The 243,793-nt window shown below is 38.2% G+C and overlaps 3 protein-coding genes across 11 annotated transcripts; 1 reads left to right on the top strand and 2 right to left on the bottom strand.

Moving 5' to 3' along the window:
* Nucleotides 1–19,786: 19,786 nt before the first annotated feature.
* Nucleotides 19,787–115,305, bottom strand: DLG5 (discs large MAGUK scaffold protein 5). 4 transcript variants are annotated; one of them, XM_079313126.1, is made up of 34 exons: nucleotides 114,854–115,305; nucleotides 79,698–79,766; nucleotides 68,685–68,850; nucleotides 63,723–63,866; nucleotides 61,972–62,155; nucleotides 58,121–58,380; nucleotides 56,712–57,024; nucleotides 51,969–52,199; nucleotides 50,765–50,949; nucleotides 50,018–50,143; nucleotides 49,425–49,557; nucleotides 47,881–48,008; nucleotides 47,046–47,221; nucleotides 46,425–46,528; nucleotides 45,580–45,672; nucleotides 43,698–44,717; nucleotides 40,627–40,765; nucleotides 38,753–38,900; nucleotides 38,150–38,271; nucleotides 37,251–37,340; nucleotides 35,867–36,035; nucleotides 32,859–32,936; nucleotides 32,040–32,202; nucleotides 31,037–31,170; nucleotides 30,319–30,483; nucleotides 29,786–29,969; nucleotides 28,727–28,875; nucleotides 28,264–28,434; nucleotides 27,740–27,936; nucleotides 26,894–27,037; nucleotides 26,589–26,716; nucleotides 25,717–25,826; nucleotides 24,015–24,124; nucleotides 19,787–21,640 (listed from the first exon to the last, which is right to left on the bottom strand). In XM_079313126.1, exons 1-34 carry the CDS (start codon nucleotides 115,152–115,154, stop codon nucleotides 21,537–21,539), a joined length of 6,138 nt encoding a protein of 2,045 aa, XP_079169252.1. In that variant the 5' UTR covers nucleotides 115,155–115,305; the 3' UTR covers nucleotides 19,787–21,536. The 4 variants fall into 4 exon arrangements, with proteins under 4 accessions (XP_079169252.1, XP_079169253.1, XP_079169254.1 ...); XM_079313127.1 differs by having other exon boundaries at nucleotides 38,753–38,897; XM_079313128.1 differs by lacking the exon at nucleotides 32,859–32,936.
* An 8,136-nt stretch (nucleotides 115,306–123,441) lies between these two features.
* POLR3A (RNA polymerase III subunit A) lies at nucleotides 123,442–160,408 on the bottom strand. 3 transcript variants are annotated; one of them, XM_079313287.1, is made up of 33 exons: nucleotides 160,185–160,324; nucleotides 159,189–159,324; nucleotides 158,526–158,663; nucleotides 157,856–158,027; nucleotides 156,491–156,645; nucleotides 155,316–155,555; nucleotides 154,228–154,390; nucleotides 153,892–154,028; nucleotides 153,254–153,357; nucleotides 152,429–152,570; nucleotides 151,787–151,927; nucleotides 150,797–150,866; nucleotides 149,992–150,119; nucleotides 149,469–149,607; nucleotides 148,098–148,262; nucleotides 147,664–147,836; nucleotides 146,958–147,069; nucleotides 145,528–145,646; nucleotides 144,095–144,232; nucleotides 142,455–142,625; nucleotides 141,563–141,676; nucleotides 140,831–140,866; nucleotides 137,760–137,846; nucleotides 137,596–137,678; nucleotides 136,029–136,199; nucleotides 135,344–135,437; nucleotides 135,142–135,234; nucleotides 134,569–134,733; nucleotides 133,725–133,889; nucleotides 133,254–133,385; nucleotides 131,884–132,016; nucleotides 128,668–129,919; nucleotides 127,878–128,629 (listed from the first exon to the last, which is right to left on the bottom strand). In XM_079313287.1, exons 1-32 carry the CDS (start codon nucleotides 160,226–160,228, stop codon nucleotides 129,771–129,773), a joined length of 4,209 nt encoding a protein of 1,402 aa, XP_079169413.1. In that variant the 5' UTR covers nucleotides 160,229–160,324; the 3' UTR covers nucleotides 127,878–128,629; nucleotides 128,668–129,770. The 3 variants fall into 3 exon arrangements, with proteins under 3 accessions (XP_079169415.1, XP_079169413.1, XP_079169414.1); XM_079313289.1 differs by lacking the exons at nucleotides 127,878–128,629; nucleotides 140,831–140,866 and adding an exon at nucleotides 123,442–123,734 and having other exon boundaries at nucleotides 129,734–129,919; nucleotides 160,185–160,408; XM_079313288.1 differs by lacking the exon at nucleotides 140,831–140,866.
* Nucleotides 160,409–160,857: 449 nt separating this feature from the next.
* Nucleotides 160,858–167,507, top strand: RPS24 (ribosomal protein S24). Of its 4 annotated transcripts, XM_079313285.1 has the most exons (7): nucleotides 160,990–160,995; nucleotides 162,207–162,273; nucleotides 162,824–163,033; nucleotides 163,499–163,609; nucleotides 164,490–164,506; nucleotides 166,532–166,567; nucleotides 167,395–167,507. In XM_079313285.1, coding segments are annotated over exons 1-5 (396 nt in total). In that variant the 5' UTR covers nucleotides 160,990–160,993; the 3' UTR covers nucleotides 164,496–164,506; nucleotides 166,532–166,567; nucleotides 167,395–167,507. The 4 variants fall into 4 exon arrangements, with proteins under 4 accessions (XP_079169410.1, XP_079169411.1, XP_079169412.1 ...); XM_079313286.1 differs by lacking the exon at nucleotides 164,490–164,506; XM_079313284.1 differs by lacking the exons at nucleotides 160,990–160,995; nucleotides 164,490–164,506; nucleotides 166,532–166,567; nucleotides 167,395–167,507 and adding exons at nucleotides 160,858–160,948; nucleotides 163,728–163,784 and having other exon boundaries at nucleotides 162,208–162,273.
* The last annotated feature ends 76,286 nt before the right edge of the window (nucleotides 167,508–243,793 follow it).

Below are 243,793 nucleotides of genomic sequence, written 5' to 3'. Positions count from 1 at the left end.
AGACCACAAGACATCAGAACACAGACTGTAGCTGCTTGTTACTATAGAGAGGACAGTGTGGGAGGCAAGCTGTAGAGTTTTAAATAGGTTTTTAAGACCTAGAAAAAAAGCCTGAGTCAACTGCAGAGAATAAGGAGAGTGAAGGGAAGGAAAACTGATATAGTGAGATGCATAAGCAGATTGGCAAGACAGTTGGTGCTTTCCTTAGAGCTTCAGCTTTTAGAATTAAGGGACTAGGAAGAGAGAGAGGTTGATTTAATTTAATATTAGAATACTTTTGCTCTTGACCAGGTCATTTCAGTATTAAATTTGTAACGGCCTCTCTGAAATCACACATTAGTGAAAACAGTGAATCCTTTAGAAAGGGGAAAAAATGTTCAGGAGATGCATCATTTATACAATTTATCTATTGAGAAGTAAAATGTTCTTCTCATAAATACGATCTTGCTTTGAATGTCAGTACTACTTTGACAGAATCACATGGAATTATCAAAGGAACCAGCAAGATTTTAGCACAGAGGGCTAAGTGAGAATAAGATAAGAAAGGACAGTGTTTTCCTTCCATTGTAGCTGCCTTGGAATGCAGTATTTAAAGGGCAGCTTCAAACTGCATAGTGCTGTCCAAAGTTAATCTTGAAATCATGGTAGTTGGAGCTGGAAGGTGGAAGGTGCACTGTAGATACCTTCTTCCCAAGGAATGATTTCCACTTTTCTGTAATAAATGCATTTTTCTTTTAGAATTCAGAGAAATGAAAAGTGAATATATCCATGGCTGCCTGCTGATCCTGAAGCACTCTGCAAATACAAATTCTTTAATTCACTTGCAGGAGTTGCAAGACCAGCCTTATAGCTACGCTAGAGAAGAATAAATGGTGGTTTGGGCACACCACATGACAAGCTCAAGGTCACACAGTTAAGGAGGAGCAGATCTTGGAATAAACCAGAACAAGCCTATGATTCCTGGTCCCTCTTGGTTGGCATTCTTTCCTATTCCTATGCTCGAGTCTGATGACTCTACAGCACTGTAAATACCAGCCAGTCCTTCAGTACAGAAGGACAGGGTTTGCTTTAATGCTATTTTTAGTTAAGCAGATCCCACTTTTAAATCTGCAACGCCTTCATTTTCAATATCGTGATTATGTTTAATGTTCCATAGGAAGATGAGGGGATTAGTATGAATCAGAAAGCACAATGCAGCGTAGGCAGTACCATGCTGCCTTCTGAAACACCAGCACAGAGGAGCAGCAGCTTCAGAGGGGGCTTTGCACGGGGAAAAGGCATTAGGCAGCTGGACGTGTCAGCTGGGTGCCTCATCAGGCAGCTGGTGAGAGTGGAAGGTCAAGAGCACATTTACTGTTTACTGAATTTGTAAATTACTAATTATTCAGCTCACTAAGCAAGGCAGGCTCATTGCCTGCGCGTGATATTCCCCCTCCTGTCAAGCCTAAGCACATATGGAAGAGAAGGAATTCTCAACTATATTTTGATAGATGGAAGTCATTAAAGTCCCAAAATAAAGGGTGTAAAGAGCTATAATGGGTAGGTCACTAGTAAGTATAAGCACACTGCTGTGCTGGTCAGAAAACAGGTATAGAAGCCCAGCTGAGCAGTGAAAACAGCAGCTCTCTGCCTCTGCAGAGAGCTCAGGGGCTGCCTTGCCAACCAGGAGATGGTAGGATTTGCTGTCTCTGTCCATGGGAAGCAGTGACCTAGGAGTTAAAGTGGGTTCTGCACTCACATTGCACTGTGGGAGACACAGGCAGCAGCCAGGCAGGTGTCAGAGGTACTGGGCAGCAGAAGCTGTGGGAGCTACACCACAATGAAGGAGACTGCCAAAAAAAGAAACAAGGAAAGGGTCGGCAACATGAGGGTCAGAAACAAAAGTTGCATGGTGGGCCTTGAACCAAGAAAACAGATTTGCTCTTTCTGTCCTGGCTGTCAGCAAGAGAGATGATTTTGGAAATGAGTTACTCAAGAAAAAGAAGGAAGAGACTGAGACAGAGCATACCATCATCACAACTTGCAAAATGAATGAACTCTGATGTCTTTTAGTCAGCCTACATTGGGGCAGCCAAAGATGACTGACATAAGGATGCTTGTGCTAGCAAGATTTACCCCCTTCTGTACTTGACTGCTCAGACAAGACTAGGAGTGAAGATTAACAAGTTACCAGATCTTCCCAGGTCAAAGACAAGAAAGGTCAGGAAAAGAGGAATTATAGATAAAGTCAGTGTTTGGCATAGAGAGATGGAAGGAAGGGTCAACTGTAACAGACAAATGAGGCAGTGCATTTCTCAGAATATTGGAAAACCAGAAGTAAATACTCCAGGTGGGAAGATGGACTTGACAACAAAAAAATTAAAAAATCCTGAAACTCTTTTTCTGCTGGAAGAAAACAAAGCCACAATAAAAATCAGTTGTTAAATCCAACAGAGAGACTTTGGATAAACTGTACTCTTTCAGAAGTTCTGCACCAAGGCCCAAGCATGCCACTCCATCTATACATAGCACTAGAAGCCAGGCTTTACAGCAGTGTTCAGGGACTGGAAGCAGGGGAAGTGAGGTCATGCACTGGTGAGAGGGCAGTGAAGAGTATTGTGCTAGATATGCTGAAAAGAGCTGGGTTTTGTGATGGCAACTTTCATTTTTCAATTCTGGCTGCAATTATTCTGCATCAGAAAAGGGGTATTTACCTGAGGTGACCTGGAAATGGCAACACCACATATCTTTCTCTTTTTTTCTTTTTTTTTTTTCTTTCCTTATTTTTAAAGTAGGACTACTTTAATACAGACTTCCATAGAGACAGTTCAAGACTTTTTCAATCACAGCTTGATTTCCAGACCCTGCATTATCCTAAAATGCATGAAATTGCATCTGACATTCTGAAAGATCTGTTTCAAAAGTAAGAGGCTCTATTGGCTTCTCAAAGCACTTAATGCAGCTCAATTCCCAGTGGACAGATGGGAACACCAAGGGGCTGCCAAAGCTGATCTCAAGTCTTGCAGCAAACAGAAAATGCATACACATCTACTGGTTTGAGTATATGTGAAGATGTTCCTCTAAGCCTTCTCAGTATCATTTAATATATTAATGATTATCTCAATTGTTTCTGTAAGTGCTGTTGCAAATTATGATGTCATGTCCATACCTGGTTGCCTACTGTGGCCTTGGGGTAAGTGACCTTGGTGAGGTTCAAATAGTCCTGGAGCTTTTTAAGAGGATTTGAAGAACTCCCTGAGTCATGATGACATGCTGGGCAGTGCACAGCCAGTTCTTGGGAAGTGCTGTTCCTACAAGTGACTGTGCCCTCACAGGGCCACAGGTCAGTGGGGCAGGCACCCTGCGTGGGAGCTGACTCTGAGAGGTTTGAAGAGGAGGGAAGGCAGTGGATTACACCCTGCCTGATTAAAGTTTTAACTCCTACTTTAAAAGCTGTCAGATTATAAAAGAAATAATATCCCCAAGAAATCACTAAAGAGAGCTACAGGACAAATTAAGCTGGCAGAACTACTGTGGAATAAATATGGTGCAAACAGCAGAGGCAAAAAGGCAGGGAGCCATTTCCCATATGCAAGTATGGCTAGGAACTGCTTCTTCATTGTTTTCATCTTCTCCCAAGCACAAAAGGGCCAGGTAAAATCTATACAGAGATCAACATCACACCTAGCAGGAAGTGTCCACATGCCCCTGGAGTTTGAGCAGTACCTTGACTCCCTTGTGCTTTCCACTTTTAGTTCTTTCTGAAATACATTTTAACTCAGTTTCTGTTTTGAGCTTAAAAGAATAATCAAGAAGTCAAGCTTATAAGTGAAAAGCAGCTTTAGAGATCCTCAGGCTGTTGAAAAATGTGATTATGGATCTTCAGTTTTTGGAAGGAGCAGCAAAATGTGATGCATTAGGTTGCAGAGACTTTAGCACATCTTTTCAGCGAACTCTATGCGTGTTATACTTTGATCTGCTTTCTACAGAGGAAGACCAGTCATTCCCATCACAGACTGGAAGCTTCTTTTGAAAAAGAATGGGCAACAGTGAGATCTGGAGTTTGCATGAACTGCTAGTGACTCCCTTTGCTGTTGTGTCAGAGGCTCTGCAGCACTGCCTCAGTGCCTCACCCATCCCCACACTGAGCTTTCAAGGGTCTGTTAGAAATGAACTGCAGAATAATTACTGCAGCACTTGGCTCCAGATCTAGCTTGGAAAGTGCTAAGTCATCAGCTCCACAAGATATAAATTATCACTTCTGGTCAGTTTCAATGAAAAATAGGAAAACCACAGTATCTTGAAAGAGCATCTAGACATAGCTTAAGTCCAGTCCAAATAAAATAAAAACACACGGTGGAAATGTGTAATGCCTTCTGCAGTGGTTTGGGAGGGGGCAGATAAGGATGGCTTTGAGACTGAGCAGTGCTTGTGCCATCTTGGGTCTATTTCTTATGATCTAAACCTGATCTGAAAAGCCAGAAAGACTCTTACACTGGAACTTCTCGATAATCTGAAAATAAAACAAGCTTGAACACTTTCCTTTTCAGAGTTCCATTCTTACTGCCTGACTGCAAGGTAAAAGTCACATCGAGACAGAACTACTAGTTCAGGAGATAAACATAGTAGAAAAAATATTTTGGTTCTGAATTGCTATTGAACAATTTCTGATTCTTGCTTTTACTAATATTCTTGAAGTGATCTCCACAATAGGTTTTTGAGCTAAAGACTAAAATATTTAAATTTTTTAACCCCTAGCCTTACAAAACACTTGATAAATAGCTCATGTGAGCTAGTTCCATTACTTTGAGTGAAACCAGGCTCCTTTTGCAAATAGTTGTCTTAGAGTTCAACATTTGCCTTCTTTAAATTATTATATTTGTCTAAGATTAGCTGTTTCACAAACTTTCTTTGCCATGATTTCTTCTAACTTCTTTGCTAAAATACTGCTGAGAATGCTGCTTACAGATAAAATTCTCCATTTTCTTAAAACAGAGACAAAATGTACTTTCAGTTGTTTTACTGAGCTAACAGGATATGAATCAAACAATTAAGAAACATTTATCCAGTTATTGTGCAGAAGCCAGAACTAAGTACCTCACAGTCTTATCCAGAAAATGCTTCCATGTGGAAAGGAGGTACCAATGTTCCTACTTCATATCCTAAGAGCAAGGCCTGGAGAAGCTGAACAACTTTGTGGAGATTGCCCAGAGCCTTTGAGAAAAAGGAAAACATAAACAGGGGCACCACTGAAATGCCTTTCCTTTCCTGAAGAAAAAGGAAAACTAAATTATTGAGTGACCGTCTGCAAACAGCATCACTCAGTCACAGAGCACTGATGCTTGTCAGACTTTTTAGGAATATTCCAGGCATGAGTCTTTGTTTTAGCCTCTCTGACACTTTGTCTAATTCCTGAATCCCAGTGGTACTGAGGTAGGATGTATTTTGACACACCACAAAAAGTCCCAAGCTATTGTGAAAGATTTACTTAGATAACTTTCTGTAAAACACTCAGGAGTCATTACAAATATCCAATTTACTTCTAACTTTGAAGTTAAAAAATCACAAATGCTTTAGCTAGCTAAATATTTATAATAGCATGTCTTTATGCATGCAAGGCATAATGCTTTCCAAGTACTTTAACAAGCTAGAAATAGAGAAACATCCAAAGCTGAAAGAGCCATATTTGGGGTGAAAAATGGAAATTGTTTAAAAACATCACATTCAGTTAGAAGAGAAATGACACATTTTAATGTATGGGCTATTTTGAGTCAAGCAGGCGGTAAGGATTATAGTTAGAATTTGGCCAGAATATCAGACCAGGATATCATACTTGCAGAAGAGAGCAGCTGTCAGTAATAAAAGTAAATAAGCAATAGGAGCCTTTCAGAGAAAGAGACATCTGCACTCATGACCAGCCTGGAGGCTGAGCTCAGGCATAACCTGTGTACAGCAATTGCAGTGCTCCTTCCTGCAGTGCCTTAGGTTTCCTGGTGAGGAAACATTCCTTGAAATAAACACCTACTGTCCAAAATTACCCACAAAATGCCCAAGGCATATAGTGTAGTTGTACTCATTTGTCTTACAAAGTTCTTGGAACATGGATGCTCTTCTTTCAGCATAGGATTTCCCTCACTCAAGCAGCAGAGCTCCCTTTTCTACAACTTGGATTCCTTCCCTGAACACCACAGCCCTTTGATATCAGCCAGCACAACAGCAGCAGGTGAAAGCCCTGGGTTCTTTCCCAGTTCATGCCTACAACTGCTGCTGATATGAAACATCTCTGTGAGAAGTTCATGATGCTGGCAGGAGCAGCCACAGGATGGGTATTCCAGTGATGCTACAAGCTGTCAATATTGCCACTCGACAGCAGCTGGCAGCAAAGCTTGTCACTGCAGGGCTGACCTCAGCCTTTGCTGCTTTGGGTGCTCACAGATCAACTCTCACGTCACTAAATGCTATTTTCATTACTGGGAGAAAAGGAAGGGGGACACATTTGCTCTGCAATCAATACATTTATCTGTGCAGTCAAAACTTTGAGTAGACGGGCACACAATTAATTACCCAAAGTGCTAGAAAATTTGCATTAAATTAGTTTATATATATTCCCTTAGCCAATTTTCTGCAGTTTACCCATTTAGGCATTAATTGTTACATGCATGCAAAATGCAAAGCTTTATTTTCTATAAATCAGAAATTGCATTTTGGCACTTGGGCCCTTTTATTTCTTTCCTTTAAAATCTTTCTTTGCTTTTAAACCACAGCCAAATGCTGTGGTTCTGTTTGCTGAAATTTCATGACAGATGCACACTGATAGTGCAATGAAAATGTATTTGACCATTTCTGTGAACTCCCAAAGAGCTCAAACCAGAAAGGCACGGGGAAGGAGAGCAGGGAGAACCAGGATTTCTCTCATGTCACTTGGCTGTGGAGACCCAGCTGGGTGCTGTAAAGCACTGAACATTCTGTGACCAACAAATAACACTCTCTGTTTTGTGTCTCAATTTCAGCTCCAGACCCCTCCAACCATCAAACAGACATGCTAAAAGCTGTTAAATTAGCGTTTTCTTCCATGTATAGCAGTTCTGGAAATTCTATTTGGGCTGCTCAGGGGTCACAAATGAGATCCTAACCTTTTTCCACAAAGTTTCATACATATTTATAGATCTAAAGCTACAGCCTGAAGTCAAAGAAACTGGCAAGGAAAGATAAGTGGTGTTATTCTTCACCCAAGTGAGAATGAGAATGTCACTTCTTTGGGGTGGGTCTCCTTAGTCTAGATGGCCTATGAAGAAAACACACTATAGAAGATATAGACAACCTGGGGCAAAGTTTCTGAATTTGAGGTAGATTCAAGATTATTATGACTGTAATATTTTTTCCTTTCCTTTTAGCTCCGAGATTTTCACAGAATATCTAGTGTCAAAACAGACTGGCTTGCCTAAGAAAATAAAAGACAACATTTCTAAGAAATGGGAGACTATTTCCTGAATTCCCACCTAGTACCTTATTATACCTCCCTTCCTTCCTTATTTCTGCCTCTTCCAAGAGCACTTCCAGTTTATCAAATGCAACCTTGGCTTTGAAAAAAAAATAGCAGTTATTTAGACAGAACAGGTCTATACAGGAGTCTGTAAGCTCCTATCATACCGTTTTTTCTAGGCAAGATACACATCAAGGGCTTTGACAAGGATGGAAAAAAAGCAAGTGAAGTAAGTTTCAGAGCTATGTGGCTGACAGAACACTGCCCCATAATATAAATATGATATATATGTACAGTTATAAGTGAGCATCTCTTTGGAAGCACACAGCTGACAAATCCTTTGCAATCTTCATTTAAACTAATGTAGCTTCAGATGCACATATTCATCCAAGACCCAGGATATTCACTGACTCTCAGTTAAAACAGAAGGGCAGCTACTATGCCAAAGGAAGATGTTGTGAACTGCACTTGGCTGGGAGTCTCATTTATGCAGCTTACAGAAGGGCTCTGAAAAGCTGCACAATAATGTGAAACACAAATGCTATCAGGGTACAATGAGGCTGTTCTCACAAATGTCTCATCAATAAACATCATAAAGGACTTGCGTCAAGAAATAGTACTCCATCTACACTGTGAGCAAAACATAATAAATAATGAAAACATAAATAGGAGAGCAATAAGGAAGGCAGGCAGAGAGTACAAATGAGACCACTGAAACACAAATAAAGCAGCAAGGTTACTGGTGAAAACAGGATATTTTCTATATGGGAAATTGTGCATATCTTTCTGCTACAATAGACATCAGTACTGGGGTGAGGAGTAAAATGCATGGATTCATTCTTTTATCAAGATGTTGGAGTACAGAGAACCAAGTCCTTTGTGTTTGCAAAGAGTCACTTGGGAAAAAGTAATTTGAATTTATTTTTAAGTGAAGCACTTGCACATCTCACATTGCAATGCGAATCAGAATTCAAGGAGCTTTTATTTCTGCAGTGTAACTCACTTCAAAAAGCCTCTGTTCTTGAATGAGTATATCCACACACTCCATTTTGGTTTGTGCAATCAACGTTAAATTCACCTGACTAGATTAACTGTCTGAAGAACCTCCACACAGACAGACAGTAAATAAGGAAAAGAGATGTGCCACAGACAAAGAAGAGAATAAGACAGGACTACAAATCTCATTTTATCTTGTGCTGCAGGTAAAGTTTGTCTCTAAAGGTATCAGGTGAGTGCAAATGCAGTCCTTAATTCAACCAACAAAAGCACAAACATAAGCACAGAAAATGAATAAGCTAGCATTCCTATGAAAAGGCTATTGAAAAACTAAGTTGAAGATTAAAAAAATTGAATCTATTCTTCAGTTCTTAAAGGATAGGCATTTACTTTAATTAGAAGCAAGCATCCACATAACAAATGCAACCTTGTAACTTTTAATAGCTGGAGCATAATCATAATCAGTTGTGATGGAAATTCCAGATTGCACGCTCTCATCTCTTGACCTTGGAGTCACCACGTTTCTCTCTATCTGTAATTAATATCTTTGCATTTAGGGGGAAATGACTTTGTAGGGAAAGTCAACAAAGGCAGTGTAACGTCCTTCACACTGTCACAAGTCCACAGGTGGAGTCAGTGCTGGAAGCTGCTGCAGCCCAGCAGCAGCACAGGCAGTGCCTGTGTTTCTGGGCAGGAAGGGCTGACCACAGAGGGCAGGGAGCTGCACACCCCATGTGCAAGCACAGTGAGGAGGGCACTGCAGAGCTGACCTGCACAGCTCCATGGACAGGGACTCCCTTCTGTCAGCAAAGAAAGGGATGGGATGTTGGTACACAGCACCTACTGGAACTCCACTGCTTTTCAGATGCATGGAAAAGTGGAGGCACAAAGCAGCTGCAGAACAAATACTGATATTCTAACACCAAGTGGTGGTAGAGCAGAACAAACTGCACTAAGAAACTAAGCACCCACACAGTCCAGACCTTTCTCCTTCAAATTGTTCCCTTTGTTCTACATATTTCCCAACAAGGAAAACACGGAATATTTACATTTTGTTGTAGAGAGGGATTTATGTTCCTCTCTACTCTTCTCCAGATTAAAACTAACTGATGACTCCTCCAACTTTGGCTGGAGGCCATGTCAACATCAATTATGTGGGACTGCCCAGCTTTATACTTGAAGAAACTCTATTTATAAAAAAAATAGGTCCACAAATGCAAAAAAGGAAAAAAGAAGAAACGAAACACACACAAACCAAAGACCACCAAATACTTCTTTCATTGGTCTCTCTGAATTAAAAAAAAAAAAAAAATCATGTTTGTGTCCCCTATCCCTGCATTCCTCACAGGTCAGAATGGTTGAGCTGCTGAATAACAACAGAAGGCAGCAACAAGTTTTGCCTTTGAGAAAGAAACACTCTTACCTTGGGTGGCACTCAGGCAAGAGCTTAAACTCTGTTATGAAAGATAGAAGAAAGAGGAGAAGAATGATGTGGGGAGTAAACTCAGAGAAATGCTGATTGTGAGGTACTGAAATGTTATTTCCTGGAGTAATTATTTGCCTCAGTGAGTGCCCAGAAATCAGCCACACTTAAGGTAGTTTGACACTTCACACAGCTTTCTGTAGCATAGCTCTCTGGTTAAGCTACATACTTAGAGCTCTGTCATGCCTCTCCTCTTTATGGCATCATTTAGAACATTTTATTTGCCATATTTTAAAAATTCCACATGATTTCTTCAAAACTGGTCTCCATTTACCTTACAACTTCCTATTTGTATGATAACTGTAAAAAAGCCATTAAGCTGCATAAAAAGGACTCTATAATCTTCTGGGATAAAACACAAGGTCTTTCAAGAATCAGAGGCACTCAAAAAAAACCCCAGCCTTGTCCCTGTAATCACATCTGGGAATGAGGTGCTCTGCCTCTCACACAATTTCACTGTTGAAGAGCTTGTTTTAATTATTGTCCTGTTTGAAGAAACAGCTAACCACTCATTGAACTCCCTGCCTCACTCCCCCTCTCTAATGCTAGATTTTGTAAAAATACAAACAGGTACGACACCTGTAAAACCCAGGTAATTTTAAAGCCTGCCCATGGTGTCACAGCAAATGAAAAAGCAAAGTGTAGCAAACAGGGGCTCTGAGGCCTCCAGCAGGGTGAAGAGAGAAACAAGAAACACAGCCAGTGTTCCAGTCCCTTCAAAAACAGCAACCCAAAATGTACAGAGCAAGCAGAGCAGGCAGAGCTGGAGCGCAGCCACACTCCTCCCTACGCCAGAGCCACGCTGCTCCTTGTGCCCTTTGATGGTAGAGGCTAGCCCTGGCAACAGGCACACAGTGCTTCAAAACCTGCTCCCAGAGGTGTCTGTAACCTGAATAAAGAAACTCAGAAGTGAAAGGTCATGGCCCAATGCATGGCTGGCAGAAGGAAGGACATGTAGCAGCTCCTCGTAAGGCACTGGGACGGTTTGCATGCGCCACGTACAAGACAGCGACACATGGCAGAGGAGCTTGTTGACAACTTAATGACTGCTTTACTCTGGTGGCTAAACAAAAGAAGATGCAACTCTGTAGTTTTATCAAATATAAGGAAATTCTCTACGTCTAACTTGGGTACCTACAAGTGTGCATTCTGTCAGTGGGAAATAAGCTGTTATCACTGCATTCTGGACCTTGAAAATGTAAAGCTCAAAGTCCAAGTAACTAGACACTGGCATGTCGTAAACTTGTGCTTTAGAGGGCTTCCTCCACAAATTTGTATAAATATACCATAAAGGACTGCAGAGAGCTCTGAATATGTCATGAAAGGAAAATGCTACTCAAGCTGTACGTTTCCATAATGAGAAAAGCACTCTATCTGTGAAGGCTTATACAACAGTGACTTCTGCTGTGAAAACCTTGTCAAACCAGCACATCAGTTATGAGGGTTAAAATTGCCTGCTATTGGTCCCATTACTCAAAATACTGAATATGCTTTAAGTAGAGCTTAACAACATGCTTCTGACAGGGGCATTTGAAATGTGACAGGCTTCAGCTCCTGTTCTTGCTCCTATAACAGGGAGTAAAGACCTGTTTTAGTGGGACAAGGGTGCAGACATAAAAATCCAGCCATTTACCAGTCCAAAAACAAAACCAGAACCTTTTCATTTTCATGAAATTGTGAGCAATTTTAGTCACAAGTGGAGGCAAAAGAGTTTCCAGGACTTGCATCTGATATTTTGATCAGATGCCATTGCATCTTACCTGAGTTAAAAGCAGACGTAGTTTTAGTGAACTTCTGTTGTGCCTGCATCCTAAGAACACTTACAGATTTTCCTTCCAAGCAAGAGTGCAACAACATGTTTGACAGCCTTTGCCTCTAAGAAAAGAACAGAATATAATAAACTAACAGGCTCTTGACGCTTGAAAAAAAACTCTTGGTTCTTTTATTTTTTAAAAAATTGAGTGGTTTCAACAAAGAACTTTACTTAGAATAAAAGAACTCATGAATCCTCACAAATTTTAATACAGGCTTATCTTCTGGAAAAACAATTACTAATGAAGAAAAACCATCTGTTCCCCATAAATTAAAACTGGTTAAATATTGGAAAGTATTTATTTAACTAAACAAAAGAACTCTCTGCACCCCTCTTCATTTAAAGCCAAATATTCAAGCTTGTGTATTCACGAATAGGTGGAAAATAACTGTCTGCACAGGCTATACACATTAAGTTAGTCTGCATAAACTGACACAAAGGCTTTCCATTTTAAGTCATACCTTTTATAAGAAGGACTTGACATTGAGCCAGTGAGCCTGATGCTCTCTCATGCTTTTTGCATACTTGAGAGACTAGATTATTATTGTCTGGTCTCAACTAAAGGTCTGTGGCCATACAAGGCTTACTATGCCTTCATCAATTTAGAGTGATTGTTATAAAATAGCCCATAATAGGTGTCTGAATTTAACTCACTAGAAATGTTGGATCTACAGATAAGCAATATGCAATACTTTGTCAATCCCTTCACAACCACCAATATTTGAAATCCCACTAATTTTGCATTACAGACTGCCACACATATTATTTTAAGATTCAGTTACTTTGTTTTTCCATGCCTTGCATGGCAGCTGCTGATTTAAAGTCATCACTAGGCCTGCAAGTTCTCACCATTGATTTTGCTGGTACTTTCTGTCTTAGGGAAGAAATAGTCTTAGAATACATATAATTTGATTTTTATAAACCTAAGCATGTTTGTCTGCTATTTTTTGTTTTGGTTTGAAGGTTTTTTTCTTTGTTATTGAGGTACTTAATGATTTAAAAAAAAAAAAAAAAAAAAAAAAAAAAAAAAAAAAAAAAAGAATAATTTACTGCCAGGCTTGTGACCTTGAGGAAGACAGTTTAAAACTCTGCTCTGAATCTTGAAAGAAAAACAATCAGTGCTATACTGTAAATGAGATGTTGTAACTCTAAAAATAAAGAGTGTCAAAGGTGTTTGATGTGCGAGTTTGCATCAAGGGACAGGTTCTCAGATTTTAAAAGAATAATTTGATAAATGCAAGTCATATTCCATGTGTTGCTGAAGAAATACTTCTTAGTGCTTTTTTTAATCTGTTGTAGTTTCTGTACCGCTATATTAGCACACTGTGAAAAGAAACATTTATTCTCTCTCACATACCAGAAATAATTTTTTTCTCTAATCATTTTACATTCTGTACTACACAGAGAAAAAATCCCCAAGCACAACTTTGATTTATGAGCAATTATGTAGTATAACTCCTGTTTTCAGTAGTTGGCTTGAGACATCTTTTAAAAGGTACTTTCTTTTTCAGAAATTACTGATCATTTTTCATGAAAACATTTTCATGAAAACCTAGATGAAATAGAACAATGGCTTTCCTTTTGAGGAATGTCTCATTTCAATGCTTATTAAATGAAGTATCCCATTCCAATGCTTTTATTTTCCAAATGTAACTTTCAGGCTAATAACACCCTCTTAAAGCAAGTATATTAAAAATTAAACACTAGGCAAATAATTGAAGAAGAGAGCATCAGGGATTTGTGGATGTGCATAACCAATCAGCTTCACTCTAAACTATTTTGCCATTTTTCTCCCACATTGACTAACAAACCATGTACTGGTCAATTACTTATCTGTAGCACCACTGATTTTCAAGACACATTCTTGATGTGTTATCTGCAGAACTAGATTTTTAAAACATGCAAAACAAACCAAAGCAAACAAACAAAAAAAAAAAAAAAAAGGAAAATACTCCACTCACAGAACACAGGGATATATATATATATATATATATATATATATATATATATATATATATATATGTTAAAAGGGCAGTCCCACACTGGATAAGTTAGCTGGCCTAACTTTTTTTCCCCACTGAGAAACAAGACACTTCAGTTTAGAGTGACTGTAGAACCATGAACCCACACCACCAATCTGGATGATGGGTTATGATGAAAAAAAACCTTTATTTAAACAAAAAAACATATCCCATAAATAGCAGGGAGTAACAAAAAGTCATAAATCCCAAATCACTGAAATGATGAGGCTTACATCGAATAAAACAAAAGCTGAAAGTAGTCTAGATAATGAAGTATATACCCTGAAGCAGAGAAGTTAAAATAGTATTTTCACAGGAACAAGTATTAAGGTGCCAGAGATGCTTTTGGTCTGGACACCAGATTTGTATAACAAGAGAGTCAGATATTGAAAGTCTCATTATCAGAGTAACGAGAACAAGAAAGAAAATAACTTTCAAAATTCTGTCTTAATTGTTTCAAGAAAGGATTTCTGTTTCTGAGTAGCTCCTTCTGCAACTAAGAGAATGGAAAAAGGATTTTAAGGGCCCATGACTTGCAACATTCAACAGTGGTTTGGAGCAGTTCTTGTTCTTTCCACTCTATTGTGTATTATAGACTACCTGCATCTTGAAATGGCTGACATTACAGAGGGTGCAAAATAAAAATTGAACTTTAGGGCAAGAGTAGAGTAGAAAAAAAACAAAAGAAAAATGGCTACTTTTGGAACTCTTTATAAACTGTCCTCTTGTAACCCCAGTAATATTCTAAGTGATAGCAAAACAGGTTAAAATTAGAATAATAATAATTCATTTCTACTGAAGGCCAGGCACCATTTGAGGATCTCAGTAGTTTGCACTAAATCAATTCAGCTATACCTCTGCATACCTTACCAGTGCTGGGTTATCACAGAATCTGAACAGTGCATAGGGAAATCCAAATCAATCCAACCAGCAGAGGCCACAAAATCTTAAGGCAGGTTTGTGAACTTTCTCCAATTGTCTTCTGTTGCTCACCAACTATGTCCTGCTACAAATGTACTGCTGACACTGCTGGAAACACAGCAAGGCATCACTTTCAGAAGCTGCAGACATGCAGACCTTGCTAAAACATTACCTGGAATTGCTGGCTGCTGAATGCTGGAGTGGATCAGCCACTGCTGCTCACCACATCATCAACAGTGAGGATTACAAGTGTTTAAAATCAAATCAGTGATTAACACACAACCACATAGTATGCTTTGTGAAACAAACAGACTTTACATAATGTCCCAAAAATACTTTAGCATTAGATAACAGGGCGAGGAAGGGAGAGATTAGGTTGCATCAGCAATGGAAAAAATATCTTTAGAGAGTTTAGATGTGTAAGTGAAGTATAAAGCAAGGAATGAGGCAAATAGGAAAGGCTGCACTGGATGAGGGACACAACCTTGAAAGAAGATTTATCTACTAGTGATAGTAAGACTATGAAGCAAAGGGAAAGTAAAGCCACGTGTAACAGTAAAAGAAGGAGAAAACTTCTGATGTATCCATAATATAGCTCTGACAAACTACAACCTCACTCCTGATCTGAAAAAAATTTCATGGAGCACTTGACAAAACTCTGTCTGTGTATGGTTACATAGCAGAAAAGTGGCTACTGAAAGGAAAATCGATTGCTGATCAGAAATACCATTTTGGCTCTGGAAGGCCCAGAACTGCCCTATGGAGCCAGGACTGGAAGCATGTCAGTAGAGTCAACCCAGGCAAAGACTCAATGCTTCCTTCCTCCACTGTGAGGAAACAGCTCTGACCATGTCCTGTGCAGGACAGTGGAGCAGTGTCAGCATCAGCCAGGAATTCAAGTGAACTCATGGCAGTTCAACTCTTACAGCTCTGAGAGAAGCTCTGTCATATAATGACCAGGAGGAGGGGGAAGATATCCAATTGATTTTTACAACTTCACTTGAATTATTTTGCAGTGTAAAATGGTGACTCTGTCACAAAGTATGTGATACCATCCTGACAAACGAGCTCTAAATAATTGAACTAAATCAGTCAGGGCAGGTTTCAACAGATCACACTATAATTGCAGCTATTAACAACACATTTTTTAATACAGCACAAGTCAGGATATAAAACTATGAGAATTCATCTGAATGCTAGAAATATATTTTAGCCAGAAGCTCTTCAAGGCCATACAGTTCAGCCAACCCCAGATAAAAGAGATGCACATTTGTCACCATGGGACCAACCTTGACAGTTGCTGAGGACATGGAGTTTTTATCACCTTCCTGGAATGGAATTCAGCTCCATGTGTTTGGTTTCTTCAGCAATTGCACTTACTCATCTTTGCATCACAAACCTACTTGTTACTATAATGATACGAGCAATTGCTGGCACTCTCAAATCCTATTTTCACAGCAGAGGACAATTTTCTCTCTCTTAACTTGGGTTCTTTGGGCTGACTTTGTTGGAATTATCCTCTCAAAATGTTATAACTAATAGTTATTTTCATCACAAAACTTACAATCACATTTTAACTCCTTACACATATTTAGATTGAGAAAAAACAAACAAACAAAAACCCCCAAAAAAATAACAAAACAAAACAAATAAACCCCAGCATTTTCAGCCTTTTATTTCTTGCACCAGCTAAAAAGACAAAAACCTAATACCTTAAGTTTATCACAGTGGGCTACAAATATCATCTCAACTTGGTAAAAAAATCTGATGATTAAGCTAACTGCTGAACTCAAATGGCAAGCATTTGTGGACCAAACAGATCTGTCAAATGAAGGAATAAAGATAATTTTAATTGATTGCTGTTATTGCTAACAAGATAATCTGCAGCAAAATGAGGTGTAAAAGTTGTAAAAAAAAAAAAAACAAGGGTCACTTACTCTGAAGATCAAAGTCACCACCTTCAGAAAGCTGCTCATTCCCTTCCTTCAGAGGAAGGGCACAGGGAATATTACATAAGGAATGTCATTAAGATTTGCACTGAAAAAAACTTTAAAAGAAAAGAAGCCATTGCAAATACAAGTGTAATTTTATCAAGAAACAGATTCTTTTTTTTCCAAGCTGTTGAAAGAATTTAACATTTTGACAGACTTGTTTCTAATTCTGGAGAAATATGAAGTATGTTTGTGAATTAATTTAAGAGTAAACTGCTGTCTTCTTTTAAAAATGAAATTCTAATGTATCTCAGGAGACAGGAAGAACTGAAGCCATCAAGAAGCCAAATTGGACACTTTGGACATGGGGTTTGGTGGGAAGGGAGTTGTTTTGCTTTGGTGGGGGTAGAGGGTGTTGTTTCAGGCTTGGGTTGTTTTTCTCAACTAGCAGCAGCACTGGTGTAGCTCTTGGACACTCTTTACAGTGTGAGCCAGCAAAGGAAAAGGCTCATAAATGAGGATACTGTATCTCTGAAAGCTTCCTCAGCCCTTGGTGCTATTTTCTTCAATATGGTAGACACAGAAAATATTTCAGTGAATACACACACTTGGCATATAATGTCCTGTTAATAAAACATATCAAAGACAGATAATTCACCATAATATGAAGTGACTAGGCTATACAGTGCAGAGATTTATATAGCTTGATTGTTGAAACAGTTATTATCTCTCTTCCATTTCCCCTCCTACATTTTTAGAACCAAGGCTCATATTTTAATAACCTGTGTGTACATCTTTCTTTAAAAAAGTCACCTAGATATTCACACGTCACACAGGACAATAAAACCTCTTCATCTTCAACAGGTGCATTTTGTAGAGGAAAATTAATTGAAATTGCTTAATTGAATGAGATCTAAGGAAATCTGAAAAAAAACTTGAATTCACATCTCACTGTTTTTCAAGTGAGTTAAGTAATAAGATTAAATAAATATTTTAAAAAACATTAAAAAACACAAAACATCTTCCACACTGGAAGTCTACAAGCTAACTCCAGACCCGAAAATATTTTAAATTTCTTTAGTCACAGTATGCTTCCACAGTTAACTACAGTTTATCCACAGTTTGCATCAAGGAAAGGATCCATGTAGACAGACAATTATAGATAACGTAAAAACAACTACTCTTAAAAAAGCTTCTGTGGAATTGTTAGTTAAAACAGAGCTGAACAATCTCAGATTAAGTTGGTACTTTCACATTTAAGTAATAGAATCCCCTGCTCACCTGGTTTTTGGATTCCTGCTTGAATCATTCATGTTGTGTTGGCAAAAGCATCTCTTAGTATTCAAAGAGAGAAAGAAGACAAATTGAATAGCTAAGAACTTTACTACCAAATGTTATCAAAAACGTACTTTTTTAGTGAAGAACATCAAGACATTTTCTAAACAAAATGACACTGAGTTCACGTTGGAAAAAACCCAACCAAATGAGTAAAAAACTCACACTCATAGGCACAGCAGCCTAAGAAAATTGACAAGAAGAGGCCAAGCACCTTTTTCCTGCTGTTCAGCTTCTGTTGCAGTTCTGGTACCTTCACTAGTTGTTGTATAAGACAGAATTCTGATCTATTGGGCATCCATATAGTTCACAATATTCTCTTTAGTTCCAAGACAGCGAGTATTTTTCCTATGTCAGTCTATTCTAACAGAAACTGTCCATGTGAAGTGTAGGCACAGAATTGTAGAAATTACATGGAGCCTTAAAGGTAAGCCTAGAAGAGATTACAAGATTGGGTTTTAACCATGAATACATCCATCAGAGACATACCTAGGAGAGCTGTCAAGACTTGATTGCTTAAGGGGATGCATTCATTGCAAAGGATTAGGATATGGCCTCCAAATTTATCAGGCACTGAAAAAGAACCCTTGTCTGAGGTGGAGAGGTTGACAGCTGTCACAGGGTAATTTTGGATCAGGCCAACTCTTGCCCTGCAATTCAGATCAATGTAAACAGAATGCAAAGGTTTGAAAGCAAATAGATGTTTGCCAACATATGAACAACAAATTATACATATGGGCTGCAGTATCTTCAGCCATTTTATATCAGTTTAGCTGTGGAGAACAAAATTCAAAGATTTTTATTTCTAGTTAACTCTACCTGCAGCCACACATGCTCAACTGTGGCTTGTAAGCATAAGGGTGGTATCTTCAGACTTCTTGTTTCTAACATTACTACTTTGAAATTATTTTTAAAATATCCACATAACTACATTCTTTATTTAAACACCTGGACAGAATTACTCTTTCCAGAAAAATAGCTAAATTGATGTCTAGCATACTATACTATAAAAGAAAATGGTATATCAGGAAACTCCTGATCTGAGCAAAAGGCATCTCCTTCTAGTGTTCAATCATGACTTCAGTTCTACTTTGTTGTGATCAGAAGATATGCAATGTATGGCTGTTACTGACCTGCCAGAACCTGCCTATTCTCATTTTCTTCATCCTCTATTAGACAATGTTACCACGGTGTGTTTATTTCAAGGGCAGGTAAGATGCAAGTCCTGTCTCATGACTAAAGGCTATTGCTAGTTATGCAGATTAAAAGACTTGTCCATCCACAAACTGAGTTCATGCTGAAGCTGACTATCTGGCATCTGAGAATAAAGAAAATGATAGAGCAGAAAAGTTAGTACATAATAATTATCTTCCCAAGGCTTTCAGATAACTCAATGAACAAGAGGCTGGACTGCCTGAAGTGTAAAGGAATGTGCATTCTACAATGTGCCTTTGAGCTAATACTCTCACTTTTCCCCTGTAACACTCTTCAAAGTATCAATGACAGACTCATTCTTCAGTGAAAGCCTCTACCCAATCAACTGCATTTCCATTTGAAGTCCTTAACATCAGTGGGCCAGAACATTAGAAATGTTAACACAAACCACCACCACTAACATCTCATGTCCTGCAGCTTTTGAATATCTTTGGTATTTATGCATCCAAGGATAGGCAAGAGCCCAAAACAAATCTGTTCTTCTCAAGGTAGGTGTTTGAAAGCATCAGGTGGATATGCAAATTTTAGTCAGAAATTCAAACCTTGTATGAGGACTCAACTAAACAGAGTCAAGAAGAGCATGTGCTCTATGCACCTGTTACACACAAATGAAGTTACAGAAATTGACCTTTATTTAGTAATCAGTTTCTTTAACTTTTTTTTGATACAAAGTGACATTTTCATTTAGTACAGAAAAATCCATGTCAGAACAGTACCTGTCTGTTTCAGTTGTACCACTGGAGTCTACTCTGATCTCAAACTTTAAAAAACAAACAAAACAAACAAAAATTGAGATAAACAAAAAACAACTTCTGTCCCTCACCATGGGAAGAACTTTGACTACTAATTCACCCATACCATTTCATATTCATTAATTTATATATACAGTATTATAATAGTATGGTATAATACTATATAAAATACCATATATATTTAAGATGTTTTTATAGTTCAGAATACTGTATATAGTGTGCAACTACATAAATACTATAAAAAGTATTATGAACTATAAAATAGCAACTGTAAAACAGAATTTAAATTTAGGAACAGATCTTTCTTGAAGAACTGTGCAAGAAGAATCCCTTTTAATTATAAAAGCTGCAAACAGAAGCAAAATTCCAGCCTGTAGTGTAAAACTAGAAACCCTACATAATGAAATGTTAGAAACAGTGACTGAGAAGCATGTCTACTCAAATAATATTTTAAAAACAATTAAAATACAGTACCCAGGAAACATGGCACAAGAGACAGAAGAAACAGGTACAAAACCTGTGTTAGGAACACAGAGTCAGAAGTGCAAAAAAACAAAAAGGGAATTGATATAATAGAGTTCGGTACATCAGGTAAATAAGTATTAAAAACAAAACTAAACAATCACTTACTTTTTGACAGTGAAAACACTAACAATTTAGTACCTTTCTAAAGGCTTTTAATCAAAGCCCTAAAACTGTGTCTGCTCTTAAATAAAAAGTCTACGTGAATGCTACACACTGAAGTACAAAGCTTAAGAATTACCCTGCAAAATTGCACCAACATAAGCTTTCCATATTTACAGTATCTAAAAGTGACAGAACACAGCATGCTAGGCCTAGTTTATGACTCTACCCCACCAGTACTTAATCCAGGCCCAACAACCAAAAATTATTATTTGTCAACATGTTAAGCTTGGATTGCTTAGATACATTATGACGTTTAAATATTAGCTTCATGCATAAAACAAGAAACGATATCTTTGACAGACAAGCATTGACAGGATACAAACAGTGGTCTGCCCTGTGTAGGAGTGTACTTCCTTTTGAGCTTACTCCAAGACGTACCGATTCCATCCCATGTTATTACCTGGTTGTCAAATCAACAATGTGCTTAGAAATGGCCAAAACTGTAACTAAGAGCCACATTGCCCATAAATTGTCTGTTCATACCGAGTATTTCACCCCATTTTGGAGAGTTACCTCATTAAGTGAAAGGACACCGAGTTAAAAAAAGAACAAAACAAAACAAAAAGACATTCAAGTAAACAGCAAGAACCAAATACTTTGAAAAGGTTTTTGTAAACGTGTCATTCTACAGGGTTTTGCAGCATTGTTAAATTCATTGCTCATGGACAAGTACACACAGGTCACAACCCTCATGACAGCTGTCGTGTGTACACGTACAACATAAGAGACAAGCTCGGTGAAGTGATCTACCCCTTCCCACATGCCTCGTCAGGTCCTTGTGTGTTCAGTGTTTTCATTCCCCTTCATGAAACAGAAATCACTCATGGGTATCTTTATAAAGACAGAAATGAACAGAGTCTGTTGGATAGAAAGTTACTTGGTTATTTACATCCGGAAAGTAGTTTCACAGCAAAATAAATCTACAGTGGGCCAGCTGGGATCCACAGGACCTTGTTTTGCTCTTGGTCAACTGTTGTCATAATCTGAGTGCAAATGCTTGAAAGGGCTCCTCCCTGGACAATGCCTGAAGAAGAAGAAACGCCACATATAAATGAAACTGGAACAAATAGTTACGAGCAATTAGCAAGAGCAGTCGTCTGCATTTATCTGCACAGTGTTTATCAACAGATCAGAATTAAGTAACTCAAGTTAGTATCTGACAGATGCATGTCTCTAAAAAAAAAAATAAACAGAGCAAAGAGGTCAAGCATTCAATACACAGTTTCTTCTGCTAGCTCCTAAAACAATCCATGGAAGTCAAGGAACTGATGGCTATAATCAACTAAGACAACTGTTTTGTAAGTGGCCTCCATGTACTATTTTCAGAGGCATCAGGTGGCAAAGTTTAAGTCTAAAGATGGTCAGAACCTGCTATAATAAACCTTCTCTATTCAACATGTGGTGTTAAGAGTCTTATATTTACGGGGTAATATACATAGAGACTATAGCTGTAGCAACTACACTATTTACAAATATTAGAAGTAAATTATGAGCAGCTCACAGATCTCTGAGCTAAATAAAACAGCAGCGGTTGCTACTCCAATTCTTATCGTCATCTACATTCAAGGAACAAAAGGCCAACAGCAAGCAACTCCCTGAAAATCAATTCACAAGATAAATGAACACCTTTTATTCTACCCTTGCTAAACATAAAAAGTAAAATGCCACCACTGACACATGAGAGGAGAACATATTGTCTTCAATACTAAAAACTGGGGAACTTCACGACTTGAGAAATATGTCAGCCAGCAAAGCCTCTGGCTACAGCTACCACTGATGTTGAAAAAATATGGAGTCTTACATAGCTTAAGGTATCACTTTTCTTTTTGAAAAGAGAAAATATGATGTCACATAAATATATAATATTTGGCTCTGCAATATATACTACAGTTAATGATGTCAGGTGACTTTGGATACAGAACACAATAATTGAAAAGGTCTATGAAAAGTGACAAATGGCAGGGAAGAAGTGATTCAGATTACACACTATGTTTACAACTTGGTAGAGGAAACAAAGCCAACTTGAAAGTCATTAGTCAAAAGTGAGCTCCATGAAGTAGCTAAAGGGCTCAGTCGTTAGAGTGTGGCCTCTAGCTCTATGACTAACCTACTAGGTACAACATGCTTGCATCTGTCTACATGCTATCTACAGGCTTATTTTATGTAGAATATTTAGATTTCAACAAGCTTCAATGTCAGTGCAATTTGAACACCAATCCTCTCTGACTGCCAGCATCTGGAAGTGTTGGTGACAGCTGGAGCCCATTGCACACTGCACCAACAGAAGGATGCCCTTCCCACAGGGCATAGGGAAGATACACAAGAGCCTCTTGGACTGAGTGCCCTTCCACTGCCAGGGTGACACTAAAATGCCACAAATGCCTAAATAAGAAGCAGATAAAAACATGTGGTGATGCAATTTGGCCCTGTGCATGTCAAGGTCTCTGTAGGTTTAGTATGTACAGTGTAAAATACATTTGTATGCCTATTACATAACATTTTGTTGAGAACACATGGATTCTCTCAGGATGCACTGAGAGAGCTCTAAACTAAACACACCCTTTTGTCTCTCTGCACTTGGCAGTTATGCTTCAAAATATTTCTGTAAAAATTGCATTGTTTAGGGGATGAAAAGTTAGTTTTTGGCTAGTCTAGGGTGTTTGTTCTTCTATTTAAATTTCATTGCCATGCACATCAAGATACATTCAAAAGATTGGGGATAAAATTCTAGGTATGTGGAACCACGTGGAAATACACTCTGAAATGAACAGAGAGTCTCCAAACACTGGGGTTTTCTTGCAGAATTTCTGTAGTAAAAATACTACAATCCAAGACTGATTTCATAACTTAATGAAGTTAAAAAGGCTTCTAAAGTTGAATTTAATTATTCCAAATTACAATGCTCAAGAAACCTTGGTCATTTTTTTTCCATGGTTGAAACATTTAAAGTATATCTCACAAATCACACAATTACAGAAGGGTTGAGGTTGGAACGGACCTTTGGAAATCATAATTTGTTAGTTTAAACTACAAGGGGTTTCTGTTGCTTCGTTTGATTCCTACAATTAAAAAAACCTTTGTACTCCTTACATGGTATAACACTGACAACATTATGTCAAATCATCTAATCTTGACCACACTTCTATACTACTGGCTAGTAATAAAACCTTTTCAGAACTTCTTTAGATCATAAGATTATAACATTCAGAACAAAGAAGATTTCTATCTTGACATTTCCTCTCCTGGTAAAATAAAATAACAGAACAGTTATTCAAAAAGGAAGGCAAAGTGAAAAAAACCCAAGGTGCTAAATGAAAGGAACATGGATCTTTTGAATTAAAATGTAAACTGATTAAATTACCACTGTGTTCCTACTGCAAGTTTGCTTAAATACTAACCTGTAAAGTACTTGCTATACTCCTGTTCTATTTTTTGAGCTGTCTCAAATTGTTCTTTGGAATGCTTTTGTGTAACTTTGTCCCTCAGGAAGATTGGGTCTTTTTGCTCTCTGAAAAAAAACAAACAAAAGAGGAAAAAAAAAAGAAACACCTTGTATAAGAGTAATTTTTTAATGGACTTGAAAAGAGTGCCTCTAGTTGGGTGAATAGGAAAGGCTAATCCACATGCAAGCAGACTCCTAGGCCCAGAGTGCCATCTACTGTGCTTCAGCAGTATCAGCACAGTCATCAGGATCATCACAGTGCTAACAAATTTACTTGCTCTCAGACCAAGGTAGTATTTCTTTTAAGTTTCAGAGACTGCGAGGCAGTTGATGAAAAAAGAATATAATTTTTTCCAGTTCGTATAAATTGGATCATCATCTCATATACATGAGACAAAAAACCAGAGAAATACAAATGCTAAAATAATTACTTAAAAACATAATTACTAAACTCACCTAACATTGCAGTGGAGCATTTCAGATAACTTGTGCTATATCAAAAAGGATGTTGGATAAACTTTGGGTGCACACAACAGGCAGACACAATGTGCCACTGCAACTTATACTGATGACTGCCAGAAATGCTCACTTGACTAGTTTCACCTTTGTCACTTTCCAAAAAAAGGAAAAAGTTGTAATGGTCACCATTTCATTTCCAAAGGGGTCAAGACATGACAGCTCCATTTATCATTTCAGCACACAATCCTACAGTTGCAATGAAATACACCTCATTGCTCTATGTCCTGTTTCTACTTTAAAGTAGTGATACTTATCTTCTTTATTAAATAGATAGCAATCAAATTTACCTACAGATCAAGAATATAAGAAGACTTGAACTTTAAATACAAAGATAGCACAAGTATAAGATCTCTTAGCAAGAGTATTTCTCAATATCCATGTTGGGAGATGATGTCCCTTCTTGACAAATCAATCTATCAAAATGTATAAAGGCTTTCTCAAACATCAGGGGAGGGACTGGCATTCGCATGTCCTGTGTTCTGTTCCTGGCTATATTCAAACAGGAATTTCACAATTACTGAAAGAACACAGCCTGAGAAGACCACAGGATATGCACTGTGTGGCAAAAGGCAACTTCCCTTGCTTTGTTTACTGGGGAATGAAGGTGGGAAAGCTGAGGTTATGAATCAATTGGCACTGCATCCATACCCTGGGCCCTTCTAAGAAGACGAAGAACAGCCCTCTGCCATGGTCAATGATTAATTCTCAATGAATCTCACCCATATCAGCCTTGCAATGTACCACAAAGGCTAGCAGGAAAGATCCTCCTAGAGGACATTCAGTTTGGTCTCCACGGATTTCATTAAAGATTCACTTTATTGTCATGCAACCCAAATGAAGTTAAGAGCATACACCTCACAGTGGGTTTTATGAGGATTAATGTGCCCATTTATAGCATCTCAGAATGCTGAGTTGAAAGGGACCCAGAAGGATCATGGAGTCCAGCTCTTCAGTGAGTGGCTCACACAGGGATAGAACCCACACCCTTGGTGATATTAGCACCAGGCTCTGGCCAACTGAGCCAATCCCAGTGGCTGTTTCAAGAGATTTAAGATGACTAGGATGAAATAAACAATAAAGGTAAAACAGACTTCTTTTACAGAATAAACATCCCTGAGCTACACCCCTCACAGACTTACTTGATTTGTTTAGCATTTTTGTAGCGAATAAAAATGACAATAGGGTAGATATGAACACTGTGGAGCCGTTCGATGGCATGAGGAGCGATGTCAAGCAGACAATGACAATCCTAAGATCAAATGTAAATGCAAAACACTCATTCAGTTAAAGAGCACAAGCACACATGCAAATCCCCCATTTCTTCCCCTACTTAAATCATAGCAACCCAACAGAATTTTGCCATACATGTAGCATTTTGGGACTACTGAGCAATTTGTACCCAAAGGATTTATAACAAAAGACAAAAGATGAAAAACTGCAAGAAATTGCATTCATAGTACCAAACGCATGCATTGATAGAAAAAAAGTACTTGAAGAGCTAATGAAATGAAAACTCAGATTGAAATATATGCAATACATTTTTCCAAAGTTTAAATATTCTTATTAATTTTCTTGTTCAGAAATCATAAGCAAACACAAGTGTTAATAGGACTTTCCATGTCGTTTGATTGAAAACTGTAAGCAATGAACAGGCTTTAGGTAACATCTGACTTCAGGATTATGATGATGTTTACATTCTATATGACTGCATTACATGCAATAGTTTAAAAAATTAAATCCTTTTTTGGATGGGGTAGAGGATGGAATTGAAGAAAATTATTTCTAGCTTTATTTATAATACTGTAGAAGAATATAAACATTTCTAGTTTCTATAAAGGTGAGCTCATTTTAAATAGTTACATGCAAAAGTAAGTTTATTTTAAAGGTTTACTTTATTAGCAGCCTGGGGAACAGTTCTCTGTCTTAAAGAATGACACTGCTAACATAATTTTCACCCCCCAACATAGGTATGTAAATTGTACAGAGAACTACAGCATTAAAATTGACTCACCTTTTCTGTGATCTCTTTTATTGAAGCTACAGTTGTCACATCAAAATGTCCACTCCTCCGTTTGTAATCGATAAACAGACAATCCTTCACCCCCCGTTCAATGGCTTGCTGGGAAGCTTTCATAACCTCTGTTGCATAGAAGAGATCCCTTTTCATTAGGCACAAAACAAAGCTAAGAAGACAATATCTGCAAATTCAGATTCTTGGGGTGTTATCCATGTTTGTGTTGTCATTTAGCAACATCTGTGTAAATCAACTATCATGTATTGTAAGCATGAATAAATTAGCTATATTTGCATACTTACCAAGAGGACACCTGCAAAATTTTCCAGGGGATTCTTTGACCAGCATGTCTTTCACAGCATCAAGTAAAGGTCCTAGAATAAGGACAGGCCTAGGGGAGGTACAGTCCACTTTCTGGACACGCTGATAAGCCAAACTTGCAGAATCTACACACACAGAAGATACTGATTTGTATAAGCATACATTTCTTGGCATTCCTCAAATATGCAGAAGCACTCTTACAGGACTTAGGAGAAGACCTCCTTTGCAAGGGCAAAAGGCCCTTGAGAAATACAAAATATGGTCAGTCATTATTGTAATTTTTCCACTTGACAGCTAGTAATTTTAAACTAGTAATTTTTCTAATTTAAACTATTGTTCAACTAAAAAGATCGAACTTCTCACCTTCCCCAATCATCCCTAAAAGTGTAAACATTACACAATATTTGATATCTCTGGCTTGATTTACAGAGCTATTACAAGGAAGTAAGCATTGTAACAGACATGATTTTTCTAAAGGAGTAAAGAAATAAAAGTGAAGATTTGGAGGGGTGTACAGGATTTCTGTCCAGACTAAGCAACCTGGACAGAAATTAAATAGTTAAAAGGAAGATCAAACCATGCATCAAAAAGAATCTCCCCCTCCAAATGAAATGATGCTAATAGGTCTAGGAAGAAATTATGAAAATATCATTTTGAAACACAAAATAGGCTTGTAATTTAATAACAAAAAAGAATAATTATTAGAGGTGATGATCACCATTTGTATTCAGAGTAATTACAAATTAATATTATTTGTTGTGCTGTGCTGATTCAAAATGAAAGAGAAGTAAAGGCAAAGCCCTCCCAAGTATAACAAAGGTACTTGCCATCCAGGAAAGGAATTGAGTCTGTACTGATTGTATCTAGAGCCAATAAATCTTTTCCATCTTTGGAACCACTTCGCTTGTGTTTATGCTTTCTTCTGAAGAATGACCTCCTTGCTGCTGCTGACAATGTCTTAGATGAACTGTTTTCATCTTTAGCCTCAGACATGCTGTGTCTCCTGTAGAATTCCTGATCCATCCTAAAATAAAACAGACAAAATGGCTGGTATTGAAAGTCACATTTTTTAAAATTTTTTGACAGTATCACAGCTGGTAATGCTGTGTCTGATGCACCCTAGGACATTGTCATTTCTACCTCACTATTTAGCAGCATTAAAACCAACTTGATAGGGCAATATATTTAATTCAATGTGTATTGATATGTGCCATCCTTAAATTACATATCTAGGAATTACTATCTCCCAGAAAGAATAGAAGCAAACAAGTGTTTTATACCACATCTCACTAGTCAGACTTTTAAAGACAAATACTTTCCAAAAATAAATATGGTAACTGAGGTCACTTACATATATTTACTGGGAATCTGTCCTCTTTCCAGCTTCTGAGCATTCTCATCTAGCTGCCAAGCCATCCAACAACCAAAATTTCCCTGTGGTAGAGTGTCATCCACATATAAAATATCATCTTTCTTAAAGCTTAAATCCTGTTCCATCTCTGCCACACGATCATAAAGTGCTCTGAAAAGGAAGACAAACAGGTTTTGCAACTGGTCTCCATCAACTCAAGGGAAGAACACACCTTTTCTGAAAAAATTTAACAGGTTACTGTACATATCAAGAACATGGGAATGAAAAGTGAAGACTTGCTATACAAGACTGTGTACTTGCTGCCAGAGAATAGCTGGATAAATCAGTAAATTTCAAATTTAAAAAAAACTTGTGAAAATTTATGTTCTTTCTCTCTCTCATATGATGGATAGCATATTATCCTAACAGACTTATGCTGTCATTGCCAGTCATGCTCAAATACCTGATGTAGAATCCATCTCCAGGAAGCTCTTTTATCTTATTAAACTCTTCTATTCTGTATTGAGTCTTTATTTTGATGTTTTCTCCAGGCTTCAACATTTCAAGATAAGCTTCCTCAGCTGTTTTATTTCGCATGTCAATAGACCCATACTGCAAAACACAAAAATAGACCTTGAGATGTGAAATTGTATTTTAACAAGCAATAAAACTCGTTGAGCTTGTAAAATATGCAAAATTAGTTTGTTTTTTCTCACTTGCAGGTTCTATATATGTCTTGTCATTTAACTCTAGTACAGTTTGCACCTTAAGATGTCTAGCAGGAAACTGAGACATTATAGTGGACAACAAAAAACACAACTGCAATCAGCAGACAGGTACTGTGAGAGAGAACTTGAAAAAGTTTTCCAAGTGTAAGGTGAGAATCATGAAATTCACACTGAAAAAAAATTAATATTTTTAGGGATATCAAGTGGTTTGAAGGAAGCAAAATATGATTACAAAGCAAAATCTGGATACTAGAAGTTCAATGAGACAGTATCAGCACTCACTTGTATCTGAAACTCACAAAGACATGTGTTTATCATCTTAACAGTCTTGACAAGTAGATAAATATTCTAATTTTAGATACAGAAAGCAGAGTCAAAGACACAATATATGGTTTTTCCTATACTTTCTTTAGAACTTCATAGTAGTAAGATTAACTTTGTTCTCTGATTTACAATATCTCTCATATCCTTGCCTTTCTCCTACATACAGCAATTGGATTCGAAGTTTCCATTTAGATGAAGGGAGCAGGTGTTAATAATTACAAGTAGACATAGGTGAGGCCTTCAAACTTTGTGACATCAACAGGGATAGTTCTCCAGGTTCACATCATTCAGCTCTCATGTGCTGCAGCCAAAATGCAAGTTTGCTTTACCATTCTAACCTGGGTTTTGTGGCAAGAACTCAACACTCACAGAACATTGCATACTGTGGGACAGCACAGCACTTGGCACTTCCCTCTTTATGCCATCCCAAGCATTTGCCAGTACACTGCAGACATTTCTGAAGTGCTTACCTCAAGTATCATGTCACCCAAGACTAATCCATCAGGTCCTTTTGCTGGGCTGTCATCATCCACATCTGAGACAAATATTCCATACAGGTTTCCACCACATATCTGGATCCCAAGATCAACTTGGGATTTCTTAACAACAACAATTCTAGGTTCAGGGGTCCTTTTGTTTGTGTCCACAGGGCCCCTTTTGACAGAAAGAAATAGCACATGTACTAGAGTTGAAAAAGTTGCCATCTGAAGAATATACATTTATATAAATATTATTCAGAATAGGTCACCAATCGACAGTCTTAAAGGACAAACAGCACCTTTCCAACTAAACCTATCTTGCAGAAAAACTTCTTTACTACTTGCAGACCTCATGTTTCCAAAACAGTCTGAAAACATGTACATTTATATCCTGGGGTCCACTCAACTTGTCTGCTGACTTATTTCAACCAGACAGCATTCACAGAAATACACTTCCTTTTTAATATCCTTCATATCCACCCTGACAATTCATTTTCCTTTAAGACAGAAGTTCCACTCTGTACCTTAAGGAATTCCTGGGACTTGTGGTCGGAGTGGTTTGTTTGGACGGGGGTGTCATTGTTCCTTCATCCTGCTCGCTGACGGTGTCGATTACGGAATGATTGTCAGGCGTTGCAGCTCCGCTGCCCTGGGGGGTGGAATGATTACTCACAGGCTCTAAGCGAGAACTATGACGGGGAAGAAAACAGAAGAAAAGACTCGTGGGTTAATGCCAATTATTTTCCACTCAAAAAATTTTTAATTTGGCTGTAAGTCAATTTTAAATAAGGGAGATAAAAGCCAAACCCCACAATTCAAATGAGCATGCCAAAAAACATACATTCATTGTAAGTCTAAGAGAAAGACAAAGCTCTGCTTTGAAGTGTCATGATGCATCAAAATAGGATGGCCAATTTCACCAGGTGATACACCTTCTCTAATTAAAGTTATGGAAAAAGAAGTAAAAATTATTTGAAGTATTAAAATGTCATAATCCTAGGAACAAGTCATCTTGGACCTTAGTTTAGTAGATTTATGGATTATGCCCAAATAGAAAATATATTTGCATGCATCAAGCATTCTTTTGACAAACACATATTCACACCTTACTTTCCAAAGCAATCACACTTACCAGCCAACATGTGCTCACGTTTGCAAACATTAAGTGTACAGAAGTTGGCAACAAGCTAAATAACTGTGTGGACAGGAGAGCTGTCTTTCCCCAGGTCCAGCCAGCCTTACCTTGACCTTGAGTGGTTGCCAAGCTGATACATGTGTGGGTTATACTGAGCCAGAATAGTGATGGTGTCACACTGCTGCCCAATGATTAGCCGAGCCTGTTGCTCTGTAGCATTTCTCAAATTTATTCCATTAAACTATGGAAAAATTGCAAAAACCAGAATGTCAAGTTTTCAAATGGAAACTAGCAAGCTCATTCTTTCAGTGCTCTAATTAGTGTGATGTCTAAATCTTCACTTATTCCCTCTGGAGAAAACAGGAGAATGGAAATGCTGCTATACAGTGATTTCTAGTGTTTACTCCTTGGAAGGAATCATCACAATTTTCAAATATTTTGTAACCTGACAAGGAGTTTAACAATATTTTCACCGTTAAAAGACATATTCTGAGCTGTGCTATGATTTGATATAGTTGATTAAATACAAGTTGGTTCAGATCATCAATATGAGTAAACTCAGAATTTAAAGAGAAATTCAGACCTATTCAGGTCTATTTTAGTATCAGAAACACATTGTGCAACAGAAGGTGCTTTAACATGATGTTACATTTACAAAGCAGCTCTGTACTTTACAAAATGCTACTCCATGTGTTTATCTAACACAGCAGGCAGAAACATCATGGAGGCCACATGAGTAATATTTTAACCATCCATGTGCTAAGGATATGGCACAGCAACAACAGCATGAAACTTGGTAAAAGTCAGCTGATGGAAGATGTACCCTCTTATCAGGCAGAATATGGGATTGGGACTATTTTGTTTCAAGTACTGCAACTAATTAACTTAAAATTTAATTATATCTATACAAGACAGGATGCAGATATACCGTCAAAAGACATTTTTATGATAAAACCTGAAAATGTCACAACAATCACAGTTATGGAATATTACAATAAAGAGTACACTTTGATACATCTCACAGTGCACAAGGTTTCACAACATAGTCTTTATGGCTGCAGTCATACAAACTGATTTATCAAACCTTAGCAATAGTAAGCAAACAATTACCTCCAGTAACTGATCACCATATTCAAGGCCAGCTTGATGGGCAATGCTCCCAGCTGTTACTTTAGAAACAAATATTCCACCATTTTCTCCGCTCACAATGGAAATCCCGAGTGGCTCAGAGCCCTTCTGCACTTTAACATGGCGTGGCTCTTCCATGTAGGGCCTTTCAAGGAGATAGGTACAACTGAGTTGGAAAAAATTGCACTTGAACTACCACAATATCTAAGTTACATGCAATATTTATGCCTGTCTGAACAGTAACAATAAAATAGCTTTGGACAGTTACTTAAAAAACCCCACTAATTGTCAGCAGTCTTAAATGCATTCCTTTAATACCATGCAATGTACAGTGGCAGAAGTAAATGTACACTAGGTACATGACTGCTCCAAAAATGATGGTAAATATGAATTTGAAATAGAATGGTCATGAAGTTGATAGGAAAGAAGCTTCCAGATGCATATTATATGAAAGTAACTGAACCATTGTACATAATGTCATTGTCAAACCATATTCCAGAAGGGTATGTTACAAATACAAACGCTGGGAGTCTTCACTGCCAGTGAAAATAAACATAATGAATACTAAGGTGGTAAACCAAAGGACAACAAAGCACAAATATAATATTTCATATTTGTATGCTGGGAAACACAAATTAGTAATGAAAATTAAGCAGTTGCAAACTCAAGCCATTAAGACAGCAGTTTGCATGGTAGCATTACAATTACCATGCAAATTCTCCTCAGGGCAATTATCCAAACGTAAAAAAAGCACAAAGTGCGCAATACTGCTCGAGAAGGACAACCTTAGATCAGGCCAACCTCAAACTCCTTAGTGATGAGAACCTAGGCCTAGGAGCCACAGGGATTCTCAGAAAAGACCTATTACGGAACAGATATCTGAAAGATGTAGAAGATTTGAGAAGACAAGAACACTTAGAACAGGACAAACAGTAGTAAGACACTAGTAAGTATATCAAGAAAAAGGCTTACAGAAAAGAAAATCCTGATACATTCCCCTCTCCTCCCCCCATATTTGGGATGTATCCACCTCTACATATGGTGCTGGTCCATTCATGATGTGTATGAACAAACAGTAGCCTTCTAAAAAGCTCTGGTTTTCACTATTATAAACTTAAGAATATCTACACAGTAAGAAGCATCACCAGGCTTTAACAGTTGAGTTCACCAGGAATGAAACAGCTTGGGCACCAGGTGCAGTGATTTTTTGTTTTAATACCATTATACTGCATTTGACATGTATTAATGTTTTCTTTCCTAACATTCCATTATACCATATAGATGTGCTCTAAACTGCACAAATTGCTTAAACTATTTTACTGAAGGTTTACAGAAGGGTCACACAGACTGCACTCACTACCACTGAAGTGAGTGAGGCTGAGGAAGCACACTTTTTGGAAAAGTAGGATTTGGGGCTGGGGACAGAGGGAAGGGGACATTGTTTCATAACTCTGCATATTCCCAGCCTTTGAAGGGATCCTTTTGGTAGCCTTCTGCAGCAAAGGCACAATAGTTTGCCAGCTAATTAATGCATTTGAGATAAAAACTGTTGGCTGCTGATATGAATGCAAGTCTGGAATTCAGCCACCTTACACCACTCTTAGGGGTAAGGCCCTCAGCAATTGCTTACCAATGTAGTGAACTTATTGCTGATGCTCATAATTTTTGCATGTGACCTAAATTAACTAAATTCTGATAACTTGCAGAAAACTGATTATTTTTTCACTCACTTATGAGGATGTAAAGCAATATTACATGAAGTTCCTTCATGTCACAAAATTCATCAAGGTTTATTTCTGCATTAAAAATTTAAACTGCATCTTTCAGAGCTTTGTTTATTGTACCTTTCTGCTTTTTCATCTGCCACCCCCATTTTTAATTTGTTTCGGATCAAACTATACAAAGCATGCAAGATCCTATCTGAGGATTATAGTAAGTACAGAATGACAGATAACTATGCCTGTATACCAAATCAGCAATAAAGTAAAAGAAATTATAGCATTAAAAAGGTGCTTTACTTGATAAGCAGTTTCACCAAAACCAAGTGAAGCACTTGTCTATAATATTCAGAGTGCCTGCCAGAATCACTAGACATGGAGTAGAGAAAAAGTCTTAACTGATGAGCTATTTTCATTTTTACTTAAATTAAAATCATCAGAACAAACAAACATTGAAATTTTTTCATCTATATAATTATTAATTTTATCTTGGGAAAGGCCAAGTGAATTATTTGCATTTTGTGGGAAACATGAAGTTTATAAAACCCTCTCAAAATTCAAACATTTCTTAGGATAGATTTAGGTAGCTACTTTCCTAACCTGATAACTGTTTAATTGTTTTGTTTTAAAAACACACCATCAAACCTTGGAATTATACTCATTTTAGGAAGTCAATTCAGACTATGGTTTATGCATAAGCACAGCAAGAGCAATGGGGCTGGAACCTGGATGTATTTCAATAGTATGATCAACATGAACAAAAATTGTTATTTCCCAGAGATCAGAACATGTATCTTGTGCTCAAAGACACAAAGATATAGAGTGCCAAAACCCCAGCTTGTTCAGCTGAACACTCACATCATTAGTCATGTGAAAGAGAAAAGACACTGTGACTTGGAATTTGCAAGTGACAATCAGAGGAACATTTATATGAGAACACAAGTTGAGTACATGTAGTACAAGTGTCACACTGAATAAGAGAGAATGTAAATTCACAAAAACCTCTTTACATTTTCTTTCAAAACAACACTGTTCTTTGTATACAAGACAATCTATAATTGCTACAATAACTTAGTTGCAATTTCTTCAAACAAGACAAAAGTTTAATGCAACATTTTATGAATAACTTTTTATTACTACCAGGAAAGTTAGAATACAGAACATCCTCATAATTTTACCATTCACATTTTTATGGTCAGTGTTTTTACATAAATTAAGCATACAAAGGAGTCTTCAAATCAACATAAATGTAATCAATTTCAATACATTGGAGCTCCTTTACACTGCCAGAATGGCACTTAGCTGCCTTATTGGAAATAAAAATGTGATTCCAATTTGTGTCTTACTGTTCTATGCTTTGAATTTGTGCAAATCTTTTCATATATTCAGTCTAGTCAGATCATGATAAAATGAAAACAGATGTCCAAGACTGATACTATAAGCAGTGTATTTTTGAAATATTAATCAGATATAAAGTCATTAAACACAAAGCACATGTTTTTAAGAAAGGTATCACATTAGATTCAAATTCTGCAAGCAGCTACACATATACTAAATGTTACTACTAGCAGTGGTCCAGGTGCAGCCAAAGGGATCAGTCAGAGCAGTAAAATTGTATCAGTATTGTTCTTCCACAGTTATGTGCTCGATTTTTCTGGTTATATGGAATAAAGGCACAGTGGCTGGAGCACAGATTCACAGTGCTAAGGCACCTGATGTTTAGCTATCAGACGTTACTAGGTCCCAATTTTGTTTAGATTTCCAGAGTACAGAACAAGGTTATCATAAATAAGCGTGTGAGGTAGTTGAGCTGAAAGGGTATATTCCAACTTAGGCTTCTCTTACTTGGTGTAACCATTAGTCCAACATGGAATAAACAGAACCTTTAGGAAATCACTTATTCTTAAAATCCACAAAAGGATCTCTTACATACTCTCTAAAGAAAAACACCATTTAATAACAGGACCTGAGATGCATGTCTGCACTTACATAATTTTCATTTAAATTAAATGTTCACATTCCTTCGGCTTAATAAACACAAAATTTCCTCAGACACATTTGTTTCAAAAACAAAAAATGTGGGGACCTTACCTATCTTTTCTACGTTCTCCAACAGACACGGGGCTAATGGAAATCCTAGGTAATGTAGAGAGGGAGTTCTGAGACTGGCTGCTGGTGAAGGAAGATGTTTCCAAGTTAAGAGGTGACTGGGGAGGAGTTATCAAGCTGGGACTGCTACATTCTGAGTGTGACAAGGAGCCTAGGAAAAGCCAACAATAGAGTTTTAGTATCCTGCATCTGTCATAGTTGGCAGATCCACCCAGACACAATGAAAGACACCACACACATCTGAGAGAAGAAAGAGGACTGACTGCTCACTATCTAGGAGTCATGTAAGGGGCTTAGGAAGAGCAGGTAAATCATTTCAGAAAACTTACTGTCCCTAATGACTTTGATAAATCCATCCTAAGTGTGCAAACAACTATTGTCATTTTCAACAGGAGATAAGGTTACAGACAAGCTACACCATGAGCATGTCTGAAAAGCATGTTAAAGAAAAATAAAAGATAGGAAAGAAGTAAAATAAAAATCTAATATGTAGGTTTCTTTTCAAATAAAATATTTATGTGCAGCCCTTCTCTTTACATAGGAGGTATATTATGCAACACCTGAAAAAGATAACAGAAGCTAAGCATGAATACTACACAGAGACAAGAAAGGTTTGAAATTTAAAACAAGCTTGACATGACTTAGTTTGCATCTTTGCCCTGATTGTAGCCTTCCTAAGCAATCTACAGAACAGGTGCCCTGACACAGTTTGCTCCCTTTGAAAAGCTAGAGAAAATAAATTTTTAAAAAATCAAATTATTTATTGCAAATAAAAGCTATTTTTCAGAACTGTATTTGCCCAGTTAGGAAAATCACTGCACACAATACATTAAGGCTGCAGAACATTTGAGCAGTGATGGCAGCACAGATTTGCTGATTGCTGTCAGCAAACTCCTGATTCCACAGCACTCCAACTACTGCTTGTCTTTAAACATCTTCCACGAAGCAATTTGAGTGAAGTACTGAGATATTTTCATTGCATTTCAAAGTATAATTCACAATCAGTGATACAACAGTAAGCAAATAATATACTTAAAGAATGAAAAAGATGCTAGTCAGCTCACTGTTAAAATTTTCAAGGTATCATTCTAAAAGAATCAACTATAAAACTTACAGCAATGCTTATTCTTAGTTTTGTCTGCATTTTTAATCAGTGTGCAGGTACTTGGGTCAGCTATCAAAAGAAACAACTTTCACTAGAAAGTTTCTTTTCTTTTTTAACATTTCTCTGGCAAAATTCAGATTATGGAACATTAAAATAATTGTCCTGCTCAGACTGTGGTACAACTTGATTTAATAACTGCATGGGATTTGTTTTGGTTATCCTGAAAACAGTATGACTAAAATTACTTATGAAATAATTCACCTCTGTCAGAGCCCATCATGGACCTTGGATATCTTGGTGTTAAAGGAATCTTAATTCGTTCTGCTCTGTATTGCAAGTTACTTGAAGAACCTATTTTTAAAACAAAGAAAAATTTATAAGACAGAAATAAAAGCAATGACAATGAACAAAAAAGTACATTTAGATTGTACTTCTTCAATGAGCATTAAAGTGGCCTCTAAATGATCAAGGCAAAAGCTTTGATGATTACCCTCATAACAGTGAATATCATAATTATAGTAAATTATCTTGATTACAGTGTCAGTATAAACAGAACACAATGCAGCTACACAGTATATATGCACCATTCATTTTTGTAGGAAAAAATATTTCTAGTACATATCAAATTTCCAGTTATCACGTAATTTAAAATTTATTTAAATTTAAAATGTTCTTACTGCTATAAGGCATTCATTTGCTTTGGTATCATTAGGCTAGGCATAAAAAATATTTACCTGTCAATCAACTAAATATAATTAATTTTCTAAGAATACAGTTTACATTTGGCCGTTAGTCATCCATTGACTTTTTGTTCAGGGGACTCTCTCCTTTTCTTTCTAATCACCAGCTCATTGAACCTCAACCTTTGACCCTGCATCCCATCTCTCTAAGGACACTTTTAAAGTGTAACAGGCATGGAAGGGAGAATCCCTCATATGCAGAGACCATTTCAGAGAGACTGTAAAGAACAAACCAAACACAGCAACTTCCACAGAACACCTTTAGTCTTAAACCATGAGAAATTAAGCAAAGGAACACCAGAAGCCTTTAGCTTTTCCAATCATGACAATCCCCTAACATGGGTACTTAAGGAATTTTTCATTTACAGTTTTCTACAATATAAAGAAGTCCACAGGAAATAAATTAGAAAAGCTGGTTACCAAGTCTGGCACTAGATGGCAAGGAATTTGAGCCATGAGATGCTCTTGTACGTGAATTTTCAGAGTAGTCATTGGAGTGTTTATGACTTAGGTCCAAACTCAGGCGACCTTGATGCTGGGAACTGCATCAAAAGAAAAGCAGAATAGGGAAACAGTTAGAACTGGCCAAACCTCAGCAAACAGAAACTGGCCAGCAAAAAATTCTGGTTAGCCCATGTGCTGAATGAAATTAAGGCTTCTCTCGTTTCCACTTCCACATTGTCCCATCATTTTATGAATTATTAGAAGCCAGAAGAAAAATAGCCTTGAAGTACTACAAAAAAATGAGAAAGCTTTGTTTTGGCAATGACAAGAAAAAAATACTAGAAATTAGTTAATTAAAAAATTAATTTCTTTGTCAGTATCAATCAGTAGGGCAGAGGAAAACCTAACCCATCAGTTACTGAAAGACACGAAAGCAACTGGAACATCATTAATATGCAACAATGGTTTTGAGACCCCTGCATCAAAATAACATGTTTCACTCTGAACTCCACCAAACTACTAGAAGTAATTTTATCCTAATGAAAGCAAAAGTTTAGAGAGATATAAATTTTAAAACACCTGGGATGCAGATGCTGATGACATATTTGGCTGGCTACTGATGGGCAGTTGCTGGTGTGAACTCTGTGGCTCCAGGCAGTATAGATTGGATTTCTCATGACAGCAGTCACTGCAGGGCATGGTGCTAAGCTTCTTGGTACTGTCCCTGCTTCAGATGAGAAAAGCATATTCTTATCAACATTATTAACATATAAAGTCCAGATTTAAAATGTACCTTAATATTTTATAATTATGTATTTTAATATTTACATGCATGATAAATAAACATATTAGCATACAAATACATTATTAAGCATCATACGACACCTTTTTGATAATACATGCATGTTTAAAGTCTTGTTTATAATTCTGTAATGAATCAGTAATAAAGTGGATTATATTACCAAAAATGAAGCCATTCACAGTGTATGATTTTAATATAAGCAAGTAGATAAAATATTTTCTATTTTCAAGTTCAGAAATTTTTTAACCAGGAATGAAAATTTAGTCAACCAACCAGCATGCAAGATTTTATTTGGCACTTGAACTAACTGCAGCTATAATTATTCTAGTTCCTCTCTTTTGTTGTCACACAGAGTCCCACTTCTAGCATGACTTTAAATTCTAATATTTATTTCTGAAACTTATTACTCAAGTCGCTTTTGTAAGTATATTCGTTTTACAATACTAAACCAAAGTCAATCTTAAAATTTTGTCTTGAGTTGGTACCACAGAACACAGCAGCAAAAACTTGTTCTCACTTCAACATATGTTGTCTAATATTGTCTAAAGTAGGTTTGACTTGACTCACTTATTGTGCAAAAGTATGATGCTAAGATAAAAGTTAACTGCAAGGTTAGAAATAATACTTTTAATACTTTTTCTACTGCCATTAAGAGAGAAAGTGAGAAAAGAGTAAAATAAATCAAAGAAGAGCAAAAACTTCCTGGTGTGAGCTACTCTTGAGTGTGTCTTGTCAACAGATTAGGGCACCTTTGCTTAAATCTGTCCATTGATCCAGATACACAGACTATTACCTTCATGTTCTCCAGTAAGAATACAACCTTCCATAACTTCTAGAACTTACAGGACTTTGGGGCTTTACAAGAAGAGAGGATAAACTCATAAAAATAAATATCATCTGATTCGAAACTTAAGATTAATATATAGCTGCTAAAAATTGAAATCTAAATCTAGATACTAAAGACTGAGCAATCTATCTGACAATACATTTACCAAATGCTTCTTGACTATTTCAAGTTAACTAGCATACTATATCCTAATTACCTCCTTAAGCACTCCATTTAGTCAGTGCCAATTCAAAACCTGCTAATATGAACTTCAATACCTAAAATTGTTTGACCAAAAGAGACAAAAGGCTGTTTGCTGTTCCACCTGATTATATTGATATATATTAAGCTTCTTGTAAGTCCCCTCTTCAGTATCTTAATATCTCAAATACACTCACATTTAACTTTTCACTTAGATTAAGATCACTTCCCGAATACCAGATTTTTTTCCTTGGAAGAATTTCAGAAATGAAGCAGCTAAAGCCTGGGATACCTCTATCTATTCTCAAAAACACTGAAAACCTTACTTTTCCTCCTAAAGGACACGCTACACCTTGTTCTGCACTAATGTATTGAGAACTTCTCTGCAGAGAAACTCATGAAACACAAATCCTTCAGCCAGAAGTTGATCAATTTTCTTAGTGATTTTTAAACAGGCTTCACTTCTTTACAGTCCAAAAGCTGAGTACACCATGTTCAGATTACAACAGATCATAGAAATAGGTTTTGTGAGTCTTGTTTCTTCTGTACTTAGCACGATTAGTCCCCAGTGTGGACAAGTGCCTTGGGGCATTCCTAGAAAGCAGTTTGGAGTTCTGTACTCACCTGCTGACATGCTGCCAGGGTATAAGGCAGCAGCCACAAAGCCATCACTGTGCCTAGCAGAACGCTTTGGGGAATATGGTGCCCATTCCTGAAGCTCTGGAGACAGATGCTCCTCACTAGCTGGAGCATATTTCTGCACCTACAGGAGCACAGAAGTTTGATTACAGGAAGCTGTATTCAAAAGAATAAAACAGCCAAACTGTGGAACAATAAGCAACATCAAACTTTCAAGTATCTGTTGCAGAATGTGTCACCATGGTGCTTCTTAGACATTCGTCTTTCAATTAAGTTCTTCTATCCATTTTTTCTCCATCCTACTTTGTTACTACTTTCTATTATTTTGCAATCTTCTTAGGGCAATATTTGCAATTTAACTGATACCTTTTGCATCAATGAAACACTCAGCATACTTCTCCTTTAAAATAAGGCTTTCACAGGCTATTTCAGCCGCTATTGTTGCAAATGTTTGCTATAGAAAATTTGGCTAAAAAGCCAGAGAGCATTCTCTTCTAAGCCTGCATTTCCAGATACATGTGGAGTAACCACTCTTCAACAAGCAATTAAGGTTTTAGAACCTCACAACTTCTCTTCTGTATATAACAAGTGTACTGGTGAGTTAAGAACATATGAGAATAGCTCAGACAATGATGAAGAGGAGCTACAAGTGCAGGACTCAGCACATGGTGTTCAAACATTTGAAATGTACAGCACAAAATATGCATGTAAAAAGTGAAAAATAATTACTGAAAATGTACTTACAGTTTTTATGACAGCAGTATTTTAACTAAATGTAGAGTTACTGAGAGCACAAAGACTAAAAGGCAGAGGTGCCTTCATAGAACCAGTACCTGATCATTTTCATGTCTGCAACAGTAATTGATCCACCTACTATTCAGGAATTAAGCACATCTAAATTTATCAGCTTATCAAAGTACACAAAATTAACTGTGTATATACACATCTAAATTAAATTACAACACCCAATATGGATACAAATGACACTACACTTTATTTTGCTATTACAAACACTACTTCAGGAGTGACTGTGTGCAGACTGGGCACTACCATCACAACAGCCTGAGGTAGTTCCAACTGACAAGGGCAATTCCAAAAGGAAAAAAAAATTCAGAGTGATTATGCCCACATTTTGAGGCACAGTATCACTTGTTCTCTCCTGCCAACAACTTTAGAGCTACAAAGCTCTTCCTATTTTATGGGTGAAGAGGGGAAAGAGGAGAAAAATAAAAAAGAATCATAGAACCTAGTTTTAATTTAACCCTAGAAACAAAAAATAACTAGGAAATTAAGTAACCTTAAAAAACCAAAAAAATCATCATTGTAATTCTATTCTATAATTTTCTTCTTTACCTCAAACCAACACCTACTTGCCACCTGTAACACAGCTTGGGCAGCACAGTGATGCAACCACAATATGTCCCCACATATCCCTTGGTCTCCTCAACATTGAGTGCCAAAACCACCCACTCTGTTCCAGCTAAAAAATCTCCTGGGCCTAATTCCCCACCTACACATGTCCTTGTCACAGCTGGCAACTCTTTACTCACTCATTCTTCACTAGACAAATATTAATACAATTATAACCAGGGCAGTGCATGTGCCCATGACAATGCACTGCAACGAAGAACTATCAGTGCTAATGGAGCAACTTGACATTCTATATAAAGCAAACATTCCCTGTTCAACACCTTGATCTTATTCTGCTATTAAATAATAGGACATGGGAATATGCCCTCTTTGACTTCCTGCTGTGCAGTTCTTGTGACTTTTCTCTAAGCCACACTGCTCTTCAGACCAAATCTGCTGATTACAGGTTCAAAATTAAACTCTTATGCTTTTCTGTCATTTATTCTGATAGCTTTGGCTGAGACAGAGTTAATGTTCTTCATAGTAGCTAGTATGAGCTGTGGGGTTTTTTTATTGTGCTGGACACACTGCTGATAATAACAGATACGTTTTCATTTTTTGATGAGCACTGCTTACATAGAGGTTTAAACCTCTTCGTAAGTATTTTACCCTAAAAACGTTTGGGAATGCATAAGGAATGGAAGTAGACAAAACAAAATGGAAGCAGACCAAAAAAAAGGCATAAAAAACTGTCAGTTGTTCCCTTACACCAGTATTTTTGCAGAATATGGCTCTAACCCTGCATAACTTCCAACTCAGCTCTGCCATCTCTATTGCTTCTAAAACTCTGTGAAAAGGGTTGGATTAGCCAGGTATAAACAAGTAAGGGAAAAGAATATTAAATTCTTCTATAAACTTTGGCTTTCAGTTAAAAAGTAAAAATAAAAAATCTCTATCTTCCAGATGAGCAAATCTGAGGCAGTGGACCTGAAATAACATTATAGATTATGTCACTTTATATAATGCATTCATCTAAATAGGTCTTTCCCAGAGCAAAAAAAAATTTTTCTTCCATCCATTCTGTCAAGACATGACCACCACCTTCTCAGCAGGATTACTTATCCTAACAAATTATATGCTGATTTTGGATTTGCATCACTCTAATAAACAGCTCACCTTTATAGTGTAATGGGCCTAACACCCTTTGAATTTCAGATAAGATGTACAAAATTATTTTGACATGTCAAAAGACTTATAAAAACCCAATACTATGGTAGTGCATCTTCTTCCATTAAATTGTACAGTGATCTGGACAACCAACCTGACTTTTGTAAAACTTCAGAGACACTATTTTCAGTTCTTTTAAAGCTGATGCCTTGTGTTTTCATCTATGTCTTTTCAGGCTGTCAAAACATAGAAGAGCCCAGATGTTGCAACAAGCAGCATGAAAACCTCAGGTATGGCAGCTAAGCAGAACACTAGTTTTCTGTTTGTTGGGCATCACTGCCTGTTAAATACTGGAACTCTACATTCTGATTTGTATTTTGTGATATTGCCAAATGCCAACTGAGCCTGAGTTCAGAGGACCTGAATTCTAAGGATGGGCTATGCTGCTTCTGCTGTGGTACGTAACTGGGCACCCAAAACCACACTGCTAATACACTCCAAGGTTTCTAGTTTTGTGCTTCAGTATACCAAGTTTCTACCTGAAGTGCAGGATTAGGAATGGGCACAGGGGTCATTTTATGCCTCAGAGCAGGAGCTGATTTTGGCCGTGGTCTTTTAATCTCTGGCTCTTCAACTCTTTGAAAGCCAATGTCATCTTCACAGGACTTCCTTGAGGAGAGGTGAGTGCAGTCAATTCCCTCCTCCCGATAGTAATGCCCAGCATTCCTGCTGCGCCCCTTGAGAGTAGCAGAGTCCTGTTTAAGTGCCAAGGAAACTGGAGCCTGGGCAGTGGCTGGGCTGGTGGGAGGTGATCCTGTTGTTACTGTAGACTCTGATGCAGAGCTTGCCTGCTGTTTATGTTTAAATTTGATGGAGTCACTTCTCTTAGGAGGAGTTGGAGGAGTTGAAGCCACTTCAGCTTTTGATGGCTGAGGTGAATGGCCTGTCACCTGATTAGGGGAAAGGTACTCCAGTTTGGGAGGAGTTGGTGGCCTTTTGAAAGTATCAGGGTCAAAGATAGATTTCCTTTGTTTTGGCTTTTTATACACAGAGAACTTTTCTGTTTCTGTTGCTGAGATATTAACCATGACTTTTGGCCAGGTACCACCGCTATGCTTAGCTCCATGTCCTTTGTCAAACGCTGTCTCAACCATCATACAGTCAGCTCCTGTAGGTTCATAAGGCAGCCTCCTGTTGTCCAAGTCAACAGCTCCATAGCCTTGGTCCCCATATGTCTCTGGGCTGAAGGAGCTGAGACTGTGCTCTGAATTACTATGGCAGCTGTGCACTGTGTTCCTACGAGAGTCTACGCGTAATGTGTTACTTGGGAAAGGTTTGTGATCACAAAATGAAGTGCTGCCCTGATCCCCTTGGTCCTTCTTGCCATCCATGATGTCTGGATTGAAAATGTCAGTCTGGGTTGAGCTGTTGAGTTTCAGATTTCTTTTATTTTGTGCTTGTATCTCTGAAGCATGAACTCTACAGTTTGATATTTTTTCTGAATCCTTCAAATTTTCAAATATATTTTGACCACTCCAAGATGAACTCTGAGGAAAAACCTAAAACAAAAACCACATGTGATCACCTTATTATTGTGGCTGATTTCTGTTTAGTATGAGTCATATCCCTAATCTTCTTGATTTATCTATACCTGAATATACACTTAATAATATCTTACAATTCAAAGCACAAAATGTCAAATGAAATGAAGCTAGAAAAATGTTGGTAATATTTTCAGAACAATTCTCAAGGAGCAGCTCCACATGGTGGCAGAAGTACTCAACTGCAAGTGAAGGGGCCTGAATTCTACTTCTGCCTCTGGTAAGTGATGCCAACTTTAATTGTCCATTTCCCCTCATACATTTAATCTTCTTTCTCTGTTAAAACCTAAAGCTCTCTAGATATGAAATTATGACTCAAAATCCATATGACAGGCCCAGAATAATGGGATTCTAAACTCAAAAAACAAAACAGAATAAATATTTTAGAGAAATAAGCCTGAAAATCAAAACCTTGTACTTAATCTCCACAATAGCAAAAGTTCAGTTTTCTGCACAACTCTCTCCTGACTAAAGCTAACTTCCTTTAGACAGCAAGCAGTTTATCTTTTGTGTACAAAAGTGCTGCCCTCTGAAGGAAAACCCAAGAAGCAGCAAGCAATTGTGCTGATCTCATTTCATGTGACCAGCAAACAAATGGGAAAGAAGACAATAAGTTAGTCTCATTTCCAACTAAATGGCACAAGAGCCTTACTTTGGAAATAACTGCTGAGGAAGCGTACCACGAGAGGAATGCATCCAGACAACTGTCTTTTTCCCATTTTGATACACTTCTTTTTTTCCCATATACTCTTCCTTGAAGAGCTAGAATAATTGTGCACAAGTTCAAGAGAATTCTGCAAATTCAGCTTCTGCTACTCACCTTCATGAGTGACAGAGTAAGTGAATCCCTACAGTTTCGCAGCAGAGCTTCACATTCAGTAAGCGACTTGTTATCTAGTGCAATGCCATTGATCTGCAGACAAAAGAAATCACAAGAGACATCTGTAAATCCAAGGTAATAGGTAGATAGGAGTTAAGGTAGAGTATCTCTTAGACAGGGAAAACACTAGTCTACACATATATATGTGACTGAAGTTTGGTTGATGTTTGTGCATTTTCAAGAGTGGAGAATGGACAACTCCCAAGTCCAATCTGCTACTCCTTCAGGGACACAGGGCATCACCCCAGGCCACCACACCCTCTGTGCAGCTGTACCAACAGGAACCACCTTCCCTTTAACAGGGCACAAACCACACCCATCCTGCAGGGCTGCAAATGCACCTCAGGACAGACTCCCTCCTAGAACAGATGACAGCTATGGCACCAACATTTACAAGACAAGGAACCTCTCATTCAATGAAGGGACGCCTTTTTGGAACTGACCTTTCCTAATCAATATAAGAATCACAGATATCATTACATGCACACACTCACACACACACATATATATATATATATATGTGTGAAAGCCAAGTGTGAAGAATAAGCTAATGCTTCTGACAAAAATTCTCTTATGAACTCAGGAAATAAGCTGCACATTACATTCATCATTCAGCATACAAAAACATTAATTTAGAATAAATGTTCAGAGAATTTACAAAAAGGACTTAATATTGCAAAAGTAAAAAATTAATTGGAATGTTTGGCATCCTAAAGAGTGGCATCAATGATAACACTTCAAAATAAATACAAATTTTAAAAGGCAAATGCATTTTTAGGACTTACAGCAACTATTCTATCTCCCACAGCAAGGGAACCCTCTTTGGCAGCTGGGCTTCCAGGCACAACAGCAGCAACAAATACTCCATTTTCTAGACTGACCCCACTATCTGAAATGCATAAAAAAAGAATTTCAATTTGCAATTTGAATATATTGCTCAAATGGCATGTCAGACCTGCCTGCATAAGAAAGAAATATGACTACCAATCCAGCTGAATTTAAATTTCAGTAAACCCTTCCAAAGAAATAACAAGGCAAAGAAAAAGATTTTGAATATCCCAAAAGTTAATATAACCACACAAAAATGGGGCAACTGGGTTTCACAGACTTGTTTACACTCTCACAAACATTCCAAATAGGCAGCTAACTAAAGACAAGTATTTTAAAAAAGAATCAACTAAAACCCACCCAAGGACAAAAACAAAACCTGTACTTACAAGATGAAGCTATTATTAGTAACAGTATTCTTGGTTTGCTTTAAAAAAATTAATGAAATGGCCTGCTAGAGAGGAGTTTAACATGTAAATGTGATTTAAGCAAAGGCTCAGAGAACATGTACCTTTATGTCAAGCCTTACTTGGCTGAACAAACATGTGCCATTTACATCCATCCTTTATAGTCATTACCTTTATGTCCAGAAACATTGATGTGAAGAGGTGTTATCACTCGCCCACCTAAAGACTTTCTTCTTCGAACCACCATATTAATAACACCTCCTCCATTTAGAACAGCTTTTATAACTTGCTTTTTATCCTTATTGGTAAGATCCACATCATTTATCTTCAGCAGCCAATCATTCACTCTGGTAGATATACAGAATTAGGTAGATCAGTTACAAGCACACTTTGCTGGACACAGCACATGAATAACGTTCCAGGAAAAGGCATGCAACAGAGCTGATCTCAATAAACTCATCCTTCATTATCTGGAGTTATCCATTCCTGAAAAAGCATTAAATAGCAGCTAAATGAAAACCAGGACTGCTAGTCTGCATTTCACTAGGAAAAGTATATCCTCAAATCACTAATGACAACTTCTTGTTTAAAAGCATGCTTGTAGAGAAGAGTTATGAAAAAAAACTTCTATCAACACCAAGAATAGCAGATGGTTCCAAATGACCCCCTGCTCTACTCTCCTTTTCTCTTGCCCTCCCTCACTTAAATTTCCCAAAATTTAAATAAATAGATCTAGGTTTGAGGAGATGATAACAATGTAGTAAAAAGGGCACAGTGCAACAAAAGAACATTTCAAATTGTTTTGAGTTTTAAGTGCTGAATCAAACAGTGTTTAATTTCTGTAATGCTTCTAGGCCTTCTCAGTGTGATTTCCCAACCAACATTAATAATATAAAGAAAACATAACTTCAAAAAACAAAAATCAAGAAGACAATTTGCAATACGCTCTTATTGAAGGTTTATTGTGATCAAAAAGCCAGGAGGTGTTTTCCAAAGCCAGGCCTACCTTAACCGACCATCAGCAATACTTCCTTTGTCTACTTTGGTGACGAAGATCCCGCAGTCTCCAGGGAGGTACGGCTCGTTCACACCTTCGGCCACATCAAAACCAAGTGCTTTCAAGTCCATATCATCCTAGTAAATATTAATGACAGGTGATTCTGCTGCACTGACAAACAGAGTTTGTTACCAGGAGGCATAACTGCATGTTTGCACTATGTGCTAATATTCACAGGCTTCCTGAATATCAGGTAAGTTTTTATTTTTTTGTACGTAAGTACATAACGTCCCATTTCCATTAGAATGATCCTTCTCTCTCAGATTAAGGCTTAAATAATACAAATGGAGAACTTCAGCAAAGAGGAACAGAAAAGCAGCTGAGCATGTGAAAAAGCCCATTCAGACCCATATCACCTGTTTTAAGGTACAATGTTGGTTGTGTAATCACAGAACAAGGACATATTTCCCAAGAATGGGGGGAAAAAACAATTGCCAAGGTAAAGAAAGAGCATTATGTCTTAGTAATGAAGTCAGGCAGATTTCTGCTGTGCCATGACTGGAGACCAGAAGTAAACAGGAAAGATGGCTCTAACATTATGGGGACCATTTTTAAATACAGATTTAGAGGTGGCATTCTACCAAGCCTGACACCAACCAGATCATTCTTGATGTGAAAAGTAACAAAAATCTTTGAGATCATTCACTGAACAAAACATGGAAATTTTAATGTAGCGCTTGCTTTGGTAAATGATAAGGTCACTGTAAGGAAAAAACTTATCCAAAAAACAGTAAATTGGTACCAACTGACCACAAACTCATTTATTATTGCTATTATCACTGTTAAATAACACACTTCTAAAAATCAGAGAACTCTACTTGAAGCTGTCTGCTGGATCAACCATCTCAGCATACTGAAGGGTAAGGACAATTGAAATGTAAAACCTAACATGAAAAAAGTAAGTGGAGTTTAAAGCAGATGTGTAAGTACAGTTCAAGTTATCCCCTAAAATCAGAAGATGTCTTCAGGGAGCACAAAAGATGCCTGATAAAAGCTGAAGATAAAGCATGCAAAAAGATGAGCAACACTTGGAAAAATAGGAGAAATAGCTTAGTATGACACATTAACTCTTTTATGCATAGATTTTAAGTGTTATTGCCAGTAAAAGATTGGCCTCTAATACACTGATTCCTTCACATATTAAGTTTTGGCTGCCTTAGCACTGCCATGTCTGCAGTGAATCACCAACTTAAAGACCACTATACTACATGGGCCTGGGTACTCTTGAACATTAAAGGTGGGAATGATTTTTATTTATAATGCCGATGAAGAAAATTACAAAGCTTGTATATAACAGCTTGGTTTTACCAACTACTTTCATGTAGCTGTAACTGCACTTACTGCCTCCATGTGCACCTACACAATTCCTTGTCAAACAATAAAGAACTAAAAACCCCAAAATTGTATTTTTAATCTTACCTAGTATTTAAAAGATTATAATTGGTTCAGAGCTATCCAGTACACAAGACAATGCAATGTATGATTTTACTTACTCTGTCTTTTTCAAATTCTACCACTTCTGTTTCCCATTCCAGAGAATCTGTATCTATGGCTGAGTCATGGGAACTATGGGCCATCAATTGACGAAATCTGGCCTCCTTTTCCAATTGATTTTCCATCTTTTCCCTAGGCAAAGAAAATTATTACTTGCAGACACAGAAAACATCATTTTAAATAAACTGAAAAATAATGCTCGGATTGTCATAGATACTATATTTGGTTTTCTAAATCAAAAATCCAAGCAGTGCCAAAAATTTCCTTCAGTTTCTGTCTTTCCAATAGTCTTGGTCTGCTATCAAATTGGCTTTACATTTCTATACATCATGTTAATATAGTCTTTAATTTTTTGCAAAATTTTTACATGACTAAATGTACAACTAGGCCTCTCACATCCTCCAAAATGCATTTAATTTACCCCCAGATGAGCTCTAACAGTGTGTAGGGTATGATAAATACCAATGGCAAAACCTCGCCCATAAACCACTGAGTAATCAGTTGAGAGGAACTAAGCTATAGTTAATAACTAACCAACAAACAAAGTTTTCCTCACAAACTTTCATGCAGTTTGATCATTTCTGTAACATACTTCAGCTCCTTCAGTTCACGAACAGCATCATTCTTCTGCTTTCTCATGTCATCCAGATTGCGAAGAGCTTCAGCCAAGTCACTCACAGCTCGGTCTCTCTCCCTCCTTAAGTTGTCACACAAAGTTCTTCAAAAGAAAAAGATTGCAATCTAGTTACTTTAAACCCTATTAAAGTAAATTTGTTTTACCACATTGTATAGTTAATGTAAATTTCAAAGAGCAGTTTCAAAAGTTTTCTATCTGCAAAATAAAAAAGGATAAGGAAGAAAAAAATGGCATATGCTAGGTCTTAATTCTTCATCCTTTCATCTTTTTCAGAACCTTATTTCTACTTATCTTCTTTAAACTAGTAAATAGAACCCTTATTTAAGTATTTTTCTAAGTTCCTTAGATATATTTAGTAGCAAATATGTTGGATATTTTTTTGTGCATGTCCCCATAAGCAAAGAATTATGTGCAGGACTAGAGCTATGGCAGGATTATTAGCATAGCATGCCTAAAAGATTGCACAATTGCCTGTTCCCACACAGCAGTGCTGTTAGACTCAAGGGTATTTACTAGAGACATTTTGGTAATGAAAGCACAGAAAACAACAAAGATCTTCTAAGGTGCCCTCAACATTTTTAAAAAAAAACACCATGTGACAGCTAAGGCAGAGGAAGTGCTGGCAAAACCCAGCCTAGAACTGCATCAGCTGCACACCAGGTGTGACAGAGATCACTCAGGTATCATCTAGCAGGTGTTTACCGTATGCTTTCCCTTTCTGCAACAATCTTATCCCGCTCTTGAAAGGCCCAATCCCTCCTACACTTGGCTACTTCTGCTTCCTGGACAGCTTCCTTTAGTTCTTGTGACATAGCCTCATACTGCTTCCGAAGCATTTCAATTTCTTTGTTTGCTCTTTCTATGTCTAGGGTAGCAGAATCTTGTATCTAGGAATTAAGAAACACAGGTAAGTATTTTAGACACAATTTTTAGGTACATATGCACAAACAGCTTTTACTATAGAGTAATGTATTCAATTCTAATGATTTCATGAAAAATACTCATTTATTTTAGCATCAACTTTGGGGGGAGGGTGGGAGGAAAGATAAAACCTGCTGTAATGCATTTCATCCAGGAGCACACAAATTTGTACAACTGCATAATTAAGAATCCTCACTAATTCAAAGTAACATCAGTGAATGTTTCATATTTCAGAGATGACATTCTGTGCTTCAATCTTGTTCTGCTTAGCAGACAGAAAAAACCTGCAAGTATACTCAGAAATCAGGTACACTACTATATACACCTGCATATAGTATATAGAGTGTATATATACACTATATATAGAAAACACATATTTCCTACAGTAACGCCCATTATTTACTCTTGGGATTCATACAGGTCCCTTAATTCCAAAGCAATGAAATTGAAGAGCAATGGAATTGAAAAAAGTTTTTATTTAATGCTTCTTGTTTTAGATAAGAATTACTTTATTCTTAAGTTAGCTTCTCCCTCCAAAATTCCCTATTTTGAATAAGAGAGATGGTGACAACTGTAAGACAAATAGACAAAGAAAACTCCAAGCTTGCAGCACAACAACACGGGCCAACCACAACAGTACAGCCCACTAGAAGCTGTGGGCTTGCAAACAATTGCATGTGGTTAATTTCAAGAATACAAATGAAACTAATGAATCCAGATTTACTGACTTACAATTTGGTTAAAATGTAATTTTTTTCTAGTTAGATTTACAAATAGAATCTTAATATGAAGCACAACTGTGCTTCTTCCAAACATGAATTTCTGTCAGTATGTCTTGAAAAACATACATGCACGTGTATGTATTTTAGAGCGACTTGAGGAAAAGAGGGAAAGACTCTCAATGTGCCCAAACCTTTAATCTCTTGCAAGTTACTGACTTCACTAAGCTAAGAAAGAAAAAGGCATCAATAAAGACTTGCAATACCTGACGAGCTTGGTAATATTCCCTTAGCAGATGGTCTCTCTGGATGATTGCTTCTGTTCTCTCCTTCCTGGCAACATCCCTCTCTTCCTTCACAGTCTCTATATCCTTGCAAGCTTGATCAAGTTCCTTCTGGGCCTCAGCTTTGTCCTTCACTTCATGACAGTATTTTTCCAGTAACTCATTCCTCTCACAAATTGCTCGATCTCTTTCCACTAGAGCAGAGTTAAGTTCCTAAAACAAGATCCATTGTTTGCAGTCAGTTATGTTCAGAAGAAAATAATTCATCTTTCCAATTGAATACATGTCATGATACCTTAAAAGCCTGGAGAGTTCACCACTAATATTCTGAAAAACAGAGGCAGATCACATTACACACAAGTAACTACTAGCAAAGAATATTAAATGTGGTATTAAAAAATAGCACACCATGACATGACCACAATGCTTTGTCCAAAGTAAGAAAGATTCTGGGAGCACTGATAGCTTTGAGGAACTAAATGAGAAAAGGTTATTAACCAAACAGACTTCATGTTTTTAAAAAAAAAGTTGTTAAATCTGGCAAAGGGGAAGAATATATTGCAAACATTTTTTAAAAACTGCTTCAATTTTACAGGACTGAAATAATGTAGACAACCCAGCTACATAAGCATCTTAGAGCTTCTCCATATGTATTAAAGGAACATTAAAGTTATATGCCATTAAGATACAGAATGTTGAAGGTAAAACTACAATATTCTATAAAGCAGAATGACAATACATCTGTCTTGGTTTAGGGCAAATTTAGGAGGAAACCTCCAAATGGGGGCCCTCCAAGAAGCAGGTTCAAGCAGTCCCTTCCCCAACTGGTTCGGGGAAAAAAATATTTCCTCAGAGAAAAGTGGGGGAAAAAAACCTGTTTATTTAACAGACAAAGCACTTCCCAGCACAAAAATGACCAATACCAAGCAGCAAAACCTCTCACTGCTCTAAAGAGATGACAAATTCAGCAGAAAAATGAGAAAAGAGATGACAAATTCAGCAGTGGGTTCTGTGAGCCCAGCTCACTCAGGCTGTTCTCAGTCCCTCTGGCCTGGGAAATGCCAGCCCAGGACTGGTGGCCACAGGTGGGAGCTCCCAGTGCTCCTTTGGGTTTTCAGTCCACAGCAGGTTCAAACAATTCCAAGAAAAAGGAAAAAAAAAAAACAAAACAAAGCAAGCTAAAAAGCCAAAAGAGCGCTCTCTGTCCCGCTGTCCACTGCAGACAACCAGTCTGTGTGAAGAGTGCAGGGGAACAAGTGCTGTCTCTGATAAACTCTGCCCTTCTCTCCCCTATCCACTCCTGAAACCAGTCTTAAAGTTGCAGTACTCAATATTCAACACCAACAGAACAGGACAGATGATTTGGGGACACAAGCATCATAAAGTCACCCCAAGACAACATCTTAAGTGTGGAATTCAACTGCATCGTAATAAAAAAGGTACAGCAAATGCTAAAGTGTTCTAAAATAAAATCTGCCCTTCTAGAATTATTTAAATGAGGCTTCCCTAATTTCCATTGGAAGAATGGGTCATTGAAACAATCCATTTCAAGCCCCTACATTTTCAGATGGCTCAGGTCTCTAGAAGCATTCAGTCAATGTCTACCAAGAAGTCCTCCAAAACACAGGCACTCCTAGCTGGAAACTACCAATGTTTTGATTGCTAAAAGCTCACCAGAGACAACTGACACCTCAAAAGCAAAAGAGAGAAAGGTTTGAAGTGCTTAAGGATAGAAAGACACCATGTCATAAACTGATTTTCTGTCTATTTACCTCTACTGTTTGCAAAGAATAAAATTTAATATTTAAAGCCCAGATGACACTTTGCTGTACTAACAGAATGTTTTTGAGAAGTGCATCTAATTAAGGCTAGTCAGATTATTAACAATAACATTAAGAGTTCCATTTTTTTTCTGTAGAGTAGCAGAGGAGCACTGAATTAATGACTCACTCTGTAAGTGAATCTCAATTACCAGAACACCCAAGTGCTTTCAACATCACTAAGTTCTTCCTTGCTCAGTAACTCTGAAGAGCAAAAAATCTCTGAATTGTCTGTTGGTGTAGGCAAGTTTTAGTACTGAAAAGATCATTTTGCACAGTTAAACTACAATTGGTATAAAATGTGCATTCAACTGTGTGTATACAACTTACACAAGAATATTAAGTCTTTTCCCACAAGTAGCTGAGATAAAAGTCACCAAGGCAGAGGGAAAGTTCTCAGCAAGACCTTCACTAAACAAGAATCTACAGTCCTTTAAAGTGATTGGAAAAATTGCACACTATCACAGTTTAATCCAGCGTGTTCAATATAAACTATCTGAATAGAAGCAGCCCTTGCCTCCAGTGGCCAGTGGTAAAATTTCACCTCTTTTCTGATGAGATTTGCACAAACTTACAGCTATACAGCACAGGGGAATGTGCCATTTGGCACTGACTAGAACAGCTTCTGTTTGAAAACAGTAGAGCAGTTTGAGTTGAATGATTCTGAATTTGTGAATTACTTTTATGTTTTAAGGAAGTTCTCACATCTGAATATAACATAAGGACAAAATATAACAGATCTGTTAAACTGAGGGGAAAACTGACTATCACTGAAACATAACGTGATGAAACATAAGTATTTGCCAGAGCAAAAGACAGTGGCAAACAAAAAAAACACCACAGGAAAAAAGGAGAGAGGGAAATCTCTAACGTCCAATACCTTTGAGTGGGTGAATTCTTGAGAACTTAATCCAAAATTGTCCATTAGTACAACAATAATGAGATTTCCTCTATCATTTATAATACCAGAAAATTAGTACATTTTAGATGTCTCTTGAACCAATAAATTTGGGTATGTGTGACTAATAAAAGATTACATGTCTCCCTTGGAAATTAACTGTCTGACCTCATCAGTAGTTGCTCAGATATAATGCTTTAAAAAAATCAACCTCTTCGTCATTTCAGTTGCTTTACAATTTCTCCAGGATACCAAAGGCACACTAGCAAAACAGGGAAAAAACTACATTTAAAATTACATAAATGGGTTCAGTGCTGTTTAAAACAATCAAACAAGCACTACATAATAAGGCACTTAAAGGTGTCATATACCACAAGAAAAGTGAAAAACACAGTATTGCTTTTCTACAGAGCACTAGAAAAATTATGTCTGAGAGGATAATCCCATTTACAGAGGACATATTTCAGGATACAGTTTCAAGTGAATTGATACACTGATTGATAGATTTTTTTAATGTTTCAAACATTTTCCTTACCAGATTTACAAAGTCTCTTCTGCATTGAACATGGCTGCAGCAAGCAGCCAGTACTATGTGACATAAAAAAATACCTATTTGCGAGCAGAAAAGTCACAGCTACAGGAAAGAAAAATCAGAACAAAATGACAACTCAAGTATGGATATTTTACACCATTTAGAACATTACAGCAGCAGTTATTTCTGCCTTCTGAAGGGCCAGTTCTGGGAATGAAGAAAAGCATATGCCTCTGCCCTGCCAGCACCACTCCCCAGTCCTAGGCTCTTGCTGAATCCTGTTCAAGCACCCCTTTAAGTCAATACCCATGTATTTAAAACTTTAATTCTCTGCCCCTTAAGGCACTTTGGCAAATTACTCATAGTGTCACAATGACAGATATAACAAACTGGAGCAGAATGACTAATTGTGGCTATTTCCATGAGTATTCCTACCCTGATTCCACTGAAATCAATAGACATTTCAATTGGCTTACATGCTTTGATGAAAGTAGAAGAGGTATGAAACATATTAAAACCTCACTCACTGTAGAACTGAGTTACTGAGCTGACAAATATGCAGGGTTGGACAATACGACTTCTTAAAATCAGAATTTAGTCATACTTAGAAGCTCTTAGTTACAGTACATGTTCCTCCAAAATGGTGTTTTTTATTTAAAAGACAGCTCCACCCTTAATTTTTTATAAGAATATTTTGTTCAGAGGTAATGCTGTGAAAATAAAAAAATGAGATTTATAGGCAATGTAATACATTTTCTGTATCTATTATGCTGAATTAAGTATTTGTAAATCAAATAGTCATGTGAATGCATGTCAGCAGAAATGAAACTGAGCAGCAAACTGTGTTCTGCAAATCATAACAGCTTCATTCTGACATGGCTGTGATATAAGCATTTCAAGAACATGTTGCTGAAAAATAGGAAATTCTGGTTTCACACACTTTAAGGCATGCCTGAATTCTAAAGAAAAAATCTTCACAATATCCTTTTTAACTTATAGGCAAGTAAAAGGGCAAATGAGTAAGAACATGCATGTCAGCACAGGCTTTGTGAAAGTATGACTTGATCATGTACTGTCTTAAGCCACTGCAGATTGTACACCATTATAGAGGTATACTGTATATAACCACTGTAGAGGTTAAAAGTTTAAAATAATGAATATTTAGAGTTTTTATTATTATAGAGAGCATTACTTAAGAAGATATAGAAGACTAAAAAAAATATAAAAGAGAGAAAAGGAAAGGATTTATAATATGCAGGACAGAATTGAGACAAGTGTATAGCAAATTTCAACTGGCAGGTACATTTTTCAATCATGGAAATTGACAGTAAAAAGGACCAGCATAGGAAAACATCAGAACACAATTTCCTCTTCGCAGTGGATTAGTATTTTCCATTAATCAGTCACACATTCCTGATTCCAGCATCAGCAACATACACTCATTTCCCTTCCCCACTAAAACAATAGCTCAGTACCTGTCTTAAAGCTTCCATCTCTTCACTGGCCACTCGCTTCTCAGAAGAAGTGTTCTTCAGCTTGGACTCTGCAAGCTCCAGCTCTGTTTGGAGCTTATCCACCTCTTTGATTACTTGATCTCTCTCACTCATTATGAGGCGGTACTCATTGAAAACTGAGTCCCTTTCTTCCTTGTACTTCTCTGCATCCTTGGCTGCTTTCAGCTGCATTGTTTTGAACCTTGTCACCTCTGACTGTAATCGCTCCATCTCTCTCTGCAGCTCTTTGTTTTGTGCTGTGGCATTGCTTAGCTCCTGCTGTACTGATTCAAACCTAAAAACAAGCAGAAACACTTGTAAGACACTTGTTACTCATTTTCATACATTAAGGATTTGGCTGGGTAACCAAATGTATCCATTGGTAAAACATAACCACAGAGGACTTGTTAGAAAATGTATTCTTTGTGCTGCAAATAACCACTACTTCAGGAATGTTAGTGAACCTTAAGGAATATTACAGACCTTCTTTAACCATAACAACTACAAGGAATCATCTACAAACATGGAGAAAACCATTTCTTGACTTTGGTCTGTGGGAGTTGTGTATCACCCCTAACAGCCAATGAAAACATTCTTAGCACACCCATGGAAGCTCTCCACAGTCCTTGTCTGTGTGTGCTGATGTCCTTCCTACTGCAAATGGTTAACTGTGTAGGCTTGGTATCAAGGAGCAGAGAGGGGGTAAGTGTGCTGTGAGTGTCTGTGCCCTTCCACTTTAACACATGCAGCACTGGCAGCAGCACCTTCCAAGTGAAGCAAGATTTCCCAACACCTGCAGCCAGAGAACACTGCCACCAGCCCAAAGCCCTGCCTCACAGTCCCCCACAGCCTGCAATTCTGATACCATGAAAAGTTAACTTAGGCTAGAGATGATCTCCATTTAAAAAACCTTTAGAAATTATATTTCCTTATTGATTTGCTTTTAGTATTTAAATAAGAAGATATATACACAGGCTCACCATGAGTTCAAGAATTTGTTTGGAAAAAAATCTGAGGTTTAACAAAATTCTGGTTGCATTTGACTCTTATATACACAAGTAAAAATAAACATAGGTTGAAAAGCACAGTATCCCTTTCTCACACAAGCTAAACAATGGTCAAAATTCTGCATACAGTTCCAAAACCATAAATGGGAAACCCTTTTCTAAAGAAAAAGCACCCTTTCTCCAAACTAGTGTCCCCATCACGCATTCTAGAACCTTCCAGAAAATTTTACATAAATTCACATCCTTATTCATAACAGCAAAATTACATAACACTAGAGGAAAATTCTACAAAAAATATTAGAAAGGTATTGATGATTCTAGCACAATGGAAATAAGATGCTACATAAAAATTGGCAAATCAAAGGTATCGAAATTGAGTTATACCTCCTAAGAGAGGATGAATACTGCTGCTGGAAATGAATAGCTGTGTCCCTTTGCTTCATGAGCATGTCGATCTGTTTCTGGAGCCGCCTGTTCTCCTCCTCAGCCTGCTCCAGGCGGCTCAGGTCTGTGTTGTGACTGGCGATCTTCTCGTTGTACCGTTTCCTCAGGGCATCGTAGTCCTTCTTCACACCCTCCAGCTTGTCCATTGCTGTGTCGTAAAGCTTATTTAGGATCTCTGATGATCCATTCTGCTTCATAACCTTAAAAAATGACAGAAACTCTATCAGTAACCTTCACTGTTAATCAGTTCAAGAAATTCGATTTAAAATATATACACAAGAAACAAAATTAAGACAAAAATATATGAACCAATTTTAGTAATCATTCTTCTTAATGAACTAAGGAAAGACTGAACCTCTTTCAAGTACCACTGTTACTCTAAGCATTATTTCATCTGCTTTTTGTTGAGTTAAAAGTCTGCTTTACCATAAGGGCACAAGTGTGTGAAAATCTCTCTCTAATGGCAATTGTTATGAACACCTATTAAACCCATGTGGTTGTTGAAGTACTTGTATTGTTTAACAAGAAGTAATCATTACTTGATGACCAAGATGATAGTGGTAATTTAGGAAATGCCCACGAGGTGGCATTCATGACAGAGTGCCTGTATCCTCTGAATGAATTAAATAATTAAAAATGTTATGAGAATAAAACCTACCCAAAATATGTTATACACTCAGGCATATTATTTTAATATTCATACAATATTTCACCTGAGAACTTCCCACAGAGGTTTGCGTTTCAAAAAGCATACATAAAAGATGAACATGAAGAGAAAAATCCATTTAAACATGAATAAAGCCTGACCTGAATCTTAGTTTCAAATTTACATCAATGTAACAATCTTGCTGTAAATTGAAACACTGATGATACATGACCAGCAACAACATAAGAAAGCCCTAATGAGTGTCAGCCATTCTAGTCCTTGTTCATTCTCAAAAAAGCAAAAAAATATGCCTAAAATAAAGCCTCTAAAGCCTACATTTTTTTCTTTCTGTTTTTCTTTTTTTTTTTTTTTTTATTTTAATTCTATGCTCCTTTTTTTCTGGTTTTGTCTTTTAAATTGAAATCTGGCCCTGATGGAGCAGCAGGAAGAGAGAGAGGTGCGAGGAATTTTACGACACTAACATTAGTCTACAGAGGTATGTCCCTAACTATCTGAAAATAAAAAGTATTAAAGAACTAGAAGGAAAACAGAAGAAAACATGAGCTCCATAACAATTTGAAACCCAACATGCAGCAGCTATCCTGCACAAATTGGCTCATCATTTTTGTGTCATTACTCAAATATGAGTAAGAACCAGTCCCTGAAGATGGAGGAACCTGGATACCTGCAGACCAGAGGGAAGGGGAGAGCAAGAGGCTGCCCACTCTTCATTGCCACTCAAGAAAACCATTTTCCTGTGGACTACTTCCCACATGAGTTTAAGAACAGGTTTGAGAACAAATTATTAAGAATTCAAATGGAAACAGACGACTCCTTGCTGTCTAAAGAATATATGGAATGTATTTCTATTGAAAGTACACAAAATAATTAACGAAAAGAAGGACTAATACACAAGAAATTGGATGGAATTCAGCTTAAACTAGCTAACAGATTTGCCAGAGGAAGATGGACACACCAGTGCAATAAATGTCTCCCATTCAAAATCCCAATGAAAGAAAGTAAATAGTCCCAGCTGGCCCAAGGAACACAGCCATGGCAACATGAAACTCCGTATGTGAGCAGCAGAAACTTAAGCTGGTCAGCTGCTACACAGCAAATCCATGACAATCCCACACAAAGGGTAATTTGATCAAAAGCTTTTGCTCTCTGAGGCCACCAAGACATATTTTGTTATGGCCTGACAACGGAACACCACGTCAGAGGGATCAGCACAGAGTTAGATTAATTCATACGAGAAATTACAGGGACAAGATAAGACTTTTGGCACCCCTTCAAGACACCATGAATCATTCTGACAAGCTGAGAAATGGAGTTACACAATTTTCCCACTAAGAGTCACATACATCATTTTTTTTAAAGGTTTAATCATGATGTTGACATGAGACTGGATTTCTTTAAATCAATCCTGACAATGATACTTCAGCCTCCTTCTATGCTTCCAGATAATGCCAAGTTTCAGGACAGAACAGCAAAATGGCATAGCCTTCTCTCAGAGGTTTTGCATCCCTGCTTTACAGACTGGGAAACTGAGGCACAGACCAATTAAACTACTTGCCCAGGCTGACACAGCAAACCATTTCTGCTATCTTTTGAACCAAGCCACTAAACAGTTTCACAGCAGAATTTGCAAGACAGTGCTAGAAAAAATGGATAAAAAGGAAGAATGAATGCTCACTCTTCTTTGCACTATCTTCAAGTACCTCCTAAAGTACCATTCAGCATATCCAGCTTGCTTGGACCTTTGCCCTTCCTACCCTAGCAAATAATTATTTTGGCTTGCATAGATTTTGCTTCTGAAGCTCAGTGTTTGACTTGCAAGTTTGCCCTGTGAATCAGCCTACACACAGTGAACCCAGATATTCTGCTTAACCATTCCACATGTCACTGTAACAATTCTAACTAAATGAACAGACTTATTCTAACTAAATGAACAGTGGACCTGATACAACCAGTTGCTCCTTAGCATTACTCTTTAAAATTTTCAGAATATGTGAATAACAGTGACCAGGAAAGTCCTGGAATGTCCAGCTCTTTCAGTCCTGAAAATTTTGTCTCTGATTGTTTCAAGTTCAAAAACATTAATCAACCTTTTATGATTCTTCTCAAAAAAAAAAAAAAACAAGTTTAAAGTAAGCCATGTCCCATAAAATATCCTAGGAAAACAGTCATCTTTCTAATCACTATGCAATTTTAAGTTAGATTTCTGATGCCTTTGCACTCATCTTAAAAAAATATCATGTAAATATCATCTTCATATATGCTTTTTCATCTCTGCATTTAAATACTCCTTATTCTTTTTTTCCAACTAGACAAAGGAAATCAATTAGTAATCAAGATGTCATTGTCTTCCCTAATACTGTGCAAGGTAAGGAGGCAGTTTGGGACCCAGCAAGGCACTAAAGGCACAAGGCTGCACACTGAGATTTCTCCACAAAAGGAAGAAGCCTCGATGTGCTCAGGTGCCACTGCCTGAGGGGTCTCCTGAATCTGAGATGCCCTCAGGAGAACATAATGGTGGTTTGAAAATCAGGTTTTCCCCAATGGCCACCGAAGAGACTAGAGGAGACTGTTCTGTGAGGTTTTTCAAGGCTGTTTATTGTCCCTTATCTGAGAGAGTCTTTCTCTAGCTGACAGCAGTCTGTCCAGCTCAGAATCCAAGGCAGAATGCCCTGGCCTTGGGCAGGGCTTATCTTATATACTCTAAATTACATACCTAATATTTACAATTACTTTCCAATATATGACAATTTTATTAAACTGTCCAGTTCTGCCCAAATCCAATCCAAGGATGCCAACTTGGCATTCAACATGGAAGAAAGCAAAAAGAAGGAAGAAAAGACATACCATGCCCCAAATCCTCCATCTTAATCACAAACTCCCCAACATAAACATTCCTAGAAATCCACTTTTTCTATCTTCTAACAGTTTAATTTATACTCTACTTATTTTTGTGGCTTGTATTTCTTCCCACAATGTTGGCAGTTTTTTCCAGGGACTCATGTCCAGTCGCCAGGAGTCCTGGGCACCACGCCAGGGCCTCTGAGACCATTGCCAGGGGGGTCTAAAGGCATCCAGGGCAGGCAGGGGAGCACCCTGGACTCCCAGACTCAGTGGCTGTGCTCACCTGCTGCTGCTGGCTGCGCAGGTCTGTTATCTCCTTCTGATCCTCGTCGTGCAGCCTCTTCATCTCCTCGCAGGACTGCTGCAGGTGGTTGTGCTCCCGCACCAGCTGCGTGTTCTTCCTCTTCAGGGTGTCCATGTCCTCCTTCAGCTGGGACTGGTCGCTCAGCAGCCGGCTGTGCAGCGTGCTGCCACGGCACAAAAACACTCTTAGGGGCCAACTGGCAAGGACAAAGTCCTGGAGTCATTCATTTCAAGCAGGTCAAACTAACTCAATTCTGCATATTTGTGTATTCCAAGCAACAGGAAAAAGAACAAAACTAGAAACAAATAGGGACATAAGTATGAAAATACATGGATGTACACAGCAGTCTTAAACCTGATCAGAAGAGATGATGAATTTACACCACCTGTCAATGCCATTTCATACACACTGAAAGCAGGGAGACAAACACAAATAGCATAATACGATGATTCTTGAGATAATAGGAATTATCCCACCAATCATTTCCACTTTCTCTTGAGCTCATCCTCTAAGCAGCAGCTAAACAAAACACAGATGAAAATGACAAAAATCTCCTTGTGTGCTATTGTTTTAAAAACAAAAATAAACCACCAAACTATAAAAAAAGTCCACAAACAACAAAAACACACTATGGATGTTTCAACTACACTCAAGATAAAAAAAATCCTCCAAAGTTCATTATGCCAAGAGGAACTGACTTATGAACTATGCCAATATGAACTATGAATTATGAACTATGCCAATATGAACTATGAATTATTAAGTTCATATGAAAATAAACTACATAAATTATGCCATTTATTGAAAGAAATACATTGTCACTGAAACAATGGAGAGCTTCATGAGGAGGTTATCACCTGGATTACAATTCAAGCTACAAGCCTAAAATTAGATTAAAACAATGCTGAAAAAGAGAAGATAAATCAACTGAATGTATTTTACTACAGCAGATCAAAAAAGTAACTCTTGGATACTGACAGTATTTCTACTGTTGAAACAGAATGATTCTACTTAAACTCTCATACTTGCTGGTAAATATTTATATTATGTATTTATATATTAAGAAAATTGAATTCTAAGATATGTTCTATTTCTTCCTTATGAAGTAAAATACCGTTTCCTGATCAAAGCATTAAAAATGTTTCCTTAAAATTGGAGCAACCTGTTAAAAAAACCCAGCATTTTCACAAATTAAATTCTCACAATTAAACAAATGTTATTTTTACATGTAGGTTATTAATCTGCTGTCATTCAGATTTCAGTGCAAATGGTAAATTCTTCAGAAGGCAAACTTTTGTTTTGAAAGGAACAGGGGGTTTTAATAACTACTGCAGGAGAATATAACAATTGAAATAAACCCGGGTTAAAACTTCCACAAATTGTCATGAGAACAATCACAATCTATTAAATGAGAGTAAGAAATTCCATTCTCCTGTATAATATTCTGCTACCTAGCTTGACAGTAAAACTGTTAGATTGCAACTTCAAATCAGTAATCAGGCTTTCCTTTTTGATCCCATGAAGACACTGGAGATTTCTATCTCAAATTCCTAGAAGTAAAACCAGCAGCTCTCATTTGAAATGGGCCAGAAATGTTCTATCTGATGCAAGCATCAATCTTGCAATTTAAATGGAAAAACAGCATTAAAAATTACTTATCATGTTCTAATATTGTTTGATCTAGTACAGGCTGGTAAACTCTTACCTTGTACAGCTTTACTAATACTTACTGATAAAAATCTGCCTCTTTTGCTGCTTCTTCACATCTTTTCAGTGTCTTCGTGTGCTGGTTCTGCAGAGACTGTAGGTCTGACATGGCCTTCATACACTGAATCTTCAGCCTTTCATAATCATGATTTGGTTTTGGACTAGGCCTAGCATGGATAAAAGAACATGAGATCAAACATCAGGTACTAAAGTGAATGAAAAGCTTGGGAAATTATCCAATTAAAAATGCTACTACACAACTGCTGCTATTTAAGTTATAATACACATTAATTTAAATACTGACCAGATCCCATTAAGATGCAACCACTAATAAAAAGTCATTGACTTGAAATTATATTAGTTTTATATTGCAATGTAACATCTAATAATGGGATGATTTTGTCTAATTATCACTAGCATGGCCAAAAATAGTACTGAAGCTGCATGTCCCTCTCTTCTGAGCAGCAACACTACCACAGAACAGAAGCTCCACTGATACAAGAACGAACAGGCAGCAGCTGGAGGACCTTGTCCACAACTCCCTAGGAAAACAGACAGGCTTAAGAGAAAGACTTCCAATGGGACATCAACCACACAGCTGTGCTGGCAGAGTTTGACTTGTTAGACCAAGACATTGTGCTGAATTACACACCTGATTGTGTGCTACCATATTCTTTTAAGCTACTATAAATAATGAGAAAATATCTCAGAATGTACCTCATATTTCCATAGGATAATTATTTGAACAAAATTTGGGTTATTAGAAATCTCCAAAGCAATATAATCTCCAAAAGAACTTTGAGAGCATTTTGTTCTTAAACTGAGCAAAACAAAAGCCAAAATGAGTCAAAATAGTTTTTTTACTCAAATTTCTTTTGGATGATTGAGAGATAAATTTTCTAAAATAATTTACATGGTCAAGCAATTCATCAGCATAGATTATGTCTAGAACGTATGGTACATGTACATGATACCTTTATTTGTAGATTAGAATTAATTAGATTGGTATGTCATGCTAGAAACTAAATTAGCAGGATTATATCTTCTTGCTTTGTAGCACTAAGCTTCTAAAAGAGATTCTGAATTGAACTGTTCCTCCTCTGTGCAGTCACAGGATTTTTGCACCATTGAATTTTCTAGTTTCAAAATGAAGCTTATGACATCTGTCCCTGTATCATCTCCTGGGTCTCTTATAACCCCACAGGCAATGAGAAAAATCCCAAGCAAACTACTAAAAGAGAAAACTAATGCCTCCAAAAGAAAACAGTTGTTTTCTAATTGAACTCTGCTTGTTCTCATATCAGATTTGCTCCATTGCTACACAGATGACCCTTCTTCCCTCAAACCTCCAACTCCCCCAAATGGCTTCTCTGTAAGCACAGTCTGAAAAAGCAATCAGAATTTTCTTTGCTTCATACAAAAACCAGCAACATGGATTCTGGAACTCAAATGCAGCTGGAAATCGAATCAAAATGAAAATGGTTTTGCACTACTGGAATGGTAAGAGTTGTTAAAAATAATAATGATAAAAAACCAAAACTTAAAAAAAGAAATGCTAGCCACATCTGGTTCACAGATTTTCAGGGGGTGTGTGTATGATATAAGGCACTTTCTGGCAACTCAGTTGCATCTGGGTTACTGAATAGTGAAGCCTTCAATTAAATGAATTCTTTAGGGGTACCAAACATTGTTTGTTACTCACACAGTATTATGGACATCACAGCCAGGGAAGGGTTATTCTTTTAAAATAAAGACATTGTTAGCATAAATTAAACTTCACTTGATAGGTTTACACCCTTGACAGAATCACTAAAACCCTAGTTATTGATTTAAATTAGACCTCAGGGTAAAATTATTGAAAGTAGATACCATCTGTCCACTACAGTCTTTAATGGCAGCATTAATTGGAGTACAGTTTAATTCTCAGCTGTAACATTAAGCTTAGTGAGACCTATTAACAGATGTTCATATTAAACTATCAGACCAGTCTGAAAGCTATGGTGAAGCTTGTAGAACAAGTCTAACATCCATCACATGTTTCATATATTGCTGAAGTAACACTGACAATATTATAAAAACCAACAAACAAACAACAAAAACAACAAAAAACCACAACCAAAACCAACCAAGCAATCAAAACCCCAACCAACATTAAAAAACCCAATAAACCACCTATAAACATATGGAGACCATGTAGGCAGCTACACAAGTTAGGCAACCTACGCAGTGAGGAAGGACCAACAATGCCACCAGTAACATTCAGCATTCTGTCTCATCTACATGAAATAAAAACCACATGGATAGCCAAGGCCATATGTTCCACACTGCTGTTCCAAGGCTTTATGTCTCAGCAAGAAAAGCAGGAATAAAAGAAGAAGGAACACTGGTCACAAGTGAAAAATCAAAACTGCTGTAAGACAACCATCCATTCAACTGCATGTGGTGGCTGACTTCTGTTTAAGCAAGACCACCACAGTTTTATGCTGAAATGCCCCAGAAAATGTCAAAAATTATGATTTCAATATAGTAGAAGCATCAGTTGCTACTTTGGAAGCACTTGTTCAAACATTAACAAAATTTAAAATGCTAGTGTCAAAGGCCCAATGTCTTTTTGACATTTGTATAAGAACTTCAAAAGTCCTTCATGCTATAGTGGAATTACCTTGGCCATAAAATAAGGCCACAGCGAGACTGACATTTACATATGTCTGATGCTCACATAAAAGCTAATGCCAACCACAGGTCCAATTTTGTGGGCAATCCTACCTAACAGCTTCCAAGGAGTTATCATTTAATATTGCAATTGCTACAACAATTATAGATTACACATACATATTATAAGAGACAATTTTCAGGGGGTTTATTTGTGTTGTGGTTCTCTTCTACTGTTACTATTATGTGAGTAATAACAGCAGGTTTAAGTCTATAAAGTGCAACTTGAGCATGCTAAATTATTTGGTCAAATCTTGGCTTCATCTGCAGCACACATGCACACACACAGTCACTGTCAATCCACAGGCACAGCATGAGCAATCCTACTCCTGTCCAGCAGGATGGCACATGCTGATCTGATTCAGCACATCACAACCCACGGCTGTGGCTCCTCTGCCACTGCTCTAGGCTTAGTCAACATTTGCTTTGGAAAACAGCTCTCTGTTTTGCAACCTCCTCAGCCAGCACAGCCCAGACTGCAAATGTGCTGTGAGCTGTTGTGAAGCATCCAAGGTAATGTGTCAAGGTCTGCCTCTGCACCACCTGTGTTTGGTACAGCCATAGTTACAGCAGCACACACAGCCAGGAAAATAAAGCCAGGGTAGTAAAAGTCACCATCCACATCATCATCATTATCTCTCAGTATTAACAGTTCACCATGTCTGGGGTTTAACTTCTGGAAGGATGAAGATTAGTTTTATAAGAGGAAAGAATTCAAAAAGTAAAACAAATATCAGTAAGATTTCAAAAACCATAAATGTGCATGCAGATGGGAGCAGTAGCTGCTTTTACACTGAAGGAAACCAATAATCTTCATTCACTTCCCACTCCTCAGATATTTGATTGTTTGTAAGCCAGCATTTGTCATCTAGTATGTACTGTCCAGGGACTGCCCAAATAAAGGGTTTATTTTGATGGGTTGTTCTTGAAGCTGTAAACATTCATGTTTTATACAACATACAAATCCTACACTGAAAGTAAAGGATTGATTTGACAAAGAGAAAACTAGGGCAGTCTAGAGGACAGCTCATCAGAACTTTATTAATAGCATCCTGGATTATGCAGAAGATTATTGGGAGCTATAAAATCCTCTATGCCTAAGCTCTAGTAACTTCAAAGAAGAAATCCTTCTATTTAACTAAGTAACTGGAAGCTGTGCAAAAGATGTTGACATTTGACAGTCTTTTCCTTTCACATTCCCACACTGCTTTGAGAATATGATGCTCCTAAAGGAGCCCTCAGAAGTCAAGGAGGGAGGAAGGGGGCATTAAGATGAGAAGCTACTGAGTTTATAGAATCTTCAGATTCTCTCAATGCCAGTTCACTGGTACAAATCTTAACCTTCTCATACAGACAAAAAGTTTAATTAACCACCTGACCACATACAGATGCAGCTGATTAAGTAACAAACAACAAAACATTACAGTTCAGAAAAGGTACACATGATGGCAACACCTCCCCAAAAAATCTGTTCTTTGCTCTTATTTCAGATTCAGTGACACACAGTTTTTTCCCAAGGGACTATACATGTACAGGTAAAAAGTGCTCAGTGTACCCAGACACATTTAAACATCAGCAGATCTTTAACCCTTATAAATAAACTAATTCTATTGCCAACCCTTATTTACAATTAACCCATACTTCATACTCTTCCTCATAACCTGTCAGCCCCCAAATTAGAATGAGCTAGACAAGCCTGCTGGCTGCTAAATGACTTTAAAAGCCTGTTCAGTGGAGGAGAAATCCTTATTCTCAACATATTTCTGCTACAAGCTCCTCAACATGTGTATACCAGAAAGTTGATCTTCTACAAAACACTATACTCAGCAGAAATCCAAACCTCTCTCTCCTTGCAGAAGCATAGGAATAGCTGAGATTTTTTTCCTCTCCTCATTTCTGTTCTCTAGCCAAGTATTCAGAGCTATTTCCCTTTCTTCTCTCTTGTTTTCAAAACACCAAATACTTCATCCACTGCCTCCTTTCTCTTGCTACAACAAAGCCCATGAATCCTAACAACTTCTTTGCCTTTTTTTTCTCAACACAGAGCTGAAACCTTCTCCCCTCAGTCCCACAGAAAAATCGCAGGACAAAGTGGAAATAGACACTGAACAAGAAGCTCTGAAATGTGGATGTGGCCACTTCACCAGGATGCAAATAGGAAGCAACACATACACCTTGCAAGCTCCTTAATGCTTTCCAGGCAAGCAGGTGTGAAGACACTTGAAAACACTACTGAAGGCTAAATGGAAATGCTGCATTTCCTTTCTGCTCACCTGCAGTCATCGAAGGTTGAGCCCGGAGATGAAAGCGCGAGTTGCTTGCGCAGCTCATCCCTCTCTCGAGTCACCTGCCGGAGCTGATACAAAATTGTCTCCAGCTTCTCACTCATTTGTCTCGTGTCTATCACAGGTGGTGGAGATGATGCTTTGCCAGTCGTACCTGATGAAGAGACAAACATTTGGCAGTGAGAGAGTGCCTCAAAAGAACAATAGAACTTCACTAAAGAAGTTAACACCAATTTTAAAAAACTCTGTATTTCCGTCTGCAGAATCCTGTTCAAAAATGAAGCAATTCATATATGTTTTCATCAGAGAGTTGAAAGAAGAATATCTCCAGTCAGATCCCATGCTAGCAGAAAAACCCTGTGTTGCAAGTTCAGTTTGCATGGGTAGGTCCCTTGCTTACTCAGGAACTTACAAGCAGCTTAAAAGGCAAGGCAAATTAGCAGTAATAATTGCAAAGACCTCAGAAACTGACATACTGACAGAAGTCATAGGTAAAAAAGTTCTTTCAAATAAAGAACAATGCTCATGCTTTAAAAAAAAAAAAAAAAAAAAAAAAAGTAAAATTCACCCACATGAACTTACTATAGTGATAGCAAAGAAACTGCTACAGCACAGGGGCTCTTCCTTTTTCTAGCAGCACAGAAATACCATTCTGCCAAGGGCTACAGACAACATTTACTTTTAATGCAATTCTGTGCTTTCACATGGGACAATTTTTCAGTCTACTACGTGAAGTAAAAGGATTACACTTACCAACAAATCATGAAAACTGGGCTTCATTTTTAACAACACTGGCTAACACAAGCACATTGCAATCACTGTAACTGGACTACACATCAAATTTCCTCTAAGGGGCAGTCATACATTAAAGTGTTTTGTACGGCTTTTAATTCTCAGCTTTCCTAATATCAGAGCTGAACAATGATGGCTACTGTCCTCTCAAACCCCTGTGAGAGCACAGCAATGTCTCCTTCCCAAGAGAACAGAGTCTGGTGTATCACTTCCTAGCAACTGCTGACAAGTAATTCAACTCTAATTTTAGTTACACACATTTAAAATTAAGTTGTAAATGCAGTTTTGCTCATGCGTCTCTCAGACACATGAGAGCAAACTCAAAGATACAGGTTTTATAGATGTTAAAGGCTTAAATGCATGCGGGTGATTATTTTCTACCCAAATGAGAAATCTTAGAAATAGTTTGCAAAATTATACAACTGAAGCAAGTTGCTAATATATGTATTAACTTGTTAGGATGTACCTTTATTAGGCCATTTTTTAGTTAATTAAGCAACAAAAGAACTCAAAACAATGCTCTCCACTCATTGTCTTTTCAAAGAAAGAAACTTAAAATTATTCCACTGGATCAATTGCAAGGATTGGCTTTTTATCCCTAAACCCAGTTCATGAAGGTATTCCAGAATGTAAAACCCCCTTCAACTTTTCAGCAAAACTACCTGTGCTTTGAAGTTCCCACACCAAAATAACTGCAGTGTAAGGGCTATCTTATGCATCTGCAATAATAGGATCCCTGTTTTTATACCTTCCAGCTGCTACTGTAATGAGAATTTATGAGCACAGACTGCTCTTTTTAATCTAACTGTTGCCTAATAATGTATGCAAATGCTCTAATAGCAAACTGAAGAAATAAAAAATAGCAGGAAGAATGAACATTCTGGAAAAAGATACAAACTCACTCTGAAGAATTCTCAATGGAGGCTGCTTTTCCTACTACTTTGTTTCACTCCTGCATCCAGACAAAGCCCCTTTATCCATAAGGACTAAGGATTTCACACTTCCAAAATGGAATTATCCTTTCTTTTAGATGAGAAATATTCTATGTGTTTTTATAGCAAGAAACCAGTAATATTACACATGACACAGGGGATATAGAGAATATATGAAGGAAATTGCTAAACAGATACAAAAAGTCAGAATATGTATTCATCTGAAAGAGCTTGGAGACATCAATGGAAAAGGAATTTCATAAACAAACTGAAAGGTAAAGCAGACAAATCAAATTCAGGTACTGAGAAGCTGTATGGTCTTTGATAAATTCAGTGGCAACCTGCACATCATCTCACTTGAGCTGACACATCAGAGGATGTGTAACATGGAAAAAATTCCCTTTTCATCCTCACAGAGAGGTTCAAAAGCTTATGTCATCCTGGGGCTGCTTGCAAGCAAAACAGATGAACAGGATGCAAGAGGTCAAGAGGAAGGAGGAAATGAATCAGGAAGGCTGCTGTGCTTTACAGGGAGGAAAGGGATGAACAATGCCCATCACTGCCATCAGTGCTAACCCAGCAGCAGTCCCAAGGACAAGGTCTGCTACACAAGACCCAGACAGGCACCCAACAGCTACCCTGGGGATCTTTAAACACAGCAAAAGCAGGCCAGAGATCTACTCCTCTCTCTGCTCCTCAGCCTCCCCTGACAGCTTTAACAGCATCCAAGTGACAATCTTCTTCAGGCAAGAACATTTGTGCACAGTCTCAAAACTGTGCCAAGAAAGAAAAGTCTGCTTTAAATAAAGACGGGCTAATTAGCCTTAGGAAAGAAGCTTTTTCATGACTGTGAAACCATTTGTCTTAGTACCAAAAGGGGTTATTTTTCATTAACTTGTCAATTTTTACAAGTACACCAACAGACACTTTCATCTCTAATGCAATGATATTTTTGACACATAATATCAGTCACGAGATGTACACCTGTTAAGTGCTGTAAAAACACAGATCAATATAATCCAGGTTCTTCCCACCCCTACCCTTAGAAGAAGACAACTCAAAATTTACCTCTGCTTGATTTCTTAACAGGCTTCCACTTTCAATAGTTGCACAAAAGGTCTGACAAAGCTTAAATCAGATTTCTGAATACTTAAAAAATAAGCATACACATTCAGTGAAACCTTTTTTCATCAGAAAAAGGAGCTTTTATAGCTGACTGCTAAAATCCTTTTATTGCATCTGACATCTTGATGCAGCAGAAGGAAAGTGACCCATGCTTCCAGCTTCATATTCTTTTTCCATCTGACTGCATATTTTACACAAAAGTACTTCCTTTTTGTACTTCAACCAGTCAAACTGATCTTAAAATGCACAAGCCTGAAGGCTAAATCTCCATTATCCAAATTATGCCACCTTTCAGTAACTCACCTTCTTTCTCAGACAACCCAGATTTCCGAAAAGGCATTTACACTTGGCACGTCCTGCCAAGTGTAACTCATTCATCTCCTTTGATAAGCCTCACAACTCATTTCTGATGTGAGTTGCACTTGGGTTCTGAGGATGTGACCTCCTTAAAGTCCCTGTCTGGCCAGTGCCCAGGTGAGAGCATTCACTGTGTCCTGGAGCAGCTGGCAGGAGGGATGTGTCATGGGGAGAGAACACACTTCACAGGTAATGCAGCACAGTCCCTAAGTCCTGAGCCTGCACTCACTTCAGCCAAAGGGAGATTTTGCAGGATTTCCATCACTGGTTGCATAAAAGAAAAGCTTTAAAAACAGAAGCTGGAGCATTTATATCTTCCCTATTATAGCCCAAATGCTAGAATTCACAGAAACCACAAGGATCCATTACTGTAGCATATACTGAATATAATTCTTGACTATTATCAACAATGACTGAAAAGATAAGTCCACACAGAAACTACTGCTTCAGAAGTTAACTTGAAATATGGGGAAAAGGTAGGATATTTTTTGAAGAATAACAGAACATCTAAACAGAAACAGGCCTGGAAAACTTATTAACCTGCACAAAATGTACCATAATGCCAAATTAATATAATGTTGAGATAAGAAAATGGTACCAATGGGTACCAATGCATAAACAGCCAAATTTATGAAATATCATTAACATACTTTGAGTTACAATAAACTTCTTGGTCTTTGAGAAATACAGTTGCTTGACAGATTCAACTAATTCAGAAGGCAAACTGTCACAAGCTAAAAGAATGCCTTAATTTTACAGTGATTTTTCTTAAACTCATAAATTTGTGCTCCTTCCTGCTTGAAAACAAACAGGAGACTACTCAATGTACAGTCAAGCCTTTTCCATTGTTTTCCTTCCTAAAAAGAAGAAAATCAGAGATATTCAGGATACTATTTTTTATGGCCTCATAAATCATGACAGAAAATGTCAAAATGTGCTTGCAAGATGTAAAGATGTATTGCAAAGCATGACCAACAGGGTTTCTCCCCAAGCTAGGGAAAGTGTCAAAAGTAAAGACTTATGCCTGGTGTAGGAAAATGCATTCTAATATATTTACTGTCTTTGAATAATATATGAGACCTAGAAGAGAGTAACATTCTAAATTACATTCTAGTTATCATTTAGATACTTTTCTTCAGAAGTATCTTTTGAAATGATCATAAAACAGCAGAGAGCACAGAACAGAATTGCACGCAGGTGAAATAAAACATTAGAAAAAACAATCAGCAATACACTGAGGAGAGAAAAATAAAAGGTAGAAAAATCAACTGTAGAAATAGTTTCATCTGATAAACAGAAAACCGAATAGATTATGGAAGCAGTGACAACCATGCAAGGACAAAAGGATGGGTAGCATTTCAGTATATTGTTTTAATTCAGAATATGAAAAACTAAACAAAGCCAGCAGCACCTAAAATAAACTTTCAACTTCAATAAGTTTAACATTATAGAAAGAGCTAAACAGAGCTTCTAGAAAGGTCAACTTGAAAAAAAATTGACAAGCTAATACTAAAAAACAGCAGAGGAGATGGGGGGCAGCAGGGGAAAGGCAAACACATCAGTTTGAGAAGACCTTGAAGAATGTTGTTGAGCTGAAATACAACTGACAGTAAGACCTGTTACCATGACCAAGGCATGTACAGCTGAAGCTTCTAGGTTTGAATTTAAAGGAGCTCCCTGGCTTAAACCCTACCTTTGTCAGGCTTAAAACTGTGTACTGAAAATATAACCCACATTGAAGTGTCCACACTGAACCCAAAGGGGACAGTGACAAGGGCCACCAGATGCATGCCAATCAAGGGGATGAGACTCCCCCAGCACTCCATCCTCCACATTTTCTCCTGCAGCAGTTGTGAGCACTGACTCACCACATCAACTTCACAGCTCCAAAAGAAACCACTATCACCAATAGGATTTCCTAAATGCACAGGCTGATAAAGGGTCTCAAGGAGCAGTGAAAGACAGCATGCTCCAGAGGGGCTGTCTGGAGTGCAGATGGCTATTCACATATACTATTTCTATTGAAATCATTGCAGACCAACCAAATCTTCAGAAGTTCCTACGTGGAGCTGCCAACAGTTAAAAAGATACTATAATAAGCAAAATACCATGAAGTGGTCACCTCTTTTATTAGTGGTTCTTTCACCACAAAAACACCCTGTCTCTTCTCCAAGACTGCATCTTGGAGAATCCATGTATAAATGAGCAAAGCTAACTTTTTTATTATGCTGCTTTGTTTTTGAAACAGGGCATGAGTTTACTCCTTTGAAGAGAAAAGTTGAGAGAACCCTGTGATTGACTAATGTCAAACCATAACTTCCTGAAAATGGACAGCAAAGAAGACAGCAATAACAGCAATCACACACTAAAGCTACTCAGAAAGCTTAATACTTAAGAGATGTTTATTAACAAACACACTGAAAATCACCTAGAGATTAGGGATCAATCCTAGAGACAGTTACATGATTCACAGAATAAAATCAAAGAGCAAAGTTTACTTTAAGTGTGTGGAAGAACATTTATTTCAAAGTCATATGTCTTGTTTCCAGCAAACTAAATGACTAGCTTGCTACATAGGAAAAAATCTACATGAAGAGTTTTAATTCAATCATTGAGATCAAATTTTACAAGAAAATTCTAAATAGAAGGAGTGATGGGTGAGGAGGCAGAACATCGAAGGCAGTTACTGCTGTACAGAAAAGGACTGTGATGTGGTGTACAGCTAGTGTTCCTAGTATCTTTCTTATTCATCCATGGCCCTTCAACAAGTGCAATATTGTCCCTTTTTCCTGGTGTCAACTGTTGAGGTGTCTTTAGCAAATATAAACTTTGTGTCAGTTAAAAAACAAGCAAGAAATGAAATGAGAGACTACTATAGGCTGTCAGGGAAAATAACTAACTCTTTCAGACAAGGTAGAGTGTTTATTTTTGGCTGAAAGATCATATAAGCCACACCTGCAACTGAACAGTTCCTGTGAATAGTGAAAACAATTACTTTGTTACATCCAGCTGTAGAAAGCATGAAGCAATAAACTGAAATCACAACATGAAAGGACACTTGTGAAAATGGCCAACATGAAAATGAAGAGTGGAAGACTAATATTGTTGGGAAGGAATCTGATGGGAGGGTGGGAATGTTTGCTTTGGAGTAAGAATTAAGGCTCTCAGATTAAGCAACTTGAAATGCAATTAGTGAAATACTATCTGTAAACAGCCTGTCAGGCTGATAAACTAAAAAAATGCAAAGCAAGGAAATAGTGTAAAAGTTGGACAACTTGGTGGAGACAGATCTGTGAGCACCTGATGGCTGCAAGGAAAGGCATAAAATTGTAGAGCCTGCTCATTACAAATTGCTGTCCATGGCATGGGGCTTCAAACTAGAGGATCTTTAATGTCCCAAACCATTCTATGACTCTATGTAAGCTCCCACAGCAAAATGTAGCACAGTGATATGAACAGAGAAGAGTAAGAAAAACACTTTTGATGAAAAAGTAATACCATTTGCAAAGAACTGAACAGCTGGAGAAGTAATAGTCTGTTAAAAGAGAAAGGTGCTGATATGGAATGTGGAATGAAGAGGCTACAAGGCTGACGGCTGTAATCAAAACAATGCAAAGAGGTCTGGCTGTGCAAAGAAGAAAATTATACATGTGAAAAGATGAAAGGGCTTATCCATTCCAAAATTCATCTATTTAGGAACTCAGTACACTTTAAAAGAATGGAAGAGTATGCAATGCCTTTCTGTTAAAAACTCATAATAGAAACTATTACAGAGCATCTTCTCGGAGTCACAGCCTGTTGCCTGCATGCAACCTGCTGTGTTCTATTAAAAAACATTTCCTAAAACCAAACCAGAACAAAACCCAAACATCTGTGCATTGAGGAGGGGAGGGAAAAACATTTTTAAAGCACTAAATAAAAACTCAGAAACTTCATTACAGTACTAGAATAGTTAGAACAATGGCTTGATTCTAGAAATTATAATCCTGTTGTGGCATCAAATGTCAAATTATCAAGCATACTATACATACAAACTGACACTTTTAAAAATATTTTTTTTAAAGGGGTCGTGATTCTGTATTCTATTCCTCTCTGTTACCATGACTGGTCAAGTGGGAGACTTGCCAGGGGGTGTTACATATAGATGTGTTACTGGTTTCTAGCCAGTTCCTAAGTGACACTGTTGTTCCGTGCTTGGCACAACAGGCACCGAATCTCCATAAATAATTGTTCTGGTATCAGACACAGGACTGTAGTTCTGTTCAGAGAGTTTGGTGGGCACAGGGAGTGGGCAGATGAAAGATGCTTTTATTTACACACAAAAATCTTTGTTATTGGCCAAGAGCAAAGAGAAAGGAAATACAGATAAAGACCATGACGATTTAATGAGGATTTGTTCCTTTGAGGGGACAAAGATGAGACTGACAGACAGTGGTGGTATTACACCATTACAGCAGTTTATACTGTACCTCTTTTGGAAATAAATCATGAATATTTGCATCCCATGCCATCAAAACTACCTGTTTTACATACATAGCATGAATTTTATTAATACATCTGAAAGAAATGGAGGCAAGCAAAAGACAAAAAAATATATATTGCCATCTAAATTAATTTTGAGCAATGAGGAAAACACACAAGAAAAACCTGCTGTCACTCTGCATTTTTATTTTCATACAGATACAAATGAATAAATAGGCAGAGTTTCTCCTCCAAGGCTGCTAACCTGCAGTTACACAGGGGGGAAACTGGCTTCTACTCAATGCTTTTGCAACCACATGCACATGAGGATGGAAGCTCATCCTTGCCTCCCTCATGCTCTGCAAGCCCCAAGAGGCAGAGAAAGAAAAAAAGCTTGCATGACAACATAGTACTCAGAATAGACTAGCCCTAAGCTCATCTCTGAGTCACATTATGCAAATTGCATCACTCCTTGCTCTGCTCTTATACTGACATTACTGAAGACTGAGAGAAGCCCAGAATATCCATTTGTCCCCCATACAGAAGTTGCTGGATAACTCTTAATTCGTCTGTGCTGCTGCTCTCCATGCTTGTTGCACTCTTGGCTTTCAATGAGAGAATCAAAATGCAAATACACCCAAGACTTGGGTAAACCATGGGTTTATATAATTATCAAATGGTGTTGTCTTATCTTGCTCTCTTCCTTTCAAAATCCTAGCACTATGCTTTATTTATTGGGCTGAGACTGGGCCCGTGTTTTCTCAGAACTACCTTTTCAAAAAAATCTTAGTCCTATTTGAGATTAGTTGTTAGATCAGAGTGTTTTTTCTGGAGAATAAGCCCATTGTTATATACCGTAGCTTCATAAATTAACTCTAACCCAGGATAGCTGTAAAATGTATAGCAGCATCTCCACTTCACAACTTCCTGACTTACTTGGAAGTAGTTCAGAAAAAGATCATTTAATTAAAAATGCTGGCAGCAGAAACCATCTCTAACAATAGCTAGGGTAATTAAGATTTGGGAAGAAAAGATGAAGCACATGGACATCCGAGTCTCTAGTTACATTTATGAACTGTGGAGTGTAAAGACCACATATGAGAGATGGTATTATCTCTCCTAATTAAACAATCTTAAGCTTAACTATCTGAAGTTTTTTCTGGGCGTAATTAGCGATCCCAAAACCTTTTGCATTTTCTCAAAAAAGTCAAATGTGACAATCTGTTTCTGAGCTACTCAACAAAAAGAGTCAAGGTATTAATTGTAAACCAGTAAACAAGCTATAATAAAATAGATCCCTTATCTTTCCTGTGAGGAAGGTCTATGTGAGTGGGGAACTAAAAATACTGCTTTATATACATGTATGTGCCCATGTAACTATCATTGTCAAACTGAACATATTCAAAAGCTTGTATGGTCTCCACACCATGATGTATTCACCTTTCCTCACTGATGCATTCATTTCATAGGTTAAATTTACCATTTCTGCAGCCCAGATTTACCCTTGTGAAAGTTATTTCAGTGAGATGGGACAGAGTGGGGGGAAGATGCATATGAAATTCCTCAAATGCTACAGCACCTCAGTATTTGTTAGGATTCCATTCAAACAAGTCATATGAAGCCTTAGGGGAGCTGGCATGCAGGCAGATTTAGTTATGACGGTTTGTCATTCAATAAACCAGCCAGTATTAAAATAATCTTTGAAGTTACTTGCAGATGTCTATTAGTATATGTCAGTTATTAAGTAATTTTGCTATTGACATTGGATCACAAAAAATATTGTCTCTTCTAGAACAAGGAGTGAGAAAACAGTTGGAGCAAAAATCAGACTCATTTATAACAAGTCTATAATCACACCATAAAATAAACATGCCAGCTTCAAACAAAGATTTTCCCTGGCTCTTAATCTCTTTAATATTAAATACTAAGCTCACATGAATAATTTGAATTAAACAAAATTATGGAGAATAGTAGATCACAATTTTTGTTTAGTAGCACAGCACTTAATTTTCAGGTCATAAAATAACTTTGATTACTGCAAACTCCAAAGATATAAATCAATTCTGAGAACAGCCTCTTATGTCAAGTGTACAAATTCAGTATGAACATCAGGATCTTAAAATACAAATAAAACATAGTTTGTGGAAAGCAATGTAAAAAAAATTAAACCAAATTAAGATTTAACTGTGCCACTCCTTCTTAAAATGAGGAATATGGAAGTAGAAAAGACCATCTGCATTTCTCTTATAGCAGCCATTATTTCATCCAATTATCCTACAAACTTATTGGATTTAATTTCAGAATAATTACCTTCTTTAGAAGGTGCCTTTCCGAGTCTGGTTGCCCTAAAAATTTAGGAATTTTTTTTTTTTTTTTTCCTATGTCCAGTCCCCAGTTCATTCACAGCAAATTAAATCTATCCTTCCTTCAGGTAGTGGCATACAAGTGTGGTCTTGATTAAAATCAAACTAATGTGTCACAGCTTCCAGTAATCTTGTTCCTGCTTGCTGGAGTTAAAAGTTCAACTCAGTGACTGCAACAGATGTCTACCCACATCCTTAAAAAGACACTGACTTGCCTGCTGCTGTCAGGGGAGTCTACAGATGCCTGACACAACACTGGAACTTTAAATATGCAAGAGCCTGCATTCCCTATCCACTGCAAATGACTTTTACAATAGAAGGTGTTTGTGAAAGTAAAGATGAGGAAAACTGACAGCTAATAGAGCTGCTCCAAGATCGTCTTGTGGACAAAACACCTCTAATAGCATTTTCTATACCTCAATTTTTTTTCCTGAGTATTTTGCCTTTCCCAATGATTTTAAAAACAGAGAAAATGAAATTAATTGAACACAGGAAAAAATACTAAAGCTTGAAGCCACTGATAAAGGTTTAGAAGGCTACGGCATTAGCTAACATGATTTATAACTTCTATCATGCTTTTGATTGACCACAATTTTCACATTTACATAAATAAATTCATACACATATAAACAAGCTTATGTATATTTTCATATGCCCAGACTTGTGTAAACACAATGTTGCCATTTTTATATCATTTTACTAAGTAACACAAAGGATAGTTACATCACTTAATATTTCCAAATGTAACAGATTTTACATGCAGCAACTGCAGCCAGCCATGGAAAGGCTTAGCTTGCACTACACAGAAATACATTTGCTCCTGGTGCAGATGGATGGTTACATCTTATAGTTCAACTTCTTTGATTTTAGAATCAGGATCCCTCTATCTTTCCCAGAGGAAACCTAAAAACTTGCTCTTCCAGTTTCCAAAAGACACACTCACCAAGTTCTTATACTAACACTTTACTCACCAATGCTGCTCAGAGAGCTGCTGCTTTCAGAGTCAGAAGGCATTATGGACAGCACACTGTATGTAGACCCTAGAATCAGGAAAATAAAAACAGTATTACTTTTTCTCCCCCTTTTCCTCTCTCCAAACAAAGCTATGATTAATTTCCTTGATACTGTAGATGCCAAATAAATTTACCAAAACTTTTCAAATTACAAAATTAGAGAGAACACACATCACTCAAACATAAAAATGTAACAGGCAAAGTTTAATTTGCAAATGAACATTGCACCATGCACTGGGTAGAAAACCATTTTGGATAACATGGTAAAAATGAGTTCAGCAAAATATTAAATACATCAGTTATTTCAGAAAGACTGAAAATACAGAGTTTTGTGTCACTAATAGGAAGATTAGGAGTGATACTTGTGACAACAGTGGCAATCTATTTTGATTTCTCATGTCTTTACATGTACCAACTCCTAATTCATTGTGTAACTGATTTGTATTCTTATTCTTAGACTTCATTCAGACTTAGAAATTTCATTTAATTTGTAAATAAAATTTGCATATATCCACTTGCAACTTTCAGTATCTGATCTTAAAAGCAAGGACCCACAAAGCAGCAGATTTCCTTATGTATTAATAGAATCAATAGACAGTGAAGCCTTTCATTTTAGCTATTTTAGAAGTATGCTAGATTTTATTTACCAGAAGAACTAGAAGGACAGGTCCTACTTCAAAACTTTAACTAAACAGCTCCACCATCCCTCACAGACAGGATAAACACACCATACTAATGACAGGGAATGATTATGTACAAAAGCCATCAAAAATCCAGTTTATTTTCAGCACTCTCCAGGATGCAAGAGCTATATTCACAACAGCCAAGCTCTAAGACAGCTTCAATACTTTTGGGAGCTTGCTTCCCTATAGTCCCTCCTTATATTCCAATATTTCTTTCTTCTAATTTCTTTAAATTAAGAAATAAAAGCTGAGAAGCAGCAGGATAAGTGCACAGAATAGACTGAAGGAAGGATAGACTAGAAAGCAAGAAAGAAATTAATTTTTGTCCATCTCTTCTGCTTCTTACTAGACAAATGCATGGTATCTGTAACTATATGGTGTTAGATGAATGAAAGGCAAGATGTGACAAAATAATTATAATAATACAAGTAATAACATATCAATGAATTAGAAAAAGAAAAAATAATTTAAAATAAGTGAGAAGAATTGCATCTTGAAGTAGACTGTTTTATATGACAAATCTCTACGAAAAATGATTTTTAATATATTGGTTGCAAATAATTCTATTCAATTGTAGGAGATGTAATTTTTTTGTTGTGTTCAAATTTTTAAACAAAACACAATGAATATATCACTGACACACTGTCACTGGCTTCAGAAAAAATCTGCTTCACATTTTTTTTTCAGACATTTTCAAATAATATTTTAAACTGTATTTCTATTTAATTAAAGCTTATTAAAAGCAAAATAATTTCCACATTAGTTACATTTAACCTCCTTGCATATTCTAAGCTCATATGACTTGCAGAATTTCTCTCAGTCTGGACCTAGACTGATTAGAATCATAAGGAAAGTTGAAAAAAACAAATCAGTATATTAAACAAAGACATCTTTACAGCAGACAATGTGTACTGAGACTGTATCAAAACCACGTGGAACTCAGGCACAACAAAATCTTGTGTCAGGAAATAACACTTAATTACACTCAGCAATTAAAGACAAAATCACCTTGTTCCTCTGAAAGATTACACAGGAGTTCCACACCTAAAGAAATTTGTAATGATTGTCAGATGCTTTTGATTTTAAGAGTGAAGAAATAAAAGACTCAAAATCTCATCATCTTAACTGATCTTCATTTCATTTATCTTCAAGACACCAATCCTCTCTGTCTTCTTGTCCTGCATTACAGGCCAGAGATAGAACTTAAAATGAAATAAATTCTTCTCTCTGGAATGGACAGGAAGGTTTTGTGAAGCTGACTTCATCAATGGAGAAATATGACTCTCCAAAGCAATGTTCTTAAAACATTAGCTCATATTTGCAGACGCAAGATCCGGTATGCATGGCATGCTATCCAGAAAAGCTACAATTGTGGAGAGGGGAGGAATCATCTGACCCATTCATAATTCCTCACTTCCAACAACAACAATCTAGCAATATTGTCTGGTTTTGTTTTGCTTTTAAACTACACAGGGTACAAGTTCTTATCTGTAACAAGTGCCACCTTTGTCATCAGAAGCAGTTCTCGTAAGCACCAGAAACAACTACCAGAGGTCTCTACACAGCTGTCACAAAATTTAAATTCATTTTTAGGTACTGTACTGACACACATCCTTGTATTAAATTCAGACTAAAGTGGCATCGTGCTTGACATAAAAAACTAGCAATACATCATTGGTACCCACAAATGCTCCAAGAAATATTTCCCCACTCATTAGGATGCCTCCTTACACAAAAAAAAAAAAAAAAAAAAAAAAAAAAACCAAAAAAAAACAAACCCAAAAAAAAACCCTCAAAGTCATCTCAACATCAATTCAGACAGAAAAAACAACAACAACAAATTAAAAAAAAAAAAACAGAAAAGGCACAGGCCACCTTCTTTCTACAACCAAAGGCACTAGAACACCCTGCTTATTTGTGAGCTGCACAACCACGTATTCTAATAAAAAGAATTTTCTGCTTTATTTCCTATTCTTAATATTTTCTGAATGTCCATCTTGTCAAATCGCACACAAAAATAAGATAAGAACACTAAACTCAATAAGAAGCCATAAATACTTTCTTAGATGAATGTTAAAAGTGCTTCACACTTAGTTCAATGCCTTTCACTACACTTTCCCAAATAGTTGACTTTAATATTTTTCTGCTACTATTCACTTTGCATACTGAAATCCCCCGGTGGTAAAACTTGCTACATTTGATTTCAATTCACCCATTTACAACAACTGTTGACATGCTCCTAAAGTTCAAAATTACACCTTGAAATGACAGGATTCTGAGTAACACAGTAGAATCTACACCTACTTAAAAATAAGATAAACCCTCAAACCCAACAACTACATCAACAAAAGCCCAAACCAATCAAACAAGAAAAAACCCAAAAAGCACAAGCAAACCAGAAGCCAAACATATCTTTTACAGATACACATTCATACAGAGAGGGAAAATACATAACCATCCTGTCTCTACATGGCAGACTTGCTTTCTCTTTCACTCATCCAGACATAAGGTTTGGATCAGTCCCCGGCTGTATTAAACAGCTTTGGCAGAGCACAGGGATTTAGAAACTGCTAGAGTATATACTTGAGAATCTTAAGAATCTCATTTCCTTCTATTTTCAATAACTAGAGCAAGCCAAATTTCTTTAAGTTCTTACTGTCTTCATTAATCAGATTATAGGAAGGCCACTTAAGAACTTGCAAATTGAGGAAAGGAACTTGTTGTTTAAGTGTTTAAATGATCTCCAGGGACAACAAAGAACTGTGTTCCAGTTTGCCCTTATCTTTCACACAACGGCCACATAGAAAGAGTGAAATGTATTTTCCTTGCTAAGAAAGACAATGATGGAGCAAAGATGGAGGAAAAAAGGAACAGAGAAGAGTTATATGTCCAACGAAGACAGCAACTAAACCAGCAATATCCTCATCAGTAGCACTCAAATCAAGACTAGTGAAATGAAACAAGTCACACAGAATTAAAGCCAAACATTTCTCTCTTCTGTCTTTCTAACTTCTGAATTGTGAAATACCACATAACATCAGACATCACCTGCTCTTCAAGGAGAAACTAAAAAAAAGCTAAGTCAGCTAACCTCGAAATAATGTCTCCAAAACAAGCTTGCACTTGGCACCTTCTGTAACAAAGTAGTACAAAGTATCAAATATTATATCTTCTGGGATACTATTGAATGATTTCTGGGGAAAAAATACCGTGTTCAGATTAAGAGATATAAACTGCCAATTGGTACTACATAGAAACTTCTCATCCTCCTCCATACAAATACAAAAATGCAGGCTCTGCTCATAGCTCTAAAGCACAGTATACCCAAGGGGACTGGAGTGGCAAAAGAAGGGATAGGGATACATCTTTACAAAATTCATTGCACATATGCTTTCAATCCTCTAATTGTTTTTTCTTCCCTCTTATCTATAACTCAACTTAAAGAAGGCCATTTCTTCTTCCAAACTTCATTATATGAACTAAGCTGTGTCTCAGCAGCTCCTCCCTCAGACAAACACCCTCAGCATAGGGCCAAAGAGACAAGTATACCCAACCTGCTTCAGTGTGTGAAGAAAAAGGGGTTTATTCAAGGAGCAGGAGGTGTTTTATCCCACAAGATGGGGAGTGCTCAGAACTTGGCTGCACAGCTCTTGGTAGGTCATCCATCTTTAGGGACTGCATTTAGATCTGCAGTATGGCTGACTCCTAAATAAAGCGTCTTTTCCAACTAGGAACACTTAGCTTACTGTAGGACTGAGACTTGAAGGAGCCTTTGCCTGTCCAAATTTCTTCTGCTACTTCTTTGTTTAAGCATGAGGTTAAACAACCCTTCATCCTCCTCAGCTGCAAATTTCCACTGTTAATTAAATCCTGCTCTTCCTCCCACCTCTGTTTGGAGTGCAGTGACCGCCAGCTGATTCAACTTATTCAGCAAATGATTTTTCTGATGGAAATCCAATGTACTGGATGAGAGGGCAGCATGACAAACATTGCTTTATCCACATCTCCATGCACCAAACCAAACTGACATTGGCAGGACTCCTATGTGCTGGGAGGGGAGGGGGGGAGTGGGGGGAGCAGTTGTTTGATTACAACTGGAAATGACCCAGTATTCAATGTTCCCTTTGCCTTTACAACAACAGAACTGCCCAAGGAGCTCAAGACCATGCTCTGTCTCTGAAGATGTTCTTTCCTTGGCAGACTGCGCAGCCAGGTTTGTCACAAACCACAAGACATGGTCAGTGCCTGCAAGTTATGTGATATTCAGACACTAAATTCTCATCTCATATACAACCTTCAATTACATATTTGCTTCCATCTGTGTCACACCTATTTCAGACATTCCACAGTCATTTACCTTGAAGGATATGAGCAACTCCAAGAACAAAGGCACAAATTTAGCAATAAAGGTCAAATAAAAGTAGATGTCATCTTGCCATAAGTTTGCTATTTCTTCCCCATCTGCTTTTAAACACAGCTTTGCTATTTATTCTGCATATCTATTTTTAGGACACCAGGAAAACTAAATGAACATGAAATGGCTTTTTAAATAATTAAGCCACTAAAAAACACCCTGAGATATTTCCCAGATAGCTCAGGCTGTAACAGTTTTACAGAAATAGTACAGGCCATAAAATTTATTTTTCTTTTCAATAGAAAAAAAATTATAAGCTATTAATGAAATATTTAGATATTAATACTAAAAGTGCCATTTGAGAAAATATAGATGCTTTATTGTTTAAGTCAATCTTAAATTTTAAGTGATTAAAAATACACTCTTGTTAAGGATGGAACACTCCAGACATGAAAAAGGACTGGGGCACCTTTCTCTGAAACATTTAGTAAAAAAACCTAAAATCAGATTTAAGTGATAATTATGATTTAATATAATAATTTATGTTAAAGCCTAGATTCAAAAAATTAAGTAACCTGCCAGAGGCCAGGGACATCAGTAAAGATGTCCTGAATTCAGTTCCTAGGTGTCAGTCAGTACAGCATTGGATCTTCAGTTATTAAAAACAATGCCAGACAAATACCTGCAAAATTCCTATTTTCTTAGCAGCATCTGAACAAGAAAAATATTTCCTTTTATAGGCTCATGTGCAATAGGCAGAGAAAAGAATACCTGATTATGGATTCTTTAACCTCAGCATTTAGTACAGATGGGAAAAAATTGCATTTAAAACCAAATTTTAGAAAAAAATGCAGTGCAGGTAGTTGAAACAATGTTCCATATTTCAGCTCATGTGGATTGCACAGGTTATACAGCTCATTATCAATGCAGCAGTGCTGTCTTCTGTTCTAAAACATGATGTGGCATTACAGCTGACTACCTTATCAAGCAACTACAGATATTTTTATGAATTATTTTTAACACAGATGCTTTCACAATTCCCATTAACGGATTCCGAGGAATCCATTCTGCTTCACTGGTAAAAAAGTAAAGGTATCCATTTTTTCTTCCTTCTAGCTATCAGGAACACTTCAGTTGTTGGAATATGCATGATGATCCAAAGAGGAAAAATTAGGAAAAAAGATAAAACATAATAAAAAAGGCTTGTTTACCTCTTCTGATACTATCTACCTTTTCTAAACTCACTTGAGTACAATTTCATCTTATACAGCTACCTATCTTCTCTGAATATCCTGATTTCTACAACCCTAGCACATTGGCATGGGCCAAGCTTCATTTTCAAAAAGAACCAGAACAAAACAGCTGGAAAGCTCCTCTCAGAAAGCAGCCCATTACTACTGAAGAACCCAGGCACCTACTGACAAAAGAAGTTACTCACACAATAGCTCCTCATAGGAGTCTGCTGTTTCCAGTCTGGAATCCCCATTTTGCTACAAGTTACAAACCAGTTCATATCTACCACTCTCAGGACTGCAGATGTATCAATACAATCAGTCAAATTTGGACTATGTGGGAGTCACTACTGAACATGCCTCCTTTGAAATTAGAATCATGTTGGGAGATTGAACTTTTGCAAATCATGCATCTCTCAAAAAAGGAGTTCATGTTGCTTGGTGTGAAATCTGGCAGAACACTCAAGAAACTTCCTTGCAACCTTGAAGGCAAACACATACTCCCTCCAACTAAACCCTAAAAAAATGGACTCCCCTTATATTGCTCTTCACAGCATGCTTCAATACTCAACCCTCACCCAGAAAAAAACAAGGGGGGTAAAAAGTCCCAAGATGGTTTCATTAAGGGATGTTATAGAAGGGTTTTTAATTCATCTTCTTTGTGTAGTTACAATGCAAAAAACTACACACAGTCATAAAGAAGAACACTCACATCCAAACTTCTTTTGTCTCTATTTACAGCAGTCCTGACTTAAAATGGTAAGAGAAAAGATATGTCTAAGCTAAATAATTTAATTTAAATCTTCTTGTCACCTTGGCAATGTTTTTTTGTCACCTTTTTTTTTTGTCACCTTGGCAATTCCTCAATATTCAACTCCATTTAAGATAGCAAAACTAAGGAAGAACAAAAAACTGCTGCTTTTCCCCCTCCTAGTACTGTAGATCAGGAAATCTTACTGCCAGCAGTAATTCCATTTTAAATACATACATATTTCTTCTGTAGACACAGAGTACAAGACTCTGCTCAGTAAAAGAGATGTCAGTCCTTGTTAGCCACAGAGTTCAGGCCCAAATCTTTTTTGGAACATCTGCAATTACAGGAAGGTGATCAGAACTGTGTGAATGCTACTTGCACACACCAAGTACCACAGACAAAGGCAATGTCATGGCTAAGTGACCAAGACCCCTCAAAACTCAAATAAAACAGATTGGAGCAATCAGTCTGTATGCATCTACATAGGATCTTTCCAGAAATGTATCAGTTTTCATAAAGCTAATAGCTTAACCAGACAACTCTTGCAAGTTCCAAGCACTGCTATGACCTCAGAAGAAGGGACAGAGAAGGTAACAAAATCAATAAGGATATATTTGATCCACAGACTGTACTTTTTCAAAAGACAAACACAGATACAAACAAGAAACTGCACCTGCACTCTCATTCAAACAACACAATGAAGTATGTCCTTAACTGCTCTGCTGTATTGAGTGATTACTACAGAAGCCTATAACCTGTGAACTATTTATAAAAATAGTTTGTTGCAGAAATCCCCAGGTGTGAATTTCATGCCTCTTCTGGTTTCAGCTGCAGCACCCACAAGAACTTCTCATCCCTCAGCAGAGGTACCTTTGCTGTGACAGGGCAGCAACAGCCCCAGAACCTTGTTCATCAGCACAGGCACTGCCTGCCTGTGTGTGAGCAGAGCTCACCCTGACACACACAGGGAATACTCAGAAAAATAGTGCTTAAGCTTCCTCAAGGCAAAAGTAACACATGTAACTAAATAGAACTAAAAGCCATCTTCCCCAAGTAGCAGAGCACTCATGCATACAAATGCTCACTCTACCTGGGAGCTAAGAGCCCAGAGTGCTGGGGAAGAAGGAACTCATCTGGAAGCAATGATAGCTCAAATTGCCACTTTTTGCCTCGTCTCTGGAGAACAAGAGTGCTGCTACTTCTCCTTCTCTCTCGGTCATGGCAGGACAAGGTGTAGTCTATGTTCTGCTGTGGCTTGATAGACCAGAGAGGCAGACACACAGTGCTTTGCAATGCTGAAGGAGTCTCCTTGCTTAGACATAGATATTCCTAGAGGCTTCTTCATGACAAGGCCCTGTTGGGAGACTAAATCCATTTGAGTGTCTAGAGAGGATTTTTCCTACATAGCAGGGGTATCATGGTGCTAGATGAGTCTTTTAGCTTTTTGCAGTTATTTTGGGAGAAAGCAATTATAACTGCAAGTGTAGCAAGTCACCTAGTGGCTAATGACTGACTTAGGACCTTTTAAACCAACAGCTCTGAGTTACCAAGCAAGCAGCTGCAGAGCACTTACAAGGAACAGGCAGGAACTTATAGGAGGTCCTAGTGAGAGGTAGGAAGATCTTACTAAAGGGAGCATTTTTAGAACCCAAATTTTGAGCATAAGAGCAACTGTAAGGGCACAGAGGGAAAAGTGGGGGCAATGCCTGCAATACAGGCAGTCACATGCTATTGGCTCCGTCAATTCTGGAAAAAGTTCTAAAGCTTAATGCACTGAGAGTGTACTGATAAAAGCCTGAAATCACACTCAGATAGGAAGCAGTAGCATTAACACCACATGACAGCAAACACTGAGCTATATGGAGTGCAGCCGACTTCCTTGGAGTCTGTGGAAGACGCATAGGCTAAAAATTCAGCAAATGCACTTGATGTACAGCATGCTACTCCAAATGCAAATATAATACCCTAATCCACTAAAACAGTGACAGGAGAGAAGAAGAAAGCAAGCAAGCAGGACTATAATACAGAAGTAGCACATGGCCTATCGGACAGCAGAAGTCAGAGCTGCTGAGCAGAGAAAGAGTGGCCTCTCACCCAAGAGGGTGACTAAGACAATAAACAAGTCAAGGCTTGTCATGATTTGGAAGTCACCTGCCTGTCAGAAAGGTCTGGTTTCTCCTTAATCCTCATTTTGGAGCAGAGGAGCAAATGAAGTTGCTGCCTCCCCACCAGTAGCACTTGTCAGGCATGAAGATTGAGTGGGGACAGTTTTAACATTCAGGTTCACCTGATGCAGCACAAACATGCCCTAAATAAACATGCCAGATGGTTGGGTGCAGCAGACTGAACACTTTGCAACCTCTTCATTTAACCAAATAAACATCCACATTTCACTGATTGCACAGCAGCAACAGAAGAGGCAGTGAATATTGTGTCTCCAAAGGCAGCCATGAGCAGGCTTTGCTGTGCAGGCTTCATGGCTGACTTTGACATCTCCTCAGAATACTGGTTTTCTTTACATCTTTTTCCTTGAACAGGTTCTGCAGATATTGGGGATTTTCCTAAAAGAGAATGTGTCATTAAACCAGCTGCCATCAAGATCAAGTGTTCCATTGTGCTTCCCATTTCAACAATAGCTATGAGAACAGCGATGCCAAGGGTGTGCAAACATGAGGAGAATGGTAATGGATTCAAGGAAAAAAAAGTAAATATTCCTTGTATCCATTGCTTTCCTCACATACACAGTTTCCAGCATAAAACACTGACATACAGTTAAACACTGACTAAACTACAATCAAAACCAAGTCCTATAAACTAAGAAAAGGTTTCTCCCTAAACAAAAACAGGCTTTTCTCCCAAAGGCCTGAAGTGGGATGAATTACAGTGCTACTGCACTCATAAACACCAAATATTTGAAAGGCATTACAACAAAGACCAAATTCAACTACTCTGTAACATGTATGGAAATGACAATGGAGACAGGGTGAGAAGGATCACTGTTTACCACAGAATTAAATTCTCCCATCATTAATTACAGCCATCTCTGATACTGCAACTCTTCTCTAAAAGACATTTTCACCACGTTTTTCTTTATTCTCTCATAGTACTGCTGCTGTTACAGAGATATTCTTAGTCTACATTGCCATTAGATAAGTTAAGAATATTCAAGATATTTAAACTACAAACAAGTAGATGAAGTTCAATCACAATTTTTCCACATCCACCTATTCTTAAGTTGCTGCATGATTATAATGTTAAGAATACAAAGTTGGGGAAAAAAAAAAAAAAAAAAAAAAGGAAATCTAATTGTGCAAACTGAAATATGTGAAAGCAAACAGATGACTGGAGCTCAGCTCAACACCTCCATCTTTCCTAGGAGTGCTATAAACCAAAATTTCCTCAGGGGAAATAATACTACATCTCTCTCTGCTTGGATGATATCTCCAAAAATTGACATTTTGAATACATTAGAAGATACATTAAAATAACTGTGAGTATTAGTTAAAAAGTACTCCACATTTCAAAATCCACAATACAACAAATCCCTAAAGGATTTTAATTTGTACAAAAGCATATAACTATCTCTTTTCTTTCACAAATAACCTTACAGGAGAACTTCAAAGAAAATTTAAATTCTTCATTTGTGAAGAGGACTGATAGCATGTAGGTCTTTAAATCGTTGTTTTCCCTTCCTGTGCTACCCTTTTTCCTGATGGGAAAATAAATCCTGTAACTTTTTGCTTAAGGGCTAAATTTGCTTTTTAATTAGAGATGCTTGTGCTGATCCTGTTTTATTTAAAATACAGAGATCCTTCCAGAAATGCTTAATAAATCAGTACTTTTTAAAAAAAAATAAAGCACAGAATTAAGATAATTTAAATAAGTGAGGGAAAAGAAATCCAAGCCACTGTAGAGATCCTGAGAGCCAAAAAAAAAACAACCAAAAAAAAAAAGCCAAACACCCTACAACTTGTTTCCAGCCAGAGGAAACATTTACAACTTCACAGACTTTCACAGAGGTTCAGATATTTTTGATCAAGAGCAAAGTCAGATTACCTACATGCTACTATATTCAGTATAAGGATAATGGGATAAACCAGAAAAAATTTAATCCCATGAGAACCCTTATTTTTTGGCTTGTTCTCCGTATGAGTCCAGTTATGTATCCTGGTGAGAGTTTGAGGTTGGTCATATTTATTTATCTTTCAGCTTCATAAAGCATTCTTTTCTCCATTTTCTAGACAGATTACCAGAGGGAAGAGTCTCAATGCACAAATGTACACTAACACTTGAGAAAACAAACAAACAAAACCCCACACAAACCATCTTCAGCCACCCAGCTCAGCCACTTCAGCTCCTGTCTCAGTACCCTGAACTATTAACATGTCCAAGCATCAGTGTCCTATAATGTAATAGGCAATAAAATGATGTTGTTACCTTCAGGTAGGCTAATAGGAAAAAACTTAAAGCTGGTGACTTGCCACTAGCCCCACATACATAAAACCTGGGAGCTGATCAATATTTGCAAGACATAATGGGCAGAAGCACTCTTCTAGACACTCAAGAAAAGCCTTATAACTCAAAACCAAGTTCAGTTTGTATATAAGAACATCTGGAACCTATTCATTCTACATCCAGAAGTTTGCCCATCAAAAAGCACAACTTTGAGTGCTTTTTGGTGATGCCATGAGACACCAATTATGACATGTAGAAAGAAGCCATCAGGGAAGTTTTGAAAAATTAAACCCTGAATATCTGAGCTACCATGGCCCTTTGAAACTCTTTTACTAAGAATCTGTATCAGGGAAGTATATTGCTTTGAACAAGTCAGAACAAGCCCTGCCTGGTTACAGAGCTTAAGTCCCTCCTGGCACGTTTAGGCTGAGCCCCTGTAATCATTCCTAGAAGTGCAAATACTAACCACTGCTATTATTCACTTGACATTTGGGCAGTAGATCAGCATCATCTGGTTTTCAAGGCAGGATGATTCTAGACACAACTTAAGTGTTTTCAAAATGTCACCTCACTGGTTCCTCAGCTGAGCAAAAAAGGACAAACAATTTGCACAGATTAAATGATCACTCACTGATTCATGCCTGCATGGCAAGTAGTGCTCCTGGCCAGAATTCAGCAGAAACAAAGTGTTGGTGGATTGGGAATTGGGATGCTTTGTCACACACAGAAACACAACTGCACATTTATCACCTACACAAATTAAGACCACATACAAATAAAAGCAATATCCAGCAAATAATAGCAGTGATAATGGACAGCTAAAGAGAACACAAAATGATTCAAAGAAATTGTGGACATAAACATTTAAACTGAAAGACTACACACAAAACAACAATTATGCTTTACTGACACATCTGGTGAGGCACTGGAATTTGATTTGTGTTTCCAAAAGTAAAGTGGATGCTCCAAAGCCTTCCCCTTCTACTGGATGGGGGGAAAAAAAAAACTACTAGAACTAGCAGAAACAGGATAAGGAAATCCACACTGGCAGCAGCAGAGTTATTCTGGGTCCATTAGGACAATGGAAAGCAGCAACCATACTCCATGTTCCCCATACTAGCAGAAATCAGAGCCCTAAGGAACCAGCTGACCCCTGTACTATTCTCATCCTTTCAAAGTGAAGCTCTATTGTGTCTCCTCCTTACATCTCACTGCAGAAACAGATCTCTCCTAGCTCTTCATCTTTCATGGCTTTATGAGACACTGTTTATCTTCTTACTAAAGCCAGCCTCTATTATTTTCCTACTTTTATTTTTTGTTGTTTTAGCACAAAAAAAGCAAGAATTTTCATTACTGTGGGGAGGGGGAGATCTTATGATTTGTATTTTTGGAGAAGAGAAAAAAAAAAGCTGCATTCTGAAAGCAAACAGACCAACTTTTATAGGACCAGAAATATCCTGCCATGGCCTTGTTTCCTAACAAAATATGACAAATTTTCAAACCACTCAACATCTCATCAATATCCCTGTTTCCTACCCAGAAATCTAGTATTTTTGAAAAACCAGAAATCATGCCCATATCTCCTACTTTTCAAGAAATGAAGTAAACACTTGCATACTTTTGGTTTGGGTTTGTTTTTATTTTTTTTTTTTAATATATAATACTGTATCTGGAAGAGGTATGTTCATTAAGTGGAAAAACTGAAGTCTTAACTGGAAACAAGAAGCAGCACAAAGACATGTGGATTTAATTGAATTTACCAAGGTGTTTTTCTCTGTGTTATGAGTTAAACAAACAGATGTCACCTGGAACAAATGACAACAATTTTCTGTTGCAAGCCTTGGCACTGAATAGTAAGGTAGCTTGATTAATTTCTTTAAAACTAAATTTAAAAAATAATTAAGAGTGTCACTGTCACACTGGGTAAGATAAGCACTGGGTAATAAACAGGATTATTTCTTTGGGCTTACCTTCCTGAAACTATGAACTGCTAAAAAAAAAAAAGCCAACCTCTATACCTAAGGTGAAGACCATCAGTATCTTATGCCAGGTGCTGTAGGCTACATTTATAAGAGCATGAATACAGATCTAGTGATGACTGAAAGCATTATTACTGGTTTTAAAATTTCAGATTAGAATTTGTTAAAACACCTATGAGCATAGACTATACATGTATTGTTCTTCCCCTAAACAATGAAAATAAAGAAGATAACAGATGGGTTTTGACAGCCAGAAGTTTTAGCCAGCAATATCCAACATGAAAATAAGTCAGCCTTAACAACTATTAATCACTGTGTATTTTTCCCAAAATTAATGGGAAGAAGAAAGCTTTCTGAGAAACAGAATCACTCATAGTAGCTCAGTCTGTTCTCTAGTGGCTATCCATAAACAACTGCATTTTAGTGAGTGACAGGCATAGCTAAAGAGGATAAAAAAGAACAGGGAATAGGATATTTCCAATACAACATGTTAATTAATAGCGGGAATAGGTCTGGAGAAAATGTTGTGCTGTGAAAGGAAATGTTCATCTTTGGAAGAATAATACCAATGTTAACACATTCTTTAGTGTTTTGCTCCCTATGCCAAACTTCCAGGGCATTGAAGGAACCTCCTTGGTCCCTGTGAACAGAAGGTCTAAGCACAGATGGCATGAAGTGCAAATAATGCAAAGAACAAGGGCAGGAGGGATAAGTAGGGAAGTTCTCTCGACTGCACTCTGAACTGTGCTGTGGCACAAGAGCTCCCCTGCCACTCTCACCACTGATCTCACTGACAGCTCAGCCTGAAACACAGCTCCCAACTTCACACATCCACAAGAAGCAGGTATAGTACAAGGAAAATCCAGAAACCAAATCACAGTCATGCAAGGCATGATAAATCTTTAAATGGCTGACATCTTTTTCAGTAGTTTGGTATTAAGCTAAATTATGTTAACACCTAGACAATAAAATACCAATTTGAAAACCAAAAATGTTAGCACATGGACTTTTTTCTGCTAATAAATTTCCAGCAAGCTGAAAGCAAAAAAATATCCTGGATAGAACAGCCTACAGTTGCAAGGTAGCATGCATATGTTCTCTATGGGTCTAGTCAAACAACATTAAAGCTCTTACAGCATGTTTTGAGAGGAATAAGATTCATGACCCAGAAGCCCTAAAGAAAAAAAACATAACTTTTGTTTTAAAAAGTCCTGTTGCCTCTGTATTTAATTATGAACAGGAGAAAATCTGTCAGCATGGCTTGCACACACAAAGAAAACCGGAATGACACAACCCACTCTTGCTACCAGGACAGAAGCTCCAGCATGGCAGTATTGTGGTGGTTAAAAAGGCAGGCAAATAAAATTCTACCTATTCTCTGAAACAAAATACTATAGAGGAATGTTGCAAAAACTTTGCAAGAAGGATATTTAAGAGCACTTTTAAATTGCTGGACAAAGGGAGAAAGCTGAGAACCTGGAGAAACCTGACCTCCAACTGGAGCCAATGTTCATTTGTCTCAATATTCCTACTTCTGATCAAACAGCAAATGCTGTAATGTGAAACATAGCAAAAGCAAAATTTACTTCCCACATAAATTGTATGTTTCACATAAATTAAGTTCTATGTCAATGAAAAAACAGTAAAGGCAATTATCCCTGTGCTTGCATTTCCTTGCAGACTGAAAAAGCTGCTGACCTCAAATCTTAGTCTTCACACAAGGTGACAGAGATCCCCATTCTGACAGAAAAATCTCTTTATAACTTGAAGGAGACACAGGCTCCTCAGAAGCTGAGCCTCAGCACGGCACCAGCAGAAGACAATTGCTGTGCACTATCTAATGCTTATTTTCATCCTTAGTGACTGCTTTTTTGGAATAAGAAGCTAATGTGCAGGATGAATGCTACTCCATGTTTCCAAAACTTAAAACCTTGCTAATTTATTGCAAATTGCTCATTTTGAAATCTGTTCTCACTACTGAAATACTACAGTAATTATTGCAGCAGTTAAAGAACTGAGAACTTTTTTTTTTTATTATTTTGGTTTCACCCATCCACTAAAAACATAATTTCCTTTCTCTGAATGTCTCACAGTGGTGTACATTACAGATATGTCTAGAAACCTGGGTGTGTATATACAGGTACAAAAAACTCTGGAAAATATTTTAACATCAACTACACATCTCACTTTTCTAATTTAAAGTATTTTTTTTAAGTTCAATAATGAATCAGTTTCATAAAAAAGGAACAGCTCTGAACTGCAGCCCCACTTACACCTTCAGTTCACCAGGTCTCCTAGAAGAGCCTGGCAAGCTTCAGAATTGATGATTTCAGCCATGCCCCATTTGACACATACTGTGCAGAACCAATATTGTGCCAATAAATTCACTTCCATAGCAAAAGCTATGCTACTCACTTCATCCAAAATATGGGCTGTAGCATGTCCAAAACACAGCAACTTCAACTTGATTCTGCAGCTGCAAGCTCAAGACTTCCTTACATACACTGCCAATGCAAACTCGCCCATGGGATTTCCAGGAAAATATTTTAAAACAAATAATAAAATAATTGAGGGTGTAGGAATGATGATACAGAAATGAAAACACCATGTCTGAGGACAGTGACTTGTAAAACCTCTGTTTACATAAAAGTCACTTGCAGAATACTCTGATGCCAAAGCCAGGTTTGCAATGCTTTCATTTTCCAGCCTCACCTGCTGGTAAGACTGTGTCTCTATAAATGATTATAAATGGAGGAAGGTATAAATCTAAGACTTCAGCATCACACTTAGAAGGATTTTTCCTTTCTATCGAATTCTATATGACACATTTGCTGACCAATGATATGCTTGAAATTTTCTTGACATGTCATTTTAGCTATTGGCAACCTGTTAGCAGAAATCACTTAGTTTGTCTCTAGAAAAGCTGACTGTCTAGGACTCTACCTAACACCTCAAAAGCTATCCAGCTGCTGAAGGTTCTATACAAAAGTAAACAGGTAACGTGGCTCAAGGAGAAATTACTTCACAGCACATATATGGCTACAGAACATATACCCTGGGTTGGGATTGATACAACACAGACACAAATACTTGTCTTGGAAGGGAAAAAAACAAAAAAATTCTCTTCCCCCACATTTTGCTTTCAATCAGTCTCCACACAAACACAGGAAGCCCAGGTTGTTGGGACTTCAGCTGAAGAGCTTCCCATGCTGCTGAACACTGAAAGAGGGAAGTAGGTTATGACACTACCACAATCCAACCACTAGAAAACTCTGATTTTGGCCACAGAATGTTTCACTTCTTCATTCTGCACAATTCTTAGTATGAACTTCATAAAGTAAAGGCTGGATTGAACATTTGACTTTGATTTGCCAGTCAAAATATTTTTCCTTCTTTAAAGGAGTTCTGGTAATTTTTTTTCATTAGTTTCTAACTCTAAACAGCAATTTGCTTAATTTTACAGCCAACTTACTGCAAAGTATGGCTGAAATAAATCTATCCACTGTTCATTTAACCACAGATCTACGCTATGAAAAATCAAATCCCTCAGAAAAGGAGAGGAGTAATATAAAGGAATTACAAAAAAGAAATATTACTCCAAGTTTTTCACAACCTTTAACCATTTCCTTTCCAAATTCAAGCAGAAAGCCAGAGGAATACTGACAAAGAGCCCATACAGATACTCAACACCATTGCAATCACTCAACTTTCCAATACCTTTCAGTGAAGCTTTACAGTAATCCATTTTTGCTTCTGCTCTCTTCCAGCTCATCTTCCTTCCCAACTCTAAAGACTACAGGTTGATTGTACAGACAGTATCTCATATATGCTGCTCCCAAATCCTCCCAACCCGGCTAAGCTTTGTCATTATCACGTTGTTATTGTCTTCCTCATCAAGTCCGTGTTCCACAAACAGGTCTCTGATTAAAGGCAGACAAGTTTGCTTAATAACCATAGTCATTATCACCTGGTTTCAGGTGCTGCCTGCATAACACTTCATTTTCCTTATTTCTACTATGTTATAGCTATAATTGTATTTGCTGCCTTCTTCAGCATTGCTTTTGGGATGAATGAGATCAGCAAGCAAGCTCATAACATGAAATAAGCCTTAAGATGAAGTTAATGGAAGCTTGGAAACATAAAGTTGGAATAAGAAACTACCAAAAAAGCATACAGGAAGTGTTATTACAAGCAACCATATTACTTTTGCCAAGCACTGTATATGTACCAACATATATTCTATGACTATGATCAAATAACTGAGCTCAGTATCTGTGATTTAAAAATATAAGATAATGCTGTGGTGTGGGGGGGCTAAATAAATTATAGTTCTGCATGCTCAACAACCAAGTATTACTGGAACACTATTAGTAAAGCTGCAGAATCAATTTATATTAAAGTGGCAAGAAAGTGATAAAATTAGCATTAATAATCCTTAGAGCAGTGTTTGAATAAGTAAAACACAAATTTATTTCTTGCATGCCAGTCAGTTTAGACACAGGTTCAAAAGACTTCATGTGTTTCCTGGCATGGCATTATTCTTCTAAAGCAACATCTCTCTAACCACCCAGATTTTTGGTTTCCAAATACTTGGAATCATAAGACAGTGTGCATTATCAACGTTTTTCTGTTTAAAACTTTATTAACAATAACAGAACATTTATCAACACAGGTCTGGAGAAGAGATTCCAATATTAGCTTTAGCTATAAATGAGTAGAAGCCTTTGTCCAAGAGTGGCTGAAGAGAAGCAGTAAATTTAAAAAAAAAAAAAAAAAAAAAAAAAAAAAAAAAAAAGCTGAAAAAAAAAACCAAACAGAAAAACACACAAACAGAACCCCCCACAAAACTCTCCAAAGAAACAAACCAACAAAAAACCCACCCTAACTAACCAACCAGACAAACCAAAGGACTTTCTACCAAGCTTTTGCAAGAACACCGCTGGTGCAAACGACAAGATGAGGTGATTTCCGGCAATGCCGCGGCTGCAGGCGCCGCTGGCTCCCCCAGAGCTGCAGCCATGCCCACGGCAGGCTCTCCGAGGGCGCAGGGCGGAGCGCCCCGCTCGCAGCGCCCAGCGCCCAGCTCACAGCGCACAGAGCGCAGCTCACAGCGCCCAGCGCACAGCTCACAGCGCACAGAGCGCAGCTCACAGCGCCCAGCGCACAGCGCACAGAGCGCAGCTCACAGCGCCCAGCGCACAGCTCACAGCGCACAGCTCGCAGCGCCTAGCGCACAGCTCACAGCGCACAGAGCGCAGCTCACAGCGCCCAGCGCCCAGCGCACAGAGCGCAGCTCACAGCGCCCAGCGCCCAGCGCACAGAGCGCAGCTCACAGCGCCCAGCGCACAGCTCACAGCGCACAGCTCGCAGCGCACAGCGCCCAGCGCACAGAGCGCAGCTCACAGCGCCCAGCGCCCCGCTCGCAGCGCCCCGCTCGCAGCGCCCCGCTCGCAGCGCACAGCGCCCCGCTCGCAGCGCACAGCGCCCCGCTCGCAGCGCACAGCGCCCCGCTCGCAGCGCCCGGACTTTGCGCCGCTGCCGGGAAGGCGCCGCGCACGGCACAGCCCGGGCACAACAAAGGGCTCTTGTTCCGCCGCAGCGGCGGGCGGCAGCTGAACCAGTTGGCCCAGTACCCTACCGTGGTCTGTGGGACATCAAAGGCTGGCTGTGACCTAAGCAGACAATTAGGATGTGTGGGTGTAGAGTTACAGAGTTCCAAGAGGTCACTCACGGATGAATTTTAGCGCTGCAGTACAACCCCTTTATAAAGCAGCATTACTGGCTTTGCGCAACCAGCCTTGGGGCTGACCCCACATCCGGGCAAGTGACTGCAACTCTGCTTTAGTTCTTTTTCTGTATAAAGTTTACAGCAAAATTAAAGTGCAAATCTTGAGATGAGCTAAGTACCTTAAATATATGTGTAACAATTTTAGTTTGAAAGGGATAGATACTGTGTTACCTTCTCCCAAAGAACCACGTCACCAAGAGGCAGATGAAGGAAGGAGGGAGCAGCTTTAGAATAATTAGCAAGGACAACAACCACACCCTATTGCCAGACACTCAAGCCGCAGCAGCAAGGTACAACACCCCAGCACAAAGCAAGGTTTGAACAAAGTCAGTTCTGTACATATGGTGTAAACAACAATTCACAAGATACCTCCTTACAAAGAAGCCCAGCTGTGCTTTGTTCTCTGTTGAAGACACCACCAGCCTCAACACCATCTATCCCACCGCACTGCACTGCCCTTCTCACCAGCTCAGTGCCAAGGTGCTGCCATGGGCCTATTTCCTCTCCCCAAGACACAGCTCTCCTCACTTACCACAGCTCCAAATGTGCATGCCAAACTAATAAAGACAGACCTGAAGCAAGAAAAAAATGGGCCAAGATCACAACACCTCTATACCATACCAATCATTTAATCACATAAAGATGAAAAGCTTCTAGATGATGGAGTAATAAAAATATCAGAACAGATTTTCTTTCTTCTTCACTCTTACTATGGCTCTAGCAGTACAGCTAAAGATCACTTGCTAATCAGAGATCAGTTTGAATCAGGTTCTCTGAACACTTACACAGCCTTGTGGCAGACCTTCCTGCAATCCTGTACTTGGGGATTCACAGTGACAACAACAGGTATACAAATCTGCATATTTTTGTATTTTCAAAATACATTATGTCTGGGGTGAAAAGCAATTCATTTTTCCCCATTTTTAAAGGATCCTAAATTATTATCCCATAATTCAGGTGCTTAATTAAAGTTTTAAATAAAAACACTGAAATCTTGAAATATATGTTCATATTTTGCTTCAGTCCAGCATTTTCTTTCACATTTAAGATGATTCCCCTGTAGGATATTTAACAGCAGCAAGGAATCACCAAGCCAGGGCATTTAACTTCCAAATGCTGCCAAACTGGAATGCAACTGACACTATGAGAAAGCAAATTTTGTTTGCAAATTATCGTATCAGGAACTCGGGCACTGGTTTAACAACATTAGGGTCATACTTAATCATCTTAACTCATGCAAGCAGCAGTATCTGAATACAACCCAAGAGAAAAAGTGTTCTCTTGCTAAAGAGGAGCATATGCTTATGCACCTCATTAAACTGAACTGAATCTTTCAAGTGAGGCTGTTTGAGGAAGGTCTTTAGGACTTCCTCCTTTTTTTTCCTTGCCCCTCTATGTTTTTAAGAGCTAAGAGTTCTTATTGAAACTAACTTCAGCTGAAGAAAAATCTCTAGAGACTAAACCACTATTTCTACAAGTAGAAAAAAAAAGCAAATAAAACAAATAAACAAACAAAATCCATCACCAAAGTTACATTGTAGCACTTGACATGAAATTCATCAAAATGAAACGTGCATTTCCCTCCTTTTTCTCTCCTTACACAACTCATTGAAACAGACAGAATTTTCCCTATCTGTTTTCCCAATAATGCATCCTGAGAGCTCCTAGAATGTTGTAATTGTTAATTTGTGCACATTTAATTAAATACTTCCAAACCACAACTTTTAGGAACAGATCTATTTCAGTCAGGACACCATCAGAAGGTAAGAGTTAAATGTAATAACCTTACCATGGATAGTGCACTCTTCGTATGGCAGTCCAAGAACTGAACTATGTATTTCTGAAAAACATTCTATTTTACAGAATAAAATTTCATTAATTTCACTACTTAGAATATTATACACCCAATTCAAAGGGATTTAGTATGTTCATGTCAGAGATACGTACAAGAGCAATACATTTCAAAACATAGAACAACACTACTTCTCATAGCATTCAATAACCTTTGAAATGTTACTGTGATCACAAAAGTAATTACTACTGCTTTTAGCTTTAATTAAAAAGCCAAAGAGCAATAAGCAAGATGACAGAAGCCAAGAGTAAGACGAAGAGAGAAATAAACCAGATGGCATGAGAATATATTTATATATACTTAAGTTAATCACAAATTATGAAAAAAGAAATATCAAAATCTTTTCATTTGCCCTATAATCAGTGTTCTTTTTTAAAAAGAGTTTTCAGATATTTTTATTTAAAGAGGATTGTGAATTCTAATTAAGATATAGCTGTCAGCCAGGATCCTCCATCATACAATTAACCTTAAATCCAGCCTCTAGCCGAGCAGGGGACAGATGGAGATAGACAGATGAAATTACAAAGTCCATCAGCACTAAGCCACTGGGAGAGGTTGCAGGCTTTCCTGTATTTCTACTTTGTATAGGGTGGTAGGCTATTTTTATCAAAATATACCAGGAAGACACAGCTACTGTGATATAGGCACAGCACTTTTATATTAGCTTGAGCTCGCATGGTATACTTTAACACACTAATTTTGAAAAAAAAAAAAAAAAAACAAATCACAGCTGCATTCTCATTTCTGCAGGCTGCACTGTCTCAGAACGCTGGAGTAGATTATGCATTCCCAAATTCATTTTTGTCCTTCAGAATCAACTCCTCCCTTCTCTATTTCAAACTTCTCCAACAGCAAAACTCTATTTTACCACCATTCTGAAAAGTGAGATTAATTGTTGAAAAAACATAATTTTGAACCTGAATTCTTTAAAAAAAAAAAAAAGTTTAAATTGTACCTTGACACATAATTTCTGTTTTTGTAATACATGTTCTGCTCTGCCATGGTGGTTGCATGCACATCTTATTTTCCTCCAAATGATGGAAACCCCTCTGTAAGTCTTCAACTCCTTAATGTCACTAAAAACCATGCATTCATGGAAATTCACATTTCTTGTTGATTTCAAGATAAGAGACAATAATCTCTTGATCCATCTACGAATCAACTTTTCCCACGAATTTTGTAATCCTACATCTAAACATGGTATAGCAACCAGAACTCAACTATCCTTTTATAATGTCTCACAGCAAGAGTGTTGAAGAGGAATATCCAATAGCAAGGCATAAAACATAGTTTGGCATTTTTTACTCACCACAAACCTAAGAACAGTTTCTGCTTAGTGTCTGAAAACAGTACTATAATTGCACATTTTAGATGTTATTAAGTTTCCATTTAAGATTTGCAAGTAGCATTTAAGCATAGCAAAAAAAGAATATTTTATCTTCATATAATTCACATCCCACCATCATACATGAACCACTTGCTTATCTGAAAGCAGCAGCAAAGATTAAATTTGCATTAATTATTTTACCACGGTTATCCCATCCAAGCTGGGGAAATCAGCTACACCTCCCATGCACTGCAAAGGGCTTTCTTTAGGAGTTTTACACAGGAATTGAGAAAGAAATCACAAAATAGATGGATGTAATGGTAAAATGTTCAGACCTAAACTCTTAACTCTAGGGTTGAGAAGTGACAAATTTAAGAACATATGAGTTAAGGGTATTCATACACATTTTTAATTATGGATCACTGAGTATCTGACCATGCCAAAGACCTGGACAGCAAACATCTTTTTTTATGTTCAAAATGATATGCCAAAATCTGATGTACTTTACCAGAGTGGTAACTTTATAGCACAAGGTAAGTAAAAAGCTTTTTAAACATTTGTTATATGTGGCAAGAAAATCTCACACTTACCTCCATGATGTTTATTCCTTACTTTTGCACTAGGACACTAAGGCAGAGTAACTACCATCAGTAATGCTGGATGTTCATCTTAGACATCCGCAAAAGGGCTGAAAAAGAATCATCAGAAGGCAGCTGGCAATGAAAGCTTCTCTCTGAAGTGCCATTTTTAAAGAGCATTGCTTGAAGCTGAAATGAATTTTCATACTAAGATGAAATGAGCATTTTTAGCTTAAGCATTAGCAGGTTCATTCTTAATGAATCTCTTAATGAACACAGACCTAGAGCTGTTTGGAAGACTCAGAATGGCATCATTTCCCCATGAAGCCACTTCCAAACAAAAATTCAGATACACACTTTATCTTGTAGTGTGTACAGAATTTAAATCCTAATCTTGATCTGAAAAAAGAAAAAAAATACAGGTGGAATTACATATATTTCATTGTTTTCATTATGATAATTAGTCCATGCTTACTGAAAACTAGTCTTCGGGTAATTCCTGTTTCAGAAGAAGTCTGTACATTTCTCGAGGCTGATATAAAATTAAGACCAAAAAGTGCCACAAAGCATTTTCTTTGAAGTGTTTTAAAAAAGAAGGAAATAAAATCCTTTATGCTTAGCAAGATCTGTGATAGGAATAAACACTTTGGCAAACCCAAATTTTACACTGAGAATGCTGCAGACATATATTTAAGATGCACATATTAAAACACCCACACAACACAAAAAAACTGTTGGAGCAGAAAGACTAACTTCCATAATTCACTTCTGTTCTCTAATAAAAGTGCTCAAGAGAGATTTTATTTCTTCAAGAACTTTCAAAAAACCTTGCAGGAAATGCCTAGTTTCTGGGATACCCTGCAATCCAATAATCAGACACAGATGATTTGTTTCTTCTTCCCAACACACCACAACCATTTATCACCTTTATTTATAAATGTTCAGAACATCTTCATTAACCAAAATAAGTTTGTAAAATGAGCATCAGAAATTTGTGTTTTATGTAATTCTTGCAGATTGAAATTTACATAATTTGCAGAAAATTATAATTTTTGGGTCTCACTGAAGAGGCTGTGCTAAACATAAGGATCTCTCTTAAGGTAATGTAGAGTTATTTGTCCCATTAGGCTCTTTCTTATATGTTTATCTTGTACAAGGCATATAAGTGACAGAGATAACAGGTCCTCTGCCACAACCATCATGAACAGACACCAAGTACTGAGTGGGAAGGCTGAGAAGCTGTCTTCACAACACACCACATGTGAATTGAAAAACACATGAGGAAATGGACACATTTCACAAACACAGCAAAAAATGGAGAACAGAGATTAGCCAGCCAAATGAGACTCCACTCCATGGCTAACAATGTTCTGTTGAAATCAAACAAATGAAGCAAACTTTCGGTTATTTTCTCAAACAGATCACATAAAATGCAGATGCTATCTACATTAGACACTACTTAGAATTAAATCAAAGGGCTCATGATCTAATCCATAAGGTCAGAAATCCTACAGCTTCAGTGACCCAAATTCACCTCATCTCACTGTCCTAAGACCAGGGAATTATTCTGAACATTTATTATCTCTCAAAAGCTATTATTTCATCACAATATGCAATAAAATGGTTTTAGCTATTGCTGTGCATGTGCATCTTACACAAATGTATGCAACCTTACTTCAGCAAAGTATTAATTTAGGGTTCACTGTAGGAACAAGTCAAAATATTTTGATAGGGGAAAAACTAGTCTTTAAAAGTCTTATCTACTTTCAATTTATATATATATTTTAAAGTACTTCTCATTAAAAACAAAGCATGCACTAAAATTTTCACTCACAAATGTACACATACAATGCAACTGATGAGATTAATTCACAGAACCTTTTATGTGGATTTCTTCCATCAGCTGCTACAAGCCTCAGACAGGATCTGGCTCATGTGCCCATGAGAAAGTCAAACAGATACAGGGCAAAACCAATAAACTCCACACTGTATTGTTGCAATGCAGAGTTGCAGAAGAAGAAAAAGAACTTTCCAGAGATGCTGGGCAACGTGTGGTGTAGCACCCTGAAATTCCTTACAAGAGACCACAGTGCAACCAAGTGCTCATCACTGTAGCCAGGCAACAACCACTGCAACCCTTCCAGTTCCACAGTCTGCCTTTACCTTCTGCTTATCACTGATCACGGGCCCCAAAAGACAAGCTCAGTATCAAAACCATATTAACAACCTGGCATTTTGCAGCACTTAAGAAATTTGCTATAGTTGGCTCTAAAATTAAATTGTGATTTGACATTCTAGACAATATAATGAGGTACTCCCTGACAAATGAAATTTTATGCAAGTCATGTATGCATAGCATATCACTGAAGATCAACTCAGCCAGAGATAGAAAAACAGCTCAGCATTTACACTGTCTTTTCTTCCAGTCCAGCACACACTACACTAAACACTGTTACAGCCAAACAGTGTTGTACAGAACAGGACTGTCACCAGCCTTGACAGACAAGTTTTTCTTGTATGTTTTTACTGATTTTTATATTAATTCAAATGCTCCTGACATCATACCAAATCCTAAAATCCCAAGGCAGAAAGTATCTCTGACCTTAGTATCTGAAACTACTACTCTGTGTTATCAAGGAACTTTCTGCCCAGCCAAAACACTGCTCTGACACTTGCAGCAGTGCAGCCCTCGAAATACTTCTGATTACCTAAAAAAAATAAGAAAACAGGAGGGGTTCACGAACCAGGATAACAAAAGAATATATTTGAAATACAGCATATCTTAAAGTGCTGGCCTACACATTTCCAAGGCCAGCAATTTAGAAAAATATCTCACTATATCTATCTCTCTAAAGTTCATGTCTGCAGTCTATACCTAAGTCAGCCTTGGATTACTCAACAGGGAGGGAGGCAGGGTTAACCCATAGAGGCAAACTAATCAGACCCTTAACCAAAAGTAGCATCTTACAAAAAGTATCCTTTTCCAATATGCCCTAAAGGTAACAAGAAGCCTCAAATCTTTTCCCCATCAAAAAAACCAAGGACTGCTAGTGCATTGTCAGAGCAGCAAAGGAAAGCTCTGGAAGCATATATAAATAGAGAGGGGAAATAGGCAGCCTGAGCATCCTAAGGTTGATTATTGCCACAGAAAGCAGAAAAGGGATTAAACAAGTTAGATTTGTAATACTTCATTAAAAGAGGGGGGAAAATACCAATATCTCAAGGTGAAAATAATATAATTGAAAGTGAATGCCCTCTTGAGAATACCTTTTTTTTTATCTTGAGAGGGTTTAGTACTGCTTTTTGTGCTCTCATTATTACTAAAATTCAGGTACACCTACAGAGTTTGTTCAGAGTCCAGCCCAACATCAGAAGTACATGATGGAACAATAACAAAGCAGTTTATCAATCAGAGAGGAAAGCCTACTGTTATGACTTTTTGTTTGTTGGGGAGTTTTCTGTTTGCTTTGTTTTTATTTAAGACCTTAGCATTTAATACTCTTTTTTAACCACACCTACTTAAGTCAAATGGCCTTGAAATTGAAAGAGCAAAAACACACCCTACATTCAATTAAAGCTTAAGCAAGCTCTCAAATAACATCTCTCTGTCATAAAAGGGTTCAGAAAAGAAAAACCAGACTGGAAATTCATGACTACTTTAAATACTGAGAAGTGAAGTTAATAACTGGGTATTTCTGTTGTGCTGATGCATTTAGCCTCAAATAAAACCTTTAGATATCCTGATTTCACCACCATTAAACACACACACTTGCTCACCACCTGCAAAACATATCATCGTGACCTAAATGTGAATTAGACCTTCCTAAAAATCACTGCAAGTGTTCACAAGATTATGCATGAAGTGTTTAAAGAACTTTAAAGATCAAGATTTCTTGAAAGAAGTCATTAAAACATCTGTCAATCTTCTGTCAACTTCTACTTGAAGAGCTCCCAACAACACAATCAACCCCTCTTTCTGCAAGAGGATCATAACTGTGGAAGGCAAACTCAGATTATATAAGTGCTCCAAAAAGAGCTGGATCACATAGTTACACATGCCTCAAAATTCCCCCTACACTGATTTTTCCACAAAAGCAACAGAGGAAAGCTATCCATAAGAAAACCAAATACAAACACTGAACAGAAACAATAAAGAAGACAAATACAGTTTTATGCTTATTATAAAACTCGATGAACATCTACGCAATAATTTAGGCAGCTTGGTAATTTTGATAAAGATATGTTCTATACCAGCTTCATTTACCCAATTCAAAAATTCTGTTTCTTCTATAGAAAACTATACTTATACTTGTCAGCTGGTCTATCTCAGAAAAAGAGAATATAATTGAAAAGGGATTTTGGTGCACCACCATCAAAAGAACTCAGCTCACTAACACTAAAAGTGAGTTCACAATTCCCACTACATTTTACATCCATCCTCAAGGAAAGTACCTTTCTTCCTATACCACAGCTCTCTTCCCACACAAACTCCATTTTGAGCACTACTGAGCGGCAAACAACCATCAACCTCACTTTCTGAGGTACAAGAGGTACATTACTGATGACATTGTTCAAACCAGAGAGCTTAGTATGCAAGGCCTGGATTCTGCCAACATTTGCACGTGCCCAACCTGATACATATAAATGGGGATTACTCACACGCTGGAAGGTAAGCACATGAATAATAAACATGATCGTGAATCAACAATTATGTGCAGGTAGAATAAAAAGCCAAAGCAAAAGGAGATTTTTAGGAAAATTAATTTTGAGGTAAGTTTACAGAACATTGGCTTCAAGGGTTTGGAGGTGGGGAAGAAGAGTGTTTTGGTTTAGCATCCAATAAATTGTCAACTACATAAAAAGTCTGCAAAAAAACAACCCCTCAACTCTCCAGTTGAAAAACAATGGTTTTACATTCTCAGTTGCTTCTTGTCTCCAGCTGCAGGTCAGCAAATCTTAATCAGGGTGATACAGCCTATTTACAATACAATGCCTTCATCAGACAACTAGAAAAATAATTATGATTTTCTAAAATACAAAGAGCAGCTCTCCAGAGCAAACATATTAATGCTGTGAACAAGCAAACTGCTGAGCAGCTCAACCCATGAACTGTGAAATTAGAGGTTTTGGAAGCTGGGAAAAAGATGAAGGTAGCGTTATAGATATGAAATTTAACTTCCTCTGACACCAGTTTGGGTAAGAAGGGTCTTCCAGCTGTGGTACACTGCTCTGTACTGCCCATAGTCATACATTGTCAAGAAAAGTATTGTTCAGTGTTCACCCCAAGTGGCCAAGAGCTTCCATCAGTTCTCACTATCACCAGCTTCTGAAGACTGGAAAGGATGTCCCATGGAGATCAGTGTCTCTTGCACAACAGCTGCCACCAGGAGTTCCCAGAGTTAACCTTATTTGTTACCTACAACAGGAGTGGATGCTGGTATTACCCCATCATCAGCAGCACACCTGCTAGTGCACCACAACTACAACAAACATATATTGCACATCACACATTGTGCTCTGGCTATTTTGAATTGCTTTCTAAGTAACAGCACTGTGGACCTCCTTCAATATTTCAGTAATTCTGTCTTCCATTGACAAGAATTCCTATACCAGAGTATCACTGAGAACTCCCAAAAATTGCCCTATTGGAAGAGCCAAATTCCAACATTTGAGACAGACTAGCAACACTGGTCTCTTGAGAGGAGAGCATCCTTCTTGTCTGCTTCTATTAGAAAAGCATTGTTAGCCTCAAGCCAAAGCTCAGCCACTGCAAACTTGCCAGCTCCTACATCAGAATGATTCAGTTCTAAATTGCCACTGTTCACAAAAAAGCAGCCAACAATTTGCATCTTGAAGGTCACAAATAATGTTTCACCACAAGCTACTCAATATAATTCGGTAGCCTAGATGTCTCAAGTAGACAAGCTGCATGACTACAGCTCTTTTCACAAAAAGTTACATCCACTAACATGTTTTTCTGTCTCCATCAATACTATGAACAGTTTACATACAGAAATGTTTTAGCATTACTATATGTACAGCATTTTACAATTCTTCTTATGAAAAGAACCCACAATAGGAACTATTTGCTCCACACTAACATCCAATATGTGCTGGTGATTTATCATGGTTTAACCCCAGCCAAAACCAGGACAGCAATAAACAGCTCTGAAAGATGCCTCTGTCCTTGGAATTTTACAGTATAAGGAAAGTTACAAGCCAATTATCAGACTTGCTGATATATTTATAATGACTGGAGTTTTGAATAAGGAATTCTAATGCTAGAAAATAATAAAGTAGCAATTACCAGGAGTAAGGAAAACTAAAAAGTAAAAATAAAGAAATGAAGCTAAAAAAAACCCCAGCAAGTGGCAAATGCAAGCAGTGAATGGGGAAAATAAATAAACAAACAAAACAAACAAAGAAAAAAGAATACTTAGCTCATATAACAGACTGGTGAGAGAACTGGAAAGCCCAAAGTCACCACTCATGTGGTGGCTTAGTTTTCACTAGCTAGATGACGGGTCCAAAAAAATCTGACAAACCATGACTGGTTACAACTGCAAGAGAACAGCAAGACTGAGAATGGTAGTTAAAACAAGCCAAAGATCTGAAATCTCTGAGACAGGCAATCTGTAAGCTTTAACAAGTAAGTAAGTAAGTAGCAAGTTACAAAAAGCTGTTGGCTTTCCTTAGTGATCCTGTCTAATTTTGTAAGATACCAAGTCCTGCATGCGTCCAAAGCAACTTGATAGCTGGATGCACTACTACCACAAAAAATGTTTATTATTCCCTTTATTCTGGTGAAGACAACATCCCCAGGAGCTTACTGTGGCCAGCCTTCTTTCCAGTGCCTCCCTGAGCACAGCAAAAATGTAATTGAGAACTACCACCCTTGGGATTTATGAACTACTAAAACATGCATTTCCTTCTTAGGAATTGAGAGCCTACTTCCATGAACTTACTACTATTAGACATTTCATTGGGAATACCCATCCGGACACTTGCCAGGATCTTCCTGCATTTTTTCAGCCTGGCAATTCCACAAGATACCAAAAATCTGAGATCATCAGAAGACACAGGTACTGCTAAACTTCCACTGGGTATTTTATCAGTTTAATTACTGCTCAGTGCTGCTGAGGAGCTGCACTCCTCCAAAGGTGACTTCTGAACGCTGCCTGCTTTTTCATCAACACGATTTAAGAAATCCTGCAACACGTCTTGCGTAGCTACCCTGGGAACTAATAACAGGTCTGGAAAAACCCAAACACACTGCTCTACTTCTCCCACTCTTCAATTTTCAGTGACAGAAGGGAGTATAAATTGTACTTAATTGCAAAATTGTCAGTTCAGTCCTTGAATTAGTAAATCATGTTTTTACAATTTCTCTCATTCTCTCCTCTCTCCTTTCCTAGGGATAGCACACTTACAGCACCAATTCTCATCTCCTTGAGAAGGGTGGCTTCTCCCCTTACCTCACCCCAGAGCCTCCTGAGCTCCCTTTTCTTCCCCTTTGCTCCTACAGGAGAGCACATCCTGCCTCCCCATCTCACACCCTTCCTCCAGAGTCTCTCAGCTCCTCACTAGCACAAATTCTTATTCCAGCTCCTTCAGCCAGCCACTAGCCAATGCTTTGTGGGGATCAGTCAAGACTTAGAGAGAGATGGAAAACAAAAAACAAAGTGTGGAGGTCCCAGCACCAGGTCCAAGCAGTCATGATTCCAGCTCTTCAAGGTCAGCCCTGGAATTACTGCATTTCCAGTGGGTCTCCTGTGATGCTGTCAGAGAAGTGGGACCCAGTTGCCCATCTCCTAAATTCATACAGAGCTTGCCTTTTGTGTTTGATTTTAAATATGCTGAAAGACTTTGAAATATTTAAAACTTTGTGATTTCAAATCTCATATTGTCTGAAACAACTTGGTTCATTTTTCTTATATGAGATAATCCCTCTAAAGAAGAGGGAAAAGCTAGAGCTTTTTTCTCTACTCTTAAACATACCCACATCTACTTTGTGACTGGGAATTAACACCTAATAGCTGAGCAAACACAGTTAGAAAAAAATAAGTCTTAATAAATGATAGAAGAAAAATTTTCCAAGTCACTCTACAACCATCTTCATTCTTTACTGCCCCTTTAAAGATGTTTTTAAATATGCAATTAATTTTGAGTTCTAAAACTTAAATTCTCATCTTGAAACTTGCAAAGAAAACACCCTTAAAGCCTAACACAAGCTCACTGACTGCAGCTGGAGGGGTACAGAATACCAACAGCTAACACGAAAGAAAACTGTGAACCTAAAATTTTATTAACCATGCAAGCCAGAATGAAGCTTTTGAGTTCAGCAATCCTCAGTTTCAAGATAAAGTGCACCTCTGTAGCTCCACAAGTTCATCTCAAAAACAAATTCCAAGCTCAATAACCAAATCTACCATCTTTGTAGTATCACAAAAACATAAGTACAAAGCTCTATGTTATATGAAGCAATTTGAAGACTACACAGCTTCCTCAGATTTCTGTTCTGGTCTTTGAGTTACATGTAAAAAAAATACATCCTCACAGCACTTGTCACAATGAAGTACCTTCCACTGCATTATTGCCATGGACACTTTTTATCACACAAAATTCACATTATAGCAATAGTAAGAATGAAACATTTTCTGAATAGCAAGCCAGCTAAGAGACACCTGAATGCTCAGAAGTAATTTATTTTCATATTAGAAAGGATACATAATTCCATCAGGATAAGGATTTCCCAGAGCATGATGGAGGTCATTTGCCAAATGAAGTTTTTAATGGCAATATATAAGCGCACCCCCAAGTAAATAAACAAAAACACTTAGCACACTATTTAAAGAATTAATCCATGTGCAAAATACCAGCCAAACCACTACTCTCACATGGGCAGAGCCAATTTCTCTGAAATGTTTACAAAGAAATGCAACACAGTAATCAGAGGTTTTTACTCAGAGAAGAACTAAAGTCTACAAACACGATTAAATGAAACAAAAAATCCCACTTGGTTTTAGCTTCTGCTTCACAGAAGGTAATTTCCTATTTGATTTTGCACTCTTAACTAACACTGTTTGGCATACTATGCTTTATTTCCAATTTGAGAAAACTTTAAAAACATACAATTTAGTGGAGAAACTATACAGTTTTAGGTTTAAAATCAGCAACTAGAAGGCCCTATAGAAGACAAACGTATGTAAATGGTGACTGAACAGGGGGAAATCTTTTTATCTATAAAGATAAAAGAACTCTTTGTAAAGTAGAGACAGAGTGAAAAAATCTTTCAGCAGCTACCAGGACCCCAGTTATTTCCCTTGAGCAGTCTGCCCAGCTGTTTACTTCCCTCTGTGTGGCACAGATAAATACTTATAAAAGTGTCAGCTCTACATTGTCCAGCCAGTCACAAGAACTGCTGGTATAAATAACCTGAGTTCCCATCAGAGTTCACACATTGCCTTTCAAGCACAAAAGGAGGCAAAATTTAAACGGATAAGGAAGAAAGCACAAAGTAATGGACATGGTGCACACATCAAAATGGATGAAGAAATGCTCATCCTACTGTAATGAGTAGTCTGTATGCTGATTTTTGAAACCTTGAACAAAATTATGTTGCTAAATTACCTTCTAATTTCCCTCACAACAGCAGCATACTGGAAAAAAAGAAATTAGCAAACACTACTACAAGACATTATTGATTGTAAATAATTTTCATCTCCAACAAGCATTCAGGTGATGTGCATTTTATCAGCCTCCTCTTCTAAACAGTACTTATTACCTATGTGTACTACTTAATTATGTGTACCACTGTAAGATATCACATTTACATACACTAATGGTAATATAAAAAACTTATTCAGCTCTATAGGTTGAATCAAAAGGATGTTTGAGATATATACTTTTGCTTTTAAGAATAAAGGCATTTTACGTAACATGGACTATTTCACTTTGGTATTTAAAATACATAATCCAACACTTCTCACTGCCACATGTACATCTTACTTCTTGCCAAAAAACAAAAAGTGACTTGACTCATCCACCTACAGTATCTCCAGTGAAAAGGAGTAGAACTCCCAAATGGCATGAGAAGAGCAGAGGGGTGGTGAAACTTCCTACAGGGAGATATTACAATAAAGCTGATCACAATAAAATAGCTGAATACATGTTAAAACAATAACCTTTCTATCACAGTTACTCTCAAACATTAACTCTTTATAAAACACATCCAGGACAAATTCACACAAAGGCCAGGAATCACCAGAGACTTTCAGTGGACACACAAGCAGTCTCATGACCAATTACCATAACACTTCTTCAGCAGGGTGCTGGAATATATACAACAGTAATTGAAGGCTCAGGTCCATTCCCTTATGTGGTTTACTATTAATTAAGCTTGGTGTCAGCAATCTCCTGTGAACTAATTTTTAAACGTGTTTATCACAAGGAAAACAAACCCATAACTCTCAAAGTTAGCTCTCTATTACCACTGATAAATGAAAGCAATGACATTCTAAAACTCCTTAAATCAGAGAAACACCCTTCCTTTTCCATAAAGATGTTAGTTTAATTCAGATTAAGCCTGCTGAACACAGTAAGTCAAGAGAACATAGCTCATTTTGACAACCAAACTACTTTTCCCTCAAAAAATGAGTATTGTGAGACATTCTACAATTCCAACTTGAACTTTAAAAATGAAGACTATTACTATGTCCAATATATACTTCATTTTTTCCTACCTTTCATGATTTACACTTTTGCTTTTAAGCCTGGGGAGCGATGGCAGCCCAGTACCATTAATCCATCTCCTGAACAAGACAAGAATAAGCTTTACTCTAACCATACAAAGCCATCCTGGGTGCCATTCTGGAAGGCAATGAGTGCCCCCATCTCCCATTGATGTCAGACCACAATGTTTCAAGTATTGAGGTCTATTGTTCAGTCAATTTCTCCCCCATCTTGTGAGGTCCTGCCATACATTCATTAGAAAAGGCCATGCACTACACTGCACTGAAATAAAACAAAACCTAAGACCCCCAAGCATTTGTGTTTATGGAACTCTTACCATTCACAGCATAATTCAAGTAAGGGCAGAGAGGGCTTTATTTTCTGTAAGAAACTGCATAGTTTGTAAGAGTCAGGAAGCCCTCCCAATGCATTTCCTTATGTGAATAGGTAGTGCCACTGTAAATCCCGAATCCATTAACAACACCAAAGAGAGACCCCACGTTTCTGAATCAGTCAACTTGGTTGCACTGGATAAGAATACCTACACATCACTATAATGCAAAATTACCATTTACTCCAGTTTCTCATTTAGGAACAAAGCTGCACTTTGCAAGGCCTTGTGTAGTGTCACCTATTATCATTATTTTAAAGCTTTGGTTTGCACACATAAAAGTAGACTGTGACTTGTTATGGAGGGAGAAGAATAGAGAAAGACCTGTGGACCAAATTTACTTCAGGTGGTGTTTTACACCCAAAATCTTCTCATTTGGATTTGCAGTTAAATCAATGTTCTAACCTGTTCTATCCAATGTTTTCCCCTGTTCTAATCACCAAGAAAACTTACAACAGTATAGCCTCAAACAAACACATGGCTGTCCCGAGGAAAAGTCACAATATTTACTCCAAGGCACATCTGCTGGAGTGCTGCCAGCCGGCCAGCTCCGGCACAGGGGCTGCACTGGGAGTTTCAGTTTTGCCCGGCCAAGAAGCGGCTGAGTAACAACACTGGCATTGCTGCTCAAGGCAGAAAAGCCCCCTCGGGCTCGTTTTTCCCGAGTCCCCAGGCGACACCCGACCGGCAGCAGAGCCAGGCTAGGCTGGCCTCTCCAGAGGGCAAGGCGCAGCATCCGCGGCACCTCCCGGGGACCAGCACCAGCGCTCCCGCCAGGAGAGAAAGCGAAAGGGTCGGAAGCACAAAACAAGCATCGAAAGCCCAAGAACAAACACGGGAGAGTTTTATTCTCCCCCGGAAAAGGAGGACCGCCGCCCGCTGCCTCCCCAGCTTGGGGCGGGGGGCCCGGGGGCCCGCGCTGCCCCGGCGGGGGTGGGCGGGGGCAGCGCTGCCTCCTCCTGCTCCCGCCCCGGCCCCGGCCCCACTCACCGGCCGTCTCGGCCGCGGCCGGCGTCCCCGCCACGCCGTTCAGGTAGAGGATGGAGAGCAGCTGGGGCTGCGTCTTCTCCAGGGCCACCCGCAGGTCCTGGAAGTGGTCCCGTTCCTTGCCCAGCAGCAGGGCGATGAGCAGCTCGGCCTTCCCGCCGCCCGCAGCCTCCAGGTCGCGCAGGTCGCGGGGGCCGAGGGCGCCGGCGGCCTCCAGCAGCTCCACCACCTTGTCCACCTCGGTCATGGCCTGCGCCAGGCTCTGCCGGCACTGGGCGAGCAGCTCCTTGTGCTTCGGCTCCATGGCCGCTGCAGGGCCGCCGCCGGCCAAACTTCGCCCGGCCCCGCCGCTCCGCCACCGCCGCCCCCGGGGAGGCGCGGGCCGAGGCGGGGCGGGCGCCGCCGGCCGCCCTCCTCCGGCACCCGGCGCCTCCGCGGCGGCCCCCGGCGAAACTTCGTCCCGAGAGCAGGAGCGGAGCTGGGACAGGAGCTGGGCCGAGGGCGGCTTTGCCTTCTCCTCTTCCTCCTCCTCCAGCAGGCGGGGGGCGAGCCGCCGTCAGGGGCTGCTGCTCCTCTTCCTCCTCCGTCTGGCGCCCCGCTCGCCTCCTTTCCGCCCCCCCGGGCGGCGAAACAACTTCTCCTCCTCCTCCTGTCGCCTGCCCGCGGGAGCGGACCGCCGGGAGCAGGAGCCGCGGGCAGCGCCGCTGTTCCCGGCACCCCGCACCCCCGCGGGGCAGTCGGGATAACTTCTCTGCGCCGCTGGCCGCGGCCGCACGGCCGGGAGGGGGTGCGGGGAGACGGGCTCAGCTCCAGGCGCCTCCTTTCATCGGCGGGCGCACGCAGCCATATTGGCTACACAAAGCTGCCGCCTGCGCCGAGACGGGGCTGCGGCACCGCATCGCCCGCCCCGCTCCGCTCCGCGCCGCCCGCCGCGGCGGCCGCCGCTGCCCGGCCCGCTCTGGCCCGGCCCGGCCCGGCGCCGCCCGCCCCCGGCCGCCAGTCAGGGCCGCCCGCCTGCCCCGTGCGGCGCGGAGCGGGGCGGGCCGGGGGCAGGACCCGCGGCGCGGCCTGCGGGAGCTGCTGCCGCTCCTCCCTCCGGCTCCGCCGGGCCAGGACGGGGTGCCCAGCCCGGGTGTCTCGGCGGCGAGACAAAGGCGGCGCTGCCGCGCTGGGGCCGGGCCGGGCCGCTGCCTCTGCCGCGGGCGGGAGCCGCCGCCTGTTGAGGCTGCCCGCGTCTGCACCGGGCGGCAGGGTTTATTTCGTCCTAAACCGGGAAAAGCTAAACATCAAAACAATAACAGACTGCTTAGCTTTGTCCATTAGAATTTGCGAAAACAAAAGTTTGCAAACGAGATCTGAACACTAGTAATAGCTGTTGGCTCATCTTCCTTGCAAATTTCTTCAGTGTTTCATGAATGACCAGAGACCAGGTAATTCACAAATAGAGTACACGTGTCCGTACTCAGCCGTAGCGGAAGGACGCAATTGTTTACCAAAGAAATAAGAGGGTAACAACTTTTCTGTCTGAAAGTAAATGGACTGCCAACATCACTTGCACCAAATGTTACCGAAATTTGCAAACAGCCTGCAGAATGACCACCAGCAGTTCTCATCCAAAATTCACATTTCATACTTTTCAAGCACGCTGAAAAGGCTTTACTGGTAGTGGTGCTAACCCAACTACATCAGAAAGGAACCTCAGTTATCTGACAGTCTCCGGTCCAACCAACCCCGTGGTTTATTTAGTGTCCAGAGACCTGAACTCAGTGAAGTACAAAGGAAAGCCTTTTGTTCCCTAAGATTTCCCATTAACACACTCATTGGGAGAATTCATGCCTTGAACTGAGTTTCAAAGCACTTTATGTACTTCAGAAGATAATGATTTCTCTCATGTGAAAACACCTTGGGTTATGCATAACTGTGCTATGCATTCTATTTCTGGTGAAGGGAGATAGAGAATAAGGGGAGTTAGGGATTATTCTCAACTTTAAGCCATCATTTACAACAATCCTTGAAAATATGAGATCATTTTGAAACAAGTATTTTCATGTTTGGTCCATTCATTTTTATTTAATGCTTTTGTAGACTAACTTATTCTAATTTATTTGTAGTTTTTCGATAACCTTCTTTGCTATACAAAATACACATAGATTACCTTTGTTGTCTAATGACTAGCGTTATAAATTCCTGCAAAGTATGTTAGTTCTAGACTATTTTAATTTATCAGAAAATCTGCCTATTTCTCTCTAGTAAGTTGGGCAGTTTAGCCAGTCAAGTAACTGTACATTTCACAAGTACTAGTTAACCAGTGTGCATTAATTGTTGGCTTCACAGCCCGGGTAAGAAGGGAAAGCTGCCTGGTGTCACCCACTGGAGCAGATCTCCCTTAGCCAGGGCCAAGGCACATCCCTCTTGTGCCTGCCACAGGACACCGTGCAATGGAAAGCTTTTGGAAGGCACGTGCACAGAAGACACATTATTCAAATATGTAATTTTTTTAAAAGGCTTTCTAATCTCAGCAATCTCCTTTAACAACATTGTTTTATTGTGTATATGCTCAAACAGTTTCCTGTGAAGGAAAGGAAGCATGCCATCAAATTTCATTGTAAGGCATTATGTTAAGAGCCCTGCTTTAGGTCGATGCAGCAGTTCTCTGCTACTTGAGTTAGTAAATACAGTCTTGGTTTCTGTCCTCTGCCTGATTGGGCACTGAAATGCACCTTTCACCAGGGGTCACACAGGAGTGGCATCATTCAGGCAGGATATAACTTGGCTGTGTTGAGTCTCATTTCAAAATCTAGAGGGAAGTGTTGGCTCTGGGTACTGCTACTCCTGCCTTTCCCACAAGTGTGTCTTAGTCCTTTGTCTTCTCTTCAAAATAAAACATTCATCTTCTCATCATGCCTTACCTGCCCCACCTTTTGCCTGCAGATCCACATTGCCTGTTGCCCTTCTCAAGCAGTGCCAGGTATCAGGTAAACCCCTGTTGTACCACGTTTGTTTCTTTCTGGCAATGCAGTTTCTACCTTTTTGTCATATCTGAGTCTCTAACACTCCATTTCTTGCAAATGGCAAGTTTGCTCTCAGAAAAATTCAGTTCAATTTCTCATTGCAAATGTCTCTTTCGTGGGTCCAGCTCTCAGACTCTTGCTGGTCTAAGAGAGGGATCTTGCTGTTACCTTGGTTACTTAACTCAGTGTAGACCTTCTCTAGCAAGTGCAGGGAAAGTCTTCATAAGACATAGGTATACTTTGAAGACTCAACATATGATATGGATGTAAATATATTATGGCAAAAGTTTATAGAATGACCCAAATTCAGATCACTACAGTACCCCAGAATGCTTATATTTTCTGATAAGACACCCTTTAGACCTATCTAGGATTTAAAACAGGCTTCTTACACTCATTTTAATGGAATTTTTCATTGGAAAATAGTCTTCTGTGCAAAATTAGTTGTCACTCCTCAAGCATTTCCTCCTCTGTACCTGCCTGCTTACTGCTGCCCAAGTCTCAGCAGCAGCTCTGCTGCTGTAGGTTTCCTGGTAAATGCCCTCCTCAAAATCCTCATTTTGAATCAACCACAGATTCTAATAACCAAAAGTAGAGAATTTTCTTTAAGATTAGAAGATTTTAAAATTCATTTTAAATACATTAGAGACATTTCATTTGCTTTTTGGTATTGGAGCCCTTACATTACAGGTCTTCAGGCTCCAGTGGCAGTCATCTATCCTAGAAATGGCTTTGCAACAAAGGCTACACTTCTCATGTAATCATATGATTCAAACAACCATGGTTTAGAGAAAAATATTGAGATTTACCATAAGTTAATGGAGGGAAGGTTATGCAATCTTTAAGACAGGCATATGAAAAATACAAGTATTCACCAAGTTTAGAGCTCTCTAGGTACAATGTGAGCACCACAGAGACTTTGTCATAGGTGTAACACAAAACACTAGCAGCTAAGCAGTTCTCAACAGCAGCTTATTTTTTTCACATTAATGTAAATTATAGAGAATTAATTAGCACTTGCAAGATAGTGAGGTGCTGGTTTAATATGCTAGCAGATGAAAGGATCTCATTTAGCCATTAAAAAAACCCCAAAACAATAATGTGAGCAGTCTGGGCAGTACCTAGGGAAAATATTCCACCTGGCAGTATCATTTCCAGGAATGGGCTATGCCCATAAATTCTGAGATCCTCAGAGCTCCTGCTGAAGTTGCAGACTGAGGCAGCTGCTGTTGGACACTCACTGAAGCACAAGGATTATTTATCTTCCCAAAAAATTGCAACTGTGAACTTGAGGAAATGGTTTAGTTCTTTCTTCACTGAACTTCTGAGACATGCCATATGAGGGAAAACAGACCAAATATTGCCAGATTTTGCCTTTTTTTTTTTTCTCCCTGTAGCCATAAAACCTACCAGCCACTTCATCTTGTACTGCACTAGGCATTTTTCAGATAAAAATGATGATGCTATTTTCCCACTCTGGTCAAATTAAAATGAAGAAGATGAGACAGTTACTTCAGTCAGCTTCAACAAGCTTCAACAGAAAGAAAACACTCTCTTTGCCTAAGATTTTAGACTTTCCCCTGGACTGTACAAAAAGCAAATAAAAAACTAGTTTTACTTAATCAACTTGTAGAAAGAAAAGGCCTTCCTTGAATGCAGAATAGCTGACAGGAAGGGTGTTTGTTTTTTTGGGGTGAGGAGGGGGAGAAGAAAAGGCTAGGTAAATCATCTCCTCCTGGAGCTGTAAATACACACAATCAACCTGTTCCTCAAACAACTGCTTCCAAAAACAGGCAGCAAAAGAAAACCAGGAACCCTATGGAGGCACACTGGTGACAATCCTGCAGAGGTATAAGAATTTCAGCTTTTGTAGGGAAGATACTCTGCAAACAAATCCTAAGTACCCATCTTGTGTACAGACCCAAGAACAGACCAGGGGCATGATTTAATTTTCTTTGGGAGATTGGGCTGGCTTGTGATGTGGTCAACTTCTATAAGCAAGCAGATGTTAAACAGCCCCTTTCAAAGCTTTTGCTTGCAGTTTGTTATTGGTTTCGTTTCTAGATCACTTTTCAAGTCAAAGCAAGAGATTATTTATACCAATCATTTGCTTTTACTTCTTTGAGCACTAGTGGGGAGATAAAATCAAATGGGTGCCCTAAACATCCACAGGCAACTTCTATAAACAAGCCATGCACAAACTGGGAGCTTGCAAGCAGAAAACTCACACTGCAGTTGAAGAAGATAGTCAAATAATAACAGCAAAGATTCCAGAGAATGCCTCAGCACATTTTTATCATCTTCATTGGTTTTCTGTCAGCAATGAGTATTTCCAAACTGGATTTGAATCTAAAGGCTCTTGAAGAAGCAAAGGTATTTTGTTATATTCCATCTCTCAGCTCTGCTAAGAATGATATATGTACAGCAAGTAGTTCGATGTGGGAGTACAGGGTTTTTCCCTGGCTCCTTTGGGGGTGCAAACCCCCCCCTGGCAGACCCCTCAGAGACCCCTGAGTGCTGCCCAGGAGCTGCAGGGGCTGGATTTGGCTCCTTGGGAGAACCTGCCCACATTGAGAGAAGAGACACAGAAAATAATGATGAGTAGAGTGTAAATTAGAATGTTAGAACGTAGATAAATAGGTTTTCTTGAATGTTTATGATAAGGGACACGTGGCCAAGATGGAGAATTTGGGGGGTGGACACCTTTTCCTCCTTCTTCTCCATGTCATCCATGTTGGGTGACACGTTAGCACTCTTGGATTGGATGGGGTCAGGACTGGACCATTTAATAAAATTGTACTGTATTGGTAAAATTTTGTAAACATGTAATACGTAGTACTAACTATATAAGATAAGCCCTGCCTTGACCAGGCAGATTCCACCATGGATGCCAGGCTGAGCAGACCGCTGCTGGCCAGGCAAAAGGTCCCAGAGATAAGAAATAATAAACAATCCTTGGGAAAAGAGAAAACTGTCTCCGGCAATCTCTCTTGGGCAGCTTCGGGGAAAACCAGGGTTTGAACCACCTTCGTGTCCCTCTGGGGTGATCTCGGGGAAAAGGAGAAACCCCAGACTGGGAGAGTTCCCCTGCTCACCGACATACAAGGGTTTGAGAGTTGAATCCCTGTCAATTACAAGGTAAGTTTTCCAGGGAGTCCAGGGGCAGTGCTTTGATTTTGGCACCACTGAACTCAAACAAAATAGCTCCAGAAAAGTCAGTATTCCTTGAAAATTCCAGGGTAGTCCAAGTACCTCTAGTCCAAGCCCAAAGAGCTCCCTGAAGAAATGGAGACAGGTGTGCATGCCAAGGGGGGTTCTCTCTGTTTCTCTAGATACCATGCAGCACCTGTCTTTGCACACATGCCTGAAGAGCTCATCCCACAGCTTATCTATTTTGCAATGCTTAAGCCAATGGGATAACAGAGGTGGCAGCCCATTTGCTAAAAAAAACCCAGAACCCAGCAGATACACATTTGAGACCAGACCAATACTCAGATGTAGTTGGATTGCAAAAGCTGCTCATGACTGGAAAAAGACAAAGAGGATTGGAAGGAGCTGGAAGGGATTATTATTGCTTCATAATAAATGCTCTAGCATTCTGAATTCATCTGGTTTATGATACAGGAGAAGCATAGCTAGTGTACTTTCATGAATTTTGCAGAGTTTTACAAATGTCTGTGAAAACCAGACAAAGGTAGGTGGTCAAAACGTTGAAAAAAATGCTGGACTTGCAGCAAATCATGTGTCATAGTCTTAGCTAAGATCTAAACTGCTAGTTGATGGTGATACATGGATTTCTGTTTGCATAAATACTGCATAAATTCAATATGCTTTTGATTTGAGAAGAAATTTTTACTTTTAATATTCCTTGGGCAGGAGAGGGAAATTATTTTTGTAGGAAGAAAACACAACACTGGGATGACAGTGAGATTAAAGTCAAAGATAAACCCTTGTGCAACTTGGTGTAGTCAATTTGATCAGACAAAGCAGACCATGGACCAAGATGAAACTTTAGACTGAATGGTGTTTAAAATGGCAAAAATACTGGACTTAAATCAGTTCTGAAAACAGTAAAGAATGTGAAATGAAGTAACTCCTAAATTACACTCTAATTTGAAAGGCAAAAGTACTCCAGTTTCTGCTTCAGCCTACATGCCTTTGAGGGATGGGAAAGCCATCAGAGAGTTCCAGAATAAAATTATGTCTCACCTTGGCACAGTGGCAGCTGCATTACCAGCTTCAACAAGGCTTGGTCATCCAGTTTACAATGAACTACAGATCTTCAACATATCTTTATTTTTCCCCACATAACACAAATGTAAAAATTAAACATTCAACAGTTCAAGTTAATATTTTTAGAAAAAAAATAGCACAAAAATAATTTAGAACTTACATTTTTATAAATACCAAGATTTGTCAGAATTGAACAACGAACAACCAACTCCCAAAACAAACAGAAAATCCCACCTCAATACAAAATGGAAAAGAGCATATTCAGCATGGCCCCAAATAAGGAGAAGCATCTGAGATAAAGTCCTGAGTGGCATGGAAGCCTTAAAAAGGTTTTAGGGTAAAATTATTCTTTTTGAATCAAGTCTGCAGAAATTATATTTAGAGAAGTGTTGTTCAACTGTTTGAAACTTATAAAGATTCATTAACTGGTGGGAGTTTGATGGATAGAAATATTTAATATCATGCATATATCAAAGCTCATCCAGTTCTGCTGAATTCTGTAATTGGTTTCCAGGGGACTTGGATTAAGCCCCAGTTTGGTAATAAAAGGACTGTGCAAAAGAGTAACTGAAATAAAAATCCCCAAATCTGCTAGGGATATTCCATGAAGGATAAATACACTTCATCAGCAAGACAAGCCAAATATTATCCTTTTTACCACGGGCTATTTATACTTTTAGAATTTTTTTCCCCTTAACTCACCTTCAGAGCTGCCACCCTCTCAGGATCATTAATGGCAGCCAAGAGCTTCACTGCTTTGCTCTCTCCTTTTCCATCTGAAGTCAGTGTCTGTCTTGCAGCTGACTTCAAGAGCACCAACTACCAGCCTTTTTCAGTTTCTTTGGAAGATGAAAGAATGAAAATAACTATACACAGCAGATGCTAATCACATTTTTTAACCCCCACATCCTGGCAATGTTATTTACTAAGTACTCCTTATAACACGTATGTTTTCACAAGCATAGTCCATTCACTCACCTTGATGATTCTATCATTGCCTCTCACAACCATATTGCTCAGAAGAGACTATTCTAATTTAATAGTCTTTAACAGACTGAATCTACAGAGAGTCTAAAGAATTCCCCAGGTCTTAAAAGTCTGTGGCAGCAACAGTTAACTGATTCTAGATTTGCCAGCTACTTCCCAAACTGCTGTGCTGCACATCCTTCCCCAGACTTACTTTCAAACAGAATACATACAAACACAAGCAAGGGAGAAGACATTTGTGCCAGCTAAGTAGGAAGGCTGAAGAAGAAAGCAGAAACAGGCTAAAGACAAAAATAAGTGAAGATCTAAAGGCCTGGATAGAAGTTTTAGTGCTTACAAAGAGCCACATGAAGCAGGGATGCCTTTCATTTCAGTTTAAAGTACAAATATATGACCTTATTATATAAGGTCATTTTTTTCAAAAGTTATTTGACCATAGCTGTAATTTTGATGGCAGTAAATTTCCACATCCAGATGTGCTGAGGAGATGTTTCTTCCTTGAGTGGTTTAATTATCCTCCAGGCAAGTGTTCACAGTAACCTTGCATGGCTGAGCTGAACCCAGCCAGTGGCACAGTATGGTTGACATAGCACTGCTGCAGGGAAGCAGTGTCACCAGCAGTGACAGTCACTACGGGTCCAGAAGGGAGGAATCTGTGGGAGAAACAAGGACAAGGAGACAGAAATAAATGCAAAGGGAACTAGAAAATGCACAGCAGTAGCACAAGTCAGAAGAACTATACATCTTCTGAAAAATAAAAGTTTAAAGAAAGTCTCTGATTGACTGAAAAATATCTGCAGGACTGGAAAAGCTGGAAGAATGGCTTATGGGAAAGGGAGCCAGTTACTGTGTGGGCTTGTCAAGGTACCTACACATAAAGCAAATATTTTAGCATCATTGAATTGGAAAAGTGCAGGGATCAGGGCAGAGAAAGGGGTGAGGTGTGTCCTTCCTTCCCATGAAAGACATCCCCTACCCACTGTGCCCTACAGAGTCACACACAAGCCTGCACCATGGCATGGCCAGAGCCACCCTCATCACTCCAAAGACCATCAGCAGTTTACCATGGGGATGCTGTCAATCCACCTGAGCCAAAGAATCCTCTGCCTGTGACACATCACACTAATGAATTCCCAGAAACCAACAAAACCTGGAATAATAAAGCAAGAAAAGTAATTTCAAAGTCTCACAACTAATTCTGACATTCCTGGGACTCATGAAGTTTACCAACAAAATTTCAAGATTGCTTTTGCATTTTCCTGAATTAATTTTATTTTGCTTTTAGAAATTTAGACAATTTAACATTTAGAAGGGATTCCCACTGAGAAAATTATATGAATCTAAAGATTAAGCAACCAACCTACACTTTCACAAAATGGAAAATAGTATGCTTGTGGTTAATCCAGGTACCTGCTGCTTTTGCAACAGTTTAATTTCTGGCCAACACTGTCTCCACCTGACAAAACACCTCTATCATGGAGGAGAAAGAACTTGGTATGAAATCTTGAAGGATACTCCAGCTTTCTGTGGACCTTCAAAGCCACAATGAGGCACCTGCATGTCCTCTTTTATTCATGGACCAAGATTCTTCTGCACTATCTGGTTCTGAAACCAACATGAAAATGAAGACAGTTTGCAATGAATGTCTGCTACCACACTGCTATGATCAACAGCAACAACAGAAAAACCTACATACAATAGCTTTCCCTCAGACTTCCTTGAATTACCCATCTGCTCTTCATAGATCTTGTCACCTCTCTTGTAGGAAGAGACACAACAAAAGGAATGTAATGGATGTAATTTGTGTCTCTTGTCCCAGTGGCATGACTTGCATATTATTAAGAACACCTCAGCTAAGGATTTTCTAGCGATATTTTGGATCTAACTGCAGGTATGAACACATTTTAAAAGATTCCTATTTGCCTGCTAATTATAGCTACAATCTTCCACATGAGCTGCACCAGAACCCATCAGGAACAGCAGTTTTTATACTTAACAGTAGCAATCACTGTAGTTCAGCAGCTGTAATTATGCACAGTTGGTTGAAAGAGCTTTATAACTAAACAGATACAATACCTGAAGGAATTAATTCAGAGTTATTGCTCATTATTAGCAGTCATCTACAAAATGAATGATGATTTAATGATCATTTGTGACAGCCACTAAGAGCAATCCCCAGGACAAACAACAAAATCTTAGTTCTCAGGAATGACTGAATACCTGCTCTTTTCCCAGCTATTTTCATTACTTCACTAGGACTCCTTATGAAGATTATGAATATTTGTGTGTCACTTTACCCAGCTGCCATCTCTGTTTCTTCCCCAAGAAGATCTGAATTTCTACTCTGCCTCTATATGCATTTGCTTGTATTGGCATTTCCTTTCTTTTCACCTTTCTTCCCTCTACCCTCAACACCTGCAGAAACCACCATACTCCTGTACAGCATCAGTCCTATCTACTGTCCTTGCTTCCAAAAGGAGCATGCAATTATTCCTGATCCTGAAGGCTTGTACTCACAGGACAGACTCTTTGGATGAAGAAATACCTTTTACCCTCTGAAGCACACAGTAGTGATGGTGGTGGTTAAGGCAATGCAGTGTCAGAGCAACCCAAGGCCACAGAACCCCTAAGCACAGCCAGCCAATGCCAGCTTCTCACCACTGTGAATAGTCACAAATCTGACAGGGACTAACAAACTACAGGCACCCTTGTAGCTTTCAGACACTGGAGTGGAAGTCATCTTCCATAAATCCTGCTGAGTTCAGCTGTCTATACACAAAGAGCACCTGTTTAGTATTACTTCAGTCCTAACCACTGGTCTCTTCCATCGATCAGCATCACCTTCAGTGTTTATAAGGCAGCCCTGCCTTGGAGTTCTGCAGCAGCTGAAGGGTATAAGACACCCCCAGCCAGCTGCCAGAACTTCACGCTTCAGAGCAGCTCCCAGAGCTGCATTTCAGCGCTCGCTGGAGACTGAACGCAGATTGGAACAATCTTGGTTGGATGCCTGGAAAATGCTGCCACAAAAGACATGTCCCCACTCACTCCAGACTCACTGTTCTATCCCTTTCCAGGAGCAACTCACAACATGCTTTTAGGAATGACTAGAGACAAGTGAAAATTTTACTAATTAGTAAATAGCATATACAGACTCTGCTTTCTCCTTAAGAAAATACAGTCCCTTCATCTCCTTCCTCATATACATAATTTTAACAGGTAGCTTTCCCTCTAACAGTTACATATTAGTCCTGATATTGCAAAACGCCTATTTTTTAATAGAAAAAAAAAGAAGAAGCTACTCAATAACTCTTTTCTCAAAAGAAAATGCTGCTCTCTAGTGGAAAATGTGATCTAATTCTATTAGAAGGAATGTTATAAAATTTTCATTTTATCAGTTAGAAGAAACTTTGATTCATTTTCACAAGCACTGAAACACAAAAGTAGCAGGGCCGGGTTGTTTTGTGAGTCTTTCAGACTGGCTTGTGAGATTCTGGTATTCATTCTTCAAGATAAACTTGCTATGCACTTGTATCACTAGCATAATCACATCCAAATAACCTGCCAAGTTAAAATTAGCATCTCTTATAATTTGGCCCCTTTTAGATTTTCTGCTCTTAGACAATATAATAATAGGCCAATTTTTCTTATTTTCTTTTTTTTAACCAACATCTTTAATTATCAACAGACTTTCCTAGGTCTGAATACAAAGCTTAGCCAACCACTTCAAAAACAGATTAGTTACCTGCACAGAATAATTTAGGCAAATATGCAAATACTATGAAAATCTGTATCCTGTTTGCTATGGGTTTCTAAAGACATTCCTGTCTACAAGCAGTGATACGAAATTGAGTAATTCCTGTTGCAGTGGTTCCTTCAACCTCTACTGAAACAGTGACAAATGGTCAGACATCAAGGAGTGTTTGTCCTGAAACAGCCAAATTTTATCCTACTTGTAGTCTATAAAACACAGCATTTATATGCTTTCCTTTTCTTTCTTTCTTTAAGCATAGATAAGCAAAAAAGGGAATAGTTCTCTATACTAAATTTCTTCAAGTTATGGACCAAAGCAGTACAATTCTGGATTTACTTCCAACCTTCCATAGTCATGACAGGAAACCTACATAGCACATGCAGCTGTTTTCTTCTCTCTCTACCTGTGTGAAGTAGTTTCCTGATAAACACACAAAGAAAATACTTCATTTAATGAGAAGCTTAAATTTGTTTTAAAACGGATGAAAAAACTGAAGACGAGAAAGCAGGATATGGATATTCAAAACCAAATGTATTTCTTGAAAATTTACACTCTGCTAATTTCAATTAGCACATTAATTAGAAAATAGGGGAAATTGTGAAAAACAGTATTTATTTTTTACAAATTAAACCTAAAAATTTTAATAAAAAAGCATATTTTAATATTTCAAAGTTCCATTTACTGACTGTTAAAACTGATGCCTAAAAAAAGCTGCTTACAAGTGAAATCCAACAGCTAATTTGTTTACTGACTGTACAGAGAGCTCAAACAATAATTACTAATTCAGAGTGCTCTTGTAAACAATCTATTTTTGGTTGAAACACTCATGAGGCTCAGAGCATGCTCTGAGGACAAGACACAGTGACTTGAAACAAGATAGGTTTTATATTATTTATTCATTTAGGTTGCAAATACCTGAGATTTAAGCTTAATAATTCTCTACTGTCTTACTAACTAAACAAATAAAAGAAATGGAGGTTAGCTCATCCATAAATTAATTATGCAGCAATATGATACACCCATAAATAAACACAAGGTTCACACATTCTTTACCTCTGCCTCTTTTTATTGTCATATTTAAGACAATGATAAAAGATGTAATTTTATGCTTAATTTTACAACATATAAGAGAGTGAACCCACCATTTAAATAGCCCATTTTTCTATATTTACAAAAACCAAAACCAAAGAAAAACCCCTCCCAAGCCAACCAAACAACAAAATCCAAAATCAAAACCAACCAAATAAAATACCCAACCAACCAATCAAAAAAAAAAAAAAGGAAAGATGTGGCCATTTGTTCAAATACAAACTCCACCCATTTAGACCTTGAGAAGAATCTTTATTCACAAAAATGTCAATCACTCTCAGTAGAATTTCCCATGATAAAACAAAGTACCTAATCATAGGAAAGGTTTATGGACCTTCTCTCCATGAATCCCCTATCTATGTTGTAAATTTACATCTTGTAAAAGAAATAGACAAATGAGTAAGTGGCAATCTCACTGAGATCACAAATAAAACTTTAATTTATTCTGAAATTTCTATTGCTAAAACAGAGATAGCAAAATATATGTAGCTTTTAGAGCAGATAATAAATGCACTACATTCTCCATCTTCACCCTGCCAAAATCTAGTCAGATGTAGATCTTAGGATCACAGTGAAAATTCAAAATAATTTGAGAATAGCTGTGTTGAATTTCTTACTAGATCTTGTCTACATGGAGAATGAATTAAAAAGCAGACACAGTGGTACCTCAAGACCTAAAGCAATAGATTTATAGTCTCTGAATACAGCCTTACACTTTTGGTGGACATAAAGACAAACTGCAACACAAACTTGTTCATTTTCAAATGCTAGAATACTCAGCAGCCTGGTTTTACTTCATGAGGACATAACTTCAGCTTCTTTCTCTATTTCATTTCTCTCCAATCTTGACCCATGTCATGAGCACACTGAATATCCAAACACTGGTAACTAAACACTAAGATGCCTTTCTCCATAGCACTATAATAAAGTTAAACATACTACACTGAAATTATTTGAGACTTATTTTCATTCAGAAAACTGCTTTAGTATACTAAAGCTGAAGAAGCTTCCAAATTATTTCATGGCAATGCATAAAAACAACATCTCTTCAATTTCTACTTTATATAATAAATTTAAAGTAGGTTGCTCAGATGATCCTGCTCCATTAGGAAAACCTTCCCAAACCTAAGACTGCTGTAAGTTACTGATTCCAGCAGTTAGCTTTTCATATGACAGCAGCTGTCTATCTGTAATTGGCAATATTCTAACAACAGTCTTCTCAGAATTTAGTAGCAACCACAATTTACAGCTTCTTGTAGATATGGTCCCAAAACAGAATCCTAGAGAGGAAAATAATTTACTGGATAATAACTTGGGATAAAGAACAACCAATTAAAACTACCAAAAGCAAAGATCAAATATTTCAAACACTTTGGATAGCTCTACTGAACTTACGATGAATTAATCACAGACTCAGTTCCAGCTTTCTGAAGTTCCTGTTCTAAACAGCTGTAGACTGACCTTTGCAGCTCCTGTTGAAAGGGCATTTCCCAAAGCACTCTGGGCAAACTCACAGAATTCTCTTGAAATTTTCTTTTTGTTTTATAAAAAAATCTGAATACATGTGTAATAAATATATTAACAGTAACAGAAAAAGCTAACAGTATCACATGAAAAAGAAAATGTTATCAGGTGAAATCCACTTTAAATTTTTTTCCACTTTCTGGTGTACTCTCTCCTTCCAGGGTCTATACTAACCATAGGTGAACAATTGGGCAATTCTTGTGATGAGATTTCACTTACCAATTCACTTCTATTGAGACACATAGAACCAATAATACACTTTGCTTAATTTAAATTATGTTTGCTTACTATTTCTTGGTTTGCTATCTTGTTTTACGTCCAAGTTCTACGTAACAATAGGAATATGAAATTCATTATGATCAAATATCAGAGGCCGCCTGGGAGGGGTTGATTCCTTGTCTGCTTTGTGTAAGAGTTTAAAGAGTCCTGTTCCAATATTCATTGGAATTCCCATGATGATGCATTCAGAAACACCTAGGAAAAAACCAAATAAGCACAATGAACATTTGAACAGTAAGGATTTACAAAACTATTTTCATTTGCCCAATCTGTTTTGTGTTGTCTACAAAATGTTGAACTTCACATGCAAGGACCAAGGCCTCTTCAACAGAAAGTTAAATGTTATGGTCATCAGTGTTAAATTCTAGGAAAAAACTCAACCTAACCTAAACATTTTCTCCAGTAATGAAAGCCCTTCAGAAAGTTTGTTTTTAGAGAAGACACATTCCATGCAATGCCCACAGCAGAAAATATGAGGCAAATTCACTTCATGTTCATTCTCTGACTCAGTGCTAAGGCTTCAGTCAAACCTGGCAGGGTTCCCTTGAAACCTCCCCAAGTCCCAGTGAGAAAGGCACGAAACTACTTGAAATATCATGCTCCTGGCATTTTCACCACTCAAAAAGTGCTTGTTTTGAAGTGAAAGATTGAGTCTGTCCCAATAATTTTCGATGGTTATAACATTTTCACTGCAATGTACTGACACATTTAGATTCCAGAGTGCACTTTTCCAATGAATGTTCCACACTCAAATCAAGCTCTCAGATACCAGTGTTTCATTCTCAGCATGCTGTTATGATCTAAATGACATTTTTGCACATTCTCAGGAGTGTAACTAGATTGTCCTTCACATAAATGTTTAAGAAAGTAACAATAAATATCTGTACCTTTGAATGCACAAAGGCTGAAATAAATTTACTTAAAATTCTGACTTGATTCCCAATTTGAATGTATGTAAATGAAGATTCAGAAAATACTGTGCACAAAGCACTGTTTGAAACTGGCTACACTAAGACTATCTAGACATACACACAAACTAGTTAATTTTAATGTAACACATGCATATTTCTGTATTTCATTAGCATCCAGAAACTCCTAATGAGAAATTCCAGCTCCAGGAGGATATGCATTGCATAAACAGATCTTGAAAAGGGTGAAATCTGCTTTACTTCTTTTCTCCGTTTAACCTATTAGACAGACAATTCAGTCCCAAAATGTATGTAGCTTAAAGGAGAAGAAAATCTGAAATGAATAGGAGCCAAGGCATTAAAAAACTCCAAAATTATTTCAATTCCAAATATTACAGCACATGGCAAAAATACAAAATAAAGAGACAAACAGAATGCCAGAACTCACTCATTGAGTTTTCCATTTGCTCTGTGTATGTGGACATGCATACAGTTGTGCATATGTAGCCATGTATTTTCAAAATTTACCAGATTCTTTCATGAACTCACTAAGATGATTCAGTGGCTGCTAATGTACTTTAAACTCAGGAACAGATACATTTAGAAAGAAATTTCTGACAACAGGTATCTTGTCTGCTGTTAACGAACTTAATACTGATAAATTACCAATTAAAATTAAATTAAAATACAAATTAAAAAACAAGGATGCACAATTTTCATTTATTTAGATTATTTCTAAATGAAGAAGTGAAGAACTTGGCCTTTCTGTTTATTTCTAGGTGCAAATGACAAATGACCTAAGCAATCAGGTAAGAATATAATCTTCACCTAGGCTCAGATGTTCCTGTCTTGCTACTTCTTAGCAGGAATGAAAATGAAACCTAAATACTGAGTGAGGTACTAGATCTATTCAACAGCTCTAGGTGTTGAGGATACACAAACTTTCACAATTGAAAAAACAGAATCATTCCTAGTATTTCACTGAGATCTAGGGTGAGAAGTAAAACCAAATGACTCTAAGTATAATATTCAACAAATATCCAACTGACTTCAAGATCTCAGTCAGAGATTATAAGCAGAGAAACATCCAACAAACTTCTAGGACTTCTGGGATGGATTAGCCTCAGACCTGAAGTTTTTGACATACCAGCTGAACAGGAAACTTAACAAAGACAAAACTCCAGTGCTTTGAAGAGGTTTTACAGATGCTGGGTAAGGACCATAAACTGAAACAATCTTTGCAATACCTACCACAAACAGAATCCTTCTGTCCAAAGTAGGCAGCATCAAAGAGATGGTCTGCAGTCTTTTCAAAAGAAGCCAACATCAACACACTTTCCTTCATTTTTGCCAGTCCAAACCTGGTAATGCCCAGCACTTCACCCTTGATTGATGGAAAAACCCAAAGAGTAAGCCTGAGTAAATAAATATCCTATCTACAACACAGTATTGTCATAAGAGACTGAGTCACAGTTGAACATGCTGAAGGCTAATACCTTGGTAGTAATCAATATTTACATAAAATAAAAGTCATTCTTCATATACAACATAAGCTGCTATAAATGGTTACTATCTTGAATACTGAATAGATCTCAAGTATTGATAAAATTGAAAGAAACATGGCCATGAGAAAATTCCCCCACAATTATAAACTGGCTGCTGAGCTACAAAATTCAGCAAGGTCTGAGAGTACTATGCTGAATCTACTGCCTATTATCTACAGATAAATCTGTATATATTACAGATGATGCTAAATCTTCACTTTTTCACTCTCCAGAAAAAAAGGTAATTAGCTTTTTAGCTAACTGGACTTGTTTGTGCCTATGTTTGTTAGAAACATCCTGATTATATCAGATTACAATATAGAAGACTAAGTCAGAAATACAGGCAAAAGAATGCATGGCAGGAGCCCACCAAGTTTAAAACATGGCACTCTGATGCCCTTTTCTACTGCTGTGCTGCAGCTTCAAAGGTCAGCCCTGAGGACTGCTGCAGCTCAGTACAACAAAGCTCTGCAGTTTTGGAACAAATCAGAACTCCGTCCATTTCACCCAAATTAAACCCTTGCACTCTGGCAGGCAAATTGCAAAATGTTATTTCACTAAGTGTAGTCAACTTTAAAAACCATATTGGATGTGAAGGAAAGAAAATCAATCGGTAAAGAGCAGATAGGATTTTGTACTAGCACACTGTGTAAGACTGTTCATATCAGCTGATTCTATGTGTGATGTCTGCATCATTTGCCTCACATATGGTGCAGCTGTTACAAACCACTCCCTGTGGTTTTCTGCACAGCAAGCCTTAAACTGCATGCATGGCTACCCAAACAGTTGATTTTCACAACATCATTTTTAGGATTCCTATTTTCAATATGACATTATCGTCCTCTTCTCATTATATCAACTTGCTTTCAGTCAAAATAGATTAACTTCCCCCAAAGAACTAGAGTAATTAAGTGTTTTGTGTAAAATACAAATAACAGAATTAGGTCAGTACAACTTGGAGTTCTTTAAGCCCAGAATGAATTTCCATCTCCTGGGGTCACCTGCCCTTCTCAAGCATGATAAAATTAATTTGTACAAACAGGCCAAAGTAACATTCAGAAAAAACATAGTACAAACCTTGTAAGTCATTAGATCAGACAATAACATAACATGTCTCCTGTCAATGCTCATGCCATGGTTCACCATCGTATATTGAATCTCATTGATAATGGTTGTGCGAGCAGCTTCAATCCCCAGAGTTTTCTCTACCTACATGAGAGAATATTACATGATTGTTGCATGTTACATGAATGAAGAACCAAGTGCCTGGGGGAAGTATATTCCTGGAATAAATACCACCTGATAGCACATTGATATTCCATTTCTACAACTACTCTTTTAAACTTCTCCATTTGAAAAATATTTATAGAATTAGCTTCTTGGAAGTGAACAGTGCTGCCAGTGAATTATTCTCTTGTGTTAATGCATTCTGACACGTATTAGTGAAATCAGGCTTCATTCCATATCAACTGCTGCATCTGAGCACAAACAAGCAATTGCAATAGAGATGCTATGGGGAAAACCCCACAGCACCCATTTAGACATTACCTCATAAGTGTTGTTAGAGGATGTTTTTGTTCCTTTCACTCCATGAGTAGCCATAACAGCTCGTAGGTTATCACCTTCAACCAGAAGTTTGTATTTTTCCTTTCCACTTTGTTCATCAACATGAATGACAGCTCGGGAAACTTCTGGTATGCCTTGCACTACAACCTTCACAAAACAAAAAAACCCCTCAGTAACTTAAGACTTATACAGTACCACAGTATTAAAGGGTAACATTTACCAGCATTCAAACCTATTGAGAAGGCCTAGTATGTGGAGTAAAGGCACACTTAAAAACACATATGAGTAAGATTTCTTGTTCTTAAATACACTAGTGCAAAACTGACATTGACACTGTACTATAAACCTTATTCAGTATCTACATTTTATATCAGATATTCCCACACTTATGTTTGGGTATCTGAATGGTAGCAGACCCATACAAATAAAAGGGCAAGCTGCTAACGATAAAGGTTCACTTATCTCTGTTTTTAAAATCCAGAGTAGACAGTCTCCTCAGAAAGCTGGAAAAAATGCCAGATACTGTCATGTGGTTCAATTTTAGATGCAGCTGGAAGCAGATGCAACTATTCCATACAACTGCTGCGCCTGGAATGCTTCAGTGAATGCTGGTAAGGAAAATATCAAAGCTTCCACTTTATTTAAAAATATTAGTAAAGGATGGTTTAGTTTCAACAGTAAGGCAATACCACCGCAATCTGAGAGTTACTGACCCAGCCTATCTTCACTGTCAATACTGACAAGAATTATTTCATCTTGCCATCATGGAACAAATTATTACTACTGATTACCTCCCATAAAAGCAGGAGACAGTCTTTACTTTTACCTTTGGTAGCTCTTCCTTGAGGGACTGCAATACATAATACATGGAACTCTTGCTATTTTCACGAGGGGTCACACACACAACTGCTTCTCCATGGACAGCAACATCCCCAGGCTTCACTCTGAGTTTAGAGATGCAAATCGAGTAGCGCACAGTCTCTGCATTCACCTGTGGCAAAAGGTAACCAGCAAACATCAGGGTTACTGCATGCTCAAATAAATGGTGCAGGCCTGCAACAGATTATAGAAAAAAAATGTAGGAAAAAAATCCCCAAATATTCTCTTCTAAATTAGACTTATAAATTGCATGAAATAGTAACCTATGCTGAGGGTACCACCTGTACGTTACAACAGAAGCAGCATCCCTGTGAATATACAAATGTATGTTCTCTCATTTCCCATAAAGGGGAAGTTATCACTTTGCAAGGAAAATAAAAAGGGACCCTCCCAGATGTAAAGTAGCCACACAACATCCACCAATCACTTCCTTTATTCTAGCTTCCCATGGTGTGATTACTGACACAGGATTAAGAGACCCTTTGTAAGGCATAATCTGTGTAAGAACTGAACAACTCACCTCTAATCTCAGTAATCTAATGCGCTCTAAAGACAGCTTCACTAGGATGAAACAATCATCTGGAAGAAACACTTCTTCAATATATTCAGAAATCTTTAAGAGACAAGGACAAAACAGTTAGCCTGCAAAAATGGCAAAAATGCCCCATGGCAATTGGCTAAGGCTTACATTTCAAGCATTAGCAGTAATACAATTTTCTTACCTCTCCTAACAAAGTTTTCTCAATTCTTCCTTTTACCAGACGGGCAAAATCAGGATCATCATCTTTGTCCAATTGTGCTGTTATAATAGGGGTGCTACAAGAATAAACATATACACACAAAAACTCAGCTAGGAAATTGTTCAGCTAGAGTACAGATGACAACTTGAATTACAGCCTGCCTTATGGAATTTATCTCTCATCTAGAGCAGTATTTAGCAAGATAAAGAGGCCTTCAGCTTCCTCAGGTGTATTTATGAAAAATGACTGTTCAGATACTTCAGATACTTTGCCTGGTTTTTTGGTAAAAACAAGCAAACACAGAAGCACTAGTGACTATTTTTATGGCATATGTTATTCTAGTATTATTTAAGCATGGCTTCATGCATGCCTAGAAATAGATATGCTTCAAGTACTGCTAAGCACCAAAGCACTTCACAATATATGAGACATCTAAAGAAATATTATATTTAACAAATAATCACTTTCCTTTATTTGATTTTCTCTCTAGGCTTAAGTATCATAGTTGGGCAGACATCAGATTTTTCTTGTTTGAGTATTTGCATTGAATTATGTCTAGTATATTACTGAGGACAGGCAAATGCTATCATGTACTGCAAATTTATCCATCAGGTTTCACTTGAGCAAAGCAAGAAAAACCCCAGACAAATCAAAACACTGTTAGTACCTAATAGCCTTTGAAGCATTAATGATTTCTTTGATTCTTGGCACACCCAAGGTAATGTTCATTGAAGCAACACCAGCAAAATGGAAAGTCTTCAGAGTCATCTGCGTGCCAGGCTCACCAATACTCTGTGCACAAAGAGCTCCTACTGCAGAACCAGGCTCCATCTGTGCCCTGATAAAAAATATAGAAAGAGATATGGAACTGAATAAGGTAAAAGACCCTAAGCAAACAATGACAGAAACTATTCTGGTAGATATAAGAGAAGTTTCTTAATATAATATTTTAGTAAACAGACAAGAGAGAGTTTGAAACGTCACCAATACTTTAAGACAGTGATCTCATGCAAAGCAAGAAGATGCCTTGTCATATAAGCATTCCACAGATGCAGTATAACTTCCATAACAGACTACCAAATACTTGTCCTCTTTCTCCAAAGCATGATGCACTAGATCCAGGATTCTCCCTTGAGGGAAATCCCACATGCTAACATTTACTCATTACAGTAAAAATGATAATTCATGTCTGAAAACACTTGAGACAAATGTAAACAAGTACTAATAAGAGAAAGCAATGAACTGGTAATTGCTTTAAAATACTTAGGAACTTAACATATACATTAATTTTCTAGAAGAATAAGCCTTTAGGACACAATAGATGCAGGTAGGCCACAAAGGAGAGATCACCCATGGCTGCATGTGAATGTCCAAATCTGAGAAATTGAAATAATCTAAGTAATTGAAAGAAATTTCAATGGATAAAGAGATTAGAACAGCCATACTAGCATGATCTTGGTAGAAACCAAGAACAACAAACAAAAGGATCCTATGAGTGCATAACAGATAAAAGAACATTTTAGAACAAAGTGCAATCTAACTCCTCAGACTGTGTAGATCAAGAATAGCTATCAAGATTTATATGAATTTGAAACTCATCTATTTAGACTTTGCTCTGCATGGACTCATTGAAGCTTTTCAAAAACCTCCTGCAAGAGGGGGAGGAAGGAATCATGTCTGGCAGTGGGTGTAAGAATGTGAAGTGTTTAAACAATATCCTCTCTTACTCTGACTCCTACCACTTTTGGCTTTTACCAGAATCTGCTGTCAAAACACAGTCTGTAGATATAAGTAATGAGTAGTTAAAGGCTAAAACTGTGCTTGTTGGTATGATTACTATTACTTCAGAAGAAAGGTGCTTAAACACAAGCAGATAGCATGCTCAAAAAATATAAAATGGAACAAAGCATTTTTTTTACAATGAAAAAGGATATTGAAGTCTATTAATGAAAGGATCTGATTTTTACTCAAGACAAATGTAAAAACTCCACCTGTCATAGCTCTAGAACTTTTGTACAGGACTCAACTTCATCTTAACAAGCCCACCTGTAGACAGTGATGCTTTTTCTTATTACATCCTACCTTTGTCCTGCAACTGTCTTGTAGCCAATTGTTTCTAATTCTTTGTACTGCATTCACAACAGAACTAACATTCATACAGTAAAAATAGCAAAATACACCCCTACATTACCAACAAACAGCAGCACTGAGAACATGGCAGGGTAAACACTCACCTCATGTATTTGTCTCTACAAGTCTCCAGGAACTTCTCTAGTTGTGTTGGAGTAATCCTATCCAACTGATACAAAACTCTTGGCTGAAAAGAGAATGGACTAGTTGGAAAAGCAACAACTTATGAAGACTGAAACGACACCATTACCCCACTGAAACTATTTACCTCTGTTGTGCCATTGTCATTAATTCCATACTTGTCCCTAGTTTTTTTTATCTTCTCAGAAACACCTTTGATGAATTTTTTAATTTCCTGAAAACACATTAAAACCACAATAAGAAAAGACATGGTCTCCATAATGAAATCTTCAATAGTAAGTTATTTACTTAAAGCTCCAAATATTTACAATAAATTAATAATGCACAATATGAAGAGAGGAACATCAAAATTTAGACAAACACATACATTAGAGTTTAGCAAACCAGATCCACTTTGGTGTAGCTGCAAATCAGTAGTACATGAGGCCTATGGTTCATGCTGAATAAAAGCATCCTTCCTGAGCACACACTGACAGGTGAAGATAGCTGACTTGGGTTGATTCTTCCTTCCTACCCACCACTTACTGAAAGAGTCTTAAACAAACACTTAATAAAACCCCAACTCAAAATTCTAATTTTCTGTGATACTGACACAAATACATTCTCACTCATTCCTCAGTATCCAAAATAGTCAAAATGGAAAGACTGTAGCAAGAGAGGAAATATATGAAGTTTATCTGCTGGATAGATTTCAGAGATTTGAGATGCACTTTATTTGTGAGAAAAAAGTCTCTAAACTATTATACACATGTCAGTCTTTACATAATATAATTCAAATAATTCTCTATGCTGTGGGAAGCTCTTGTAGATAATTGCATTTAGCACGTCATAGTACACAGATCTTTCACTCTCCTACCCAGGCTTACACAAAAGAAGTTCTAATAGTCTTTACTGGAACATAAACTGAAACAATACTCTTAGAAAAATATCCAACACTTATTCTGTAAAACCTCGTTTCTTCACTTTACTTTGGATATAGATATGTACACTAGAAGTAATGAAATATGAGAGCTGTGATTAAACTCTTCCACAAACGTGGACTTGGTGCAAATCATTACCACAACACAAGGTTAGCAAAACAAAAATGTAAATAAGAAGTCAGAAGAAATCCTTCCAATCTACTTCAACCATGATTTAGGAAAGTCTCCACAGAGAAACAAATACTTTGATTTTTTAGAGTCCTTTTAAACCCCTTCTAGCCTAACGGTGATGGTTACACAGTATCACCTTTTCTGCACTGGGTCCTGGACTCCTTGCAACCACTGCAGTCAGCTGAGCACTGACAATTACTGGCAAAATTGACCAAGTATCTGAGGGACTGCCTTGTTTTTTCTTTGCACAGCTGAGTTCAGAGAATCATTATGAAAATACTTCTATTACATTCTAACAGAATTCTCACTCTCAAAATAGCATAATTCTTACTAGCATTCAAGGTATTTCCAGACAGTATGCTATTTTCTGGGAATACCAGAATCAAGTTCAAATGGAAGAACAGACAGCAGAAGTGCTGTTGGAAAGGATGCCTGAAAGCTGCTTCCCCACTTGGATGACAGGATGCATTCTTATGTTTTTTGCCCCTAAATAGCATTACTCACAAATAATATATTTGGACATTTTAAAGGCTTTTGACTGCAAAATATTTGCAAAAATTTGATAATGCGATTTACTTCCTAAAATAACGTTTAGACAATCATATGGTATTAGAGAAGTTCACCTTTACACTACAGGTGCATAAAAGAAAGTAATATTGCAGGACTTGCAGAAGACTTTTCCTCTTCGACAATGCTAGAGTTCCAAAGTACTTAAAAAATATAAACAACTCAAACAAAATAAAAAAATTATTATATACAATTCTGAATAAGGTATTCAAATTATATGTTTTTTCCATATACCAAATTTTTATTCATGCAGAAGACCTAAAAGAAGAAATTACTTATTCTGCTCATCTTTCATGTATCTGTTGGCAGCTTATCCAAACTATGGATTAATTTTTGCTACAAATGGAATGAAAATGTAGCTCACTCTTTGCTGAGCCTCTCTTTCTTTCTCTGCATTTATAATCTTTAGTGCAACACTGTACTCTATGAGCACAACTATGTAACTTCCAGAGTGGACTCATAAAACCATTGACTTTTTTTCCACAACTTCTGAATCCATGAAATCTTAGTTTAGAGCAGATTAACAAAAAGGCACCAAATGGGCTCAGTAAGATGTGGCTCAACACATGCCTTGCCAGCTCCTAGAGAGCTACAGCCAAAAGGGCAGCCCAGGGTACAAACCATGCTCTCCCAGGCTTTGCATCAGGTGTCCCAGCAGCAGGTCAGTGGGATCATGTACACACCAGCAGCACTGCTCCCATTGCAATCCTTGTAGTGGCAAAGCCACTGGAATGCACAGGGACACAGACAATGCCACAAAATTCAGCCAAAATTTGCTCCAGTTCAGGCAGACCCTGTAGGCCAACTCTGGTTTGGCAGCACTGACTGGCTGTGTGCTGAGGTTTTCCTGTGTATGCAGCACATTCCCAGCACTCCTATACCATCATCTCAAAACAAGCACAGAAAAATGACTGACTATTTTAAATTGTAAAGGTTTTTAAGGATTTCCCCAATTCCAATCAGAAGAAAAAAAAAAATTCCCTTCACCTGTACTTTAGTATACTCAAATATGTTAAAACATTAACATCACTAACTGTGCCAGCCAGCAATCTGCTTTCTCATCAGCTGAATTCCCTCCAGCAAGGGCAGAGTGCAGAAGAAGGAATGCTGCCTGCTTGGACAAGGCTATTCAGACATACTGTGTTCTGGACTGGAGTGGATAAGCCCACAAGAGAAACCTCCTGCTAAAATAACAGCACTAAGAAGCATCTTTGTTCTGGAATGGAATAATGGAAGAAGGAAAAGGAAAAGATCAGAAAAAGATGCTCCTCCCCAGAGACTGAAAGAATGACTTTTAGAAAAAAGTGTCAAGTACTGAAAGAAAGCTTCCTCGAAATCCTTCAATTTAGCAATAGGTATTAATTAACATGTCACAGTTTTCACAATAAGAAAGTTAAATAATTGTGATGTACATCTATGTCATAATTGAACAAGCACTAATGTATATATGCTAATCAATTACATTAGCACTATACACACATCTTTAGCTAAAAAGCACTAACATTGATGCTCACACAGTGCACACACATGCTAAGATTACCTCATTATATTTTTCATAACCTGTCTCAGTTAATGTCTTCAAGGTTGAAGAGAAAAAAAAAGGAAAAAAGAAAAAGTGACTATCTAAAATTTAAAAATGTTAAGCTAATTATCACTAAGGTTAGGCAGCCATATCTGTGCTTCTCAAATTAAAATTTCATGATATAATTTAAAAGATGTAGACTTCATATAACAGCTTTATCTCCAAAATCTGGTATTAAATTATTTGATTTCTTTTTCTTCAGACTTGCAGTTAAGACTTACAGCATATTTCAAATATAGATATAACTATTTTTTCAACTCAACTCTCTCAATGGAAGTGCAATTTGGGTTTACCTTGTGTTCTGAAACACTCTGATCTGTTAAAAAGAAGGCCTTCAAACACAGGTAATTAAATTAATCTTATTCTCATCACTGCCAGTATTTCAGAAAGTTCATTAAGATAATAGCTTTATATGGAGGTAAAGTTAATTCTACAGGCAGGTTAATTCTTCAGTTTTGATCAGTGATTGTCAAGGAATCACTGTCAAGGAGGGTGGCTGCTCTCATAAATATTGAAATAGTCCAGCGCTCTTTCAAACAAATTGAATTTTACAATTCAATGTGTAAGCAGTCATGTAAACCTTCACTCATCCTGAAAAGCCATGTAAGTAGGCTCCAGACAGGCTAAAGTCCTGTCCTCAATTTATAAGGAAAAATTAATCATAGTGAGATAAGGAAGTGAGATCATTACCTGCAGAAAACTGTCTTGGCAGCAAAGAAATTCATTCTTCTTCATGATGGACTCGGACGTTAACACCAATTCATTTTTGCTAAGGGCTGGTTCACTTCGGCATGGATAGACAGCCTTCACAGGAAAAAAACACAAGTTCACACACAGCACAGGCACAAAACTCCATTGCAAAGACACAGATTGAGGAACAGCATTTTTTCTTTCTGGTTGTGTATTTTTGTAGTTTGTTTAATGGGACTTGGTTTTGGTTTACTATACTGTATTAGACTACTGTGAAAAGAAGGGCCACATCCACTCCTACTTGTTTCTGCACATCTGAAGGTATACACCCAGACACTTCTAGTCCTACCCATTTATTACACTCATATTAAAGAAATCTAAATAGTTATTTCAGCAACGGCTTTTCTCTGGGGGAAGGGGTTGATTGACACACCAACCAACCAACCAACCACAAAAGCAAAACTGAACAATGCAAGTCTTCAAACATCATAATATTACTGAACAACCACCAGCCAGTTCAACTCAAGGAACATCCATGTCTTGATTTAACAGAGAATTAATCTGTGCAATGTACAAAACTGTACCCAAATAAACCATAGTAATTCATCTAGTGAGTTGGATATTAAACCCTAAAACTATGATCAAGCACAGAAAAAAATTTTACCTTTCACAGCTTATGCAGAGTTTGGTCTCTGTACACAAATTGCTTCCACTGGAAAAAATATCCATTACTCTTAGAATATATATGCTGAAAGACTGACCAGGACCATTCAAAAAAGGCAATTCGAAAACAAATGCTTCCAGTGAAACAGTTTTCCCCATCATTTACTACTTTCTTATCCATGCTTAGCAGTATTTTCACACTTTCAAAAAGAATTTCAGCAATCTTTACCCTGATATTGTCTAGAACACGCTTGAATTCCAGTGGTTCATCCTTCCCTTCCATAGCTGCAGGATCCAAGCCATCTCCTCCATAAATAAACTGTATAATGTCACCAGTAGAACTTCTGACTGTTAAATCATACTGTGAGCAAAGATCTTCAAGGGATTTTACCAGACGTCTCTGAAAGGGAAAAAAAAAAGTACAAGGAAAGTAAAATGGGTATTTTTAAAAATAGCTGTTGATTTGCAATACAGGAAGTACAGAAACTGGACTCAGGAAATTAATCTGGCAGAGTGATAAGCAGGCATGAAAACCTATTTAAAATCATATATTACCCCTCAGGCTTTCCTGTACATTTCACAGAACACAAAAGTCAACAGAATTTCACACAACACCACCACAGAATTCCATTGTAGAGAAAACCTAATGACCTAATGCTAAGCTGCAAAAACCTATTGTAGTTCCAGGGATTTATTTGGGTTAGGGTTTTTTTTGACATAACACTCATTTTTCCAAGCAGATTTATTTTTCAAGGGATACTATACTTTTTATATGAAAGCAGAACCACTCAATGATTGCTTTCACTGAGAAAAACCAAAAAGTCTACCTGCCAAAGCCATTTTTCTATCTGGGTTATCTGCTTCTCCTACATTAACTTGGTATATTGGGAAATCCCTTAACTACCATATTCCTTCCCAAAAAGGAAGCATGCTACAAAACACTTTTTTTTTTTAGGTTAAAAATATTTTTACTTGAAAGATGGACTTCACTGTTCTATGAGAGCAAATTACATCACCTAAATGAGACTATAAATTGGTATTTTTTCTCACTAGTGAGAGAAAGATAAGACAAAATAAATGTTAAGATTTTTTAAAAACAATTTCCAAGTGCTACCATTCATTGATATAGGAAGTTGAAGAGGAAAAATATTTTGCAGGTTGCTTATTATACTTACATGTATCTGTAAATACTTGCATACATTCCAAGATTATTCCATTCATTTTGGAGACAAATGGTCTGATTTGACACCCACCCCAAAAGGTGGGTTTTTTCTGTCTTTGTACATCTTGGAATGTGTTCCCAGCTCCAAATTATCTTGGCTTTTCTACTGTCTGTTACACTGAGAAGAGGGCTATAATTTAAATACTACTTCAATGTTGGAACAGAAATCTTAAGACTGTACATAACAGCAAGAAGCTTTGTTGGAAGGACATTTATTTACAACCAAAGACACCAAAATCTTACAGAACCAGTCTAAGTCTATATGGCCAAAGTGCTTCTCACCTAGAGAGAACAGACACTGAAAGGGAACTTCAGCTGAATTTCTGTCAGCACTCACATCAAGTTTAGGAACACACTACACAGAAAGTAGTCCTCAACAATTGCACAGAACAAGGACTTTTCCAACCCATATTCAAGAGGAAACAGTTTATGACAATGGTACAGTTATTGTACCATTACCTGAGGTCTCATTTACAAACTCCACATCTCCTAGAGAACAGATCAAGCCATGTATTTCACAATATAAATTACTCTGTTACATTGAAAACACACGTTTGCTCTTCTCCCTGATCTGCCACCTTGACATGCACATGAGAAATATCCACATCTTTCAAGACTGCTAAAATCCTCACTCTGCTGACAGTTACCTGCATATACCCAGTTTCAGCTGTTTTTACAGCTGTATCAACCAGACCTTCTCGACCAGCCATTGTGTGGAAAAAAAATTCAGTGGGAGTCAACCCAGAATAGAAGCTGTTCGCAACAAAGCCTTTTGCTGCAGGGAGCTGCAGGGAAGAGTGGAAAAAACACAGGTCAAATGCAATGTACACTCTGTATGTTACAGAAAGACATGGTGCACGTCATTGAAATTCCTTCCAAAAGTTAGCCAATACCCCCAGCAACGTGGGACAATCATCTCAGCTCTGCTTAGCTCTCAAGTTCCATATTTGTATTTCAGATGTGAATAAAAGTTTCAGAAACCCATACCTAGTTCTTTCCAAACTAATTTTAACCAGAGTTTCTAATTCCTCCTACAAACCTCACACTTCCAGCTATTCCTTCCCAACACTAAACCAACACCTCCATAAAACTTGCAAAAATTGAACATGCAATTAAGAATGTTCATTTTGCTATAGCAGTGCAAAGATATTTGCTGAAGACTAAGGATTCCAGGAAAAATACTACTGGAGATATGCATATAATTAGTTTTTTGGAATGGTTTGCCCTCACCCCTGAGGTAAGTTCACGCCAATGAAATTTACACAGGCATTCCTTCAAGCCAAAAATCACTTTTTATTATTTAGCAAGTAATGCTTTCTAAATCAGAAAAAGATCTAGAGCTACATTTTATGTTCTCATCTAAACCATTAAGTATTATTTCTTTTTCTACTTACTCAGTATGTTACAGAACCATAAGTTGAAATTTGGACATTCAGTCACATATGCAAGTGTCAGAGCTACCATCTGACACACTAACTAGACTACGGGCTTATACCTAGAACCTTTGTTAGTGTTCATTATTTTTCAAAGTGTACTTGAAAAGAAATTCATTTCACTGAATCATATTAACAAGTGCATGAGAGTCATTATTGCTTCATGTATGACCAAACTGAGACATGAAACACTGAAAGTAACCCATGGTACTTATCCTGGTGGAAAATGAGTAAAACTAGAACGGTTTATCTGGCATTTCTCACCTGTTTATAAAGACAACAACACACATTCAGCAGTTTTCCTGGAAAGTATTAGTGCAGTCAAACATAACAACAGTGAGAAACCTTAACAAATTATTTTAAGGACTCTCAAGAGAACCAAAAATGTATCATCACCTCACTTCTAATTTTACTAAATAAAACAGGGTCAGAGCAAGGCTTAGCTGTAAAAAGTGAAGCTAACTAGACATCCTATGGCAGTTCAGAACACTGTTGTTAACTCCCAAATCACACAAATATATGACCATATATGATTCTTTTCCTTCAGCATATCACAACAACACATTTTATCATGCATTCTTCTCAAAATGGCTTAAGGAAACTTGTTTCACTTTCCTTCATATCCTGTTGTAAATGTCCAGAATTACCTTGGAATGCTTCTCAAAGTGAGGCAAGGACCTGTTCTCAAACCCATCGGGAACGCGGGAGCCACTGATAGCCTGCTGCCCTACACAGGCAATCATCTGGGATATGTTAATGAAGGAACCTGCAAAGACAGACAGGAAAAGAAAGCCCCTCACTCACAAATGAGGAATATACTGCTTCCCTCATGAGCTATCTTCACTTCCATTAAGGTCAATTATTTAGCCTCATAACTGCTCAACAAAACACAACTGCCAGAGTTAGAGAAGCTTTTCTGTTACTCATCCTGTTCATTTCAGTATTTTTGCAAAGGCTGGCAATTAAGTCTATGATACAGCCAACGACTTTTCTTTTTTTTTCCCTTTGGGTCATAGACATTCATGCAATTATTCGGCTCCAGTCCTTATATTATCCTGTGTTCTATTACAGATTGTGTTTTATACAGCCCATGATCTTAACCCACATATTTCGCTTCACAATTTCTTCAATAAGTATAATTCAACAATATTTTTCATAAAGGGTTCAGTGTCTACCAGTACTCCTAGAACAAATTAAGTCCCAGAGAATTAAGCCACTAACTCAATAGTTTTATTTGCTGAATATGTTTGCAAACAATGCTTCCCCATCACCCCACAAAAATTATACACTCATTATATTCTTCATCTTAGGTTTCAGTATTTCTTTAGAATACTACATGTAGCCATAAGGCTTTCCATAATATATTAGACAACTAAAAAAGGCAAAAGTGATTTCCTCAAATTCTTAAATGAAAGTTCACACAAGAATTTGAGAGACCATATAGCACATTCCAGTACTTAAAGAGGGGCTACAGGAAAGGCAGAGAGAGACTTCACACAAGGGCATGTAGTGACACAACTGTCAGAGGGCCGGTTGAGATTAGACATGAGGAAGAAACTCTTTATTATGAAGGTGGTGAGACACTGGAACAGATTGCTCAGAGAAACTGAGGATGCCACATCCTGATCTGGAAGGAGGTGTCCCAACCCATGACAGGGGGGTTGGAACTAGACGATCTTTGAAGTCCCTTCCAAATAATTCCACGATTCTAGAAAATGTTACTTCCAATTCTAAATGTATCATTTACAGTTGATTTTTCTATGTGATATAAATACTTGAAGTAGAAACACAACTGAAAACTTTTTACTGATTAATTAGTTGAAGCCCCAATAACATCCAAAGTTCCAACAAGATGTTTTGCAACTTGTACAAAAAATTAAGACACATGAATATCAGAATATCAGCTTGATTTTAAATAACTATACCCAACCTGTACTTACTGAGCCATTTAAAACAGCTATGACATGAACTTGTTTAATATAAAGGACAGAATAAAATTAGGTATAAAGATGGAACAACTAAGTCTCACATAAGTGATGGAGTGAGCAACCTACGTGCCAAATTCAGCTGTCCCTACCTTTAGAACCACAGAGAGCCATGATCAGGGGACTGTTGCTCTTGTCCAGTTCTCTGAGACAGGCACTACCAGCATGATCTCTGATAACAGACAGTTCTTTAAGGATTAAGGCCTGAAACACAGTATTTCAGAGGTTCAGAATTTGTTAAAAAATCACTTACACAAACAGAACTCGTATCATTCCCAGCCACACCTTCAGTAGTCAAAGAGAATTTAAAATACAGTAAAGACAAAGAAAACCAGTTGTTACTTTGGGTAAAACAATTTCAGCTTGCCTAACTTCCAGTTTGCTGAAGAAAATGTCTTTGTTGGGATAAGACAGGGTATCCAGGAACATGGCATTCTCTTATCAGCATCAAAAACATCAGCTAAATTGAGCATTGGGCTAAGCTCTAAGTCACACTGCGCTACATGGAAGATAATCATGGAAATCTTAATGTAATCAACTACATTCCAATTACCTTGTAATTTTATTCTCTTGTATCACCCCAACACACCCTGAAGGATTTCAGTTGTTCTATGTTTAGCTAACACTTTTACAGGCATACAAACATTTTAAGTCTATACAGACTCATCTCAAGTTACATACCACGTATTTTCTTGTATTTTTAAGTTTCAGATGACAACTTTAGACTTCACAATGTACGAGAATGTATTTGTGAAGCCTGAACTCCAAATGGATAATGTATTAAATTAAAAAATTTACCTCAAGTGTCTCTTCTGCAGTACAACCAGGTTGCTGCTGTAGCTTGCCAGTGTTCAGAGCTTCAATATACTCATCGCATTTCTTATAACCAGCATTCAGGAGCTCATACTTAGCTTTTAATAAGCCCTGCCCAGGGGTTACATCACCAATTCCAATTGAAAAGCCACGATTAGCTATTATTAAAAAGAAAAAAAATTTATTTTTATAGTCCAATCTCACATAGAGAAAACAAATTAACCCCAGGAACCTTCAATTTTGCCTCCTATCATGCGACCATCACAAGTACTTCATAACCACAGTAAGCTGTTTTACTACCTGCCAACTTCAAAACAAGCTTATTTTTTTAAAAGCACAGCATGTCATATTTGAAGCAGAAATCTTGCTTACTCTCTATTTCTGTATTAAAGTACTATTTTAAAAGGAACTGTACTTACAAAGATAGACTGGAGCAAGTCTGGCCAGACGTGACATGGCATCTGCAGCTTCCACCTGGCCCCAGTCCCTCAGCAAGATGTAGAAGATGTTGTTCTTGGATCCTGACCCCAGTGTTCCTTTGTCCATACTGCCACCCATTAACTCGCTGTTTTGAATTGTGACATCTAGAAATGAAAAGGCAAAAAGAATTCATCAGTACTCAAAAATATTCACTAACCACACTATCACAATCTCTCACTTACGGAGAGATTTTTTAAATGAAAGTTCTGCTCAATATTTTCTATGTGGTCAATTTAGGTATCATCTTCTTGAAGCATAAGTCACTGCTCTATCATTTATTATATCAAATCAAAACATGATACCAGGTTTTCAGGAGACTTTTGAGAATTTGCAGAGAACTTTCTGAAGAGAATTACTATGTCTTCAGAAATGATTTTTTCTTTCAGAGAACTGAACAGAGCCAACAACAAAAAAATTTCCACATCATGTGCTCCTTTAAATTCAGAAAATAGAAACTCTTCCTGTATTTTCTAAAATTAATAGCCCGTAAAATAAAAATGTCTTATGTTCACAGGAATGTGAGCAGGATTGCTTTGTGCCCTTTTGTCCTACAATATTTACAGGCTGAAAAATTCCACCATATTTACAACCAATGTCATAGCACAGAGTGTTCATCTACAGAAATCACTCAGTCATCTGTAGAGAGGACTTGAGTGCTAACTGGGAAATTCTTTCTTAAGGCAACATTGCATGACAGAGTTAGTGTAAATCAAAGGTTCCTCAACTTACACTTGTGAGCAGCAAGGAACCAGCCTAATCCTGCTTCCTCGAGTCCTTTCAAATAGTCACCACAGGAATTAATTAATTAAGAAATTAAATTAACTCTAAGCAAAGTCTTGCTCATCTCCTACAGCCTTTTCAACCATGGCGCTTTGCATTCCAACTGCCACTGATTGGCATCTTCCATCTTCCTTAATGGTACAGCATGGATGGCTTCACATCCTAGGGATTTATCCTCCCTGGATAATCTAACTATTTTCAGTGTTTGACTTCTAATCCCTGCATTACTGACCTCCATCACGAGACTGAATTTTTCCATTTGCTCTCTGAACAACCACCTCCTAAGCTTTGCTTTCCTCTCTCTCACCTTCAGACACTAAGTTAGCATCGTGACAATCATCATACAAAAGACATTTTAGTTTAAGAAAACATATTTAGCATGACTTCAATTCTCAAGAAAAATGGCAAGATTTGATTTTCCATTTCAAGAGCACTTATGTAAAGTACTGCTTCAAAGCCTACAGTAAACTCAATCATTTCTATGTTTTCTTTGAAGACTTCCTAAACATAGCTTGGGAAGCGTCACTCACAAGAATCGTTGTAACACAGGTCCTCCCCTTTGCCACAATACTGTTTGCCCTTTGTTCGTAGGTTGGCTTTTACAGGACAATCATCACTGGGTTTGAGAATGAGGCTGAAAACCTGTTTTCCTGTCCAGAGTGTTACAGGCTAAGAAAAACACAAGGAGAAGAATAAAGATTAGAAGTTTATGCTACAACTACAGAAAAGAGCAAGCAAGAATTTAATTATAAAATTGGCTTATATACAGAATAGGTTTACAGAGAATCATACTTGTAGAAATTAATAGTAGCATTCCTTTGAAAAATATTCCTCTTACTGCCATGTTCCCCCTTCAGACTAGAAAAGCAAAAAAACCTCAAAGATGCTGCTGTCATTTAATTTCTCAAAGAGATTGCAACATTCATAATTACTTCTTTATAAAGTAGCTTTGATTTAAAACTTAAGGAGTTTAAAGATTCGTGTAACATCACCATGGGTCAAAAACACACATAGAGAAAGTCTTAGTAACATGAAAAGAATAGTTTGACACACCTTCAGAATTGCTGGGGGTGGAAGACGAACTTTGATCTTTTCATCCTTGCCTACCAGGATAGAAGCAATAATTTGACAGGCTTTGGCTCGATCAAAAAAGGTATCTTTCAATGTAAGAAGATAGGCACCTGGAATGAAAAAAGTATTATGACAGACTGAATTTAGATTCAATTTAAAAGCAATTGCATACTCAGTGTCAATTATTTCATTCTAATACTAATCAGCTACTTACTATGCAAAACACAATGGTTTAGACAGCTTTAGCTGCAAATCCTTTCCAGAATTATTTTTAATTGCTCCAACTAAATGTCTAAAAATTAGGAACAGTCTATTTCTATAACCTACTCTCTTGCTCTCAGACTTTATTTTATAAGTGAAATAAGCCTTAGGATTTATTTTTGTACACTTTCTTCCTTATGTTCATTGAACATTTCCCAAAGAATTAAAGACATTTAAGGTACATACTGTAGGCTAGAGCTAATGTTTATTGAGTGAAATCAACTCCTCTACCATAATCATAAGCACTTTACACTGTCTACTGAATGCAGACAAAGATCTCAAACACTCTTTTGCAGAAAAACACACTCAAAAGTAGTACTAACTGCAGCTACAAAGGTAGAGAGCATCAGAAATTACTCTGAGGGCATCATTATATTTCAGGAAAGCAACAGCCTCTTTTAATAAGGTCACTTTGACTTGTCAAAGGAGAAAGTTTTTAATTAATATAGAAAAACTCTGAAAAAGGGAAGTGATTCTGAAGGAACAACTGGTAGATCACACAGCTGTGAAATAAGCTTATACATACCTGTGAGGAAATCTTGAATAGCAGCAATAAGAGGTTCTCCATTTCTTGGTGTTACCAAGTTTGCTTTAGTCTGCATGACACAAAAAGATATTATGCATTTGAAGACACTGATATTCCATTTGCTATTCAAAATGGAACCTACCATTTAAGACATTTATTTTATGGTGAAATGGTCAAAGCTTATTCTAAACTGAATTACAGCTTTTTTCAAATAGATGGAAAAAATAAGCCTGAAGTTTCAGTTCACTTCACTCCATGCACATCTATCAACAGCTAAGGAACAGACTGAGAAAAATTACTGGAAATTACATATTCTGTTTCCAAAGCAGAAGTGGCAAACAACTTGATGTGTTTTGGTATAACAGGGAAGGGAAGACAAGCAAGCTTTGACAACAGGAGAAAGGACAGGAGATGCTATATTCACTACAGGAGTCTACTGAAATACTGCAAGTTGTGTGGTCCCTTCTGATGGGAATTGGCAAACCCTCAGCTTGCTGCAACTGACTCAAACCACAGATCACCATCAGACCTGTATTTATCTACCTTCTCCCTTTTGACCATGCCCTATGAGCTACTCTCTCCTGCCTTCTCTGGGAAGCTGCTTTCTCCAGTACAAGCCCAGTATCACTGCCTCATTTCTAGCTGGTCCGTCTATCTGCAATTCCCAGGCTGTCAGACCAGAAGGAAATGATGGCTCTGCTGCTAACAGAGCCACCCTAGCCTGGCAGCACTCTCTAAAGACAGTCAGGCAGAACATATTGATGACATCTATAGCATTTTCCCCAGATGTTAAACCTAAGGCTATTAAATTACCAGGGTGTAACAGTCCTAATTTATTCTGAAGTCCTTTTTGCAGGGTTTTCAGGCAGCTTCAAAGTTGTAAATTACCCAATAATCTCGAGAGTATTTCACATTTCATGTTAAGAACTAAAGGGCTCAGTCCATCTGTCACCAGCAAAATCCCAACATGAGCATTTTATATCTACCCACCCCCATTAAAACAAGTGCTTCTGCTTTTGCTTCTTCTGTCTGAGGAAGGTGAAGGTTCATCTCATCTCCGTCAAAGTCTGCATTGTATGGTGTACAGACACATTCATTGAACCTGAATGTCCTATGAGGTTTCACCCTAGCCTGTAAAAAAAAAAAAAAAAGAAAAAAAAAGATGCACACACAGTTGGGCATAGCTAAAGAAAAACCAGTCCTTTCTTGCAGATGTTATCATTATATTACAGATGAGATAAAACTCCTGATTATAGGATTTAACTCAACCACAAATTGTCAGAAATTTTACTCACATGATATTACAGAATTGTGGCTAATAATTTTCATTACAATTTCTAAAAAAGCACAGAAGACAACATGCTTTGTAGAGATTACATCAACTCCACAAAATTGAAATGCTCACACAAGAAGAGATAGCGAGATCAATTATGGCTCTTGGCAGAAGTGTGCTTACAGCATCCTGCCTGGATACACAACAATTCCCAGGCACAACTGCACTGCATTCATCCCTGCTCCACACACTGTTCCAGCAGGAGCTGGTTATTTTTGCTTGTGTGATACAGAAGCAAGCAATAAAGGTCAAGTGCCTAACATTCCAGACTGCACTGCCTGCAGCCTGTGTGCACTCACAATGTGAGCCATGATGCTCAGCTTGTGCAGAGAAGGCTGCCGGTTGAACAGGACGATGTCACCATCTATCAGGTGCCTCTCCACAATATCACCAAACTTCAGCTCCTGGGCCATCTTCTCTCGGTTCCCGTATTTCAAAAATCTTCATGGGAAGAGATAATAATGCAGTCACAAGATACACAAACAGCAGACAGAAACATAACTAAAAATTAATTCTGTGTTTATAACGCAAACTTTTCCATTAAATGGTCGAGTATTTGTATTACAATAACTAGAAAATGAAACTGGTGTGGACTGAATATCAGTGGCAATCAATGTATTTTGACATTAGTCAACAAAGCTTCAGTGACTGGAACGTTAACTAAGAAAAAATTCTATTTGTAAATAAACAGGATTTATTTCAGTTGTGTCAGAACACAGGAAGTTTCACTCATGCATTACCCCTTCTTCCTACCCACAAACTGACTGTGGATTAGCTCTCACATGAAAACAGCCAGTATGACTTGCCCAAAACCACCTGTTTTCACTTTTGTCTGTACTACACCCTCTATCTCAACTAAGACAGACCTGGTCATAAAAGAATATAAATCTAATTGTAGTTCAACATCATTAGTATGTACACTTTAGTTTAAATGCAAGAGACTACTTAAAAAAATTGTACACTAAACCTGAGAACATAAAGACAATTTTTTTTTTCTACTGCCCTTTATGAAAGATTCTAAAAACAAATTTTAATCCCTGCAGACATCACTGCCTTCACACAGCAACAAAGACAAGTTTGAGAGGAGAAATAAAAAATTGAATTGCTACAGACAAGCATGATACCTTTTCATCTGGGTGTGCCTTTGCTGTATGAAGTTTGCTCCGGGATGAACATCAGGACCATTACAGACAAGTTTCCTCATAAAATTAATATTTGCTTTGTTCACCTGTTGCACAAAGACTTCAATCAGAAACAAACAGAAGATGTTTCAGAATGGTTTTTTTTTTTACTGGTAGCTTTTGAGTTCTCAAATCTTAGGCTCAACTGACAATTCCCCCCCCCCCCCAGCCTTAGTGCTGAGGGGAACTTGCAGAAAGGAGTAGAGGAGAAAAACATCAGCCTATCGTTGAGCAGAATATCTGAGGGAAATTGAATGAAAAATCTGGGAGGGAAACGTAGAAATAAAAATACCCAACCACTCCTTCATTCAGATCTATGAATGAGTCAAAAAAATATGAAGCAAAACTCTTAGTTCTAGAGATGTCACTCTTTATACCACATCTAGTCAGCATTTGCCTATATCCAGTACTACATATCTTTATTTGCCAGCAGCAAAAGAACTGGCAAAGCATCACTGAATGGCATTTCAAACATAAGGCAATATATTTACTCCCTTTTAGAGTAAATAAAGAAACAAAACTGAGGTATGGCTGGGAAAAAAAAAATTATATAAAAACTTTTTGAGTCCTACGCTACTTACCTTTTCAGGAAAGGTCAGTATTTTAGCAACATGAACAGGCACTGCTACTTCATCTATTCTTAAGTTAGGATCAGGTGAAATGACTGTTCTGCCAGAAAAATCCACTCTCTTTCCAGACAGATTGCCTCTAAACCGACCTAACAAAACAAAACAGTTAAAACTCTTTAAATAAAATTAGTTTTCAATATGTTATATGTTAAGATAGCACATTAGAACATCTTTTCAGGTACAGCACTGAAGTGCAACACAACAGTAGCAGAAACACACTTGGCAATAGCAAAGATTTGTGGTTCAATTGTAAAAAAAAAAACAATTAAAGCAATGTTTTAGACAAACCTTGCTTTCCCTTTAGTCTCTGAACAAAACCTCTGGTCCATTTTTTAGGTGCCATGTTGAGGGGTATTCCAGAGAGCTCACTATTAATGTAGAGGGCACACTGCAGTTGGAGAAAATCCCAGTCTTCCATAATCATCTGTGTTTTGGCTCCTGATATCCTATGCTAAACAAAATAGTCATCCAATTCAGAAAATAAATAACAATACATATTAAACCAGCTGAGAATTTTTGTCATGAGTACAACTCTTCCTTTGCAAATAATATCATGAAGCTTCCATTGATTGCAATGAAAAAGGGAAAATAACTGTAACAGGATGCGTATTTCTATAGCATAAGGCCCATCACAAGGGAACCCAGCAAAAAAAAAAAAAATCTAATATGGGCTTTGAACAAGTGCTCACACAATTAGGTATTTGTTTAAATTACATTTTTTCCCAGTCCACTTAAGCTTATATAACTTAACAGACAGAAAAATCAGTAGTTAATAATTTTTCTATCATGGAAGACTTACTACTCAATTCATTTTGTCTGCCGAACAAAGGAGGTTTGGAAAAGTGTGAAAAGTATTATTCTCATAAGAAATGCTCTTCTAAACAAATTACAAAACATCAAATCATCTTTTAGTCTCAATTTCATGACTATGCTAAATGAAACCTGATTTCTCAAACAGATGGTAGAAAAAATAAAGCACAAAGATGTAACAAAAGAGGAAGGTCCATAAGAAAAAAAAAAAAAAAAAAAACTAACACAAGTCAATAGGTGTAATATTTTCATTCCAAGTGACTACTCAAAAAGTGTGTCAGTCACAGGAAAGGAGAAGAAGAAAAATTAGGAAAAAGAGTTAACAGACCAGAGCTGAAATGGAAAAACATTTCCCACAAGAACCCCAGGAGACCTTCAGCAGGTCTTACACTGCAAGCAGCCAGTCAGCCAGTCTGATCTGAAGGGAGCTTCTCCTATCTTTCAGTAAAATGCCCAATGAGAGAGAAATACAGCACCAGACTGTAAGCACTAAACCCACTTGTGATATTCAATTCTACAAAAATCCTTCTGAAGACAACATTGTCAGAGTAGGAAGATTGACTCACCTTTTTTATTACATCATTGAGGAAAATGATCTCTGTCAGTTTCATTGTCAAATCATCCTCATTGGTGCCAGACTTCAAATCACTCACAACAGAGGGTCTGATACACAGTGGAGGCACTAGGAGTCGTGTGAGGATCAAATCTGAAGGTTTACCTGCTTGTGGGTTCATTAGCAGTAGAGGGATGTCTTCTGCTGGGATTCTTTTGAAGAGGTTCAATACTACCAAAGGATTCAAGTTTTCCTACAAAATCCATTGGGAAAATGGGACAAGAAGCAATCATGTCAAGTTTCAATACTTCCCTCCTCCCCTTATTTTACTAATGCTCAGAAACAGCCTTTTTCAAGGGCAAATAGAGAACTATTTATGCAAACAAACCTATGTTTTGGTTGATTTATTCTGAACCAAAACTTTTAGCATCTCAGATGTTAACTTGCTATGTATTCTTTCCTTCCATTTTTTACCTATACATGAGTGTTTACTTATTGTGTTGCTCTCTTGTCTCAAGAGTTAATGGCAAATATTTCATCAATAGACAAAGCAACTTAATTAACATTATATAAGAAACAGTACATTATATTCATTTTATTAGTAAAAGATCAGATGATCACAGCACTTCCTAGATATTTTTCAAAACTTGATTTCTCTCATCTAGGTGCAGCTACTGCTGTATGCACTACATTTCCCATCCAAGTATGTACCTGGAGATCTTTCCAGCTTGCAAAGAGCAGAAGGAAAAAAACTACATACAATGAAAAGCTAATAAAATAAAAAGTTACTGAATCAAGCCTCCTCCTTCCTTCTCAACACTAAGAACTTCTGAAGAAAAAAATGTGTATATTGGAACTAATAACAGAGTTACAGTGAATCTATATATACATGCAAACTTTACATAGTTTTCTTTTGTGTTTCTTCTTCCTTATCTAGTCTATACAAGCATAACATACCAAGAACATCCCTTTCTTTACAGGCAGGTAAAGGCACATCAGAACATGCAAAAAACCTAAATTTCTCATTTAACAAAGTCAACATTATTGCACTGGATACAAATACTTTTCACCTATCTTCTGATGACAAAATTCTTGACTACCACAAGACTTTAGCTGATACATGGCAAACCTTTAAGGAGTTTTATTTCATGCAAAAAAACTAGCAAAAAAACTTAGATTGTAATTCACCTGAGCTCTTCCCAGTAAGGGTTCTACTTCTTTGTTATATTCAATGGCAGTTTCAAAGGACTGGAGAAAAGTAGATACTACTGGATCTACGACTTTCTTATTTGTCTTGTACTTCTCATGTATTATTTTCAACAAACCACACTTCTTCACAGTTCCTGCAAGGAATTAAATATGGATTATCTTGGGATTTTATTGCAAAATAACAAAAACACCAAACAAAACAAAACACCACCAAAACCTAAGTTACAGTTCCAAAACAAGCTAAACGTTCAATAAATACCCAACAAAATGAAACTTCATCAGATTTATTAACCAGTTTCCTGAATTCACCCAACAACAAAAAGACAACCAAATTATACTTTTTTATATGGATGGCTTGGTGTATCTACATGATGGTGCAGCCTCTGAGGCTGAAAGTAGGTGGTTTAGCCCACACTTTAATTCAGCTTCACCTTATTCACAGCAAATATTTCTAAAGCAGAAGTTCCTGCACTAACAACAGGACGAAGGCCATTTATGCATCATACCAGTATCTTCTGAAGTAATTTTGGAAGTGAATTATCAGAAAAGTCTGATAAATATTTTCATGTCATGCAGCTAATATTATTCACAAAACTTACACAGACCACTCCAAATGCTCGCTTTTTTTACTGAAATTATTTTACTGAAATAAATTTTTTTACAGATTCTGACCCATCATGTAACTTCCCTAAATGCCTACTGTTTATGCCCCCTATGTGAGATAGGGCACTTATGATAGAGAAGCTCTCCTTTTATTTAGGTGTTGACCATTTCAACAAAGAACCCACAATCTTCATGAGTGAAAATTAACATTCTACTACTAATCTGTTATACTCCAAGTCTTTGAACAGCAGTAACATGTGATCAGTGTAGATGAAAAAAAACCAAGATATATTTTGAAAACCAGATATGAACTCCTACAAAAATACTCTGCCCTGAGGAAGAAATAATCTTAAGCAACATAATTTAATACAAAGATGAAAAATGATGCTCACTCAAAATTACAAAAGCTATCAATGCTTTCACGTGACTGTATTGATCACTGCCAATAGCTCTAAATATTTTTAACACGTTAAGAGGGTTTTTTGGTCATTATTCAAGCATCAAATATTGCTTGAAATAAGAAATAATACAAGCAACTAGGAAAATGTCTAGATCCACACAAATGAGATATGAACAAGCATGTGTCTGGCCCTAAAATGCAATTGCCTGGTTCTTAATGAAGGCCAAAGAGAATTAGCTGTGCAATGAATGAGCATATTCACGATTTGGATCCTGTCACAGCCATCAAGGTGAAAACCATCAGAGCAGACAATTTCACAAACTGCTCCTGTCAATACTCACCATTAAAGGCCCCACAGTAAGGACAAGTGTTTTTCTTCCGGCACTTCTCAGACACTTTCTTTTTCAGCCCTCTCTTCTGAAGATATGTAAGGCCTGGTCGTTTCAGGTAATCTAAAAACTGCTTTCTTTCTTCCACTGACAGCATGATGCGGCAACAGGTTTTGCAGATCATCTTAAATGTAAACATGCATAAACACAGTTGTTTGAGAGACACATTCAAAGATGTAACCTCTTGAACTACAGCTTAAGTTCCTCAACACACTGCATTTTTATGAATGAGATACTGCTCTCTTAATTGAAAGACCAAATTGGAACACACATTAAAAAGCACATGAGAGAAAGAAAATACTGTCAGGGAGGTAAATCTTTAGCTAAGCTCTGCAGGGCATTGAAAATCATACAAAGCAAGCAGAGCTTTGATTTCCTGGGATGCTGTAAAAGGCAAATTATCCTGCATATACTTAATTCAAACTGCAGAAAAATATTAGCTTAAATTTATCAATCTGAGATGACACAGAACGCCACTAAGACTGGTTTTTAAATACATGTTTTCAGCAAAAAAAAAAAAATTTACATAAAGACAAATTAATAATGCAACCTTATTTTTGCCTTCTTAATTACTTTCAAGCATCATCTTTGCTGAAAATTTTCTTTTTTAGATCACATTTACCTGTAAGATGCCTATCACAGCTTTGAAGTACCCAACATGAAAACACGGCAGCTCTAAGTCAATGTATCCATAATGCCCTAAACAATCAGCCAGACTTTTCCCACAGGTTTCACAGGGACGGTCTTTTTCACTGGTTCCCTTTGGGAGAAAGAAAACACATATGTAGAGAAAAAGTAACTTAGCTGTAATTGATGGGATAGATACAAAATACAACAGTTCATAAGCTAGTCAGGAATGCTAGTAGTAGAGCCACTCCTTTTCCCTAGCATCAGAAGCATCTCAATTCCATTACAGTCACTCTGACCCTTAATAAAAATGTTTTTTTACACACAGCCCCTGCTGACACCAATGAACTGGACTCACACAGCTCCTGCAAGTGAACTGCAGCCCATGTATCTACATTGCAGCATTTTGATGACGTCTCTGGGCATCCCAGCAGTTTGGCAGAAAAGTAACTTTCTTCCTGCCCCAAGAGAATACATTGCTGCCTTCCAAAAGCATGAAAAAAGTATCCGACACTGCAGCTAGTAGTCTATGAACTTCAAGCAAAGACTCATCTAAACTTACTTTGGACAAACAGTAAGTTTCAGTGACCCCAACTGTTTTTTAACCACTTCAGCAATTGCCCAGAAAAAGTTTGGAAAACAAAATGAAGGTTCTCACCATGCGATGGTCCAGCACTCCATACTGCAGTGGAGAGTGATGGTTGTCCTGACTATACAAATTTTTGCTGACCACTTGGATGTGAGCTTGCTGACGCATCTCTTCTGGAGATTTCATACCAAAACAGATGTGGCTTCTAGAACAGGAAATTTCAGATATATGCATGGGCATATATGGCAAAACCACTTATAATGACAAGCATATCTACATACAAGTATCACAAAACCAATTAGGTTGAAAACGACCCACTGAATCACTGATCACTGAACCCAACCTACAACTGAACACCACCGTGTCAATTAGACCATGGCATTGAGTGCCACATCCAGCCTTTTCTTAAACACCTCCATGAACGGTGACTCCACCATCCCCTCCCTAGGCAGACCATTCAATGCCTAACCACTCTTCCTTTGAAGAAATTCTCCCTGACGTCCAATCCAAACCTTCCCTAGTAAACAACTTAAGGCTGTGGTCTCTCACCCTATCACTGGCTGCCTGGGAGGAGAAACCAATTCCCAGCTGGTTACCCTCTCCTCTCAGGTGGGTGCAGATTGGCAAGGTTTTCCCTGAGCCTCCTTTCTCCAAGCTGAACACCCCTGCTCCCTCGAGCTTGTGTTCCAGACCCTCCACCAGCTTCGCTGTCCTCCTCAGAACCCCAAAGTACTCGAAAACAATGCAAAACTGGCTAGGTTGATTCACAACATTGTTGAAACAGGGTCTTTTCAGAGAACTACAAAAAAATAAAGCTGCTTTATGATGAGTTGGTCGGAGGGATTTATGGACTTTCCTGGGCACCCGCAGGGCTGGACACCGGCACAGCCACCCGTGCGGGAGAGCGCAGCCTGTGCCAGCGCTGCCAGGCGCGGAGCGGCCGTGCCGGGAGCACACCGCGGCCCTGCACGCCAACACTCTCCCTGCTCCGGCTACAGCGGCTCTGCCCCGCGCAGCTCTGCTGCTCCCCGCCTCAGCCCGCGGGCACCGCACGGCCCCACTCACATTTTCTTGGCCACATCCGTCTCCCTGAACTGCTCCTTCACCATCGCGGCGGCGGCGGCGGGGCCCGCTAGGCTGCACGCGGGGCTGGGCCGGGCCGGGCCGGGCGGGGCGGTCAGCGCGGCCTCCGCCGGCAGCGCCCCCTACCGGCACCCCGGGCTGTCCCCGCTGAGGGAGCCCCGCAGCCGCTCTGGCACACACCCAGTCCCCGTGGGCGGTCAGGGCACGGCAAGGAAATGGCTTCTCATGGGCCGGTGGAATTTCCTGGGCATCGCCCGCCCATCGCCTCTTGGCCTGTTACCGGCACCAGGGAGCTGAGCCCGGCTCCGCTCTCTGACACCCCTCCCCGTCTATGCACGTGGGTGGGGTCCCCCCTCAGCCGTCTCCTCTCCGGGCTAAAGAGATTTAAACTCCCTGAGCGCTAAGAAACTCCTCAGCCAGGGTTGCGCCGCCACGTGCGGTCCGTGGCTCTGCGTGTCCCCAGCAGCGGGACCCCCGGGGCACACGGCGGGCTGAGCTCGGCCGAGGTGGCCGCACGGCGCTCACGGGGCTCAGCCGCCCCGCCGCGGGACACGGAGCTGCCTCCGCCTGGCTCCCATCAGGCACGCAAGAGCCACGCCTGCCGCTGCTTCCCGCCGGCTCTAGAAAGGACAGCCCCACGCACAACTCCGCCCCTTCAGGAAGGACCCCGCGCCGCCTTATGATTGGCCGCGGGGTGGCGCCGATCCTTTTCTCTTCCGGTCGCAGGAGCTGCTGCCGCCGCCATGGTGAGTGCCCGGCCCGGGCCCCGCCATCCGCCCCGCGCCGCCGCCATCCGCGCCCCGCCGCGCCCCCGCACCGCCGCGGCCTGTCCGCCCGGCCCGTCTGCACCCGCCCGCGGCGGTATGGCGGCCACCCAGCCCGGGGTGCTGCGGTCCGTACCCGCTGGTAGCAGCGCGCTGCGAGCTGATGGCCGCGCCGTGTCCGCGCCCGGTCAGAGCAGCCCCGGGCCCTGATAGTGCAACACCAGTGTGCTGCTGCTCTGTGGTGCTGGGGGGGTTGTTGGGGGGTTACACCCGCGTTTATCGCGGCTGCTCCGGTCTGAAAGCCTTGTGGAAATAGCGGCATGCAGGATTTTCAGAGAAATTTGCACGTTGTGTTAGGTAGAGCATGGCCAGCAGCTCGAGAGAGCTGATCGGCTCTTTTTCTCAGCCCTGGTGTGGCTGTACCTGGAGCGTAGTGTCCAGTTTTGGGTTCCTCAGTCCAGGACAGACATTGAGCTCCAGGAGGGTTCCAGTGAGGATGACTGCGGGACAGGAGCATTTCTCTTACGAGGAAAAGCTGAGACAGTCGAACGTTTTCACGTCAAGAAAGGATGACAGTAAGGCGACCTTGTCAGTGTCTATGGGTATTTAAAGGGAGGTGGATGGAGCCAGGCTCTGCTTGGTGGTACCAGGCATTAGTAGTCGAGGCAAGGGCAGAAACTGATGCACAGGAGATTCTACCTGAACATTAAAAGAGCTTTAGTGTTCCAGTGCATGGTCACTCACTCTCTTCTGTGTGCTCACTTGCACTTTACCTCCAGCTCACTGCTGGAGGTCAGGTTCTAACGCATGAAGTACCCTGCTAAGTGTGTAGTTTACTGAAATAGCTTGGTGGGCTTTTGTGGAGCCATTGACCTGTTTTTCATTTCAACAAGGACCATTCAGGAATCCTGGGTCCTCCCTTGTCTTTAGGGGTGGGAAGCGGTGGTAACATTTGGGCTTAGAAGGGAACTTCTGTTGTATTGTTACAGTGCTTGGGATTGAGATCCGTGTCTTTTGCTAAAAGCTGCTTCAGCTTTTCATGGGACAGTTGCAAAGGTGTAGATGTTGCTAGAAATCTGGGGATGAATTTGTCAGTTTTTCACTGTATTACCTAAAGATGTTATGAGCTCACTGGTAGTATCTGAGGCTCCTGCCTATTGAGGTACTGTGCATTATTTATGTATGTGTTAAGTTTCTGTTGCATTTGTAGCTATTGTTTTATTTTTTGTTTTTTCTTGCAGAATGACACAGTGACTATCAGAACCAGGAAGTTCATGACCAACAGACTTCTGCAGCGCAAGCAGATGGTAAAAGACTACAGATGATTGCCTTTATTTGTTTGGTGGTTCTGAGCTAGAATAAAGTTTAGCCACTATTAATATGGGGCCCTTAAAATCTCCAGGGTTCTTAGATTAAGAATTGTAAGAGCCTATGGGTTTAAATATGTTGATGTATGCTCAAGGTAAATCTTGATGGTGCAATTTTACCAGCTTGAGACTTGATGTTGAGGAAAATTTCTGCACCAAAAGGGTTATTAAGCATTGGAATAGGCTGCTCTGGGAAGTTGTTAAGTCATCCTCCCTAGGGTTGGTGTAGCACTTGAGAACATGACTTAGTGCCTTTGAGACGCTTGACAGGATTTGATTTACTATTGGATTAAATGATTTTAAAGGTATTTTTGAGTCTAGATGACTTAGTGAAGCAAGAAACTTTGGAATGCTTTTGTATCAAATGAATAATAGTTTCTGCTGCTAAAGTGAGTTAGTGTAAGTGTTGAGCTATGGTGGGACTGTAGCACCTTGTGGGGCTGTATACTGGATATTGACCTTTTATCAACTCATTAATTGTCTTTTTTAGGTAATTGATGTTCTTCATCCTGGGAAGGCCACAGTCCCCAAAACAGAAATCAGGGAAAAGCTGGCAAAAATGTACAAGACAACCCCTGATGTAATTTTCGTCTTTGGCTTCAGAACTCACTTTGGTGGTGGCAAGACAACCGGTTTTGGCATGATCTATGATTCCCTGGACTATGCAAAGAAAAATGAACCAAAGCACAGGCTTGCCAGGGTATGTTGTTTTCTGGTATCCTGAAAGCCGGATAAGTTAGAAGCGTTCAGTTACTCAGGATTTGGGTGTGAAAAAACTCAAGTTTTGTGACGGGACAGTTGTATGGGAACTCATAAAATAGCAAATGTTAGCTAACTTCTGCATTTGCAAAACAGGCTAAGTGTAGTTTTTATTCTATATTACAAGGGGGTTTGGAAGGCAAAACTGATAATAGGAGATGTGTTTAGCAGTAACTTTTATTAAAACACTAATAGAGGTCTGAAATAAGCATGAGAAATGGAGCTGATCCATGTGCTATTTCAATGCTTGTTATGTGTTAAATCATTCATTAGTTAATGATCTTGCTATTTAGTTAGTACTTCAAATTTAAACTGTATTTGAGCATTTGAAAAATCGTTGAGCTTAAATTCAAGAGCTGTTAGTGGAGAAACAATGTTAAAAGCAACTTTCAACTGTTTTTAATAGCACGGCTTGTATGAAAAGAAAAAGACTTCCAGGAAGCAGCGAAAAGAGCGTAAGAACAGAATGAAGAAAGTCAGGGGCACAGCCAAGGCAAATGTTGGTGCTGGCAAGAAGGTAGGATGAGAATATCTTTTAAGCTAGAGTGAGTGTGTGGCTTTGAAATGTTGATTAGGAGTTCAACAGAATAACATTGTTTTTCTTCCATTTTTTCACCTGTTCTACCGGATAACAGAAGGTAAATTGTGTGTTGTATAGCTTGTCATCAGCTCAGTAGCTTAGTTTTGCTCCTCACTGCTGCCAGCCTAGCTGACATGACATGAAACAATGCTTCTTAAATTACTGTTTCCTATGTCACTTGAACTTCATAAATCTAACAGTACTGCTCTAATCACATAACTCAGTCTCGCAATACACACATTAGATAATGTTAACACTTGTCACTCAGGCTGCCTAAAACCCTAATAATTACTCCACCAAGTTACTGTTGGTATGGTGTTACTTATCCAGGTAAGTTTGGTAAGGATGTGAGCTGTAGGAAGTGAGCACTGTGCGTAAATAGAAATAAGGTAGAATGCCTTGGGGTTTGAGGGACTGATGCCCACAGTAGTGCACTCTTTCTCTGGTCAGGCTGGAATGCTGCAGTCCTCCTAGGCTGTGGCTAGGACCTGATACAGGCAGATTGGAGGGAGGCAGATTCCATTTTCATGGAACAGAACCAGAGCTGAGGAACAGATTGGGTGGGAAGCCGGTCACTTTGCTTCTCAGTGTTCCATCTTCTGATAAATACTGAATAAGATGTGCAGGCTAGTGTTTTTTTTTTGTTTGTTTTTTTGGTTTTTTTGTTTTTTTTGGTTTTTTTCAGATATTTTAACAGGGGGAGGGAGGGTAATTGGTTTTAATATTTAGTTCTGTAGCTGTGAAAATACCTTGATATCTTGAACTTTAGTAATCTTCACTTTTGCTTTTTTCCTACTTTCTTGGAACTCTCCATCAGAAATGAAGTATCTGCAGGTACTGGAAATGAGCATGGATTTGGTGCTTGAATTATGCATCACTGAAATGTGTCTATCATTTTAATTGAAGCACTGTACTGCCTTGTATGCATGCTTAATTTAAACTTTAGTTCTGTTATGTGAGGATTCACTTAATTACATAATGCATTTTATTCATGTGGCGTGGAAGTAAAATTTGGCTAGTAGCAAACAAGACTTTTTGAAACCAGTGAATCAACTTTAAAATAATTCCCAGTGAGAAGAAATCCAAGAAACCCAGTGTTGTTGACTTGAGGCATTGGTTCAGTCACCACAGGATCTGATTCAAAGTAGTACAGTGTGATTGCATGTGTAACTTGACCATTGTGTGAAATTAGTGGTGTACATGAAATCTATGTCACATCACACTTGGTGCATTTTAGACAGTGCTTGGAAGTTCTCAGCATTGAAGTGTATTTAACTATTGCTCTGCAATACTCCAAGTTAGGATACAAATTACAATGAAATTGGAAATCTCAGTGCAATTAGATACTGTAGTTAGTGTGGAAGTGAAGTTCTTGTCCCTGGATAGAAAGGGACTGGTGTTACCGACAGTTACTAGATCAGGGAACTGCTCTATTAGAAAACGTTGGGAGCCTTCTTCCTTTGTGCTTTAATGCACAATCATGAAGTCCTCCAGTGGTTTATGGCACAAAATTAGCTTTTGATATAGTAGTAATACCTAATGTACACAGTTCTGTCAATGGCAAAGGAGCAATTTTGTGTCGCACCAATCCTGGTAGTGTGGAGGAACTTCTTCCTTTCAAGACTTCTGCACCTGGAGGTGGTGTGGAGTGCAAATGGCAAGTGATCAAATGACTCACTTGAATTGTTAGTGGTGTCCAGTTCATAAAGCCTATCAGCAGTTCAGAAATTGAAGGCAAGGATCCTGCCCTGCGGTAATTATGTAGGAGATGTGATTTCTGTATCAAGTCCTTGTCAAACTAACGTGCAGTCTTAGTTGTAGGTGAACTGTGTTTTTGGTTAGAGATATTTTGATGTTCTTTAAAATGATCCTTCATTTGATAACTATGCATGGGTTAGATGTGACTTGTTTACCAGATATTAATCTTTGTTGTTGTCGCTTAAGATTAATTATTTTGTGCATTTCCTGAACAACTTACTTGTCAACAATTTTGTGCTGCATTATAGAAAAACATTTGTGAAATACACTAAGCTTTGCCTTCAGAAATGCATGTTCAAAGATCATGTCGTATGGTTCATCATCCTTATCACAACTATGTGGAGGAATTTTTAATAGGACCCCTGGAATACGTTTCTGAGTCCACCTACAGAATCTGTGAGAATTATTTTATCTTGTGTGTCAGTAGTTGATTCTGAGAAATGTTTAGGCAAGTGTTTATTTTTCTAATAGTTACATATGACATAGTCATGAAAAACTCAGACACAATTATGCTGATGTCTTGTTTAGTTTTCTTTGATGCTTCCTTTCACTTCTTACTCCTTTAGAATTCCCATTCTGTTTCTCCCTGCTGTTCCAAGACAAGTATTTTAAAGTGGTTTTTTAATATATTTTGTGGCTCTAGAGTTTGCTGAGCCTCCTAACATTTGCAACAAGTGTATGTGGATGTGCCTCACCTGGTCGCTGCATTCAAAATAGTGATGCTGAAATGCAAAAAAAAACCCACCCTCCTTTTTAATGTCACAACTGTAGCTGTGACAGCCTTTGACAGGTGAGGCTGTCAAACAGAAGTGTGCATGGATAAGCACTTTGAAGCCATTGTAGCCTGTAGGTCTAATTGAACATGCAGTTAGTTGCATTCTGAGCATTAGTCAAGCTCTAAATAGCTGTTGAATTTAAGGAAGTGAGTAAAATCTAAGTCTTCAGTCTCTGCAGTAGTCAAAATTTCAAGGATTTGCTATCACATTTCAGTATGGGTAATTGAAAGAACTTCGTGTGTCACTAAAATCCCTCAAAGCTCAATTTTCTACAGGAGTAGAATTTAGATAAAATCCTTACTAATTGATGCTTTCTCTTTTTCAGTAAATGAACATTCTTCAGGTGGAAAATGGAAAACAGGTATGCCTTCAAAATGCTTTCTAAGGGCAGGCATTCAGCACTGCAGTCTTTGTGAGTTATTCAAACACTGATAATTGTGCAGATGTAGAACCCATTGCAAGAGTTTAAGAACATTTACAAATCACGTTAGCACATACTACTGAGTTGATAGCTTATGTGACTTTTGACTGGCATGAAATACCTGATTAGTATAAAGACTGAAATAATACATCAGGTATTTCAGCCTTACTGTTACTCAAGTTGCTGATTTAGTCTTAGTGTAAACAAGGCTTATATTCTTCATTTTAGATATGCTAAAGAGGGGATAGACATTTGAGTTTGACTGTCTAAAATAGATTCAAGTAGCACGATACCTATTTTTGGAATGGATATATGTTGTTTTCTTACAGATACTCATTTTGTAAAATACTTACACAGGATACTCTTACAGACAAGTCAGACTGCTATATTTTAATATCTTTGCTGCAGAAACCTAAGTGCTGTGGTCAATAACTGCTCCAGAAAAAAGTCTGGTTTTATTACAAATGGTCTGAGAGACTCAGTTGGAAGGAACTAAAACTGTCTGGGAGCTGATACAGTGAGTTTAATGTCTTAAACAGAAAGCTGTCAAAGCAGTTGTAGCTTCTTGATCTCTTCTATTGAATTGCTGTAATTTAGGCTCTTTTATTGCCATGGCAGTACTGGGAAATTTTGAACTTTGTGCTCTTATAAGATGATCAGTGTGGTTCACCTGACTTGTTTGGGAAACAGCTTTTCAGGCTTTATAAAACTACAACTGTAAAAATTGTTTTAATTGTGTATCAGTGGTGTGTTTTTTTCTTTTACAGGCAGCATCATTCTATGAAGAAGTATAGAATGAATTGCTCAGGAGAGCAGAAGCTGCTCATCTGACTTTAACATCAAATAAATCTTGTCAGTAAAATACTGGTTTGCCTTTTAATTTTGATTTAAGAGCTACCCTTTTGTAAAGTTTGAGAAATTCAGTATAGGTGTACTGAATTTTTTCACTGGATTAAAATCTTTTAATAACTAACCAATTCTTGTTTTGAGTATCAATTTGAAGTGATCCACAGCTTCCTACAGGTAGTAGTAGGAGCTAATTCCAAGCAGGCAGTGTTGGAGGTAGGCATGCCTTTGTTCAAACTGTGGTTTGGAAAGTCCTTTTGTTTGGCTGCCTGTTCTATATAGACCTGTAGAACACAGTGGAAGGTAGAACAAAACATGCAGACAGAGACCCTCAAAGCTGCCTACTTCCACAGTTAAGATTTTCACTAATGAAGGCATTAATTAGGAATGATTTATCTTTTGTTCCTGAGTTGTCAGGATGAGCTTTTAGGCACACCTCTGATTTTTCACCTGCTGGTGTTAAAGGAGCCATTTAAGATAGAGGTGTGGGCAGTCAAAGTGATTTCAGGAGTATGGAAAGCAGAAATTCTGTACTTGAAGTAAGGCTCTGACTTTTTTACCCAAGTGCAGTATTTTTGAATTGCATTACCTTTTTACTGGGCATCACATTGTAAGACAGGTAAACTTTTAGTGTCTGGGGAGAAAACCAGCACTACTACAGCTAAAAGTTGTTCAAAGGTTCAAAAGGGGATGTTTTACAAGAGCTGCTAAGTATAGATGAAGCACTTAATGCCTCTTGTAGTACATTCAGTCCAAGTCTTGAACTAGTGGGGTTGCTGCTGTGTTCAGCAGCGTCACACTGTTAGCTGTACAGCTCATGGCTGCAGTGCTGCAGTAAACCCTTCCCGTATATAATGTTCAGCGTGAAAGGAGAGAGCAGTGATGCTGTTTAGTGTAATTGAACAATCACTAGGGGGTGGTGTGAACGCAGCAATACAAATACAAGGAAGACATGCAGCAATTTTTCATAGAATAGGCTGCAAGGAGGCCAAATTGTCCCCTGCCAAAGAGGTCAATTTCTTTGAAAACACCCATTAAAAATAGTTGTGTGAAGGAGCCAAGACTTGAAGTGATAGCTTGTTTCACTCTTGGTTTGAATTCAGTGGAAACCATCTGTTTCAGAGAAGACCATAGAGTTACTGTTTTGCAAATGTACACTACTTGAGTGCTGTAGAATGCTGGCACAAATTCTAGTTGCACTTTTCAGAAGCCTCCTTATTACCTTAGTTCTGTGCAATCATGGAAGGATCTATAAGTGCTCACATAAAGGTATATGGCATGGAGTGCCATGTGTAGGATTGATGTTTCAAGTTTAGATAGTAAACAGTACTCAGTACTGCTCCAGGAGTGTCTGCCTCTAGGAGAAGAAATTATTTTTTGGAATTGGAGTATTGAATGTTTCCTTCTTCAGCTTTATAATGTCTTAGATTTTATTTAGTACAGACTTGTTTATGTGGGTAGTACTGTAACTCTGCAAAGCACATGGATTGAAATAGTTACAGCTTGATATTATATTTTGGTATTTGATGCCCCATTTTGATTGAACATTGACAACCAAAAACATGCAGTGAATCCATAGAGCAACTTACTCTTGTTGCATGGTTAGATTATAACCTCATATCCTTAAGCTGTTCTCTGCTCTTGCAATGTGAGGCAATAAGCACAAAAATTAGGGAAGGGGTCAAAATGACATGGTTCTAGAATTGCCTCATCAAATCACATCAGGCTGTTGGAGTTTTTCCCTATTCTGTAACATTTGTGTTGACCAGGCTGTCGCCTTTTCTCCTATGATTCTACCTGGAAAATGTCAGACTACTGAAGAGCTGTCACTGTTTGGAGTTTGACACAGGTCTTCCTGTGAGGTTTGCTCTGCCAGTGTTTTGCCTCTGCACTCCAGTCTAAGCGAGGTGTAGCAGGTGTTCTGTAATTCAGAGGTTTAATGCACGAGTCGTGCTGTGAACACTCTAGGTTAATCCCCTTTCCTGTGGGAGGTAAAACAATTAAGTAGAACAGGAGTCTTCACTTTTTTCCCTACTGTGTGCTGAAGGAACCCTTTTATTTCCTGCTGGTCTTGGCACATCCCATCATTTAGAGGTAGTAGTTTTGTCACTGTAGCCTGCTTGGCCTGGCCCTCATATTTCAGTAGCTCAAGAATTTCATATATTTAACAGCAGTCTGGAAATGAGATTAGAAGATGAAGGAATTTTGGAGAACAATTCATAAATTAACCTGGTGGTGAGCAATCTCAAATTTATGTATGTGGAAAGACTTGTATTAATCACCATTTCCAGTGGCTAGGGCTTGTTGGATTTGCAATCACAGAAAATATTGGTGTTTTCCTATAGGAAGGACTCAAAGTTGTATAGCAGGCCTAGTAAGAGCAGTGATGCAGAGTCTGGTGGGAGGAGCAGAAATTACTGTCCTGGCTGCACAGAAAAAGAGGGCTTTGATAAAGATGGTAAAATTTGGCACCACCTGGGTACAATGAGGTGATTTTGTCTAGGGACCAGCTTGTAACAAGTTTGAGAACTGATATTGAGGGGAGGAAATGAAGCTGATACCAGTGGCTTGAAATAAACAAAGTACACTATGCTTTCAGAAGACTGCAGTACCAACAACTGAATGGGCAATGTGGGTTCTTCTCTTGGCAGACAATGTGTCATTTAAGTACTCAAATATGCATATGCAGCTCACTATCAAATCTGTTTGCAGCAGGCAGAAGAAATTAACTTACTCAGATTATTCTGGTCAGTTCCTATAAAAAAAGCGTTTTAATGCCATTGGGTTCTTACCAATGAGGAAATAGAACATGGTCCAGTAGCAGCAGTTGATATTAGATTAATACAGTAAGTTTGAAATTCCTGTTGTGAATGCTTCCTGCTCATGTGCTTCTATTTGAGCAAAACAAGATCTCATTAACTTTTTTGTGTATGGGTATTTTGATACTGCTAAGAGATGAAATAAGAATAGTTAATTATTTTTGCTATGAACACTGGCAAAATTTCATCTGAGCAGGTGAATTTTCAAATATAGGTGGCAATTTTTTTTTTTTTTTATCAATATTCCGAACAGAATAGCAGTAAGATTAAATTGTTTCTATTAATGTGTTTGTTGTAATGCACCTAAGATGTGAAAGGGAAAAGTTTAAGAAAACTTCTACAAATCAGTGTCAGGAGCATGCACATCCAAGTACATTCATGAACACCTTCATTATAAAGAGATTAAATGGAAACTTGGGTTTGTTGCTAACATTTTTGAATTCTAGTTATGTCTTTAAAAAATTCCCTGTGGAGTTTTGTCCACATCTTGAATTCCCTGTTTCCTCTTAATTTATTCCTCTGTAAGGGCTGTGGCTAATGAGACAGCTGCAGAAGTGGCTGTAAGACATCCCATGTGCTAAGAGGTAACTGATTTCCAAGGCTGGCCATTGGCAGCCAGTCCTTCTGACAAAGCTCCATCTTCTCTCTGTGGCTGCTGCTCAAACACAGAGATCTTGGGTCAAGTCAAGGAATGTGCTGGGGCAGAGGAGTCAGAGCACCTCTGCCTTCTCTTAACATAGGAGATGTTGCACAGCCAGCAAAAACCATGAGTGCAATGCTTCACTGGGGTGGATGATAGCAGTTTGTACTTGTGTTCATTGGGTTAAAATACAGCTGTTATTTAATGAAGCTGGCCAGGCTGCACACTGACCCCCATTAGGAGAAACATGCTTCGCTGCCTTTCATGATGATCTGATTTGATTGTACTGGAGCTGCTACCCTGCTATCATTTTCTGTCAATTTTTGCTAGCCTGTTTGTTAAGCCAGGCATCATTTGTGTTGATTTGATAACAGGTTTCAATCACTGATAATAAAACTTTTCTGTGACAGATGACCTCAGATCCATATCTCCTGCATAGTGTTGGCTGCAAGTAGAAAATTGGGACTGACACTTTGCTTTTTCAGGGTTTTCTGTCTGATTTAACAGCCAATGTAAAAATAACAATCAAAACAGCTTAATATTTTTAAATTAGAAGAGTGGAAACAGCTGAATTTTTAAAATGTTGGTCAATAGTTCTTGTATAGCTTGTTTCTCTGTTCTCTTCATAGTGTGATGAGTCCTGCCATAGACAAGAGGTGAAATGAAGGGCTTTTTTATTTTTTTTTTGGTTTTTTTTGGCAAGTAGACAGATGTAAGAAAACATGAAAACTGGGAAATTTCATGTTTTAAGTATTTATTTTAATTGATCAATTCTGGTTATTTTAGAGAGGTTGATTTAGGCCCTACTTCAGGGCTTTACAAAAGGAAAAAATAATGTAAGGACCTAGGAGTGGGAGAAACTGCTTCCTTTTCACACACTAGTATTAACTCTTCAAAAACATAAAAGTTAATTAAACTCAGAATATATTCTTTCTAGCATTGAACTGCATAGTGCTTGTAAAAACAAGCACTGAAGGACTGTACTCATGCATAAACCACAGAAAACAGGGTGAAATTTAATTGTCCAGAGACTAAGAAATGCTGAAAAATAAACACCTGTCATTAAACACTAAGTGCAATATGCATCCTTTTTTTCCCATTTTTATTAAACACAGAAATCTTCATGCATGCTAATGTCTGTTAATTGCCTTTTGTGAGTCTCACTTGTGCTTTTGAAAAAAATAAATTTCCCCTCAGTGTGGTGAATTATTGTTTTAAAACACTTTATTTTGGTTCAGCAGTGTTTTGGCTCCTGGCAATACTTTGTTGGTGTGAAGTGTCTGATGACCTTAGTGTAGGACTAAAGAACACTTTTACAGAAGCTTTAACATGGGTGCTGCGCAGACAGACCTTGGGGAGCCTCCTTATAAAATCCTGTTCTGCTGAAGACAAGTGAGGTGCTCCTGTGGTCCTGACAGGATGTCATTGGATGATCTGACAATTCCCTGGACAATGCCCTTCATACCTGCTTTAAGGTCAGCCCTGACTCAGATCATTGGGCAAGATGATAATTGTAATTCCCTTCCAACTGAAATAGTCTATGCTATATATTTGTGCAGAAGTGTATTTGCACTTAGGCCTTTAAAACAGTGAGGTTCTTAAAAAATAATACCCTCTTGCTTTATTCTTCTGTGCTTTGTGTGTGAAGTGGGAACACTGGAACATTCCAGATTTACTGTGTGGGGAATTAACTTTTGTCAGTGATGATAGATAAAGGTAATTTTGCACTGTTTTAGTCTCACAACTCAGCTGTTCCCTTATCTGGCTGCCTAACTAGGGGCATTCTTCTCTGAGGTTTCTAACTTGTATCTTGTGTTCATTAGCCAAGTTCATTGGCCCATAGCATAAACACCGTGTCCTTTAAACACTTTGTGTGATTACTGCTGGTTTGAATGTTTTAGAAGTGGCAGAAGCTAGTTACTTCTTCAGTCTTTGATCTTTTGCTGTCCCCTTAAAGACTCCTGAGGTTTCTTTAACCCACATGCCTGCTTAGCCAAGAGAATATCTTGTCTTTGTTCAAGCTGCCTGTTGCATATGGACCCTGTGGCTTTTTGTTTCTTTTATTTGTACTGCTTGCAGATGCTTTTTCTATCTTTACGTTCCCACAGACCGTGTAAGAATGATAATAATCACAAAGTTCACGTAAAGCAATTTATCAGTCTCTTTCCTAGTGGTTCATCAGTGCTCCATTGGGACCTCTGTGGATACAAATGCCAAAAATCCCAGCAGAAACCTGAGGTTGCTGTCTGCAGGGTCAAAGGAAGTTTGTAAAGCATTTTGTATTTGTGTTATGTGGATGAAAGGAGATAGACTTCCCAGGTATATCAAGATAGTGCACTTCAGTCCTACATTAACTGTATTATTTAGCAAAGATAACAAAATAATTTCTGTTGTAGTGAAGCTTCTCTTACTTGCCTGATCTTAGTTCTCCCAGCCTTTCTTCCTTTGCCTTTTTTTCAATTGTTTTAGCATCTAAATAGCTGTCTTGGGATATGAAGTGCAGGAGCATGTGCAAATTTTTTTTTTTATGGGGCTTGCTGAATAATCAAAATGTTTTTTATCTAGCCATTTTTAATCTATACAAACTTCAAGAGCAAATACCTTGCTTTTCAGTGAAGGCATGTACAAGAAAACATTCTAGATTCTGAAAGAGGTTGTGCAAAGTAATCCTTTAGCCAGCAGGGGACTGTAGAACCACGTATCACACAGCTGTGCAAAAATGTTCTGTCACAAAGGGTAGGGGAAAAACCCATGTACCAAACTATGTAGTCGAGATAGTCTCTTAAATGTGGTAAAATACTGAAAAGGGAGGGCTCTTTTCATTGTTTCTTTCTCATTAAGGAGTTTAATTTGCCTCAGGTTCCCCTTGTCGATGAAAATCTATGGGAATTTTGTTTACATTTTGAAGCACATTGCCAAGAACAGTACTTCATATGGTAAATATACTGAACCTTTTGGGGGAATGACAACACTGCAGAGATGGTGGCGCATTCCCTAAAGGAAAACATACTTCATTTGTAATGAACATTATGTCTGCAGAAACTAATGGCACAACCTCCTATTCAGCTTATGTAAAATAAAACAGGCCCATATGTTGCTGCTTTTAGGGTTTGGGTGTTTAAATTAAATGTTGTTTAATGAATATTCAAGTCCATTTGCTCAGAAGTTGTGCACAGCGTAGCATCTTTCTCCTCTGTCTTTGGTCTTACCTAGAGTATTAAACCATTACAAGAGGGTGCTAAAGCTGAGGCATCTGTTTCTAACTAAAACTTGGGTATATAAAACATCAGAGCAGATGAGAGGGTAAAAGAAAGACATACAGTAAGAGGATTATATTATTTTTGTTTTGTAATTAAGACTGAGAATGGTTTGATACACATGGCACCCTCTAGGAAATGGGAGCATTCGCTGTGCTATTACAGCAGCTGCAGTTTGGGTGTGTTATTGTGGCATATTCACTCCACTCCCACTTCCTACAGGAGTTCATTCAACTTCTGTACATGTGAGCAGATGCCTGAGCTGTGCTGGGATGCCTCAGCAAACTGCTTTCCAGGGACATTGGTGTCTCTGTGGGGCTTTATGGCTCTGGGTCCAGGGGTAGGCACATTGACTTGAGGCACTCCATAAAAGCTGGAGTTCCCCTACTGCACTGACAAGGTCTCACCTTTGATCATCTATTCCCAGCTCAAAGTCAAATAGAAATATTGGTAGTCTGGAAGAATTCCTCTGGAAGCCAGATCTGTCCTTTTGACTGCCCTGAAATACATCAGGCATTTATCATCAAAGGTGAGCAGTTACTTTGAGTTAGGGAAGGAACGATGGCTGTAAATGGGTGGTTGAATTCACTCTCATTGTGCATTTACTGGCTTCTATTTAATTGATTTTTTTAATTCATGAAGGCACTCCTGGATATCTTTAAATTAATATCTTTTCAGGAAAATTTCTCAATAAGAAAATGTGAAATAGATACTTAAATGTTTTCATGAACTTTATCTCTGAGTCCAGAAATTGACAGCGCTATCCTCTTTTTTTTAATGGCATGGAAAAAAATCTCATTAGAAGACAGCTGGAATGTAAACACAAATCACAATAATTGGCTTTTATGTATTTTCATGAGGGTTCTTCAGATGCTTGTTTTTACTGCACAAGTGCAATATTGTAGATATACAGTGAAGTCCTCTTCAGACAATAATTGATACATGGATAAAATACTTAAAAACATTCTCTAATGCTGTAAATCTAAATGAAGGCTGAGAGTATTAAATGAGAAAAACAAAAACACAAACTCTCAAATTCTTTAAAATTCTGTTATTTGCTACATCTTCCTCAGCCTAAGGAATTACAAGGTCTCTTCTGAGCTGGGCTGTTAAGCATTAGTGCAAAAGAAAACAAGAAATTGCCTGTCTAGGGAGGTGTTACCTGAAGATAGTTAATCTGTTCTGGGCTTGTCTATACGCAAAATCTCACCACTTATCTGTCTCTTTTAGAGTATTTGTTGGGGATCTCCAATTAGAAAAAGAAATCTCTACATAGATGAAAAAAAAAAAAGGAATTAACGATACCATCACTTATCTGCAATGTGAATTTCTGAGAAGAACCATACTTTAATTTCCATTTAATTTCTAATTTCAGTAGGAAATTACTCTGTTCTGGCTACTGCACAGTAAAGAGTGAGACAGTTCTACCTTGAAATACTGATTTTTATTTTGCATCTCAATTCTGAGCTCCCTAAGCTTGAAGAACATAGAAAAATACCTTTTTCTTTTAAAAACTTGATATAGTAAGGAAAGCCTTAGTAGGATAAGTACTTATTTTTAAAATGTATCTATAAGTTAAATATTGTTCTTATGTAGTCTTTCCATGTATATTCAGTGAGTATTTTGAGTCACTAGTAGAAGAGTTCTTTTGGGTTTTTAGCAGTTGTTATGTCTTTGGAGCCAACCCAGGACCACAAAGGGAAATGAACTGTCCCAGGTTTGTCATCAGTGGGACTGTTCAGTGGTTGCTATCAGCTACTGCTGTCTAAACCCTCTATGTGCACAGGAGTAACCAAAAAAATCCCCAGAATGCTGGGATGTTTTTTGATTCAAGCTGCACTGCAGGTGAGTGTATGTGTGCATGCTGTAATTGCAGGCAATCTGCTCCTTTTAGCTCTAAGATAAATACAGTCTGAGCCATTATATTGTTAGGATCATGAGGCACACATGGCCTGAAATCACTAGCAAACAGCTTTCCAAGTTGCCAGTGTCTGACTTCAAGTTTCTAGACCCCTCTACCCTACACCATCCTGGTGAATTCACAATTTAACTGATAATTCCCATTTTGTTTTCCTATGTTCCTTCTCTTGAATGACTCCCACCCTTCACCACTTGCAAGCTGTTTAAATTGCAGAGCAAAATATTCTCCAAACACCAGGAAAATATGAAAGGCTTGTTTTTGTTTTTTTTTTTTTCTTCCCTTCTCCTATCACGCTTTAAAACAGACTAGCTCTTTCTTCCTCACCTTTCTTCTTGTCAGCTATAGCAAACACAAACTGTCCCTAAGGAGAAAACAAACACTTTCTGTGGTATGCAAACACTCCATGACTTCATGACATCAGTGCTAACATGGCTTGTTTCAGCACCAATTTAAAACTCATTCTCCTGCACCTTATGCCATCTCTTCCTGGCTGTCTATCCTAAGTTTCTTTCAGGTTTGTCATATTAATCTGGCACCCACCCCTTTGAATGCTGAAATGCATTATCCCCCCTTTCTACAGTAGTCTGCATGTTAAAACATTGAAATGTTTCAGCATCCTCCTTTGCACTCGATAGGAAAGATGAAAGAGGCCGTGGAGAACAATTGTACATCATGGATCTAGCCCTCAGGATAGGAATGGTACTGATGACAACCTGTCAAAATGCTGAACTTGTGTTGTTGTTTGGATGAAAGAGAGAATGCAAATGAGGGATAAGGAGAAAATAAAAGCTTCAGGATAGGCAAGGGGGATTTTCCAGCAACAGAATAGCAAACACTGTCAGAGCACTTGTGATTACAAGTCATATAGCCCTCCACAGTTGGGAGCCAGAAATGTCTCCTCCTCATTTACACTTCTTCCCAAAGACTTTGTAATGCCTGAAAGAAAATAAATCTAGACAGATTCCACAAGCTACAGAAGGAAGATTTACTTTTAAAAGTCTTAGAAAAAACTCTTGGACCCTGTTGTGTACCACCTGCCAGGAGCTCTCTGGTGTAGACTATGAATGTTTATTAATTTCCAAGACATTTTGGGTTTGTATGTATGACAAATTCACATTATTTAAAAAATAAAGAAATTGGTACATAATTGAAAAAAATAATAAATTGGTAAAGAGATATAACACCTTCATGTTGGCGTTCTCTTTTGCCTTCAGATCAATGTCTAACAAGTTATCTTAGCTAGATTAGATAGTTAAATCAACACTGTTTTCTGTAATAACTGTGACCTTTAGGAGTATAACTGACAGTAGTAGTAAGGCTGCAGTTGATTGCTTTGAGAGACTGAAAGATGTAATAATGCCTGAATTTGTTACATGTGTTTTCATGCCTTTCTGTAGACAAGAACAAATATGCTGTAAAACCTATACTGTTTTTTGAAATACTATCAATAATTATGCTTTGTATGAAGAAACCCATTCCATTCCCTCAGATCACATGGGTGTTTTTAGGGAGGGAACAATTCTGTTTCCCACCCAGCTTTTAGGCATCACAGAGCATATAGAATAAAAAATGGTAAGCAGCTCTAGGTAGAATCACTACTAAAAGAAAATAGGATTCTCTCCAGCCCTATCTTTTTCTCTGCTATTTCTCCCCATTGCCTTGCAGGTAGGACATTAAAGAAGCTGTATACAAGGAACTGAGAATAATCAGAGCACAACAGTCTTTCTTGATTTATTACTTCATTCATTAATCCATATATAAAAAGCAATCTAGGACAAGGTTCAGAAATCCTCACTCCTGACAGGTTCTCACATATTTGATAAATGATTTCACTGTAAGAGACTTGTAGGGCATCTGCAATAAGTTCTGCTGAGATCTATTTCTCAAAACATTTTTACAGTTTCATGTCAAATTAGAGGATATCTCATAAATGGATGATTGAATTTCTATCACTTGGATAAAGGTGGAGGAGCATAAACAGCCAACACCATAAGAAACCCTCAGCTTCAGGACAGTCCATTTGAAAATGATCCTTTGAATAGTTTCCTCTTTCCTTTCAGCCCAAAGCAAATTGCCATTGAGAGGTTTGAAGGCATTGATGTAAACATTGTTTTCTCTAACTGTTCTAAAGGAAGAAAACTGTTCAAAAGGAAGAAGCACTGTGAAATATGCATTCCATTTGAGCTATTCCAGGCACAACATGGATTCCTAATTTTAATTTGAAAGAGCTGAACCAAACTTTTGTGCCAGCCACAGAATCTCACTGGAACAAGTTGCTTAAAGAAGCTGTGGATGCCCCATCACTGAAAGTGTTCAAGGCCAGGTTGGGTGGGGATTTAAGAACCTGGTCTAATGGAAGGTAACCCTCCCCATGGCAGGGTTGTTGGAACAAGATGATGTTTAAGATTCCTTCCAACACAATCTATTCTATGATGATTCTAAAATCTGAACTTTAAAAAGAAATGTTACATTCATCTTCTAGGTATGTAAGACCCAGAAGCTCAATTTTTGCTCTTTTTTTTTATTGTTTTATTGAGGCAGTAACAGTTAAAGTAGACAATTCTATTTCTCAAAAAAAATATTACAAAATGTTTTCCTGAAGATGAGGTGTAAATTCAGGGATGTTGGTTTCTAATACAAGCTTCTCTGCAACATCACCTCTACCTCTGCAGTGAACGTGGTGTGCTGTAGATCTCAATCATGAGTTTAAATTCTCTCTGGATATACAGATTATTGCTGCTGTGCAGAGGAAATCTTTTTACTCCCCTTGAGTAATATCCCCCAGCCTTATGCAGCCAGGCAGTATTTATCAGAAAGTCATTACAGCTGTTTTGTTTGCATATAGCTTTCATTCCTCGTATTTTAATGTCTGGACACTATTAGCTCAATTAGTCTAATGAACAAGTAGGTCTTCTGATATTTACTATCTAATTAGTTTATTGGCCTAGATGTAACATTCTAGGTCTATCTGTGCAATGTGTCTAGCCAAGTCTCTTCTGATGAACTTTTCTATTTTGGCTCAGCACTTTTTGCAAAATAATGAATGGGCTACATTCTGCATCTGTTTTCGTCAAGGATGTCAAAGCAATAAATGCCCCTAGAAAAGATGATACTCTTACCCTTCTAAACCCCCAACCAGACAACTCTGAATCCCTGCCACACAGGGAAACTGCATGTGTTGGATTACACCTGAGAGAGAAACTAAAATAAAGAGCTACCTTTTGATTTCCAGATGATACACAGCATGCTAAAACAGAACTGGAGGACAACACCTTCGAATATATAGCAAGGATCATAAAATGCTTTACTACATGCTCCTCTTTCTCCTAATGGAATAGAAGAATTAATGCTTAATAGATATTAGTTGTATCTATTTATACCCAGAAGTGCTGAGATCTTTCCAAGAGGAGCTCATATCAAGACACATGCACAGTGTAATTAGAAAAAGTGTGATATGAAACTAGAGTACGTTATACTGTCTCTTAACAAGTAGAACGATTAATTCAATCACACTTTTTTCCCCCTCCCTATTTGTTCTATGAAAAAAAGAGATAGGTATTTTATCAAAAGCCTCCTCCTCCTCCCAGCAGGCTGAAGAGCCTCACAGGTGTCTACTATCAGCCCTGAGGAGGAGGGTGGTGACTCCAGCAGGTGCAGGTGCTGGTTCTGTGCCAGGCCCAGCTGGTGCCCATTCCCTGTGCCCCAAGGTTAGCAGGACAGTGATGCAGCACAGCTGTTTTCACCAGAGCCAGGTGAGACAGGGAGCTTTTCTTGCTGCCAGCTAGGGGGTTTGGCTCTCCTACCCCCATGGCTGCTCAGACCCTGTGAGCCCAAAGAAAGGAGGAGTTGAACTGGGTGATTGAACATTCACTGGTTCACTTCTCCTGCATAAGAAGGTGGAAGAGTGACTGCTTAACTAAGATGTTTCTGAATGTTCTGGGGATTAATCACTTATCCTGAAATTCAAGGAGAGCAGCCCTAAGGAGTCCTGAGCACAGATAAAGGTAGGAAAATTCTTGGATTTCTGTTTAAGACTCTGGGAGCTTCACTGCTTTTATTCACGAGGTGGAAATGCTTAAAAGAAGGAGCAAAAAAATTAAAGGTGTGAGTGCAATAGTGTCTCTCTTTTTAAGTTAAAAGGGGAAGTTTGCTTTGCCTCTAAACTTGAAGTTGTCCTTTGCAATGTCAAAAGTGAGCAAATAGCATGTAGTAAAGTATAAAGGACACGATGTTAAATGGGTGAAGTAAATATATTAGGAAAAAAATATTTGTAAGTAAGGCTGCTTTTTGTCATTATTTCTAGTTATTCACCCCTTTGTTTTTAACCCAAATTGTGGCTTTATAAAAAGGTCTTCTTTGGCGCAATCAGTATTGAAAACTAAAATCTGAGCTGGTGAAATATTTTTAGTAAGTTGTTATTTACTTGTATAACATCTCACAATTTGAAGTCTGTGTAGCTTTGCTTCTTTAAAGTTGTTTTATGTCATGATGCCCTGCACAGCTTTAGGGTGAAAACTGAAGGCATGTATTAATGGTTTCTTCCGTTTTTTGTTTTTTTTTGTTGTTCTCCCTCAGTGTTATAAGGAGTGTTGTGAATTCCAGGGAAATCTCAGAGTTTGCTAAATGATATCAGTACATATGGTTTGAGGAGTTTGCCTTGAAGAAAACCTCTGTTTTGTTGCCTTCTGATCCCAGTTTACTCCAACAATGAAGGATATCAAGGCTTCTGAAGATAGACATTGGCTATTCTTGTTAGTGAGATATTGTGGTCACAGGGGCTAAAATTATGGTTGGCCCTGTAATAAGTAAAGAATCTGTTCATAGAGCTTCAAAGTGTAGTCTGAAATGTGCTCTGAGTAAGGGATGCAGGGCCTGTTTTCTTATTGAAGTATTTGCTGGAGCAATTCAGTGACCCACCCATAAGAGGAAATGGGCATAATGGGCTGTTTCAGCCTTGGGGCTTTTTTCTGCTCTACAGCAGCATCACTGCTAATGATGCTGAATGAGCCATCCCAAATAACTAGCTACTGGAAGCTAAAGCAATTTGTGACGCTTCTCAGAAATGCTTGTGGGAACCTTGGGTAGATGTGCAAATAGATAGAAGGAAAAAAGTAGTCTCTTATTATTTAATATATTATTTACATTCATAGTGTATGAAACTGATTAGTGTGGTGTCACTGTTACTTGTTTGTGCCATATTCATGAAATGAAAAAATGCATGATTGAAATGCAAAGATGGGAGATAGTCCTTGGGTAACTGTTGTTTCCTGGCTTTTGGGAAACTATTTATATTTGGGCTGGAGACCAGAGACCTGGCCTTTCATATTACTGAGTCTAACAAGTCCTGACATATATCTGATTCACTAAACTGCTAACTGCTATTTTATTTCACAGAAATGGATAATATGCACTGAATGCCCCTGCTGTTAGGGTTAGGGATATGATACTGTCATGAGTGTTCAAATAATCATTGTTGTGTTTCAGGGTTAACATATAATAGTAATGGTTAAAAAAACAACAAAGCAATGTTGAAACTTCTAGTATTTCAGAGAACTAGTTCTATCATGATACACAGTTGAATACAAAGTTCAAACAGTGAACTGAACCTTTGTAAATGGATAGATAGGAGGGAAAGTTTCATCCTGATAATAAAATTTTGTCAAGTTGTATGGTGTCTTAAAGAGGACAGTCTGTGTTTTTAGGCACTTCTGATGTACTTGAAAATCTGGTGCTGTGTTTCATTCTTGTAAAAGTATTCCTTTTCATGGTGTGCCAGCATGTCAGTGTGTTGGAAAGTTGTTCTGACTGCTGCACTGGTAGTATTGACTGTCTGGGATCAATGATGGTACAATCAGATATAGTACAGCACTGCTTACCCTTTAGCTGTGCTCTGGCATTGGCAAAATGGGAGCCTTTCCCTTTCTGAAATTCTCACTTTCAGAGCCTTTTGTTCTCAGCTAAGGCTGCCTCTGCTCTCCTCCTGGAGTTCTCTATCAGCCATGATGGTATACCCCTAAACCAAGTCTGAATTCTGCTTTGTAAACATTTGTAGATGTTTATAAATTTACCCCAACATTTCCTGTTGTCTCTCTGTGTTAATAGAGTAATTTCTGATTCCTTCTACTTCATCAATATACACTCACATAAATTCATGTGGCAGTTTAGAACCAATTAAAATTTATAAGCCACAAATAGTGAGTGAAATTCTGAGGATTAATTTACTCAGTGAAGTATTAATCTGTGTAATGTAGTAGGTTATCCTTCAGTAAACCTGACTATATGGAGATAGGGAGATAGATTTCCTTGCATGTTTTACTGTGAATGCAGTAATTGGTCCCACTGGGCTGTTGAGCCTGAATGGTTGCAGCCAGCAGTACCACTGCAGCCTTGGTATCAACTCCAGGAGCAAGAACCAAGTTGTGTTTGTCTAGCAGCATCCATCTTGCTTTTTCATTTCCTGCTCTGACTTGGAGATCAGGAAAGGAAAAAAAAAAATAGTTAAAATTGAAAGCAAGTGAAATCTTTGATGTGAATATCAGGAAGTACAGCCTATTATCTTTACCTGCCCCAATCTCTGCTTTGAAAGAAGCAATGGAGAAGGGATTGGAAAAGGGCAGCAGTGATCAAAAATTGCATAATACATTTGGCAGAAGCAAGTTCCTCCATAAGGCTTGTGAGTTAGGATCCTTTTGCACTTAGAAAACCTAATTGATCAAGCCTAGCAAATCTGACTTTAGTTAATGGGTTTTTAACTATCATTTATTCAGCTAATGATCTTGCTGATAGGGAGCAGGGACAGAAAGAGATTGTAGCTTATGAAGGCTCACAGGAAAAGCTAGTGTCTGATCCAATGGTTTAATTTAGATCCTGTCCTTTCTGCTTCAAGATGTGCTTCCTTTCATCAACTTCTGCTTTCTTCCTGAATTATTAACTGTGAGCTTGCAATGGTAAACCCATTGGAACTCATGTGTATTTAAAAAAAATACAAGCTAGGAAAAAAATGTGACAAGGGAGTCTGGAAAGATAATTTTATTTTTTTCTTCTGGAAAGACCCAGTCAGGGAAAGCAAATGAATAAATAAATATACTGTAGGAACTTGTGTTTTGGGAGCTCTGAGGCTCCAGGATTGAGTAGCAGTAAAAGTTCCCCTCATAAAAGAGGAAAAGCCTGGTGTTCAGCCCTGTGTTCATTGCTGTTTCTGGCTGTGGTTTGGAAAGCCAGCATTCCTGTTGTCTCACTTCATTGGGTTTACCTGCCATGTTCCCTCTGACAGGGATGATGCTGGAAGACCAATATCTGCTGAATTGCCTTTATCTGGGTGACATGTGAGTTATCCCTGTCCAATCCCATAGCTCTAGTTCTGGTGTATGTCAGTTCATGTGGAGCAGAAATACAGGTGTAAAAATAAAGGTAGAATGACTTTCTGCAGGTAAGTCCATGTCAGCTGGGAACAGATCACAAGCTCTTGGTGAGCCCTGCCCTGTTTCCCAAGCTGTGCCTCCTTCCAAACCCTCCTTCCCAGGCCCCAAATGTCAGGTTCTTGGGGAACCCTGTCCCTTCAACAACTTGAATCTCAAAGAAGGCAAAAATCACAGTCTGGGTGCTGGGCTTACTAGTGCCTCACTGTCAGAGGAAAAAGCCTTGTTAATGATGCACATCAAGGAAGTGGGGGAGAACTTTTTAGTTTGACATCTTTTCAGGACCCACTCTGGAACAGAGCCCAGAATAAAGGTGTAAGATTTAAAGGGGTTTGTTTAACTGAAAATCATGACACTGTACACTCATTGAAGACCTAACTCTAATAAGTTTTAAGAATTATGAAATTAGGGTCATATATAACAGAGGTGCTTTTGGGGGAAAAAGCCAGCAGCTTGAAAAGGAGTGCCACAGAATATGCTGTTAGGAATGGCAATTACCTATTAGGCTTCACATATATATGGTAGAATTGCTAACTTCTGCGCTAATCAGATTCTGGTTTTTAACAATCCTTTGTTTTGTACTGTAGTGGGTTGACCCTGGCTGAATGCCAAGTGCCCTCTAAAGCTGCTCTGTCCCCTACTCTGCTGGACAGGAGAGAAAATATAACAAAAGTTCATGGGTTGAGAGAATCACTCACTGATTACTGTCATGGAGAAAACAGAGTAGGGTCATGAGAAAATACAACCTAAATATTCAAAATCCTTCCCTCAACTGTGTCATCTTCCTGGACCCAGCATCATTCCTGATTTTCTCTGCCTCTCAAGTGAGTTGGTTTTCTCAGGTACTCTCACTCCTCTTGCCAGCTGCCATACCCATTTCCCCTCTCCTTTCCCCGTTTTTGGAAATGCTAACTCAGGTGCTGTCTTGGAGCTGCCTGGCTCTGTCACACATGGAAAGCTTCTCACAGAAGCCACCTCTGGAGACCCTGTGTGAACAAAGCCTTGCCACACAAACATGATGTTGTGTTACATTTTCAAGTAATCTGGGGGAGGAAGTGACCTTGTTTCATACCATGCTATTTATAAACTGTTAATAGTAATTTTCTCCTACCTTCTGTCTCCAGTCACTGAAGCTTGCACATATCATATATTTGTGTGCACTGCTTTCTAATTATCTGCTATAAGGTATCACTATTGTTTTCCTACAGAGAATAATAGAAGTTGGTAGAGATTCATAAAATGCATTTAAAAACCCTCTAATGAATGTGTGACTGTGGAGAGAACAGTGCATTTCTTTTTGTTTTAGCTTTTTAGATGTCTACCTCCATTCAGATACTGGCATTCCAGGAGGAGGGGATTTGATTAGTGTAGTTCTGTTCCATGCATTACTTTCATGGGAGAGAGTCTGGTAAGAGTTATCTTCTCCAAAGGCCCCCATCATAAACACTAATGCTTGTTCTCACAGTTCTTGGTAATTTCTTTGTAATTGTTGTTGCTTTTCTTTTTTTGTTACTCAAATTAAGTTGTTTATATAGAATTTTATATTGAGTATCAAAAAAATGATCCTCACTTGCTGGAAATACAAGTGGAAGGAAATTGCAAGTATGCAAAAGCAATTGTAAATACTGTGGATTTAATTTACTCTTGCAATTATTTACTACAGTCACTTTGTGTTTGAATGAATAATATTTTTTTCTTGATGACCTGAATTGAAATATTCTCTTACCAAGAATTTTCCAAGACTTGTACTACGAAGTAACCTATGAAACTAAGATTCTTGCACTTATAACATTGAGCCTGAGTGGTTGGTTGGATTCCTCATTAGTGAATAACTAACTTCCTTTTTATTTGGTTTAGATTTTCACTCAGATGTAGCAGGGGAAGGGACCATGACTCTGAAAGCCTTGGCTGGCCTTAAAGGTATTTGCTGTGGATTAAGATGCAGGATGAGCTGGCTGATATTGCTCTTGGCAAACATTGCTCTAGTTGCCAGGACAGGGAACACGTGGAATAATGAGCTTTAATCCTTGTTAATAATACAAATGAAAGATGCAGGTCAGTCAGCCTTGATTGTTAGAAGAGCCTGATTGATCAAACCTTACCTTTTTGGAAGCAGGTGTTAAAGGGTGATTACTGCTTTTTGTCCACTGATATTTGATTCCTGTTTGTGTTGTCTTGACCTTCCTTCTGGTGAACTTTGTTTATTACATTTAGCAGGCATCCATGTGATCTTTTGCATGTCAGACAAGTGGGTTGTCAGGCAGTATTTCTTCCTTTTTAGCTTGTAATTCCTGTTGTGCCCCAGCACCAGGTCCATGTTTAGGTTTGTGTAAGGAGGCATTTGTTGCAGGTGCTGGTCTGTGTGTCCCTGTGCTGGAGAGTTGGCACAACTGGTGCTCACAGTGTGAGCCACGTGCTCTTTGCTCCTGGAATCCCCTGGGACTGTGGGGTTTGCCTGTGGCCATTGGCCAGTGGGAGCTGATAGCCCAGCTTCCTTATACAGCCCTGGCTGGGCTGCAGGACAGAGGTCCTCACTTGGAAATTCCACATGTGCCTTCTCTTTGATCAGAGAGATGCTGTAGATGACGTGGGCCCCTTCACCTTGCCCCAGGCCCCATTCCAGCTGGCTGGTGCCTCCCAGCTGCAGGCTGGAGTTGAACACACCAATGCCTGAAGCTGTGGCAGTCAATTATCATCATGATGCTTTTGCTGCTGTGTCCTTGGCTCTCCTGGGATGGGGAAGATGGTGCATTAACCAGCTGTTTGGGGCTCCTCTGCTGTCCCTTGGCTCTGCCTTGCTCAGCTGCTGCTCACAGGTTTGCTGTGTGGTGTGAGAGAAACCCCTCACAGCACTGTCAGGCTCTGTGCTCCTGCAGTTTGGCTCCTCTGCCATCTGCTGTAGGACACAAATGAAGATCATATGGTACTTTGTACTGTAATAACAAATGTCTCCCAGTATTTCACATCTACCAAAGAAACTTAGGTGTGTGCACATGGAAAATGTATTTTATTGGAGCTTTTCAGGCAGTATCCATATAGTTAGCTTAATAAAAATATATTTTCATTTTCAAGTCTTTAAATTTTTTATAATATTTTCAAAGTATTCAAGCACAGTGGTCTTCATCTTTTGCAAACAGAGTTCATACAACAATATGCTCTGGAACCAGACTTGTAGTGAAGGGGAGGGAAGGCCAACTTTGCTTTTAGCACTTGTTTTTCAAGCTAGAGCTGCTTCCACAGGGTTTAAAGGCAGGCTTATTTTACAGGCTGGGTCATGGACTGCTGTGCTAGATAGCACCAATAGCAGCAGCTCTGGGTCTATTTTTCATGTCCTAATTTCTTGTATCATAGAGATGTTGCTACCTTTACTAATTGTCTAGGTGACTTCTGGGAGAAAGGAAAACTACCAACAACAAAGAACTCCAAACCAAACCCCCAAGAAACAGCTAATAAAATAAGCCCCAACCTAAATCTACTTTGAAAAAGAAACAATGAACTCCTAAAGCTTTTGTTCTTGATGAACGATAATTAAATTTCATATTTAGTGGGAAAAAATTACTTGGACTTGCTGCTTTATGTCTGCATGCAGGGATGAAATGAATATATTGCCTGGGGATTCCTTCAAAAGTTTTGCTTGAGCAACTTGTATGTACTGATGAGTGTACTATAACTTCTACCACAAGGCTCTACACAAGGCTTTCAAAACCACTGTTAACTTGAGTTAGAGGCTGACTTTTTAGTTCAGATACTGTACTGCATGTAAAGTGCAGATACAAATATGACTGCTCTAGAATGTTAGGATACTTTGTCTGCTGTAGGGACTTGTGTATTTAGCCACTGTCAGCTCATATCACTCTTATCAGAAGGTGGTACAATAAAGGTCTGGCACCTGGGTAAGTGCAGAATTCCCTACATTTGAGCCTCAGGCTGCTAGCAGCGAAAGGTTTTTTCCATGGAAAGCAAGGCATGGGTGTGAGCCTTTCCAGACTCCTTGTGAAGGCAAACCCTGATGACCCTGGTTGCCACCAGCTAGGACCTCTAACTGGCCAGTGGGCTGCTGGCACATCTGTGCTGTTGGCTGCATGCTCCAGCAAGTCCTAGCCATGCCAGCTCTGTGATCCGGTTGGCTCAGGGGAAATTATCTCTCGGGTAAAAAAAGTGTGTGTGGGTTCTGGAGAGACCACAGCACAGTGAAATCTTAGGAACAGTTTAAGCTGGTGGCTTTCAGTGGGATTGAAGCATTATCAGTAAGTAGCTTCTATATTTGAGTAACTATTTATGTATATAAATTAACATAATTGCATTTGATCAGGTAGTATGAATATGCATGAGTGACAGTGGTTGGGGAAGGCATGAAGGATGCAGAGCTTCACACAGCTCAGTCTCATGCTCTTGACACAACCTTCACAAATAGAAATACATCTGGGTAATGTGTAAAAGTGTCTTGTTCATTGATTGCTCCATGGGACCTTCAAGGACTCGGTCACACGTGAAGCACAGGAGAGCTGTACCACTCTGAGTCCTTGCAAATGCACTCTATGAGTCAAGGTCCCAGGGATGCTCTGGCATCCAGATTTCCATGACTCTTTAAATGCAAGTTAAAGCTCTACCCACCAAAACTGGAGTCCACTGTGCATTGCCTTTCTGGTGAATCTTGGGTGCAATTTGAGAAGTGAGTCGTGTCTTTTCCTGTGCTGCCTGTGGCATGTCCCAGTGCTAGTCATGTTTTCTTAGCTACATCCTCTGTGGAGAGAATCACTACCCCATCTGCTCTTCAAGCTGTTTGTTTATTTTTAGGTTCATGCTGCACTTGGGCCCCTTCCCCTGCATCAGGAACACACTTTGCCTCTGTGACAGAGGCTTAAAGCCTGGCAGTGACAGTTCTGGTTCACACCAGGCAATGGCTTCTTCCCCGGCTGCTCAGGGTGCTCCCATGGCTGAAACACTGCCCTGCTCAGACAAAACACGTGGATGCTCACATGGAAATCATGCTAAACACTTCCTGTCCTTATTTAGGGAAACCCAGATTGATACCAGTCAGAAAGGGTTAGGTTTTTACCTTTTTTACACCCTCTGTTGTGAACAGACGTAAGTGGGCAGATTTCAATCTACTAAAAAAATAAATTTATACATTTTCATTCTTGGTATAGTGGCAAATCACAAGACAATATTTGTCTGCCTTCTTAATTCACTTTTTTAAACAGTAATATGGTATGCTGTTATGATGCTCAATGTTTACAGCATGTTATAGAAGAAAATGAATATGTGCTGTAATAAGGATTCATCATGTTTAGGTGTCAAGTGATTGCCCAGTCTTTATCTCTCTGAGTATATGTTAAAAAACATAGAAAATTCTCATAGTCATACTTCTTGGATTCTTTATGGTTTTGGCATTTTAACAGAGAGGCTAATTCACTTTTTGGAACAACCTTAAGGAGACTGTGATGTAAATGTTAATTGTTTTTAACTCCCCATTACATGATTTGGTAAAATTAATATTTAATGGAGTCAAAAGATTAATGCCAGTGTTTATTTCTAAAAAGGCAGAGATACTGTAGGACAGCTTTTAACTTTGCTACTTCAGAAAATATTACCAAGGAAAATATTCATGTGTACAAATATTCCTTTCCCTTGCCTCTCCTTAAATCTTTATATTCTCTCATTCCTTATTCCTAAAAATAAGCCATAGGGCTCTAATAGAGACACTGATTAAATATGCTGCTCTGTAATTTATGCAAAAGTGAATCCCAACAGGAATCAGGGACTCTGAAAATCTGTTGTGAAATAATTATCCTGAATGACATTGTAGAAATGGTCCATGAAGATGTTGTCAATAATGCATTACATAAAATTTGTTTGAAATAAACCTTGAAAATTACATGATATTCATAGGAACCTGAAAGAATTACCAGTAAACAAATTTAATCAGCCTGATGTTATGCATACCACTCAACTTCTTATTATCTGATCATCTAGGTTTTAGAATACTCTGGGGAATTGAATGACAATTAATACTGAGAGCTGTAGGAGCTCATGTGGTGGTTGCAGGACTATCTTTTTTCCCCTTAATTTTTGCTCATCTCTGTTTATCTGCAATAATTTCTTGCTGCCACCTTTTTAGTGATTCCCACTGATAGTGTCCTGGCTGCTGTTGCACCTGTTCCCCTAACAAGAGGGCACTTATAAACAAAGAATGAACCCACTTGACAAAGAAATTCTAGTCTTTCCCACTTATGCAGAAGTGTTTATACCAATGTCTAGGCACTTCTGGTTGTGATATCCAAACTGCATTGTGAAAATGGAACTCAAACTCCGAAGTAGAGTGCAGGATAAACTATGCACTAGATTATGAAGAGGTTTATTGATGCTCCTCTCAGGAAAAGGCAGGACCATGATCAGCTCAATTGCATGTCAGTTCAGAAGAGGTGATGTCCACTTCTGCTTGCTGAAGTCAGGAGGAATTTTGCCACTGACTTCACAAGGAGAAATAGGACTAAAATTGGGTTCACCTGAACTCAGTTGTATCAAGCTACTGCTTACATCTAACAAGTTTTCTGTAAGGCAAAAAAAAAATATGTGAAAGGATTTGATAGAGACTTCAAATCTTTCTTTCAGTAAATGGGAAAACAGTGCGGAATTCTTTAGCCTGTCTTTCAGATCATTGGTTATACAGGTGCTAGCCTCTAGGACAGAGCTGTGCTATCCACTTTCAGTTCTACATGTGCTTTGCTTAAAGTGATTTTCTGTTCTGTGAATGTGTTTGGATGAAATTATTTGCTGTTAGAACTGTGCAAAGAAGTACCTGTTTGAGATAGCGTTCCACTTAATCCATGATTTTGGAATATGCAGGTGAGAATGCTGCTAAGGAAACCAGCATCCTTTCACAGAGAAGCCATAAGATTTTAATGAGAAATTATTCCTTCAGACTGCTTTATGTCAAGATGGCAGAAAGGCAGCCAGATACAATTGTAAAAGAGCTTGAAGATCAGCAGTAGGCAAATCAGCTACTATACAATATTTTCTAGCTTTGCCCAAAGACTGTTTAATGTTTAGGCAAGTCACAACACAAATGACTTCTGCAACTTTAAATGATGAATTTGTGATTTCTGTAATATACTTTATTATTGATGCTAGCAAGATGTGTTCTAATAATTCTAGCAGGTCTTGAAATATGTTTGAGTCATTAAGATCACCACAAAGTGTACAGACTATCTTGTATTTAGAACTTTTCATATGATAGTTTGAAATTGTTCTTGATGATAGGGTTGTGAAGGTACTTAGAATGGAAAGAGAAATGTCTTTATCTCTGATGCTTAGCTTGCTGAAGCAGGACAGTGTATGTTAAATGTGGCACCTGCCCATATTGCATTTCAATGTGTGCTAATCTGGATGGAAATTGGTAAAAAAATCTGCTTCACAGAATCTTTTTTTCAGATCTTTTATTTGTTTCTATTTTTCTTTTCCATGTTCAATAGTTTTATTTTTGTATTACCTTAGCTGAGCTGTGGAAACTTTATAATGAAAGTTAAATACTCAAGAAAAATACCTATTTTCCTGTTCTCAGAACACTGAAAAAATTTAATGACATTATATTAATTTTAAAAATCACCTTACTTTGGGCCTGAAATCAATTAAATGGTGAGGAACAAGATAATATTTATTAGCCAGATAGAAATGTCTTAACCTGTCTCTCTGAGGGAGGATGACAGAGGCAAACCAGCTGACATCAGGAGATGTGATTTAGGTCTAATATAATTGTATCTACTTGGAATGGTGTCTTTGTTTAACTGACACAGATTCATATTAACTGAGATAATATTTAGTGCAATTCACTTGCAGCTTTTGCTAATAAAACCTTTGTGTTAGTAAGAAGTGAGAGAGAGGATGGGACTGCAAGCATTTAGGACTAGGCTACCAATTTCCTATCACCAGAATGCCTTGCTGGGTTTTAAGGGATCCTTTTGAATTTTGTTATTTAAGTATGGAGAAGAGAGGTGAAAGCACATTTAGACTCAAGAATTTTAGATGTCATCCAAGTTGGATAAACTTAACTTTGAAGAAGAGAAAAACTGTGGTTTGAATGACAAGGCTTTTGTTTTATATATTTGTATCTGTACTAAAGTCAAACAGCAGATTAGTGCTGGGTTTTGATTCCAAGCTATAAGTGATCCACATGCTTGGAGATAAAAGATGTTTGTTAGCTTTTGTCAGGAATATCAGTTCATGTTTGCTGTTATCCTTGCAGTAAGAAGTTGCATGGAAGTTTTCTTCTGTCAATGCATGGATTGCACTGTTGAGATAGTAAGGAAATCTCTAATAAATCCCTTTATTCAAGTCCTTTAAATAAGATTCAGTACAGGCCATTTAGCTAAGCTGTTCCATGTAAAGTGCTCAAAATTGAAACTTCACCCATTAGGGGCCACTTAGAAATACCTTGTCTGGTGATTAACCTTTGAATTGTCCAGTACTGTTAGAGAAGACTAGTCTTAGGCTGGGTACCAAACTCCTCTCACCCTAAAAGTACTGTGCTTGTCTCTGACAAGCCAATTTTTATTTCCTTGTTAGCTTCATGAAGTTAATAAATCTTGGCAGCTCTGGCACAATAGTGAATTGGAAGAACCTACTCTCAAGGTCATGGTTCACTACTGCATGAAACCTGAACATGACATCCTATTGCAATGTGCATTAAACACAGCTGAAATGTTTGCTTTTGATATGGGAGGGATGTGGAAATACTATCTTGAGCAGAACAGTGTCATCTTCCTGTTTCAAATATTGAACTTTCATTTCTTGATTTTTTTTTTCCTTTTTTCTCCCATCTTAGTAATGCCACCATTTTCATCAAATTTTATGCATGCTTTTTATGTAACATTTTGCAAGGCACAAAAAGGGAGCAGAAGAATTTCAGATACTGGCAGGCAATCAGGCATTCTGTTCTTCAGTTTTTCTGGATTTACCTAAACCATTTTGTGTCCCAGTCTTTGTTGTCACTCTCAGTTGGTCTTCCTGCTCTATTACCATCCATTTGACATCCTGGAGCTTCTTCCCTCCTTCAAACTGTCATTAGCCTTTCCTGTAATTTCTCTGTGACCTTCCCAGCAATATGTCTTCTGAGTGAATATGTCAATTTTTCAAGGCATATTTGTCATTACTTTCAGTACCATTCAAGTACAAGGCCTTTGGTCATCTTGGATTTTTGTTTCTCTCTCTTTTGTACTTGTTCTGACTACCATTGTCAGGACTGGCCTCAGTTGCAGAAGCAGGAGCCAGGTTTTGTGTGTTGTAGCCTCAGAAGGGCTGTTAGCTTGGTGTGCTCTGCCCATCAGTCACCAGAACTCCCCATGAACACACTCTGCCTGCCCTTGGATCTGAGAGCTCACCCCTGCCCCAGGCTGGGTCCTGACACATGGGCTTTGGAGGGCAAGCTGCTGTGATGGCTGAGGTCAAATTACAAACCCAGAGATGAGTGAATCTGCCTTTTCAGAAGTCAAACTTTGAGGCTGTGAGGTAGTGCCATCACCTGGGGATGTGATGGGAGCTTTTTTAGTTATGCAGATTTACTTATTGCTTATCTAGTTCTGTGTTTGTCCATATGTGTTTTTTCTTGTTTTAATCTTATAATATGTGAAATTGGAATTGGTTTCATGCTTTACACTTTTATCAGACCTATTTGTACACATCTTTCAGTGATCAACTGAAACTTAATGCCTTCACCATGACCTAGTCAGGGAAAGCATTGTCCTTTTCTTGCAATGTGCTTGAGAGCCCAAAATAAATACAATTCAGGCAGTCATAGCTGATATACTCCAGGAAAGCTGTGATGATCAAACTTATTGATGCAGGCCTAAACTGTTCAGCAAGTTTTTGTAATTAGCAGACCTCTGAACAGAAGAACAAGCCAAAATATATGTAAATTCATAGAAAAGCTATCTATGATTACTCAGCCTGTAATATTTCTCCAGCAACTGTGTGGTTTTATTTCTGTTCTCTGACCCAAATAGTTTAAGTTATGGTCTTCTCTGTCTGCCTTAAAATAACTATAGCAGTGAGGTGACTACTTCTGAGCAGTGGATAGAAAGTGTTTTATGTGCACATACTGAATATTAGTGTTACATTTGTATGTCTGAATGACAGACTGCATACACACACATTTAGGTAATAAATGTAAATATAAGTAACATTGGACATGCTGACATGAAACCTAGTCTTATAAGCACTTACTAATGCTTCTGTTTATCTGTGAAATTAATGTAAAATCTCATAGTAGTAAAACACTAAGTTTTTTTAATGAAGACTTGCAGCATCTGTCCACGAGTTTTGAGGAAATGCTCCATGCTCATGAGGAATGCCTGTGCTGAACAAGGGAAGTTAATGCAGCCAGTGGTAAGAAGTCCCACAACTGGTTATTGTCTCCATTATCACTGAAACAAGGTTTTGTATTTTTCACATATATGTATATCCAGTTAAAAGTAGCCATAGATAAACTGAAGTGGAAGAAATGGGATACTTGCTCTTATCATTTTTGCAGTTTGATAACTCTTAAGTAGATGCCATGACCATTGATGTCACCTGAACTTGTGGACTGCAAGCAGAAATACCTGTAGCAGAGCTGGCATGTTTTACTCTGGGTTCACTTTTGGTTCTTTTGTAAAAACATTGCTTTGTGTCAGTTGTATAATTCTGCATTTTAATAAGAGATGGCTAAAACATCCAAGTGCTTCAACCAAATACACAAGCCTTGAGGGTTTTCCTACTGGCACTGGCAGTAACTCTATGTGAGAACTTGGGGGATGAGAGCTACACTCTTGGTCAAAACTGAGCTACTGTACATGGACTTATAGTCCAGTGTAAGAATTGAATCTTTTTCTTTGGGAGAACAGAAACTTGCCAGTGGGGTCAAGTGTCACTTCAGGAAAACATGATGATATTTTATGTGGCAATATCATGGCATTGTTTTATTGGCAATAGAACTTCCAGCTTGTGCAGGTGTAGGAAGCCTCAATTATGAGACTGAGTTGTTCTAATGCCAACTGCCAACATAAAGCTTTCTCTTTATGCCACATAATATGTCTTTGGAATAATGATGGAATAGTGGAGGTAAAGCACAGCACACTGTGCTCCTGTTCTTGATAAATTTGTGGAGTTTGCAATACAAAAATTTGAACAAGCTTATAAGGTGTGATGCTTCCTGGTCCTTGTGATATATTGTGAGAATAAGCAATAACTACTTACTGAGATCTTTTTGACCTGTAATGCTTATGAAACCTAATAAATGTATAAAAATGTGTTCATAATCTTTCTGAGTTATTGGCCCTGGTAAATCATGTCTTGTAAGTGACAGAATAATTTAGTTTGGAGAAGACCTTTAAGATCAAACCTAAAGTTTAACTCAGCACAAACCCATGTCCTTATGTGCCACAGCTACATGTTTTCCCCTCCAGGGATGGTGATTCTACCACTTCCCCGGAGGGCCTGCTCCAATGCTTGATAACTCTTCTGGTGAAGAAGTGTTCTCTAATATTCCATCTAAATCTCCCCTGATGCAACTTGAGGCTATTTCCTCTTGTTTTGTCTCTTGCTGAATGAATTATATTAAACAATCCTACCAGTGTGAGGATTTTATAAGTGATTGTGGAATTTCTTGCAAGGGTTTGGACGGTTACCAGGTTATCTAATTGTGTTAGTGTTATTTATGATCACTTTATTTATGGCTATTGTTTTTAGGATCTGAGAAATCTGCTGCCAATTGAATTTCTGGTAAAACTTTCCCCCCGATGGGTAGTATTTGGTTTCTCCACTTGATGTAGGATGCTCAAGCTATCAAAAAATAGCTTACTTGTTAAGGTGAAACAAGACCATTTGGAAAAAGGTGCAACAGCCAAGAAAGTGGATGCAGATACACAGGATATCTTGCCTGTAATTTCAGATCCCAGCAGTGAGGGAGTTCAACCTAATTTGAATGCTTACTATAAACAGCATTTGTGTAAGATCTATTTTAACAGGGCACTATGAAAACAAATTTAAAATCTTCTAGAAATTAGGACTCTTGGTGCTTTGGGGTAAAATAAATATACTGGGGTGGAACAAAAACCCTGTTAGAGTGATTTGAGATAGTATCAGTCTGATTCTGATCTGCAATTCAGTTCTTAAATAAATAGTTTGCAAATCCTCTTTCAGACATGTTTTTCTTGTACAGATTCAAAAGCAGGGACAGATTGTGCGTAGTCTTTATTAAACCTCAAAAGCTGAGGGTCCCATATCTCACTGTGGTATTGATGCAATCTGTGCCTTATCCATGTTCTCATAGGAGGAAAGAGAAACTTAGTTATGTACCTGGGAAAGATAGAATGTAAGGAAAAAATTAAAAACATTCTCTGAAATGTAATGACTCCAAGTGCTGCTTTAGAGATGGTATGTGATTGAATGGTGTTTTATCAACCAGCTTGCTGTTCTGTGTGAAAAATGTTTCTGCATATAATGTGTTACACACTCATGTTACACCTATATATATAGGTACACATCTGAGTAGATATTTATATGAATTCATTTGAGCTGTTGGTGATAGCAACTATATTTTAATTAAATTAAACCCAGCCAGTATAATTAGTAGATTTTGCTAGGACTTATCACAAGATGATGTCAGGATTGAGAAATACTGAAGGTAAAACATGCATAAAGATGTAAATTTTTCTCTGAATTCCCATATCATATATCCTCTCCAGACATTCTCTCAGACATGAACAGTAGTTGGATTCCTTGGTTGTGCCTTTTGGAGGAAGCAATACATTAGATTAGTGGTACTTTTTAAACTAGAGTGCATCAGGAGCAACTCTGAAGACTTTGAAATGCAACAGGACAACTAGATAGTTAGTGTGTGTTTGCTCATCTCTTTCTACTTGAATGATAATTCCACTGATCTGTTTTATTCCTTTTCCCCCTCTGTCAAATAGCACTGAGTAGGTGATTTTATTTCAAGAAGCAGCTGAGAGACTGAAAATCCTGTATCTTCAGTCACAAGCCATGTAGGAAAATAATCCATTACCAAATTAAAGCAAGTGGAGATGAAGTTTGGGTCATGTTTCATAAAGTGAAGTAAAGTTAACATGTTAAAACTGGGAAAGAGAATGGAGTGTGAGCCATGATCAACAACAAATACAGTCCAACAGAGAATATAGGAACTGCAGGAAAATTTTATTAATGAATGGATAAGAAAGTTGCTGAGGCAGAAAAAGAATAAAGAACATTAGTTATAAATAGGGATTTAGGGTGTGTGGGGTATTAGAATAAAAAAATGCCCAATAATTGCTGGATTTATTTTCTGTTAATAAATTCAAAGTAATTGAATTACTTGGTGGGGTATGTGTAGGATGGTAGAAAAATAACAAGTGTTGTCTGATTTTTGAATTGGTATTAACTATTTTAACTATTTCCCACAATTCATCAAACTTGTGACTCGGCCATTACACTGCTGCTAAAAATAGTTTGATTTCTTCTGCTTCCCACTAGGTATAAGAGGAAACCATTTTTACTGTCAGAATTCCTTAGGAATGCTTGCTTTGGAAATAAGTCTCCAATTCTCAGGACTGGCTCTGGAGGAAAGCTGTTTATGAATCTAACAGTGCTTTGGGAATTGTGTGGGCCCCAGCATAGCAGGTACACATTGCCATGGACTTGACAGTCTCACAGAGAATTCTGCAAGACAGCAAGGGAATTCTGATGATTAAAACACTCTATTTCAGTATCTTGCTAATCTGGAATCCTGGTTCATTCCTGCAATATATTTTGATTCATGAAGAAAACAAAATTAGAAGGTGAATAGTAGAGCAAAGTAAATAGTGGTGTCACATCTTGGTGTTGTCATTGTATACAACAAAGTGCAGGAGGAATAAATCCTTTGTGAAAAGGATATTAGTAATTCTAAAGGGCCAGAAGTCTGTAATGCCAGAGAAAATGAATTGGTTAAATAGGAAGTGACAAAATAGTTGGTAGTTGCAGTTCACTCTTGCCTCTGAAATGTCAGGTTTGACACTTACTCCTACCAACTGTTCTGGCTTTATTTTGTGATTTTAAAAAGCTGTGAGTCTGAACCTTTTAGCTAAACATAAGCTGAGTCTAACATTTTGTAATAAAAGTACAAAAAATTGTGCATCTTAAAAGCTGAAATGTAAGCTGACAAATTGAAACACAATATTGTCAAAATCAGTCTTGGGAATCTTTGATCTTGATCTGGATTGATGGTTTTGAAATGTGGGATCTTCCAATCAAACCTGACAGGAAATCTATTTATGCACCTGTGGCTCACTTAACAAATAAGAACCTTTTCAGTGAAATATGCTATTTCTGATGCATCTTTTCAACAGAATTGAGATGAGAATGTAACTGAGAATGGCTCCTTTTGTCTCCATATCCATACCTTTCTAGGCCACTGCTCTGGGCTGGAGGTTCAAGCTCTGCTCTTTGACTCAAATTATTGGATGCCTGAGGAGGCTACTTTTTTGTCAGTCACAATTGTTTTAAATAATTCTACAACTCAAAGAAAAGCTGAAACACTCTAGAGTGGTTAAGACCTTGTCTGGCACATAGGAAGAACACGAATTCAACTTCGGGACTGGTGTGTATATATACTATGTTCATGGAAGGCTAGCTGTTGATCTGCTTGTTATCTGCAGATTGTTACGGCTGTTTCTATCTGTAAAAACATTTCAAAAGGTCCTGGAGCTGACCAAAGACTGAAGAAACTAAATCAAAGGGGTCCAGAATTTTTGGCAAAATGTGTCCTTTTATTACAGCTAGCCCTTTTGGCAATACTCGTTTTCCAGGTTTAATCCATGCTGGACTTGCTCTTCTCATCACTGCTGATAAATGCCTTGCTCCTGAGGGCCAGCAGCTTGCAATCTCTCATGATTATTACATTCTCCACTGAGTTTTCAGAGATGATTTAGATATGCATACCAATTCTAATAAGTCATTCATCTATGTACTTGCATTCCACTGTAAATTTTCTACATAAACATTTACTGTGAAGCTGTGAAGTTAAGAATCATTCTCTTGTCTCTGCTGTGAAATTGCTGTGAGTGAGAACTCAGATGGTGAATGGATTTAAATGTAAAGTGGAAAAGTGTCAATATGTTACAGTGGTGCACAACAAGTTTGATTTCCTCTATTTTGCAGCAGCCCTGTCAGAGAGGTTGCTTCAGTGCTGCTGCCCAGAAGCTGTGTGGGATGGGGGTTGTAGATGAGCTGCCAGACTGATCTATCCTCTCAGGGCAGATCTCAGACTTGTTTGCAGTCTTGAAACTGGTACTTGACAGTGCTAAAAACCTGCAAGTCACTTGCAGGCTATGTCCTGGATCCAAAATGCACCTAAGTGGAGCTTAATGTTCAGTTTCACCATAGTTCAATCTGTCCTGGGGAAGAATTGTGTGCTTCATGTAGTGGAAGGCCAGTCTGTTTTTCTGTGAGATGTAGAGGTTTTTGCCACTTGGTATATAGCAAGTGAAATGGTAAAACTTGGGGGAGGGTATTAAGATAAAGAGAGAAAAAGCTTCCAAGTAGCTCTTGACAGATGGTGCTTGAAAATGAGTATCTCTTTGGCACCATGAATGCTCCCTGAGGGGTTCTTCATTCTCCAATTCTTTCCCCTTTCTTTTTTCCCTTCGCTTGCTCCCTGACACTTCCCTTCATTTGCTGTAATTTAAATGAAAGTGCAGAAAAGGCATATTTGGTTTTAATATGTAAAGAGCTACTCCTGGGTTTGAAGCAGCCATTTAACATGCAGGTTGAGTGAAAAGAGAAATGGAGGCTGGTGCTGCTGGCTGTCAGTTCCTGCCACAGCAGTGGCTGCCATTGCTTGGCTGCTATCAAAGATTCATCAGGGGGGAAGTCTCTGCTTTGCAGACAAAAATAACAGATGGTCGTTCGTGTTTGCCTTACTCTGGGGGCCCTGCCACAATACACGAGGTCCAAGAGAATTTGAATTACTGGGGGTGGCTGCTTTCTCTGTGTGTGTTCATGCATATTTGAACAGATTTTTTGTTTTTGGATTTTATAAACTTGCTAATGAATTTAATGATGAACCTATAGATTTCCTGAGATGCTTACACGATGTGTTGGTTTTGAAGTGAGTTTTAATTAAATTTTCCAGCACTCATCCACAATTTAGCACTGTTCTGTTGCAAAACAAGCTTCTTGCCACAGGTGGCAGGGCATGGATGTGACTCAAAAAAAAAGCTCACTCTGCTGCCAACCCAAATAAACATGGTTCATTTTGGAAAACTACTGATCACATTTTTGTCTCCAGCAAACTGAATACTGTATAGGCAAAACAAATATCTGTTTCAGTATAAGGTAAGTAGAACAGAATAGGATAATTAAGTTTTGAAGTATCATATTTTTCTCTTTAAACTTGGATAATGTTTTTCCTTGAAAGTCACTGGCTTAATCTTTACCGAGAAGTTCTGTTATGTAAGATTTAATGTCAAACTCCTCAAAAAGGTATCTCAAATACTGTGTATGGCCAAGGAATGTGACCTTTAGCCTTTTTTTCTTACGTTTTTTCAACATTATTGCTTCGGTTTAAAAACCAATCATTGTTAGAGTGTGTATGTGAGTGTGCAGTCAGTGTGTTTATACCAATCAAGAACAAAGTTAATGAATTGTAAGAGCACTGATGAGAAGTCAGCCCCAGATCTAGATCCTGTCTATTGCTTGCTTCCAGAAGGATTCTGTCAGACTCAAATACCATCTGTGTGTACTCAGTCAACTTGTGTGCACCATGCTGGCAGCTCATGCTTGGCTCATACAGGTGAGTATGGTGGTGATATGTGGGACACCTCTTATACTGAGGTGCTGTGTGTCAGGGCAGTGGTTTTCTCAATTAAATGCGCAAAGAACATTGAGCAAAGGTTGGTTATCAGAGAATATACTGAGTTGGAAGAGACCTGCAAGGTTTGAGTGCAACTTGTGGCTCTGCACAAGACCATGCCCAAGAGTGTGCCTGGGAGTGTTGTCCAAACACTCTTTGAACTCTGTCAGGCTTGGTTAAAACCCAGTACTAAAAACATCCATTTGTTGTTACCAAACAAGAGCAAAAAGGCCAGGTAGTCTGTTTGGGTTCTGTGGGTCCTGACTCCGTTTATCTGCTTTTGCAGTCACCTGGGTCTGGGAATCATACAGAGAGAGTTGTATGAGCAAGTCCACTATATGGTATACTTCATGCTTGTGGGGTGATGCTCTCTTCTCTCAGCTGACCACCCCACTTGCTTTCTTCATGGCAGAAGAGGAAATAGATGCATAGATAAATAGGTAGTGGTTGGCTTGCTTGATTTTAGGAATGAATTTTATGTTAATATAGTGGCTATTCAAGCATGACTGAAAATGCATGTAATTTGGCTTAGATTCTTTAGTATGGTTGGCTGATTCTCAAGTGAATTTTGCTAGATGAACTGTGTAATCAAGTTGTACTATGCTACAAGATGTGTATTCTGTGTATAGATGTTTGGTAAATGAGTTATTACTGTAATTTTGAACTCTGCAGACCTTTGAATGTCAGAAGGCAAAAAAAGCTGGTTCTGTGGTGGTGGTTGTGATGATGGCCAAGATAATCTATCAAGAAAGGTCTTTGGGTTTTAATTTTATATTTGCAGAAGCATGGCCAACTGGTGAAATGTTTGTTTTGTTAGTCAAGCTTTCTGAAATCTCTGAGCAGACAAATTAGAAGACAACACAAAATAGCAAAGTTGAAGGCTTGTTTGCCCAGTAATAAAATTACATACTCTTCATAACAATACTGATATACAGAGTTTTCTCAGTAATCCTGCTCTAAATCCTGCTTCTGGCTCACACACTGTGATGGTCAAATGGAAAAATATGATTAATAATCAGACTGATACTTTGTAGCAGTTAAAAAGTTTAATATTTCAACAAATATTTCCTGGCAAAATACTAGCTTTGATTTTTAGATTATTACTTAGAAACTTTTCTAACTCTTATGCTGATGAAAAAAAAATTACTAATATCCTGAATCCCAGACAAATTCAGGTAACCTTGGTACTCATTTGATCGAAATATGAAAACAAAACACTCCATGGTAGACAAGAATATGGATACAGTTTAGAATTCAGACACTGATATTTCATGCTTCCCTTCAAATAAGGCAAATGTGCTTTGTGTGTGTGTGTAGAAATGTTTTGAGTAATGTCTGGATTTTAGTTATTTATTTTTTTTGCCTACAAAGTAGTGGGGTTTTTTTGTTTCTAATTCCTCTCCATTTGGAAGATATACTAAAAGCATCTGCACACAGATGAGGATTTTTCATGCATTTTGTCTTCTTTATAAGAGCAATGTTGCCTGCCTTAGTATTTAAATGCTTGGGGAGTATTTTGCGATCCTGAGTTGAGAGGGTTGTAAGTGTAGTTTGGGATAACTTGGACACTCATACTGTGGTTGGAAATGAGAGCTTGAGAGATCCTCCAAGAGTCTACAGCTATCACTGGTTTACTATTTAAATTTTTTCTTATCCTATGTAGAATTTAAGAAACATAAAAGCCCAACCCAGCAAGCTGATTTGTTCACAGAACTCAAATCAGGCAACAAGTGTTTGGGAGCAGAACCCTTTATTGTTTGTTTTCATCTGCCTGCTCCACAATTTCTGCCTTTTGAGAACCTTATAGGAGGTGTTTGTGTATTGGTGACAGACTGCTCTGGGTTCAAGTGAACAGCATTCATTGATCTGTTACTTGGAGATGGTATCTGACACAGTATTTGTTTAGAACTTTAGTTTATAATGTTTATGACCTGAATGCATGGTGGTGAAAGGGTCTGGCAGAAATAGTTAAAGGTTTTAAGTTCCTCTCTCTAGACCACCAGGTGATTTCTAATGTGCTAACAAGGAGGGGTAGATTAGCAGGTGCTTCATGCAGGAAAGCTAATGAGGTTCATTGGCAATTGGGGATATGAAACAGCAGGGGAGAAGTTAGGGGAGGTTGAGGTCTGGAAAAGAGTGCTGGTGGGATTTCTGGCTCAATAAGACTGCCTGATCCATGCTACAACTGCCTCTTTTGTTCTATAATAATAGAAACTTTCCAATATCTACATTTCACTGCTGACACATAATGAGAACTTCTTTCTCCTTGCTTGTGAATACTGATTTCTATGAATTACTTGCTTGGTCATCTCTGGATTGCAGTTCTAGTTGAAATGAAGTTTTGTGTAATAGTGTTGCCTGTGTTTTAGATACTCTGTGAGCAGCTGAGAGAGTACTGAGATGGTGCTCTAAACTACCAGTGACCCACCTTAGTGGGGTGGGCTGCAGGTGGTGCAAGTTTCTCTTCCAAAGTTTCTCTGCTCTATCTGGGCTGGGTGAGTTAAACAAGAACTTGGTCAGTGCAGCCAGGATGATTGTGATGATAGCAAAGTTGATCAAAGGATATAGCTCTGCCAAATCCTTTACTGTTTAGGATCTGCCCATCCTCTCCCTCAAGAAAGACAAGTTTTAAACACTTCCTTTTCAGAGATTATTTTCTGGACTCAAATGTAATTGATTTTGCTCTCTTCCCCACCCATGTAACATCAGTTCTTGAAAAGAAATTTGTAGATGTAACAGCTTTATTTGGAGACAGTGTGAAAATTTAAGTAATAAGAGAGTTATAAGATGTGCTAGTCTATCAAGCTGACTTACAAACAAATATCTGGCATGGATAAAGCTGTACTGTCTGCCTGGCTTCTAGAGAGTCTGGGGTATTTGCATTTGTTTAGACTACAAGGCATATTTTCTTGAAAATTTTCAGAATCATCTGATGTGTAGAAGAGTACATTTTGAAATAGACAATGGTGATAAAGAGGCCCAGTTTCTCTTCTAATTCAGCCAAAAATATTGTTCTTAGCCCCAGTCTCCCATATTGGGACAAAGTCAATTACTTCACTTAGATTTCTTCCTTTTTTTAGCCAATCATGTTAAACCACCTGCATGAAAGTGGTCCTGTTTGCTTACAAACAAATGGACCTTTATTGAATTTTGCTGGGTTAAAAAATAGGAAAGAATAAGTTGTAATTGCTAAAAGATGAAGAAAAACAGTGGTAGGTAAACCCAAGAACAGGACTCAGAACAGCTTTGCTTGCAAAACAAGTGTGGTGTAATTATCTACTGTGTGAGAATATATATCCCTTCTGACTAGAAGCATACCACGCTCCCACCAGTGGGACTGGGGAGAGAATAGGGATGGTAAAAGCTAGAGAACTCATAGGTTGAGATAAAGATGGTTTAACAGGGAAAGCAAAACCAGAAGTAAAATCATTTCTGCACTTCCTGTGGTCCAGCAGGTGTTAAGCCATTCCAGGAGAGTAGAGCCCCATTGCACTCAAGTTGTGAATATAAATACCATCATTCCATATATCCCCCCCTTTGTACTTCTTCCATTCACTCTATCTACAGAGTGTGATGTCACATGGTCTGGAATATCCCTTTGGGTCACCTGTCCCAGGTGTGTGTCTCCTCCCAGCCTCCCAAGCACTCCCAACTTCCTCATCAGTGTGAAAAATGGAAAGGCCTCAACTCTGTGCAAGCCCTGCTCAGCAATAACAAAAACTTTTGTGTTATTAAGCCAATGCTCTGCACGAAGCCAAAACAGCCCCACACCAGACAGTAAAGAAAATTAACTGTACCCCAGCTGAAACCAGCAAAGACATCTTCCAAGAGAAATAATATATTGTTCAAATTTGGCTATGGTTCCTTAGGTCTAGGGATGTGTGAAGCCTTATAGAGCTTTGTGGTTGTTATTGAGATACATAAGGTCCTTGGGTTAGTCTGAAGCTTTGTTGGATTTTTGGGGTGTTCTGGAATGGGGAGAGTTATCTAGGTTAGGATTAACAAAGCTGCCTGCTTCTGGGCCAGAGTTTGTTGTGTGGCTCAGATGGCTGAGATGACCCAAAATGATGGGAGTTAGCAATGTGGAGGAAATAAAGATGATGTATGTGACCCATCTGGTTCAAGTGACTGGTACCTCTGTGCTGCATGGCCTGAATATAGAAACTGTGTAGACATACAAGGTTGATGATGTTAATGAAAAGTGTCAGTTCCACATCTCTAGTGCCAAGTGCATTATTGAATAATTCAGTCCCATGTACTGTACATTTCAATTCATTTCCCTTGTAAAGGGATTTATTATTTGGCACAATAATTCTACTGCTGTCCTTGTCACAGTTTGGCCATAGGAATGCAATAAGATGTGCAGAGAAGCAAGAAAGAGATTTATAGGAGATTCAAGCTACTCTGTTCTCATCTATTGTAGGCTCTATGATAGCTCGTTGAAGCTAGTCTAGTTTATAGCTGAGAAGGGGAAAAAGTGGGAATGCCTATTCAAATCAACACCTCACACAGCAGTACTTCTTAATGCATGTTACTCAGACTATGAATTCTTGTAAGGAGAAGTTTTTTCGAGTGTGAAAAATTCTTTCCCCAGGAATTTTTCTTGGTATTGAATATGCCCTCAAATTTCCACCTACCCACCTCTTTCTGTAATCTTAAGGGTTTGCAGTAAAACTGGGCTGAATTTAGGATGAGAACCCAGGTGTCTGAATGCAAAATAATCTAACACTCCTTTTGAAGCACAAAAAACTTACTGGGTTCCAACTTCAGAAAAAGCACAGTAAGTCCCACAGTTGAAAAGGTCATGCAGGAACTTTCAAGACCTATCAGGTGCTTCTTCCAAGTGCTGAACACCTACTGGAAATACACTGTTTTTCTCTTCAATGCAACTTACTGACATCCTTTTATATTAGGGAGGAAAACAGTGTTTTTGTTCAAGGTCATGGCTTTAATTCTTATCCTGCATTGGCCATGGACTTAAATGCAGCAGATCATGGGATCTTATTTGTAACCTCTTGCACTTCACAGAGGGCTTTTGCAAGGAGCATTTTCATTTAACTGCATTATAAAAGTACAGGTGTTGCTTTAGATGTTGTTCATGTATTAATGTTTTGCACAGTAAACTCAAATGATGGTTAAAAATGATGGAAGGAGGTTCAGGGAAACAGCTCAAGGTACTTGTGATTATAGTGCTGAGACAATACTGTCCTGCAGTAATTCTTAGGTGCTACAAAAAGTTAATCAAGTTATGGAAATATTTTGGTACTTCAGCACTTGTGAACAGGGGAAGAGTGTTCTTTCTTTTTGTTTTCTTTGTCAATAGTGAGTGGCTGTTACATGCCTTTGGTGCTGCTAATGGCAGTGTTTAATCTAGGTTTCTACAATTAAATTTCCCTCATTTTTTTTCTATTCATGCCTTTTCAGCTGGCTCCATAGATCCAACTTTGAGGCTCTATCTCTGACTTTGTTTAGTAAACAAGTGAGAAGATTAATTTGAGTTATCCAGGGTGGCATTCAGCCATCTGTTCAACAGGATTCCTGGCTTGCAGAGTTGCTCTCTTACTCCCGGTGATTTATTTTTCACATGGATTTTTTTGATAATAGGGAGCATCTTACAGTAGGCAGTCTCATATTTTTCCTAATATTACAAAACTTGGAGGGAAGTGTATGGCAATAAGTATAAGGGAGTCAAGACAGCATGTGAAATGGCTCTAGGAACTTGGGAGGAAGAGAAACGTGTGGAAAAGGGAACAGGGTTTCCTCAGAGGTAGATGGAAAATGGCTGAGGACTGGAGAAGAGGGCTATATTGCTTTGCTATAATCCTCAACTAGGCTTCCTACAGCTAGGATCAGAGTAGTGCCTCTTATGTGGGAAAGAACTTTAAATCTTACTATGTTCAATTGCTGCTGGGGAGAGCAGAGGTAACCTGCTAGTTTTGAGTGAGTGAGCTCAGGCATTGGAAGCAGTTGAGGCACAGAGCATCAGACCTGTGGAGAACAACCTTGTTTCTGGTACTAAACTGAAATATAGCTTCTTAAATGCAAGTTCATGTGTTTCCCCACTCAAGGACATTTTGTAGTTTAGACTAATACTCAAGCACATGCTTAATTATCTGTCCACAAAAGGGATAAGTGGCATAATGAAGAGTCAAGAAGAAAGGAAAGCATTCTAGAATAGTTGACATCATGTGGTGACACCCATGCCTGTTCAAATAACTTTTTTTTGGTGCTGCTTTGCAAAGTCATATTGAGGGTGAGCTAACCCATGGTTAGTAATTGGGAGCTGTGTCCTGTATAGTGGTGATTCTGTGGTCTTAGTAGTGGATTAGAGACTTGGTATGAGCTCCAAGGTGCTGAAGTGGAAGATGTCCAGTCTGAACCTTAAACAGGTGAAAAGGGGAGAATATCAATTAGGGATGACCTTGTGTCTTTGTGCACAGTTTGCAAGTACTGGAATGCTTTGCAGTCAATGCAAATTTGCAATATACTGAGGGGAGGAAGGAGAAAAAAAAAAAAGATGATTTATTTGAAGTTTGTTCTTCAGTGATTGATTTAAGGATATGCTTGGGTGGTTAGAAGGATTAAGCAGTACCTTGGTGGCTATGTTGTAGAACCTTCACCTTAAGGAAATTATTCTAGAAAAATACTTATTTTATCTAAATAAGCATAGATGTCTGAAAGCTGAACCCAGAAAAATTCAAATTAAATGGGAAATTTTTGCTAGGTGAAGTTGATTAACTGTTGAATCGAGGTGTCAAGAGAACTGTGGAGTCTGTTTGCCTTAATTCCCTTAGGTAGAGACTAGAAAGTATAATTTGATCAAACAAGTTTCTGGCTTAAACACACAGGCAATTGGTTAACATTTTAAGTGCTATCTCAAGCAGGAAATTATATTACTCTGTAATGGCATTCTTTGGTTTTAATATGTCTGATCAGCTGGTGGAAAAAAGAACAGAACATTTTTCTCTGTCACTGAAAAATTAAAATTCATTAGAATTTGGTCTAGAGAATAAAATTATTTTTATAGCTTTTCATGTAACATTTTGTTGCTGAAGAAAAACAGAATTTCTCTATTTCTGCAAAGACAGTCCTATTTCATCAAAAGCTAATGTCAAGTATTAGTATCTTGTGTGTGCATGCATTCTCTGTGTTTTGAAAATGCATTTCAAGAAATGATGTTGCAGCATTGGATTGTTTTATATCTGATAGCTTAAGATCAGGTAGAGATGACTGAAGCTCCTTGGTGAACGTTGTATGGTGTTTGTTTACCACCTACTGCTGTTCTTTTGAAACACATCTGTGAGCAGAATATTCTCAAGGGATGTTTATAAAATAAGCCAGGAGCCTGTCAGCCACTCAGCCTTTTCTCTGTGTTCTGGTGAATAAGTTAAGTTTCCTCTGTGTTTTCCTATCCCTCTTGTACCATAAAAATAATTTGAAATCCACAGCAATGAAGACAGCTGGGAACCTGGTGGCCCAAGTATTCTTTTAGGAAGAAAATTAGGCCTGGAAAACATCTTCCCAGGCTGAGAAACAGTGCTGTTTCCTGAAGTGCTGGGAGCCTCTTGTAATGCTTTCACATGCAACTCCTAGATAACATGTGCTTATTGCTAGAGTCCTTCCTTAAGTCCTCAGCTTTGTGCAGAGGTTGCTTTTTTTTTTTTTTCTTTTTTTTTGTAACATCTTTTTTTTTTGTTTCATCTTTCTGGCCTTAGATGTTTTCATTGACTCTGTCTTTATTGAAGCACAAAATGAGTAAACTGCTTCTGCTTATATGTGATTTCTTCCTTGCTAGTGCTGCTTTCATGAGCTTTTCTCTTCCTGCTTCAGGAATAGTCCCTGTTTTGAAGATCAACAGTGGAATTCTTCATTGGAAATGAAAAAGGTGTTTCTTAAAAAGAAAATAAAATATCAAACAATCATCTGATACCTTGTGTGGTGCCAGCTTTAATGGCACCTCCTGCCTGATTGAAGCAATATTAATTATGGGCATTTGAGTTTAAAAATGCCAGTCAAAATATCTGTTGGTATTTGTTAACTTTGGGCTGCTGCTAGAGTCAGCAGGGAAGGGTGTAAATCTTTTGGCATTGGAGCAAAATGTTAATGTGGTAACTAGTAAATGTTCCAAAACATCCCTTGATCAGAGAGGAAATAACCTGTGAATTTCACCTTTCCTATGGGCCCTACATCTTTAACTCTTCTGGTCACAGGAAAGTCATTCCATCAACTCTGAGGTTATTTGCTGGTAGATAAGGGTGTTCAAACCAAGTACATGAAATGGCTTTTGTGAATCAGTGAGCAGACTTTCTTGCTTGGAATTGTTGCTCCTGCACACAATGGCATTTCCTGGGGTTCCCTAGATCAGGGTCTCCCCCATATGCTCTTGCTGGCTGCAGGAGCCATCCTTGCAGTGGAGAGGCTGTGCTCCTGACTGGGGACACAGATGGAGGGCTGAGGCAGAAGTTACTGTTCCAGTCCATGTCAGATGGAAAGAACTTGGATCAATGACTTTCCCTGTTTTGACATTACTCCACCCAATCATTGGCTGTAAACACAAACTCTCCAAATCTTGAGAGTATAAAAATGAAACATTTTGGCATAATAGACATGGGGTGGAACAGAGAGAAGGCAGTGTGCTCAAACTTGAAGGACCTTGACCCAAAGGCTGTGGTATTGCAGTGTTGTTTTAATGGCTTCTTTGGCTTAAGGAAGTGTGACTCAGTCTTTAATTTGCTTCTGGCTGGAGAAGTGCTCCTGCTGAGTATAGCTAAGATGGGAGCTGGTTCCAGGAGGTGCAGCTAGGGAGCTGAGGTTACTGTGTGTCACAGGTTCTGAGATAAAGGCATATTTCTGCATATCTGAATTGGGGAAAACTTCTGACCAACTTATTATATCAAAAACACTCCCTTTTTTTACCCCTGACTTGACAGCATTCCTTACTTGTCTGCTTATAACATACAGGTGAGCCTGTGTGAGTGAATTAAAACAAAGTTTTTCCATTTGAGGAGGAAAAATTTTTCCAGAAGGCTTGTATAGAGTTATCAAATGAAATAGATGTCAAATGTATTTTCTGTAGAAGGGTGATGATGGCAGGTAACATCTTCATATGCCGTACTGAGGAAGCCTTTGGAGTCAGGAAAACACCACTCCTTATTCACAGAGCCTATTTCATTCCTGGTGGTCCTCAGGCTAGTTGCTTGGTCAGAAGGATTCATGTTTTATATCCCCTGATATTAGTGCCTCTCCTCCAGTGTCTGTGATGGGTGTTTTGCTGTGGTCCATGTATGCTTGTTAGTTGAAGGTTTTATAGTTTTAGTTCAAGTTTCTTTGTCATGAGTGTTTTGCCATTTTTCACTTTAAGGGAAAAAAAATTGTTTCTTCCTATAGAGGTCTCTTGTTCATCCTTACCTTATGAGATGTAATTACTTTTTTCCCATGCAGCTGCTATGCCGGGTGGTTCTTGTTACAAGACTGGAAAATCAAATGTGTTAAATAGCAGGAGCAGTAGCATTGCTGTGGTTGCTTTGGGAATGTGTGTTTTCTTCATATCTTCAAACTGATGTGGTTATCTGTGTAGGGGCTGCACCTCACTTCCTGAGAAGGACAAGTGTCTAGTGTAGGTGAGGGTGACAGTGAAAATGCTAATTATTTCACTTTTGCTAATTTTCTTTCTTTTTCTCCCTACTTTTTTTAAAATCAAATTCAACTCAAAGTTCATTTATCCTGGTTGAAAGCAATAAAAGCAAAAGCCACTAAGGAGTCATGCCTCAGGTGAAAAAATAACTTGTTTCTAAATTACCAATGTATACATTTAATCCCAGATTGTGGGAGAAATCTGGGCAAAATAAGTAAGGGAAGTGAAAGGGAATGTAAAACAATGCCTTCTCCAGTACTTGTAGTTCTTCTCCAGTATGTGCTTGACAATACTTCAGGTTGCTGCTGCTTCAATATATTGTCCTACTGAGTGTATTCAAGAAGTACATAATGTGAGGATTGTTCTGTGGCACTGACACTTCTGTTGGGATGCTAGGACAATAAAATTAGTATGTAGACTTGGGATTTAATATCTTCATGGATTAACTGTTTATTCTGTTACTTGTAAATTACACACACACTTGTACGTAATTTATCAAGATTTTTATGTATATGAAACATGAAAAACAGAAATGTCTGAACATAATATAAGTTATTTTTTGATCAGTAATCAGTTTAAGCATGTTTGACAAACCTTTTCTTTAAATTCAGTGCTTCAAAACTATCAGGCAAGTTTTCACATCAGGCCAAGATGATGAGAAAACACATCACTTGCAGTAAGTAGTAGTGCTATGGTACTGAAAACACAGTAGCAATTCAGTGATTAAATAGTGTTTGTTCCCAGAACTCCTGCTTTGCAGCACTCTTCATTTATTTGTGCCAAACAATGCCATTGCTCAGCTAGAGGCTGGGAGGTAATGTAGGTAGACTGCATGCCTGCAAGGGAAGCAAGAGGCCTGGAATGCTCCATCTGGAAACCAGTATTTGTAACACAAAGGCAGGATCCTAGTTTCATGGCCCTGGTGTCCTTGCATTTGCATGGAGGCAGCGGCGTGGATCAGCTCACTGCGGCAGCAGTCCAGCTGATGTGACTTGCATTATTATCAGGCACCTGATTGCAGTCTCTGGATGGATGGAGGGGGCACGTGAGGAGCATAACAATGTGTGTGCTGCTGCTGTGTGATAGTCATCTGTGATGAGGACAGGGGCTCGCTCTGCGCTGCAGAAAAGTTTTATAAGGGCGTGATGAAACTGCTTTGTGAAATTCTGATTGCTACTGGGATTTTGAACTCCCGTGTACTGCCGGCTTCTGCAGAAAGTGTTCTGACAAACATGTGCAGAACCAAGAATGTACAGGGCTTCAGTTCTGAAATGGAAGATTTCTTCCAGCAGGGACTTAATGTATAATTTGAGACAAATTTTGGATTCCAAGGCTAAAGGAGCTAGTGTTGGATTCCAATGTGGTATTTAATGATTTTTCTTTTAAAAACTTTTAACGTTTCTTGCATAACTGTGTCAATAAAATTTTGTGACAACACTTCTGACTTTTTACATGCTGTGGCAAATTGCTCAGGCATAGGAATTTGATTTTCTGTTTATTGATTACAAATCTCTGTGGTATTACTGTTTTCAGTGGAGCAATTCTTGGCCCATAGTGGTTGCAGACTGTGCAGTGTGTTATTCATAAAAATGCTTGTCTAAAATGAATGCAATTGCCAAAACATATTTTTGAACACTCCTTAGGAGTTAGTAGAAGAAAAATCCTGACATAAGGTCTTTGTCTTTGCTTTGATATTCCTTTTGGAAATTAAGACAATTGGATAAATAAAGAAAACTAAGGAAAAGAGAAGAAAATGTCATGGCCTTTATATTCAGAGCAGAAGAAACTTTTCAGATATGTACAGCAGCTGAGCAATGGCTCAAACTCAGAAGTCCTCACTGTAGTGGAGTGCTGCACATACTCTACTGGCCTGAGGGAGCCGGGCAGTGAAGGATATTGCTGGCTTCTAAATTGGTCCCTCAAACACCTATTTAAATCAGAAGTAACTCACTGAGCAGAGGGAGGACAAAAAAAATCCCTCCTGGTAGTTGCAAACCACTTGAAAATTTTCTCTGAGCTGCTAAATTTGCATTGCAAATCCACTTGTATCTCTTGTGCAGACTGATACAAGAAATTATATTAGATATTCAGAACGTGGAGCAATCATCTGGTAGGAGGAAATAAACTTTTTAATGTTTTGTTTTACTGTCTTAGACTTCTGTAAATTATTCAAGTGCATATTCTGTAATGATATGCTCCAAGACAGTTTTATTGCTGTTAGAATACAGCAGAATATAAGTGGCAAGTCTTCATCCTCTTTACCTTGGTGAAGCTTTTTTTTATATTATGCTAAAGTTCTGTCTGGGTCTGTGTACCCAAGAGCAGTGTCTCGCCTGCTAGCCTGAAAAGGTCAAGGAGAAACGGAGCTGCTTATAAGGAGAATATGCAACAAATGGCATGGATCACGAGTTAGGACATGCCAAAGACAGTTAAGTGTTCAAGGTGACATGTGCCAGTGAGCAAGACTTAGTCATAGGCCATATACAGAGATGGAAACACTGGAATGGGACTATGAAGTTATAGCAGTCATACTACAAGTGTTCCTTGTTGGGCTTATAATCTAAACAAGACTTTTTTTTCTACATTTGCCCTCAGGTGTTTTTAATTCTATCATTTTCAAGAAGACTTCCTAGTGGCCACTTGATAAGCATGGCAGTGTTTAGCCTGTGTCACCACAGGAAAAAGAGAAAGCAGTCATGTCAAGAGGTTTCTGTCATGATAACTAAATTGCTGCTTTGGTCTGCAGTGTAGTTTGCTGGTCCATTTGATAGTATGCATTTACTATTGGTTTGGGTATTTTTTCCTTTAATGAAACTGAAATTTTCACTTTTACAGGTGGAGCAGAAGAGAGCATATCCATGGGCTCTAGGAAAGAGGTTTTTATCTAAAACTTAAGCTGGTTTTGGGGTGCTGTTTTGTTTTGGTTTTTCTATTTTTTTTTTCTTTTCTTTTTTTTCCCCCTCCCCTGAACTGTGGAGTCTGAACAGAACTTCACTTAATTTTGGAGGAGCTAGTTTTCAGTTCTCTTTTCAAGTGCAAGTTCCATAAGATTACAATGGCTTGTATTCATCAATAATATTTTTTAATTCATCCAGTTATTGATTGTACTGTATTTTGAGTAGTTTGTAGAAAACACCAAGTTATGTTCCTTTGAACAGTTAGAGAACTAGTACACCTTATCCTCATGTACATGTGTACTGTATCACAGTGATCTCCCTGGGTCATCCATTCTCTGAACTGTCCTTTGTGAGCTGCTTGCTGGTTCTTTGCTGAATTATTTAGATTTTGATTTCAGCATCCCTCTTAGACAAAGCACTGTAAACTCCAGGACTTCTGTTGTCACAGTCATAGTAACAAAGTGCGGGATAAAACCAAGTGGAGCTTTCATAGTAAAATGTGAATTAAACCCCATTCAATGGAAGAAATTTTAAATTTTTATTTTATTTAATTTTATTTCTAAGAAACAAAATTTCAGCAGAATGTCTTTTGCACATGTAGGATGAGGCATTCTGACACTCTTACTAGTGTTTGCTCTTTCTCAGTTTTTACCTAGAAAATAATTTGTGCTAGTTCTCAATGCTTCTATCTATGTTGATAAGGCAGCATTTAAAAATAAGCTAATGAATGTCTTCAAATGGGGTGAAAATACATCCAGGTCCAGTGAAATTTTCAAAATAGATGATCCCAAGCATAGGCACAGACTTAATCTGAGATATAAATTAATCTGGTAATCAATAGATATATCATGCTGATAGCTGATGAGAAGCCAGGCACAATTGATTGTTTTGTTTTGTCAGAGTGGACTTTAAACATCCTTACATGCAAAGGGAATTTATATCTGCAGTAAGAATAAACTCTGCTATTTCAAAAATTCAGTATTATGCTTGATCAGTGTTAAATACTTCTGAGCATGGTACTCCTTATGTTCTAATGTCAGTGTCATTTGCAGAATGTTTTGAGAGTACATTACCTTCTTAGGATTTTAAAAAAAGTTACTGATTAATACAATTAGATAAATTCCTATTTATTTAGCTAGCATGATAATAAGTACCTTTCTGTAAGTCACTACTTCAACTGACAGGCAGAGAGCAAGAATTCACCAAGTAACTGGAACATTTTTCAGTTGCAAAGTAATTTTTAATGAGGTACATTTTGTCTGCTAGGCAGAGGAGTGAGAAAGGAAAAATAGCATGTAAAATATACAAAAGGATCTTTGTGTTCCTAATACTGGCTGACACGAGAAGCCTGCAAAACAAAACCAAATCTTTTGCAATGGAAATGAAGTGCATGTACAAAGAAGAGACCAAGGGTGAAATGGAAAGCAAATGAAGTCGGTCATGTAGTTTCGTTTGTACCTGCTAAAAATGAATCCTTTTACTTGAGAGTTAGTAACAAGTTGCATGCTTCAAGAATTATAACGAAACTAATGTGATCTGTTTGTGTTGGGAAAGCAAAGAGTAGAAAAGGTGTCTCCTTAGTAGTACTCTTTTTCAAATTGGGATGTTAGTTGGGATCCTTGGGAGTTAGTTCTTTGGGAGGGCAAGTCAAGTTGCAGCACAACAAAGGCCAGTAGAACTGGTTCCTTGCAAGGATTAGAACAGATTTGTCTGCTATGACACTGCAGATAATCTTTAAACAGCAGTAGCTTTGCTAAATTGTGGCTGGTTCTCCAGTGCTTCATGGTATTCCTACCACAGCAGTTGCACGGAAAAACACGCTAAAAAAGCCAGCATCCATAAAGGAGACAGAGGAGTCCTTCAACTTTATTCAAATAATGGGAGAGACACTGGGACACATTCCTACAGGGTTTTCTCACTTGAGATTTTGGAGGGTGCAACCTCCATTTCTCCTGAGCTCCCAGCTGCATGTTGCCCTCTTCCTTTCCCTTTTGGCTGAGGTTCCAGAGAGGTACAGCCTTCCTGAACCACCTACCACATATTCCCCCTTCCACCTGTCATTTTAGCCCAAAGTTCTGAAATTCAGACTTGTGCAGACCCACTTGTTTGTTTCAGGAGTCAACCTGCTGCTTGAAGTTAGTAGAGACATTATGCCCCATTTCAAAGAGCCCCATACCTGCACCCATGGAATTGTTTGTCAAGACTTTATCCCACATCTTCCCTATCACAATGAATAAGGACTGCTTACTGCTTTGTTACTTTGCTGTTTCTTTGGCTTTGAGATAGATATGGTGCTGTCTGTGCTTTGTTTGAAAAAACAGAGGCTGCAAAAAGAGGCTGTGTAAATTCTAGGTTGATATCACTTGCTTTTAGACAGCATACTAGAGAGAGACTACTCCCAACTATGGTGCTGCATTTTCCCTTGAATTGTGCAGTCCTCTCTACAGTCCTAATTTTTGGGAAGGCATTCTGTCTTTGTGTGCATATGTAGAATTCATGCTTGATTTGGGCTTTTAAGTGATGCTGGTCTTGACAGCAAATTAGTGTGACAGATACACATTCTGGTTTATGAAGAAATAAACCTGTTAAATTTGGCTCTACTAGATTTTTAGAAGGTCTTAATTTCTTTTGGACAAAAATAAGTAATTGGGTCAACTGAAATGTGGCTTAGATGTATGTTTTTTAAGTGTAAAGCCTTTTATTAACACAAGGCAAGATTTTTGAAGCAACCACAGTAATTCAGTCAAGCAGTATCTACATAATCTGTTGTAGTGGTTTCAGGTCTTTTTTGACCCAGTTTTCTTGCATAAAAATTCCAGGAGTACTGATGAATCTCAGTGCTCTTATTTTGGCACGGCTGTACTTTCTTGAAATTGCTATTTATTACATAGTAATAACATGGCTATTTGTGTGGTATATCTGGACTGGTCTGCACTGGCTCTGTCTGTTTTGAATGCTATTTCCCTTTTGGTGTGCTGTGCTTTTGGTTGCTGCAACTGCTGGCCTTTCCTTAAGTTCTGCATTTTAATTCCTCTGTCACATGATGACTCCTAATGCAGCTTGCACTAGGTTCTTTAGCCAAGTTGCAAGAATGAACACGCTCTTTGAACAATTTGTCTTGTATACTTACAAGAAACGAAGTATGTCATTGCCTTTTCTGTTTCTTGTTTTGCACTTGTGCTTCAGTGTGCTGTGTTTTTCTTGTGGGGGGGTCATTTTGGTCTGGCTTTGGGTATTTTGGTTCTAAAACCTATTCTACTGGGCAGTGTGTGCCACATAAATGAGGGCTAAAGTTGGACCGTCTCTTGTATTTCCTATATTTGTAAGTGATTAATTTTTGCAAATCGTTTAGCTCAAAGAACAGCAGCTGGTTCCTGTGTCTCAGTACATTAGTTTCTGACTGCTGAGTTCAGATGGATTGAATAGAAATACTAAAGCTTTGTGAAGCTGGCTTTGAACTGGGAGTTTAACTTTGCAAATGGGAGTTTAGTAGGAATCCCAGAGGGTAAGGTTTATTTTGAAAGCATATTTGAGAACAATAAGAACAATCAGATAATGAATTTGAAATATTTCCTTCAAGATACCAGTGTATTACATGAAGATATTCCATGATATTAATTACTACTCAAAAAGTAATTTATTTTTTCCATAAACTACTTCCATTCCTGTGCTCTAGGCCCAGACTGCTCCACACAGTATTGTTACATGGCCTTTCAAGGCCCACTTGTTGACCAAGCCCTCAGACCCCATGCCTTATATTGGAACTGAGATTGCTTGGGCTGCAAGTAGATACTCAAGAAGCACTTTTTTTGTCTCCTTACAACAGGTTATCTAGATCTGATTCTGTCTTGTAACTAGTCAGCTAAGAAAAATGGTTGTAGTGTCCTCCTTTGAAAAGCTTTAGATCACTGAAATTAGTTTTGGAGAATGAGCTAAATGGGTGCCGAAAACTCTGAAGCTTTCTGATGCAAAACTTGATGTCATCAGCTGTTTCTCTTTAATTATCGACAGCTACATTTAGTTTGTTGGGTGTTTTTTAGGGTTTTTTTTAAATTGCAAATAGCACATTGTTTGCTTGGACAGGAGCATTTCACGGCAATTAGAGGGACATATGAGCTAAACAAGTGTGGTAGATCCTTATTTACTTGTGATTGTCAATGCATAAAAATAAATAGCCAACAAAGTGGGAGAAAATCTTAGAAAGTATTGAAGGCATAAGATGCAGTAACTTAAAAAAGGAGTAGTTTAGAGTTATATTAAGAAGCATTGTTTAAACTGCATGAAGGTGTTCAAAGAAATTGGCACCAAATCTTTCCAACAAACATCTTGCTGAGGTTTTTGAGTTGAATAGAGATGATTTTGAGTGGGTTTTATTTTCAAAGAGAAATGTCTTCATGGTGGATAGAACTTTTCTCTGAGACTATGGCACCTTACAGGCTTGCCTTGAAGCAGAAGTAAATGACCCTAAATGGAGGATATAAAACATTATATTGTTGAGTGTCAGTCCTTCACCACAAGAACACAAAAATTCATCTTGCATGCTGTAGATAAAGCAGTGAAGCAATAAGTTGGGCTTTTTTGGGCATGTGCACACCAGACTGAGCTGGAAGTAAAGAATACTTCAGAGTTGTTTTATCGTTTATCTTGGGGAACAAATAATTCACTGCAGAGGAGAATGAACTTCAGATAAGAGCCCTGACAGTGATATAGTATGATATAGTATATTACCACTTTATTTTATAGCATCTTTGGTGAAAATACCTCAAAGTCTTTGTGTTGTTAGATAATACAGATATAAAGTTAAATGGTAGCAAGGAGAGAGAAATTAAGACTTTTAAGGAAAGAGTGGACAATTGGTTTCCAGACAGCATTTAGAAGATAGATGGTATATCAGTACTGAAGAGACTTATTTTTTTTAAAGAAATGCTTTTCTAGATGTGGCAGGTAGAACAGGAAAATATCTATTTCAAGAATGGCAGGCAGCGATGTGCAAGTGTAAATAGACTGCTGAAGTTTGCTCTTGCTTTCCAGCACCCACTTGGTAGTGTGCAAGCTGACTTTGGAAGTTGTTTACAGAACTTCATTCCCTTAGACCTGAATTCATTGGGTTATATTTGTGCTTATTTTAGTTAAATAGTTTCTGCCTTGTGCTGATGCAAGTGGAGCAAAAGTAGATTGTTTTATTCATGTGCCTCATTCTTTATGGTGAGTTTTAGCTTTTGCTTCCCTTCCTCAGCTTTTTGGTAAATTTCCCTCCAAGACTGTCCTAGGCAAAACAGACTGTCTTGGAAATTAAGATTTAAATTTTTTTTTTCTACTTATTTGTTGCTGGTTAACATAACACTTTACACCTCATACAGACAATTCTATCCCTGACCTGGAGAGGTTTTTCAGAAGCTTTTGCTCAGTATGACGTTGCACTGCATATCAGAGAGCCTCTTCCAAATTGAAGCTGGATTGTGCTATGGAATCTGACTTGGAGAAAAATGAGAGTATTTCAGGGCAGAATTTATTTACCCTGCTGTTTCTTGCCCTTCAGTTTGATCCCAACTTACTTGAGTATACACAGCAAAGGCCACAGTGAACATGATAATAGCCTGTTAAGCTGTACAGATGTGTGAAGTAATTCCAATGTGTGTGTGGTCAGGATGTGCAGTGTTGCCTTCTGTGGTGTAGTCAGCTGGTCTGTGGCTGCAGCTCCCCACAGGTCTGCTGCTCACTTAGCAGCAGTTTAGGTCATGTGGAATACCCTTGGTATTGTAGGTCCATTTCCCTGTTTTGTACTGGGTAGGAGCTTCCCTGATTCTATCCACAAAATTCCACCTAGAAGACTTGTCCTGGGATGGATTCTTTCCCCCAGTGCACAAGAGGCTGATCCCCACACAGCTGAGGTATTTGAACCGAGATTAGCCAAGCTTTGCTTATGAGGTACTGGTATCTTTGTACACCTGCTCACATGAGCTGCAGCCTTTCTGTTAGCACAAATGTTTGGAATGGATGCTTAGTCAAAAAAAAAAAAAAAAAAAAAATCAAGAGATGTTTTTCTTCTCTATACCTTAATGTTCCAGCTGCTCACTTCTTCAGTGCTTTATGAGAATGTCAGGACTCTGCACTTCAACGCGGTAAGGACTTCTCATGTGATTTAGTGGTAGGAAGAGTGAAGCCCAGAGTCAGGGTGTACAAAAACAAAAATCTTGTCTCTGCTGTTTTAAGCAGCAGAAGTATGATTTTGTGCTATTTCAAAGCCATAAGTCACTTTTAAATATCCATGGACACATTATTTAATGTGCAGCTGTTCATTGCTCACTGAAGGCTCAGTGTTGATCATTCAGTGTCAAAAGTTGTTGATGTAGAAATTCAGTTCCTAAAATAAGATTACAGTGCTATGTATGTTTCCCAGTGTTCTAATGCCTTAATAATGCAAAGGATATAGATAATATTGTTTGCTCATTTTCCTGTGTATACTCAATCCAATTCCTTCCGAACCTCTGGAAACTTACTAGCATATCAGTCTTGACATAAGAACTTATTCAGCAGGTTTTATTTGAATATGAGTATCCCATTCACTCAAAGTCAGTAATAGTACTGTTGCTGCTTCAAAATGAATCTCTGGAGCCAAACTAGCAAAGGATACCTGGGAGACATGAAGGCAGGGCTTGTCTGGCTGATGTAACCACACCTGTAGTCTTTGACATTCTAGTTCTACAGCCCATGTTCACCCCTGACAAGAGGGTGAGCATGGCACATGTTTTGTGGAGGTGATTAAATCAAAGCAGCTGCTCCCAATGTTGGGAAGAATATCAAGTCTACCTCCATGTCTTGCATTAGGGTTACCTTCATTCTCTTTTTCAAATTCTTATTGTCTCCTGGATCTCATGCAGGCAAATTAATCAATATTCTAAAGACTGGAAAATGACAACATTCCCCCAAGGATGCATGCAGAGAGGAAAAGAAAAGGAATGGTTGAGGGGGGCCACCTTCTAGTAGAATGCAGAGGAAGTGTTGTTAGGGGAAAAGAATGACAAGTTTTGATCCCAGAAATGATGAAGACAAAAGATAACATCTTAAGTGAGCCCAGAGGGAAAAATGGACTTCAAGTATGGAGGTACTGAGTAGAACAGATTTGCCTAGGAGTCAATAGGGCATTGTCAGAAAAGCTGGATAATATAAAATTTTAAACATATAATTCATTATTTCCCCTAATAAATTAAGTTAATAATCATTGGCTGACATAAGTCTTGTAGCCATAAAGCTCAAGATTTCCCCTTAATAGGCAGATGAGGGGCTCAGAACCAGCATATAGCCCATCTTTATTTTTTTGACCTTGTGCCTAAACAAAGATCAGCTAAAAGGAAGAGGGGAAGAGGCACTTTGGGATACTAATTCAACTTAGTGCTGAGTATGATTGAAGCTGTCTCTGTAGGCAGCAAAGTATATTCTCCATAAGGTCTAGGAGTAATGATGTGTTGTAAATTCAGTTAATTTTAATTTTAAAAGTTCACTCAAAGTTAGAATTGTTAAAAGCACTTCTGGTCTAGTGTGCATCTTGGGTCTGAATTTTTTTTTAAACGTCCATACTCACCAAGCAGCAGTTAATCAGTCTGAGCTCTGGCTTTAAATGTAAAACAACCGGGTACAGATTGTGTCACTAACATGGAATCACCCAGAGCAGAAAGCACATTAATTATTTCAGTGGCTTGTAATTTTCCTTTGTAATAAGTTTGAGTTTAAAAAAGCGCTAATTAAAAATAAATAAATAGTATAGTCCTGTGCACTTACATCTCTTTAGTGTGGAGTCTAAGTTCTGCTCATTCAATGGATGTGTAGGGCAGTAGTAGAAAAATGAAATATAACCCATTGTCATAGCAGGCATGAGCTTGCAGCCTATGTAATTACCTACCTCTAGCCAGGCTGAAAAAATCTGTAACCTCAGAGTGAACTCTAGCTCTGGACCTTTACACTAAGAGTAGAGAAATACCATGCTCCAGCAGTCACTTAGATGAAACACAACATCAGAATATACTCTCATAGGCTGATTTTCTGCTGAAGCCATGGGCATTGGTTCTTAGCTTATATTGGAAATGTAGTTTTCTACAGATGAGTTTTCTCAATGTGTTCCTCCAGGCCTTAGAGGTTATTATTATGCTATTTTTTAAAAAACATTGAAGTATAATTTGCTATTAAAGGCAATTATGATCGCTGCTGTCTGAGAATAGTTATTCTTGGAGCCTACCAGCACATTAGATATTGCTGCTAATGCTGCATTTCCACTATCAGGACTCTCACTCATCCTATCTGTGCTGCATCCCAGTCTTATGTGTGTCCCTCTATGCTTTGATACAGATACTATAATATCTTTGCTATCAACTTGGCTTTGGTTTTGGGTAGACATTAGTGCATCTTGTTTCTGTAACAGACACCACTGGTCATTAACTTTGACCAGTGACAAAATCCATTTTCCCCATCCAGTGATCAAACCTTTCTCTTCTGAGCAGTGTTCCCAAGGTATGAAGGGGTTAAGATGTAGCAGTAAATAATTATTTGGATTTTCTTACGTGATCAGATGTGCAACCATGCTTGTGTGGCACCAGTGGTGGCCTCAGCTATACAGAGAAATTTGGGTAGCCTCAACCAAAAGGAGGCAGTTGTCCACCTTCCACCAGGGGCAGGTTTCTTAGAACCTTCTTTGTGCAAGCTATAATGCTAGGGAGGCTATGATCCTGCTTTCATCAGTTCTTGGCAATTTAATTGGTTGTTTGTCCAAGAGATGGTATGGAACCCTCAAATTTAAGGGTATAGAGATTTGGGATGGCTCCTCCTGGGCTCTGCCTGTCTTTTGACCTTATTGTCTGAGAGCCACCTTTGTTTGCACTCAGGGAAACACAAATATCTGATGGACTTCCATAGTCTTCACATAACAGTGTTACGAACAGTACTGAGTTAATGTTTTTCAAGTAATAATAGAATATCATGGAAAGTATTTATTATTTACCTGATTTACTCCTGATTAGGCCTTTAATTAGCACTTATGAGATTTTTCCTACAGGTGTTCTTAGAACAAAAACCACTGTTTTTGTTCTGATAACAGTGGGTTTTCACTCAGACAGTTTGCATTCAATCTGATGTATAGCTGTGATTGCAGTTAATTGTGAACTCTGTTGAAAAGAGTGAGCTATATAGGCCAGAGTTTTATGGCAGATAAATACTGAAAGTTAAAATCAGCCAAAAGTTCATGTGCATGTGACAGCTCACTGTACCTACCATGGAGAGGAGTAGTGATAAGAACTCAGAGATTAAGTACTTATATATACATATATACTTCTGCTAAACATCCAAAGGGACAGGTATGTCACAATGAATGTATATTTTGATGGCATATAAAGCTTTTTGCTCAGGAAGGACCAGGGGGCGACTTTCTTTCAAATGCAGGAGACTTTGCAGTAAGAAAAGTTATCTGAATGTAATTCAATAGTTCTTTTACTTCTAGCACCAACCCCTGTTATAAATGCACTGCTGGGAGGTAGAAAGTTAGATTTTTTTTTTATGAGGCATTTATTAAAATATTGTTTTATGTTAGGATTTTGATGGTGTTATACACTGGTAGATCTTTCATTTAATGTGTTCCAAATGCCAGAAAATTTTGCATTCACTAGCAGTTAGAATTTAAAAGCCAGTAAGAATAAGTTCTGTTAGTCTCTTAAACAAAACCACTGCATCTCCAAGAGCTTGGAAAAGTATTCAGACCAATCTTGCATTTAAATAGGAGCTATGCTCCTACTCTGTTTCATTAGCCTGCCCCCTGCCAGACAAGCACAGAGGATTGGCTGCTGCCTGGGAAAGGCACCTGCCACCCACATGGAGAGAGAAGCAGTCATAGATAGCTGGGGAGGGGCAGTACCTGTCATTCTGTGCCAAGAACTGGTTCTGTTTTTCATGAAAAACTCTTTCGAGATCTGTAAGTGGCTCTTGTTATGCAAAAAGACAAAAAATTCTTTTGTTATACAAGTTTAACCGAACAGTGACCCATTGAGCACTCTTTGTCCTAAAAGTCATAATTAATTGTGTGGCTGGTTACTGGAAATATCTTTGAATTTATTTTGTTTCTTGAGCAGAAAATCCTTGCTTCTCTGTTTAAAATTTGGTCCCTACTGAGGCTTAACGACTCCATAATGAGGAAGTCTTTTTTTTTTTTCCTTGGTCCTGTCTGAATAGCTGTGAAGAGTAAGTACACCTACACCATTCCACAGCATGTCTTTGATAGAAGTGACTCAGCAGGGATGTTCAATTCTTTGACCTCTGACAATCCCTTAAACTTGTGTAAAAGAAGAAAAATTTCCAAATCAGAATGTTCTTGTGGTAGATTTTTATAGCTACTACTCTACATGTTTCAAAATGGTAACTTCAGTTCTTAATTCTAAGGAGAGAGGATCAAGTGACAAGAGAAGTGAACTCTGTACTTAACTTCTAGCTACCTTCTGGAATAGTTTTTTCCACTTCTTGACATTTCCCTTATTGCAAAATATATCACTCCTCATGCATTAGACTTTTTTAATTTCAGAAGCCTGCTGGGATTGATGTTTCGTAAATCCATCTACATGTGTAATCCTTTCCTATTACTTGGATAAATACTTTGACTTTCCTGCTCCAAATCAGAGAACTATAAAAAAATTGAGCAGTCCTTTCATGGGAAAGGAAAAAGTCTCTCTACAGGCAAAATCAGTCATCTCTTTCTAATCTTTTGAAACTATACAGCTGAGTAATATGTTTGGGTTTGTTGGATTTTTTTTTTAGCAGAACTGAGACAGAATTGGTAAATTATCTATTGGAAAACCCCCAGCCTATGAAGTTACAGGGTATTTTGCTCCAGCTTCAAGGGATTTTAGATGTGTGGTGCAATTTTAATATGCAGACATCCTTCTCTAGTCATCCCATTGTTGCTACAGGGTGTTTTATGCTTTCATCAGAAAGCTTACATCTCAGACACCTGCCTGAGTTCATACATTTGAATTTGAGTGACTTTGGGGGTAGCAATATGTACCAGAGCTCTGGTAAATAGTCTTCTCTGTAAGTGCTCACTAATTTGTCCTTATGTAAATAGGAACTGAAAGCAGTCCCATAGTGTGTTGGAGTATAATTTGCAAGACCATTTTCCCCACAGCTATTGTAATATAATATATTCTAAAAATCCTGTCCTTCTCATTACTGCTTTCTACATAACATGTTTATGTGAACCCTACCTTAGATAAAAAGTGCCAGAGACAAAGCCAAATACTTGATCACCTTCTTAACATGTTTATATAGTTAGAATTTGTCCTCAAATAATTAAGGTTAGTGGAGATTAAAAGTGTGTTTTCTGTTTGTGCAATCTTTGTTTTAAGGCTTATCTATCCATACATGTACAGATGGAGTTTATCCCAGGAAAACCTATATTAATAGTTGCATGCTAGTCTATATTTAACTGGAGCCTCTTTTTGCTAGGCTCTAGACAAGCCTATATAAGAAGAGAATTAGTGCCACTGCTGAAAAAATCCACAACTAGATCCATCAACATAATTTTTCAAGTAAAAGGCTCAGGTGACCCCTTTTTCCTTGTTGGGTGGCACCAATACTTCCTGTACTTGCAGTGTGACATGTAGAATGCTACCTGGGGAGAAGTACAGGAATGCTAGAAGCCAGTTAAGGCAGAACTTTGCAGGGAGCACTAAAACGTAAGGATCTTACTGCAGGACATGTTTCAGCTGTGCTTATGTAAACCACATAAGTGGCAGAGGAAATGGGGATGTTATTCTAAACACTCATGGAAAAGGGGGCCATGTCTCTCCCATTTGCCACCATCTAGTGTCTGAGACACTTGAACTATGTGGTGTGCCCATGAGTTTACTATGTGCTGGTTTACATGCAGCTTTGAAAAGGGATTTTATTGTTCTAGAGTCTAGTTTTCACCTGTTTTACTATCTAGGCTGGTTTTGTCTGGGGTAGAATTAATTTTCTTCATAGCTGTTAGTACAGGCTATATTTTGGATTTATGGTGGTGTTTTTTTGTTACTGCTGAACAGCAGTTCCTCAGAGTCCTTTCCTGCTTCTCACCCCACCCCACCAGAAAGGAAGCTGGAGGTGCACAAGAAGTTATGAACCCACAACAGCTGACCCCACTTGATCAAAGGAACATTCCATACCATGCTCAAAATGCTGAGGGGAGAGGAGGAAGGAGAGAAATTCAGAGTGGAGTTGTCCCAAATCCTCACTGTGTGTGATGGAGCCCTGCTTTTATGGGATGGCTGAACCACTTGCCTGCCCACAGGACGTGGTGGATCAGTTCCTTGTTCTGCTTTGCTTACATGTGTGGCTGTTACTTTATTTTTTTTATTGAGCTTGCTTTATCTCTACCCACAAGTTTTCTCACTTTTACGCTTTTGGTTTTTCTCCCATCCCATTGTGTAAGGGAATAGATGAGTGAGTGGGTGGTGTTTAGTGTCCTACTGGAGTTATACCGCAACAACATTTTATGAAACAACACCCAAACATTAATAGTTAGAGGGAGGATGCTATTTTTTTGCCGAAGGATACATTCAGTTTATTCTTAGGGGATGTTATAAACCAAAGAAAACACAAGATGAATGAAGATATATTTTTGATATTTATTGTGTACAATGCTCTTGCCAAAAGGTGCCTCTTCTCCAGTCAATCTTCTATGCCTCAAACTGACAGTAATTAGGATTACTGTAATAAAGGCAGCCCTGAAGAATACTAAAATGAAGCTTGTGCTAAAACATGCCTAAGCTTTATAGATCAGACCTAGCTAGCACTTTGAATATCCTTTTGGAATGAGAAGAGTCCTGTAATATATGAAGCATCAGTTTAAAAATTGCCCTCTGGGGAAAGAATAAGCTTGGATGTTTTGGTTTTGATTTTGATTTCTGTGAGGCAAAATGCTATGGGCAAATATGGAATCTGAAATGCTGCTTTGAGAGATAACACTATTTTATCAAAAATTGGTTTTGCTTTTTCATCTGTTGTATCCACACCCCACAGCCCCCTGCCCATTGCACATGGAATTTGATGAGAATGTTCACCCTGAATTCATGAAATTGGAGTAAAGATTTCAAAAACAATGTGTCTTTATGACGTAAGCATTATTCATCTGAAGGTTGCAGATATTTTCCCTCACAAACAAAGGGTTAAGCTTCATAGAAGTTTGGCTGTGAATTTGGCTGCTGTAGTCTAATTGGATTTCATTTCATGTGCCCATTAACATAAGCTGTAAGTGGGTCTGAAGCAGTCTAGCTGATGGATGGCTTTTCTTCCGAAGGTGGCACATTGCCACTGGTGCCAGAGACTCCTTAATGCACTAGAGGAGATGTAGCAGCTGCAATGTTCTTTCCAAAGGCTTGGAATATCTGCTCTGTCTGGCTGAAAAATAATAGATGTGTCCATGTTATGTCTTTGGTTTCTAGAATGAATCCTGTGACAGTTATGTTTTTTAAATATGACTTACAAAATATAATTTTTTACCAGATTTTCTTCTAAAGTACACCTAATAGCTGAAACTACTTATTCATCTGTAGATTTTTATTTGCTATCAGCATTTTCCACTTGGCTGGTTTAGTCACAAAATAGGTAGGCAGAATAAAGCCAGGAAATGGTAGCCAAATTGGCAATATCCTGAATCCACTGCCTGCATCTTTTACATCTGCCTTGAGCTTTCATGGCATCCAAAGTTGTATGTGTGCTTTCTGAAAAATTATGCCCTTTTCAAAGAAAAAGAGGATTAAAAACCTCCTGGAGTTTATTGGAAGACATGTGCTTATTAAAGGTCCTAGGACATGACTTGATACCATTGCAGTTTGCAAACAAAACCACAAACACAGTCCCCCTCCCCAAAACAACACCAACTGGAAAAACGCCCTCCCCTCATCCCCCAACTCCCCCCCTTTTTTTTTTTTTTCTGATTTAGATATATTCATATGGCATCAGTTGCCAGTTTGCAGTATTTTTTGGAGTAGGAAGGCAAAACTGTAAAAATTGTCACTGATATTATCAGAGGCAAATTTCAGCTTACCATCACTCTTGGCTGTTTCTAACACTAGTTGCTGATACCTGAATTTCCACTTCTGGTAATTTACTCAAACTACTTATTAGTGCTAAACCAGTGAGTCCCTAGATTTATTGATCTGTTGAAGTAAACCACTCATCCAAACATAATGTAATGCTAACTTTTGCATCCTATTCTGTAGTGTACATAAGGTTAACAATTTTCCATGTTGCTAACTACTGAGCAGAGCAGAGAGTACCAGAGATGTGGTTAAGCATTCATAACTGATATAGTTGTATTGCAGTTACAATTTATAATCTGAGTACATGTGTGCTTAAAGATGTGCTAACATTTATTTCAAGGAATGGATGTGGGTTTTTTTTTTTTTGTTTTGTTTTGGTTTTTTTGGTTTTTTTTGTTTTGTTTATGTCCATGGACAGTAAAATGGTGAAGAGCTCTGTCTGTTTGCTGATGATTTGGATCTGGGACTTATGATGTCCATATGTATATTCTGGATCATTTGCCTGAGCAGAGGAATGTGGTCTTTATGTGGATTGCTACCTTCAGAAGATAGACAAAACTCATTGCTTGGAAAATATGAAGAAAAAGGACTTGGCATGGTTGGAAGGAAGAGAATGGGTGAATGAAGTGAGAAAGTTTGGTAAAGGGTGAGAAAAAATTGATATGGGAAGAAGGGGAAAAAGAGAAGAATTAAAATAAGATAACAAAGGGACAAGGAGGATTGACAAAAAGTAGATGTTTTTATGCCCAGTACTACCATTCTCTGCCCCAGGCAGAGAGAAGGCAGCAGTGTGGTTATGTAAATTAAACCTTATACTTCTCTCATACAGAAATGGATTGCCCCATATGCTCTTTCTTAAAATTTTAATATCCATAGTCTTAAAACACAGTAAGTGGTCAGAATGTGCTTTTTAGAACTCATTTTGGAGTGATGTTGTTTTTGTTCTTAATCTTCCAAGTTGTTTTCCAAGTAGTGTGAAGATGTATAGAGCCTTGCAAAGGATGCACAAACCCTCATGTTCTTAATTTTTTTTTAGTAAAGACAATTTCTGCTTCATTCTTTTTCCTTTTACTTGTGCCTTTCAAGAAAGCAGCTGTTGTAGTGTGTGTTCTTAAGCTGCTTTGTAAAGAGTCAGGAATCAAAGGAGCTCCTTTTGACACGCATAAAACCATTCATGAGTGTTCAGTAATCGTCACTGTTGTAACAGAAAAGTAAAAATTAACAGCTTGTTTGTGATTTTAAGACTGTAATCTGAGATATTGATTTGTAGCAACTTAATGAGTTTGCAATTAAAATCAACTACTCTAACACAATATTTGTAGCAGGAAATATATATTTGCATTTGTTAATAAGCTGATTTCTTTGAACTGCTATTTACAGTCAAGATAAACATTTTAAACAATTGTAGTACAAATCATAAATGTGTGACTCATAGCTTAAATGGTAGTTTACTGCAGTTCAGATGCCCCTTGGCTGCCAATTTCCCAACTGTGAGCTCGCAGGATTTTAAATTTATTTTTCATATAGTGCCTCAGCAGTGAGAGAAGCTTAGCCACAAAAAAAAATCAAACGGGCAGATCTTGGACAAATGCTCTACATTTTTTTGCTCTGAGAAACCTGGAAGTAGTTCGCCAAATGAAGGCAAGAATTATTTCAGTCTGCTGGTTTGGTTTGAAGTTAGCTGCCAAGTGATTTCTCTACTAGACCATGGACCTCCTGTAGAAGTGAGTGCACAAAAAGCACCATGCTTCATAACCAGTCTTTTCTTCAATAGCTCACTATTGAATAAATAAGCAAGTTTGGGGAAGGACTTTCAGAATGGCTCACCAAGGAACTGCCTAGTAATTTCAAGTAATTTTAAAGTGGACATTTAGTTGGGAGGAATCTGTAGAATATCTTTAGCGTGTATAGATAACTACATACAGATAAATACATTTACATAATACCTAGTTTCCATATGATACAGCAGTAAGAAATACTTTATCAAGACTTAAAATATGTTTGTGTATGTAAGACATAGAAGGGCAATAGCATACATCAATGATCCTGTAGTGAGTTTCAATGGGTTTATTAATTTAGTTGCTAGATGATTGTTTGGATTGTAGCACTATAAAAATAAGAACCAAAAAAAAAAAAGACCAACAACAAACCCCAAAAATCTCAACACCAATACCCCAAAGTGCAAATGAGCTCTGCAAATATAATTTTGACAAAGAATGTTATCAATAGAATGGTCTAGAAAAATTCAATTCTAGCTGTAAGAGGAATATGTTACTGTCATTAAAAGAATCGGTACACAAGTTCTTTAATGAGCTTCATGTAGTTTCCACTTGCTCACCCTAAGTGGTTTTTGTCTTTTATGCAGAATTGAAGCTGTGCTGACTGTGGGAAAAGTATATCTTCTGCAGGTTTCTGTAGGTAACCATTACTGTCCTGATGTAGGGGATTCATAGCTGCAATGATAATGAAAAAGAAACAAACTAGTTGATTTTAGACGCTCTTTTTCAGAAGCCACATCCGATACGTTTGGATACAAATATGAAGATTGTTTCTGGGTGTTGGTTTTCTTGTGCTAGCTGCTCTGAAAGTCTACTCTTGCAGCACTAGTTGGGATAATATTTGTGACTAAAGTAAAGCCATTTGAACTGTAATCTGTCTTAAGTGGTTTTTATCCCTCCTTGATATTTATATTATGAACTCAGATATTCTTTCTCAGCATTTCTTTTTCTTGCAAAATAAAGCCGTTCACTCTTAACTAGTCTTTGCTGACACTTCCTTTTCCCTAATCACTGTAATAGCTCCTCTTTGAATTGTTACAATTAAAATTGGGATTTTTTGGTGCATAAATGTGACAAAAAATTATCTAATATTTTAAGTGCCATCTTACTGTAGATGTATAAAATAGTGTTCAGTGGATAGGTCCTAAAGTCAGAGCGAGCTTTGCTCCTAGGTTGCAAATAAATACATATACTTTAAGATTGATCCTCGGTAGCATTCATGAATCTGTTGTGTTTAATTGTTGAATACAAATGGTTATTTTTACAAGTGGTGCAGAGATGGTGACAAAATAGGTTATATGCAGCTGTATAGCTGTTAGGTTTCTGTTCTCTCTGCTGGTAAAGGAGTTAAGTGTGTGGTTTGTGCTACTATGGGTGATGGCTTAGTGAAAATATTCAGAAATTTTTTTCTTCTTAGTCTTGGATGTATCTAGTATATATTTATAAAAAGGGGTCAGTCTTTCAGTTATTCTTTCAACTTTGGGGGCATGTAACACTAACGAAAAAAATATCTGCTACTTATGCCACTAGTAATTTTGTTTGAATGGATGTTGCAAAATTTGTTGCAGTTTGAAACTTCTTCCTTGAAATCCAGTTGCCTTGAATAGTAAGAATTAATATATTTTCATTACATCTTGTGGGTTTTGTCTGCTTAGCTTTCCTACATAATACTGTTTTCAACACACATACGATTTCATTCTTCCCCACAGAAGTCAGCCTTTTCTATAAATACTCTTGAAATTTTTTTCTTTTTTCTTGGTGGCTGGGTGGAGGTGACTTTAGTGTGACAATGAAGGCATCAATAAACTTTTATATAGAGGGTTAGGCCCTGAGCAAATGTTTTAAGCAAAATTTTCTATTTGTTCTGTCAGGTTGGGGAAAGGAAGGGTTTAGGTACCCATGTCTGTTCAGTCTTGTTGATGCACAGACTAAGCAGGAGGAAAACGATACAGATATATATAATAAAATATGCTAATGTGAAACTAGTTGTCTGTCTTGGACAATTTTATTAATTGCATTAGATTGCACCTTAGCATTTCTGAATATGGCTGTGGTAATTGCCAAGTGAGTCCTCTTTGGCTACAATATTGTGTGATTTCTGAGTCACCACTGCAGTCACAAATAAAACCAAAACTTGATGTTTGTCTTTTCAAGATAACCTGTAAGCTAGAATTATGGAACTGTATTCTTTGACTATTTTTTATGATTTCTCTCATTTCATTTATGCTTCAGAATGTTCAAATGATGTTTTTTTAATTGGAGATTTGTAACAGCACTGAATTTAGAAATATTTTCATCACATTTTGATCTGTAAGGCTATGTGTTCAGTCCCTCTTTAAAGGCAGCTATTTCCTCAAATTCATAAATTAGGATTTGTGCTCTTCATGTTACCTAGGGATAAGGATGTTGCCATTAATGTTTCAATGCCTCATCAATTCATCCATCTCTATTAAGACATTAGAACTTTATTATTTTACAAGGATGTTTTCAGTTTTAATTCCTTTAATGTCTACAGAATGCTTCCATAATATCATGTGAAGGAGATAATCAGTGCCAAGTGTTAACAAGCCCAAGTTAATACTTCTGAAACTGTCTAGTACTGACTTCCAAGTATGAACAATGCACTCTTTTTATCATGAGTTTCTAAAGAAATAGTTTACCTGGAATTGCAGTACATTGAGATTATTTAATGTTAGTGGAGAGGCTAATTTCTGTGCAAACACTAACTTTTGTATCATAACAGCATGAAGTTCACAGCAATAGGGCTTGAAAGAGTGCAGAGACATGGAAAAGCCTGAAGGCTTAGATCTCACCTAGTGAAAAGATATGAGAGCTTAGAGCTTAGTTATTCAGAATATGAATAACTGTGCAGGGGATATTGTAGCAGCCTTCAGTTCAGTATCTACCTGATTTAGAGTTTCTTTGCAGTGAGCCAATGAGAAGGGCTCCTTAGGGATATATGAAAATCTGGACCCCCAGTATTTTCAGCTGATCTATCTTTTTGAGTGAAGTCTGTTCACAAAATGGAAATGCAGTGCCTTAAAATAAAAAAAAAAAAAAGGGGTTGCTGGAAGAAATGAAAAAATTACATGATAAATGTACAAGTAATTAATGGATACTTTTTTCATTACTGTCATTACTGCTGTGGCTTTTCACAGCTTTTACCTGTGACACGACACTTTGAACTGCAATTTCATCATGATTTAGAAAAAGCAAATCAATCAGCACTTAATCTTTTTTTACAAAATTAAAAGTCACATAGAGATGTGCTTAAAAAAACTAATGATAGAAGTAGCACAGAAATGTCCTTGGTTCCGTTAATAACAATTTACACTTATGCAGCATGTTCCATTCATTTCACTCACTCGGTATTTTGTGAACTGCTAGATTGCCTTGTATTGAGCAACTTGATTCACCTCTGAGGAGAGGTGGTGATCAAATGGCTTGCAGCAATTGCAGAGCTTGGCAGGGTGGAACTTTTGGCCCAGATAAAGGATACAAATGGGGAAAGAAAATGCTGAGGACTACTCTGTTGTGATTAAATGGGATGTCAGCCTGATCTGTTTGGTCAGTTTCAAGTCTAAAACCCTAAGAAAGGGTCCAAAGCTCATTCTATCCAGATGTGGGGTCTTTCAATATATTTAGCTTCCTTGACTTAGGGGGGATTTTATCCTCATGGGCATGAAGAAACCTCGCTTTGTTTTTGACTCTGTGCATGAATTCAGTTACACCAGTTCATCTTTCTCTGTGTGAACTGCTAGGCTTGTTTCTTAGGATCCTGTGAAAATTGTAGGAACACCTCCTTAAAAATACCTTGTCTCTCATCTGAACTGTGACTATTTTAGCAATTAATCCTATGGTCTTTTGGACACACTGTAGGTATCTTCTGAACGTATTTTAAAGTAAGTTTTGAGTAATTATTTGTCTCATCTCATCACCACAAAATGTAAATGCCCAGGTTAAGGTCTCTTAGCACCCTGTCTTATAGTTTACAGTGGAATTTTATCTTAGTTGTTTTAAAGTACTGTAGAAACATCTTAGAATTTTGTGGTGGATTTCTGTGACACACAGGTTGTGGCAGGGCAATTTGTTTTGTTTCTTCAAATGCAAACCCATCAATCTCCAAACCTGTAGGAGGTTCCTGTTACAATCTCAGTAGTAACATGTCACACTCATTAATGAACTGTTCATAAATTAAGCTCCTCAAGGCATTTACATGTGAGCCTATCAGTATCAGCCTATGAGGATCAGTGTTTGTATGAGGATTGTTTGTGCAGATTGCTGCCTATTCACTGATCTGGGTGGCACTACAAAAGCAGATAGACATCAGAAAAACAGACTATTTATATCACTCTGAATCCAGCAGAGTGCTGTTAAATGATGTTTGTTTGTTTCTTTGTTCCTTTTTCCCTATAGCTCTTTATTCTCTCCTTTGAATGAAGGTGTTTGGCTGCACAATACTTGATTTTGGGAGGTGGAGAACAGGGCTGTTGGCTGGCACTGTTGAGCAGGTTACAGCAGGTGGCACTATTTGGTGGCTTTTGCTTAACACTAGTAATTATTTCAGTGCACATGGGTATGTTGATATATGATCATTTTCTCAATTGGATTTTTATGGAAACACTAAATAAGGTAGCCAGTCTAAAGAAGCAGGTACATATGTCCTTTCTCCTTAGGAATAGTAGCAGCTCCCATATACTTCAGTGTATATCAAATATGTTCTGTGTTAGATTGTTAATAAAGAAAAAGACTTATGTAACTAATTTTTGGACTAGGTGTGAAAAAAATTTTTGGACTCTTGTGAAAAATTCTGGAGGAGTAATCCTATTTGACTTCTATGTATTAAGGGTTAATTATTTTTAAAGGGCTTAGATGTGTCCAAAAAACCTCCCCCCACCTCCCGTTTTTTCCCACATAGCTTTGTTTTAGTTTTGTCCTCATGTCATGGAAAATAAAGCAAAACCTTGTCTTGCAACGATGCTACCTCTGTAAATGATGGAGGAGAGATTTGTTGTTGCATTGCTTTTTCAGTGTGGTAACTCACACAATAAATGCACCTACTTATTAAATACACAGATGGAAAATTGTGTCTAGGTGTATGCATGTATATATTAATTTTTAAAGCCACTCTACCCTCACTAGTTTTGCATCTGGGAGATTTCTTTCATCCACTTGACTAACAGGGATGTCAGTAAAAGCAGAATTGATCTCATTAGATTCACAAGAAAAAATAAATACAGTTTTCAGCTTATTTCATATCAAGTATGGCCATTTAACAGCTGTGTTAAATGTGTCTGAAAAGCTACAGATAAATTGTTTCTATCAAAAATAAAAAATGGTGTCTCTGGGGGAGAGAAAGCAGTTTGCCAGCAAGCACTGGTTTCTGCCACTGCTCTTTTCCTAATGTAACAGAGTTATTTTTAGCACCAGAAAGTGCAAAACATGTTTAAGAGAAATAGGCTGGAAAATGTGACATTGCACAACCCATCTTTGTGGGTGGATGAGGTTTCTCTGTCTGGGTTGTGCTGTTTGCTCTCATTTGCACCCCTTTGCTGAGTGTTATGCTCTTATGAATTACATATGCATTTGTGGCTTAGAAGCCCTGTGCAAGCATATTGATATGACTGGAAAATATATTTAAATTGTATAACATACAAGCCAGTGATATTGTTTACAATCAATTTTATGAGAAATAATTCCCCATGTTTTGACTCAATAGTTATATTTTATCAACCTTACACTAATAACAGAGTTAGACTGAAAAGGATGCATTTCACAGGGTATTAAAATAACTTTATATTTAGCAGGAGTGTGAAAAACACCAAGTACTTCGTGTTTATTTCTAAGGATGAGCAGAATCATTTGGAACAGAACAGGGAGAGGGGGACTGGTCATGTGTATTTCCTTGCTGCCTCTATTCTCAGTTCTGCTGCTGGCCTCTTAGGATAAGTGTTTTCATTTCTGTATGAGTTGCATGCCTTAACCTTTAAAATGGGAATAGTGATTATGAAATTTTTGTTTACCCACTTGTACGTGTTTGGATGAAAAGCATTGTGTAATGGTTTATTAATTCTCATATGTTTTGCTTCTGCCATCTGCCTGTTTGCTGGCCTGCTTATTCAAATGGAAGGACCTGGGCTACACCCTGAATATTTTCATCTTCATCTTCTGTCCAAAATCAAGAGCTTTGATGATGCTGATGAACTTGTGATTTGGTAACTTAATCTTAGCAGAAGAAAGCAGTTTCTCTGAGGACTACATATATACTAGTGGTGAGTAGATTGGGGAATAGACAGAAGGTCTCTACTTTCCAGACACACAGTAAAGATGTAGTTGAGAGGGAAGATTTTTGTGTATAAGGGAGAATTTGCCTCCTAGTTGCAGATACAACTGCTTCCTTCATTTATTCACACCCAATTAATTTACATGTCTTCCAGGTTATTCTTATGGTTATTCTTACCAGATAGAAAATGGATTCCTAATTCAAGCAAGACACTGTCAGTATTTTTCCTGTCACACTGCCAGTCACTGTGGTAACTTCAGTTCATTCTGCTTCCCTGTCCCCAAGAATTTCCTAATTGAAGATATTTGTGCTCATTAACTTTAGTTATATTTGACCACAGTAGTGAGCTATTAAGTGCTTCTAGTCCTATCACATCACCATCAGATGTTTTCTATTCAGTTGTTGAAAAGGTATAGTACAGAAAATTTCTAAAATGCTTTCTAAAATAAGATTTTACTTTCTTCCCTCTCTGTCCTTTATCTACACACACTTTTCCTTTTTGGAGCTCTCTTGTGGGGAGGAGGGAAGGAGTAGTAATCTCTCTACTGGGAAAAGAATCAATGTAGCTAATTTCGTTTTTTCCTTGAGAGAGATCACAAATAGGAAAATCATCTTTGAAAGCGAGCTTTGGTTTGCTTGATCAGGAATATAGATGATTTACCATAACTGTATTTAAGGAGACCTAAACAACACCCATACATAGACACATGCAAGATGTTTATCAATTGAAATTATTTGCTCAGGGCTGCCTTCATGCCCTGATTGGTGAATGCAGGGATTCACAAAATTTCTCCACCAAGAAACCTGTTGTTATTTTTCTTTTTAGCTCAAATGGAGGTCGACCTAGAATACGAAGAAGCACAGAAAATGTTAGACACCTAACATTTGGGGTAATTCCTTGTGATATCTTGAGGCTTTCACATAAAGTCTTTAGGGTTTTGAAAGTGACTCTGACTGTGAGCTTCTATAGCCTTGATTAACAAGACTCAGGTTCCAAATGTGCAACTTGACGAAGCTATCTGAGAATGTAAAGGTTTCTGGAGGAAGAGCACCCTGTGTTTTCCAGGCTCACTGGATACCATTATCATCTGTTCATTTGGGGGAAGTGATGTTTTTGTTGCCTTTTTGCTAAGTGGTGTTGTCCAGATGCTGCCTTACATTTAGTGTAGTCAGTGAAAATCAGAATCTGTGAAGGAAGTGGGAAAATAAAGGTAAAATAAAAAGCAAATTCCAAACCTCAGAAAATACAAATGATGTTTTGTATTTAAATTCATACCACATTTTTTCTTTTAACATGCAGAATGTTTTTTTTAGTGTTTTGTTTTGTCAGCTTTGGATGCCTTAATATCCACCCTTGCCAGTTGCTCAAGGACAGATGTTTAGATCTTACTGCAAAATTAGTGTCTCCAGTTGGATGCTCTGAATGCTTTCAAATGCATAGACCATATAATGTAGTTTGCTGTCCATTATTCAGTTTCCTGTTTTCACAGCTTTTATGAGAATATGAATGCATAAAACTCAAAAGAATAAACTGACAGAGGTTTGCTATCTTAGAGCCATTTATAAAATAACCACTTTGAGATGCTTTATGGTTTACATAGCTTTGTGAATATTAGTATGAATTTCTCTTTGCTTCTGCAGGTGCTGGTTTTGCAGAGACAAATATAACCTCCAATTCCCAGCACACTGATCTGTCTAAACACAATTTGACATGCATTGCTATTAGCTTAGCACCTTATCAAATAATGTGCCCTGATAGAGATAAAAGGTTTTACAACCTTACCGCCTTTGTTTCTGTGTGCGTTCACCCACAGAGACAGCTCTGCAGCAGCTAATAATTAACACAAAAGACAAAGACAAATCTATATGGCTCAGTGTTGGAGGGTCCAACGTGCATGTTAAGCAGCTGGGGAAGTGAAATCTACAGCAAGAGGGTCTAAAATGGGATCTTTAAATGAGGCTTTAAGATGAATTGAAGTTGGGCTTTGTAAAGTCTCATTTTGACATGACGGAGCCGATGTCAAAGTGTTGTCTGGAAATCAGCATGGTTCTGTTTGTCAGGGCGTTTACTCAGGTCTTCAGAGAGGCTCTCACTGCTCTGTTAGCTCTAACTCGGTGTCACTTTGCATTCCAAGTATAAGCCAAGCATCTGAGGAAGGAATTAAAAAATCACCAGGGTGATATAAAATGTTCATTGTACTGAACCTTTCTTTCCTTGCTAACTTTTGTGTCTTTGTGGGTATACATAGTTTTAAGTGGCAACTTGGGGGACTAAACACAAGGCCTTGCTGGCTTTTTCTGATTAGTTTCCATTTAGAGGCTGGTGAGGCCCCCTCTCATTTTCCTGAACCATCCAGCATCTTTAACCTACCTGGCAATAGAGGTGTCATCTTAGCCAGACTAGATCTCAAAATGGGAGATGTTTTGACATGAACAACAAGGTAGCTGGTTCAGCATTATACAGGACAGTGAAGCTGTTTGGTTCCTCTCTCCTTCCAAAATCTAGTCAAATACTTCAAAAGTAAGAATCTTATCATGACTGCTAATGCTCTATCATTGTCTGAATAAACCTCCAGCCCCAATTAACTGAGAACAATGGGGGGTTTAGTAGTTTTAAAAACCAGATCAAAATTCCAGTTACCTGTAAATACTGTTTTGTTATTCAGGAAAATCAATTCAAGCTGGATTTTTAGAGATATTTGACAACTCATGTATAAATAGATGCCACGAGGGATTTTCAGAATTGGGTGTCTTCACCCAGTTGAAACTCAATAACCATCCATCTACATTTTAATGCTTATGAATGACTCTACAGTTTGAATCTGTGTTCAATTCAAAATTTGCTTGACTATGATTTCAGAGGCATGTTATTCTTGTTCCTATTAAATATGAGGTATCAAAGAAAATGATCCTTAAGTGTTGGAAGGATAAGGGGGAAGTGAAAATATTTAGGAACAAGAGAAACATGAAAATATTAGACTTTTTTCCCTAACAAAATGATTAGGAGAAACTTATTATCAATTTTACTGCTACTATATTTTAATTTATCACCTCATCAAAATAATAAAATGGAGCCAGAAGATTCAAATGAGTTCAAGTTGAAGAAGAAAAGTAGGAAGAAAAAGTCAGAGAGCCAAGAGTGATACTTGAAGGATGTCTATAGAGTGCATGTTTCAGTTGGAAACATGTATCGTGCTGGTCTCAACATCCAAATCAGATTTGCATCACTATAATTTGGCTGAAATTTGTATAGGAAACCTATGGAGTTTTGGTATCCATTTACCACTGAGTTTCAGTAAGACTTTGTAGTCCTTTGGAAGTCTTATCGGTGCTGGTTTTTAATTCAAATTTTCCTGTAACACATCTCTGAAGATCTTATTAAGGTAAATTTGCATGCTGACTTAGCTTTCCAAACAGATATTTTTCTCTGGTATTTAGTGTTTGATGTCTGAGGAAGCTGCTTAGAGTTGTCTCATCTTATGTCCTAACTTGACTGTCAGTGGTGACAATTGATTTCAATTTTGTGAACCAGCACAATTTCAAGTGCATTTGGTGTGATGTAGACATGTAATGGTAGGACCCAATCCTAATTTCTGTGGATCTGACATGTGCAGTGGAAGCAGACTGTGCTACTGCTCATGGCCTGATGAAAACTGATTTTTGTTGTGTGTATGTGAAAGCCTTAGTAGCACGACAAATGAGCCGAGCCTTATAAATTCCCCATCCCACCAAGTGCCATGGTCTGTGTTTTTTCAGCATTTTGCCTAGTCTTGCTGATAAAGTCCTTCTTATCAAGTTTTTTATCTGGAAATACAACACTTTGCCCTCTGTTTGCTTTCTAAACCATTAAACAAGATTCAAAAGATTACCCAGCTACCAAAGCCTACATATTAATCTTCCCTGAGTTGAAAAGGAAAATGCTGGAAGACTATATGGGCCTGAGTAGGTACCTCCCTGTGATTTGTGTGTTCAGCAGCTGTCTCTTCCTAAGCACTGAAGGTACATGCAACAATTGTCAGGGAAGGGAGATCCCCTCAGCAAGTCAAGGTATATGACACAATCTGTACCCCTGCTCTTTGAGCATACTGGTAAAACCAAGCAAGGGAAGAGGATGGAGAACAGGAAGAGATCTCCAAGAGCAGTGTTGGGCTGGGCTGATGACAGGCTATGGCTCTGCACATTCTCTAATTTTCTTAGCTTCAACAATCACTAAAATTGTCCAAACTGTACAACAGTGAACAGAGGCCAAGTGTCTGAAGCCTCAACTGTAATTATTCTCAATCAGTTTCTTTCTTTGCAAAAAGAAAGCTTATAGACCTATATCAGCTTTTAACATAACTTCAATCATATTCATTATAAAAATGGTAATGCACCTAAAGTAATATTTTATTAATATTGCATATTTATGTTTTAATATTTTCTATTATATTAGCTGAGATTTACCATTTCTGTCATGACAAGCCCAACAAACTCCTCCTGTTTCTTCCTGATTTATAACTCACAGAATGAGAACAGATAAGTCACTGACTTGTGATAGTTCCTCTGCCTGACCCTGCTCTGGCAACTTACCTTTGTTTCAAGGCTTTTATATTGTGTGTGAAGCTTTTTGGGATGGCTGCTAGCAAGATGTAGCCTGACATTCTTGTAACTCAAGATGTCCTCTCATGTGGTTTCACCCTGCAGAGCAAGCTGTGCATTGGAAGCATTCAGTCCTGAGAAGATTAACATTGATTTTTTTATTTGCATTGTAGCAACTAGAATTGTTGTTTAAGTAAAGGAGCCCTTTTGTGAACTGCACGTATCTAATCAAAGAGTAACTCCAGCATCTGATGATACACTGAGGCCATAGTAGGTGAGTGCAAAGCACTGGATGAGAAATGCAACATAAATCAGAGGCAATAAAACCTAGTGTAACAGCGAGGCAGAGTGAGTCTTGTTGCCTGAAAGGTAGCAAGCAGTAAGAACAAAAATAGAACCTCAAGACCTTCTCTGGAAACTGCAAAATGAAATCTGAAGCAACAGTTGTGCTACTATCTCTTATGGAGAGTACAGATGAGGACTGATGCAGGGGGATATCATGTATGTTTTAACATCAAGTCTTTCTTGGCCAAGAGCCAGATCAAATGCATGCAGCTATGTCCTAAAATATGCCATCTTAAAAATGTCCCCGATGGATTCAGGGACATTTCTTACTTTGAAGAACTAAGGGAGGCGACTGCACACACTGCAGCTTTCTTCTTTTGTCACTCATATTTTGTTTTGTTTCTCATTGAAGAATTGTTATCATTTTTATTTTGTGAGATTTTTGGTGGTGCCATCTTGAGCAGTGAACTTTTAGCTGTTAAAAGTAACTATATTGAGGTAACACACAAACAGAGGTAGAATAACAGGAACTAATGGTAACTCTAACTTGGATGTTCCTGCTGAGTTTTAAAAACTATTATGTTGAGCAAGGAAGCTTTTGATTAAATTATGAAAGACATGATCTCTGTGCAAATTTTATGATTTGTTGCATTTCAAATCAAGTTAATTCATTCCTATGAATGCTTCTCCCTTTAGTGTCTTGGAGTTTCACAGACATAGTTTTGTGACCATTTGCATAATTATCTAAATGGGCAGCTCTTTGTCCTCCATCATACTTTCCCCCTCAGGATTTCTTGATGTTTTTTTTTTTTCTGCAATCTTTTGAAGTCCAGCCCAGGATTTCAGGGGTGCAGGTATTGGCTTGATTAACTTCAAAGCGACACACTGCTGACTATCACATTAGCTTGTCACTTGGCCTCCAGCAGACACTGCAATTGTGAATGGAATTGAGAAGCTTTATTGGAGATATATATTCTTTTTTTTTTTTCTCCAGAGCAATGAGAAAATATATATGAAGGCTCAACAATGTCACTCAAGTTTATGTTCATATGTTAACTAATAGTATCTGCTATAATTTTAAATATAGAGAGGTATATGATGCCAAAATATTTTTTGCATTGTGTTTACTCTTTTGCTGCCCCAAGAAGAACCCAGACAAATATGGTAATTTGGCAGAATTGTAATCAAATCCCTTTCCCAGAACTTTGTGGTTTGAAATATCATGAGATGCAGATTTATTTTTTTAATTTTTAATTTTTTTTGTAAACTAAACTTTGACATCTAATAAACAGCTGTGTCCCTGTTTTCTGTGCAGTACTAAAGATCAATGCAATGTATCGTGTGATGATCAAACTGTAAATCATCAGTTGCATAAAATAATTTTTATAAACTACATCCTCCTAATGTCAGCTAAATTATACAATTATATTTCTTTCTGTGCTGGTTTGTCTACCTTATTGTTGTAATCAGAGATCTCAAGATATCATCTGACCCTGGTATATAGATGTCTCCTAATGATTAAATAGTTGTGATAATCTGTGGGATGTGAAAAATTTTCCTGAAATGTTGACAAAGATAGCTGTGAGTTTTTAGGGAGAGGAGACATTTTATTGGTAGAGAATATCTCAGTGTGCTGTTTTGGGATGACCTGAGTGCATCTCATTTTTCTTGAGAAATCCCCTTTTCTGTCTTTAATTTGTGTGTGCAGATGAATGGTACCCAAATGCAAGCTCATTTAAACATGACTAGATTGAAAGTCAAAATGCACAAACTGTGAGAGAGGCTTTTCTGAGATCCAAAGCAGACTTGCTAGTGAGCAGCATTAGATTTAATTATTCTTCGTAATGTGAATTATGCAAAGACAGTAAACATTTATTTAGAGTTTTATGAAACTGAATATGTGGTGTGCTTGTTTGTATGGTTAATACAGAAGCCTTTAAAAGTACTATATAAGTTGGACAAGAGACATGCATAGGTACTCTCAGAAGGGTTTATTTTGTTGGCAGTTAGAAATTAATGGAATCTGAGTTAGAATAATAGGTCACAATGATGTCATGATATGAGAATTTGACCAAGGAGTTTTTATAGGGCATTTGAGGTATTTAGGTGATTCAGATACACCATGAACTGCCTCTCCATCAGCTTGTTACTCATTTGATATATTTCAGTTATTTTAGACTTTCTTGCAGTGCAGTTCCATGCCCTCTGTCATTTGTGATTTTTCTGTACAAATGAAAGTGTCCATGTTATGCAGTAAAGCCCTGTAACTGACATCTGTAATGAAAGGGGAAATGAGAAATTAAGAATTCAATCCTAGGAAAGCACTTGCATGTGTCATTCCAGAAACCAGGGCTGACATAAAACACTCCAATTAATACTGAATACTGCATATTATTTGATTACAATTCAGAAAACTTTTTTTGGTAGGTCACAGTAGGGTGGCTTGATTTAAATCACCAATTTGAATCATGATTTAAGTCAGCAGGCAGGAGCTCTGTATTTGGATAATTAATTTTAATCTGTACTTAATTATTTTCCTAAAGAAATTTGTCCTGTTGATAGGTATAACAATTAAAACACACTGGTTTGCAAACAGATGCAATCTTATGGTAATAATTGGTACTATATTTTGGTAATAGTGAAGACATATTAAATACGTATGTGAGTAATTGCATCAATTAATATACATTTATTAATATAATTTTTACATTTTCTGGTATTAGAGAATGGCGAATTATGTTTGTTGTCTGCTTTGAGGATATTTTCTTACCTAGGGTTTTTCAAGAAGCATACCTTGGTTCATGAAATGTAAATTAAATGATTGTTTAAGTTACTCAAGGAAAACCATATAAGGAGATGGATATATAATTTTAAAAAATAAATACTAATGAAGCATGACTTCAGTCCTCTTGTTCAGTAAACTACTGAAAATATATTAGCTGTAGTGAATATCTATGCTCATCACACTGTATTTTCAAAAGTGTGGGCACCAAAGAAATCCACCAACCTATCTTTAGATGTCTAAACAACTTTCAGTGTCTTTCCCCATATATTTCAGAATTTTAGAGTTTGCAGTTTTGTAGTCTTTTGTATATTTTTCTTAAAATTTACAGATGAAAGAGAACAACATCTCTTTTGAAGGTAAAATTGACTTAATAGAGTTTAATCCAGTGAAGGAAACATTATTGCCATTTTTAGTAGATGTTAAGAATAAATACGAATTTAAGTAAAAATGTGGCTTTAATATGACTGATAAATAAGGTTGAAATTGTTTAATCCTACTTATTAAAAAAAAAAAAAAATCAAGAACACCAAGAAAACAGCATGTTTTTGCAAGAACAAAACAAAAAACCCCCAAAGATTCCTTCAGGAAATCAGCTCTCCTACAGCTGTTTCCTATGGTAGTAGCCAAATGGATACAGTAAAAAGCTTCTAAGGGGAGTTTATGCCATGTTGGATCAACAACCTATGAGATAAAGATTCCTGTTTGCAAGTGAGACAGTGGCACCTAAAACATTGTCATGGACAGACTGGTTTAATTATATACTTGGCAGTAATGCTGTGATTGTATTTTAATGAGGAAAGAATACATTCTCTGAAGTCTTAAATGCATTTATGCATTTATTGCATGTGTAATTAAGGAAATTTCAAAATATGTATAATATACTGTAGAAAGTTATAAGCAAAATACTCTGTGCTTATTTAATAGCCAATGTTAGATTAGCAACCACTAAAGCAAGGAAATAAAATAGATTTTAAGACCAAGTTTTGCTGCAAATCAGCTTTGAAGAAAAGTAATGGGAGAATCTGTTACAGAGATCTGATGTATTAGGTAGGCTTAATGGTGCAATGAAATGCTTTTATCATCTTTTTCATCAAAAGAAATAATTTC

The sequence above is a fragment of the Erithacus rubecula genome (assembly GCF_903797595.1).
Source record: "Erithacus rubecula genome assembly, chromosome: 9".
NCBI lineage: Eukaryota > Metazoa > Chordata > Aves > Passeriformes > Muscicapidae > Erithacus > Erithacus rubecula.
This window is presented reverse-complemented; position numbering and strand designations above follow the sequence as displayed.

Coding starts and splice junctions, on each gene's coding strand:
- DLG5 (XM_079313126.1), bottom strand. CDS start 115,154: ATGGAGCCGAAGCACAAGGAGCTGCTCGCCCAGTGCCGGCAGAGCCTG. Junction 38,272..38,752: donor CATCAGCATCTGCATCCCAG/GTGTTTTAAAAT, acceptor CTTTTGATGCAG/TTCCCAGCATCAAGGTCGCC. Junction 28,435..28,726: donor GGAGATGGATTCTACATCAG/GTATTTGAGCAT, acceptor CTTCCTTTTCAG/AGCACTTTATGATCGTGTGG.
- RPS24 (XM_079313284.1), top strand. Junction 162,274..162,823: donor TTCTGCAGCGCAAGCAGATG/GTAAAAGACTAC, acceptor TGTCTTTTTTAG/GTAATTGATGTTCTTCATCC. Junction 163,610..163,727: donor ATGTTGGTGCTGGCAAGAAG/GTAGGATGAGAA, acceptor ACCGGATAACAG/AAGGTAAATTGTGTGTTGTA.
- POLR3A (XM_079313287.1), bottom strand. CDS start 160,228: ATGGTGAAGGAGCAGTTCAGGGAGACGGATGTGGCCAAGAAAAT. Junction 154,391..155,315: donor TCAATGATGTAATAAAAAAG/GTGAGTCAATCT, acceptor TATTTTGTTTAG/CATAGGATATCAGGAGCCAA. Junction 136,200..137,595: donor TGTAGAGACAAATACATGAG/GTGAGTGTTTAC, acceptor ATTTTTTATCAG/GGCACAGATGGAGCCTGGTT.